Source organism: Macaca fascicularis, chromosome 9 (genome assembly GCF_037993035.2).
Source record: "Macaca fascicularis isolate 582-1 chromosome 9, T2T-MFA8v1.1".
Taxonomy (NCBI): domain Eukaryota; kingdom Metazoa; phylum Chordata; class Mammalia; order Primates; family Cercopithecidae; genus Macaca; species Macaca fascicularis.
In genome coordinates, this window is record NC_088383.1 from 127,004,925 (window position 1) to 127,266,889 (window position 261,965).

Consider the following 261,965-nt stretch of genomic DNA (forward strand, 5'->3'; position numbering starts at 1 on the left):
TCACTGCTGTGGTCTTTTTATGGCTTTTAACAAGGGGATGTGCTCTGGGAGCTTGAGGGACACCCACGAGTGGCATCGCTCTGCTATTGTGAGACTGTAACAAAAATTAAAAAAGTAGACTGCTTTTAATTCCAAGGGGATCTGGTTTGGGCATCAAAACAGCAGAGTTGAAAGCACTTAGGGAAGCCACTGCTAAAGAGTGAATACTAGGATTGGGAACTCTAATTGGCCAGACATCCCCCCTTGGTCTAGCAGGAAACACATTTTGTCCCATGTATACACCATCCTGGTCCATTCTCACAGGAGGCATCGTGACAGGCTACAGCTTATCAAGTGGTGTAACACTGGACAACAAGCCTGCCAGGGGTGAGTGAGGCTCCTTAGAATCAGTCAGGGCTGAGAGGTGGATGGGTTTAAGAATCCAGGTGTCTATATGCAGCTGACTAAGGAAACCTCAATTTTCGATCTTCCAGAAGGTCCCTTGCTTTGGGGGACCTGCACATGTTAACCTCCTCTTGACCCTCCACCAAGTCAGAGGAAAGAAATACGTAGCCTCAGCCTCCAATGGGATTACAGGACCTTTTAAGACCTTGAATTCTGTAGCCCAATCACTGCACAGAACTTAGTATTTCCAACACTACAAATGAAACCTGGTGCTCCCCTCAAATACTTGCCTCCAAGGATGACCCCAGGACACCCAAGTCATCCCCTAATCACAGCCTTCCTCTTTGGTTTGCTTCACAAAACAGAATGCTTGTTATGATTCCTATGTGACTGCTGCAGTTACTCTGCAATACCTTGTCCCATTTAATGAAGAGTTCTTAGAAGCACAATTCTAATTGGCATTAATTCCAATATTTTAATGTAAAATCTGCTCACTTAAAGTTAGGATGACACCTTAATGCCATCTCAATACAGCAACTTGCCCAGAATAAGAGAGCTTCATTTTTGGAATGACTTACTGCTAGATTTCAGACTACATTTTTAAAAATTAAAATACATGGATTGTCTTCATCGCAAACTCTTCCTGAATATTTCATGTGTTTTGTGCTTTATTTGCTGCGCATATCTTCACAGTGTGCGTATTATTCAAATATTCCTAACAGATGGTCTCAAGTGCTACATATTATATAGCATTAAATGAATAGCTTGGTAAACAAATGAGTCAAGGATTAAAATATTTTACAGCTTATAATTCATGAAAGATGTTCGACAACAGTACATTAATGAAAAAAATTCTTCAATGTAAACACAAAAACATTAAATGCAACTACTGGATCAGTCAACTGCTCATGACAAACGAACTATTTCTTTAAAAGAGGTATTTGTCCTGTATGGTCTCTTATAACCTGCATTAATCTGAGGTCGACAACTAGTTTCACAGTGAACCAGGCCTACTGTTTCCCTTCTCCATCCAACTCCCAGTTTTCTCTGCCATTTTCCCCCTTATTAATGCCTGCAAATCTAGGAAAGGAGATGAAACTCATTAATCAATTTGTTACTGTTTAGATTATCAGTAGCAAAATTTTGCTGAAAGAGGCTGAAACTACGGGTTCAAATTGAGGATTCCAAATTAGCTGTGGTTTTAATTATCTGTGCTCTCTAGTTTCTTAATACTAGGTTTGTACCATAGGCTAATCTAATGTTTGGCATTGAAGTTTTCATTGAGGCTTTGCATGATTAAAACAAGCAACAAACACAAAAGCAAATCAAACCCAACAACTTTTGCCTTGTTTAGATACCTTTGAACTCATTCAGTGTCAATGTTCCAGACATTAGTACACCAAGGAATAAAAACCAGTAAAATACTCTCCCTATTGGATGTTCTCTTTCACCCCACTCTTATTTTAAATTACGTTATTTAATTGAATGCATAATGATCTTTTTCTAATCATTTAGGGTTTCTAACATTTGATGCAAGACCTAACAAGACTTTCCAATTTCATTCTAGATCTCCCTAGAAACAAAATCTCAACCCAGTTTTGACTGTGAAAAGAACATAAGCTTTTTAGTAAACAAGTTATTTGATGGGAGGCTGAGGCAGGTGGATCACTTGAGTTCAAGACCAGCCTGGCCAACATGGTTAAACCCTGCCTCTACAAAAAATACAAAAATTAGCCAGGCACAATTTTTGGTGGCACAGGCCTGTAATCCCACCTATTTGGGAGGCTGAGGCAAGAGAATCGTTTGAACCCGGGAGGTAGAGGTTGCAGTAAGCTGAGATCGTGCCATCGCACTCCAGCCTGGGTGACAGAGTGAAACTCCATCTCAAAAAAAAAAAAAAAAAAAAGTATGCATTAAATAAAACCTCGCACCTAAAGTCACAAGTGGGCTTCATTTGTTATCTTAAGGCATATATTTCAGGCATATATTGAAAACTTTATTCTCTCACACTCCCTATGTGGCTGCATTCTGGATTTCCTTTTCTACACTAGTATCTTTTACCTCAGTTTTGGCCTCTGTGAGGTTGAGAAAGATGCCCTCCTTAACCAAACTTTGCACAGTCAAGTCAGACCAATTGGACGACTATTCTGGCACTTTTACATTAAGGCCCATTGTGTATTTATTTCTTCTCAATCACAGTACCAAATCTTATTGCACAAACAAAACATGTATCAATAATCAACAATAATTATCATGTATCTACTCTGCATAGTGCGTTGTACTTATCTTATGAACATTCTACCTATATGAAGTTTCATCATACAAGAGGTTTTCTTTAAAATATATTCATCGAAAAACTTTAAAAAAATCAGTTTATAAACAAATTGGCAAGGAAAGTTACATTAAGCCAAAAAACAAAAAACAAAAAACAAAAAAACCTAAACAGTATGCTCCAAACTACATTAAACTAAGGTGGAAAAGAGTGGACAGGGTCCCTATCTCAATGGTTCCCAAATCTGAATATGCATTTGATCCACCTGGAGAGGGCTTGTGAAAATGACTTTTTGGGTCCTACCCTCAGCGTTTCTGATTCAGTAGGTCTGGGTAGGGCCTGAGAATTTGTATTCTAACAAGTTTCCAGGTGATGTCAACATTGCTGCCCTGGGGATGACACTGTGAGCACCAGTGTCAGGGCTGGGATCAAAAAGCATGAGTGAATTTTAAATAGCCGATGTAAAGATTGAACTATGAAATCAATGGCCATTATATTTTAATTCAAATATGTGTTTTATGCCCAAAAAGTCACATGGAAATTTATTCACTTTCTATTACTGAAAATTGTCATACAATATATGTGATTTGACACAGCACAATACACGTGCTGTGATCTTTGGGACACCAGTAATTTTTATACAGTTTTTACCAAAAAGGCAAGATCATAAGATATGGAAAAGTCACAACTACCACTAAACAGTATATGACAGATCCCAGGATAACACAGAAAAACGCTTTAAACATTAGAGGCAGTGGCCCTCAGACTGGATCTCAGGTTACCTGCACTGTTCTCTGAAAAGTAACTGTAGTCAGGCTCAGAGACAGGTATACTGGAGAAAGTCTTTTTTAAATTACATTTTTAAAAATTGTGGTAATAACATTTAGCATGAGATCTACACTCTTGACAAATTTTTAAGTGTCTAATACAGTATTGTTAACTACAGGCATAATGCTGTTCCGCAGATCTCTAGAATTTACTCATGGTGCTAAGTGAAATTTTATAACCATTGAATAGTTACTCTCTATTTCCTCCCTCAACACCAACCCCCCTTCACCCCTGAGAAAGTCCTGGGCGGGTTGTTCTCAGTTTTACATATCACACACACCCCACATGCTCCTCAGCCAACCCAGTTTTTGATTAAACACAAAATCACTTGGGGAGGAAGTAAACAACAACCCTCCTCCAAACTTTTCTTACCATGATGACGATGATGATAACTGATGTTACATCAGAAATATTGACTCACTAAGAAGAGACTGCAGGCTGGGTGTGGTGGCTCACATAATCCCAGCACTTTGGGAGGCTGAGGCGGATGGATCACTTGAGTAAGCAGTTTGAGACCAGCCTGGCCAACATGGTGAACTCCTGTCTCTATTAAACATACAAAAATTAGCCAGGTGTGGTGGTGAGCACCTGTAATCCCAGCTACTCAGGAGGCTGAGGCAGAAGAATCGCTTGAACCTGGGAAGTGGAAGTTGCAGGGAGCCGAGATAGCCACTGCACTCCAGCCTGGGCGACAAGAGCAAAACTCCGTCTCAAAAAAAAAAAAGAAGAGATTGTAAACTGGTGGCCTTTAAATTTTTTTGGTTAAAAAGAAAACGAGTTAACTGCCAACATTTGGAAATCATATTTCACATAATCTGTATTATTTTCAGTTTCTCTAGAAAGATCAGGTTTAGGAATCTCGGACTTAAATTCATTTCCGAATGGCCACAATGAGCTGGAGCTGAACAGCTGTTGCTCCTTTTTAGTGGAAAAAAATGAGCTCTCCAGATTGCCACTGTCCTTGGTAATCCCTATTCTTTTACACTCCACCTGCCCTATCACCCACTGTACCTACCCACTGTACCTACCTGGCTCTGGAAATGTCTGAGTTTTTGCAATTCCTGCACTAAGGGTTGCAGCACAAATGAGAAAGTTTGCTGGGAACTGCACATAACCCCCAGTCTCACTCTCAACACACTTTTCCATCATTTGCCAGAGCATAAGAGAATGTAACACTATCATAGCAATAATCTTTACACTGTTCTAATTTATTTTAAAAAACCACACGCAAACTTTGGTACTAACGTTAATGACCAACCATACCATACCGTACGTCTGACCACAACACACCACAATTGAAATCCTCTCACAGAGAAATTTGATTTTGTGCTTCCTAGCATAAATTTGGCTTTTTAGTATGCCTCACAAATGATGAAACCACTGACCATTTAAGAATCAAATTTTAGGGTGCGAGGACTGTTTAAGATCAAAATTAAGCACTTTTAGTTCGTGTAATTATAGGTACATAAATACAAAATTAAATAATTCTTGTATTAACTGTATAATCATAAAAATATAAAAGTATGAAGTTGTGGTATGTAAAATTATTTGAGGAAAAGTGTCAAATGTTGGGCATTTAGGTCACAAGCCCTACATGAAAAATGGTCAACTTAACAGACTCATAATAGCCCTCTAATTCCAAATTACTCCAAATATTTTTGTCTCAGCAGAGTAAGGAAAAAGAAACGTGTATGCCGTGGGCAGGTGGAAAGAAGAATCTAAAGGAGATGTGCTGGGAGAAGTAGAGGGACAGGTTCAATGGGCCTCCAGAAGGGACTACAACTCCAGAACAGAAAGGTGTTCTGGCCTGCTGAGAAATCCCTTGTGCCAAATATGTATGACTTATGTCTAAGACTACATATGGTTCACATCCCGTAATCTAGAATACAATTGCCTAATACACTGCCATAAAAATGTACCCATACATCGGATGGAGAGGCATGCACTTAGACTGTTGTGCTGAGGGGACTGGAAGTGGTAACTGATTGATGACTTCTGGTAGGAGCTGGAGGATAAGAAGTGGTGAGAAACGCTACCGGGTTTACCAACCCTATTCTACTTTCTTCAGTACCACAAAGGGTTTTCTTACATTTCCTCTGAAAGCTTGTGTATTCCCTACCTTACAGGGTTGTTGTGAGAAACAAATAAAAGCATAAATAGGAAGTACTTGGCATAGACCTTAGCCTGTATAACAATACTCAAATATCATTTCTACTAAATCGTAAGCTCCATCCCTATGAGGGATGTCTTATATGTAGTGGGCATCCACACACTTGTTGAAGAATGTTCACTTGAACTTAAAAACTATCTTTTGAATGACTTTTCAGAACTATTTTCATAGTAAAATAAGTTTGTAGGTCTTACAGAATATGTGCTACAATACACCAAATAAGAGGCATCCTAGGTATTTATTAAAAGACAAGGAGGACTTATATATAAATCCATTATGGTAACACCATTGTATCTGCAATAAATGTTGACAACTGAATTAAGTTTAAACACTTTAATCAACTATTAGTCAATAATCATATATTATATAAAAATTCTGATTCATGCATCAGATTACATAAATTATACAATTGTCACATTATACAATGCTTACATACTTTTGAATTTGTACCTGCAAAAATGTATACAAGTTATGAGAGCATTTACTTAAGAAGATAAGTGTCATACTCTTCAGTTATAAATAATGCTTCTATCTTTCAAATACCTGCTAAATATATGCATTTCTAGATCTGCAGCATTTTTTTGTACCTCAAAACACAAACCATCTGGAAGCTTCGAAGATTAACAGGCCCACATGTATCATTTACCAGACTTCAACTCCACTGTGAGAGTGCATTTTTTGATGGATAAAATAAATGGAATAAAACATCAACTCTAGTTAATGCTTGAAGAGCTTCTACACCTTTTATTAAATATATGAGAAAATGCTTCATATGCAGATTAATTAGCTAAGGTGCTACCAATTGCATATTAAATACTTCCAATGATTGCATCTGGATTATTAAAGTTCTACATCTGTGCAAATGGGGGCTTTCCATGTGTGCTGACAGACCCTTCTACATACCATCACGGCCCAGCAGCACTGTGATCCTTTCCCTTACTTCAAAGAGACCAAGTGAATGAGCATGCATCATACTTCACTTACACATACACACAAGTGACACCTACCACCTATAAGACATATGAGTATATGAACATCAAAAAAGTTTCAGCTTGATTTACAAATCCAAGGTAGATTGCTTTTTCTGAAAAGCTACAGAGGAAAATAAAAGATCTAGTGTAACATTTACTGTAGATATATTAGACAACAGTTTTTATTTTTATTTATTTTTAGATTCTCTTTGTTAAAGAATAAGCACCCTTCCGGGGATGGTAGGCAGGGAGGCATGGTGGTGAGGGAGTTGCTGGAGGAGTAACATGAAGAAAGCAAGTCTGTCACTAATGAGCTTAGTTTTACTTAGGTTTCCATTCATGAAACCCTTTTAAATACAAGGCAACATTTTCACAGCTGGAAAATTACAACTAAATCTTGATTTACCGCCAAAAGCAATAGATGTAGTTATGTATAATCTATGGATAATACTACATTCAAGGGACAATGGCAAAACTAGGCTCAATGCAGAACATAGCAGCAAAAAGCAATACTTAGAAGTTTTTCATGAATGGGTTACATGTTGTTTTATATACAATTCTAAGATATGACCCTGCTATTCAATAAATGAAACTTGAAGCATAAGTGGTAGGAAGGTATGTTCAATATTTTTAAAGCTGAATTTTAGAACTGGTTATAAAATAATACTGCTTTAAAAATAATAGCAGAAATAGTTTAATTATGTAACAGAAGTACGTTAGCTTAAGATAGGCTTGAGATAAATATCAATTCTGTGATTTTAAAAAATCCTCTTGGTGGTAGAAGTATTTTGGGCATGCACTCTTTTAAGCATAAAAGCAAAAATAAACTCTATAATGTAGTGTACTGTGCATTATTTAATAAGCACATATATTTTATTTCCATTTCTAAGCAACTAACAAAATACATCATTAGAATACCTAAAGTTACGTTTTGGAAAAATAGACTAAGGTGACCTTTTTGGCCTCTTTTTCTACAATGCGACAAATTGAAACTACTTTGCACTTCTGCCCAAACATGGGAAATATTGATATATTTACTTGGGAACTCATTTTTACTTTTTGTTTTTAGTTTATTATTTTGACTGATTATGAAAATATGTAGTGAGTTTACTCTAGATAATGAGTGAAAATTCATAAACATTAGAACAGCAAAGTTTCAGGCAGTGATGAATGTTTTAACAGATCCAGTTTTAAATATAATACTTGTCTCAGATTTAAAGATAAAAATTTTGATTGAGTTATAACCAAATCACTCATGTATGAACAAAGCTAAGCCTCAATAGCTTTTATACAGGAAAAGAATCGCTCCTTAAAAATCTATTTCCCCATAAAAAGAAGAGCAGTACTTGAACCATACTTTTAAATGAGCTCTATTTATGTAAAACATATCCCCAATACAAAACTGACATCTTGGTTCCCTCTATAAACACCAAATTTGGCCAAAGCATATTATTATAGTATCTGCAGATACTGTCGTAATACTGAAAACATAAATTTTGGCATTTTAGGAAGTGTATGAAAAGACTCAATAATGCTACCAGAAAAAAACAAATGCTGAGAATTTTGTAACATTTAGTTAATTAAAAGTGGCACCATGTTAAAAACAAAAACAAAAAACTACCAAGACCTCAGATGGGAAAATACCATTCTATACCAGATTTTGAGGTTTATTACAGAATTCTAAGTGAAGAAAAAAACTGATAAAAGCTATTTTTCCTTCTCCATTTCTTAAAGCATTGAATTTTTATGAAAAAAATATTCATAATTTCAAAATGCATGTTCTTACATTAAAACTGAAATGCAGAAGATACAAATAATAAGTCTAGTTTACAAATACGAGCTTGGCCAAGTATTCTCTGATTCAAAACACTAAAATAAGCCAAAAAAAAACCCAAACCCCAAACTATTATATCAGCTTTTTATTTAACTTTCAATGGAGTCTTAACAGAGATGAGTATTAGAAAAAAATGCAATTCATGGAAAGATTGGGGAATATGTCAGTCTTCAAATGGAGATGAATTTTTCATTTTAAATTCAGAAAGACACAGATACTCTCAGTGTTTTATAGTATTTCAGACTTCTAAGGCTGAAAAATAAGCAGAAGATTAGCAATATTTTTATAACATTGCTTTTCAATTTAAATTTCAGAAAAAAATTGTACAAATCATATAAAAATAATCCATGGAAGAAATCAACATTTGGGGGGACTGGACTTTAAAACAGAACACAATTTAATAATAAATCAATTCTTAAAGGGTGGATGTGGGGTAATGCATAATGCCACGCTAGTAAAGGTCTATTCTAAAAACTCACTTCCTTTAGTAAGTCTTATTTTGGTTCAAGACCCAAAGGCAACCATCTATTCTATTATTTATGTAACCTGAAACCAAGCCTAATTCTTCATTCCTGGAATCTGCCCGCTTCTTTGGGTTATCAGACACACGAGGCAATCACATACTTCCCACAATTATTTTCAGATATAACTTTATAATATTTGCTTTGCTAGTGATTTAAAGGCATGCAGAATTTCAACAAAACAAGCTATATTAGCTTATCTTCTGCTTATACCTTAAACTCAAATGTTAAAGATAATTAATTCAAAGAAATTCATGCTGTTGTGAAGTTAATGAAGTCTCCTGAAATTTGTCATTCTTTAAAAAAAAGGACTTGAAATCATTACTTTTGGGAAAAGAGAAAAACTTTGATGCTAGAATAATACATAGCAGCTCACTTTGAAACCAAGGTCCATGTAGTCAAGAGTGATTTGAAGCAGCTTCTCTATAACAAACCATGACAGTAGGAACGATGACTTGTCTTGCATCAATAGAGCACACACATTTTCAAATCAAGAAATTGGTAGCCTAACTTTAGAGGCAATCAGTTGTTTCTAAATGTTCTAAAAACACATGTATATATGAGGTATGTGCCTATATTTTATATACAAGATACATGAATATATATTCATGTACATACGTGTACATAAAATATAAACTGTGTTTTTCAGCAGTGTTTATAATGAGCAGTATTCCTGAAGCTAAATATTTCTACAAACTGATTTCTGAGAAACCAGCCATAGTATCAATTCTGCTTTATGAAAAATCTATTCCTGAGGAATAACTCACGTACTTCTTAAGATATTTCTGGGCCTATGGCAGATCAGTGGGTCAGTACCAGCACCTGAGTGAATCCTAAGGAACCACTTATTCATTGAGAATCTGGCCCATTTTCAATTTAAACGTTTAAATTATTTAGCTTGCTTCAAGGGTCACTCTTGATAGTCCCTGCTAATATTTACAGGTAAAACTATTCTTCACAATAAAGGAGAATATGTAATGAAACCTGATAGTGTAGTCTCTTTCAGTAACAAGTTTTTCCTTCCTTCCTTCTTTCTTTCTCTCTCTTTGTCCAATTATCAACACAATACAATTGGCTTCATTAACTGTTAGAGAATTTGCCAGCTTTCCTGGATGGTTCATATGGCACTCTGAGAATACTGGGCGTTTCTTCCATTACCCTTACAAGGAGGTTGTCGATGTAGTCCTCGAGTTCCCGGATGTGGGTGTCCTTCCTCCTAAGGAGTTCTTTGTGTTTCACCAGCTCTTGTAGAACCTCTTCATAGGTCAGACTACGATACCCTGCAGTGGCATCAAAGGGGTTGCTGTCCTAGAACAAGATAAAGACCGTTACTTTCGTAGATATAACATCTGGGACAAACATTAAGAATTATCCAGAACTTCGACTTTTTGTTTTTCAAACCCTGATGAAGATTTTCGCTAGCCTTGCTTAGAGTGAATGTGACAGTCCACAAATTGGCTAGCCAGTCCTGAGGCAAGAACTAAGGCAGATGCACCAAAGTTTTGACTACAACTCTAAATTCTAAAACCCCTTCTAACATTGTGGGCAATTTCCTAATATCTGAGACTGGTTATATCATGTAAGATTAAGTTAAGAGATGAAATGTTTTATAATAAATACAACTAAAATAGATGAAAACTAAAGATTTCTGAAAGTCAACTCAGAGGAACTATAAGATGCAACTGAAAACTATACACTTGGACATGCGTCCTTATGAAACTGCTTCCACTGAACTGTGATTTAATGTTACATGTTTGGCTTCTTAGTGAAGATGGTTACAGCAAAAATATTTTCCAATTTGCTATGAAAATGGAAGCACTCGGAATTAAATCAAAGATTATCCTCATAGGAAGCCCCATGGGAGTAACTTCTGTTTTAATTTAGAAACAGGCAGAACTTTTCCTCCCCTGAGTAACTGGTCTATTTCTTTCTCCTAGTAATAATATCTAGTTTATCTTCTTTCCCTTTTTGACTCTGGTTATCAGGAAACTCAAGAGTTCAACCATATTAATACTATGGTTAGTATATTTGCATTCTCTCCCATTTCACCTATTTATTTAACTTTATTCTATTGACAAAAATTCCTTTTAGGCAAAGGCATAAATATAACCAAAAAATTTTTTTAAAGATACTTACTAATTCACTGCTATTACAAAGCATTCTAATATTAATGTTATATCAAAAGTGAAAGAAAAATATTTCTCAGGAATTTAATCAAGGCCCTGTAACATCACCTTTTATTAACAGTGTATAGCATTAAGAGTTTTCATTCTGTAAAACATAATGCCCAATTACAACTAAGCAATTTTTTATTCTTTTTAAATCATAGTTCTCTCACTAAGCCCAACAATTTAAAATGATTTTCATCACTATCTTTTAAAACATTTCCATTTGGCTTTAAGGAAACTTAACTAAAATATTGAGGAAATTGGTTTTCTTGCTCTTAAGGAATACTATCTATTCAGTGGAGGATGGGGAATGGGGACTGGTGAATGCAGAATGACCTTGCCCGTCATAAGAATTAAACTTGTCTTTCCCTGTTTTCAGGATCTACTTTAATAGTGCTATATGTTTGGGGGTGTTCACCAGTAAAGCCAAAGTTTAACTTTTCACTGGCCCTCCCTACTTCCCCAGCCTCTCAGCCCAAGGAACTAGGACTTTACCAGACCACAGAAAGAGAAGCTAGAGTACAGATACCAATTTGATGCTTGGGTCACTGAAGTACACCCCCTTCTCCAGGATAGGTGAATACATTCAGGACTGAAAAACTTTTCCAATTTCACAGAATCTCTCAGGCTTTGTGGAGAAGATACAGCTTGCACTAGGCCTTCAAGATTTTGCAGGCAGAAATGCCTAATGGAACATTTAAAGCAGTGAGCTCTGCTTGTTCAAAGAAGGAAACAAGGCTCAAGGCATAGTGGCCAGTAACAGGTAATCCAATAACAGGTACTCTGTAGAGCATGGCTGGAAAATACTGTACAGGACAGGGAGCAGAGAAGGGCTGAAATGGTAGGTTTGAAACAGACCACCAAGGATGCTGAACGGTAGTATAAAGAATTTTTAGACTTTTGCTATGGAAAATAGGAAGCCACTGAAGGTTTCTAAACAGAGAAAGGATATGATTAAAGCTATGTTCCAGGAAAAGTAAAATGGCAACAGTGGAATCATTTGGAGGGGCTAAGATTAGTTATAGGGCTACTGAAATATGAAAGACCAGAGTTAGTAACAATGAAAAGAGAGGATATTAAAGGGAAGTGAGCTTAAATTCTATAAAATATGTCTAAAACAACTTAGTTTATTTTAGCATTAGAAACTGGAAACAGATGTAAGTTTCAGTTATATTTCCTTCATCCCTAAAAACATTTCAAATATTGTTCTAAAACCATTAAAGGACAATTCTAGAGACAAGTGTTTTACTTCTCTCTCCTCTCTCAGATCAATTAATCTTTTATAAGTCTACACACACTCACACACACACACTCTCTCTCTCTCACGCATATAGTTACTAGTTTAATTGGTCATGAGATATAGTTTAGAGATACATAAATAGTAATTACATTCTTATGAAAGATTATGTTAAGCAGTTTTCTACAGTAAAGACAAGACATAGTATAGAGTTCAGTATACTTTCGAAATTTCTTAAAAATAAGTTAAAGTTTCTTACTTCAACCCAAGTAATTCTGCATAAATTTGAGAGAGCAACCTGGGTCTCATTTGCCTTATCTGATAGATGACATGTTCTCCACGGTCCCTCTCAAATCTAAAATTGTCTGGTATACCAAGTACTTTTTCTAAATCACACTTTAAAAACTAATAAAGTCTAATGTGATTTCACATTTCTAATAAAACATTTACTGAGAAATTCATGTTCTTGTGAGAATTGCAGGGATTAATGAAAGGAAGCTAAATGGGATTCATTACTGATTAGTTGACTGATTTATGCTTTTTCTTTATTTAACATAATGAAAGCATCTATTCAAGTCTCTCTAATCTTCATAAAATTATACATATATAAACTGATTTCTCCAAACTAATTAAGCAATGAAATAGTTAAAAAAAATAATGTGCACTGTAATATTTAACACTATTACCAGTTAATGTAGTTAAAAATTTTTTGTAACATTTCTCTAAAGACACTGAAGATGAAAGATGTGTCAAAAATTTGTTTTGACATAAATTAATGCCATGATATAAATTAATAGTTAAATCTTTCAAAATAATCAATTATTATTTCAGACTACTGGTCATACTTTATAGCCATACTCTAGAATATATAGATATCTTATTTGGATTATTTTTTTTTTTCCTTACAACAATCTAACATTAATGTGTAGACAGATTTCCTGGAAATACACTTCTGGCCTTTTCAATAAATTTTCCGTTTGTCCTTTTATGTGAAAACTTTACCCCAAATTTTAGCATCAAGTTTCTAGGCAGGAAAACATCTTAGAAACACATGTACTATGAACTATATTCTGGAAAAGAATATAAAATAATTAAAAACAGTTTCATGCTGAGTTCCATATTTTATCCTATATCTGAATGTAAACCTTCTAATTTTAGGCGTAAGATTCTTAAACTGACTGATATACTCCACACACACACACACACATATGTATATGTATTTGTTTGTCGATATAACTCCAAATAAAATGATTAATATAAACAATAGAAAATTAAAATATATGCTCTATAAAAAATTATTTTTTTAAAGAGGAAAACTCTCAGGTAAATATAAAAATTATTTTTTCAAAATATATGTTTTATTATTCTTGCAAAAACTTACAAAATTCAAAACTCTCTAAGCTGGCAAAGACCAAACGCAACTTAAAATGGTTACTCCAAAGTGCTCAATATTTTTTCTCACAGCACACTCTATACAGACAGCACTTATGTTTTTAAGATGTTTTCTTATTCTGAAATTTAATGTAAATTTTTCTTCTCTCTTCCCCTTTTACAACCAACCCTTTCTCATTTCCACCCTACCTCTATTAAAAATGTCTACATGCAGACATAAGAAGATGTGGACTGATAAGGGAATATTAGAATTACTACATGAAGTTTTCTAACCCAGAATTTTAAATAATACAGTTGTGCATAAGATTTTGAGAACTGCTAGTGATCTATTTTTTGCTTTACACAGTCTAGCCTTTTAAACTAGGAAATGTACATTTTTTTACAATATTTAAATTTAAACAAAAGCAAATTATCAGGACTCAAAATAAGTGAAGATTTAAAGAAAGGTTGTCCTGGTAACCAAATATTGGTGGGGTACTAACTGACATCCAAGGCAACTAGAGGAGAGGGAGAGAAAAAAGTGAAGGCTTGGCATTCTCTGATCATCTCATTATTGTTCTAATGAGGAACTTTGCTCTGGGAATATCATCTCAGCTACTTTCACATCTTTTGTCCTACTCCCTTCATCTCCCTTTCAGTTCTTAATTAGGCCTTAAAGAGCTCACACTGCCCTTTCAACTGGCTACTGCTCCTGTTTAAACACTGTGCTTTCACAGACAGGTGTTGGCACTAGCATATAAGACATACAAACTTAATTACAAAATACTACGTCCAGAGGGAGAAAAAATAACTTGGTGGACGGCTATTATTGGAGAACTTAATGTAAATTACTTCAAACATCTTATAATCTTCAACATAAAAATTGTTCGAATGCTTTTCTTCAACCATGATCAGTATGAAGATGCGCTTCCTCCTCTTAATTGTATCTTGCAGTAAATTAACAACACCTAGTAATCCTTTAACTGTCATTTAGAATAGTTAGTATTCCAGAGAAAAATAATCACACATCAAGGATTCTTTTATCACCTTTAAATCCTTTAACTAAAACAATTTTCACATTTTATTTCTTTAAAGAATTCTAAGGATGCTTTTACAGCAATAAATTACAAGATTTGGAAAAGTACATTTACAAGCAATCGAAATTGTAATTAAGGTTACTTAATAAACAATAGCTACACATTAAATCGATTTTTTTGATGTTGCATTTTGTTTGAGATTAAGTAACCGCCTGATAGAATTCATTTTACTATCTGATCAAAGGCTGACTTCATATTTTCTCACATTTCTCGCCAGACTGCCATATTATAAAGACTTGAGAATTTATAAAACATCAAAACTTATGAATCACTTAAATAAAACAGCAAAAATACAGTACAAAGTCCTGTGCTTCTATAACAGTTTCCACAATTTTAAAGATAAACACCTGCATTTAGAATGGTTTAGAAAATAAACCCTAAACCCACCTTAGCTTCTTCTAGCCATGTCACATCCTAAAAAATAGTAATAGGTGATATGGGATTGCCTAAAAAAATTCTTACTATACATCTGGATCACACATATCAAGGACAGATGGTTGAAACAGCAACCACCAGTCTCTTGGAATAAAGGCTCTATTTCTGTTACTCAGTGAGAATTTAGTTTTCTACCAAGAACATTTGACCATATTTTGGTAAAGTAATTTATTCTCTACGTTTAATATAGTTAGAATTGATTGCAGATGCAATGGAACTCTGAACAGAGATTAAATACTGGACTTCAAATACTACAATAAAGTTCAGATTATCTGAATAATCCTCGCAAAATACGTGAGTTGATTTAGGTGGTCGCTACCAATCCTGTTAACGTATTTGGTTTTGTTCTGATGAGAAAGATAAGTGTCCTAAAGTATTTGTTCTTTCAAATACTTTCCTGGTTATCTGGCTATCCTGCCAGGATGCTTTTCTATTGTTGAATGTTAACAAGCAGCTTTATTCTTTCTTCAATCCTTGTCCCAACAACAACAAAAAACAGTCTTTCTACACGCTCTTATTTCATAACCGCAAATTTGACCCTGACATACAGCTTGCATACTAATTTCAAAACAGTCTGTACACAAAATATGTATATTCTAAATTGGCTTCAATTATAACCAATTTTGCTTGAACTTTCATAGATCATACGAGTCACACCCTATTGTATATTAAAGGCAAAGATTATATTTTACTTTCTTTCTCCTAAAATTACTATGCTAAGCTACAATTCTTAAGGTAAGTGAGGCAGAAGGCAAGAAGACAAAGGCATTTTTAGAAATGTGTGCCAGATAAAAAGACCGGCTTGTTCTTTGACAACCTTCTCACCCCTTCAGCAACTTACCGGGATTTTCCTGAGGTCTTCATTGCTTGTTGGACTCATATGAAAACTAATAAAACACAAACAAATGTTAAAAGTGTCATAACTCACGTGAGAGGAAACACAAAAATAGAAAAATTTTAACCTAGACTGTAATACAAATTTCTAAAGCCCTACATTATTCAGATGAGTTAAATTTAATCCAAGAAGTAGAAAAAAATCCAGTATTTCCCCAACATTCTTAAAGCATCATTACAATTTTAAACTTTGAAGGAAAACTTTTTAGTTATCAGAACTGAAGAACGAAATATGAAGTTTTTAAACATCTTTAAACACAGCACTTTTATCCAGCAAGATATTTTGTAAAACTAATTTGTGTAACAGATTTCCATTATATTTACACACAGTCACTCACCTTAGGCCCTCTGATATAAAACTAGGGAGAATTAAGTAAATGTAGGTTGGAAAGATTATAGAATAAAAGAGTGAAAGCAATCTGTTTAAAAATGCCAAAAGTGTTAGAAAACTCAGCTTTCAAACATAACCCTATCAATAAGAAAAAATTCAGAATTGTGGGAAACATTTATCTCGTTAATGCAATTTCTAAGTAGCTAGTCTTGAAAATTTAAATACTGAAATGAATCAAAACAACACAGATTTCTTCCACACAAAGAAGAAAACATCACAGCTGAATGCTATAACTATTTTCTTCTTTGAAACATGTCCATTAGATGGGACTGCAACCAAAAAGACGCTAAACTTCAAAGCCATCTGATGAGTAAATATTTCATCGGTGCTATTCAAGTTTAATTTTTACCCAGCACTTAAAGGTATTAGCCTTTAAAACCTTCACAAAGCATTAGTGTCCTAGGAACCTTTTTATTCCACACACAAAACAACAACTGTAAAATATGTATGTTTTCATTATCTGTCCCTTGACAGTAAAATAACTGGGATCCTTTGAAGATTTAAGAAATTTACTTTTAAAACTTTTGATTGTGTGACAAAAAGTCTGGACACTGGATATAATGTTGGTAAAGTATCTGTAATTATGTGTACAAATCCTATGCTCTAAGATGCACAGGGCACACATGCATGTACAACCACCTCCAGAGAGTTTCCCATGTAACCAAGATTTCATTGGCTATGACTAAGATTTGAAGTACTAGCTTCCAGAAGCGATTGCTCGCCTTTTCTAACTAGAACTCCTGTGGATAAATTTAGTATTTCAGCAGAGCTGGGTTGCATGTAGAGAGAGTGAAACATGTTTCAAAAACCTACAATGCACCAGTTAAAGGCCTGTGTGGCTGGCACATTTTCTCAACATCTTTATGGTGTTCTGCATGGTCCTGGACTCAAGTCACTATACCAGCAAAGCATCAAGAGCCCACAAAGAAGTGGCTTAAAAGACAAAAACCAAATCCAAAAAAGCATTCTCATGTAGTCCACCTTAGCCTAGAGTGCCATGGTAGCAGCTGCTAACACATGTGGTTTCCATCTTCTCTGATTTTCAATCCAAGGTAGCCAACAGGGGGTCCAGTGGGATTAATCTCTCCTACCCCATTATCTCACAGCATGTTTTCTAATATGTCAAGAAACACATTCTGCTACATCTCCCATCTGACTGGGATATTCTAAAAAACAAAATGATTTACACTCAGGCCCGACAGCACACAAGGTGCTTGCAAGCAGAGAAGTGGCTGGAGCCAGGTGGTGGGAATTCAAATCCTGTTTCTGCCCTGTGACCTTGAGCAAGTTAGTTAACTTTGATTGTGTCTTGGTTCCCTCATCTGTAAAATGGAGATGGCAACAGTATCTACCACATAAGACTTCTGTGAAGATTCAATGAGTTAATCTTCATTGGAAAACACTTAGCACTGTGACTACCAGATAGAACATTATTTTATTTCATAAATAAAATAATGAAATAAAATAATTATTTCATAAACATTTACACAGCACTTAATGAGTGCCAGACACTGTTCTAAGCACTTTACCAAAATTAACTCATTTAATCTTTATGATCCTTACGGTAGTCTTATGGTCCAGTATCTACCACATCTTCATTTTAAAGGTAAGGAAACAAGTCACAGAGAGGTTAGGTAACTTGCGTGTGGTCATTCTATCAGCAGCTGGTGGAGCTGTCTGGGCTCTAGACTCCGTCCTCCCATGACACACAGCCCTAGCCCCATTCTCTGTATATAGATTTACTTAGTGAGCACTGGCTGCACTGCAGAAGCCCTGAACATATAGGCCACATAGATGAATCAGAGAACAACAATGTTGCATTTTGAGAAGGCACATGGTAGAGATGTACTTGTGGGAGGTGGGGGAGAGCACTCTGGATAATTAAATTTTTAGACCTCATAGAGAAATGAAATGTTCTATCACAGCAATTAGTCAAGGAATGCCTAATTCATGGAAAAAGCAGGATTTAAAATGACATGAAGGATATGTTTGGCAGGCTAGACAAGGAGGGCTCTGCAAACATATGGCGTGGCCTGGGGCTGCCAGACAGTAGCGTCGCTGCAGGACACGGAGTAGACTGGCAGCGAGGCAGCAGGGTCAGCAGGGGCCCATAAAGGTTCTGATGACGTGTTCCTCAGGCCCAATCTGTAGAGCAGGAGGTAATCTTTGGACAATGTTAATCTTTTCTTGTAAATATTTTAACATTTTATATTTGGTGGCATAATCCATCCCATTGCATCCTTGACATTGAACAGTATTATGACTATATAAATTTCACTATATGTCTCAGGAAGAAATCAGTGAACCAAGAAACAGAAATATCGGTATTATATTTATTGCAATAAGGGTTTTCAAGGAACAACATTTAGGACAAAGATTTTATGAAAACCACAAAACTAATGATATGTAGTAGCCAACCAGAGTTTATGAAACTAAAATGTAACTCAATGGCCGCTCAAAAATGCCTGAGAATTCCTAAGAATGCTGAAAAAGTCACAACTGTAAGGGGAAGGGTTTGCAGTGCAGCAAGCTCGGCTACTTCTCATTCTACCTGAGTGATCTGAGCCACTCTCTCCAGCTCCCTACAGTGCAGATCTGAGTGAGAGGCTCTTGTACCGGGTATTGTCTGAAGTCTAAAGGCAGAACCCCTCCCTTGTGGTCTGCTTTATATCACGCACTGACATGTCAAACACTTGACGAACACAGTCATTCATGGCTGCCTTTTTTGATCTGTCCTTAAGGGGGAAGAAAGAGTTAACTGAACTGGATTGAATTAGCTTGGTGAAAAATAAAATGTCTCTATTTATCGAAGTGTGGCACCAATTTGTGATATCTTTCTCTTTGGACTGCCGTCCTCATGTCAGACAAGATATCGAATAATTCAGTCTGACTGCTCAGCCGAGCTGCTGACAGGTTAAGGAAAATGGTGTTTTTAATCAGGTGCAAAATAAACCTAGACACATTCACATTTAAAAAGGAGTCTTTGTAAAATGAAACTACAGAATTTAAACATTTTAAATTAGTATTTTAAAAGTTATTTTAAATAAAATGATTTACCTTAACATTCTGAAGTTTTTACGCAAAAGCATCAATAGTTTTACTTTGTGATATTTCCAAATATTAAATAATTTTCCCTAGTAAACTCTAATTCTAAAATTTGAAATATTTTCAAATATTTCTAGGAATCACTAGTATCTCTTCTACAATATCACTTGTTAATTTACGTCAAAGTTAAAATAATTAAGTAAAGAGATAAGAAGTAAATCAGTGAGGACTTGAAACTGTCCTTTAATTTGTGCTATGAACTAATCTTCTATATATCAGCCAGAAAATAACCCAATCATTACAGCAAAAAACCTGATCACCGCAGTAATCACTATGGCATTTGGCAGTGATCAAAGTGGGTTTTTTTGGTTGGTTTGTTTCTCTTTCTTAAACATATATCTTCTTTTGAAGAATACCTAAGGAGGAGAAACTATTCAGAGTAAAAAGTGTACAGTGCTTGCAAAGATTTAAAAAAAAAAAAACCTACATAAGAACAAAGATCTATTAAAACTGGTTAACAGTGCTTTTACAAGACAATGCAAACTGTAAATTCCTCGTTCTAGGATTTTTAAATCTTTCAATGAGAAGTCACATAAAAACAAGCCTTTGATGGGCATTTAAAAGTAAGTATTTTTAGAGTATTTTAGAGTACTATTACACCTTCCACAATAGCTCTTTCCAAACCCCGTTACTGCTGGAATTATAAAGCAAAGTCCATTTTGGTCTACACATTGACTCATTTTGTATTTAAGAAGTGAATTCAAATTAAATGTGAAATCCAGGAGGTGTGCCACCTGGCTGGGAGGAGGGAAGAGGAGGAATAGGGAAGGGGCAGGACAGGAGTAACTTTCTCAAACGCCAGTCAACTCCTTATTGTGTATGGGAAATAAGTATAACTTCAAACTATCACAGAAGAAGTGACATTAATTATTTTTAAAGGAGTGTGTCCTACTATCTTGTTTAACTGAGTGGGCTCTAGAGACTTGGGGCTTCACTTTCATGACAAAGGTATATCCTGAGAACTGTGACATAATGTAACAAAAATCTTCAGTGAGTCTAAAAGGAGGAAAAGAGAAACACCCCATGTATTTCATCAATAACAAAGCATAGAATAACATCCTAAAAGCAACTGTATTTATTAGACTTTAACTATAGTACCTTTCTGGGCACTTTGCATGTTAACTCACTTAATCCTTGTAACAATCCTATGATGCGAGTGCTCTATTTATCTTCATTTACCGATGAGGAAATGGGCACAGAGATGGTAAGGCGCTTATCCAAGGTAACATAGTTAGTAAGTGGCCGAGTTAGGACACAAGAAAGGCAGCCCCACCCCACAGTCCAAGCTCTCTAGGCATAAGCTCTACTTCTTCCACAGAGCTGCTCTAAACTGTCAGTTCTACTGTGAGCTCACTGCTGGCTGGTTTTGAGGAGCCCAGTACAATTTCATGAGGCTTCTTCCAATCAGAAATAATGATTCAGAAAAGTCTTAGATTTAGTCTAAAAGAGACAGAATAATGGCTGAAATGCAACAGGTTTGGAAATAACTGTGCTCCTGATTTTTTGTTTGCCCCTCCTGCTCCACTCTGCCCCTCCCTGCATGCCAGGACACTGACCTCTGGAGAGTGTATCACCTGGGCTTGCCCACTGGCTTATTAGGTTCTGCCACTGGGAGGCACCTCCAAGAGGTTGGAGCACTGAAAGCATACGAGGCAGGGTATTTACTCCCCTTCCCCCAGCCCCATCCCACCACTGCCCCCCTCCCTCCCTGCTGGGCTGCAATAGCATCTCTACCTACAGCCACAGCTGCAGCTAAGCATGCAGTGCTGGTCCCTGGTGCTGTACCACTCCTTCTTGATGTCCTTAACCCTGCCGACACCTTCTCCACTAAACTTTCCTCAGATATTTGTTTTGAATGTGTCATTTGTTTCCTATTAGGATTCTTAACTGATACATGAATATAAAATAAATGCCATAAACCATTCACTTAATAATTTAAAATAATTAAGGACAAAGGTTTGTTCTACTTCGCTCTTAGAAAAGAAAGAACCAAAGAAAAATAATTACTCACATGAATTACCTATACTTCCCTGTTCCCTTCAATTTCTGACTTATGCTCCACAACTACTTATTTTAACATTTTTTTCTTTTCAAAATATGCATAGCCTCTTCTTACTTTGTAAATAATTCACTGCTACCCTCCCCTCCCCGCCCTCTCCAACACACACAAACTCCTAGCCTTCATTTGACAATATGCTTTTCATATTCACAGAGCTAGAGTACTTGTGTTCAAAATTATTTTCCATTTAGGATTGCATTTTTAAAGATTCATTGCTCCTGCAGTATGTAAAATGGTATAATTACTTCAAGTGACTTGGATTTGAATAATACCACCTCATATTTACATATTGTCTTACAATTTATAACACATTTTCACAAACTGAATTTCTCCAAACATTTCCAAAGGAACAGTAATCAATAAAATCTTATACCATAAAATCTCATACAATCAGAATCCCATCTGATCAATCTCACCTCTGACACCCCCTCTCTCCTAGAGACCTGCTGGTGTACTCCCACTATCATCCCAGTTGTCTCCTAATCCACCTGTATTTACTCACCTCTCTCACCAGGACTCGCTGACAGTCCATTATCTCTTGGACATTCTACCATTTTTATTTGCCAATCTCTAAACCCTACCAAGTAGCCCTTGCTGACTTTGTTACCTTGACTCATTCATATTCTTTAATCTGAAACAACTCACACCACCAATACTCACTGCTTCTTTGACGAAGGCCACCAACAAACCATTTTCACTAAAATCACCTCACTCTTTAACCTCTCAACTCCATGTGATACCAAATGGCTGCTCCTTCTTTTTGAGACTCACTCTTCTTGCTATCTGGTAGCCTAACTTTTCTTCTATATTTCCAATCACTCCTTTTCTTTGTTATCTTCCTCTTCACCTTTAGGTGGGGAAAACTGGATATTTCCTAAGGTTGTTTTCAGGCCTTTTCTACTCCACCTTGGTGATTTCATATTCTCTCACCACTAACTACCATCCCTATATGGATAGAGGACTAGTAAATTTTTTTACCCACCAATCTCTTTACCCTTTATAATATCATGTTTACAAATGTCTGATCAAAATCTTGGATTGAATATCCTACCTGTCCCTGGAAGGCCAATCACCATGTCTTTTAGAACAGTTCTGTCTGGTTCTCTTCCTTCTCATACCACCAATCTCCTGGGCACCCAAGGTGAAGCCTCAGAGACACCCTTCACTCCAGTCTTCGGCTTACATGCCTCACAAATAAACTGCCATGTTCTCACCATTCAGCCTCTGCCACAGAACTCTCATCGTTTACTCCCTGCTCATTTTTACTGCTACCTTTCTGACCATAAGACCAAATTGCCTCCTGTTGAGACTACTGCAACAGCCTCTTCAGTCTCTGCCCATCCCTCCTTGTCCAATCCAGCCTATTCATACTGACCATGGCGTTCTCAAGCTCAAGTCTAACGTCATTACTCATCTGTCACAAAACTTTTGACCTCCAACCTCTTCCTGAATGATGACAAAATTTCTCAGTCTGGCTTTCAAAGCCCATTGGATTTTATCCAATTTACCTTTCCAGACTTATTGCCCACCCCCTAATGCTGAGGAACAATCTACTTCACTGTGAAACAGAAATGCTACCATCTATTTCACAGAATTAAAAGAGGGTTAAAAGAAATGAGTATGAAAATGTTTTGTCTGACAAAGTGCTTTTCAAATACATGGTATAAAAGTTTGCTTCTGTGCATCTATCTTACCCCTGGATCCCCTCCCTTTCTACTGCAAGCCACTTAAAGGAAGGAACCGTATCTCATTCCTCTTTTCATTCCTAGCATCTGACACAGCGCCAGCATGAAAGATTCCTAACAAAAGTATGCTGAATACATTAATAACCAGTACTTAACAAAAATGTGTAAAAACTGGGGTGAGTTGACTGAGTAAATCAATGGTAGGGCAATATAAGTTCCACCAACAAGATCCCAAGTCCCCAAAGAGTGGAAGAAATAATGTTCCTGAATAAGAAAGATTATTTATATCTATACCTGATGATACATTAGTGGAGTGTTTTTCAGTTCTTTTTAAGATAGAAAAAATTATTCTCATATTTAAGTCAATAGGAATTAAAGCACATTTTCAAATTGGTGGACTACCAATAGAATCAATTCAATCAGCCAGTTTATCCAGTATGCCAACTAGGTCTACCAGGATAGGTATCTGACACAATACAGATTAATTAGAGATTTTTCTGGTAAATCCTGAAAACATTTATTCCACAGAGGTTACATGTTGAAGGGTTTTTTTTTTTTTTTTAATGTTCTTTAATAATCCTCTTTCCAAAGCTCTAAAAAAATGAAGTGCCCACAGAGATTCCACTAGAGAGATTTCACTGGAATCCTTAGCACATTCCAATTATGTTTATTATACATGCAAATAAGGCTTAAGAGGCAAGACAAAACTAAGTATTTTTTTCTTTCTTTTTAGAAAAAAGCAAAAAACTCAGTACCAAATCAAATTAATGATATTATAGATGAAAGGACTACATCCTGTCTCCTGGGACTGGGCATGTACACCAAAACCTGGATGACAAAACAGAACCTAATACATAAATGTCTATGGGGATTAACAGTAATTTACTTATTAATATTCTCATGGGGTATCTTTTATGAGCTCTCAGAGGCAAGACAGTTAAAAATTGTGGTCAGTGACACCAAAGATCATGGACAGCAAATTCAGACCTAGCTGCTTTTCCATAATGAATAATGATGAATATGTTGTTGGTGAAAGTCCTAGAACTTGAGGATTTAAAGACGTCTATGAAATTAAGGCTTGGTTTGTCAAGGATATAATAGTCAATCAAGTCTAACTTACACATTTCTCCTGGTAAAGAACAGAAATAGTGGTTTAGGCCTGCAATTTCAGCACTCTGGGAGGAGGCAGGTGGATCACTTGAGGTCAAGAGTTCGAGACCAGCCTGGCCAACATGGTGAAACCCCGTCTCTACTAAAAAATACAAAACTTAGCTGGATGTGGTGGCATGTGCCTATAATCCCAGCTACTCGGGAAGTTTAGGCAGGAGGACTGCCTGAACCTGGGAGACGGAGGCTGCAGTGAGCTGAGATCACGCCACTGCACTCCAGCCTAGGCAACAGAGTGAGACTCTGCCTCAAAAAAAAAAAAAAAAAAAGAATAGAACTAATTATTTCAAAGACAGTCAAACAACACACAAATTTCAACATAAGGCCTATGGATTCCAAAAGTTCTCCATTCCTTTAAAACTAAGCTTCTCACCTTTTTTTTTTTTTTTTTTTTTAGTATCCCTAATACATAATAAATCCAACAATACGCATAAAATTTGACATCTCAAGTTAAAAACTCAGATGAAGTTTTGCATTTTACTACCACAATCATGTGTCTCTTGATATAAAATGAATATTTTCTCCCTAGATCTTTAGGAAATGTATCACTTTCAGAAACTGTGTTGTGTTTGGCCTGTTACCCTGAGTAGACCCTTGCCCGCCACCTGCTACGTACCCATTAGTTATCATCGTGTGTGTGTGTGTGCGCGTGTGTAATCAAGTCCTGTTCATTTTAGCAGGCAAACAGGGGGCAGGAGTGATGAGAGCAAGGCACCCGCAAGCTAAACCCAGAACAGACTCTGCCAGTCTACGTTATCAAGACAGACCCGGTAGCCTTGATCAAGCTTTTCCTGCAAAGAGAGAGTATAAGGATAATCTGGAGAGATGTGACTCTTCCATGAGGGTGCAAGCAAGGCATCCCTGGGTCCCTGTGAACCAGGTGAAAAAAGCCAGAAGGCCCACAACACCCTGGCCAAAAGCACCCCAAGCTGGCTCTGTGTGGGCCTATGACAAAGCTATGTTCTGGAGAAGTCATGGTATCCTCTGGTTACCATGAAGGCCTCAGGTGTTTAAGAACAGCCTGCAACGAAGCCCCTGGCCAGCAAGCACCCACGTTCCTAGCCCCAGCCATCTCTGCAGAGCCTTCAAGGAGGGACATCAAGGCAGCCAGACTTCCAGGGGCCCCCCAGGTGGGTGACGCAAGCCACAGGCTCCTACACTTGCTTCTTAGAAGCAACTGCTGGTGTGACTGGGGGATTTCCACCACTCTGCAACCCAAGTTGAGAAGCCGTAAAACATTCTTGGCAGTCAAGAGTTTGTTTCAGTGGGGCTATTAAATTATAAAATTTTTGCCAGAAAAGAATATATTGTTTTGTGTAAAACACAATTTCCGGGCCATCCCCCAACAGCTGAATACAATGATCTTATTATAAATTGTACATTATACTATACAACTTTCAGTCAGCTTTTTAAAATGTTTCTGCATGAAGAAAAAAAGAAACTATTCAAAGAACAATTAAAACAGGTACCCACTGATTTAAAGAGTGTACCTCTAATACACATTAATATCTGCAAATTTCTTATGCCACAATAATTTCACTATTATCCCATTTCTGTAAGTTATATCATAAAAATGTTTCACTACAAAAACTTTTTGTTTGGAATCTAAAATCACACTTGGAAATGCAGTTTTTCTGAGTTCATGTGCACCTCTTTCGATTCTGGCATTATTACGTATGTAACAGCAATGGCACTGTTCTCTGAGTTTTCCTAAAATAGTATTTTCATCACATCAGTCATATATGGAAAACTCTTCATACATTCTATAGCATCAGGTGCAAATTCTTCATTCTGGTATGCTAAATTCATACGAATAAGGTCACATCTCCACTACCACTTCCAACCTTTAATTGTTTTAGGCAGGCTGGGTCCCTGAGAACCACTTCACACATTCATTTTTACCTCTCTACCTTTTCTCATTTATCTTTTCCCCTCTGTCTTCACAGATCCATCCTTCGAGACTCTTAGTTCTACCTTTTCTGTAATGCCTAGACTACCTAACCATACCCACCTAATCTATAATTTTTATCTCTATCAGCACTTACCAACTGTACCACCCAGGACAGTTATTTACAACTAGGACAATTAATTACACATTCTATATCTACCTGCTTATACTTTTAAAGACAGAGACTTTGCTTTGTGCATCCTTTGTATCAGAGTATCAACATAATCCTCACAGAGAAAGAACAGCAATAATACATATAATCAAGAAAGAGAAAAAATTTCCATCCCTTATATCAAATTCAAAAATAAACATCTAAATCTTAGAATGTCACCCTAATATATACTGTCTGGTAGTGTAAAGATGGGAGGCACAAAGAGTTGACATTATAGATCTTACCCATCTCTGTAAGTACAAGAGATATTATTCCATAAAATGATGTGATGACAGTCTAACAATATTTAACAGTCAAATTTTGGTTATGTATTTTTTTTTCTGTTAAGTGAAGAAGATGTATTTTTTAAAACCAGGATGACAAAACATTAAAAATACAACAAATATTATTTCTGACATATTAAAGAACCTTGAATTCAGAGGCTACTAGAGTAGAATCTTATACTCCTGATGAAAAACAGAAAAGAGGGCACCTGCACTGACATAGAAATAAAAGAGCCAACCTCCAAATCTTCGTTGGAAGAGAGACACTACTGCCTATGTGAATTTCCTAAGGCAATTGCCCTTTTCCCAAAGTGCACTGAAATTTCTGAGGAGTTTTCAATAAGCAGCCTTTATCTTTCCTACTATCACAGTCTGAACTGCCTTCTTTAACAATCTAATTTGAGCTCAGCCATCTGAGTTTAGGAAATTGTCACCATGCCTTAATGGAAAGCCACAGCTTAGGTATCTACCCTGCGATATCCTTATTAGTGCTATGAAAGAATTTCTGAACATAAGACTTTATTTATATCAATATTTACTATAATAGCTTTGCCTTATAAATTTTCTACTTAATACAGAGAAAACTTTTACTTAATTTCAATGTGGTTTTAGTTTTATCTCATCAAAGATTATTGCTGAACATATGTCTTGAAAGATACTTGAAAAACTATCAAGTTTATTGCTTCCTGCCAAATGTATGTCCTTTATCAGTTGGTGAAAACCAGAGGCTTCTAAATTCTACTTTTATTTAAGTTTTTTTTTTTTAAATGAGAAGATATTATTACTTGGAAAAAAATTCCACCTAATTTATTTAAAGCGATTGTTAAGTATTCTGTAGATGCTGTGTATATTAAGATCATAGCAAGGGCCATCGTTTCTGGATGCACCGTGTGTCAAACACTACCCACAGTACTTTTTGTACAAGACATTATTTAATCTGTCCTACACCAAGGTTATTATCTCCATTTTACAGCTGGAAAAATGAGGGTGTAGAAAGGTTAAGTAAGGCCACACGGCTAAGAGAGACTCAAACGCAGACCTGACACCTAAATCTGAACTCTTAATACTTATCCTATACTGCCTTCAGAATATCCTATTATTAGTATTTCAGTGTTTTCATGTTGTACTGTAAAGCCTTTCACTGAAAGAAGTGAATCAAATGTACTTTCTGAGTCAAAGATTAAATTATGTTCAGTATGATTTTCATTTTTAATTATTTGGAGCATTTAATTTCTTTGAAGATAAAAAGTCTCTACAAAACAAATGCATTGTAAACCTCTAGTAAATAAAATATGTGATTAACTGGAACACCCCCATTCCCATACCGGGCTCCGTAACAAAGAGTTCATTATCCTTAATGCAGAGCTGCTGCAGCACACTCACTAATTGGCTCCTTGGTAGCCTAAAGTAGCAAACATACTTCCTCAGGAACCTACCAGTCAGGGAATGACATAGAATATAGCTCCATGACTCCAACTAGAAAAGAAATGGTAAAATTACTAAGCTGTTAATAAACAGCTAACGATATAATAGTATTTAGTCACTTTTTATAAATTATCCCTTCAAAACTTATCTAATAATTTTCAAAAAGAGCTTTGCTGCCATTTACTAAAACAGAGTTGTCTATCTACTCATGCCCCAACTTACAAAATGATGTTCCATGGTCAAGATCAAGCCCAAAGTTCTCCCCTTTGAAGAAGCACTTCCCAATTTCCAGTAGACTGAACTGCTCTTTCGTCCACCTTTCCACAGTAAACTCCATGTACTTCTGTTTAACACAGTTTATTCGGCTTTGATTATAGGTTATTTCTTACACATCCCTCTCCATAACTGGTGTGGCTAGGACTGTCATCCCCCATACCTCCCCAACCCTAGCAGAGTTTTACACACAACATTTGTTAAACATTTTTTTCCTTAATAGCAATTTGAATTAAGGTATACTCTAAGAAGGCCAAGCTGATTCACCTAATTGCTTTTAAAGTGGTATCAGTACTTTTATACAAGATTTCTAAGCTTAAATATATAAAATACATAAAGACATTTTATTTGGTGTATAATATATTAAATATATAATAATAACATTTTAATATTATAAGTATTTATTACATAGCAATATATTTAATACATCATATCAAAGAGCAAGAATTAATCCTTAAAATATAAGTTCAAAGAGACAAATGTCAAATGTCTGGACCCTAATAGTCTTAGAAACCAGTTACATGCATGTAAGAAAAATCACTTCATAATTAATTTGTATCACCAGCAGCTATTTAAAACACCTCCGCTACAAGATAACAGTACCACCATAAATTAAATATACAGGAACGCTACCTGTATTTCAAAAGTTAAAGCATTATTGTCACGGGAAAAAAGTAATCACAGATGACATCATCATAGTGGCCCAACTGGAAATGTTCTAAGCATAGAAGCCTGGAAAAGTAGTGTCCACAGAAGCGAGGGCTAATTATGTAAGAAACGGGATTTATCCTCTTAGCGAGAAACTAACAAAAAGTGTCCAATGGAGACAACCCTTTGGTCAAGCCAAAACCACTGGAGAGAAATATATTTAGTAATTTCAGTGCTAAGGTGAAAGAAACACTTTAAATGCATACATTCACAAACAGTTACTGAAATTTCCACTCTTGTGTTCAAAGAAGCCAAAGTGTTTCAGTGTTGAAAAACAAACTTCCAAAAGCTGCTACTGTTTTCATGCTAACTTGCTAGTCTCAAACAATTCAAACACCTAATTCCTAGTCTCTAAAAAAAAAAAAAAAAAAAAAATCCAAAATAAACAATATAGCACCTCATTAAAAAAACAAAAGAAAAAATTCAAACCTTTCTATCAAGACTACAATCCCAAGTTTGATTCAAAGACTATAGACCTGACATTGTTGTACTAAATTAAATGGATTTTTAAATGCTGCATTTTATTAAACTTAAGACACCAGCTGAAGGCATATCATTGGAATAGTTTTTATTGTCTCTTCTCCCTTACCAGTTCACATATTGTCCCCTACCCAAAAGCAGAATGGGTAAGTCACATAATGGGTAAATATTTCTCAAAGATGTTCCCTTCTTTTCCCTCCTCACTGTCAAACTTCCTCCGTCAACTCTCACTAAAACAATTATAGTAACTTCCTAACTAGTTTCCCTGTCTCAAGTCCTTCTTCCCTTTCCCATCCTCTGTCCTCAACAGCTACTTCATGATAAAAGATAGTAATTCAATCATATTACAAATCAACATTTTCATGGTTCCCCAGTGTCTATACAATGTCCAACCCTTAATATGAAATTCAGCCCTAATATTTACACACTTTTTTCTACAAGCACACAGAGCAGGATTTATATCTCAACAATATGATTTCCTTATATATAGCAAATATGCCAAAAATAATAATGAAAATATCATTTGATTTGCAGAGCTGAAATTCAGGAAAAAATCATCCTGATGGGCTACAGTAGCACCACTGAGACAGCAGGTAACTGAATGAATCAGGGGCCTCGCAAGGGCCTTCTTTATATTCTTAACCTTTAGAGTATAACATGTTCTTAATAAATGTTTGCTGAATGTGGGAATTTTCTGAGCCAAAACTCAAGATTCGTACTTCAGCAATTTCAAATTTACACAGGAAATAACTGGACCAAATATTTGAAGCTGGAAATATAAAATCTCAGACTTGAAGGTAGCATAGGGGCATGACTGGAGGAACCTGGACATAACCTGTAAAAACCAAACTGGTGCCAGGGCCACATCTCCTCGCTGGCCTAGATCCTGACTGTTTTAAAGGAGACAAGGAAAGCAAGGTTAATTTGCAATAGGCAATTTTAACCAGCAGGCCACAGGTAAAAAATAAACTGTAAATAAATGTTTAAGACAATTTAGAATCATACAACTGATGTGTTTCCAATGCATTTTTCTCAAAATACACACGTTCATTAATGGCAATTAGCAAAGAGTATTAATCTACATGTAACAACAATTAAAAATAATTCTCTCAAATGCTACCTTAAAAGTTAAACCAAAAACCTTACATACTGATTTACACAAATCAGTGCACTGGGGTCACTGGAATACAATCTGAATACTTTCCTATCAGAAACCTCAAGAGGGCTTACATGCTGTATCTTATATCTGATCATATCATAACAACGTGTTCTCTTTAACTATTGGACTTGCTATGTGTTATCCTGTGTCCAGTGCCTAAGAGCTCGTTAATTACCTAAACTATATCTCCATAGGTCTTGTTAATTACCCGTCTCCTGTCTCAGAGGACCTTGTTAATAACTCGTACAGTCTCTCTAAAGAGGTCCTAACAACACATTAAAATTAAAGATGCTTTTCTTTTAGCACCTGTCAAGTGCTGTAAATTGAGAAATTTTCACATCAGTTTATTAGCCTACAGTAGTTTTTGTGAATTTTTTTTGGCCTGTTTTCTTTTCTCTCAGAATCTTGCTATATCTCAATCTCTCTCTTAAGGGAAAAACAAAAAAACTAAAAAAACCCAGCAAAGTTTGTCTTTTTTGTTACAGAGCTTTTTTTGTTTTCAATTTTGAAGACTATAAATATCAATTTGCATTAGTGAGTTAGCACAAGGATGGCATGGCTGGTATCTGCAAATTAACCCACTGGGAGATGCACCAATTAATGAGAGCTATTATAATGAGTATTAGGATGACAAAGGGTAAAAAAGTTTCAAGTAGTATCTGGGGAGTTAAACATAAAAGTTCTAGTTAGTGTTAAGGGAACTAATCACATTGCATACTTCGTGTTCATAGTCATTGTTTCATTGGACACATTCTGTAAATCTCTGGGCACTAATGGATTAATGGGTCTAAAAATCATCTCAAAAGTTTTTGTCTTCTGTCTCACAAATGAAGGCACAAATTTTCAGGTGTGTAAAAGATTTATAGCCTGCCATGAATAATAAGCAAATTATCTTTAATATTAGACAAATATGAGCAAAAAGCAAATACTGCTATTAAAACAAATCCTTTGCATATTAAGGTTTATGATGCCAACGACTGAACTTTAAACTCATTCAGGAAAAAAAAGGCTCTTTCTTTAGGATCATTTATTTACTATACTTTTAAAAAATCAAAATGTAAATTCTACAGTAAACAGTCTTTGACATGTTATACAATTTCATATAAATGGCCACATGCTTACAAGCTTACGGTGATTTGTGAAAATTAGAAACACATTTAAATACACATTCTAGGTAACCAATTTTTTGTACCTCCTAAGGAAGGTATGACACAAGCACAGACAGGAATTGACTCATTAAGGAAGGAAAGAAGGAAGAGGGGGGAGAATCAGGTAGACCTGACCTCAAAAGTGAAAGGCACACTGCCATGAAAAATCACTAAAACATTACAAGTCTGGATCTTAGATACTATTTCTGTACCATCCTAAAAAATAACTATTTGGCATGAGATCATCTGCTAAAAAGTAGGCAGGCTCTTCCACCAAACATTAAAAATGGAAATACATGCTTTTGTAAAATCAATTAATACTAGAAATAATATTATAGAACATACCATTTAGTTATCCCAGAGTAGCTAAGAATTTGCTACATGGCATTCACAACTATTATAGTAGAGCAGAAAATAATGGAGTGAAAGCATCTGTATGAGTCACAAATAGAAGGACAGTCCCCAAACAAAATTCTCTGGTAAAAATATCTCCCATTAAATTATTACTTTCAGAACAGCTGCCCCTCTAACATCAAACAGAAACTCATCACACAGAGTAGTAGGCTTACATTGTTTTTTAAAAAAATTTCAGAATAAGACATACATAAGCAATTTTCTCTCAAACAGAGAGGAAATCTTATTCTCTCAAGCAGAATTCCCTTCAGTAGATGGACTTCTGTGATCCTGAACTTTTTCAAGGAACTTACACCTTCTTCAAAGAATACACATCGTGAAATTTCTCCTCAATTTACCATGGGTAGCATACAAATAGAAGCATATTTTTAAGTGTCATTCATCACTATTGACTCTCAGGTTTTACCTCAATCCTGAGAAACAATTCATCCATAGATGCCATAAATATTTAATAGACTTTTCTGCCTGGTCGTCAATGTTCACTATAATTTAGGGTGTGTGTGTTTAACCTATTCAGCCATATCTTTTACTCCTTTCCACCACATCTCTGTTTTAGCCAAGCTAACTTCCTTACTGTACCCTCTACCTTAGGGACCTGCAAGCAAAGCTAATATGACTAAGTTGTCTAATTTATAAGTATGCATTTGCCAGCACAATTCCTGATCTCTATTCACAAAGAATACTTACTGAAAGCTTAGGAAATAAAGTAGTCCCACCCCCTTATCCGTGGTTTTGCTTTCCATGGTTTCAGTTACCCACCATGGTCCAAAAATATTAAATGGAAAATTCCAGAAATAATTCCTAATTTTAAATTGCATGTCCTTCTGAATAGCCTAATGAAGTGGTAGGCCATCCGATTCTGTCCTGCCTGGGATGTGAATCATCCCTTTGTTCAGTCCCTTTGTTTAGTGTATCCACACTGTCTACACTGCCTGCCCATTAGTTACTTAGTAGCCATCTCGTCTATCAGGTCGACTATTGCAGTATTACAGTGCTTGTGTTTGAGTAGCCCTTGTTTTACTTAATAATGGCCCCAATGTGCAAGAGGAGTGATGCTGGCATATTGTTGTAATTGTTCTATTTCATTACTATTGTTACTCTCTTACTGTGCCTAATTTATGAATTAAACTTTATCACAGGTATACATGTATAGAAAAGGAAACATAGGATATACAGGGTTCGGAACTGTGCCTGGTTTCAGGAATCCACTGGAGGTCTTGGAATGTATCCCCATAGATTAGGGGCACCACTGTAGGTGATATAATATAGATCAGCAATTTTTAAACCTGATAGTCAATGGGCAGTTATTAAAATGCTGATTTTCATTTCAGGGCCTACTCACTCAAGATTCTAATTCAGTCAGAGGGGAGGCCCAACAAATGGTAGCTTAAAAAAAAAATCTCCAGGAGCCCTTGATGATCAGCACTGAGGTCATGCACAAATCTAGGTGCTGTGGTTCACCCAAGAAAGAAGATTCTGCACAACTGTTAAGACGCTTACACAGCTTAATATAAGACCTAGGCACAATAAACATTGTATAGTAATTACTTTTTCTATATCAGCAGAAATCCAAAGGGAAACACGTTCAGTAACAAACAGTAACAAAGTTGTTACTCAAAAAAGAACACTCAGAGATAAGCTGAGAGTGCACCCCACAATTGAGCCCGGGAATGAAGACAGCATGGCTTACAAGGACCTCAGTGTAGAGACATGCAGTAAGGAAATTAACTTACCTAGAACAGGTTGGTAAGGAATACTAAAAGAAAACTTGAAAGGTTAAGAAAAGCCTAAAATACAGTAAGCCTTAGAAAGTTAGAAAGAGGAGTTTGGATTTGGTGTTGCAAACCAGTGGTTCTTAAACTTTTTTGACTAGGGTTTTCTTAAACACAACAAAAGGTACCATAGCTCATGTGCCCTCCTCAGTAGGATAAATAATGCTAAGTGCTGTAATAAATACATATATAAATCTCAGTAACTTATATCCTGTGAATTTATCATTTGGACAAGGGCCACTTGGCTATTCCTGGTCAGGTGGGCCTTCCACTTGCATGCAGAGACCCAGGTTGCTCCGACTTACAGCTCTCCCCATCTCAAAGATCCTCTCCATTCAGCTACTGCAGGGGTCAGCAAAGTATTTCTGCAAAGCCCAAACAATAAATATTTTTAGCTTTGTGGGCCATATGGTCTCTGTCATAACTATTCAATGCTACCGCTATACACAATAATGACCATAAAGTGGCTGTGCTCGAACAAAACTTTACAAAAACTGGTAGCAAGCCAGATTTGGCCTCCAAGCTTAGTTTGCCAATCCCTGGTCCAGGATATTGGAGGAAGAGGCAAAATGGAGGATAGTGTTAAGAGGACATTCCATGGGCCAGACCTGAAAGTGGTATACATCTCTTCCATGAACTCTTAAATAAGCCAGAATTTGCTATCTCTTGGCTAAAAAAAAAAAAAAAGAAAAGAAATGAACAAATTTGGTTGGTGAAGACACACACCCATCATTTCTACTTTTAAGTGAAAAAATAGCCTGGTGATAACATTATTTATCATTTATTATTTGTTATATTATTTATAATATATTAGAATATAATTTGTTGTGAACAAATTTAAAATAGTATAGCAAACATTCAGGCATATTTATTTTTGGCAAATGATATACTGCTGATAAAAAAAGGATTACTTCGCAAATTGTGGGATAAACCACATGATAAATTAGTTGACAATTTATTTGATAAATCATGAAAAAAATTAGTTGTTACTGATGATGCTAAACAACCTGTGACTTACAATTAAAAAGCAAGACTAGTAGCAATTTTAACATACAAACAACTTAGTACCAATAATAAACTGAGAAAACATTCTCCTGAAGATTACAAGAATTCCAACTCTACTTACTGTATATGTGTCGTAGGAGTTTTGCAGCATGCCAGTGTTGGACGGCATCCCGACTTCTTAGTAGCAAGCTGATTTGGCATCAATGGTACACACAATATTGTAAGCTCACTAAACCCAATTCAGCTTCCTTCTAGGTATACAGCTAAGTCACAGTTCATCACAGGTCGCAGTGAGGTTGGGGCATGGGTGAGCTCTGGCCAATGGGACGTATATGGAAGTAACGCATACTGCACTAGGCCTAGCACACAGAAATGACCCTCCTTTGATCCTCTCTCTCCTCCCCTGCTGCAAGGATCTTGGAGGCCATGTGTTAAATGGTGGCATCACAAGAAGAAAGAAGCCTGCTTCCTGAGAGATTGTGCAGAGCCAGATGAACGCACAGAGCAAAGCACTCACTTTTCCTATCACCATCCCAGTGAACTGCTTTGTGACAAGAGTGAGCAATAAACTTCTGCTGTGATAAGCCACTGATACCTGTGGTTATTACAGCTGACAACCTACCCTAATACACAGTTCTTAATAGACTCCGGACATGTGCTATCTAGATTGAATATTAAATTTCAGTAATCCTTTAAAACTTCAGATTTTTAACAATGTTTAGTTGTACATAAAAACGCATACATCTGGCTTTATGCATCTGTTTTCAGTCTATTAGAAAGATCTTCACAGCCCAGGCCAGCCGGGCTGAAAGCAGGAGGCTAACGGAATGAGAGTGGCATTTCAGGAAACTGTTCTGCTATACTGTGTGCATTAGGAAACTGGTATGCTATACTGTGTGCATTATATTCAAAATATCTAATACTACCTACCAAGCATCACACTGGAGACTAAGGGCAAAAAGAGGAATGAAATGCAGACCCTGCTCTCAACCTCTTCACGGTAGTGGGTAAGAAAAGTGAGACTAAGCTATTAGTGAACAATGCCATTCCCACAGAAGACAAGACTTACGTAAGAAAATGCTGCAGCAGAGGGAACAACTACTCCTCCCTACAAGAACAGGAAACGCTTCAAAGAAATAGGGCCATGTAAGAGACTGCAAATTAGTAACTTTGGGGAAAAGTGTTTCAAAGAGCCCTGCTCTTTGCTGAAGTAACCCAAGATAATGCCTAATTTCCTCTATCAGTTTTATGTAAAACTATGGGACCTATTCCAAGGACAGATTCAAATTGTGGTATTTTTTGTGGTTTCCAAAGTGCTTTCTTCAGGTGGATTTTACTTAACACTAAGGAATAAAAAGTCTAACTTCTAAAAAAAGTGTGCCTCAGTACATTTTAAAATTTGGGGCATAAAGAAAATTTTCCAGTTTTAATCATATACATTATTCAACCAGAGGGTAACAATATGGTTCCTAGGTACCTGCAATCACAAGTGAGCCAGTTCACTCACCGAGAAGAAAATGCAGTTCCACAGCTACGTATTTTACCCTTAACCTTGTTCAGCATTCTCACAAACACTGGCCACAAGAGTCCAGGAAACTGTAAATAAGTCTATTGAGCACTCCTGAAAAAAATTCACAGCACGTGTCTTACTGATGTGAGTCCCTAGCTCCAAAAGTGCATTTGGTTAGGATGTTAATGTGTGAAATTTAAAATGTCCCAGATAGCTGAGGGTTGATACTGGGAGGAAAAATAGAAATATACTGTTACATAAAGACAACGCTACCTGGGCCATATCCTCCCAAATTCCACTCAAGATAAAGCTGCTTGCCAAAAGTGTGAACTGCACACTCTTCTTGGGTCTATTTATATTCAATTCTTCTTTTTTATAAGATTAACCAGAACCACCCCTTTACTGCAAATGTTTTACATTTACCACACGGATGGTTTGTGATGCAAAAAGAATAACTTCCTAGGAATCTACAAATGTTCTGTCCTCATATCTGGTATCTCATAAATATGAAGAAGAGAAAGTCATAAAGTGAAAAACAACTATTTTTTTTACATATTTGCAATCATTTTATACATCATAAAACAGCTCTAATTTTGATAGAAACAGCCATAATAAAGTAACTGAAAACAAAGCCTAGATGTGTCAAAATGCCACACGCATTTTTCAAACCCGTAAGAGCCCACATAAACAGCTCAAATATAGGGCAATTAAAGATTTAAGAATACTCAATAAGCTTTTTTTTTTCATATGCGCCCATAATGTAAAAACATTATTTTCCTACCATTTCCCATTTTCTTGCTTTTCTTTGACTCTAAAATTAGCTAAATTATCCAATATCCAAGTTATCTCAGACAGTTGTTTCCAACAACCTTCTGTAAAAAAAGTTTAGTAAAGGGGGAAAGAAGCAAATATATTTCTATTTACCCATATAAGATTTAATGTAATATGTGAAGTACAGTATGTAAAATACCAAAATATTTTTGAATGGCATATCAAAACTATAAACTCAATAACATATTGATATCATATAATAAAAATGTTATTTTTCTGGAGTATGGTCTATAAACAGAACTGAATACTCTTTTAAACCACAGCAAATATCCATTTATAGGTAAAAGAAAACAAAAAAGTACACTTCACTTTGAAAACTTTAAATGCAAGTTGTTAAAATATCATGGAAGAGCTGGGCGCGGTGGCTCAAGCCTGTAATCCCAGCACTTTGGGAAGCCGAGACGGGCGGATCACAAGGTCAGGAGATCGAGACCATCCATCCTGGCTAACCCAGTGAAACCCCGTCTCTACTAAAAAATACAAAAAACTAGCCGGGCGAGGTGGCGGGCGCCTGTAGTCCCAGCTACTCTGGAGGCTGAGGCAGGAGAATGGCGTGAACCCGGGAGGCGGAGCTTGCAGTGAGCTGAGATCCGGCCACTGCACTCCAGCCTGGGCGACAGAGCGAGACTCCGTCTCAAAAAAAAAAAAAAAAAAAAAAAAAAAAAAAAATATCATGGAAGATACATAAGAAAGGTGAGAGGGCACAGCCTAACAGTGTGATTGATTGTTAATACTCTATATGCTGTTTCTAGTGGGACAAAACCAAGCACTGTTTTTTAGTAAAATATAACATGAGAACATATCAAACATAATTGTAGTCACCATTTATAGATTCCCTATTTGGGGCCTGGCTTTGTATTATGTACTTTACATACAATATCATTTATCCTCACTGAATCCTATCAAGTGGGATTATTTTCCTTGTTTCAAAGATGGAGACACTGAGTTTTATGGAGGTCATAGCACTTCTAAGCCAGTATTCCCATTCAGGTCTGTACACTCTCTATTATTGTCTTGAAGAAAATCTTCTATTACGTGGTAAACACTCTAGCATGCTCTTCCAAGATAATTACAGTCATCTCTCAGTATCTGAGAGAGATTGGTTCCAGCACTCCGAGGATACCAAAATCCAGGGATATTCAAGTCCCCTATACAAAATGGTACATACAGTATTTGCACATATACACCAACTCCCATATATTTTAAATTATCTCTAGATTACTTATAATACCTAATACAATGTAAATCTATGTAAATAGTTGTTACACTGTACTGTTTTTTAAATCTGCATTATTTTTTAATTACTATATTATTTTTTTTTAATATTTTCAATCCATTTGATAGAATCCAAAAATGCAGAACCTGCAAATATGCGGGGCCAACTACACTCAAGATGGGAATAAATTTACCTTTTCTTTGCTTGAGGTTTCCTTAATCAGCTATTTCATCATTTACTTCTGTAAAATCCATAACCATATTTAAATTTATTCCTTAGCATATCTACATTCATATCTATATATATAGATATAAATTTATATATAGATTTAAATTTAGATAGATAGATATAAATTTTGATATACTAAGGAATAAGAAAAGCACCATTATATATATAACTGAAAACTCAAAACTGGAAAATCCAATCTTTCTCATGAGTGATTATTTCTGACTACAAATCATCATATAGATCCCTTGGGTGTACCTACAAAACCCATGAGGGTCACTGAATTCCAATAACAAGCATTCTCAAATAAAAACCACTTCTAAATAGCCATTTAATAAAGATAATTAACATCTATTAGGAAAGCCATTAATACTGAAGCTGGTATTTCTTAAAGAATAGCACATGGGCTGCTGTTGGTCCTTTCCAGATAGCCCATGAACGAATCCCTAGAAACATATCACTGAAATTTCTGGCTTGAACTAACACCCACTGGCAATTCACTCTTGCCATGTCTCATCACAAGCCACGTTGTTTTCTCTCTAAGTTTTGGTGAGTTTCTGGCTCACATAAGTGGAAGCAGACCAGGATAGAGAATAAGAGTCTTTTCATCTTCTTCAGATAAAAAAGTTCGGTTCCAAAAATATATGCTACATTGCCTGGCTCTATAATTATAGAAATAAAAATGTTTTTCAAATAAAATAAAATGGCTTGAAAATATTCTAGTATTTAAAAGAAATACTTGATACTTTCAAGTACAAGATTTTCCCAAATAGTAGAACTTCCCCCATATTAAGCTTACCTTGAAGATGGCATTATATTTGAAGCCCTGAATTTTGCTGTAAATGGATTGGTTGACTCATAATCAAAATAGTCGTGGCGATTTTCACTAAATGCATTAGGTGATTTCAAGTCACAAGGGCTATCAGATCCCCCATTGTTAAGTTTATCAGATCTTCTGCTATCTTTTTTTCCAGTCACTCTTTCAAACAGGCTAACTTTCTCCCTTTTCTCTCTTTTATTTTCTTTTCTTATTTCAATTGGTTTTGAAAATAAATTCATGCTGCTGTCCCATGTTTCACTGCTTTCTTCAAATGGATTTTTCTTCCTTGGCAGTGTTGCAAATTTTTGGGGTAATGAAGCAGTCACATTTGTAAATGGGTCATTTTGTCTTCCGAAACACAATTCACCTTCATCCACAATGCTGTCAGGTTGGTTCATTTTAGAAGTATCAAAGCTTAATGTTCTTCTGTGTGGAGATTTGAGACTTCCTACAAACAATTTTGTAGTTAGTACATAATCAGGGACACATTACATCACACTATGTGACACATTCTGTGTGCATTCTGCTGCTTTTAGAATGAGAGCAATTAGCTACTTAAACGTATTAACCTTCAAAAAATCAAGGAAAACAATCTTAAAATGCTAAGGTGTAGCAGTCTGAAGCATCGAGGCTAATAACAATTAGCATATTGCTAGACCATTAGTAATGTATTCAGCTCACAATCATATAAACTATGATGTCAAAACTAGAGGTTCTGGTTGGCATGATAATGCTAAAAATTCTCAGACTTTTTCATTAGCATTAAATTTACTTTCTTACTTCTGAACATAAAAGTTTTCTTCTAGGGACTTTATGATGAAATGAACATTCATTTATGCTCAGGGTTTTGAGATGGTAGAAACAGCAGTAAAACAGGCAGCCAGGCCATAATAGGAAACTGGCACTCATTTTATTATCTAATAATATAAATATAAATGCAGACAAGCTCTGCCTTCAAGGAACTTACCAATTTGAGGAATAGTAGGTACTCAATATTTGATGAATGACAAAATTTGGAAAATACTACAAAGCAACTGTTATTATTTACTAAATTTAGGAATTAAACTTTAAAAACTAAAAGGGTAGTTCAGACCAATGAGGACACAAGAATGTGGCACTTACCACTTTCTGGAACTGTTCCAAAGGAATCTAACTGGTGTCCAAGAAGATGTGCTTGACCTACGGTGCCAGCCTTCAGTTTCTCAGAAGACATATGGGACCCAGATAAATCGGACATTGAATGTGCTGACGAGAGTCGCTGAGGACCCAAAAGAAAAGGCTTTTTTGGTTTGGATTTCATCTGTATTTCACCACTTGAAAATTCACTATTGGCATCAGGCATGTGAGTACTCGGAATGATTGCAGAAGACGTATCAGAAAATGTTCCATCATTTTTTCTACCCTTCATCTTATCTTTTAACTTTGCAAAAGGAGATCTGGTTTTGTCCTTCATTGATAAGTCAAACATACTTGCGGTCATATTGTTCCTCATAAACTGAATATTGACCTTTATCTCACCCCTGTTTTTGATTCGTTTTCCTTGTTTGGATTCTAATCTAAACCACCTTAAAGAGAAGAAAATAAAAATGGGCTGTAATACGTAATGAAGAGAGGATACTGAGTTCTGTTACATACAAATAGCCTTTTAGGTAAAGTAACTATACATCAAGGCAGCCTAAGCCCTGAACAAGAATCTGTCAGCCACAGTATTTCCGGCTTTACTCATTGTTTAGTTTAAAAAACTGATCATTGCCTCTGTGATGTAACATATACTGAAGAAATGAATAGGTCTTTAGCAAGTTTGAAAATGTTTTTAATCTTTTCTTTTCTGATTTGAAAATCACTCATCATCAAAAATTCTTATCAATGCTAAAAGTTTTCCATATGAGACTAAGTGTTGCTCATGGCCTAAGGACATTTTTTTAACATTAAAAGATACTGAGGCAGACTTTGAAAGAATTCACCAATACAAATTATTTTTGAGCATTATAAAATGAATACTGATGACATTTTAATACAATAATAAATACTTGGCCCTATCCCAAAATATTACTTATGTAAAAGTAGCAAAAGAATTTTGTTTACATTGGAGATCACTACATACAGCTTGCTAATCATTAAAACAGCATATAATGTCACTTAGATTGATATAAAATGGATCAAAGCCTATTCCTGAATAAAATATGCAAAACAAGTAAAATGCAAGAAGTGACAAAAAATAAATCTTGTGAAATTTTCAAAAGGAAAAAGAAACCTAAAATGCTTTCTTTTGAATCTATTTGCTTCATTTTACTATTGCTACTGTGACAATACCAAATAAAAATTATTTTGTAAATGAAGCCAAATCTTATATTTTAGTCACTTCAATGTATGGCACTATCTATATTTAAATGATGTATAAGAAGTAATATTTTGGTTTTATAGTATTTTTATCCATGAGAAATTCTCCAGTTGTCCACGTCACAAGTGGTCATTCTATGGGAAAACAGCCAAAAAAACTACAAAATCAAGCCTGAAAGAGTTCCTACAATGTTTTCATATAACTTAGCAATGAGGCATAATATCCATTCCTGTACACAGGTTATTATTTAAATATAGCTCTAATCGAGTGTAACAAATTTTCTTAGCTACAAAGGAACTCTGATCTAATTTTACATTAGTTCTTTCTCTCATTGTTACCAACTGGATATGCCAGGAGAAGATTACATTTACTGTATATCAAGTTGAAACACTGGTTCACAGGTCTTCCAGGAAGAACAGAGAACTGGCACATGATATAAATACCAGCTACATCTTAGCAAGTAACACCGAAGAAAAACATTTTCTTGATTAACTAAATTGGAGCAATTCAATCAATTCAGATATAGTTGCATCAACACTAGCCATTTCTTAGAATATCAATATTTTTCAATGGCATTAGCTTGAGACCTTAAACTGAGAAAATTCCTTAAGGCAAATGGTAAAATCTGAAGAAACAGGGGCTAGAAATAAGAAATGACAGCAATAAACTCTGTGAAATAGGCAACCTTAAATAACATACAACTGAGCACTCAAAAAGCCTGGAAATGAAGTAGATTATACACCCAGTTACCTCCAAGTTTTGGCAAACAGAGCCATTTTCAATAGGGAGAGAAACACATCTGATGAACAGTATCTCAGAAATACTCTGTAGTACCTCAGGTTTTATAGAATGTAGGTGAATATACTTTGCAAAAAAATGTACCAAAAATATGCAAACAAAAACAAGCATGTATGTAACAAAGCAAATATGAGTTAAAAAAAAATCATTACCCCCAAAATGGAAGGCGGTGAGGTAGTGGAAAATCATAGAATTTTAGAAATAAGACCAATAAATCATCTACTTTAACATCTTTATTTCATAGATGAGGAAATTGAGGCACAAGGAATGATATGTAACTTCCCAATGTCAGATTAAAGTCAGTAAGGAAAAAAATCTGAAGTTGATGAATAACATCTGCAGGAAAATAGAAGCTCTTTCTTATTTGATGAACCGCATACGTTAATAAGGTTAACCACATGGCTGGCACATACTGCAGGACACTGTATTTAATCAGGAGACATGAGAGCTGAAGAGAAAGACAATGCAAATTTTGTATTGCTAGAGTACAAGCTCCTGGAAGGCAGTCTGCCTTGCATTAAATGTTTATTCAATTTTTATTTCTAGAACTATACTCTTACAAGTAAGCTACAACTGTGTGTGTGTGTGTGTGTGTTTTATATTGTCTTGTTTTTTACTAGGGAACTGTAAAGACCTGTGTAAACCTGAATAAAGCAAATCAGTATTTGATTACAAAGTGTAAATACACTATAATGTCCATTCCCCACCCCCCGAAAAAAACTACAAAGAACTTTTACAAACATACTCATTGAAAATGTAGCAATGACAAATAACTTTAGTTGCTTTGTTTTGAAAATGATGTAATAGGGAAGTCTTAATGAGATCTTCACAAATCATTTCGGAGATAGCACTTGTTTTTCCAGTCTTCAGAAAGATAAAATGAAGACACAGCATTTGGAGCTTACTGGACTAGCTGACTTTTTTTCACCTCTGGAGTACTGGATTTAAACTGTACATGGCCTCTGTTCAATTTTTAGTGGGCACAGGTCCATGTTCAAAAACCAGCACACATGTGGGAACTATTCCCAAGCAATTGGTGCTGTGTGGTCAGAAATGGGACAAAATTGGCAGTAAAGGTGCCAGAGGCCAGGACACAGGTGCACCGCTGAGACACACACACATCCTAAAATCTGCATATGTTTGAGTCATAGCTAACTCTAGAGACTCTAGTTATTACTCTTCATGAGCATTAAAAAAAAAAAGTCAACATCACCTACTTCTTTTGTAAAAAATCAATGGATATTATGTAACAGCATCAATGATTTTAACATTCTATTACTAAACATTGTATTATTTCTTTAAATCTCATGCCAGAACCAACCCAGACATCCTCTAAAGGAGGAGATACAGAAGTTCTCTTCCCAGGCCCACTCAAAGGGTTCTGGCTCAGGCCTTTTTCCCCATTCCTTAAGAGAAGAGAGAAAAAAAAAATTTATTTTCCAGGTAAGAAAATAAGTAAAGTAATAATTTTAGTTGTCATACTTCTTTACCTATCATGACGCAACTGGAAGACAAACTGTAAACATACATCTTCAGTATCAAAATGTAAAAAGTGTCACATCCAGCAGTTTCATAGGACTTCTAAGTCAGTTGGTAGTCCTCATCACTGAAAACAGTTTTCTAAAAAGCACTTGGGAATATGCTGACAAGGTTTAGCAATGTGCAGAATATTAAATATCTTTCTTGCAATATACCAGTGGCTCAAGTCTGTCTCTTACTGGGCCACAGGTACAGCTGTGCTAGAAAAGGAAGTTATTAAATATATTAAAAAACTAGAAATATTACCAATAAAGATACCTCATCAAATACATGGTCCCCATTTATCCACAAATAAAATGTTAGGGGTTTAATAACATATGAAAATCACTTTGAATGCAAAAACATCACAAACCCTGTTGATAACATTTAAAAGCATTTTTCCCCTAAGTTCTAATCAATTTTATACAATAGCCAGTACGGAATTTCTGTAAGGAGAGACCACAATATAAGAGTATTGCTCACAGCAAATGTATTGTAACTGTGATGTTGCCCAGGACTAGGAGTAAAACAAGAAGAAACCGTAAAAGGTTATTTCATCCTCAGACTCCTTGGGTTCACATTTGGGCCTACTTTCACTAGGAAAATTTATGTTTCGGAGAAGGCCTGAAATACATGATCCATGAATATTAAAGTACCATAAATGAAGTGAGGAATTTGAAGGTGCAATATACTTAATAGTTTACATTCAAAACATGTTAAATATTTACTGTCACCCAAAATTGGCAATTTGAAACAGATTATTTGGTAATTATCCATTTTTCACTTTCAATTTGATAAAGAATCCCTCAGAGGAAACTGAATGCCACTCTTTAGGTATCAAATAATTTTATTATTCAAATCATTGATATATATTAAACTTTACACTTTAAAAAAAAAAACTTTTTCCCTCCTTCTAAAATATTTTCATCTCAATTAAATAGTACCATTTTTCCTCCTGCCTTCCTAGTATTTCTGATCTGTCTACACTTTTACTCTACATATATTAAATATTAGGTAAAGACCTGATTTGAAATGAAACAAACTCCAATCAAGAGAAGGCTGAGAGCAGAAATGTATAGAACAAGAGACAGTTTTTTAAAATGTAAAGAATTAACATAAACTTCAATAAAAATATCATTATAAAAAAGTTTTTTAAACAGTAAATAAATTCAGTTATTACTGAACGAAACACCCACACTATTTTGGAAATGGAAAGTACTCTTAGAAGTTCAACCAGTATTTTTCTCCCACTAATTTCATTAATATAATGTCCTTTTAAGTTGATGGAAGGGGTGAGTATACCCACCTCTAAAAGCATTTTTTTTTCAATTTAAGACACAATATCCTAGTGTTAATTTATATTATGATTTTTTAAATTAAAATATATCTAACTCAAGCTCAACAGTCATACTGAAAAGGCCACTGAAGATGTCATCAAATCATTTCATCACAAAAATTTATCATTCCCTCCAATTCTACAGCATTTAGTATGGTCTAAACACAATAGCTTTGGAAAACCAATTCTGAAGTAATACAATAACTCTGATGTAATTGCAAATTCAAAGGAAAATGTTAGTGCATTCGAAGTTGAGGATGTTTGTACACACTTTTAAAACTTTTTTTTTTTTTCTAACAGGTATAGACTCCCATCAAGGCGTACTGACCTCGAAAAATGAGCTAAAATGAAAGCTGTGTTTATAACGTTGAAATGAAATACTGAGTTCTAAATCTGGTAATTTATCTTTCGACAGCTACAAAGTGTGACACATCAACATTACATTGCCAGATTTAATTTCTGATCTTCCATTTCATTGATAATTGTAACGTTTAAAATCCATAACAATTTACATGAAGTTCTAGTTGGTCAACACTGTGATCCAGTCCTCTTATACTGAAACAATGTTAACTTACTTAAAATCCACCGCAAAATATTCAATTATTTGACAGATGTTTACCTCAAACAGAAAGAATAAGGGATCATTAATGATTCCATTTAAAAAATATTTCATCACGAGTGCTACTTTTACTTCAGATTCATGCAAATACGGTGCTTAAAACTGGATCATATTTCAATCCAAAAACCAACGCCCGAAGTATACGGATAATTTCCAAGAACAGAAAAACCATAAATAAGACATAAACTCCCCCAAATTCAAAATAAATTACATAACTTACTCTGTTTTCCTTCTTTGTTTGTCCTCAAAGATGTCATTGAGATTGATTGCCACCTGCCCTAAAAATTTATCCAGACCCACCAGGGACCTGTGCATAACTATAAGGAAAAGAATGTATTTCTCTGGATTTCCTTGCATTAGCAATCCAGGTAGCTCGAAAGAGGCCTCCTCCTTCCAAACTGGCTCAAGGGTTTTCTCAGCTACAGAGGTGGAGTACTTTTCCTTGCCCAGCTGAATTATAGTGTATGTGTCATTGGTGCCACTTTTGCCTTTTGGCTTCAGATCTTTGGCTTGGAGCACTGTGACCTGCACGTGGGTTGGAAACCACTTTTGGGCTTGCTCGGACAGCATCATCCTGTCCTGTTTCTCTGCATCCGAGTTCACAAGCACAGGCAGTGCCCCTCCCGGAGGGAGAGCCTAATTCCTTAATCACTGCATCCTAAGGGCACTTAACGGAGACAGGCAGGCTCAGGGCTCCCCGACTTCCCTATGGCTGATGTCAAAACGCTTCGCAGGGGCAGCCCAGGGGCACAGCCGCTCCGGGGGTCCCCTTTCTTCTGGAGAAACACACAGGCCCACCATCACCTGGCCGCGCCGTGCAGGCCTCTGCGCGGACCCCCGCTCCAGTCTCCACCTTCCCCAGGCCTGCGGGCACGTGAGGCCTGGCCACCGGGACCTGGGCGGAGGGCTGTGGGGGTGGAGGGAGCCCCCCTCCCCAATTCTGCACCCCTGGCCTCCCGCCTGCCTCCTTGCGGCCGCGCAGCCTCCGCTGCCTCCGCGCCTCCCGCCCGCCCGGCGTTCGTCCACGGGCCCGGCCCGGCTCCTCCTCCCGACCCCGGTTGTACGAACCGCCGGCGGCTAACGCGGCCTCGCTCCCTCTCGCAAACCTTTCCCTCCTCCTCCTCCCCCTCGCCTCAGCTCCTCCTCTCGGGCGGGGGCGGGTAGCCGGGGGTGGAGTGGAGGCGGGCGGGGGACGCGGCCGCCCCGGCGCCGACGGGACGCGGGGCGGGCCGCGGGCCGCAGGCTGCAGGGCGGCGGGCGCTGGGTTCGGCCTGGCTGGGCCGGCGGCTCCTAACCCCGGACGGGCGGCTGCGGCGGCACTTCCGGGTTGGCCTTCTCCATGTTGGTCTCGGGAACGTGAAGGGGCGGGGCCTCGAGGTCAGGGGTCAGCGCCTCCCTGGTTGCCGTGGCGACTGGAGGCACGCGACGCGGGCGCGATGGCGGGGACTCTAGGCCCGGGACTTGATGCTGCTTGGGCCTGGCCCAGTGGCGGGTCCTGGGGACGTGGCAGAGGCCGGCAGGTGAGCCCTGGGGAGGGCTGGGGACCGCTCATGAGAGGAGGTCATCAAAGATCCGGAGACGCCCCTAACTAGGGCGTCTTTGAGGGCAGGGAATCTGTTTTCGCTGTGTCCTGGATTCCCAGTGCCTGGCACGAGCAGGTCCATAAATGGTGTTGGAACGAATTAGGCCTCTTCACTGACCGAAAGCAAACTTTTCTCCAACCTCGTATCCGCCCTTCTCTTTTCGAAAAGCCCGTAAATTGACTGAAAATGATATCTCCCACCCAGACGAAGGGCGATAGGGAAGCAAATAGTTTCCAAAACTAACACGGAGTAGAGATGTAGGGAGGCACTGGGCTGGCATCAGAAGACCTGGTTCCGGCCGCGCCTCTGCCGCTATCAGTGTGTGTGACCTTGGCCGAGTCATTTCACCTCCCGGAGTCTCAGTGTTTTCACTAGTAAAAAAGCCAGTTCTACATCATGTCTAATACTCCATCACGACTCTATGGGCTTGACGTCAAAAGGACCCCCGTGGGGACTCACACTGTGGTAGACTGTGCAGATCGTGTGGAGACCACGCCCCAAACATGGGTTTCGAGTTTTAGGAGATAATACATGTGCCTTTCCTAGCACAATGCGGCGCATAAATCTCCTTTTGCCCCTCTATTTCTCAATGGGAAGAGACACTTAGGTACTAGCCCTATTGCCTTTAATTCTGTCGTGTCTTACCTTCCCAAGGAAATTCTAAGTTTTGGGACTGCCTTGTCTATCATGCAGTCCCTTCATAGTGGCTAGCATGCAGCAGACAATTTATTGAATTACTTAATGCCTTTTTTCCCTTTACAAGACTAATTTTGAGAGTGAAAAAATATGATACATGTAAATGCACGTTTTTTAACTTAAATGGCCATAAACATGTAAAGTATCGTGTTTATTATTTTCAAGCAAGGTTTAAAACTTCTCATTCAAGGCAGAATTTTTCATCCCTGGGAGACAGTGTATGAAAAGGCCATGTGTGGAAAACAGAACAAAATCATCATACTGCGAATATAGCATCTGGATCCCAGAGTGCACAGTTGTCAACTTTAAAGAAAAATATTCTTAGGGATTTTTAAGCAGTACATTGGAACAGTCAATGGTAGAATTTCACCAGGATCTCTAGGGAGAAATAATTTGACGCCTGAAACTTACAAAAACCAAATAAGCATCATGAAATCAAATTTAATTAAGTTTAGAGTTCTTATACATTTTTAAAAGTCTTCATGTCTCTATTAAAGGTTGTAATTAAATAAACAATAGAAAATGAATTATAATAGTGGATGTGTATTTCTGAGGAGCTTAAATTGTTTGGTAAGCTTTATTAATGATTATAAACTTGTTTACAAGTATCATTTCACTCATCTCTGAAATATAGCCATCTCTAGGGTAGAAGTTGGCAGCAGTAGTTCACAGCAACGCAATAACAATACTCCAGCACAATTCAGAGAATACTCTAAAGGCAAGAGCTGAACAATTGGAACTACTAACCTCTCTTTCTGTAGCACCTAAATTTCTTTTGAGTTTTCCCAACACCTGGCTAGAGCCAAAATTGTTTAGTTTTACTGGTGAAATCAGAAGTTATGACTTAATATTTTTTAAGCCAGAATAATAAAATAACATATTTTTGCCCCTGGGGAAAGCAAATAAACAAACCAAATAAGCTAAATAGAATCTGGGATTGCATTATAAAAAGGAAATGACTTCCTATAGAATGTTTTCCTTTTTTGATTATATTAAGAGAATAAAAACATGACAGTTGAGTCAAAGATATGGTTGGCTTATAGTGAAAAATAATGGCAATTACCTAAGATCTAGGATCAAAGTGCTTCTCCCAAAATGTTTATTGCTTTACAGTTTTAAAAATTTTTACTAATTCTAAGATATACATGGACAACAATTTAAAAAGGAAAGGATTGCATGTGTAAGGACAACATACCAGAATTGAAGACAGTCACTTTTTAAAAAATTGTCCTATGACTAATGATATATCCGGAAATGTTTGGTACAGTTCCAAAATCAGAGTCTTGGGAAAATAATGTATTTTAGAAGGAAAATGCTGAACATTCTAATTTTAAACTGTTACAGTGCCTACAGCAATGAGTAAGAATGCTTTGACCAGAAAGTTAAAATAGTCAATATTTATTCCCCAGGAGTAGAGGATTTCAGAGATGAAAATATTTACTACATGTTGCTCCTTTCAGTCCCATAAGAAGACTTATTCTAAACATTGGGGGAGATTTTCCCTTTGGACAAAGGCATGTCTAAAATCACGTCTTGCAAATCTGTTGCAGAACAATTATAATGCTCTCATGTTTAAATAGCCCACTGGGTCAAGCATGTTAATGCTCCCATATATATTATGTAATGGATATTAATTATTTTCCAGATGGAGATTCAGAAACATAAGGACAACAAGAAACTTTCCCAAGGTATCATTACAGTCCTCAGACTTCAGACACACACACACGCACACCCCTCAAATATATACACAACTGAAATGTATATAAAATTCATATACATGTACATATGACAAAGCCCCAGAGTTATATTGGAGGGAGATAGATAGATAGATAGATAGATAGATAGATAGATAGATAGAGATAGATCAATCTCCGCGTAACCGTTTGAAAAATGAAAGAGTATTTGGCAAATTGACTTGAAATTATTACGGCAATGAACTAGCATTTGGGGATTTTTGGTAATTTTTTTTTTTTCATTGCTGAACTGATCAGTTTCTCTTCTGGGACTGAGCAGTGTGTAGATGCAGTTTGTGATGCCCAAGAAGTAATGTGGTATGTATTGTAAAGAGCTCTAGTCTGAAGCCTGGGTCTTAATCCCAGGTCTGCCTATTACTAGATACATTTCTTTAGGGAAGTCATTTTTCTTCTTTGGGCCATCTTGTAAAATGAGACTTTTATAGCAGCCACTAAAGCATCCTCTAACATTTAAAGATTCTACATAGCATAGCCACAACGCAAAGAAGCAAATTGTATTATAATTATCTAACTGAATTTGGTCAATATACTAAAGCAGATTTCCTTTTTATGTAACATATTAATAAAGAATTATGTAATTCAGGAGAAAAAAATTATTTTTCAAGATGTCCTGAGAGCTCTGTCTCCCAAGTAGAGGTAGTTGATAATCACAGAAAGCAAGTAAATATAAGTTTTATTAATAGGTCCTGCATGAGGCAATTGACACCAACAGCTCAAGGTTTGGAAGAAATTGCATGTAGATGCGAGTGGTTTTGAGAAGCCTTGAACTTTTTAATTGTAGTAATAAACATAACTTCCATCTGATTATTTGGAGCTTTTTTGAACTGTGAAAACATGCTGAGATTGGTAAGAATTTATGGAGCAAAATACACATTTGCATATAAGAAGGTTTTGTGGGGGAACATCTTTCAATTTCCTTTTCATAGTATCATAGTATTCTGTTGTATAATTTTTATTTCTGCAACAAAATGCATATTAATGCATAGAACACAAATTGATTTACTTTAACTGGTGTATGGTATTGGGTGAGATGAAGAAGCCCCATTTGAACTTTTCTCCTTCCAAAGGACATTTATTTCCACTTTTTCAATTATCATAAACAATGCTGCATAAACATCTATATATGTCTCCTATGCACATATGCAGGGATTTTTTTTATTTTATTTTTTTACAGTTGACGATGAAATTATTGGGAGTTTGTGAATGACAGTATGGAACACCCGTGGGCCTGAGTATTAGACTTGAATTCTAATCCTGGTTCTACAAACTAAGGAGTTATAGAGCTGGCAAGCCATATTCTGTCTGTGCCTCAGAGACCCCTTCCAAATCCAGAATTCTCAAATTCCTTTTGTTATATTTACTGAGAAGCAGAGATTATTGCTATTGGAAGAAGATTTTGTGACTACTTTGGTATTTGTCTTCAAATTTCAGTTGTCTCATCATCATGAGTCTTTCTGAAATCTTCCAGAACGTTGCTGCTTCTATGGATTTAGGTGCAGGTTAATAAGGGCTAGAGAACTTTGATTATTCCTGAAAGCAATGATTAGCAGAGTTCCATAAACTTATCATCTTTGTACTTTGTAAACATCTGCTAATTTTTTTATGTTCATTTAAAATCCAAGACTGGCATTATTTTTTAAACAAAGAATGGGGGATTCAAATTATAATGTTTCTGGTACAGCCTGGAATCCATAAAATTTCTGGGATAATATTTCTGGAAATATGTTCATTTAGAGAGCATTAAACTGGTGGGTGGCTGACAAAAACATGTGGTGGTGGTGCTTTTTTCCCCCATGTGAGATCTAGCGTTCGCTGCCTTTCTACTTATTTGATCTATGTTAAACAAAGGAAAGGGCTTTTGTTGTGTTTTGTTTTATTTGTTATATTTTATGTGTTTGATATAAAGCCTGGGGGGGAAAAAATGACATTTTGAGGGATAGATCCAACTCTTCTTGTTCCAGGGCCAGATTTCAAACATTTCTCCTAAAGCAACTTTCAACTGACCTGAACAATATTTTAGTCCATCTGGATATCTGATCATAAAAGCACTTTGGGCTTAGAACTGTGTGCTTATCTTTTACACATTCTGGGTTAGGTCACCTTCAGAGCACCTATAGGTTGTAATATAGGGAAGAACTGTTGCCAGTATGTATTGTAATCATTTTCTGGTTATTGGAATGATCATGGATGATCTGCGTAGCCAAAACTGAGCATAAGATGTTGCTTAGCAATGTATACCTAAAGGAAATACTTCCTTTCAGGAATTATGTAGTATAGTGGACAGAAATCATCTGGCTTAATAAACTAATGTTGTATATGACCTTGAGCAACTTAAAGTCTTCTTTCAGAAAACAGTGAATTTTACATTTCTTCACTCTCCAAACTGGGATCTTGGGTTATCCAGAGTGGCTTCCCAATAGATTCAAATCAGTGAGAAACTGCATTTTACTGTGGTTTTATTTTTAATCAAGTTTATGCAAAATGAGAAGGTATATGGATTGTGCAATTTGTGCCTATAACTGTGTTCTTTTAACACCAGAAAATTAAGGAAGTTTTTCAAAGAACCCTATTCCAAGTATGAAGTGTGTGGCATGAATTTCTAAGGTAGGTTTTGCCCAGATCACCTTTATAATTTCGATGGTCTTTGTTTTCCTTTCTGTCTACACTTGGACATTGGGGAAAAAAATGGAGCAAGCTAGCTTTGTAAAAGTGAAGTCATCTGAATTAGGCACCTCAGGAATCAAGGGCTTGTAACGCTTTCTAAAACAAGATTTGCTGCAAAGTTCCTTGGGTAGAGACACTGAACACTATTGAGTATTCACCCTGTGATAGATTTTTGTCCCCTGGGCACTAATAACAATGTGACCTTGGGCAAATTATGTAAACCTTCCAAATTTAGGTTTCCTCATCTGCAAAGTGGGTTGTTGGGAAGATTAAATAGGGGAATCAGGTACGAGTGCAGAGAGGGCCTGACACATAGGAAGTGCTCAGAAGATGCTTGTTGCTATTGGCTTGATGATGTGTCCCTTCTTCTGCAAGTACTTTCCTCTATCTGAAGGCAAAGGCTACACAGCAACTGGTCTGGACTCTTCCTCACCAAATAATTAAGGATCCTGAGCTGTGGCAGGTGCCCCTCTAACCTAGCAAGTGAGAACCAGCAAATGGAGACCCTGAGTTATTTTTGTTTCAAGTCAAACTCAATGTTATTGGACACTCTTTCTAAACAAAAGTAACATAAAATAAGCCCTTAATAGTATTTCAAACCTTCTTTTAAAATTTAATAATGACTTTCTAGGTATCCTTTTAACAACTTTATAAAAATGAATCAGATCCTTGAGTTGAAGAAAAATAACTCCTTACATTATATACCTATAAGTAGCAAAATTAGAAATATATGTAGTAGATCATATACCAGGTAGTATTTTAATATTCTAGATTTTCACTTCAGAGGGAATTATGATAAATTTAAAAACAAAAGTATAACATCCTGTGAATCTTGTAACAAATATTCTGCTAACTAGTGTATCCATCCTCTGCTTCCCTTTCCTCTCCCTCTCCTCCTTTCCCCTCCCCTTTTTCCCCTTTCCCCTCCCCTTCCCTCCCTCCCTCCCTTCGTTGCAACAGAAATGTATTTCTCACAAGTCTGAAGATGGGAAGTCAAAGACCAAAGTACCAGCAGAATGGTTGTCTAGTGAGGGCCCACGTCCTCCTAGATGACAGTCTTTACACTGTGTCCTCAAGGGTAGAAGGAATGAGCCAGCTCTCTGGGGTCTCTTTTATAAGAGTGCTAATCCCAATCAAGGGGGCTCTGCCAGGGGCCCTGTCTCCCAATATCATCACCTTGATGCTAACCAATATTTTCTAACTTCCATTTGCTACTCTAATGTTAACTTTGTTATCTCAATTTTAATAATAATAATAGCTGACATTTGCTGATGACTTGCCTTAACTTACAGATGTTAATGCATTCATTAACATCTCAATCTCATTTAATTTGAAAGAGATAAAGCTACAGCCAATACACACATTACCACTTTTTTTCCTATCCTGTTACAAAGAATGTGAGGTTGTGGGAGAGCTCTCTTTAGGCATTGCTCACATCAGGACACTTGAAAAACAGATCCTTCATATCCTTTGGACAGCTCTTATACTTCAATTGGCTTTAAGCATTATCAGAGCATCCTTAACATGATGTCAGGTCCTAACACTGCTTCAGTGAAAGCACAGAGACAAGCAAAAGATAATTGATCTCTTTTGTGCCGCATGACATACTTGATGAGCAGCAGCATATACTGTGGTGTTTGGCATCCATAAACTGCAGAGAAATTGAAATGTATTAATAAACTTTATGCATGGACAAAGAGTGACCTAGGATATCACTGAACTCTTCTGCCTTCATAACCAAAGGTCAAAATCGTAATAGTCTGTTCCTTGTAGAAAAATGTTGAGTTTTCATTCAGTGAGATCAAGACTGACCCACTAACTCAACCTACAGTAGACACTTGCTGGAGAATAGAACACAATAATGCATGTAAAATCGTTTTATAAACTAAATAATTTTACAAATATGAAATTTTATTACGGTTTTAGTCTTGTATCTATTAAATGTATACCTATTAGCATGCACACTTTTTTCTTCTAGCATCAAAGGTTGCTTAAAATAACAGCGGAACATTTAAAAGCAAGAGAATTCCAATTTACTGTCATTCAAATTATGTTAAATCCAACTCAACTTTATAAGCGAAGGAACATGTGAAGGATAAATAAGAGTTTGATAGTTAAGAAGACAAATGTGTGCAGATAAATATATGTGATGGTCAAATTGATTATTACAGGACAATGTACTGTATTAATAAAACAGACTAAGTTTAAATGTATTGTGCAATGGCAAACCTAGTGCCTTCTTGGAAAAACATGCCTTAACAAGCTCATGTGGTTGTAAGATTGATAATATCTTGATAATAACTTAAGTTTTTCTTATTCCTAGTAATTGCTGGCCTCCTTATGACCTTCCTTCTAGTTTCAAGCAGTAGCTAGGAGAGCTAGACTAACTTTTAGCTCCAGAGAAGCGAGGCCAAGGCATACAACAGAGTCACTTCTCAGCTTTTCCATTTCAAAGTAGACAACAGGGGAAGATATAACAAAAGCCAAAATGTGTGCAGTAAAGAAAAAATTGGGGAAGAATGCAGTTAATGAAAGACACTCCACAAGGATTTCACTGGACAAAGTGAAGGATAGGGAGCTTGTAAAGAAGATCAAGATAGTTGGACAGGTGGAATGTCTCCAAGACCTTTCCACTCACTACCCCACTTGTTGAGCATGGGAGCTGGGCAAATTGATGATAGACCATCCAGATAAATTTTGGCATCTAAAAATAAATGTCACTTGCATCTTGTTTCTCAAGAGGGACCTTGAAAGTGAGCAAAGTCCTAGAGCTCCCTAATCCCATGCACCACATTGACTTGGAGCAGCAACAGTAGCAGTAGAATAGCAGAGCAGGGGGACTCAAGGCCAAGATGGTCTTGATACAGGCAACTCCCTGAGCCTCCTGCCATCACAGAGGTACCTGAGAACCTCCAAAAATTTCACTTCCCCCTGCAAGGTGAGAAAATAACTGAGAGACGGCTGATAGACTAGGATCCTTCAGGTCGGGATTGGGAAAATGCAGAGTACATGGATAAAGAACCAGGGACAGGCCATGATGGGACCTACACCTATTACTTCATATGACTTGCTAATAGGAGTCAATGCTGACAGCCATAGACCCTCCTGGGCTTCTCCCTGGGGCCTCAATTTCAGTCCAGCCTTCAGAACTTAGTTTTGGTCTCAGGGAGAAGGATAGGGAGATGGAAATTTTACCTGAGTTTAAAAACCTGAATTTATGTAGATATGACATTTTCTGGCTACATTTTGACAAGAGTAGAACTAGGGGAATCAAGATAGAGATTGTGTTGAGTAATAGGGAAATAGAGTTACAGTTCTTGCCTGTCATCTGAGTATATGGCCTGAAATACTGTACCTGCTACATACATTGTAAGCAAAGTGAGGTCATGGCCACAGCCGAAGAGTTTGAGGAGCCTTCTGTAATGTGATGAGATGGTCTTGGGTCCCCTATACTATTAGCTTGTGGTGGTACATTAGGACTAAATGTTCCAGATGCATTAACATAAACCTGAAGTGATGTCCTTAGTGAACCTGGTCTTAGAAATTAAGAGCATTTTGGTTGGGTGACCTACCAACAACATACAGGGAAAAGATGCAAGATCTTGGTTGATTCTCACTGCAGTAGAAACTGATATTGTGGTGTAGCAGCTTGTAAAATTAATGCAAATTTGAGATGAACTAATAAAAATATAGTTCATGAAGGTGCCCCAATACTTGCCCTACCTCTCCTCTCCTGTTACAGTAGATCACCCATCTGTGTTCCCATCTGAGGACTCAGGTATTGGACTTCATCTCTTCTTGTCTTCTCAAGGATTTTGCATCTGCCATTATCCTTTCTCCCTCCTGCATCCTCTCAGTTGTTTTCTTCTCTACTGTATCAATTTCATCAACCTACAAATATTATCTAGTATTTCTCATATTAAAAAAAGAAAAAAAAAACTTAACTTGCACATACACCCCTGCACCTTCTCCAGCTACCTTTCTGTTTCTTTTTAGAGCAAAACTTATTGAAAGACTTGTTCATATTTACTTTCTCTTTCTGCTCTTTTTCTCTCAAATATACATCAATCAGATTTTTGTCTTCACCCCTCTATGGCTACACATTGTCACAGTCCATATCTTATTTGGCCAGTTAGCAGCACCTCACATGATTTGTCACTTTTTTTTTTTTTTTATGGACTAGGTAAAATCAGTGTTTACATTTATAAAGCAGGACATCTTCAAGGTTTGGATTGATGGCCTGTTCTATTGTAATATTTGGTGTATTGTAGATCAGTGTCATTATGATACTTGGTGATAAGTAATAAAGACTTAACCCCAAAGCTGGCTTACTATGCTTATTTAATGTATTTTTAAAATTATATTTAAAATATATTTTCTATTCATTCAGTGCTTCCACTATAATATTTATTAGAAAACTTGAATGAGCTGCTTCTCCAAAAAGCATGATCGCTAAAGAGCACTTTTAATTTAATAACTTTAACAAGGGATTTGAAGCTGGGACTTCAGGCATAAATATTTGAGTCTTGGAACTTTTCTCTGGTTTTGTGATATATATAATAACCTATAATTTTATACACATAATGTGTAATATTAACATACATACTATATGTAATTTCTATGTTTAGTATTATAAACTTATTAGAAACAAATACATTATAGTATACATTGTATACTATTATAAATATAATTCAAATATATAACAATCACAAACAATATATACTAATTATGTTATAGGCATATATAGTTAATATGCTGCATTTTATACATATGTATATAATTTATACATATGTATATATTCTTTGGCTGCAGAAACCTGAGACTCATACCAGTTAATTTGTTTAGAATGGTTTTGTTATATTGATATATGTGGACCAAAATTGAGGTATGGAATTTCATGGATATTTAAGCCTAGGAGTCAGTCCTGGGCTAGGTGTCCTGGAGTTTAGCTGGAGTTTGAGGGGTCTTGGCAGCAGGAATTCACGACTTGTACAGGTAATCCACTCCTGACGTGCCTGGCTGCTTCTCCCTATGTCTCCATCTCCTCACTGTCACCTAGTACTCTGTATTTTGTCTCTCTCACCCAGTAGTAGTTACTGCCTACTCCTGTTCTGCTTCCTCCTCTTAATGCTCCCTCTTCTTGCCAGGATTTCTTGTGACACTGACTTACAGCTTTTAGCCTTAACTTCCATGATTGAAAGGAAGCATCAGCTTTTCTTGATGCAGGACATATCATAGCAGCTCTGGCTCCGTGACCGTATCTGTGGTTGGGTGAAGGGAGAGAGCTAGGGCTCTGAGGTCTGCATAGATTTCCCTTTACTTAGGGATGTGGGCGGGGCCAGTTCACATGGATGGAGCTGTCGTAGGCAGATGCGATGACTGGCATATAAAACATATTAAAACACAATCATTGAAAGCTGTTGGTGTGGTTCAAATTTCAGGGTCAAGCTTCACTTAAGAACAAAAATGCATTCTACTTCTCAGTTTAAATGAAATATAGTATTCAAAATCACTAAGTATAAGCTCTTATAACATAGATGTTGTATGATAGAAGCATATATCACTCCATTTTTTTCTATATTAACGTTTGTAGATTTTTTCTTTCAAATGTTGGACTAATAATGACTTTGCAAATTATAATTGCTAATATTCTCTAGAGTGGAAGGCTTTTCACATCACCTTCCAGTATTAATACCAATTTAAATTTTTTAAAAAACTGAGTTGCATTTGGAATTTCTGGATTTTTCTGTTTGTCATGCAAATATTCAGCTCTGTTCTTTTTATGATAATATGAAATAAAGTAGTTTCTCACAGTAACATTGTAAATCATTTGCTTTCTATTACATGCAGCTGGTTTTGTTACTATAATGATTTTCTATGAGTGCATATTGCAGAACACATAAGATGCAATGTGATATTCCTTTATTCAGAATTTGTATGCAATTATTGTTTGCCCAAAAATAATGAGAAAATTTGGAAATATAGTAATTTATTGTAATACATTTATTTTTAATATGTATCTACACCAAGGGAAAAAATCTAACTTAAAAAAAATGACATGCCATCTTTTTTTGTTATATAGACTAGAGTTTTCATCTCATGGAAAATTCAGAATCAAAATCAAAAACAGCTGAGGTAGTTACTTGGGTGCCTTCCTTCAGCTTATTCAAAAGAATATAGGATGAACGGTAAGAATTAAGTAAACCACAAATTATTTTGGAGTGTCTGGTTTGTATTATAAATAAATTTTTCACTGCTGGTTGTTTTTTCAAAAATATTGCCTGTATTTTTGATATTCATTCCTGTGATCTAATGTAAACTCTGTCCTACCAGTTTGGTGTATTGGTAGTTCATGATTAAATTTTTTTTATTACACTCATATGTTATAAATATTTCTCACTCTGCTCTTTTGAATCTCTCTAAATGGCAATAGTCTTTAAGACATGTCATGGAAAATGTTAAGAGAAATGTCCCACTTTTTTGTTGGCACATATTAATTTCACACCTTGAATGGAGCCTAGTTTCATCAATAATGAAGCATCTACTTTTCAGATGCTGAATTAAAAATTATTTCATTATTAAGAAGAAACAACAACAGCAACAACAAAAAGTAGAAGCAACAACAACAAAAACAGTCAAAATGAAGTGTCACTGTGGCATCAATGTTTTGTTCCTTGTTGGTCTTGACTAGAATTTTAAAAGACTTGTTAGTAAATATACATTTGTAGTTTAATGAAATCACAGTAGGTTAGATTTTGGTTTTAAAGTATAAATGTTTGTGAACCTTTTCTTATATACTTAAAAAAATACTCATATTTTCATTCCTAACTACAAAGGTACCATCACTAATACAGTGCATTGCATGTAATAGGGAAGAAAGAAAATTACTAGTTATTGCCTGTGTGCCACATATGTTAGTAGTGTGTTTAATTCTTACTGCAGTGTTCCGTTATTAATCTCATTTTCTCAGTAGTTCCTGTGGCTCCATAGAAAGGAGCACAGAGTTTGTAAGAGAGGGCAGAGTGGGGCAACATTGCACCAAGAAAAGGTTTTGGAGGCAAGAACTGATGGAGAGGGTGATCCCTTAGGAGCGAGACATCAGGTTGGGCATGGTGGCCCACATCTGTAATCCCAGCACTTTGGGAGGCTGAGGTGGGCGGATCACTTGAGGTCAGGAGTTTGAGATCAGCCTGGCCAACATGATGAAACCCCATCTCTTCTAAATATATATATATGTGTGTGTGTATATACATACATACATACATATATATACACACACACATACATATACACACACACACACACACACACACACACACACATATATATATATATATATATATATATATATATATATATATATATATATATATATATATATATATATATATGCTGGGCGTGGTAGTGGGTGCCTGTAATCCCAGCTACTTAGGAGGCTGAGGCAGAAGAATCGCTTAATCCCAGGAGGGGGAGGTTGCAGTTAGCCAAGATCATGCCACTGCACTTCAGCCTGGGAAACAGAGCAAGACTCCATCTCAAAAAAAAAAAAAAAAAGAGTGAGACATCAGTGATGGAGGGGCCAGCATGATGCTCACTATGACCAGCAAAAGCCAACCCACCATCTACACAGGGGCCACCATACTGGTGGAGATAAGAATATATGGAACCAGCTAAAGCAGCAAAATGAAAAAGCACCCCTCCACACTGCTGACAAATAAGTGACCAGTTACCCAAGAAGATCCTTTTTCCCTGGAAGTGTTGGGTCTTCGAAGGAAGCAGGGTCATCTCAAACCAAATATGCCCTCCACCTCCTATCTCACTCCCATTTAAAGAGAGGACCAAGCTACCTCCCCATTCCAAGTCCCTTGAGCCACACATGGACGGTGAGGTAAGGTTGGGCGAGTGCTTTCGAGAGGATATAAATTGAACTTTGTAAGCCTAAACAGATATGTATGTGTTTTAATTCCAGTGTGCTTAGAATATTATGAAACCTGTTGAAGGTATTGTTAAGGGATGTGTCTACCATAAACTCTCGTAAAGATAAAACAGGAAAATCTGTAGATCAAGCGAAGAGAAGTTTATTAGATCTGCGGAGTCTTAGTGGTACTTCAAAGTGGGGGAATCAGGAAAAGGTGCTGGGACCTCGGTTGGCTGTTTTAAGGTATTGCAAGGCAGGGGCGGGAGTAACGGGATGAACTTGCGCAGTGTGACATAATAGCTTTAATCAGTTTAAAGCAAGGCTAGGAGCTTGAAGTCAGTCCTTTGAGGAAGGTGCTAGTCTTAATCTGTGAACTGTTTAGTTGACAGCTTACCTTCGAGAACTGGTTTATAGTTCTCTCTTTCAGAACAGCCCTTTTCTGGATCAAGCAGCCATGTTATTTTGCTTGGTCTCAGTATTGTTGAACACAGGGAGAGAGAATTATTCCTGTTTTCAGTACTGTTTTAACGTAGGGACAAGAAATTTTAAGAGTTTTAGCTCTCAAATGAGAACAGCAGATTTGCCCAATTCAATGCTAAAAGTGGTGATTGGACAAAAATAAAGGTCTTTTACGTTTATACCCCCACTTCACTGAGACTTTGAGATAAATAAATTACATTATTACCTTTATTTGGAATTGGAAGCTCAAATAAGCTAAAAATTTGTCCAAGATCACAAAATGAATAATGGAGGAGTCAGAATTCAAACTCAGCTCTGTGTAAGGAAAATCTGGCAGAGATATTTGCTGCCCCACTGATTACCTGTGTTGGTACGATCTAACTTTAAAGTCTTCCCTTCTCATCTCCCCCCACGTCCACTACTCCCAGGAAAGCTTAACCTTTTTTCTTAATAGAGTTTTGATACAATTTATTTTTTCATTAAGGGCTTAAAACAAAAACATGCCCTTCACATGAAGCATGTTGGTACTTAATTACACACTCTCTTGCATAGTTCTTTGTCTCTTCTTTTCAAAAATATTGAGAAAAGCCGGAAGTGCTTCTTACACTTCTTTTGTATCTCCCAGCACTTAGAGATGCTAAGCACAGAGTAGAGGCCCAATACTCCATTTAATTGGACTGAATGTTTGCCAGCCCTCCAGTAACAATGTACAGAATTTTAGCTACTATTTAAGGCACAGTTGCTCTGCCAAATATTTGTTGTGAAAAATGAGCAAATATTTCCCAAAATGTTCAGGCAAGCATATTACTACTGCAAACACATTTTTCACTGCAAAGTGTTTCTCTTATTTTCATATTTATATGTATGTATGTGTGTGTGTGTATATATATATAGTGGTGTCTCAACTGCATCAGAAATAAAGATAAGACTATAGAAACAGAACAACTGGCATTTCAGTTCTATGTGTTAAAGATGGTTTTTTCAATCCCCTGACCTGTAAAAACAAAGACAGCAACTCAAGAAATAGTGGAGGTTGTCCTCATATATATTTTTATTTTTAAAAAAATCATCTCTTATATCACAGGGTATGGAATAGAAGTGGAGAAAGGTGAAGGGCATTTGTTTTCCCAAGAATGTTCTCTATAACCTTCCTGACTTCCACAGGCCACCTTCAGACTGCCATTCTCTTATTCTTTAGGGCCACCACAAAGGGTCATGTAACTTGATTTTTCAGTTGGATAAAACTGTTAGCAAATGGGGACCTTACACAATGTTAATTCCTGAGGGTCCCACATTCATCCACCATTTTGATGAAAATGATTCACTTTCAATAAGATTCTAAATTGTTTTAAGATTGCACAACTGAGCACAGGTGGCCAGTGGTCACTGGTGCTTTCAGTGGTTTAGATGATTCAGGAAACAGTGACAGACTCTACTGTCACCATTGGGGTGGTGATCATGATCTGTGTTTTCTTTGGGAAGGGAGAGAAGCAGGTAGAGGTAGCTTTAACCACTAGTAGCCGGTGTGTCGTTCCTGGTAAAAACATCGATACAAAAGGGGTATACACATTTCAGACTCGAAAAACCATCTGTTGTATGCTTCCAGTGAAGATCAACTAGCAGATTTGGAATGGAAAATGAGGCATTTACTTTAGGCACAAATGCCTTGATTTGAAATTGCCTAGATCATGTATGCTTGGTGTTTTTGTGGTTGTCACTGAAACGAAAGCAATTCTTCGAATTATTTAGCAAATAACTTTATCCATTTGACTAAGTTAATAGACTCATTGTCAAACATCCAGGAAATTCAGAAAATATTCAGCTTTGCATAAGGATAATTTTCAAACCTTTGAGCCTCCATGGGAATAGATTCTACCTGGTGAGTGAAGTGTGCACTTCACCCTCCTGCTGCTCAGATGGGACTCTTCACCCCTCCTACCCCTCCTTCCCACTACCTCTTAAGCCTTCTCTTTTCTTTAGTCTTTCTTTTCTCCACCCACCCTCTACTTCCTACACAAACTTATTTTGTTTTTCCTAGTTCAGAATGCTCTGAGTTGTGTAGACAAAACATTTTATTGTTTGATTAAAATAACTTCTTTTATTCAAGGTCACATTCAAGTTACTGCCTACAATGTTGTTATAGTTTTTCCTTACATATTTATACCACCTTTGGAGCTTCTATGTCTAAACTATATCCTTTAAGGAAATAAACTAAAATGAATTTCTCTGAGTGGGCTTTGAATGAGCAAGAACTTGTTATTGCAGAACCATCTAGGCCACTTGACTGTCACAACCTCCTCAGGTGGGATGGCTAAGAATGTTTAAATACAGAAGCTCTGCAGGGAAATTTCCTCTAACCATTTGACGCCTAAGAAAGAACGAACACCTAGTGTCTAAAGAATGTTACCTGTCCTTCAGCTCTTATCTCTGTTTGGTTTTCAGGGAGTTGGCTTCCAGCCTGATAACAGATCTCGCCCTTACCTCTTGACCTAGCCTTCTGGTACCAGGTCCCTGTTTTGTGCCTTCTCAGTGCCCACTTTCTTCTTTTGTCTTCTTGTTTTGACCTTGGTTCATTAACCTCATTAACTCAGGCTACACAAACCTCTAGCAGAGGCCAGCCACACCCCTCAGGCATGAGGCTGCCCCTCCTGGTCTGGCTGCTGGAGCCCTGCTAACTGGGAACAGACACTCTCCCTTGGTTCCATCTTCCTCAGTAAGCCAGAGTTGAGTTCAAGTAGGTTAAAGCATTACATTTGTAAATTTGTAAAGGATCAAGTTGTGAAAAGCAGGGCAGTCTTGTTCTTGGAGACTTTATTAGCCAGTAAATGCAATATGATACATTTATAGGAGTGAAGACCCAAGCTTTCTGAACTTCATTGAGCCAGAAAGATGTGTTTTATTTCATGGAGTTTATGGAATGACTACAGCATTAGGTAAGCTTTTACACAGCACCACATTGACTTGAGGTAATCATAAAATAAAAATGGGCAAGGAGACCCTTCAGGTCGAAGTATAATTTATATATACATTTACCCAATCCAACGCAATGACCCCATACCATCTGCTTTTAATTTTTGGTTTAATTTTTAAGCTCATTTGTTTGCTTTTTTGATGTAAAAGAAGTATGATTAACCCTTTTTTTTTTTTTAAAAAAAAAAGGTACTTGCTGCTTTCCATAAAACTTGTATTATAATAAAATGCACTGACTATGGTAATGCTCATATCAGCAAAAAGTGACACAAGATAGCATTAAAAAGTCCTTCACTGTGACAAAATAAATCAGAATTGTGTGGTAAACCCTTTACAGCTTGTTATCATTTTGCTAAGAAAATAGAGCTACTGGCAACTTTTATATGGGGAAGCTGAACATAGGCTAGAAAGGTTTTCCAGATGATGCTAAAATCCTCAGCTATATTGATGCAGGTCTTCTATTTCTTGTTATGTCATGAATTTTGGAAAACAAACCTTCTGAGAGGGAAAAGGTAAACATTTTAGGACTGGAATGAACTCATATAAACTATCAAGAACAGATAAGGCATATAAATAGCAGGGTTAGAGAATTGTTAGATTGATGATAGATAGATAGATAGATAGATAGATAGATAGATAGATAGATAGATAGATAGAGATAGAAGTTTCTTGTTAATTTTGAATCTTTTTTTACATTTATCATAAGCCAGAAAATTAGCTCAGTTAGTTAGTTGAAAGGAAGGGCACGAAGTAATTTAGGTGGTTGATTTTTAAAAAATATTTGTTAATATTTTTATTATTCAACTGCTTTTTCCATTTAGAATGGCAAAGACAAAGGTAATACTACTTCATTTATTTCTGCTCTCATTGTACATTTTCAGCACACATGAGCCAAACAAATCAAGTCACACACACACAGCATGAGTCTCTCTGACTCCCTCCTATGTCTTGCCAAAGAAATGATGGTCAAGAGTTGGATGTGCATTCAGTCTTTTCTATTGATTTCACGCATATGTATACATACCTGTACATATATTGTTTACATAACTAAGATCATAATTTATCTGTTATGCTTCAACCTGTTTTTCACTCAATATGCCATGAGCTCTTTTTAAACACGTCACCTTTTTTTTTTTTTTTTTACTGGCTATATAGAATTTCATAGCATGGTTATATCATATTTCAGTTTTCTATTATACTACATTTATTTTCAGCGTTTTGCTGTTATAAAAGTGCTACAATGAGTATTCTTGTATATTACTTTAAAAAAAGTGGCAGTGTTTCTCTGGGATAGCTTCCCAGAAATGGGACTGCTGAGTCAAATAGTCTTTTTAAAGTCTTATAGGTTTGACTAAATTGCCTTCCAAAAAGCTTATTTATCTTTTCATTAAACATATAGGCATACCTATTTTCTCACATCCTTGAAAGCTCCTGATATTATAAACATTTTTGTTCTATATTTCCAACTGTGTGAGTGGACATTTATATTTCATTATTGTTCTAATATTTATTTACTTAATTATATGGTCAATTTTGTGTTTCTTTATTTATTTAATAATTATGTTTTTTCCTGAATTGCCTATTCCATTTTTTTGTACATTTTTCTTTGGGGTTGTTTTTTCTTTATTGACTTGTTGATGCTTTTTATGTATTTTGAATATTAAGTCTCTGTTAAATATGTGTCAATATTTTCTTCCAGTCTGTTGCTTTCTTTTGAACTTTATTTCTGAATCCTGTTTTAGCATGTAACAATATTGCTAGCACTTAAAATTTCAAGAAAGCAGCTAACTAACTGTTCAGTTCACAAATTATTTAATTAGTTTTCATTTTACTTATTTATTCAGTTCCACATTAATTATTATTTAAATAATTTTTAAACATAAGCTTGAAATTTATTTTATTCTGAGTTGACAAAAAGTACCTTTTAATTTTTTTCTCTTTATTTTAAATGTGTCCTTCCCTTTAGAATGCTATTTCATATTATCACTTTCATCTCTTAAATTTTGTCTTCTTTTTTTTTTTTTTTTTAAGAGATAGGGTCTCACTCTGTCACCTGGGCTGGAGTGCAGTGGTGCCATCACAACTCACTTTAACTTTGAACTCCTGGGCTTAAGCAATCCTCCCACCTCAGCCTTCAGAGTAGCTAGGACTACAAACACACACCACCATGCTGGCTAATTTTTGTATTTTTAGTAGAGATGAGGTCTCACTCTGTTGCCCAGGCTGGTCTCAAACTCCTGGCCTCAAGTGATCCTCACACTTCAGCTTCCCAAAGTGCTCAAATTATAGGCATAAGCCACTGTGCTTGCCCAAAATTATGTCTAAGTTTTATCTTCATGTATTTAGAGGAAATTATATCTATTTTTGGCATGTGAAAAGGTACCCCAAATATGAAAAGTTTACTTTAGCGCCTGTGGCACGCAGACCCTAAAGTGACCCCCAATGAACTCTGCTTTTTGGTGTCCACTCCCTTGTATAACGCCCTCCCTTTGAGTGTGGGCAGGACCTATGACTTGTTTCTAACCATTAGGACACAGCAGTGGTGATGGGATATCACTCCCATGATTACATCACATTATATAAGGCTCCAACTCACTAGCTCTCACTCTCATGCTGCTCATGAAGAAATAAGCTGGCCTGTTATGAGCTGCCCATGGAGAAGTCCATGTGGTAGGGAACAGTGGGTGGCCTCTACAACCTGAGGGCCTCAGTCCTGCAACCACAAGGGGATGAATTTTGCCAACAATCTGAAGGAGCTTGGAAGCAGATTTTTCCTCAGTCGGATCTCCAGATAAGAATGCAGCTTAGCCAATACCTTGATTGTAGCTTTGTGAAACTCTTAACAAAGGATCCAGATAAGCTATGTACAGACCCCTGAACCACAGATGCTTTAAGGTAGTAACTGTGTGTTGTTTTAGCTGCTAAGTCTGCAGTAGTTTGTTACACAGCAATAGATACCTAATATAAAACCCACATTTGAAATAGACATCATTAGGAACAAAAATAGTGAGGACTAGAGATTGAATTATTAGTTCTTTGGCACTGTAAATAATCATGTTAGAAAAATGTGCTGTGGAGTAATACATATAATATTATATGATACAGAAAATGCTCTTGTTTTTCTAGCTCTTAAAATGTAGTTTCAATATTTTGCTGTTATATTATTAATGTAATAGAGCAAATCATTATAAACTGGGGAAAACTATTAGATCAAGCTTTAAAACTCCTGGAACTATATTGCATAAAACACCTAGCATAATTAATTATGAGTCTGGTTATTGGAATTTTACCTATGCAGACACTGAAACAAATACAGCGTCTACTCTAGAGCTTTCAAATGCACAGTTACTTATATGTTTCATAAATGAAGATCTAAGTGACTTTAAAAGTGAGAAAACAAAACCTTCTGTTCAGGAGGAATTTCTGAGTCTTCCATCACCATCCCTTCTCTGCCTTCCCCCTATTTGCAGTGGTCACTTCTGTGATTGTCTTTTATTTCACATTGTCCTTCTTTTTCTGTCTTCACTTTTTCCTTTTGCTCACCATTTTATGTAATCCATACATTGAGGTACTGCTTTTTTTTTTTTTTTAGGGTATTGACTAAGGATTCAACTTTAAAAAATGTAATATCAAATAATTATTTGGTCAGACTCAGTCGTTTTTCAGATTCAGCATGGTAAGAAGTTTGATTGCTAAACTGCTCAAAGATAAATGACTTTATTTCCTCGATAAATGACTTTATTTCCTCCATGCGCTGCAGACTCCTCTGAGACATGTATTCTGGTTCTTAGCTGTATCCCTTTACAGTTGATTGAGTATAATGTGTTTATTTCAAACTTAATAATCATTGCCTTTTCCCAGGCTTCATTCTTGTCAGTTTTGATATGAGGCTTCTTTTCTATAGAAAGGTCTAGCCAGTGACTTCTATGCCACTTGACATCTTGGTCCTCACCATTTCCAGCTTTGCCAATGTTTGCAGGTATCTGAATAAATTTCCAGCTCATTTTCCAAACTTCACACAGCACTTTTCACTTTCTACTTTGCTTCATATTTCTGCACCTGTCTTACCTTCTATTATTAGAAGGCAGAATCCCAAACTGCTGAGGACTGTGCTTTGCAAATAATAGGCCCTGGATAGATGACTAAGTGAAAGAAAAATTATTAGAATTTTTAAAGCACAGTTAATATGCTTTAATATGGATTTTGGATTTCAGAAATTGGTAGAATTATAAGAAAAAATGGGGAGGGGTCTTAGAATTTCCAGTTTTAAATTTTGCTAAGTAAATTTAGACAATCATTTACTATCATCATTATTTCATAAAATGCAGTGCAAAACAAAAATAGGGTTTATAAATGAAGTTCAACATGCACAAACAAAATTCAGAGGACATAATGTCAGGATAAAAGATTGAGCTTTTCTTAAAATTGATAGATCAACTTTAAAATGACTAGTATACTCTGTTGTCCTCTTTTCTCGTTTTGCAGCAGACAGCTGAAATCTTTGTGCTGCACTAGCAGAGTCTATGTGTTTTAAAAATCACTGAGCTAGTCTAACCTTTCACTCAATACAATTATCCTCTTTAAACCACCATGGGTAAGATCTGCTTGTTGTATATCCAACTGTTGGAAAGCTTCCTGTCTCTTGCATGTGACTAGTAGTGAGTGGGAGAGAACCAGTTGGACAGATTCATGTAGCCAGCATCACTATTTGATGCAGAGCTGTTCCATCACCACAGAGAAACTCGCTGAGGTACCTCTTTACATTGTACATTTTAAATCATTTATTTTATTTAAACAGACTTTCAGAAGGTGATGGATGGGATATTCTGAGAGTTGGAAGGCGGGCTTTGCACAGAGAGCCACTGCAACATTTGAAGATTCTGGTGATGATGCTGACTGCCTGGCCACCTAAGAGGAAGAAAGGTTTGCCAACCCTTCTCTCATGCTCACAGTCCATCTCCCATCACCTTTCCCCCTTTTAATGCCCTTTCCCTGCTTTTTTTATCCAATAAATCTTTACTGAGCACTATTATGTCTCTATAAACTTAGAAGCTAGGAATGAAAAGATGGAAAATGAAATCCCTGCCATCCATGATTTTCAATTGAGTTACAAGACAGAGACCTACACAATGAGCCACATGCAAGGAAAGGGATGTAGTGCCACAGAAGCATTGAGAAAGCAACTGATTCAGACAGGACAATTTTTACATGTGAAGTGACATCTGAGCTGTTCCTTGGAAGAAAAGGGAGAATCAGGAGAAAGGGCGTTTAAGCAGTGGAAACAAAGGCTATAAACACCGGGAGTGAGGAGCGTGCCCTGCAAGCATGGCAAGTGGTCTCCTGCATTAGAACAGAGGGTTACAGGAGGGAATGTGGCTGGAGAGATAGGTGGGGGCTGGATCACAAAGGGCAACAAACGCCTTGCCAAGGAGTTGGGGCTAAGCAGTTGGAGGCCATCAAAAGATTTTAAGTAGGGATGTGATATAATCACATTTTTTCCCCTAAAAATAAAGACAATAAAGACCATTCTGGAGTTAGTGTGGAGAATGGATTAGAAGGGTGAAAGACTGGAAACTGGAAGATCACTTTAGAGGCTGACTTTCACAATAGCCTCTTCCCTCTAGGAAATAAACTCATCTACCTCCTGGTGAGGTTCAAATTAGGAATAAACGGGTGAGTTCTTTTTTTTCTTATGAAAAACTAAAGATGAAAGTGGAGATGCCTCACTACAACTAGTGCTTTAATTGCAATTTCTTACGGAAAGGACAGTTCTAAAACCTGCAAGTAACTGAAATTTGATTTTTTTGTCAGATAACTTTTGCTGGGACCTCTTGTATTCAAGCATCTTCATGGGCACTTGGGAGAAAATACTCAAATGCCATGTGAGAATCTAATAAAATTATTCTTTTTTGCAGTAAAAATAGCACTTCTACTAAAGTGCTGAAAGAATGATTTTTTTTAAGCAGGAGGAAAAAATGGAGAAGGAATCCTTTAGTTTCAGCTGGAAAGCCTGACTGTTGTTGCTTTTCTACTACTCGATAGCATTGCGTTTCCTTGCATTTATTTGCATCTACCTCTCCAGCTGAGCCACAATAAAAAGCACCTACCTCAAATACCTAGCAATAATGGCTTAATTTGACAATTTGTATATGGTATTCTTTTATTACCCTTTAGGACCTTAATAATTAGTTTTTCTTTAGTGCAGTATTAAAGCATTAAAGGTCATAAATTCCACAGTCACCTGTATCCATTTATTGCTAATTTATTATAGAACATATCATAAACTTTCCTTGACATATAGGCCTCTTCATAACTATAAATCTTTTTTCAACTGTTTAGATAACTTATGCTTAAGTTCAAGAAGAGACCTTGAGGAGCAAATATTTAAAACATGTATTTATTACACATAATGGAGCAGGGTGGATAACCATGTGAAGTAATCATTTACATTTAGTATATTTATCACTTCAAACTCTTATAAAGATAAATTTGTTTTCAAGAGGGAAAAATGTTAAATGTCAAGTAGCTGTTTTCCTAAGTGCTTTAAAATGTCCAGCTGAATAAAGCCATCTTTCTAGTTAGGATAGAACACCAAAAAAGGTTTCTAATGAGATTAAATTTGTCACTAGTAACCTCAGTTAAGCTTAAAAACTTTGCAAACTTGATAGTTGTCTCTTCAGATGGCAAATGTATCATCTTAGTTGATAGAGGGTTGTTTCCTGTGTTTCAACTATGGAAATAACACGTTGTAAAAAAGTCACAGTTCCTGAATGCCTTTACCTTACTGCTTAAACTTCTGTATGGATGCATATTTGTGGCCCACATATATTCAAAAAGGGAGAGGAGAAAATCAACTTGCTGGAAAATCCATTTGTTGAATGAGTAATTTGCTGAAAATCACATTGCTTTCATTAATGTTGTCTAATATAATCAGTAACCATGATGCATGAGATAGTTGCAACACTCATAGGGACTTTTTTCTCAAAGCTTTCATTGAGCTTTAGTTTTCTGCAGGCCAGTGGTTAGCCAAGCTAGACTATCACAGGTTTTATCATACTCTGACTTTGGGAAATCAAAAACTTTAAAGTGAATATTTTCAACTACAAATGTAATTGTATTCAGTGTCTAATGATTTATAAACAATGGGATGGGTTTTTTTCCAACGTATTTTTAGTCCAGCCTTCTGCAGTTTTCTTAATTTACCAATTAATCAACCCAATTCAATATGAACATTTTTATGCACATTTTAAACATTTGAGAAGTGCCCAATGTCTCAAATAGTAAATGCACATGAACTTAACATTAAACTGAACTGACAAGTCCACTACAAATGACTAGAGTGAAAAGAATACAGCAAAACTAAAGTTAAACTAAAACCAACACTTTGATAAACTATTGAACAGTTCAGCCACACAATTTGCTGAAATCTTGCTTTCTAACAGGGGCTATGTCGTCTTGATAGCATGTTCTACATGCAGCAGTGAAGTGAAGATTCTGAGAAGGGATTACCATACCTACTGTAAATAGAACTTCAAATTTGAAATACATTAGCTATAAAGAATTATGCAAGAAAGAGTAAAATTGTTGCAAATCCCTGAGGAATGCAATAAGATGAATAAAGACACAAATGTAAAATAACTAGAAAGATACAGGAGCTACCATATTGTGAATTCAATTCTGGCCTCTAACTGATTAAAAACAGTAAGTTGAAATTGCTATGCCACTTGGGAAATTGGTGAAATAATCTTAAAAAATGCTAAAGACTCTGTTGAAATAGAAAATGGCATCAAAATCATTTTGAAAACTTGGTAGTGTATTAGTCTGCTTAGGATGCCAGAAGAGAATACTACAGACTGGGTGGCTCAAACAACAGTTTATTTTCTTATAGTTCCTGGAGGCTGGAAGTCCAAGTTCAAGGGGCCAGCAGGGTTGGTTCCTGGTGACGCCTCCCATGCAGCCCTGTGAATGGTCTGCTTTCTCTCTCTCCTTCCATGGTCTTTCCTCTCTGTGTGAGCATTTCTGATGTGTCTTCAGCATCTTATAAGGACACCAGTTCTAGTAAATTAGAGCCCCCCATTCTTTTGAGCTCATTTAACCTTAATTACCTTCTTAAAGGCCCTGTCTTCAAATACAGTCACCTTGGGGATTGGAGCTTCAACATACAAATTTGGAGGAGACACAGTTCAGTTCATAACAGTATGAACTACAAAACTACAAAATTCCTATGTAAGTTAAAAGTCATAAATCCTGCAGTTACCTGTGTCTATGTACTGATTTATTATGAATTGCTGAAAATTTTGGTTCCTTTCCTGAATATTAAATATTATTCATAAGACTGAATAGTTTTATGATCTCTAGCTTTTGATAAATTTAACTCTCCTGTTAAGCTATAAAAAACATCTCTGATAAATCACCATCCCTGTGATCAATGTACATAAAATTTATGCTAGGCAAAAATCATCAAATTTCAAGTAATTTTAGTAAATTTTATAAATTTGGCAAATTGGTGATTCAGAGACTTTTTATTATTTATAAATTATTCAGCCATAGAAAACGATGCTAGGAATAGTCATAGTCTCACCAATATCACAATTGGCAGTAGAATGGTCTTGTGTATGGTGATGACAAGCTAGAAGAGGTCTCCAGAATTCTTTGGATATCATTTTAAATATTCCTAAGGGCTGGATGGTCCTAAAACAATGAAAGAATGCAAGATTTCATCAGGTCAGATAGAAAATACATTTGCAAATATAAGGCCTTCATCAGAGCCAAAGGTCTTTAGAATTCGACACATCCTAACAGTCAAAGAAACGCAAAATTCAAGCAAGGGTTCAAACTGGAAAAGAGTTACAGGTCTCTGTGAGTAGACAAAGAACTAGGCAATGTGAACTCTGAGCCCAACTACTTTCACATTAAAAAACTTAATAGCCTTTTTGATATATAATTCTCTTACCATACAATTCATCCATTTGAAATATACAGTTTAGTGGTTGTTAGTATAGTCACAGATAGGTGCTACCATCACCACAGTCAATTTTAGAACATTTTCACCTCAAAAAGAAATCCTATACCCTATAGCTACCAGTCCCCTATCACTGCATCTTTTCCCCCAGCCCTAAGTCACCACTAATCTGCTTTCTGCCTCTATAAACTTTCCTGCTCCAAACCTTCAAATGAATGAAGTCATATAATATGTGATCTTTTGTAACTAACTTATTTCACTAAGTGTGTTTTCAAGGTTCATCTATGTTGTAGCACGTATCAGTACTTCCTTTTTTTTTTCTGGCTTCTTTTTAAGATTTATTTATCTTTGGTTTTCTGCAGTTTCAGTATGATATGCCTAGGTGTATTCTTTTTGGCATGTATTCTACCTGGTGTACTTGGAACTCCCTGGATCTGTAGTTTGGTGTCTGACATTAATTCAAGGAAATTCACAGTCATTATTGCCTCAAATATTTCTTCCATTCCTTCCTTTCTTCTCCTGATGCTATTCCCATCATGCATGTGTTACATTGATAGTTGTCCTACCATCCTTTGATATTCTATTCCATTTTTTCAGTCTTCTTTCCCTTTGCTCTTCAATTTTGAAAGTTTGTATTGACACATCCTCAAGCTCAGAGACTCTGCTTAGCCTTGTCTGGTCTACTAATGAGCCCATCAAAAGCATTCTTCACTTCTGTCACAGTGTTTTGCCCTCTGTCATTTCTTTTTTATTCTTTCCTAGAACTTCCATCTCTCTGATTACATTATCCACCTGCTCTTGCGTTTTGTCTACTTTTTCCATTAGAGCCTTTAGCATATTAATCATAATTGTCTTAAATTTCCAGGCTGATAATTCTGACATTCTTGCCATATTTGAATCTGGTTTTGGTGTTTGCTCTATCTCTTCAAACTATGTTTTGGGGTTTTTTTGGGGGTTTTTCTTTTTTTTTTTTTTTTTTTGCCTTTTAGTATGCCTTGCAATTTTTTGTTGAAAGCTAGAGATAATGTACTGGGTACAAGGAACTCCAGTAAATAAGCCTTTAGTAATGTGACGATACTGTGTGGAGGGGAGAGAAGGCATTCTATAGCACCATGTACCATGTATGATTCAGCCTTGGTCTTTTAGTGAGCCCAGGTCCCTGGGCTGTGAACTTCACAAATGCTTCCCAGTAACCCTGCCAAACTTCCCCAACCGTGGGTGCCAGAGGGGGCTGGAGTTGGGCATTTCTCTACACCCAGGTTGGTTAGGCTCTGGTAAAATAGTTTCTTTTCAGGGCAGGTCTTGTTAAGAAGAACAGAGTGCTCTGCATACTCCAAAATCATTCCTTTTCTCCTCCCCCTGCCAGAAGCATGAGGGGGGTTTTTCTCTGTCTCCACTTTTAGAACCTGGGAACCAGGTTCCAGTTAGAACCGGAAACCAGAAGTTTGTTCCTGAGGTTTTAGAGCCAAATCATATTCCATTGTATGCCACATTTTGTTTATCCATTTGCCTATTGACAAGCATTTGGGTTGTTTTCACCTTTTGAATATTCTGAATAATATTGTTATAAACATTCATGTATAAGTTTCTACATGAACATATGTTTTCATTTCTCTTGGGTATATACCTAGTAGTGGAATTGCTAGGTCATATGATGACTCTACATCTAATCATTTAAGGAATTACTGAACTAGTTTTCAAAGTGGCTGCACCATTTTACCTTCCTACCAGCAATGTTTGAGAGAGTTCTAATTTCTACATATCCTCATCAATACTTGTTGTTACCAAACTTTTTGATTCTTAATGTAATTTTTTAAAGTATTTTAATTGTGATAAACTACATGCCACATAAGTTTTACCACATTAACCATTTTTTTTTTTTTTTTTGAGATGGAGTCTCACTTTATCACCCAGGCTAGAGTGCAGTGGCACCATCTTGGTTCACTGCAACCTCCACTTCCTGGGCTCAAGTGCTTCTGCTGCTTCACCTGCCTGAGTAGCTGGGATTACAGGCGCACGCCACCACACCTGGCTAATTTTTGTATTTTTAGTAGAGACAGATTTCACCATGTTGGCCAGGCTGGTCTTGAACTCCTGACCTCAGGTGATCTGCCTGCCTCGGCCTCCCAAAGTGCTGGAATTACAGGCATGAGCCACTGTGCCCGGCCCATATTAACCATTTTTAAGTGTAATGTTCAGTAGTGTTAAGTACACTCACACTGTTGTACAACCATTCTCCAGAAATCTTCATCTTACAACTCTAAAACTCTGTACCCATTAAAAAAAAAAAACAAAAAAAAAAAACCTCCACATTCCCCTGCATCCCCAGCCCCTGGCAACCACCATTTTACTTTCTGTCTCTATGAATTTGACTACTCTAGGTACTTCACATTAGTGGAATCATGCAGCATTTGTCTTTTTGTGAATGACGTTTCACTTAGCATAATGTCTCAAAGTTCATCTATGTTGTAGTATGTATCAGAATTTCCTTCCTTTTTACGGCCATTGAGTGTATATCCTACATTTTGCTCATTGGTTCATCCACCACTGGACACATAAATTGCATCTACCTTTTGGCTATTGTGAACAATGTTGCTATAAATATAGCTGTACAAATGTCTCTTGGAGATTCGGCTTTCTTCTTCTTCTTTTTTTTTTTTTTCAAAGACAGGATCTCTCTCTGTTTCCCAGGCTGGAGTGCAGGGGTGCAATCCTAGCATGCTGCAGCGTCAAACTCTTGGGCTCAAGCAATCCTCCTCCCTCAGCCTCCTGAGTAGCTAGGACTTCAGGCATGTGACACCACACCCAGCTAATTCCATTCTTTTGGGTATATTCCCAGAAGTTGAATTGCTGGATCATATGGTAATTATATTTTCTGAGGGACTGCTATACTATTTTCCATAGCAGCTGCACTATTTTGCATTCCCACCAACAGTGCATAGGGTTCCAATTTCTCTACATTCTTGCCAACATTTTCTGTTTTTTTAATAGTAGCCCTTTTAATCGGTATGAAGTGATATCTCATGGTTTTGACTTGTGTTTCCCTAATGATTAGTGATGTTGAGTTCACCTTCATATTTTGAAGTGCATGACATTTCAACCATGAAACAAAGTTCAATGAAACTCATCAGGGTCTTTAACAAGTCTAGTCCCTATGTGGGCCAAAATCTCTATGCACATGTGACCTAAATTACATGGCATGGTAACAGATTTCCTTTAGTGGGTAAGAATATTTTAGCTCTGGGGAGATTTAGAATTAAGTATAAGAAGGATTGCAATAATTAAAATGGAAATAATAATAGTTGGGGGTTAAGAAGAAAGCTGTTCATGTTTCTTTTTTATTATTATTATACTTTAAGTTCTAGGGTACATGTGCACAACGTGCAGGTACGTTACATATGTATACTTGTGCCATGTTGGTGTGCTGCACCCATCAACTCATCAGCACCCATCAACTCGTCATTTACATCAGGTATAACTCCCAATGCCATCCCTCTCCCCTCCCCACTCCCCATAATAGGCCCTGGTGTGTGATGTTCCCCTTCCCGAGTCCAAGTGATCTCATTGTTCAATTCCCACCTGTGAGTGAGAACATGCAGTGTTTGGTTTTCTGTTCTTGCGATAGTTTGCTGAGAATGATGGTTTCCAGCTGCATCCATGTCCCTACAAAGGACACGAACTCATCCTTTTTTATGGCTGCATAGTATTCCATGGTGTATATGTGCCACATTTTCTTAATCCAGACTGTCACTGATGGACATTTGGGTTGATTCCAAGTCTTTGCTATTGTGAATAGTGCCACAATAAACATATGTGTACATGTGTCTTTATAGCAGCATGATTTATAATCCTTTGGGTGTATACCTAGTAATGGGATGGCTGAGTCATATGGTATTTCTAGTTCTAGATCCTTGAGGAATCACCATACTGTTTTCCACAATGGTTGAACCAGTTTGCAATCCCACCAACAGTGTAAAAGTGTTCCTATTTCTCCACATCCTCTCCAGCACTTGTTGTTTCCTGACTTTTTAGTGATTGCAATTCTAACTGGTGTGAGATGGTATCTCATTGTGGTTTTGATTTGCATTTCTCTGATGGCCAGTGATGACGAGCATTTTTTCATGTGCCTGTTCATATTTCTTATTTTATAAATTTGTCTTTTTGGAATGACAGTCTTACGACTTCAGGTGAAAATTTCTAATTGTGTGATTTTGACTTACGGTGACCAGTTTGTCCTGATTTGCTCAGAATTGTCTTCATTTTAAAATAGAAAGCTCTGTATACCAGGCATCTCCTCAGTTAGGGATGGTTTATCATTTTATTTAGACTTGAGATTTTAAATTGAAATTGTACTAAACTCATATACAATATTGGACCATTTAAGAGAACTTCAGTGTATTTAAGTTTAATGTACAAGATATAAAACAGCTTCTTAAGTATCTGCTGCAGTTTCTATAATATAGATAATTGAAGTACTTAAAAATATAGACTATATTAAATTTATAAGCAAAGTTTAAATATTTGAAAGTGTTTAATTAATGAGACCAAACATTATTAAAAGCCCACTTAAAAATAATTGTTAACATTTGCTATACTTATATACAGACTAAAGAGATTTGTGAGCTGAACTTAATGGCTATTCATCTGGAAGACAAAAATCCCATTTCATTCTGTGTTGCCACAACCCAAACTTAAGTTTAAGGTTTTCCTTAGTTAAATTAAACACCAATTGTTTAAACCAAAAACAAATTGAGAAACAGTCTTTACTAAGCTACTCTAAAGGACACCAAAAATTGGTATCAACTACAGCTCATGATATTCAAAAATACTTCCATTTATGGAGTTTCAAAAGGACTCAGATTATCCTGGTAACATGGGGTACATTAACAGTTATCCAGCAAATCAATAGAACACATTAATTATTGTAACCATACATATATTTGAAATGAAAACATCATTTTTGAGAGTGTGAAGATCAATTTAAACTGTGTTTTGTTGTTTTGAGGAGACAGCTCACCTTCATTGACTGACATTTTCAGCTAAAAAATGGTCTCAGTACTTTCCTTCTCTTGATGGAGCACTGCCTCCGTAATGTCACTAAAGATTAAACAGGATTAATGCCCATTCTAATAATTTGTAAATATCACTACATTTAAAGATTCTAAATTGCTTATACTTAAGCAGGCTTAAAAGGAATGACCTCTTAAGATTTGCAATGGCCTTTTTTTTTTTTTTTTTGCTTTATTTTTCTGACAAAAACTATTTTTGGAAATATAGTTTGTCGTGCAAACTTTACCAAAGTGGTAATTTCAATAGAAAGTCTAAGAAAACATGATGTCCAAAGAACGACCAAGCTATAGTCAACAATACTTATAGGCTCTCAGATTCATGCGTGTTCTTTGCAGGCTGCGAGAGGCCTGTTATCCCACTTGGGGAAAGCTAGACTTGAATACTGATTTGAAGTATCACAACCAGTGACAATTGCTTCCTAGCTACTCCACTTTGTTATATGCTTATCTCTGGAGTATGTTCCATCCCAAGCATGGCTCATGGCTTCTGGTCTATCCAGATCGAAAGCAAGAGAAAGGCAGCATGTGTCTTCCACTGTAATCTGTGACACCACAGCAGTTTCCCTGGTAGGGATGTACAGAGTAGCCCTGCAGAACTCACAGATTATAACAAACTGCTGCTCTGTTACCCCAGAGGAGACTAAGCGATGATCTGGAAGACAAAAATCCCATCTTATTTTGTTACCAAAACCCAATCTTAAGAATAAAATACTTCTGGGGAAAAACCATAACATTCCAAAAGACAGTTTATTTTAATAGAGATGCTATTACATTAAAGACAATTGCAGCCTTCTAATTCACTCTTAGTTTAAATTTATCATGGTTGAAGGAAAAAGCCTAGGTTAATCATATGAACACATTTTTATCAATATGAATCTGAAATGTTTTTGAAAAGCCTGTTATATAAATTATTAGAAAGGTTAGATTTTCCAAAAGGTTAATATTTATTTTTAGCAAGAATGATTTCTTAAATTATAGTTTTAAAATGTTAATAATTGCCAGTGATTTCAAATAGACTTCCTTTTTTCAAGGAGCTGAGATCTTTTGGTTCACTAGACCTCCTTGATCTTAGGCTGTATAAATTGTTTAGCTTTATTTGGTGCCATAGGGACTCCTTCAAACTTATCAGAAGCCTCAGTTTAATACAGAAAAAGAGAGGCTCAGACATGTCAGTATAATACTGTTAATGTTTTCCACATTTATGATTTCAGGGTCAAAGTCAAACCTCTTATTGTATTAATAATAGCAAAGCAAAAATAGGCTTTGTAGTTGTGAATTCATGGTTTTAAAGAATAATTTCCCTATGTTTTTATTAATTCAAGCCATCCATTGAACCACTCAAGGATTTCATTATATATTTGAATGATGTATCTCATATTGTACCTTTAACTTTGGAAGACTATGAGAATGGATATGCGTGTGATTCTTTACAGTCATCAACATAGGATATTTCCTTTGTTCAAAAGTTATGTTAATAACATTAAAAGTTATATTTAGTAAAATGAACTTTAGAGCTTAGTAGTAAAATAATTAAAAGCCAGTTTTCCTCTACTCATTATTTAAAAGAGCATGGTTTGCAAGATAGTTCACATGCTATGCATTATAAAGCATGGCCATATATTCTGGATTCTGTTACTATCTGATTTGTAGACCCAGCAATAATCAGAATTTTAATAAAAAAGTTACAAAGAAAATCCAGACAGCCTCCGCTTACCAAGCCCTTTCCTTTTGAGAGTGTATTGAATCCATGTTCCATTCAGCACTGATTAGTGGTAAAACTAAACCAAAGCTGTCGGCATATTGCAAAAGGCCTTTGCTTGACCAAAGCTTTTGTTTAAGACAAAGCTGCCATTGATGTCCACCCCAGGTGACAGGGGGTGAGAATGGAGTGACTTGGCAGCTTCTTTTTCTACCTGTGGGTCTTGCCCTTCTGTCTTTCCCACCTGACACCCTTCCCCACCTTAAACTTGATATTGGTGGATGGGAGCAGGAAGTCACAGTGCAGCTAAAATAAAGATGCTCGAAGCTCCCTCTTCTGTATGGCAGACCTGGATTGTGTGCCTCTCAGACGGGCAAGCTTGTCTTTCCTACCGCCCTAAGAAATATATCCTTACTTAGCCAAACCTATTTCCCCTTCCTGAGGGCCTATGCAGGCAAGCACAACACAGCAGTGTTCTATGTTAGACTTTGCACCAGGGTTCACTCAGGGCCTGCTGGTGGCTGTGAGAAGAACCTCTCAACTGGAATGGTTCATAAGTGAATGGTAAAGCCTAGGTTTCAATTACTTTGGAGAATGGAACATTTCTTAACTTTCTTTCGTCACGAACTTCATGGTATCATTTGTCATGCCGTTTTGCCAGCTATGTACTTTTGTACATAGTTTTGTTTGATTTGCAACTCACGAACATCAATCAAAGAAGCTGTTTCATTTTTAAGAAATAGCAAAGAATATCTTGCCTCCTTCTCTTGTTTCATAGGTGAGTTATATGGCATGTGGACGCTGAGAATTCAGACTCAATTCATGCTAACTCTTTCCTAAAATTAGGAGAACATTTCTGATTATAACTCATTCCCCTATTTACAAGGTCAGACATTTTGACTTGTAATGAACCAAAGAAATACCATGCTTCTGTGTTTGCAAAATTATGTTCTAGAGATATTGATTGGTATACTGTGGCCAAATAATTTTGAGAACAGTGGGTTAAAGAGAGCTAAAGATGTTTCTTTGCTGAGTCTTAGAGGCAGTATACCAAAGTGGTTAGGAGTGTGGACTCCGGAGAGTCCACTGTGATTTAACTTTTGACTCCACCACTGACTAAATGTGTGATCTTGGGCAAGTCACTTAATATCTCTGCACCTCAATTTCCTCATCTGCAAAATGGAGCCAGAAACAGGGCATATCTCTCAGGGTAGTTGTGAGAATTACTTGCATTGATATATATCTTATATATAAAGCCCTTAGAACAGAGCCTGACACAACAAGATAAGCACCATGTATGCCTTGTATTAGCTATTATTGCTATAATTATTAAGTTTCTAAAGGGGAGATAAAGCAGTCAGCCTTTCCCAATCTTACTTATTTGTCCATCCATCCATCCATCCATCCATCCATCCATCCATCCATCCCTCCATCCATCCATCCTCTTCTGCCCAATATAAACAGCCTGAAGTGAGAGAGAGAGAGAGAATTTGAGAAGTAACAAAAAATTACATCCTCGTTTGTATTATCTATTACTGCTGCCCGCTTTTATTGGGTATTTGCTTATTCACTTTTTCTTGTTTTAAAGAATGGATCAGAACACAATTTGAGGCCAACCCGTAGAAAGATTGAAATATTACATTATTTATCAATTAATTCCTGCAGGCTTCCCCAAAGTCCTCTCTCTCACTCGAGAATGGACATTTTGCAAACAGAAATCACAAATATACTAATTTCCTTTATTTATTAACCAAATTTTGTTTGAGCGTCTGCTGTGTGCCAGGGACTGTTCTGGGCACTGGGGACACAGCAATGAGTGAAATAGACAAACATCCCAGGTTTCATGGAGCTTAGATTCTGTCGATAACCAATAAGCAGCTCTAGAAACCAATAATGAAGCCACAATCAAGTCATCAAATCTGCTACATTTCTCAAGGCTTCTGAATACATAAAAAAAGAACAAATTGCAAAATCAGATTTCCTAAATGTTAGTGTATTTCAAATGATATTTTATAAATTAGTGCTTTAACACAAAGAGAATACAGAATATGTAATCTCTTTTAGAAATTATCTCAAAAGTAAAAAAGTTTGAGACCTCAGCTGGGCCATAAGGGGCTCTTGTAGGCCCCCCTGCAACACCCGTACCTACCTACCTTATCCCACCCCAAACTGATGCTGGATTTCAGTCTCGGTTAGAACTCAATGAACTAATCTGCCATTTTTCAGCTAAAATAATGAAGGTTTTTTCCCTCTCAGCTTTTGTTCAGGTTAAACTTCTTAGACATATAGTTTATTTTTTATCTGGACTAGTTTTTTGTTTTTTGTTTTTTTTTTTTTAGTTTAAGGAGCCTATAAAATAGCATATCAACATTAAAGCCTGACATCAAATTAGAAAAAGGCATACATGCCATTTTTAAAATTTTCAAAGAGATATGGAGCCATATATGTCTCTGTCTCAGACTAGAATCAAGCACTGAAATAAGACACATGCGATGACGACAGTTCAACTCACTAATGTTTTGTTCCTGACATGCAGTTTTGGTACATGATAACATTGAGTAGTTGTTTAATTTTTAATTACAAATATAAAAATGATACTTAACCAGGCTGGATGTTGGACTTTTAGATAATTTTAAGATAGGGAAATTGTGAATACACAACTATTTAGTGCGTTTGGTTAATAAACTCAGAAGTATATAATTGTTCTAATATTTTAACTTGTGTTTTCTTCTTCTTTTTTTTTTTTTTTTGACGGAGTCTCTCTCTTTTGCCCATGCTGGAGTGCAATCTCGGCTCACTGCAACCTCTGCCTCCTGGGTTCAAGCAATTCTCCTGCCTCAGCCTCTCGAGTAGCAGGGATTACAGACATGCACCACCACAACTGGCTAATTTTGTTTTTTCAGTAGAGACAGGGTTTCTCCATGTTGGTCAGCCTGGCCTTGAACTCCCAACCTCAGGTGATCCACCTGCCTTGACCTCTCAAAGTGCTGGGATTACAGGCGTGAGCCATGACGCCTGGCCTGACCCACTGCACCCAGCCGTGTTTGCTTCTTTAGTTACCTGATCGACACTAAGATAAAGCATTTTATATCTTTGGGAAATGCAGGATCTCAGAGTTATAAATTTTTAGATTTAGAACGGGGCTAGAAGACCCTCTCATTGGACCTACTCCTTTTACAAATGGGGAAACATAAGACCAGAGTGGGTGGGGTCAGTTGTCTTTTGATTGAATCACAATTTTTGTCATGAACAAAACATTTTATTTAGGTCTTATATAAAATAAGATCCTTGTATGCTACTAAAACCTTCTGTATTATGCATCATATCATCAAAGTGTCAGTGAACCTACCAAGCAGAAGTAATGTTAAGTTTAAAAGTATTAAGTACTTAAAAACAGTTTGCTTTTGACATATCTTTTGGGTCATTCATTTTAAAAATCAAAACAAAAAATTTCTGTTTTCTTCACTTAACCATTTCTAACTGAATTAAGAAAAAACACAGGAAATAAATGATACTCTTTTCTTTTTCTTTTTCTGCATTTGTACCTGGATTTCTAAATCCAGCCATCATTTTCTATGCTCAAATTAAATAAAATGGGAGGCTGGGCAGTTGCCCAGTGTATTAGACCATTCTTACAGTGCTATAAAGAAATACCTGAGGCTAGGCAATTTATAAAGAATAGAGGTTTAATTGACTTATAGTTCTGCAACCTGTACAAGCTTAGCGCCAGCATCAGCTTGACTTCCAGGGAGGCCTCAGGGAGCTTTAACTCATAGTGGAAGGCGAGGTGGGAACAAGCACAGGACATGGCAAAAGCAGAAGCAAGAGAGAGAGTTGAGGGGGAGGTACCATACATTTAAACAACTAGATCTCATGAGAACTTATTCACTATCATGAGGACACTACCAAGCCATGAGGGATCTGCCCACGTGACCTAAACACCTCCCGCCAGGCCCCACCTACACGGGGGATTACAGTTCAACATGAGATTTGATGGGGACATTCAAACTATATTTTTCTGTCCATAGCCCTGCTAATCTCATGTCATTCTCACATTGCAAAATACAATCATGGCTTCCCAACAGTCCCTCAAAGTCTTAACTCATTCTAGAATCAACTCAATCAAAAATCCCAAGTCCCCAGTCCAAAGTCTCATCTGGAAATGAGTTCCTTCCACATATGAGTCTGTAAAATCAAAACAAGTTATTTACTTCCGAGATACAATGGAGGCATAAGCATTAGGTAAACATTCTCATTCCAGAAAAGAGAAATCGGTCAAAAGAAAGGGGCTGCTGGCCCCATGCAATTTTGAAACCCAGCAGGGCAGTCATTAAATCTTAAAGCTCCAAAATAATCCCCTTTGACTTCATGTGCCACATCCAGGGCACACTGGTGCAAGAGGTAGGCTCCAAGGGCTTGGGCACCTCTATACCATGGTTTTGCAGAGTTTGGCCTCCAAAACAACTCTCATTGGTTGTTGAGTGCCTGCAGCTTTTCCAAGCACAGACTGCAAGCTGCTAGTAGATCTACCATTTTGGTATCTGGAGGATGGTGGTCTCCTTCCCACAGCTCAACTAGGCAGTGTCCCAGTGGGGACTCTGTGTGGAGCTTCTAGTCACACATTTCCCCTCTGCACTGCCCTAGTAGAGGTTCTCTATGAGGGCTCTAACCCTGCAACAAGCTTTTGCTTGGGTGCCCAGAGTTTTTCATACATCCTCTGAAATCTAGATGGAGGCTGCCAAGCCTCCTTCACTGTTGCATTCTGCATACCCACAGGCTTAACATCACACTGAAGCCACCAAAGCTTATGGCTTGCACCCTCTGAAACAGCAGCCTGATCTGTATCGGGGCCCTTTGAGCTGAGGATGTAACCAGAGTGGGCAGGATGTGGGGAGCATTGTCCCAAGGTTGTGCAGAGCAGTGTGAAGCTGGGGGGAGAGTGGGGGAGTTGGGTAGGGGTGCAGGTGTGAGGGGGGAGGGTGTCCCTGGGCCTGGACCGTGAAACTATTCAGTCTTCCTGGGTTTCTGGTCCTGTGATGGGAGGGGCTGCCTCCAAGATCTCTGAAATGCCTTTGAGGTCTTTTCCCCATTGTCTTAGCTATTAGCACATGGCTACTTTTTAATTGTGCAAATCTCTCTAAAAAGTGGTTGCTCCACAGTCTCCTTGAATCCATCTCCTAAAAAAGCTTTTTCTTTCTTTGCCACATGACCAGTGTGCAAATTTTCCCAACTTTTATGCTCTTATTCCTGTTTAAATATAAGTTCCAACCTTAAGTCATTTCTTTGCTCCCACATCTGAATGTATGCTGTTAGAAGTAGCCATGTCATATCTTGAATGCTTTGTTGCTTAGAAATGTCTTTGGCCAGATATCCTAAATCATCACTCTGAAGTTCAAACTTCCACAGATCCCAAAGGCATGAATAGAATGTAACCAAGTTCTTTTCTAAGACATAACACAGGTGACCTTTGCTCCAGTTCCCAATAAATTCCTCATTTTCATCTGAGACCTCATCAGCCTGGACTTCACTGTCCAAATCACCATCACCATTTTGGTTACAATCATTTAGCCAGTCTCTAAGAAATTCCAAACTTTATTTCATCTTTTTATCTTTTTCTGAGCCCTCCAAACTCCTCCAAACCTCTGCCTGTTACCCAGTTCCGAAGTCACATTCACACTTTCAGGTATCTTTATAGCAATGCCTCATTCCTTGGTGCCACCTTTCTGTATTAGACCATTCTTGCATTGCTATAAAGAAATACTTGAGACTGGATAATTTATAAAGAATAGAGGTATAATTGGCTCACAGTTCTGCAGGCTGTACAAGCATGGCACCGCATCCGCTCGGCTTCTGCAGAGGCCTCAGGGAACTTTTACTCATGGAAAAAGGCAAAGCAGGAGCAGGTATGTCACATGGCAAAAGCAGGAGTGAGAGGGAGAGAGTGAGAGAGAGAGAGAGAGAGAGTGTGTATGTGTGTGTGTGTGTGTGTTGGGAGTAGGGGAAGGAACCATACACTTAAACAAGCAGATCTTGTGAGCACTCTTTCACTGTCATGAGGACAGCACCAAGCCAGGAGAGATTCATCCCAATGACCCAAACACCTCCCACCAGGCCCACCTCCAACACTGGGGATTACAATTCAACATGAGATTTGGCAGGGACATATATTCAAATTAGATCACCCAATCATAAAATATAGTGTTAGAATTTCTTTCTTTTTTTTTTTTTTTTTTTTGTTAACAGGTGTATTTCCTATCATTGTGTAATAAAAACTGTGCCTCAATTCATTATTTCAATTACTATGTTAGAGTCTTTACTTTTAGAATATGATCTCATGCCTCCAATATTTTGATGACCTTATGTAATTAATATGCAGTTTCATGGAGGAATGTGAAGTTAGGTAGGACGTGGGGACATCGAGGTCCTTTTCTCACAGTGAAACCATGCTTTTGTAGAACTGACTGCTTACTCTCCCTGGGAGACATGAATGTGTTATCCCCGCTTTGTTGGAAAACAAATGTTATATATAGTCTCTGTGGAGTGTGTCAAGGTAAGGGGTTGAAGGAGAGGAAAACATGATGGTGAGAAGGGATGCTGGAATAATTTAAAGCATAAGGGAACAGAAAAAGAGAAGAGAGTCACCAAGGAAAGAAAGGAAGCATCAGCTGCATGTACTTCTGACAAGTGGGTTTGTGGCATGTCAGTGCCTGAGCCTCTCATCTTTCTTTGTAAAATCATTCAACTTTGGGATACTTCAAACCAATGTTTCCAAAAATGAGTGGCTTTTAGGTGGCAAATATTTTTCTAAACATAAATATGTCTCAGCCAGGAGCAGTGGCTCAAGCCTGTAATCCCAGCTACTCGGGAGGATGAGGCAGGAGAATCACTTGAACCAGGAGGTGGAGGTTGCAGTGAGCTGAGGTTGCACCACTGCACTCCAGCCTAGATGACAAAGCAAGACTTGTCTCAAAAAATAAAACATAATAAAACAGGCCAGGCATGGTGGCTCACACCTGTAATCCCAGCACTTTGGGAGGCCGAGGTGGGTGGATCACCTGAGGTCAAGAGTTCAAAACCAGCTTGGCCAACATGGTGAAAACCCTACTCTACTAAAAATACAAAAATAAGCTGAGTGTGGTAGCTCATGCATGTAATCCCAGCTACTTGTGAGGCTGAGGTGGGAGAATCGCTGGAACCTGGGAGGCAGAGGTTGCAGTGAGCTGAGATCACGCTATTGGGCTCCAGCCTGGGCAATGGAGCAAGACTCCATCTCAAAAATAAAATAAAAATAAAAAACAAACAAATAAATAAATCTGTATACACTTAATACATACTGTTTCAGAAAAATATATATTATATATAAATGTAATAATCATACATATAATATGCATACATTATATATTCACATTTCATAGTATATAATATATACATAATATATAAATGTATTTTTAAAATAAATATGTAAATATATATGTAACCAGCACATCTATATATGATAGTAAAAGAAACTTCCCCTTAACAAAATAAATAAATTATGAGTTTTTTAAGGTCAAGTTTGCTAACAAGGATTAACTAACTTATAGGTAGTGATGCTTGAATATGTCTAAAATCATGAAGATCATATGTGAATGACACACTTAGGAAATATATCTCTAAAAAGACCTTTTGTTTGTAGGTTTATCTTTCAGCTTTTTAAAGTTTACCGGTGTAAGGTAGTGATCCTGAAAAGGATGAGGATGAATTCTTGGCAGAACTGACTTTTTCAAAGTGCACGTGCTCCCTGCTTACCTCCCCACTGACACATTCTGACAGGTCTCTATATTCCCTTCCCTGCTCCCTCTGACTGTGCATAGTGTGGATGCAGAGGAAACGGCTGAGAACAACTAACTCCAGTAAGGCATTCCTGGTTCATTCAGGTCCAAAGAAGGGAGGGGGAAACAGCCACAACAAAGCAGCCCCCAATACACATGCATCACACACACACACAGAAACACACACACACGCTCACACTCACACAGTTTCTTTATCCACTATATTGCAGGCCATTCAATATAGCAGAAAAAAAATTCTTGAGACAAAACTGTCTACTTGGAGACATTTTTGTTCAGTTGATTAATTCTGTAATTTTACATTTTTTGAACACGGAAGCCAAGGATATGGTTCATAATATTTTCAGTCTAGAAACAGCTGAATGAAGTAACAATCTTTTAAGAAGGGTCCTCAGAGCGAAGCAGGTTCATTTTCTAGAAGAACAAAATCCTTCTGGGCATTTTTGTGTGTTCCGTTCAAGACTGAGAGTCCAAGAGGGACTTGACAGATGTGATTGTCATAGTGTACTGGGACCAAATTACTCTGGGTATCAAGAACTGAATGTTAAAATAAAATTGGAAAGTTATTTCTTTCCATGCTGTCCCCTTCTCTGAATTTCCAAAGCATTTGTTTTGTAAAATCCTAAGTGGAAACAGATTTTGGTGCCATAATTTCAAACAAACCATCTCTTTTTGAACTCTGCAGCCTGGAACACAATAGCATATCAAGTTCACAAAATTTCAGATAAACCACGTTCAAGCTATAAAAATGACCCCCCCCCAAAAAAAAGTCTTAATTTTTCCTACATCTCGTTTCTTTTTCTCACAGTACTTTAAGGAAGCTCAGCTTTGCTGTCTCTTTGGTAAGAGTTGCTGCTGTGGAGACACACACTGTTGCCCGATGGCTGAATCTATTCATAATTTAGTTTAAGTTATCTTTTCCTTTTTGTAGAGTCATTTTGACCACATTTGCCATTTTGTGAGGCACAAAGTAGGCATTAGTGAGTGACTGAACACTCAAAGAAATAAGCTTTTGGATTAAAATTGGGAGGCATTAACTATCATTCACATAAGAGCTGTCTTATCAACCTGTTTTTACAACTTGCTCTGAGATACAAAAAAAAAAGATAGAAAAGTATTATTGTTCTGAGTCCTGCATTTTCCCTAAACTAGTGTGCTTAAAGCAGTTAAATACTACCATATTGCTTTTTAAAGTCATTTAAAAATATTCTAAGTTCAATAATCCATTGAAAATTCAAATGTCATTATCATTATCTATTTATTTGGATACATATGGCTGTCTTTGTTTAATTAACTTGTTGAAAGTAGTACCAATAAATACTTTTAGTACCAATAAAAGTGTTAAAATAACCTGAATAAATGACCAGAATAAATAAAATGACTTGAAAGTAGCTCAGAATAATTGGAAATAGAAGCGAGAGAAGCCAGAATAATTCCTCTTCAATCAGGTACCCAAATGTTTTATTATTGTACAAATGACTTATACATATATTATAGTAGCCTAAACGTTTTTAAAAATATTGACATCCTTTAGGGCAAAAAGGTGTAAATCTCTAAGAGGTAGAGTAGAAAACATGATTTATTCTGTTTTCCTAGCATTGCTAGTTTCCAGGTGTTCACCTTTTGATCCAGCTACAGGCAATGATTTTCTGAAGTGGTTTCTGATGGTGTCTGACATCATTTATAGTACTCTTGAACAATCTTGTAATGTGCTAAACTACACCAAATTAAGTGAGTTAGTGGCCAAAAAAGAGTCCAATAGACCCATGGGTATCATGAGTGTTTTGCTACTTGCTGCCTCTTGTATTCACTGCTCAGAGGGAAGAAGTGAAGTTTTTTTGATCCTCTGATATCTCACAAGTGGTGGATTTGGTGGAGAGCTATAGAGAATCTGGGACAAGTAGGAATAGATTGAACAGTCTTAAGCATGTGGAAGTTTACAAGTTGCCAGACTGTGTCCTTTGTAATCATTCATTTATTTATTCATTCAGTCAGTCAATCACCAAATATCCATTGAAGTGCTGCTTTCTGTAACATATGGCAAAATATGTTGTGTGGGAAATAAAGATGAGAGAGATCATGATCTTGAGCTAAAAGAGTTTATAGTGAGAAAGAGAGATGGTATAGAGAAATGAGTTGACATGAAGGCACAATCATATGTCAACATATAAAGCAATAGCATGTATATGTTCAGAGGCGGGAGAGATTCCTTCCAGCTGGAGTGATCAAGAAAATACTCATTCATATGCCCATTGGTTTATCACATATACATAGTCAGGGACTATGATAAGCACTGAATACAGAACAGTGAAGGAGAGGGTAAGCAGACAGTTAAAATATATTCATCTGATCATTCAAACAATATATATTGAGGGTATATTGAAGGTCTACTGCACGACAAGCTTTGTTCCAGGCTCTGGGGTTTGTTTGATGAATAGGCAAAGCACTTTCTCTCACAGATCTTACATTCTAGTAGGGAAGATAATCAACAAGCAAGTAAATACATCATAATGCAATTTTAGAACATGAATGCTGCAAAGAAAATAAATTGGTTTAGCAGGGTAGATGATGAAAAGACATGGAAGTCTATTTTACATTGGATGGCTAGGGAAAGGCTCTGGAAGGGAAAGATCTAACTGGTGAGAGAAGTTGGCCAGAGAAGACCCGGATGCCATGGCAAGTGCCAGTGAGAGGGAGGAGCGTGGGGATGTTGAGGAACAGATAGGCAGCCCAAGAGGTGACCAAAAGGGAGGTAGTGGAGGGGAAGCTGGACAGTGGCTGGGGCCAGATCATTTGGGGCCCGTGAGTCCATAGTCCAAGAACTTGGGCAGCTACTGGAAGGTTTTAATCAGGAATGTGATGGGATCTGAGTTTAAGAGTTGGCTGGAATTGTTCAAGAATGGAAGAAGCAGGCCGGGCACAGTGGCTCAAGCCTGTAATCCCAGCACTTTGGGAGGCCGAGACGGGCGGATCACAAGGTCAGGAGATCGAGCCCATCCTGGCTAACACGGTGAAACCCTGTGTCTACTAAAAAAAATACAAAAAACTAGCTGGGCGTGGTGGCGGGCGCCTGTAGTCCCAGCTACTCGGGAGGCTGAGGCAGGAGAATGGTGTGAACCCGAGAGGCGGAGCTTGCAGTGAGTGGAGATCGCTCCACTGCACTCCAGCCTGGGCAACAGAGCGAGACTCCATCTCAAAAAAAAAAAAAAAAGAATGGAAGAAGCAGAGAAACTACTTAGCATGTTGAAGCAACAGTCTAGAAGAAAGATAAGGAGTAGCTTGGACTTGTGTAGTAATGGTGGATTGGATGAGGAGTAATCAGGCTTTGAGTAACTTTTTTAAATAGAGAGGATAAAGCTGATTCATGGGATGTGAAGTGGGAGAAAAAGAGAGGAACCAAGATAACTCCTATGGTTTTAGGCCTGAGGAACTGTGTGGATTTTTGCACACTTGACTGAAATGAGGAAGACCTGGAAGAAAATGGCTTGGGAGAGGAAATTAAAAACTCTGTTTGAGCATTATATTGGTTTCCTAGGGCTAATGTAACAAATTACTATGACCTTGGTAGATTAAAACAATAGAAATTTATTCTCTCACAGTTCTAGGAGCCAGAAGTCCAGGTGTCATCAGGGCCACACTCCCTCTGAAGGCTCTAGGGGAGAATCCGTCCTTGCCTCTTTCAGCTTCTAGTGGCTCCAGACATTCCTTAGTTTGTAGCTACACGGCTCTAATCTCTGCCTCCATCTTTACATGGCCTTCTCCTTTGTGTCTATGTCTTCTCTTCTGTCTCTTTTAAGGACATTTGTCATTAGATTTAGGGCCCACCTGGATAAACTAGGATGATTAATCTAGAGATCCCTAACTTAATTACACCTGCTGTGACATTTTTTCCAAGTAAGTTAATGGTCATATTAACTTTATGCATGGTGTTAGGGTTAGGACATGAACATATCATTTGGAGGCTACCAACTCAATCCACTACTGGCATAGCAAGTCCAAGAGGTCTTGTAAAAGACCAGGAGTCACCTATAAAGGAGGCAGGAGAAAATTAAGACAGCATTGTGGTCCTGGAAGCCACAGCATTTCAAGGCAGAATTTGTGACTGACAGTGTCAGATGTTGCTGAGAAGTCCAGGAACATGAGAATAGTAGACTCATCACGGGGTGTGATAATCTGGTGGCCTTGACATGTGTGGTGTCACTGGAATGGTGGGGCTGAAAGGCTTAGCAGCATGGATTACAGATAGAATATGCGGTAAAGTAGGAGAGAGTGCCAGAAAGGACCTCTCAATCAAGGAGTACAGCATGCTATGAGAGAAGATGGGCAGCCAAGATTTGGGTGGGGAGGGGGCAAAAAAGATTTCAGGAGAACTGACATCTGAATTGAGACCTGAAGGCTGAATCCCATTTAGCCAGCAGCCAGTCCAAGAAAAAAAAAAAATAGGAAGAGAGTTTTTTAGATATCTAGACTATAAGGAGCCACCAACAGGTTTTATGTAAGACAAAGATGTAAACAAATTTGCATTTCAGAAACATGACTCTGGTCGATGAGTAGTGAATGAATTAGTGACTAAAGGTAAGTAGCATGGGGTGTGTTGTTCCAATCCAAGCAATACCTGGTAGCAGCCTTTACTGAGAAAGAGGTGGTAAACAGGGGTGATATTAATAATATTAAGCAATCAGTGCTCTAGAGTCACTGGCCAATCAAAATGGATGCTGGCTCCAACAACTGTAAATGTACTGGCACAGGACCACAGAATATGATCTGCTTGTATACTTAGGAAGGACTGAATAGGTCTTAGAGCAATTGAGAGGTTATCATTGACAAGATTTGTTTATGGATAGCTTTATTACTTAGGAGCTCAGCAGGATAAGTAGGTCTGCCGAGAGGAGGTGGGCAAAGTTTCAAGTTCAGTTTGGGTCAAGCTGAATTCAAGGAGTGGTCCAGGCTAGGTATGGTGGCTCATGCCTGTAATCCTAGCACTTTGGGAGGCCAAAGCAGGCAGATCACTTGAGCCTAGTGTTAGCAACATGGCAAGATCCCGTCTTTACAAAACATTTAAAAATTAGCTGGGTGTAATGGCACATGATTGCAGTCCTAGTTACTTGGGAAGCTGAGGTGGGGGGTCACCAGAGCCTGGGAGGTCCAGGCTGCAGTGAGCCATGACTGCACCACTGCACTCCAGGAGCCTGGGCAACAGAGTGAGACCCTGTCTCAAAAGAGGGAGTGTTCCAGACCTGTAAGTGCAAATGTCTGCTAGGCTTTGGAGAGGGCTGGGCTGGCAGTATGGATTCAGGCATCATCAGCATGTGGACAGGTAATGAAAGCCTGGAGAGGGAACGAGTGCACCAGCGGAAAACCAGAGTCAGCAGTAAAGAAGGCCAGGGATAGAAACACCAGCCCTTGATGCATGAGCAGAGGATGAAGAGGCTTCAAAGAAGTGAGAAAAGGAGGGCAGAGAAGAAAGACAGAAGCCAGGAGAACTCAATGTCAAAGAAGCAAATGGACAAAGTGTACCAGGAAGAAGGAAATAGTCAGAGGAGTCTTGTGCCACAAAGAGTTCTAGAAAGAGACAGAAGGGAAGATTCTTTGGGCAGAGCAGCAACAATATCATTGATGAGTTTGGCAAGAGCAGTTTCAGTGTGACGGTGGAGGTAGACGACAGACAGCAAGGAGGTGACAGGGAGAGGTAAGAATATAGAAACAGTGAAGTTGGAAGCTCTTTCAAGGTAAGAAGGGGATGGGAAATAAAGTATTAGCTGGAAGGGAATGTGGAGCTGGGGAAGACCTGAGCATGTTGAAATGCTTCCTGTGCTCATGGATTCCACATCTTTTGTTCATAAATTGGGAAGGCAGTCTGTATCAGGTTCTCTGGTGGCTTCGGGATGGGAAAAACTCAACAGAGAAGGACGTATTGAATACCTAGGTGGAAAAGTGAATACTGAAGAGGCTGAAGATTCTGAGAAGCCGGGAGAGGGCAGGATAACCCTTAGACCCGTATGAAAAAAACTGCCTCCTCCCTTGAAACCAAAGGGAAAACAAAGGATGATTGCCAAGGTAGATTTGAAGGTTATGTGGCAGAAGTTGATGGGGTTACTATCTTGTGTTTTATATTTTCATAGCCATTTGGAGGAGGAGTGAGACTAGATGGATGAATCAGCTTTCAGCTCCCATCACTACAGAACTATTCTTGTCAAGGTCACCATGACCTCCAATGTTGCTGATGGTCCTCATCTTATTAGCAGCATTGGATGCAATTGATTGTTTCCTGTTCCTTAAAACACCACTTCTGTAGCTTTATCAGATATATTTCGTACATTACTTCAAATGATCTGGACCCCACTTCTTACTCCAGCCATTGCTCTGGGGAAACTGTTACATATAGGGTTCACCATGTCTTCCTTCTCTTGCTTCCTGTCCTGGGGTTTCCAGGCCACCCTCTTCCTTAGCTACTTAGTGTGGTGCAATGGGTCAATGAAAATGGGAGGTCATGAGAGGAAGGGGAGAGGACATGATGGCAGAGATGAATCTTCAACAGGGGAAGAATAACACAGACTTCCTCTCACCTAGGCTTATCTAGCTACTGCCATTTAAAGTTGATATTATTCATCTCTTTGCAATAGAATAGAAGCTACATGAGGGTAGGGATTTTTATGTCTTGTTCATCACCCACCATATAGAACTGTACCTTGCACATAGTGTACTTTCAATAAATATTTGTTGAATGAATAAATGATAGAATTAATCATGTGATTTGTTTATGCAGCCATGAATATCATCAAAAGGGCAATCTGGGTGGAAGAAACAGCTTAAGCAAAGAGTGGAAGACTTTTCAAGTTACATGTCAAGGGCAAGGATTAGTTGTCCCGTGTAGAATAATTTTCTTGCAAAACTATTTTTTATACAGAACTTTTGATATACTTCATTGTATAACAGTTCACTGTCTGTTTTCAAACAAAAGTGAGTAGAATAAAACGTGGAGAAATTATATCTGGCATATACCAAAACTGTTGTCCAACTACCAATAACAAAGATGGCAAGGCTTCTAAAACAACTCTTTCCACTTCCTGACTGAAAAGATAATGTAGGATGAATAAATCAGACAAAGTAGCCTACTACTTAGAGAAGTGTATCTTTTACCTGTACCACCCAGATTAACTAATATTTCCCTAAACAACCAAACTTTTCCTCTCTTCATATTGCCTGGGCTAACAATTTCTTAGGATACTAATTATTGGACTTTAACAAGGATAATATAAATTTTTTTAAGGCAGTTGTTTTTAAAATAAAAGAGAAAATCCAAGCTTCTCTAACTTCTAAGCTGTTTTCCAGAAGCCCCTAGTTGTATTTACTTTTGCTCAGGGACTACCTCCGCTTCAGTTTGGTTCAGAAGTGCAAAGTCAGCTTACGTGCCCCTCAGAGCTACGTTTATGTAAAAAATGGAACACGTTGCCTCCAGCTCCCTCATTGGACACGAGGAAGACTCTATGCACTCTAGGCTGGGTGGCGCCCCTTGAGTCTGAGAACTTACTGGTCATCTTGGAGGAGGATGTGACTGCCAACTTGCGTGGCAATGCCTCTGATAAGGCAGTGCTTCCAAACTGCCCTCTCTCTTCCCTCGTCCCTCCCCTACATGATGCTTCTCTATCTAACTCACTGGTAGATCAATTAATTCGTGAAAGTTCCTAGGGATATTGACTGTGCCTTTCAAGGAGGGAAGTACATATGGGTGTTGACGAGAGTTCATTAATCCTAGGGCTAATCTGGTACCTTCCAATGGACACATTGGAGTGGAAGCTCCCAAGGCCTTCCTTCAGCAACCTAGTTGAGTTAGAGGTTGTAGAAAAAAGAAAAGAACAAGGATGATGGATAAACTTTTAGTATTTCTGCAGTAGTAAGAAGCACGTTGCATCATTTTTAGGGCATTTAACAGAGATTATTATAGCAGTAGCATATCTGTGTCCACCACACAAGTTCTTATGTACATTTAGTTCAAAAGGAAAATTTATTGCACTTTAAAGTGCTTCTTGGCTGGCATGGTTCTCTTTACTTTCTCTAAGGCCCTAAAGAACACAGGGATCTTCTTTTTGCAGTAAGGAATTGAGTGTATGGATCACTCAGTTTGAATGCCAATCTGAGTGAGTCAAACATCCAGCATTTCTGTTCCCCTGACCCCATATCTGGAAAATTGCCTCCATTATTCATTTAGTTTCTTTCTGTAGCTAGAGCACTTCTGTATATTTTCACTTGGTTATATAAACGACTTTGGAAGTATACAAGTAATTTTTCAAGGCAAACCGTCCACTTTTGTTGCAAAGGACCTTCCGGGGAAAGCGCACAGCTCCCACTTCTTCCTGCCAGAGCTTTTTTAACAGGCAGCTCCAAGATCTTTATCATTTATGTCAACCTAATTTTGTTGATAACTTTGGTTGGACTGAGAGATGGATACCTCACTTTTTCTGCTGTTCCATTCCTATATCCTACAAACTGAAGGCTTCTCTGAAACAATAAGATCTGCAGAGTGTTTTGTTTATAATTCAAATGGACAAGTTGAAAATGTCACTGGTTACTGGGCTACTTAGTGTTAGTTTTGTTAGGCATGGAGAAAAGGCTTTTATATGGAACTTTTGTATAGAAAGAAATGAGAATGTCTTAGTTTTATACACACACACACACACACACACACACACACACACACACAGAAACACTCGTGCTCATTTTAAAGTACTAATGCCAGAAGTGATTTAGGGGTTCCTTAGTACAATCTATTAATTTTGCAGAGGGGAAACTGAATCCAACAGAACTTAATTAGTTGCCCAATACTATAGAACTAATTGGTCATAAAGTCAGAATTAGGACCTAGACCTCCTGAAAGGTTTTTTTTCCTTGCTATATAGTCTCAAATCTATGAACAGTGGAAATAGAAATCATGACCTCAGATGACATGAGGTTTACTAATTCATTGATTAGCCTTCTTATGAATTTATTGGATCAATAAAGACACAGATATTCATTCCAATAATTGTTCCTCTCTGTCCGTCTCTGGTTTTGGATGTATCTAAGTAAATGTCCTCTGCATCAATCAGATTGTGGCTCTCATTGTTTCTTGGGTAATAGTGATACCAATATGCCTTGTTTACCATGTAATATATAGATATCTGGAAAGACTTTTCTTATGGATTTTTTGGTAAGAAAACAATAAGGACTTTTTTATACAGTAACAGTTAACCTGGCTCTGTTTTCAAACAAAATGACATACTAGTATCATTTCCACTTAACTATATCATCCAAGTATTCAATTTTCTTTGCAGAATAGAGCATATTTACATCCATTTTGATCATATAAACAAACACATCAGTAATTCTGAATGTAACCATGCTCAGATTTCCTCAGTCAGAGATAGAGAGCTGATAAGTGTTTAATGGCTGGAGAATAATAGGGGAAGGAAAGGGGGGGAGACCATCCTCAAAACTCGGATATAAACCAGAGGGAGAGAGAACAGGTGCCAAAAATCTAAAGGAGAGTGCCTGGGTGCACAGAAACTATCATCCTTGTGCAAGTATCAGGTTGGATTTGTTTATCAAAAGTAGAAGAGAAGGGCCATTCTAATTCAGGGAATATCCTACTCTTCAGAAGCTTCACCTCACATCATAGAATACATGAGGATTATGAATTTAAAGATCATGGTAGCTCTTCTCTGATGGTGTTAATTTTGTTCATACTAGGCCATCTTTGTGACTGCTGGGAACTTTCCAGAAAATGTAGTATTTAGGAATTTCGGTAGGTCTTATCTGTATTCTCATGAAAGAGCAGATTATGGTTATTTCTTTAAGCGTGTATGTTATATCCTTTTAAAAATAAACTGGGGGATTTCCTGTTATGCAAAACATATATATTAAAAAAGGAGGGAAAGTCATGTCTCCAGTTAATATGTTTTTCCACTCATACTTCTTGTAATTTTTTCCTAGTCATTTATTCCTTTATTTATATGTGGATTAATTCCAAACAAACTGCCTACCATAAAACTATGCCCTTCTTTAGAAACAAGTCTATAGTATATGAAAAACAAAACATATAATCAAAAACATAATAAAATATCATAAAGGAAAAAGACTGATATGGAATAAAATTTTGGAACTAGATTTGGAGATAGTTATATCAAAAAATCTAAAACATATTTCACCACGACTCCTTTTCTAACTTTGTAAATGAAGAGGTGTAGTCCACATATCATTAATTTTTCTGAAAGACATTTCTTATTCTAATGTTTTTATGTACCTTTTTGCTTTTCCCCCACAAGTGAAAGATGTTGATTTGTTCATAGTGTGGGGCCCAGAAATCTGCATTTTTAAACAAGTGCCCTGGACATTCCTAAAACTTGCTAAAGTTTGAGAGACACTATCCAAGGGAAATTTCTCCCTAGCTCTTTTTCTCAGAAGAAAAGTAAAACAAAAGTAAAAATCAGCTGTACCACTAAGTTTCAAATGATCTTCTCCTAAAAAGAAGAAAAGGCCTATATTCAGGCACAAGAAAAGTATATTCTCTTTTATCCATGAAGAAAACTACTAGTGGTTGAAAATCAACACTTCAGACCTTTTGTCTACATAAAGCCAGCTGCCCCTTTGTTTTACTGATGTCTTCAATGATTTCACTGATGTTTTTCTGAATTAGCTAAGTAGACACAGATCCAGTCCTTTATGAATATGGTTTGGAGACTCTCTACTGAATCAGCACTCTTAGCTTCACTGACATAGTCTCTTGGTAGACTGGAAGGTGTATCTTATCTGGAAAGACAGCTCTTCTACAACCTCAAAAAGCATTATTTATCTGAACACCAAATTCTGACTTCCTTGCCATTTTAGGGAGTCACTTTAAAACATTTTCAATATTTGCTATTTTGTAGCAACAAATCCTTCAGAAGGAGGTCAAGTGATGGCCTTTATCTGTTCCCAGTGTCTTACCCTTAGGTCCGCAGGGCACCCCCTGGACAGCAGCATCAGGAACCAGGTATAAAGCACAAGCACTGCTGGTTCGCATGGTACAGGAATCACTTCCAGACTGGGCCTTCCCATGGGCTTCCCTGAGCTTCCTGGACTCAAATCATAGTCCTTCTTTTTCTCTTTTTCCCTTTGGACTTGATAACTGCAGTCCCATTCATTTAATCTCCAACTTAGAAATCCAGAGAATGTGAGCCCTAGGATTTACTCTCAGACACCCTTGTCTATAACTTTGGCCACTTAGGTTGCTGCAGCCCGTCCCCAGAGAGGCAGTTAGAATGGAACAGTGACTCAAACAACACCAACAATAACAACAGCAGCAGCAGAAGCAGAGGCAACAAAAGTAGAACTAAGAATAATTTATAGCATGCTTACTATGTGCCAGGCACTAAGTGCTTACCCATATTAACTCAATTAATTCTTATAACAACCAGATGAGGTAGATTTTCTTATTATCCCCATTTTACAAGTGAGGCACAAGCAGGTTAAGAAACCTGCCCAAGGTTAAACAGTGAGAAATGAAGCAAAGATTTGAACCCTAGGAGTATTGCTTGCGGGTCCATGCTGTTACTCATTTCTTTATGCTGCCATAATCTAATATAAATTTGAATAACAATAAATGCACCTTATATTTGTATAGCTATACACATTAATTGACATGATCTTCATAAGAACTATGAAATGGCTGTGATTATCCCGATTTTTAAAATGATACTATACAGGTATAAAATGCTGTATTTACAAACCTTTGGTGAACAACCCTATAAATATTTAATTACTTATATTGATGTTCTTCCTACATCTGAGAAAAATGTTATTTCCATTCCTGAGATGTTAGTAGAGGTAAAGATTTTTCAATTTGTCTCCTTGATTTTGTTGGATTATAGCATTAAAGTTATTTTTACAAAGCCATCTATGGTAACCCAGTAGAAAGGGTAAGTCTGTTGGCTTAGGAAAACTGAATGGCATTCAGTTTCTTCAAAGAAATTTGGGACAGATGTGGGTTTTTTTTTCTTCTTCAACAAATCCAGAAGACGAAAAATGTATTTTATTTCTTGTGAAATGCATTTTTCTGTTCATCTCAGTATGTGGGACTGTTGAAGTTTATAAGTTTGGCAGGGTTCTAACGTGGCCATCCTGTTCTCCTTTAGAAACTTATTAAATGTATTTTTTTTTTATGAAAACAGAACATAGTGGAAAACTTTTTTCATCTTTTGACATTTACTTGTTGGTTAGTGTTTTATACCAATAAGATCTCAAACCAGTATGACAAAACATCCACAACTCATTTCCAAAGGCATCGCGAATGATGGTGCCAGGCCCTTCTGTACAATGTTTTATTATTTATTTATTTATTTATTTACTTTATTATACTTTAAGTTTTGGCATACATGTGCAGAACATGCAGGTTTGTTACATAGGTATACATGTGCCATGCTGGTTTGCTGCACCCATCAACCTATCATCTACATTAGGTTTTTCTCCTAATGCTATCCCTCCCCTACTCCCCACCCGCCGACAAACCCCAGTGTGTGATGTTCCCCTCCCTGTGTCCATGTGTTCTCATTGTTCAACTCCCATCTGAGAATCATTAATAATTTTTGAGCTGTTAACTAATTCTTTTCAGGTCAATGTTGGTTTATCGGAAGGGAAAATTTTTCTCAAGGTTTCTTATACAACAATACTACTAAATCGCAATGTGGATACTCCACAGGATTTTTAAAAAGTTTTAGTGTGGTCTTGCTTAGAGGCAGGTGGGCAGACAGAATGGCATTTTCCATTTCTTTCTGGATTTAGGATCCTAAGAGATTTTTCCAAGTCATTTTCTGGAACTCACGAAGCTCCCTTGGCCTGCTGGCTCCACCGTCAATGAAACCATCGACTCTTCCCTAGTGTTCCAATCTCCTTTGATTTTTTGGGCCTATTTAAGCTCTCATTTTCATATCCCAGCTTTGCCTGCTACACTCAATATTTTAAAGAGCTTCAGAGTTGACCATAACTGTGTCCTGGTGCATGGAGAAGTTATTGCATTCTCTCCAAATTGTTATCCTGGATGATTAGATTTAACAACCTCTACGAGGATTTGTGGAGGTTTTAGTTTGATTTCCCTGTGATCATTGATGGTATTTTTATTTTCATTTGCTAAGAAGCTTTCTGCAGTAGAGGGAATAGCTAATCATGTCATTCCTATCTTTGGCTCATCTTAACTTCCTTCTTGTTAAACATCTACCTTTAAATATTATGATCTAAGGATCATAATTATTCCTATACAATGTGTTAACCAAATCACAGCACAAGTGATAGATGTGATTTAATAGGTAGTGGATGTCGTCACATGAAATTCAGTGTTAGATATAACCATACCTAACACTGTCTTGTTGCTGTCTTGTAGTTCACCTATTAAACCTGCTAGGCTGATAGGGCACAATCTTAGGGGAAGCATGGAAAGAGAAGAGAAATAATTCTCCGTAGACATGCATGAACATTCATAGGATGGGGGCGGGGGGGAAGGAGTTCTATAAGCACTTTTCTATATTCCCTAAACTGTAATAGGCTGCATTTTTTGTGCCCCTTTATTTTCTGTTGGGTGGGTGCAGGAAAAAATAACTATTCTACAGATAGCTCACAAAAGAGTGGCCAAGAACTATGGTTACATAGCCTGCTTTTACACAATTTTTTCCAGAACCCATAACTTGAATGAAAAGCCCCCCTTTTTTTTTCTTTGCTCCACTTGTGATGAGAATAGTTTGTTTGACTCATACCAAACCAAATCAAGCATTTCTGTGGGCACAAAGAGGAATGTGGAGCAAAGAAAGATTTTCTTCCTAAAAAAGAATGTGTGCATGGAAAACAAAATTGCTTCAGATTTCACAACATCCTTACCATTAAACACTGAAGGCGGTTTCGGGTCAGTCCAATTTCCTTTGCTGATATTTGACTTTAAAAATCACATATTCAACTTTTAAAAATGGATTTGTGTGAAATGATATATAAAAAAAAATCATGGTATATAAGTCATGATGAGTTTCAGCTTATGTTTAACCTCTGCCTCTTCATCTTTAAGAGATGCAAATTGCCTCCAGGCAATAGTGGAAATGTCTTGTATATCTTGTCCTACTTCCTCCAAATCAGTCCCTAAAGACGTTTACATTAGGAACTCAGAGTGATGCTGAAATAAATGAGTTTCTTCAAAAGGCTGACTGCCCCCTATCTAGGAAATTAAAAATCATTGGAGAGATTTAAAAAAAAAAAAAAAGAGCAATAACAGATAAGTACATAGTTCTTGCTTTCTCAGCCAGCCCTATTAGTACTTTTTAGAATCTCAAATGACTGATCCTGTTAACTATGTGGCTAATTTTAAGACAGAGAGTAAAACTTTTTCTAAATGACTCAAGTATCATACTCTCTCAGTTGTTCCAAGATCTCAGATTTGTGACTGTACTTATTCAAAGAATGTCATGCATTTGCTTTTCTCTTCAAGAATGTAACATTACAAATGTCTTTTAAATACGATTTGATGTGAAGCTACAATAATTCTTTGCATGCATTTGAGAACTACAGATTCTGGCAGTTGACTCAGAAGAGCTTCTCTGTTTCCTTAACCTTGAAACAAGGAAAACAATCTCGCTTACCTTCTCCCAAGGCTGCTGTGAACAGTAAAATTGTGAAAAATCAGATAACTGAGGTACAGAGTGAGTTCTGGATGGTTCACCAGGGCCCATGTCCATGCTGAACCTGGCAACAACCCCTGGGAAGTGAGAACAACAGGTATCACCATGATTATTACAATTTTATAGATAAAGAAAGCAACACATCATGGAGAAATGACTTGTCTAACATCACTGGGCAGAGTTAGTACCTGAAAGAACCAAGATGCCAGTGCAATGCTTTTGATTCTAACCTCCATGCTCTTTTAATAAGGTTCCGTGAGATTCCTTTATAAACTGTAAAGTGTCCTATAAATAAGAGGTATTACATGGTCAGACCCCTTTGACCTTACTCCTATCTGAGACCAAACTAGGAAAAGTCAGATAAATATTGGAATGTTTCCGTTCCTAACCCCTCACTGGATTTTTCATAGGACAGTTCAGAGAGAACCAATAAGAAATGACAGTGAAATGAGAGATTTCCCTTTTCCTGTTTCCTTCACCTCCCAAATAAACTACTTGCATTGGAGTCCTTGTTTCAAAGTCAGTGTCTATAGGAAGCTGAACAAGATGCAACTTGCTGAGAGAATCGTGGTCATCTTGGAGAATAGCAACATCCTGTAGGGGCAGGACCAGGGACCAAGGGAACTAAAGAAAGGACCAGGAAGATAAAAAGTGTTCAGACCCACCAAGTCTGACCATAGCCAAGAAATTCATTGCAAGTTGTAGGTCAGAGCTGCTGACTGACAGTGGATTGGGCCCAGAAGACATTGAAGACAGAGGGAGTTGAAGATCCATTGTCCAGTGAAAAGGCAGGAGCCACAGGCCAGGCAAGATACACGAGGATGAGAGGTTCAGAACCTACAAGCAAATGCCACTGGCCCCTGGGGCTAAGGCCAGGAATATTGAGGTGGGAGAAATTCACTGCTTATTAGAGCCAAACATGATCTTGGTCACGATTTAATCCATCCTGTCCTGCAGATGAGGAACCAAGGTTAGGAGGGCAGATGCCCTACCAGAGGCCAATCGTACAACCACTTAGTTAAAGAACCAGGACTAGAATCTACCACTGGTACTTATCCACCACTCCATGCTATATTGAAAATGATCAAATCAGAATTTTGATCCTCAGACTTAACACCTACTTGGAAAAAAGTACCTAGTCCTCTAAAAATGGAAAAATTCAAATTAAGTCTTAATTTCCTCCTGCATTTGACATCCACATAGAAGGACAGCCTACATTGTCTTAAGCCTACCTGTTTCAGAGAGTGTGTATAATAACTCTCCATCACCTAGTGGGAATGCCGCTGTGAGTTTTAATTACTATTCATTAAGGGCACAAATGTGGTCTGTTAAATAAAATGCTCTAAGTGAATTTCATGATAATTTTACCAGATTATAAAGAACTTTCAAACACTCAAGAGCCCAACTATTTTGGTCAGTACTAATGCTGTATTGTTATTATTTGTATTAAATATAACAGGCAACATTATATTATTATGATAATACTGAATGCTGTATTATACATCTGGCTTATCTTTAAATTCAAGTCAAAAAATATTACTGTTGAAGAAAATAAAGCATCTTCCTGATAATATCTACAGCTTGTTTCAAAGATGAAGGTTACAAAGAATTGCCTTCTTGGAGAACTCGAAGGTAAAGATGTAGTAGTCTCATCAGTTTTGTCTCCTTCTTGTAAACAGCTATAAATGTTTAGGGAAACATTTTACCTCTGAGGCAGTTTACTCTGATAAGCTCAGAATCCCCCTCCTAAACTCTTAAAGTATCTTACTAAGGCTAGCTCTGGAGAAACAAGGATGGTCTTAGTAGAGCTAGTTTAGAATGAACAGCTGTGGCTGAATATGTACACTGTATACACACACACAGCCTGATAGAATTATTTGGAGTATTTAACATACTCTTTCATAATATACTTTGTATCTTTAATATCTGTATATTATGTTTTAAATAACAGTGTGTTTCTCTGTCTAGCTGAATACCTAGACATAAATAAATAGGCTAAGCGACCCAAAACTAGATCCCTGGAAACAGAAGACTGATTAATTTCAAAACATTAAGTGTTGAAGATGGAAGGGACTTGTGAAGATCATTTAGTTCAACTCTTTATAACTAAGGAGACTCAGAGCAGAAGGAAAGGACTTGCAAAGGCCACCCAGTTCTTCACTGGGAAGCCAAGTCTCCTGAGTCTTAGTCCAGGTCACTTTCCCCAAGACCTGAAGTATGGCTCACTTGTCCTCAGGAACAACTGTGGGTTACTGGCTCCTTCATGGCCATAGCACCTCTCCTAGACTAAACACATCAAAATGTCACTTACATCAAAATCCTCTTGTCTTTTGAAAAGAGGTACAAGTTCCTCCATCCTTGTTGATACTACTCTGTGGAGATATTCAGGATCAAAATCAAACTTTGCCACATGGAAAGCTGAAACATTTGTAAAATTGTAGTAATGAAATGCAAGTGAAAGCATTTTGCAGATAGTCCTTTATGCTTGTCAAGAGTTCCATTGAGTAGGATCTGAATGCTGTCACATCTTTTCAACCAATGGAGAGATAGTCTTATTCCATGCCAGAAAGCCCTTTCATCTCATTCTCAAAGGGTTTTCTAAGTGCAGGACAGGCAGATCAAACAGCACTGTGGCCTGTTGGGGTTGTTCTATAAAATAAAGTAGTAAACATCGTTCTTTCTTCACAAGGAGTGTCCTACAGTCAGGGCAACCTTCAACACATGGAGGAGGTAGCCCTCTGAACAGCACAAATTCAGAACTCTGGGAAGACCCCATTCTATCTCTCTATATCCACAAACCTCTTGGCTGCCATTGAAGAGGCCACCATTTATATTTCATTTGTCCTAGTTTTATATCCCTATTAATGCACAAATATCTTTGGTAAGAATGACCCAAGATACTAACATTTTCTCCCTTAAACTAAATACAGCTTTGGAGCATGAGTTTTGATGGGAAAGGAAAAAGAAAGCAAACACAGTAGGACTCTGAGTTGGTACTAGCAAATAAGGAGAAGGGAATGTCACTCAGGGAGGGGAAATGGTCAGGGAGAGGCAGCGCTGGGGTGAACTCATGAAAGCTGTACTTTTGGTGATTTTATAGCATGTCAGGAGCATGTTCTAAGTGTTCTCCAAGCTTAATTAATGTAATCCTCCATCTTATGAAGTAGATGCTATTATAATTATCCCTATTAGAAATTAGGACATAAAGGTAGAGATATTAAGTAACCTGCCCAAGTTTACATTGCTGATAAATAGCAGATTTCAAATATATGCCTTCTGGCTCCAAATTCTGAGTCCTGAAGCACCGTGGTGACCATTCATTTGCATTACAATTTTGTCCTTGTAATGGCCTGACTGATTTATCATGTTTTTCTAACTACTGAAACGGCTCTAATAAGACTCTCCCCTGCCCCCTAGCTGTCTGATAAAATGAGTTTGCATTTAAAGCCCGAAAGCTGCTTGGTCTTGACCACCCTTCCAGTACACTGTTTGCCCTGGGGTGCTCCTTTGGGACCCTTCCTAAGAGAAGCTCTGAGGTTTTGGTAGTCCCTTGGCAAATGGACTTCTCAACAAAGAGCCTAGGAGGTGTAAGACAGGCACGGTGTTGGGTAGAAATGGAGGGCTACCTATTTATAATAGATGCTGGGAAAGGCTGGGGCATCTCTGCTATATGTACTCATTCTGAGAATCATAACACATTTCTTCTCTCTGTGGATGAAAAAGCGCCACCCTGGTAGTGAAGGAATGAGGTACTGGCCTTTAGGTTACAAAGCACATTAATAATCCAGACTCCAGAATGGGCAGTGCCACTGCTCCGGCATCCTACTCCTCAGACAAATATAAGACTGGGATTTCTGGGCCATCCAAGGTAACACTTTTCACAAATATCAAACGTAAATAATTGAAGAGGCAGTGTTTAAAAATGGAAAATGCAAAATCCCAGGTGAATTTGCTGCTTTTCTCTCTTTCTTTGTGCCTGTGCCTCTCCTGAATCTCCATGGGCACTTGGCAAGCAGCGTGAGTCATTCTGACACCTCATATACATCCTTCTAGACATTTGTGGTTTTTGTCACTGTTTTGAAGATGATTAAATAATAGAATCATGAGTTTCAAAAGTCTTTCTTAAACTGCCTACTTTAATGAAAGGATGAAAACCAAAATCTCCATGGATTTAGGAAGAAAAGTCATCACTCTATTTTGTACAGAATTTCTTATACCCCTGTTGAGCCCCCACAAAAGTAGAGAAAAATGTAGCACAATATATGAGATAATTGTCACACGAATAATTTATTTTGATAGTGGTGTCATTCATTAAACTTCCTGAATACAGCCCCACACACAAAACTCTTCTCACATTTATGTGTCATATATAGAATTGAGAAATCTTTCAATTTCGCTGATAACCTCAAGTTGGAAATTAGTGATAACCTTCCTTAGCCCCAGTCATAGCTGAGACATACAGTTGGTTAATCAAATTAGGAAGGTGAGCCCTGCCTTCACGTTTGCCAGTTCATTAAGTTAGATCTGCCTGGTAACCATGATAGCCAGGCTGTGTCATGATTACCTGATGTACCACTGAAACCCAACACATTATACATGTGTCTATACAACGAATTGGTTATTCAGTGTTTAAAATTAAATTCTGAAGAGGTATAAATTACGCCATACCCGCTAAAATACCTGTGAAACAAAGGCTCTTCTGCATTAAATATGCCCAAGAAAATCATATTTCATCAATGCAAATGGGGCAGAAAAATGCATCATTTTTTAGTGAGGCCAAACCACTGTGTCAGATGAAATTTACCAAAATGAACAGATTAGTTTTTGGTCATCTTACAGCCAATGGGACTGAGAAACAGGATCCACGCAATACCTTAAATCCTGAAATGATAGGAGAAATATGGTTGCATCATGAAATTTATCAGACACATCCCTTTGCCAGGTAAATAAAGAACAGAAAAAGGACAGCAACAGTCAACATCATGGGAAGAGAGGGAAGACAAGATGGCAGGGATTTTTTTTTTTCTTCCAAACTCCACAATGTCAAGGGAAAACAAACTGTGGACTGTCAAAGCAAATTCTGACAATGTGGAGTGCTGTCCCTGGCAGAGGCAGCAGCTCCATAGCTCTGTTTGTTTGGGCCCAGCCGTGGCTTTTATTAGACCTTTGAAGAGCACCCTAACGGTGGGTCATGGGGCGGTCACTACTCATCTCTGCTGTTGTTCCACGTGGCCTCTGCCGGACGCTATGGGAAGAAGGGAATGGTTTCTTTAAGGAATTGGGCTATTTATAAAATAAATATAAAATCTAATATCCATTATGCACAAATGATGGTGTCAGACAGCTCCGGCAGCTGTATATTTGCTGGACATCAGCCTTCTGTGAGTATAAATTGCCCCGTACTGAGGAGAAATACAATACAGTTCACCAGAGACTTGGCTGCAAGGTGTAGCCGCTTGTCTGTGGGCAAGTAATGACTTGCGTTTTCAGCTGCTTCTTGGTAAGAGCCTTAGTAATTGGAATCAGTTATTCAAAACATCGCTAAATGTGATTTAAATGGCAAGGATTTAATAACAGAGAAAGAAGCCATTAAAGGGGTTCAAGCAGGGGAGAAGGGAATTCCGTTTTTTAGAGCAGAGGGAGAAAAATAAAGCAATTACTTGATGTAAAGGCCAGAAACAGGACTCCTGCTGTCAGGGAGAAATCAAATCTGTCAGCAATTAGTGGGATCTTAGGAGGTAAAGAACTCTCCAGCGTTGAGCAGTGAATAAGGGGTTAGCAATTATATGAACTGATAAAAGTGTTCTGGTTTCCAAACAGCAGGTTAACAAGCCTTACTTTTTTCATAACTTGATGCAGATGTGATGGTCACACTTGAGGATATTTTTCAGTGGTTCGCCAGGAAAGTTCCTTAATAAGTACTTTGGACAGCCTCTTTCCATCTCAAACTGTGTTCATGCTACCTAGCGCGAAAGGATGTGTGGGAGAGCATTTTGATAACAAGGCTCTTCTTTAATTAAAAAATGGAATAATACATTCTCTGAACATGCAATTTAAAAAAATCAAACGAGAAATTCACGTCTCTATGTCCATTCTTCCCATGGGATTGGCAGTTCCTGGTATTTTTGGCGTGTCACCTGATATAAAAGAGGCAAATTTTTTATCAAATAAATACGTTAACTTTATTATGACATGCTTCTTGTTATTGTGCAGTCTTAGGGGAAAAAAAAAACCTGTGACATATATTTATATACATATGTGGCCTACAGATAACTCCTATAGGGGGTCTTTAACAATTATTTGGTATTGATGGATATGGGATGTGAAACTCAGTCGGATATGTGAAGTTATATCAGAAGGAAAAAATCAATAGTTCCGTCACAAAAACAGTTGCAGGCTTTCAATTCAAGGAGCTACTCTCTCTGCTGAGAGAACACTAAGATGTCAATAAAAGCTGAGTATTTGAAATAAGGTCATTTAAAAAGACTCCCCTAGAATCAATCCTCTTTGACTTGCTGTGAGTGACCTGTTTATGATTTCGTTGGTGCATATTCTGTTTTAAAGACAGAGGCAATTCTACCTGAGCAACAATACTGCAAAGAAATTGATCATTCAGCATATGCTGCTGCTTTGTCAGTTAGCAGGAGACAATTGGGAATTTTTTTCTTCCTTTTTTTCCATTAAGAAATTCAGTCAATATATTGGAGCATTGAGGACTACCTGCTTTCACTTTAAGCACTTGTATAAGCTAATTGTTTAAAAATATTAAAATTTCCTATCAGTGTATCTCAGGTGATTTTCCACTTTGAACAAAACTCCTCTGACCAGAGAAGTCTTACTCCTCCTACCCAGGGGATCTGCTGTGGGTCGGCAGGGCTCCCATTGCTGAAACAACTAAACGCCCTTAAAGGCCAACGATCATGAAACATCTGTGAACCCCAAAGTGATTCGGAAATGTAGGATCATCAGATTGTGGTTCTAAGGGTGGCTTTTAACCCAGTTCTAAAGTCAACATAAGTTCCATTGCTTTTCTCTTTTGCAACATAACTTTGTTTTACATTATTATTACATAGTATATATATATTTACATTAAAATGTTATTGCTCAGTTTTCTTAAATGTTATATTCATTGTATGAAAATTTACAAACAGCATCTAGCAGATCTTGTTAGCTAGGGATGAGCCAAAGACATGGTATGAAATTATTAGGTTGGTGCAAAAGTAATGGCAAAAACCGTAATTACTTTTTTACCAACCTAATAGAAGCGAAGGAACATCAGCATGAGCAGCTACAGTTCTGTTCAGAGAAAGAAAGATGTGCTCTTTTGTTACTGTTGCCAAATACCCCAAATGCACACATCAGGTAGACTTGCAAAGATCCTATACCCTAAAATGAGATTCATTAAAACTACTTCCTGAGCACTAATATGTGCAAGAGACTGTGCTGAGTGCTGTGTATCCATTCGTGTTATGTTTCAATTACTAAGAAGCTACACAGATTTTTTTTAATACTGACTTGGTTTTTAATTAATATGTATATGTGTGTATAAGTGTGTACAGATTTTGAGGACTGCAGTTTCTGGACTTACGTAGTTAATTCCTGATTTTCTTACCATCTCCCATTGTCCAACTACAAAAGTCACTTATCTCAAAAAGACAATGAAAGCAACTGAGTTAAGGAAGTGATAAAGATGAAAAATGCCGGATCAAAGCATCTAATATAGGGAGATGTTCCAGCAGAAGAGTTTGCTATTTCTGTAGAAGTGTATGGCTGTGGTTTTTCTAGGAAATAATTGTCCTAAAATTCTTACCCGCCAACCAAATTTTCACTTTTGGGCCAGGTTGATGGGATGCTGATCTCTGGTCTCATCACAATGAGGACAGACTCACGTTAAAGTGGGTTTTAATAATGAACTGATGGATTTTCACATGATCTCAGCCCAGCTCTGCTGATGGCAGGCTGTGCTTCCTTTAACAAAAAGGTCTTCAGTTTCCTCATCTGGATGTAGTAATAATAATTTTTGGAATGTCCTTGGAGTTGTCTACATTCCCTGGAAATTATAAAGGATAATACCACCCTGCTAAAGAAAAAAAAAAAAAGGAGAAAATAACCTCTTAAAGGTAGGGAATATAAATATGATGTTCTTTTCTGGATGTAGAATTATCAAGTAATTCCTCATAGGCTTTATTTATCTAGTTTCACATTCAAAATAGGTACAAAGTGACCAGAGCAAAGACACATGTGGTGCATCTCTGTAGGATATAGATGGGAGCAAAACATATTTTTAAAAAGTGCTTCCTGTAACATCACTGGGAAATTTTGAGGTCTTTGAGTCTGTGAGGGATGTAGTATTGTTCAGGGGATCATAAAAAAACTCAAGTGAATATTCTGCATGATTCATCAAGTCAAGTTCAGAATTGTTGCAATCATGTCTGTTCCAACAGAGTCATGAAAGAATCTTCACTAGCCAGACATAAATATATGGCAGAAAAGGTTCAGGATCCAACTCCCATTCTTTGAAAGCTGCTTAGGAACAGAGCAGTTGCTTAAATTGCTTCACCGAGTCCTGGCCAAAGGATGCAGCTTCCAGAGGGTGTGAGCAGACAGGCCTCTGCCAAAGAGTGGTCCTCACATGGTCCTCAAAGACACACTGCAGCTGAAGGCCCTCGGGTAGGATGGAGACCAGTTGGTGCCCTGCCTTTATGATTATTCAATTTGGCTGCCCTGAAACTGAGGACAGCCTCAATGGAGAGACTGTGTGAAGGTGTCCTTCTTCACTTTCACTGAACCAGGCAGCCTTTGCGGAGCAGTCCTGTTTTCAGGAATCAGCTGTCAGTGTCAGGCAAGAGTGGAGACCGTTGCCAAATTAGAAATCTGAAGTGTCCCTGCTAGGAGGCTGCATATGCATTTTGACGTGTTTGGCTGGCAATTCTTAAAAAAAGGAAATCGTAGCAGTTTGCTGGCATGACAGCCTTACTCGGCAGCACCGGGGAAGACTTGGTAAACTGTTATTGTTTGGAGGTTTGGAGTAGAGAACCTTCTGGGCTTTGGTGTAAAATGACTAAGTCACTTCCTCCAGGTTTGTGGAGGAGGGGTCATCTTGCCTTTTACACTCGCTTTATATCCTGTGTTGGGCACCATAGCCATTAGGACATTCCTTCTATTACATGATATGATTGAACTCTGTCTTTTAATTTTGTGATTTTGATCTCCTTGAATTACTGATTAATCAGCCTTCCAAACAGGCGCTCACCCACTTGACTGGGGGCAAATCGTAAAGAATGCTGGCGCTGCCAGTCTGCATGTGGCCACCCCTGCTCCTCTGGTTGGGACTACTGGCCAGGATTGCAAAGTGGAACAAACCTGGGCCACTTCTTTGCCAAATGAATTGTTTTGTAACTTCTCAGTAACCATACTGTATAGAGGACTTGGCTTCCTTGATGCAATCTCAACCTTCATTGGTGTGGGTGGACTGACAACCTAGTCCGGTATGTGCATTGAGGTTGCTGCATTTTCTGTGCAGGGTGTTCATCTTTGTAATGTCAAACTCTCAACGACAACCCAAAGATGAATATTCAAAAACCATCTACAGGCCGGGTGCAGTGACTGACGCCTGTAATGCCAACACTTTGGGAGTCCGAGACAGGTGGATCACGAGGTCAGGAGATCAAGACCATCCTGGCTAACATGGTGAAACCCTGTCTCTACTAAAAATACAAAAAATTATCCGGGCATGGTGACAGGTGCCTGTAGTCCCAGCTACTCGGGAGACTGAGGCAGGAGAATGGCATGAACCTGGTAGGCAGAACTTGCAGTGAGCCAAGATCGCGCCACTGCACTCCAGCCTGGGCTACAGAGCGAGACTCTGTCTCAAACAAACAAACAAAAAACATCTACATCGGCCGGGCATGGTGGCTTATGCCTGTAATCCCAGCACTTTGGGAACCTGAGGTGGGTGAATCACCTGAGGTCAGGAGTTCGAGACAAGCCTGACCAACATGGTGAAACACCATCTCTACTAAAAATACAAAAATTAGCTGGGTGTGGTGGTGGGCACCTGTAATCTCAGCTACTCTGGAGGCTGAGGCAGGAGAATCGCTTGAACCAAGGAGGTGGAGGTTGCAGTGAGCCAAGATCGCACCATTGCACTCCAGCCTGGGCGACAGAGACTCCATCTCAAAAAAAAAAACTGCATCATGAACTTTCCCCTGCTTTAAGAAAAACAGAATATCTTTAGCATAAGCATTTTTAATAGTATTTTTAACTGATTCTATTTTTAAAATATTTCCATGGAACAAATCTTAACTACAGTATTGAATGGTCATGTGCAATTTTGCTTATTTTCACCTAAAACAAATGTTGATATGTATATGTGAGAATGGCAAAATCTGTGAGATTAAACCAATAATTAAATGTCATTAGTTTCAGCTATTCTTTTAACATGGAATCCAGATTTTTAGTAGCTTGTTTTCTTTCATTTAGGTTGAATTCTTATTAGTGTGGTACCTATTTTGTGTTTTTAATAGTCATATGTTCATGTCCAGCCTAGTGATTCCCCCAGTATCCACAGAAATGACCCAAAAACAAATCATAGGAAGTACTTTTTGTTCTTAATTCAATGGTGGAAACTCTGAAAAGTAAACGAGAAAACTTCTATGCAAAACATTATTCATTTTATATGGTCACAAAACCTTGTTGACACAATATCACATAGCAGTGAAGTAACTTAGTACTAAAAACTATAGAGGCTAATGTGCTCACTGTCTCTAACTAATTTTATACTCCAGGAAGAGATAAAATATTTTAAAAATGAGTTGTCAGAGTTTCATACATTATGTTATTATTTTGAACCATCATTGTGGTTTTCTTCTAGAATAAATCTATTCTGTAATTCCATATAATTCTCGTATCCAAAGTGTATTACCATTTCATCCCTCTCCACTTCTTCTTTCTCCTGCTGATGGAATCCGGCATCACACAGAACTGAGTAGGTGAAATGCATATTGCTCAGAATAATCTTCAGGTCAAAGGAGCCCACAAAACACAACCCAACAAAGCAAAACGCACATGATGGAAGTTGGGTGTGGCTTGTTAACCATATCCCTTAAAAAAGGGTTTAGAAACAGATCAGTTTTTATTAGAAGAAGTAAACATGGAAATGCTTCTACCCATTATTAACTAGTTTCTGGAACGTTTCTTTTTACTAAGCAAGTTTTTTAAAGGGTATTTTCAAAAACAGGAAAATGCAAATTAGAGGCATTGGTCATTACACAGAAAATAAAAGAACTGTCAATGAAAAATGGAACGGGATGTCAACAGCACTGTGGACTAGAAATAGATGGAGTCTCACTATAATGTCAACTGTAAAATTAGGTCATGGGTTCCTGTCATTATTGAAACTCTTTAGAAGGAGAAAGTTCTAAACTACCTTACATGAGAACAAAGACAATTCTGCCTTGTGTGAGTTTCATTCTTTGGATATTGACAGTGCAAAGAACCACGGTAACTGTAAGTTGGTGGATGTGTGAAGCACAAAATCTGGGTGGTAGCAGGTGGTGACTGTATTCTTGATGTGGTATTCTGTCCTCTCATATGGGTAGAAAGTTTCAAATATAGTTATACTTTTGCTACCTTATGGTGATGTGATATCTTCCATTATGAAAATTCATCATTGACCTAAAAGTAATCCAAAATTATCTTGATATTTTAATCTTTGCCCCATTTTTAATAAGGAGTCTTTGCTGGCCTATCTTTCTTCTTGCCTTATCTCAAATACTTTTACTCCTGAGTATATATTTGTGAAGTAACTCAATGGAATTAGGATTTGGTCTGTGGCCAAGAAATGGAGCAAGATTAGTTTTTCCTTTTTACAGTTCAACCTACTATTCCTATTATCTTTTCCTTATTAGCATTGTGTAGCAACCAGTTGGCCTACTGACACCATAACTATATTTAGAGACTGTCAGAGTCATTTAGAGACTTTGTGTTCCATGTTAAATTTGCTATGACATATTGATAAGTAAAATGGTCCAGCATGGGTTCTGCTACTACCCTATTCACACAGAGCACTTAATTCTCTACACTATAGTTTTCCTGTTGCAGAATGGGGATAATAGTACCTGTAAGACCTACTTGTAAAGTGTGTCATGATGAACAATAATTGAGATGATAGGCATTATTATCATAAATAAATTATTAGATGGTATTTTTCATATAGCTAAGAATTGAGTCAACAAAGTGACAACTCTATGTCCAATAAGATGAATTTCACTTAATAAAACCCTGTAATATGCTCTTCTCATTATGCAATATTAATGTGAAAGATCTAGTGTTCTTACATCCTGAGAGCTCCCCCAAAGGGACATAGACTTATTCAATTGCCATCCATCCCTAATTTTTTTTCAACATCTAGTTCTATCAAAAATTTGAAGTTGTCACACACAAAGTGCTTTGGGGATCTGTTGCCCTGCACACTTGGCCCATCTCCATCCATGAACGCCATTCTGAAGTGGTGGTCTTTGTGCCGTTCTCATTGTTATTCCCGGGTGCCATAGTCACTTGAATACTTGAGCAGGGGAAGCAGCGGTCTCCGGCGTCAAGTCAGTTTCAGCTCTTGAGATCTGAAAGGCAGCCACTTGGAGTTCATTACACATTTCTACTCAACACTCCTGCCTTAACATTGTATCACACAAGAATTCTAAATTCATTTTGGCTGCGTTACAAGGCCGCCTGTTTTCTGCCTGGATGCCCAGGTCTTCTTTCTTTCCATTGTCTCTGGTTGGTGTCCAGGAATAAAGGATACTTAACATTTAAAAAGGCAGAATTGTTTGCAATGAAAATACTTCCCGCTAACTGGCACTCTCTGAGAACTTTAAAGATCCAAATGAGGACAGTCACTTCCTTTGGAAGCATATTTATTTTCATGCATCTTTCCTGGAAAAAAAGTTATTTTTTTGCGTGTTTTGCTCTTTATAGTTTATGTTTGCAATCCATGAGAATTCTAAGAGAGAATTTCCTAATGCAAAATGCCTTTTACTGAATGGGAATTTGAATGCTGATATACCTGGTGGACCCTCTTTTATGTATGAAAACAGAAATCACTTTCTCCAGCTCCTCGTGACCTATTAAGTCTCCCCACTGGAACGTGAGTTAAACTATGCTAAAATATGAATGCTTTCAAAATATATCTTGACACTTTTTGTTGATAAAGGGCATCACCCAGGAATTAATTCACTGTCATAGCAGTGAGTGTCATAACAGTGTTGTAAGGTTTAATAAACCTTGGATCCCTCCACTTTTCTGCTTTAGCGTGGCATATCTAGAGTGTTCTTTGCAGCAGTGCGCTACTTAGAGACATTTGTCTGTCAGCCTCCCAAAAAGAAAAGCCATTTAACTGCTTTTTTAAGAGACTGAGCAGCAGTGATCGGTATTTGGGAGGCAGGAGGGAACCAGGCCTGCATTACTGAGAGTGCATGTGTGTGCACGCACACGTGTGTCTGTGTGTCTGTGTGTGTGCGCGTGAGTGTGCACGTTGTTTTCCACCAAGAGAAACTAATCTCTTGGCTTAGATCCACCTTGGTATTAGCCTCAGCGCTTTCTCTCCCTCCTTTACTCTAAATCATTATTAAGTTTATTACTTCTTTTTTCTTTTGCTGGGGAAGATTAATGGCTTTCCCTGGGCAGAGGGACCTCTGCCGAGCGCAGTGGCTCTATAAATAGCACCTGCTGCTAATTCTCCAGTGCCCGGTATCTCCCCCAACACATCTTGGTCTTTAAACAATTTGTTCAGAAGAAGAAAGCTATGGGTCACTGTGCACTTTGGTGTTACTCAAAATGTGTTTTATGGATAGTGAGTTTTTCTCCAGGAAGTTTGGGCTGGCGGGGCCTTTAGAGAAACTGGCTGTCCCAGTACCTCCCCGAGGAGGCATGCCTCACTAACCAGGCTTGTAAGGATATCAGAGAACCTGCTGGACCTGTGGGGGTGGTGCCATGTGAATAGCTTTTGCCATTAACTTCCCCCCTCCTCCTTTTCTAATTTCTTCTCTCTCAGTATATTTCAGGCTCAGCTGAGCTCTGTGTTCCAATAGCCTGGGGGAGATGAGACTTCATAGAGTTATAAAACACAAAAAGGGAAAATGCTGGGAAAGTTTCAATGCTAAGGTTCAGTGACTTGTGGTTCCAGAAAATGGAATGCTTCTGGACAACACAGATGGCAGGAAGGACCAGTGATCAGCATTTTTAAACCATCTTCATCTTTAGGGGGTGATAATAGGAATAAGAGAGCACAACCTCATATGGCTCATAGCAAGTGTTCAACACATCTTTGCTGAATGAATGAAAGAAGTAATGAAAGGGATGATATTTCTCGTTATTAGAAACATGCTCATCTGATATGCTGAAGTCAATGCAGTTGCAAGCAAAGTTGTATAACTTAATGAGGCCATGCAGCTTGTCAAGGTAAAGGAAAAGGGGAACTAGGCTCTTACATGTAACCTTGAGAGAAATGAATTCTTTTTTCATTTGGATGTTTAATGAGAACAATGAAAGATCCAAGGATGTTTCTCAGACCTTGAACTTGGTAGACTGGGAAGTCTTAACTTTTTTTATGCCAACTTACTACATGGATTCAACTTGGAAGTTCCCATTCTCTTTGGAAAGGACTCCCATCACCACTCCAACTAACCTCCAGGTCAAGGATTGTATTTACCCTTGTGTGTGTAATACTTTCTCAGTCTGCTTATTTCATACAATTACACAACAGTGGACACTGTGTAGTAATTACATAGTAATTACATAAATAACAGCATCTTACAGCTGAGAGCAACCTCAGAACTGATCTAGAATAATCATTGCCTTTTTCAGATGAAGAAACTGAGGCCTGGAGAGATCAAACTCCTTGCCCGAGGTCACTCACCTCATCAGCAGCAGAGTTGAACTAGCACTCAGCCTTCCTGCCGGTCTGTGTCATATCCTTCCCACTATAATATGTTGTCCTTAAAACTCAAATCAATGTCATTCTTGATTTCCAACATGGCAATGTGAATTCCTTAAATCAGTATTTGATAATTTTTTTTAAAAAAGATCTCTCAATGTGCTTCATTATAGACATTCAGGTAAGATGCAGAGCTGCTTTGTTGAAGTGAGGTGGCAGAGGTGAGGATAGGAGACCTGGCATTCCGCCTATTGGCATCCATTTCATCTTCTGCCCCTATCCTGGGCAGTGCTGAGGCCAATCCAAGGAACCTAGGAGATCAGGAAATTCGTTTTAATATTGCTATTTTTGTTCAAGGAAAACCACTTTGTATCTGTCAACATAAAGTTTCCAATCAAATGTGTTTAGAGGGTTTGGCGTCCTCCACCTCTAAAATTACAAGTCAGGGACCCACAGAACAGTATTATGATCCGATAGCACTAAGCATGGCACATTTTGGCTGTTTAATAAGTTTTGTTGTATAAATAAATTAATTAACGGTAGTAATGCAATTCCTAAAAACATTCAACTTCTCATTGTCAACCTCTCTCTCCCTGGTCTGTGTTACTAAAATATGTCAGATATACCATTACTAACACATTTTCCTCTTTGTAATTGCCTCCATTCTTAACTGCTTCTCCTTGGGAACTGTGAGTTTCTCAAGAGCAGGACTCTGAACTCACAGTACCTGGGCCACATCAGACACACAGTAAGCTTTAGTAAATGTTGCTTGTTAAATGAAGAATGATTGAAAGCACCTCAAACGTTTAGTGCTAACGCAGGGTTCTCAACCTCGGCAATATTGACATAAAGAGGGAGACAATTCTTCATCGTGGGGGCTGTCCTGTGCATAGTATAATGTGTAGCATCTTCCCTGGCCTCTACCCACTAGATGCCAGCAGGAACCCCTCGAGCATGACAACCAAAATTGTCTCCAGATATTACCAAATGTCCCCTGGTGGATAAAATTGCCCCTGGTTGAAAACCACAGTGCTAAGGGAAGTCTTGTTTTCTTTCTTCTGAGTTTTTGAGTGCAAAACAACAATTGCCTACTTTTAATAAGTAAAAATTAGGCAATTGTATTGTTTGAATCTAGGAATTTAGTAAATACTGTCAGCCATTAATTCATCTCACCCTGTGTATGTTTTACTTTGAGGGAATTTTAGTGGAGAACACAGTGTTTGCTAGTTTGAGAACATCATGTTCATTGAATCAAGGAACATAATGCTATGATTCTGTTGAGCCAGTGGCCTGGGGTTAGCCAAGTACCATAGTTCTAGGATACAGAACAAACATGGCAGCTTCATATATTCTGTCGTTATGAAGAAGTTGGGTTGACATATCAGCTGTTTTTTCCATGTTCTCCCCTTTTAGATGGTTTCTTGGAATGCTCTTATGACTTTAGACAGATGCCCAACCAAATTCTCGTGACTCCAAGGCTATGAGATTTAATGACTCCTGTTTACCTTATCTTAGATATCACTTGATACCTTTTTTTTGTGATGACAACTTTTGTTTGAGAGGAAAAATGTCATCGAGTATTTGTCCTTACTAATGGAAGTGGGCCTCTCTATTTTAAATGTAATTAAGAGTTTTTTAAAAAAATCTAAGAAAAATTTTCCTCATCTTCCTCCCAGAAACAAGTAAGCAAAATGCAGAAATACAAAGCACAGTTTGCTAGAACAGGCATCATAACTTCTCATCCTTCTCATCCTCAACCTTAAATCATCCTCAACTTCCTATTGATGATTTCCCAACATCTAGGTCTTAGCAATTTTTAGCCTGGATGTTCCCAAGTACTACAAGCTTCTAAGAGCATTCTTTTTATTAATATCCAAATAAATGGCTCAATACTTTCCCATCCTACAGGCTCTTGGAAGTCAAGCATTCCTGTCCCAAAGTTTCCAGGGGTTCATTCATTCATGCATTCATTCATTCAATGAACATTTCTGAGCACCTTATAGAACCACAATGCAGTAGGTTTTCCCTCCAGATTCCTGCTCCCATTGAACTCCCATCTTGCTTCTTCTGGTTGCCGTCTTCTTTCTACCTACCTAACCTCAAGTTTGGTCCCTGTCTCTTCTTTATTCTCTGAAGCACCACAAATTCAAGGGTTATGCATGAAATAGATGTTTATAGAGGTTGAAAATATTAGAGGGGATTGCAACCCTGTGCACAAGAAACAGCTCAAAATTAAACCGCAGTCATCATTGTTTCTTAAAAGCCCCTTTGCCATCCTGTTCCTCGGAATGTCTCCCTGGTCATCTCCCTTCTTGGGGTCTGCTTGGAAGGTCACCACATTGCCTGGGTGTTCCCTCTCCTGTCTTCCCAGATAAGAGAAATCACCTCTCCAGAGCTTCTTTGCTTTCCAGCTTCTGAGAAGCATCTTCATGCTGCATTGTTTAAGCTTTATTATGTAATGTAATATGGGCCTTTTGTATCAACTGTCTCCTTGTAAACTTTTAACCACCAAAGAATGCCCAGAAAAGTGTTTTCCTATGCAAAAGATCCCATACCTTTAGCAAGGCAAAACATTAATGGAAGTTTTATAATTTTCTTGTCCCTCTCATTTGCTCTGGTTTGTGTTCTTAGGCAATTTTTGACCAGTCACCAACCTCCACAGATAGACGGAAGGTAGTCTGCAATGTATTCCTCTCGTATTCAGAGCAAAGGCCCTGGGGTAACTTTTTGAACTTTCCCATTACATTATTACTCTAGCACACTCATTTCTCCCTTTATCTCTGCCCCCAAATACAAATAAGCTACTAATTCTTATTCTTATTATTATTATTATTATTTTTTTTTTTTTGAGACGGAGTCTCGCTCTGTCGCCCAGGCTGGAGTGCAGTGGCCGGATCTCAGCTCACTGCAAGCTCCGCCTCCCGGGTTTTTACGCCATTCTCCTGCCTCAGCCTCCCGAGTAGCTGGGACTACAGGCGCCCGCCACCTCGCCCGGCTAGTTTTTTGTGTTTTTAGTAGAGACGGGGTTTCACCATGTTAGCCAGGATGGTCTCGATCTCCTGACCTTGTGATCCGCTCGTCTCGGCCTCCCAAAGTGCTGGGATTACAGGCTTGAGCCACCGTGCCCGGCCTAATTCTTATTATTAAATAGGTACCAGTTATGGAAAGAAAATGGATAGAGCAGTTCCTCAAGTTAACTGGGTTTTTCCTTTTGAGTAACCTTAATATAAGTATTTGTGCAAATGGTAGTTAAAATGAATTGGTCAAAATGAAATTTGTTGATTTATTCATTCTATTTCTGTCCAAGGACCATGGGCAAGGAAGGATTAACTCACACTTGGGGATGTAGTTATATCAGAAAAAAAAAAATAGCTAAAGCTATTGCATTGAACATTGAGGCTGTCCTCCACAAAATCCAAACTATGAAAAGACAAAAAAGAAAAACAAAAAAAAATATGTTTTCTTCTAAGGTAATTCTGAACTCTTTGCCAGGGTTTACAGTAAACAACAACGTAGACTGACTTCTTTTTGAGTGTAAAATGAAGGATGTCGGAGGAGAGCTCTATCAGGATATTTTCGACCTAACATTTGGATGAGTTTGGTTTCTCGTGCAAAGAGCTAATAGGAAACTCCACTGTGTTATGTGCAAAGGTGAGCATGTGAGTCTCTTTTTCTTTCTGGATATGTACTTCTTTGTGTGTAGGAAATAAATACAGAAATGAAACAAATAAACACTGAAACAGATCCTTGTAACTGTCAACAATGTGCACTAACACAAATAAAATAGAAACATAAAATAAACCTCAGCACAAATAATAAAGATAGATGCTTTTCTTTATTTGGATGCAAATATTGGTGCAATGCTTCCTTTAATGAAGTAACTTTGCTACAAATTCTTATTTTTATAAATTGGCAACATTCATTGAGCACTTACTCTGTACCAGATACTCAGTAAGCCGAATCCTCAGCACGACTTTAATCTTCCCAGCAATCCTATGGAGCAATCATTTTTATCTCCATTTACTGATGAGGAGAATGAGACCCAGGAAGAAGTAACTTTTCTTTAGTCTTACCAGGGAGCAACAGACAAGACTCAAACCCAACTATGCCTGACTTCAAAGCCGTGCTCTTTGCTGTTTCAGATTGCCTCCCTTGAAATGAATTCAATTATTTATTTCCAATTTTGTGCTGTTTTGATTTTCTTGCCTTGTTTTGAAAACGATGCTGTATTTGTTTTTCACTATGTTAAGTTATGTGATAGTCTTTAACCTGAGATTCTCATCTGATCCTGCAGCATTTTTTATTAAATATATAGTGATCTTGCCCTCGTTCTGTGGCAGGCAAAAGCAGGAACAATGACTTCCACAAAAGTCATGTGCTTGACAATTTTGTTAGTTATTCTGTCCTTAAATGGAACATCTAGGCACACTTACAATTCTCGCTTATTTGGTTGAATAGCTCTCTGCCCTCAATATAACTTTAAAATTGGCACTTGTAAGTCCCAGAGTATAATTCTTTGCACATGCTAAGCATTCAAGTTTTGTTGAAGTTTTGTTGAAATAAGCATCTTACATTTTTTTTGAAGAACAAATATGGCCCAAGAGTCCTTAAGACCTAGGAAGTTTTAAAATAATATCAGTTCTAAAAATAGCCAGCCAAATTTTTATGATTTGGTAATAACAAAATAGTCTGTTAAGATGAGTTTCCAAATATTTTGCCAAATCTAGCTTTAGGTTTCTTGTTTTCTCCAGATAAGCACACGCAACTTATTTACAAAGGACTTACTTTCCCCCTTCCGTGTACTAACATAGGGATGATGATGCCATTGCTGGTCAAAGGCCTCCTACATGCCAGTCATCGTTCTTGGTGCTTTATGCATTTTTTTATATTTGAGTCTTGGAGAAATGCACTGTGATGAATATTTTCCATTTGCAGAAGGTGTTCATCACTTTACTGGAGATCCACCACTGGAGTGGAGGAACCATCATTCAAGCCTATGGTGGTTTATTTCTAGAGCCCTCCATGCCCTGTTCTATGAAAACAATAAACTCTGCTTCTCTGGACACATTTATGCTGTGGAATTGTTCACATAACTCTTAAGTATGACAGAGTGGGATATCTGACCATTTTTCTTTTATTTGTCACCAGTGATGAAGGGTGATAACCAGTGAAATAGCTTCAGGCTTGTTCTGTTTCCAGTGGCTTTGCTCTCATAAGGTCACACTGTCACCCACGCAAACACGGTGCAAGGATTAATTTTTCTGAACTACATGCACATATATATACCATTGCTTCTGGGATTGTTGCATGATATGACCCTCAAGTTCCCTGGACTGGATGCCTAGAGTTCTCTCTCTGGTTCCAGCTGTACTATTGTATAACCTTTGGCAAGTCCTTTAACCTTCCTGGGCTCAGGCTTCTTCACCTGTTTTCTCAGTGGTTCATCAGCACTAACATACAGTGGCCTTTGCAATAATATTAACATCTTCCAAAATTGTTAATGGGTAAAATTGTTAAAGGGTAAAATAAGTGTTACCTGATGTAGTGGGCTGAATGGTGCCCCGCCCCCCGCCCAAGAAAAGATACGTCCGTATCCTAAACCCTTGAACCTATGAATGTTACCTTACATGGCAGAAGCGTGAGTATTACTATGTATGGCAAAAAAAAACCCAAAAATGTAATTAAGTTAAAGATCTTGAGAGACAGAATGTATCCTGAATTATCTGCGTAGACCCTCAATGCAATCAAATGTATCCTCATAGGAGGGAGGCAGAGGGAGTTTTGAGATGGAGGGAGGAGGAGGTGATGCAACCATGGAGACAGAGATTGGAGTGATGCGGCTACAAGCCAAGGAATGCCTGGAACCAGAAGTCAGAAGAAGCACAGAACAGGTTTTGCCCTAGAGCCTTCAGAGGGAACATGGCCCAACCAACATCTGGATTTCAGACTTTAAGCTGCCAGAACTGTAAGAGAATACATTTCTGTTGTTTTAAGCCACCTAGTTTGTGATAAGTTGTTACAGCAACAACAGGAAACTAATACACCTGGTTAAGTCAAAAATGCTTCTTCTGCTGGAATTTCCTGTAATACTTGTAGGAAAACATTTGTAAAGGAACATACTGACTTGACTTAGAGGTTTGACTATTAATTAAACATATTCAATGTCCATTGTAATGTAGCTCTTAGAGACTGTGACCTGAAACATATTTAAACTCTTTTCTTAGAAGAGAGCTGGGGCTCTTACCTGGGTTCTGTATGCTGAGACCAGGCTTAGGTGTGTGGGGGAGAAATCAGTCCTTGACTGAAAAGTACAGAGCAAAGAGGAGTGAAACAGTGTCCCTGGCACCCACCTGCAGGAAAAAGAAAAAGGACTGCCCTTATTGTCAAATCCAAATTGGTAATAAAAACTGATTATGAAGTGAAAGTTTTACAAGTGAGGCAACCAGTGGGGAGAGTCAGGCTCAGGCTCCGGAAGATCAAAAAAGGTTTCTGCAGCATTGGCTCATGATCACAAGTGATAAGGGCTTCAATGTAAAAGTGGAGGCTGCTCATGGCTGAGAAGGGTGCTGGCTTCTATAAAAGAGATCTTGAAAGTCTTATCATCCAACCCCTTAGCTGTTACTTGAATTTCTTCATATCACAGCTGTGTGGGAATCACTCAGTCTCTAAATTAACATCACTCATTCCTTCGTTCATTCACTCATACAGTCAGTATGAGTGCCTTCTATATGCCAGGGCACAACGTGGATACAAATAGGCATTCACAGTCTTTTAACTTTTTTTTAAATTTTTATCTATTTAATGGGTACAAGTGTAGATATCTTCCATGCTTATATTGCATAGTGGTGAAGTCTAGGTGTTTAGTGCACCTGTCACCTGAATAGTGAACACTGTACCTGATACGGTTTGGATTTGTGTCCCTGCCCAAATCTCATGTTGAACTGGAGGAAGGGCCTGGTGGGAGGTGAGTAGATCATGGGGCAGATTTCCCCCTTGTTGTTCTTGTGACAATGAGTGAGTTCTCGTGAGATCTGGTGGTTTAAAAGTGCCTGGCACTTTCCCTTTTGCTCTCTCTCTACTGCTGTCATCTGAAGAAGGTGCTTGCTTCCTCTTCCCCTGATTGTAAGTTTCCTGAGACCTCCCAGTCATGCTTCCTAGTAAGCCTGTAGAACTGTGAGTCAATTAAACCTCTTTTCTTCATAAATTACCCAGTCTCAGGTAGTTATTTATAGCAGTGTGACTAATACTGTATACCCAATAGGTAATTTTTCCACCCCTCAGCTGCTCTCCCATCCTCCCGTCTTTTGTAGTTTCCAACGTGTATTACTCCACTCTGTATGTCTGTGTATACCCATTCTTTAGCTCCCACTTCTTGTGAGAATATGCAGTACTTGATTTTCTGTTTTGAGTTGTTTCACTTAGGATAAGGGCCTCCAGTTCCATCCATGTCACTACAAAAGACGTGATTTCAATCTGTTTTATGGCTACAAAGTATATATATATATGCCACATTTTCTTCATTCAGTCCTCCACTCATGGGCACTTAGGTTGAATCCGTGTTCCTATTGTGAATAGTGCTGTGATAAACATACAAATGCAGATAACTTTTTGATATAGTGTTTTCTTTCCCTTTGGGTATGTATCAGTAATGAGATTGCTGGATCAAAGAGTAGTTCTATTTTTTTTGTTTTTTGTGGATTCTCCACATTGTTTTCCATAGAGGTTGAACTCATATACATTCCCACTAATAGTGTACAAGCATTCTCTTCCCCACATCCTTGCCAACTCTGTTGTTTTTTGACTTTTTAATAATAGCCATTCTGACTGGTGCAAGATGGTATCTTACTGTTGCTTTAATTTGTATTCTGTGATAATTAGTGCTGTTGAGCATTTTTTCCATATGTTTTTTGGCCAATGTATATCTTCTCTCTGCTTATGTCCTTTGCCAAGTTTGTATTGGGGTTGTTTGGTTTTCTTTCCTTGTTGAGTTGTTCGAGTTTCTTGTAGTTTCTGAATATTAGCCCTTTGTCAGATGTGTAGTTTGCAAATATTTTTTCCCATCCTTAGGTTGTCTGTTCACCCTGTTGATTCTTTTGCTGTGCAAAAGCTTTTTGGTTTAAGTCCCAATTTGTCTATTTTTGTTGTTGTGTTTGCTTTTGAGAACTTGGTCATAAATTCTTTGCCTAGGCCAATGTCCAGAACAAGTTTTCCTTGGTTTTCTTCTAGGATTTTTATAGTTTCAGGTCTTACCTTTAGGTCTTTAATCCACTTCGAGTCAATTTTTGTAGATGGTGACAAGTATGGGTCCAGTTTCATCCTTCTGCATATGGCTATCCAATTGTCCCAGCACCATGTATTGCATAGGATGTCCTTTCCCCAGTATACATTTTTGTTGATTTTGTCTAAGATCAGTTGGCTGCAGATATTTGGCTTTATTTCTGGGTTCTCTCATCTGTTCCACTGATCTATGTATTTTTATATCAGTACTGTGCTGTTTGGGTTACTATGGCCTTGTAGTATAATTTGAAGTCAGGTAATGTGATGCCTCCAGCTTTGCTCTTTTTGCTTAGGATTGTTTTAGCTATTTGGGCCTTTTTTGTTTGTTTGTTTCATATGAATTTTAGAATAGTTTTTTCTAATTCTGTGAAAAATGACATTGGTAATTTGATAGGAATTGTGTTGAATCTGTAAATTATTTGGGCAGCATGGTCATTTGAATTGTATTGATTTTTCCAGTTCTTGGCACAGGATATTATTCCATTTGTTTGTGTCATCTATCATTTCTCATCAGTGTTTTGTAGTTCTCCTTATAGAGATCTTTCACCTCCTTGGTTAAATATATTTTTTGGTAGCTAATGTAATTGGGATTGCCTTCTCAATTTGGTCCTCTGCTAGATTGTTATTGGGGTATAGAAATGCTACTTATTTCTATATGTAAATTTCCAAAACCTTACCATATTCAGTCTTTTGTAATAAGATATAGTAAGAGGAAGTGAGCATGATGGTGGAGGAATAAACAATGTGCAGGGGCAAGGAGGATGGAATGTTGAACTCTGCCTGGCGGACTCTGGGCTGGCATCTTAGGAGGTGATATTTGAGCTTAGTCCTTAGGAGTGAACAGCGGTTGCCCCTGAGGCAGCTCATTTCCTTTTTGAAAAGTCCTTCCTTACATTGAATAAAAATGTGTGCTTCATTAATTTTTACTTAAACTCTGAATGGTCATTATAACCCAAACCAATGACTCTTGAGGACTTTGATCTCAATGAGTGGAAAGACACCAGGAATGTATAAAGCTTGCTTTCAGTAAGTCTCTGCCTTATGGAGGGTCCTTTGAAAGGAATGTACAGAATAGTCTCATTTCCTGGATAATAAATTCCTAAATACGAATTTTTAGGGATCACCAGAGGAAACTATTAGCTAGTTAATATTTCAGCAAGCATGAATTCCTAGGTAAATGGCCCATCTTCCTGCTCCAGGCTTCTGGATAGCCCTCTCCTGCATGCAGGAGGAAGATGGGGAGATACACAAGCAATGAGATGATGTGCAAAGTGTGAAGAGCCAGTTCCTTGATCTAGAAATCTAGGAGATATCAGGGACCCCTCTCCTGCATAATCTGTCACCACTTCCTGTTAACTCTAACCTTGCCTGGGCTCCAGCCACTTTTTCTGTCCCCTATGCCCCCAATGTCTCTTCCATGAATGATTGCAACAGCCTCCTGCCTGCTCTCCATTGTTTCCATTCATTCACATCTTTCTCTAGCCATTCTTCTTTCAAATAGTCAGGGATGCTAAAAAATGCAAATTTGATCATGTCACCCCAGCCAGAAGCCCTTCAATGCCTTCCCATGACCTGAAAATCAAGCCCAACACATTTTATATGGTTTATAAGCCCTGTAGATGCTGGCCTCACCAACCTCTTCAAACACTTTCAAACCACTTACACCTTTGCTCTCTCATACCTACTGCCCCCACCATTAGACTTTTCTTAGTCCTTTGAACACAGTGGGGCTCTACCTCATGCTTGGGCCTTTGTACAGACTTTTCTCCTTGCCTGAAATACACAAAACCTCCCTTCCCCTTCCTCCATCTGCCACTTCTTCTGCCTCCAAACATTCAAACAGCTTCCTCTCACATTCACCATGCTTTCTCTCTCACACACACACAGGCAGGCACACTCTCACACACACACACACACACACACACAAACACACACACCCCTCCTTAGCTTACTCAAGTCTCAATTTTCCTCCATGGTTTGATTTAAATGGCACTTCCATCAGGAAGCCAGTTCCTTCCTAACTTCCTTGGTCCCCCTCCCATTGTAAGCTACCCCAGTGCCCCTGCACTTCTGCTTCCAAACAATCATCACTCTAGATTGTAATTCTTTGGTTAATGCTTGTATCCCCAGCTAAACCAAAGAACTCAACATGAGCAAGCACTGGGTCTCACTTGCTTAATTTTGTGTCTAAACTGACACATGGTAAGCCCTCAGTAAATATTTATTGAGTGAAATAATAAGTGACCCAAATTATTGACACAAACTTGTAAACTGGGAAAAAACAACTATTTGGGTAAACTCAGAGGGTGATTAGATTTTTCCATGAGAGAAACTGAAAGGCAGGAGAGTTTCCCCCTTTTTCAAGAAATTGAATCTAGGAGAAGAAACAGACTGTTAGAAGCCAGAGATGGAGCCTGTTCAAGGCACTGCAGTGCAATGCTTTGGAAACTGGGAAGGGACACCCCACCCAAAGGAGCTGTTGTTATTATTTACCAAGAGCAGATTTTTTTGATCTGCTCCCTTTGTATGGGGGCAAAGAGTGATCTATAGAGAGGACAACTGAATGACAAAGCCAGGGCTTGAAAGGTGGCCTTTTGTCCAAACTCAGCTCCAGCATCTTTGAAGACTCCTTGTTCTCTAATCCCTAGACCTGGCTTTCAGAGCCATCCAGAATCCATTCTTATCTGACTTTTCCTTCCCTCTGTATTGCTCTTCATCAAATATCCTTCACTTTGCTGAGTCAGCAAATCAACAGATGGAAATACACCAGACACCTTCTTGTATAAGACTCTATATTAACAGCTTTAGGAAATTCACTCAGCCAGTGAGACCCCCAGCCCTGAAATCTGATGGCTTGGATTCGGCTTCCTGCTTTGTGTTTTTGTAGATATGTGATCAGAGCAGGTTACTGAACCTCTTAGAGCTTATTTGGTATATGTTTCCTCATAGAGTTGTTGTGAAGACCAGATGAGATAATATAAATATTATCTCATATATTTGATATGAAATATCAAATTGGCTGGCTCCACAGGTCATAGTAAGAGCTTGGTAATTGTTAGCGTTGTCGTCGTCATCATCACCATCGTTCTGCACAATTCCTCCCTTCAGCTGGAGATTCAAGTCATAGGCACATAGAAAACAGCTAACAGCACAAGAGAGTATGTGCTCTCCAAATGGCACACTATTTTTTCTCTCCGCTTTCTCACTTCCCTCTCCTCCCATTCTTTCCTTCTCTCTCCTTTCAAAGCCAAGAAACACAGCCTGATCAATTTGTTTCTTTTCCACAAAGCTCTCTCAACCTTTACATTGATAGCAGTCTCGCACTCTCTCCTCTGAATTCATGGTCTGAGTCATCCATTTAATTTTTAATCATACGTTACCTTTTATATCTCCTTCAGATCTTGTTTTTCCCAAATATGAGCTTATTGAGGACATGGAAGGGTCTTGGTTTTGTTTGTATCCTCCACTAATCAGAAGCAAACATTTCTGGAGCACCTGTGTGAGAGATGATAATGTGTGTTGTGGGCACACCAAGTGCCAGGGCAGAGCTTAACTGGATAGATATTCAGTATTTGGCAATAGATTGGTCTAATATTGTTTTATAAGAGGGTAAAAAGCTCACACCCGCTTTTGCAAGGAATTAAATTATTTAAGCACCAAGACTATGTAGCTTAAAGTAAGTAGTCAATTAGGTTACTTAAATTAATTTTTGGCAGCAGCTAATTGGAGCCTGGAGTCTTTTGTCTTTAAATAGCTAATCCAACACAACAAAATAAAATGATTAAGTATTTCTTAAACAATATTATTCTAAGACTTAAAATATAGGATTTAATTAAATTTGAGTTGTTAATCTTTTTATAGAAATTAATTTCAAGTAGTTCATTTTAAAAAAAGGGGGGGCCATGCATTCCTTAGGATTCTGACTGTGAACATTCCTCACTTAGGCCACCAATTCCTATAATATCTGGGGGCCAGAATAGGGGATGTCCTGGATACTTCCAAATGGCAAGATTTGGAATTCAGTCTTCTAACTTAGCCATGGTTTCATATTCCAGGTATGTCAACTTTTCAAACATAAATAAAACCCAGCCTCTTTCCCAGGGTCACTGAGTGGATCTAAAATTTGTAAATGATCGATGCTTTAAAGGAAAAATGTTGATCCCATCATTTATTTCTAAGATAAGATGAAATTCATAATTCTGAATTGTACATAAGCATAAAGGCCAAATATAACCAAGCACATAAAAACCACAGGTTTGCCCACTCACCTCCACACCTCCGCTCACAAACACACATGCATGTGCCCACACGGAGTTCCCTCTAAAGTCTCCCTTCACCTTCCAAGATGAGTCAATCTCTGTATTGGAAAGACCTCAGGCTTTGGAGTCAGATGGAGCTGGAATTGAAGACTTTTCTGTAATTAACCATTTGTGGTGAAATTACTTACTGCCCCTAAATAAACCTGGGTTTCCTCAGCTGTAAAAAGGATGTAACAATACTTGTCTCATAGGCATATTTGAGGATCAAATGTGGTAATAAAATTAAAATGCTAATATAGTATCTGATATAAGTACTCAATAAATGTCACTTTTTTCCCAGATCCTCCTAGACAGAATGAACCTCTCCTTCCAGTACGATCCCACTGCTCTTAGGATAAATTAAAATTCTTAAATTCTCTGATAGAGTTTAACATGTGGTATTTTAATTTTTTAATGCATTTATCTTTTTCCTCAGCTAAGTTTTGGACTTTACCTTATTATTCCCAATGTTTAGCACAATGCCTGTCCCCCAGTTGAATGAATGGGCGGAAGACAAGATGAATGGGCAAAACTTCTCTTAGAGCAAGCAGATTCAAATCACATAATCTTTTCTTTTTTTTCACTTTTATTTGGAAGTAGGAATGTCTGAAAGATGGCGAGTAAATAGAAATTGAAATGAAGAAAATGTGTAGAAAAACTCATCAATAGAATAATGAGCTATGCTAGAATATTCATATTGTAGTTTAAGTTTGTAGCAAACATGTCAGCTAATAGAAAACATAAAGGGAAGCAACAGTAGGGGAACTTGCATTCATTCTGATAGAGACACGTGCAATCAAAATGCTTCAAGCTTCAAGGAACTTATGCTAGGCATAAAGTGAGGGACTAGAAAAAAGCAAGCTGCAAGTCACAGCTTTCCTCTCAGAGGTGCTGCAGGCCAGAGGAAATCTTGGCAGATTGCCCTAATTTGTAGGAGGCAGAGCAGAATGTGAAGGTGGATGGGGAACAGCGAGAGATTCTGCAACCTATAGTACTGTTTAGAGCCTAGAACATTCAGAGGTTTAATGAAAGTAAAGCTCTTTAAAGATCATGGAGAATCCTTACTGGTCTGGATGAATTACTTAATTTCAAAGATAAAGAAAGGGGAACTTCTCCACAGGTTGGGAGTGGCACAGGGAAATCCAACCAGTCTCAGACTTGGCCACAGCAGCATTCACTGCCAGAGGAAGATGGAACAGTGTTCAGCATGATCCAAGAGCAAGAAAGACCCATGAATACTACACCCATCGAAACTGTCTGGAAACAGGCAGATATTGGAACCCCAGAGCCCCTCTTAAAAAAAATAGTCGATGGGCCGGGCGCGGTGGCTCACGCCTATAATCCCAGCACTTTGGGAGGCCGAGGCGGGCAGATCACGAGGTTACGAGAGTGAGACCATTCTGGTTAACATAGAGAAACCCCGTTTCTACTAAAAATACAAAAAATTAGCCGGTCGTGGTGGCGATGACCTGTAGTCCCAGCTACTCGGGGAGGCTGAGGCAGGAGAATGGCGTGAACCCAGGAGGCGGAGCTTGCAGTGAGCCGAGATCAAGCCACTGCACTCCAGCCTGGGCGACAGAGCAACTCCATCTCAAAAAAAAAAAAGTACTCATGATGAAATCTAGCCCACCAAGATGACTCAAAATAAAGATTTCAAGCACAGAGAATTGGTGGTAAAAGGATGGGCCAAGCCCTTTTAGAAACAGAAGTAAAACGAAACGCCACGGTACAGATGACCTCTTATGCAGATGTCCCTAAGGTATCTACGAAACCTTCCTGAAAAACCAAAAGCGAAACCAGAAGAATCCTCCCCAAACAAACAAACTGAGAACCTTGAAGATGTTCTACAGCTAAGAAGGGAACTTATAAATCACTTAAATAAGGAAGTATTGGTATGAATTAACTGCATTAAAAGTAAATAACTTTGTGAATATAATTACAAATAAATGCAAATGTGAGAACTTGTGAAAAGAAATATATATACTGTAAACAATGATTGGAGCAGAAAAACGTTAATTATATGCTGCTTTCCTAATTCTGCATAAAGATGGAAAATGAGGACACCCATAGATAGTGTTTAATTATTAAAATCCAGAAACAGGAGGTCAGTCAAGTTTTTTTTTTTTATTTTAAAACAACTGCTAATACTGTTTAAAATAAGCTGTATATATGCATTCCAAATTATTCGGGAAAAAAAAAAAAGAAAGAAATCATGGTTCATACAGACAAAGACAACACAAATGAAACTTCCCTGGGTTTTGTAGTCATCCCTCTCTGCTGGGGCCATTTCCGTCCCTCAGTCTACCTTGCTATGAGACCCAAGTCCACCTCCTTCCTGCATGTCCACATCTGGCCCTCAGGAACACACTGCCCATGTCTGTTCACTGCCCAATTCTGGAGGTTTAGGATGTCCCCCTGATGGTACTGACCACAGGCTGTCCCTGCAGGTAAGGGCACCCTCAGCCACAGGCTCTTGACTTAGTGTTTCCTGGGCAGGAAGCACACAGGGGTCCCAGTCAACCCCTCTGAGTGATGGAGCAGCACTTCCCTGTGGGGTGAGGGCGAACTTCACCCCCACCAACTCTCTCCAAAGAAGTCCTGATCTCTGACTCGTCAGCTGGAGGACTTCTTAGCCCTTTTCTAAATAAGAACGGTCCTTAAGTGTGGTCCTCAGACCAGCATCAGCATCACCTGGGGACTTGTTAAAATGGCAGTTTCTCAGGCCTCCCTGCAGATCTACTGAATCAAAAACTCTGGGGGTGGTCCCCCAATCTGTGTTGTAAGAAGCCCTCCAGGGCATTCTGATGCATGTGGAAGTTTGAGAACCACCATTCCATCACAAGCGTGGAAGTGGGAGAGAGGCACGTGTGGGAATTTTGTATCCATTGTTCCTCACCTCTTTGCAAGTCCCATGCAGGAGGCTGAGCAACTTAATTTAGAATGTATGGATGCCAAAGCTCCAAAGTACCTAGAAGAGTCATGTAAAATAAAATTCAGTACAGACAAAGCATTAAATAGGAGGATACTTTTTTTGACAAAAGATATATAACACAAAGTTTGTTAAATATATAACACAAAGTTGTTAAATATGGAACATAAATATATTAGTAGAGAAAATGTTTTACATATTTTTCTCAGTACTTTCTATAAATAGATAATAATTTAGGGATCCGAACAATGTAATTATATGATTGACTTAATAGCTATATGTAGAACTGTAACCTAAAAGAATGCCTTTTTGTGTGTGTGTACACCCATAAAACATTGACAGATACTGACTCTGTATTAGTCCCAAATGAAAACATCAATACATTTCTAAAAGTAGAAGTAGTATAGGCTACCTCCTCTGGCTACAATGCGATTAAATGAAAATGTTAATAGCAAATGCTTCAATCAAAATTCTTATAAACTCTTGAAATTAAAAGTACTATACTGATAAATTATGAGGTGTAAAGAAAATCAAAACCTTAATTTCAGCACTATATTAAAAAATGATCAAGTATAATTTATTCCAGGAATATATAATAGGTTTAATACTGAGAAATACATGACTATAATAGAGTGCATCAATTGATCAAAGGATTAACATCATGTGGCCATCTCAACAGATACACAAAAAAAATTTGGCAAAAATCAGTAGTTATACTTAATAACTCTTCCGAAACACTAGCCATCATCATATTAATGGTGCTATAGTAGAGGCATTTTCATTAAAATAGGGGAGAAAACAAAGATAGTCACTGGATGTTTTAGTTAGTGCAATAAAACAAAATTTAAAAAATGAGTTCATTAGAAACAATTTTCGTCATTTATAAATGACACATTTATAAATTCTAAAATAATGGTCTGAAAAATCTATTACAATTAAGTTCAATAAGAGACCTGATTGTAAAACAAATATAAATATAGCTTTGCTTTATTTAGCAATATTTATTATGAAAAGATAATACCGAGGCGGGTGGATCACGAGGTCAGGAGATCGAGACTATCCTGGCTAACATGGTGAAACCCCGTCTCTACTAAAAATACAAAAAAAAACTAGCCGGGCGTGGTGGCGGGCACCTGTAGTCCCAGCTACTTGGGAGGCTGAGGCGGGAGAATGGCGTGAACCAGGGAGGCGGAGCTTGCAGTGAGCCAAGATCACGCCACTGCACTCCAGCCTGGGAGACACAGCGAGACTCCATCTCAAAAAAAAAAAAAAAAGAAAGAAAGAAAAGAAAAGATAATAAAAGAAGCTCATAATATATATATATATATATACAGACACACAAATATTTACTTGTGCAGAATCTATTAGATGCAAAACCACCAAACTTGAAGGGAGGCCTACAGCAGACCTCAATAGATGGAGAGCAATGCCTTGTTCCTGGGTTGGATGGTGCAAGATTGTACAGATAAGGACACTTCTCAAGTTAATCAATAAATAAAATGCAATTCCAATTAAATCCCAACAGCATTTGGGGTGGGAGGACTTAACAAATTGATTTAAAATTCATTAGAAGAATAAATGTGTAAGAATAAACAAAAACAACTGATAGAAGAGGAAGTTGACCTCCCGGCTATTAAAATACACTGTGAAGCTACAACAATTAGGAACGTGGTACCAAAATAGGCAAGAGATAAATAAAATAGAATAGCTAACTCAGAAAGAGATTGTATATGGAACAGAGTATATGTGAAAAGTTAGCACTATTTTAAAAATTGGTATGAATGGTGCTGAATGAACTGGTAACTATTGTTTGAAAAAATAAACTTAGATTCCTACCTTATGACATGTATCAAACTAAATTCTATCCATATTAAAGATTCTATCCAATAATATCAATATACTGCTTACCATGTTTCGGATACTTAAATGTTAAAGTCATAAAAACATGAGATGAGAATTTAGATGACTATTTAGAAGATCTTGTGAAAACAATTAAAAGTTTGATAGGTGTGATTACATAAAAATTGTAAGTTTCTAAAAGTCAATAAATAACCTAAATAAAAGTAAGAGCACGGGAGGCTGAGGCAGGAGAATGGCGTAAACTAGGGAGGCGGAGCTTGCAGTGAGCTGAGATCCGGTCACTGCACTCCAGCCCGGGCGACAGAGTGAGACTCCGTCCCAAAAAAAAAAAAAAAAAAAAGAAAAACAGTAAGAGCAAAAATAAACTGAAAAGATACTTTCAATCTGCATGATGGTCAAAGGGTTACCGAATCTAAAATAGAAAGAAATATTTACAATCGAGTTAAAAAAAAAAAAAACCTGAAACAACTCCAATAAAAGAGAGACCAAGGATATTAACAAAAAATTCCATTGGAAAAAGTAGAAATGGTTGATAGCATATTTTAAAACTTTTCAGTTTCCTAATAAGCAAAGAAGTACAATCAAAACAACATTCTATTTTGCTTATTTTAATTGTAAAATAAAAATAGAAATGTAAAAAGCATAATGTGAAAATTCTCTATGTATCTACCACACAGAAATAACATTTTGTCATTTTTACTCTCTGTGTGTGTGTGTGTGTGTGTGTGTGTGTGTGTGTGTGTGAAAAAGAACATTACAAATGAAACCAAAAGTCTTTCAGGTCTATCATCTTTGTCCCTTGCTCCTGAGACACAGTCATTAAAAAGAACTTGGTGCAAATACTTTGAGTCTGTGTTTTAATACTGTTACCATACAGCTGCTATATATAAAAAATGATACATAGTATATCAGCTTGATGTTTTCTAAACTTCATAAATAAGTGCTATTATACTATATCTGACATTGTATGATCTTGCCTTTTTTTACTTATTATTTTGTTTTTGAGATAAATTCATAATGGAGCATGTGTTAGTCCATTTTCACATTGCTGATAAAGACATACCCAAGACTGGGCAATTTACGAAAGAAAGAGATTTATTGGACTCACAGTTCCACATGGCTGGGGAGGTCTCACAATCATAGTGGAAGGTGAAAGGCACATCTCACATAGCAGCAGACAAAAGAAGAGAGCTTGTGTAGGGAAACTCCCCTTTTTAAAATTATCGGATCTCGTGAGACTCATTCACTATCATGAGAATAGAACAGGAAAGACCTGCCCCCATAATTCAATCACCTCCCACTGGGTTCCTCCCAGGACACCTGGGAATTGTGGGAATTTTAATTCAAGATGAGATTTGGGTGGGGACACAGCTAAAACCATATCAGAGCATCTAGATACATTTTGTTTATTTTAGTTCTGATTTTATTTCAATGTATGAATATATCACAATTTGTTTATTAATTACTTGTGAATATTTAGTCATTTCTAAGCTTTTACTGATAAACATACTGCAATGAACATTCTTTGTATGCATATACAAGAGTGTCTCTAGAAATTGGGTTGCTAGGTCTTAGGGGATGGATGTCTTGAGTTTTACCTGATACTAACAAACTGCTCTCTAAAGTGATTTTTTAAATTTACGTCAGCAGTATTTCTCAAAATCCTCACCAGTGCTTAGATTTGTCAAACTTTGACATTTTTGCCAATCTGAAATGGTATCTAATTATTATTTTAATTTGCATTTCTGTAATTACTAGTGAGTTAATGGAAAATTTTAAGTGTTTCTTGGCCATTTAAATTTCATCTTTCATGAACTGCCTGTTCGTATTAAGTCATTTTTTCTATTGGAGGGTTTTTTTTCTTGTTGATTAATAGGTTATTCTGAACACTAAGGATTTTCTTGTCATATGTATAGAAAAGACCTCTCAGTCAAAAGCTGGCCTTCTAAATTTGTTTATGATGTCTTTAATCTTGTAGATGTTTTATTTTTTGATTTGGCCAAATTTATTATCCTATTCTTAATATATTGTGCTTTTTGTACTCTTCATTAAGAAATGCTTTCCTACTCTAAAGACATTTGACTATATTTTATATTTGTGGTTTGTATAATTTTGTAATTTTGTGTTCATTCTTTATCTGGAATTTAGTTTTTGTGTATGGCGTGAGGTAAAGATAATTTTTAACAACACAGTATACATATGTAACAAACCTGCACGTTATGCACATGTACCCTAGAACTCAAAGTATAATACAAAAAAAAAAAAAAAACACAGACATGCAGCTATCCCTAACATTATTAACTGTAGAGTCCATTATTTTCCTGCTGTTTGCAATGTCACATCAATCACATTCCAACTTGTCATTTATGCTCTGCTCTGTTTCGTGCTTTCCAATCTATCAATCTGTTTACAAGTCCCCTACCACCTCCAAGCTGTTTTACTTGCTATAACTTACAGTAGACTTAATATTCAGTATAACAAATCTTTTCTTCTTGTTATTCCCACTCTCCCTCCCTCTTACACTTCTAGGAGTTTCTTCATTATTCTTGGATTTTTACTTTTTGAATGAACTTGGAGTGATTGCCCTAGTGGGCAATTGGAATTTTGATGAATTCCAATTCCCATTGGAATTTTGATGAAGATTGCCTTAAATTTATTATTTCATTTTGGGAAATTGCTATCTTTATAATATTGAGTCTATGAATCTATTAAGATGGATTTCACTTGATCACAGCTTTTCTATGTTCTTCAATGGTGCCTCCCCTTTTGTCTGTAACCTTATTATACATCTTTGTTTCATTTATTCCCAGGTTTCATATCGATTTTACTGTCATTGTAAATGCCATGATTTTGTTCTTTTTCATATTCCAGTTGGTTAGTTGTTATATATTGAAAAGTGACATTTTTGTATATTAATCTTGTAGTCAACAACCCCACTAAGCTCTCCTATTTCTTTTAATCATTTGTCTATAGAGTACCTTGGATTTTGCTTGTAAGTATGATGTTATGTTCAAATACTTTGCATTCTTAAAGAAAATTACTTATTTTATCTATTTCTTTCTAATTTGATGGCATACAATTTATGTAGTATCTTCATATAATTTTAGGTATCTCCACCTGTAGGTGCATACTCTTTTTGATTCTTAATATTATTTGTGCTTTCTTTTCACATTGAACAATCTTTGTACATATTTGCCTATTTTATTAATATTTATTAAAGCTGCTAATGTTTTTTGTTGACAATCTTGATTCTTTTTCCTTGTTGTTCTATTTCATTAATTCTACTTTTACTTTTGTTTTGGCTTTTTAAATGACATAGCTTCTGCTTTTCCCCATCCTTTCTTATTTTTCAATAAATATGCTTAAGACTACACATTTCACCTTAAGCATTTCTTTAAGCTGTATCCCACCTGTTTTTATATGGAGAATTTTGCTGTTATTTATATGTGAATATTTCATAATTTCCATTATGACTTTTTTGTATAATATATGGATGACTTATGATTGACCTTTTATTCATTTCCAATGTTTGAAACTATCTTTTTATACTGGATTTATGACTCAATTGCTTTATAATCAGATAACTGGTTTTTATACTATCAATTTTCCAGATATGAGTTTTGGTATAGCTGTGGCTAATATAGTATTTATCCTGTAAATTGAATGTGTTTATTTTTGAAATTTCCATTTTGGTTATTTTCATTTTTATTTGTTTATTTTTTTTTATTTTTTTCTTTTTCAGACAGAGTCTCACTCTTTCACTCAGGCTGGAGTGCAGAGGTATGATTTTGGCTCACTGCAACCTCTGTCTCCTGTTTTTAAGCAACTATCTGCCTCAGTCTCCCAAGTAGCTGGGATTACAGGCACCCGTGACCACTCCTGGCTAATTTTTTGTATTTTTAGTAGAGACAGGGTTTCACTATCTTGGCCAGGCCGGTCTTGAACTCCTGACCTCAGCCTCCCAAAGTGCTGGGATTACAGGCGTGAGTCACTGCGCCGGGCCCGTTTTTGGTTATTTTCAAACCAGCCTTCTCTCTGTCTCTCTGTCTCTGACTCTCTCTCTCTCTCTCTCTCTGTCTCTCTCAGAGTCTGTCTCTCTCTCTCTCTCTGTCTCGCTCTCTCTCTCAATAGTGCTCTGCTTGTATCTTATGGCTTCTTTGACTTCCTTAACTCCTTGGATATTCTCAAGATTATTTCAAATTATTCTCTTATATCCAGCATTTGGAGTGCATAATTCCCATGGTTATGTGGTCTCATCTTCCTCCATGGTGGTTTATTTCCCCATGTGGTTTTTAATTTTCTGTTGTGAACTCATCTTTAGTAGTGTTTTTTGTTTGTTTGTTTGTTTGTTTGTTTTTGAGATGGAGTCTCACTCTGTCACCCAGGCTGGAGTGCAGTGGCACGATCTTGGCTTACTGCAACCTCCGCCTCAGCCTCCTAAGTAGCTGGGATTACGGGTACCCACCACCATGCCCAGCTAATTTTTGTATTTTTGTAGGGATGGGGTTTCACCATGTTAGCAAGGCTGGTCTCGAACTCCTGACCTCAGGTGATCCACCCACCTCGGCCTTCCAAAGTGCTGGGATTACAGGCGTGAGCCACTGCACCTGGCCAGTAGTGGTTGTTTTCCTGGAAGTCTCATTACTGTTTTGTAAAAGCATCCTTACACAGTGGTTTAGCTTTTATTTCTGTAGGTACCCATAGACTTTGTTGCTGTAGAATCACTTTTTAAATTAATTTTTCAGTTTTGAATTATTGTACCAAATGAGTATATGGAGTCTGACACCACATTGGTATGTGGTATAGTCCTGTTCTAGTTCCTGGAGATGACACTTTTTCCCACTTACGGTCCCACATAGTTGACAAGGAATTGGCTACTCTTTCTCCTGGCTTTATGCACACAGAATCATTCAATATCTGTGTGTGGTGGGGAACTATACCCTCCCCTCGCTTTCTGGTGGGGACCCTGAAGCCCCTCCCCACCCAGGCCCATCTCCCATTCCCATGAGCTCCCCTGCTTCTGCTTTCACTCAGTGCTGCTATTTGGAGAAGTTGGCTTCTAGGTACTTTCCTTGACTCATTTCTGGCTCGGTTATGCATTTATTAGTTTTATGATGATATAGTTTACGTGCTTTTAAACAATGAACTTGGAGGGGCTGAGGTTTTCTCTGTCAGCTGAGATATCTTGAAACTATTATTCTGTTATTAAATTGGTATAGATTAAACAAAGAAGATAATGCTAGTTGTTGCTAATTGTTTAGGGATATGAATATTCACATACACCATTTGGTAGGAATATAGATTGCAGTAGAATTAAATAGTTTATATCAAAAGTCTTAGAAACGTGCATATCCCTAGAATAGACAATCCTATCCTGGTAATCTGTCCTTAATTATTTAAGCAAATAATATTTAATATCTAAGAAATAATTATTTAATTAAATAAATTATCTATTTAAATAATTAAGAATGTGGACAAAGACATAGCTATCATCATTGCAATATTATCGGAAGGTAGTAAATTGCACTAAAGGGAAATATTTTTAATGAGCCTTGTATAAGGTTTTGGACAACTAAATATTTAGGATACATTGTTTTCTCAATCAAAACATACTTTTGTGTCTCCTGGTTGTTAAAATCCTCTTTTGGCACAATTTTTAATATACTGATTTGCCTATTACTGCAAGGAAAGCCTTGGTAGTTCCATATTACAGGTTTCAGGCCCTATCAGTGTATAACTACCAAGAAGTTAAAAACATTTATAATAAAATATATATAGTATAGAGTGAGCATATGTCAAGTATTTATTCAAATCATTAATGAGGGAACCAGTAGAATGACAAATCAGGTTCTAAGAGGATATGAAATGCTGGCCTAAGAGTGCCAAATCAGATGTAAAATTGTTTAATGTCCCACAGGTCGATGTAATCATTACCTTTAGGTTTCTATTTTCTACTGGACAGAAATCTTCTGTATCTGTACCATAAGAAATTCATTTGCAACTTATAAAAGTCTATAAATTAACATAAGCTTACTGATTCTGAGTCCTAGTCAATAGTAATAGTAAGGCAAACAAAGTTACATTTCCTTAGAGAGTCAGATATTGTTACACAGCGCTCCAATAGTACATTAAAAAGGCATGCAGTAATTTTTGAAGCTTATTTCCAAGATTTAGAAGCTTTTCCTTAGTAGCCTCAGTTATTCCAATTATTAAAGTTGATGATGGTTAAACTTTCTGGTTCCTGGTTCCTGAAGTACGAAAGCTGGGGGTCTTCTATGATCTCTCCTTCTCTAGCATCTAATGGGTCTCTAAGTTATCCATCCATCTTCTTCAAGGTTCTGAAACAGCTATTCCTTTTCTCCCATGTTCTCTACTGCTGTCTTAGTTCAGGCCATTTTTAAAGTTTTACTTGGACCACTGCAATGTCCTCTTAACTGGTCTCCAGTGTATTCTTCCTCTAACGCATTTCTCCTACTGTTGGCCAGAGCTATTGTCCTTAAGTGCAGATCTGATCATGTAATTTTTATGCTTAAAAACCTTCAATGCCCATCCTCTGCCATCATCTTAAAAAACCTTCAAACCTCCTAATATGCTATTTCTGTCTCTTCAGAGTCTGACTCAAAGTTTCTTTCCAATTTTATCTTTCACTACAACCTTCCTAAACCTACCTCCACAAGCCAACCACACAGCCTTCTTGCCATTCCCTGTACCTGCTGTAAATGTTCTTGTCTCTCTCAGCTTAGTTCTTTCTTCTCATTATGCAGTTTTTCATTTTGGAGTGCACATCTCCTACCAGTCACCCTTCAAACCCTGGCCTAGATGACGTCCCCATCCTTCGCTCCTCCTTCCATACTTAGAATACATGTTTTCTTGAACTGCAATCCCATTTTTCTTTGTCACCCATCAAGGCACTTACTATATATTGCCTTTATCAGATGAATTAGTTACATCTCTGTCTCCCTTAGTAAATCATAAGCTCCTCGATGATTTAACTGTGTCTTATTTATAATCCGCCGTGTTACCTAGAATAGCACTTTGTACCCCGTGGAGGCTTGTGCATGTTGCTTAAATGTTATTGCCCTCAATAGAAGGGCTTGAACCTGGAAAGGTAGAGCAATTGCCCAAAGAGCCACAGAGGAAGGAAAGGTAACTTTGTGAACTGGTCTTGTTTTTTCCTTCTGTTGTCAAGGACGAGAACAATTTTACGAACACGAGGAATGACCTCTTTTGAGAACTTAACCCTGCAGCTTGGGGAATAATGTGGTGTGATAGGACAGAGTTGTCAATTTGTATTTTTAAAAAAATGATTTATATATTCAATGTATTGAGACTTTTAAAATTTCTCAAAGGATGGTCAAACAAAAATGATGCTGAGTAAAAAAATAAAGAATCTAAATATTGTACAGAAGGTATTTAAACTAGTCAAATGAAAAACAGATGTCTTAAATTAAAACACATAAATTATTTGAGCTTAAAAATTTCATATATCTTTGTGAAGAAAATCTACCATTCAGGACCTAATAAGAGATTTTGAAAGTTTACATATTTGTATGTTTACTTAGTGACATTCAATCAAATGTCTCTTTAAAGAGTTGTTTAAAATTATAGACAACAATGATTATGTTCTTACTGCATTATCTCCATTTCAAACTTTTTCTTAATACTTGTTTAACTTTGGGAGATTTAGAAAACATAGTATAGTACATGGAAGAAGAAAATGACAATTATCTGTATTTTCAGTACCTAGAATTATTAATATCTATTGGAATATCTGCTCCTCACTTGTCAAGAAAAAATACTACTTTTTGTAAAGGATATTCATGTTTATTATAAAGAACTCCACATCATTTAGAAAAGGACAAGGATGAAACAAAAAATATTTTTCTCTCAAAATATCATTTATATCACAAATTTACAGGTTGTCCTTAGAAAGTACCACATGACTTTTCTGGGAGTTAAGTTTCATGTAAGTTTTCATGCTGCTCAATAGAGTGTTAGTATTACTTTTCTTGGAAATGCCAATTTCTGTTGTAAACTTTACAGTTAATATGAAGTAGACTTTCAAAACTTTGACACGTTCACTTTGAAGGAATGAAGTCTTTTTTCATGGGTGGAAAACCAATAAACAAATTCTTGATGAGTGGAAAATGAATAAACAAATTTTGTGATGTGAATTGAGAAAGGTCACCAATCTATCAGAAATCCTAGAGAATATTGAAACTTTACCGATTTTTTTTGCTGCTCCTAAACATTTTTTCTAAGAGCATGAATGTATATGAAGCATTTGCAGCAATCTGAGTGGGCCCTTTCTTTCCCTGGGGTCTACTGCCCCTCCTGGAATGGCCCAGCCAATGGGTCTTTCTCAGTAAGATAACCCTTCTCACACACTTCTCTTCTTCCGGATAGAAAGATTCCTAAGAAGGTATCTGAAGACTTTCTACTCTCGGACCAAAATCTTGGGTAACCAAGGCATGTTCTCTTAAGTGTCATCTAAGAAAAGAAAAGAAAACACAACAATGGTGTGAAAACGTTCCCACTTCCTCTTCCATGTGTGGTGAAGTGAATGAGATCAACTCTTTCTGGCATCCCAAGCTCTGACTCTGGGCCCTACACTTTGGTTGCGTGGGACTTTTGTCTTTATTAACAATGTACTTTATACTCCGACACAAAATGTTTTCACCTCCAAACACACATCCGGCTTGATGAAGGAGGGTTAAGGGGGACTATTTGGAGGGAAAATGCTTCAGAGCTGGGCATTGTGACTCACGAGGGCCTGTAATCCTAGCACTTTTGGAGTCTAAGGCGGATAGATCACTCAAGTCAGGAGTTCAAGACCAGCCTAGTCAACATGGTGAAACCCTGTCTCTACTAAAAATACAAAAATTAGCTGGGCATGGTGGTGCACATCTGTAATCCCAGCTACTCAGGGGGCTGAGGCAGGAAAATCTCTTGAACCCAGGAGGCAGAGGTTGCAGTGAGCTGAGATTGTGCCACTGTATGCCAGCCTGGGTGACGGAGTGAGACCCTGTTTAAAAAGAAAAGAAAAGAAAAGAAAGAAGGAAGGAAGGAAGGGAAAAGAAAAGGAATCAGGCTGAAATTATGCATGGAGCATATAAGTATCTGTCTGGGTGGAACTAGGAGCGGGGTTCCATTTGATGACATAATCCCTACATGGCATGAGAGATAAATGTCACACAAATTCATAGTGAACATAGAAAATCAAACTTCTGTACAAGAAATACCAGGGGAACATTAATTTTTTTTCTGCCTTAAAAAAACTCCTTGTATGGTGCAGAATAACTCTCATCTTTACAGTTCTCAAAACTAGTAGATCTTCTGGACTCATCATGCTTCCTAGCCAGGAATCCTGGTAAGGCCACTGGTGTAAACCAAACGAGAAGTAACAGTCTTCAGATTTTCTAATACCCCACACATTTGTGAGGAGCTGACATTATTGCCTCCACCGAATAGATGGAGGTCAGTGGCTTGTCCCAGTCACACGGCTAGGAAGGGGCAGGAGTAATATTTTACCCCTTTCTCCTCTTGGCATTCTTCCTCTGACACCATCAGGCCTGGCCAATTTCAAGAATACATTATTATTCATGTGACAGAAAGAGACATGGCATTATAAGGTGACATTATAAGAATCAATTTCATGAGAAACCCATCTGAAGAAACTTTTGGAAGAGTGAATTTTATCAACATTATTGTGGGATTCCAGTTTTAACAACTTAGTGATCTGAGGCAATGTGGAAGTCTCTGTCTGTTACAATCCCCTTGAAATTCAGGGCAATATGCAAACAAATTAAAACAACCGAACAAACTGAAAAATGTATAGCTGAGCTTGAAAGAAAGAAAGGAAAATCTTCGCATGCCAGAAATTGATAGCAAACTCGCAAAGCAAGTGCAGAAGTTTGCCAGCTGTGGAGAGGCTGCTTTAGGGTCATGGACCCAGACAGAGGCCCTAACAGCTGGGGCCTTGGGTTTTAAGGCCTGAGCAGGGTCAGGAGCTAGAAATTAAGACTTTTGGAAGGAATTTTAGAAGGGAAAGATCTTGTTCTTAGAAGAAAAGAAACAAGGACATGTCTTTTTATCTGGGGCACTGGATGGGGGTTGGAGGGAGTCCCTCATGAGAAGTCAAAATGAAGTCACATGTGGATTTATATGGCCCTCATGGTGTATAGTTTTTACACTAGAAAACAAATATAAAAACGGGTCCCCAAACTGTGAAGCCCAGTGAATGCGAAATCAAGGTATCTCCGTAGCAGTATTTTCGAAACCTAAAGCACATGGGAAAAAGTCAGTCTTGTTGCTAAACATTTTTCTTCTTTAATATGGCATTAAGACTGGTGACTGCTGCAAAAATTGTGTTAAATAAATGATTTCCTTGGAACTTCCATCTCAAATCAAGTCACTGACCATTCTGGTGGATGTCTTTCCCGCTACTGAAAGTGTTGCAGAGTGATTAAAGAAACCTTATTAAATGCACGAAAATCTTTTATTAATATAATTTTTAAAAATTAATTGAGGAAAACAGAAAAAGTTATTGTGTAAGAATTCTGTAGACTTGAGTGTTGACTTACTTTGCAGAACCAATAGCACATAAGGACGTATTTTTTTTCTTTAACCCCTTTTGTAATTACTTTAGAGCAGTTTTCGTTTGATTTGGGTAGCTTTTTAATTGTCATTGTTCTCACACAAAACTTTCAATATTGATTGATGAGAGATTTGTCAGCCTTGAGTTTCCAAGTGCTTAAAAATAGTTCAGTGATCTTGCAAATACACACGAGCGCACCTCTTTTCTCCTTGTTGGGGAGAAGCTTGAAGTCAGAAGAGCGGCTTGTTTACTTTCACCGTAGGCCCCCCCCCCCCCACTTGCAATCCCACTGAACCTGCCATGACCTCCTTTGACCAAGCCTCTTCATCCAAAAGGCAGCCAGAGAGCATCTTGTGGCCAGATGTGCGCCCCCACAGCCAACGTTCCTGAGCTCAAATGCATAAATCCCCTGCTACTGCGCTGACTGCTTCTTCACTGTTAACAAATGCCTCTTTGGACGGCTGCACCCTGACCCAATTCCAAGGCAGGGAGGTGATTGGCCATTTTCTGAAATGACACAAGATCGATGAGGTGTCATCATCCCCAAACCCAAGAAGATGACAGTTAGGCCTCATGCCCAAATCCTCCTTCTCCTTTCTTAGCAAGCACCAAGCTGATGAAGTTATCCTATATCACCACTGGGTCCAAGAAGTTTCTGGATCTCTGCAATACAAGATGAATTTCCATATTCCATCCACATAGGCCAAAACACCATTGTGGATGTCCAGTTCCCTTATTGTTTGTCCAGGATCTAAATGTTTCTGTCTGGCTTCTCTTACCTATTGATGCATTAAAAAATACTTAGTGGTGAAAAATATTGAATATAGTGCATTAGCTTCAGGGAAGCCAGCATTAGCCATTAATATTTCAGATTCATCTTTGCTAGAGAAAAACCATTTATATTCTTCAGTGCATATTTTCTCCATCTTCATTCTTTTCCTTTTACTTCTGGAGCCGTAAATGACTTGATGACTCTGATGTAGCACTTTACCAAGGATTTCCATTTGATTCTCTCATTTAATCCTCTCTACAACCCTGTGAGATAGGTTTTACTGGTATATTTTACAGATGAGATTTTCCACTGCCAAATCTTGCAAAATTTCTGCTACATCATTACCAAGATTTTGGAGGGTACGTGGTTCAGTTCTTTTCTTGCTTTGATGAGTGAACTGAGCCGCTAGACTTCCTGACACCTGGCTGCCAACAGACAATGGTAGAACCAGGAGCCACAAGGTCCAGTTTGCACTTAGTCCACACCTCCTTCTACTCCCCTCTGCTCCTCTCCACTGCCCTCTCTTCCACTTTCCACTCCACTGTTCCATGTGCCTCTACAGCATGCATGGTTGCTTGTGTCTCCATGGGTCTTAGAGAAAGCTGCTACACTAAGCCCCATATCCCAGGTACCCAAAACTCTTGACACTGCCTCATCAAATGAACACCCCAACCCCACTGCCATCTCTCACATACTCTGAAGTTATTGGCTTCTCTATTCCTGAGTCCCAGATGCTTTCACAGGATAAATTTACAAGTTCAGAGCAAGGAATTCTTGCATGTAATGGATGCAGACCCTGGTCAATGGATAAACAAGATACTATTCAGGACAATAAATTTACTTTTTAAAATTTTACTTTTTCTCATGAGCTATGATCTCTACTTGCGTCCTATACAGTTCTGGAAAACTGGAAGCAGAACTGCAAACCAGTTATTATCTCTGAAGTAATATTTGCCAATAGTTCACTCCTCAGGTCACGTTGGCAACAGAAAGACCCCTAAGAGTCATGATGTGGGAAGATCCCTGTTTCCATTCCTAAGCATCATTTGTGGGATACCTGGTGTCCAACACGGTTCAAGGACAGTGGTAGCCCCTTTGATTTCCATAGTTCTTTACAATGTATAAAATCCTTGTAGGTCGTTTTCTTACAATCCTCATTTATAAACATAAAACTAAATCTCAGAAACTTAAGGAACTTGCCCAAAATAAAACAGCAAGTGGCAGAGCGTGCACAATCTCCCAGTTTCCACTGCTGTGTATGACACAAACTATTATTCATGAGCCGCAAACAAGAGTGCCACAAAGACAAACCCCACACATCATCAGGAGAAATCGCACAGACCTTGATGAAGATCACAGGTGGTTTACTGATCACATAGGTTCTGTAAGGGGCATTGATGGCTATCTGAAGAAGTTATTATACACAGTCTTTTTAGGAAACTTAAATTTTGTCAAAGAGGATTCTTGCTTTAAGCTACTCAGGGTCTTAGCCTTGAATGACTCCAAGAAGCACCATCCAACTGATATTTTTTGGGCAAATGAGAGTTTGTCAATAATATAATGTGAGCCAAAAGTTCACTGTGATTTTTCACTCAAATGAATAGAATCATAGAGATTTACAACTGAAAATAAACCTCTCTTAGTCTTCTGTGATGCTGGAGCTGGAACTGGCTTTAAAGGTCACCAACTCCTCCACTCCTATTTGCCCACCAGTATCTCTAGCTAGTGGTTTTTCACTCCTTTCTGGAACAGAGCCTGTGAGGGAGAAGCTCACCTTCTCATAAAGCAGCTTGTTGAATTCCGGCCGACGTTTATGTTATTAGAAACTCTTTACACCAGCAGAATAGTTCCACTTCTACCTGTCAGCCTTTGTTTTTAGCCAGATAAGAAAACAAGGGTCAGACAGGTGAAGTGTCCCACTCTTGCCTGGTCACAGGGCTGATGGATCCGACAACAGTGTCCCCCAAGGGTCTTACTCCAGCACCCCAGAGAAGAGCAAGGGTTCAGATACTGCCACTTGCTACCACCTGCCTTGTTCTCCTCTCTATCTGGGTTGGATGTAGGCAGACCACATGGGTGGTGCCTGGGTATTCCAGAGTGACCACTGTTGTGAACCACACTTTCCGAGCATTTATTTCACTTTAAGGCAATTACTTGTTTATTTGTCTCTGAGTTCCTCAAGGACAGGGACCATGTCTGGCGGGCTTAGCAGTGTATCTCCAGGGCCTGGCACAGTCCCTGGCATGTGAAGACTTTTATTCTGAATAAATAAAAAATAAACTACAACTCCCGTCACCCTTGGGACCTTCATCTCATAACTCCACACCATGGAATTTCCCATGCATGCTCATGCAAACCTGCCCCAAAGTGATTGGCTTCTAGTTTTAGAAATCACAGGTTTCTGTGACCAATTTGGCCAGCCAAGCACAAGAGGCAAAGGAGCAATATCCATGCTTGAACTTTCCTCTTCGTGTTTCGAGGAGATCATTGTCAATTTTTTTAACTTGCAAAAGTCAAGAGGGGAATATTAAATGCAAATGGACTTTGGCAAGTTGAGTGATTGTCAGGCAGCTACGAGAACAAACTTCTGTGTCCACTCTGGAGGGGAAAAGAAGGCAAGGTTTCAGCTTTAAGCAGGAGATTTATTTTTTTAGATCAGGTGTTTTTTGAAGTTTGCAGATGGCAATTTCATTTGCATTTAATGTCCTTCAGATTATTTCCTTTCTGTTGTGCTAAACACCTCTCTCGGTTGGGTCTAATTTGATGAGGTCATGCTGTGACCCTTGACCCTTTGGATCTTAAATGAAACCATCTGACCAGAAAGGAGAGAGAGAGTTCTTAGTCTTGTTCACAGACATTTGATATTTGCAGATGTGCAGCCAACTTTGCTAACTACCCACTTGCCAGTTTAGCTCTTGATTAGAAGTAGAACCAGCAAATTCCCTGAGAGTCAAACATTTGAAGAATAAATGGGTCCAATTAATCCTTTGTCACATTCTTGTCAAAATAAAAGGACCATGCCAAAGGAAGAAAAACAACCACTGTACCTACAGAGGGTAATTTGGGATATTAGCAAACAATTAATCTTGGAGAACACCTAAACATTGCAGTGTACAAAATGTTTCTAAGTGCTCTGCCAGCAAATTGAGATTTACTATGGAAAATAGACAAAGACATTCTCCTGTTACAGAAAAAGCTGTCTACCCATTAGGTCCTCGCTGTTACACACTGGGGGAAAGGAATCCATTCTAACTAATTAAAACTCAAAACAAAAATTGGGAAAACAGGTGCCTAAGTAGAAGGTGAGATTTTCCCAGGAGAATAACATTTTTATGCTTGGTTAGGCATTTGAATTATAGTCTTGTGAACAGTTTTGCAAGAATGTTCACTTTTTTTCCCTAGAATTTTACCAAGCATCTTTCTAGATGTACAGAACTCGACCTTGTTCTAACTTTGCTTATACATTACATAATATAACCTGTAAAGTGTCATTCTGGGAAAAGATATTAGTACCCCAAATTTGCTACTCAGAGAGAAAAATATCTGTTTCTGTCGTGCTGATACCCTACTCTCTTGGCTCACTAACCTTACTTGACGGGCTATGTAACTTCTGAGTTTGTGGCCCCTGATGAGGTAGAATAAATGTAACTTCAGAGTCTGATGGGCTGCTTTACATCTAGGCTCTGTCCTGCATTATGTGTTGTGTTAGACAATATTCATTTCACCTTTTCTAATTCTAAATTACTACACATTAAATGAATAAAGATAAAGAAAAGTGTGAAGCAGAAAGAAAGGAATCACTCAGTTTAATAACTATAATATGTAAGTATATTATCATTCAATTTTCCCTGATTTTTAAAATATGATTGAGGTAACACTGCATTTATAATTTTGTACTTTGCTTTCCACTTAATGTCATTATATCAGCATTTTCCAGGCCTTCATAAACATCATATTTAACAGTTGTATTAATATAATTGTACATTGTGAGTAATATATTTAACCTTAGTCTGATATTGGCCATTTACATGGTTTCTTTTTTTGCTATTATAAATAACACTGTGATGAACATCTTTTTGCATCAGTCTTTATTTACATTTTGGATGATTTCCTTAAAATAGATTTTAATATGTTCAAATAGTGTGCCAAACGGTATGAACATGAATTTCAAGCTCATAAATCACCTTGCCAAATTGCTGTCCAGAGAGGTTGTACAAGATTACATTCTTACCATCACTTCACTCCAACCACACAAGCTGGAGTAATCTTATTCAAAAATGATAAGAAAAAAATAGGTGCATGAAAAGTATTATCTCATTGGTAATTTATATACATCTCATTGATTATTAGTAGGTTTAATTACATGTTCATTAACTACTTTTATGTCTTCTATTATGCATTTTCATTGAAAAGTTAATTTTTCTTAGACTCATTTTCCTCATCTATAAAACGAGAATAATAATACTGTACCTGCCTAGCCTACTACTGTACCTTTTGTAGTTTTAGGAATTAACTGAGATTGCTCATGTAAAGTTCTGTACACATTAAGAGGCATTTAATAAGTGTTACTGCTCTTCATTTCTTTGAGATTAAACATAAGGACAATCTGTACTTTTTTTTGCTTTTTCTCTAGTTGATAAAACATTGTTGGGTTGGATACCCTTGGAAAATTTCTGATCATGACAGACATTCATTGGCTGTCATTATCTGTTAGGCACTATGCATCATCTCATTTTTTATATTCACAGTAAGTATGAGATGGGCATTCTTGTTCTCAGTCCTCATGTGAAGAGAAGGAGGGGTAGCGAGGCTTAGCCACCTGCTTGGAGCAGAAAAGCCAAGACTCAAGGCTGGGCCACCTCAGTGTGGAGCCTACCCTCCCAACCACTAGGTCGCTGTCCAGTGATGAGCCCTGCTTGGTGCTCAGGATCAGGAGTGGGGCTGCCCAGATTCCCATTTGCTCAGCTTTAATGCTATGATCTGATGTAGATCACACCCCAGTTCGGGGCCACAATGTCCTCCTTGGTAAAAGGAAAGGATTTGGTAGATGATTCTCAGTTCCCATCCACAAATGCATGGATAACTTTAGACAGGTGTGTGTGCACATTCATACACATAGAGACTCACACACCAATAGACACACTGAGAAGTCAATCATGCACACTCTCTACATTTTTCAATAGCTATATCTATATATCTATATCTACTCTACTATTACAGTTAGATAGATACACAAGTTGAGTGTCCCTTATCCAAAATATTCGGGACTTGATGTATTTCAGATTTTGGATTGTTTTAGATTTGGGAATATTTGCATTACACTTAGCAGCTGAGCATCCCTAATCTGAAATCCAAAAATGCTCTGGTGAGCATTTCCTTTGAGCATTATGTTGGTGCTCAAAAGGTTTTGAGTTAGGAGCATTTCAAATTTTGAATTTTCAGAATAGGGATACTGTGTGTGTGGGTGTGGGTGTGGGTAGGTGTACACATAGTATAACACAACACTAGGAGGTAGCTTGTATTTTCCCCATTTCCCAGAAGAGGAAGCTGAGAGACAGAGATGCTGGTGTTAGCTATTAAGTGCATGCTCACAACCACTCTCCTCTGCCATCTTTCATGGATAGAAATGTTGCACTAAACAAGATCAAATGAATTAAAAATAATTACCGAAGCTTGAGAGCATACATTTTTTCCCTCATACTAATGATATTGTGGAAGTTGCCAGTACCAAAATGAAGTCACTTATGTCAAAACCCTAACAAAATGGAGTTAAGTGAGCATGAAAGAAGGATCCTGCCCAGCGAGGGGCTCTGCTTGATGCTTAGAGCCCGAAGTGGGGCTGCCTAGATTCCCATCTGCTCTCCTTTAACATTGATGTGGCTCATACCCCAATTCATAACCCCAGTTCACACACCTCACACGCATGCCTGAGACTTTCCTTATCACAACAAATCCCTGCACATTCCACAAACCCCACATGTCCTGCATGCCCTATATGTACCATGTGACATAACTGACCACCATAAATTCCTCAAGATTATAGCATTCCAGATAAGCTGCCCTACTATCTACCAATGAGCTAATACCAACTCCAGCAATGAGCTTCTGTGACCAATAAACTTTGCTTCAAAGCAGCTTATGTGGATTTCTTCTCTTTGCCTTTAGAAGTTTCCTCTTTCTCCAACCTCTCCATATATGCCAACGATCCACCATAACATACATGTCTCAAAATTGCAAAATTACTATTCCTTGCATATTCCCAAATATACTTTTTTTGAGAGCCTCCCTCTCTGTCACTATTTTAGTTTGACAACATTAACAGAAACCTAATTTAAAAAAAGGATAAAGTCAGCAACACTTGTACCACCCTCTGTGATATGGCGTAAAATGTTTCCTTTCAATCTCCATCCATATGAAATTGTGATTTTAATACATGTAATCAAGAATGAATTTTGCTTTATTTAATTTAGTTTTGCTTTGTTTAATATTATTTCTATGTGGCTACATAGTCATTATAATCATATTTTTAATAGACTAACATTTTATCAAGTGACTAGTCCATAACTTACTTATCCCTTACTATTGTACATTTGCATTATTTCCAGTTTTCTTCACAATCTCAACCAACACTGCAATAAACACGTTTATTAGGATTATTTTTAAAATTAATTTATACTAAAATAATTACCTTGAAGACTTCTGCAGTTGATTATTTTTAGTTTCAAAAGTTCATTTTATAGTTTATTGTGCTTTCTTGGTAATTTAATTATGGCCAATGATTGCATTGGAAGATGACAGGGAAACAAAATGATGAATATGCATAGAATTTGGCACCTAAAATTTGTGAAAATAACACAAACATATTATAGGAAAAAGATTTGATAATAGTTAATTTTCTTTCTTTCTTCCTTTCTTTCTCTCTCTCTCTCTTTCTTTCTTTTTCTTTTTGGCAGAATTTTGCTCTTTTTGCCCAGGCTTTAGTGTAGTGGCACAACCTTGGCTCACTGCAGCCTCTGCCTCCCAGATTCAAGTGATTCTCCTGTCTCAGCCTCCCGAGTAGCTGGAATTACAAGTACGCACCACCACACCCAGCTAATTTTGTATTTTTAGTAGAGACGGGGTTTCGCCATGTTGTCCAGGCTGGTCTTGAACTCCTGACCTCAAATGATCTGCTCGCCTCTGCCTCCCAAAGTGCTGGGATTACAGGCATGAGCCACCATGCCCAGTGGATAGTAGTTAATTTTCAAAGAAGGATCTCCTAAAATCAATGTTTTAAAAAGGAAGCTCTGCAAAGGCCAGTTTATTTTGTGATAATAATTCCTTTCTGACCTTGTAAGCTAAGGGTTCAATGCCATTCTAGGTTGTGTGGATAGACCCAGTATTGCAGGACAACAGATCTAGGTGTTTCCCTAGAAATTTAAGGAACAGTGAATGCAATGGAGAAAAACATTTATACTTAACCTATGGAAGAAAATACCTGGAAGGGTGACATTATCCTAACTATCTCAGTTTGCCCAGGACTGAGGGGTTTTCTAGGACATGGGATCTTGAGTGCTAAAGTCAAGAAGATCCTGAGCAAGCCAGATGAGTTAGACACCTCAGCAGGGATTTGGCATTTTCTGTAAGACTTCCAAGGACAGAAACTACACCAGGAGTGTACACATTACATAGAGGCAGGTTTTCAAATTTAGCATCAAGTGGCACTTTGCAATTACAATGGGATAGGTGGCTTTGACAGTCTCTGAATATATTTTTTAAAAGTCGGGGCAACCACTTGTTGGATATGCTAAAGAAGCAAAGGCTCTCAAATTTTGTTGCATATTAGAATCCCCTGGGAAGCATTTGAAACTCCCCTTGCTTTCATCTTGGACCACAGTGCAATAAAAATGGAAATAAATACCAAGAGTATCAAAACCACACAAATACATGGAAACTAAACAACCTGCTCCTGAATGACTTTCAGGTAAACAATGAAATTAAGACAGATATCAAAAAATATTTTAAACAAGTGAAAATAGAGACACAACATACCAAAATCTCTGGGATGCAGCAGAAACAGTGTTAACAGTTTATAGTGCTAAATGCTTACATAAAGAAGATAGAACAATCTCAAATTAGCCACCTAATTTCACACCTAAAGGAGCTATTAAAACAAGAACAAATTACTCCCAAAGCTAGCCAAAGAAAAGAAATAACTAAAATCAGAGAAGAACTAAGTGAAAATGAGTCTCAAGACAATCACACAAAAGTTGAACAAAATGAAAATTTGCTTTTTTGAAAGAAAAAACAAAATTGAGAGACTACTAGCTACATTAACAAAGAAAAAAGGAAGAGATCCAAATAATCACAGTCAGAAATGACACAGGTGATATTACAACCAGTCCCACAGGAATATAAAACACCCTCAGACACTACTACCAGCGTCTCTATGCAAACAAACTAGAAAATCTAGAGGAACTGGATAAATCCCTGGAAATACACAATCTCCCAAGATTGGGCTAGGAAGAAATGTAAAACCTGAACAGGCCAATAACGAGTAATGAAATTGAGTCAGTATTTTTTTTAAAAACCTACCAACCAAAAAAAAAAAAAAAAAAAAAAAAAAAAGCCTTTAATCGGATGGATTTATGGCCAAATTCTACCAGACATGCAAAGAAGAGCTGGTACTAGTGCTATTGAAATTATTTCAAAAAATTGAGGAGAAAGGCATTCCTTCCTACAATATTCTACAAAACCAGTATCACCCTGATACCAAAATCTGGCAAAGACACAACAAAAAAAGGAAACTACAGGCCAGTATCACTGATGAACATAGCTGCAAAAGTTCACAACAAAATGCTAGCAAACTGAATCCAGCAGCACATCAAAAAGTTAATCCACCATGATAAAGTGAGCTTTATTCCTGGAATGCAAACATGGCTCCCCATATGCAAATTAATAAATGTGCTTTACCACATAAACAGAATTAAAAACAAAAATCTTGTGATCATGTCAATAGAAGCAGAAAAAGCATTTGATAAAATCCAATGTTTCTTAATGATAAAAAAGAACTCAGCAAACTAGGCATCAAAGAAACATACCTCAAAATTGTAAGAGCCATTTATGATAAACCCACAGCCAAAATCATACTGAATAGGCAAAAGCTGGAAGCATTCCCCTCTAAAAGCTGGAATAAGACAAGATGTCCACTCTCATCATTCCTATTCAACATAGTACTAGAAGTCCTAGTCAGAAAAATCAGGGAAGAGAAAGAAATAAAAGGCATCCAAATAGGAAATGGGAAAGTCAGATTATTTCTCTTCACTGACGATATGATCCTATACCTAGAAAACCCAAAAGATTTTCTCAGAAGACTCCTCGACCTGATAAATGACTTCAACAAAGTCTTAGGATATACGATGAATGTATAAAAGTCAGTAGGATTTCTATACACCAATAGCATTCAAGCTGAGAACCAAATCAAGAACTCAATCCCATTAACAATAGCCACACAAAAAAAGTACCTAGAAATACATCTAATCAAGGACGTTAAACATGACTATGGGGAGAACTATAAGAGACTATTGAAAGAAATCATAGACAACACAAATGAAAAAGCATTCCCTGCTCTAGGGTTGGGAGAATAAATATTATTAAAATGTTCATACTGCCCAAAGCAATCTACAGATTCAATGTTTTTCCTGTCAAATTACCAATGCCATTTTTCAGAGAATTAGAAAAAAAATTATTCTAAAATTCATATGGAACCAAAAAAGAGCCTGAAGAGATGAAGGCAATTCTAAGCAAAAAGAACAAAGCTGGAGGCATCACATTGCCTGACTTCAAATTATGCCACAAGGCTACAGTAACCAAAACAGCATGGTACTGATACAAAAATAGACATATAGACCAATGGAACAAAGTAGAGAACCCATAAATAAAGCCGCACACCTACAACCAACTTATCTTTGACAAAGTTAGCAAAAATAAACAACGGGGAAAGGATAATACCCTTTTTAATAAATGGTGCTGAGAAAACTGGCTAACCATATGAAGAAGAATGAAACTGGACCCTTACCTCTCACCATATACAAGAATTAACTCAAGATGGGTTAAAGACTTAAATGTAAGACCTCAAGTCATAATAATCCTAGAAGTAAACCTATGAAATACTCATCTAGACATTGGCCTGGGCAAAGAATTTATGATAACCCCAAAAGCAAATGCAACAAAATAAAAAATAGACAAATGGGACTTACTTAAAATAAAGAGCTTCTGCACAGCAAATGAAATAATCAATGTAGTGAACCAACAACCTACAGAATAGGAGAAAATATTTGCAACTATGCATCTGACAAAGGTGTAATATCCAGACTCTATAAGGATCTTAAATCCACAAGAAAAAAAAACTCATTAAAAGTAGGCAAATGACATGAATAGCTACTTCTCAAAAGAAGACATATGAGCAGGCAACACATATATGAAGAAATGCTTAAAACACTAATCATCAGATAAATGAAAACCAAAACCACAATAAGATACCATCTCACACCAGCAAGAATAGCTATTACTAAAAAGTCAGAAAATAACAGATGTTGGTGAGGTTGTGGAGAAAAGGGAATGATTATACACTGTTGGTGGGAATGCAAATTAGCTCAGCCCCTGTGAAAAGCAGTTTGGAGATTTCACAAAGAACTAAGAATTACCATTTGATTCAGCAATCCCATTACTGGGTATATACCCAAAGGAAAATAAATTGTTCTAAAAAGACCTGCACTCATATGTTTATTGAAGCACCATTCACAATAGCAAAGGCATGGAATCAGCCCAGAGGCCCATCAGTGGTGGTAAAGAAAATGTACTGTATCTACAGCATGGAATACTATGCAACCATAAAAAAGAATGAAAGTATGTTCTTTGCAGTAACATGCAGGCAGCCAGAGCCCATTATCCTAAGCAAATTAACTCAGAAACAGAAAACCAAATACTTAATATTTTCATTGATAAATGGGAGCTAAGCATTGGGTATACACATGGTCACACAGATGGGAACAAGAGCAACTGGAGACTCCAAAAGGAGAGAGGGTGGAAAGAGGGCAGGGGTTGAAAAACTACCTATTGGGTACTGGGTTTGCTACTTGGGCAACAGGATCATTAGGAGCCCAAACCTTGGCATCACACAATATACCCATGTAATAAATCTGCACATGTACCCCTGAATCTGAAATAATAAATAAAACAATAAATAAATAAATAAATAAATAAAACTCCCCTTGCTCAGGGTGCATCCTATAGTGATTAACCCATAATCACTGAAGGTGGGCTTATAACAATAGTTTCTGAAAGCTTCTCTGGTGATTCAAATGTATGATTAAGGCTGAGAAGCAGCGCTGTAGATGAATGCTGCTTTAGCTCTCATGTACGTATGAATTACCTAGGGACCTGACTGAATGCCGATTATCAGTCAGTAGGTCTAAGGTGTGGCCTAAGATTCTACTTTTCAAAAACACTCTTAAACAGAGACAATGATGCTTGTTCCTTGACTGGCTTGAAGAGTGACGGAGTGCATAGGAGAAACTCAGGCATCATAAGGTGGGGGAGATATATAGGAGGGGAGGGACATTGAAGTTGATAAGCATTAGGGACCTTCCCAACTCTAAAAATCCTCCGATTTTTAAAACCACGATAAGTATTCTTCAAAGACATTTTGAAATGTAGCTTTTTCTTTGAAGATGAAAAATAACATCTAAAACCCTCTTCCAGATCATCTCACTTGTATCACAGTATGTATGCTATGTTTTGGATCACTTCCTAAGAACTGTTACATGAACAAATTTAATAATTCAAAACCTAATCTCTTTAGGTCATATAAATAATCCTGCCTTCATAGGTTTTTTTCTGATGACTTATACATAGCACAAAACTCTCCTTTCCACTTTGTACCCAGGACTTTTTGGTTGGCGGGACACAGATACTGGCCCTTCAAGGCAGAATTCAGGCGATGGGTGAGTCCCTGTGACAGGTAAGTGACCTTGGAATCTTTCCACACTTGAGAGGTCTGCCTCAAGCAAGAGGAAGACCCAGGTTTCCTGGTTGTAGTCCTCTTTTCTTGAGCACTGGATTCCATTAAGGAGGAACAAACAGATAGGATGGGATTTTCCAATAGGTACCATCCAGCAAAGGGAAGCTTCTTTCTGGGGAATCTCAAGCTCACTCTAGAGCCTCAAAGGCAGCATGGCAAGCTACAAGAATGGATGGGAGGGACCTCTCTGGAAGAGAGAATTTGAGGATCCTCTGCTCTGAAGCAGGGTGGGGAGAGTGCTTCACCCACTGGCCCTTCTAGTTTGTGTTTCAAATCTGCCCAGGTTGTTTCTTTGCTAGCATTCAGCCAGGAGCCCCAGGGACACTCACTTTCTAAGGACCTTCAGTAGCCAACATCTCAGTGATGCCATAAGACAAATCACACTCCTTCCTCTGTCAATAGACACGCCACTCTGTTCCTCTGGCCTCACTGAGAGTGGAGAGTTGAATCCCAACGTCAAATCCCCAAGTACTGAAATCAGAGACAGAGAACAATACAGTAAAATCTTTCTAAGGCTGGAGTAAATTTAACTTAGAAATCTTGTCTGTCTAGCTGTTAGAAATTTTGGACAGAAAGAGAAAACATATTGTGTGTTGAGCTCCAGCTCGTTGCCAAACACTTACTCAAACCATCTCATTTAATCTGTCCAGCAATATTCAGAAGTAAGAATCACACCTAATCTATCCACAAAGAAGGCAAGGTTCAGAGAGGTTGACCAGTTATCCAATATACACAGCTAACAGTGGAAGTCGAATCCAAACTTTTGTTTTAAGCTGTTTTTCTTCTATTGACTCCACATTTTTATGCTTTGATAAATATGTGTGTATACTGACATTTTTATCTCTCTAAAAATGTAAATAAAGAAAGGAACATGCTGCTGTGTTCCACAGAAACACCCTACAGTGAGATTTTGCTGTATTTTCAAAGTATTCATAGCAAGCCTGTATTCCTTTAAGCATGTATCAAACATAAATGGATGCTGTCTATATTAGGGGCCCTTGTTTCCTCTGAGAAAATGGTGTGAACAATGGATTCTCTCCACAGAGAAATGCATGTATACACATACGCACAAACATTTGTGTAGGGTTCCTTGTGTAGGGTTCACAGGTACTCTGAAGCCGGTGCTTTAAAAGTTTAACAGACTAGTGTTGTTCCCACTGCCCAACGCCCCTTCTTTGTAACTTGCCTAGAGCCCAGCTTTCAAGGACGCAAACTTTTGTGCATCAGTGGAATATTTATTAACCCTGTGTCTTTGAGAATACAGCAGTGAAGGGACAGGGTTGTTGCCCTCAGAGAGCTTACAGGCTAATGAGTGCATAGGTAGGTAAGCAGATATTACAAAGCATCAGGATAGTGAGGGAATGAATGGTGGCTAACAGCGACGGATTGTTGAAGAACAAAGTCAGCCCTGCAGAGAACCCCAGATTTAATGAAATGGTGAGTGCAGTGAACATTTATCATTATTTTTATCTACACAGCATTTGAGCCTCTTCCTCTCCCTGAAAAATAGCATCGCTTTAAGCAGGCATGCCCCGAATGACACACAGCCTTCTTCCTTTTATAGAGGCCAAAAATGCTAGAGACTGGTTTGCCTGCTTCCCTTGCACTTAGGGCACAACATTTGGCTTAATCTCCACCAACAGGACTAGAGGGAGCCCTCAGTCTCCAATCAAACGCTGGTAGCGGGCCTGGTGTGGTGGCTCACACCTGTAATCCCTGTAGTTTGGGAGCCCAAGGTGGGAGAATTCCTTGAGCCCAGGAGCTCAAGACCATCCTGGGACACATAGCGAGAACTCATCTCTACAAATAATAATAATAACAATAATAAATAGCCCAGCATGGTGGCATGCACCTATGGTCCCAGCTACTCAGGAAGCTGAAGCAGGAGGATGGCTTGAGCCTGGGTGGTCGAGGCTGTGGTCAGCTATGATCGTGCCACGCTGCACTCTAGCCTGGGCTACAGAGCAAGACCCCATCTCAAAACAAACAAACAAAAGCTGGTGCGGCAAAGAAGCAGGTTCTACCCAGGGGCTAGAATTTGGAAACAGCAACAACAGCTGCATCTAACCTCTAGAGGTGGTCGTGGCAGCAGTTCTGGGGGTGGCATCTAACATCTAGTACTGGCAGTGGAGGCAATGTGGTGCAAATTATAGCATCTGTGCCTTGTGACAGCCACATCAGTGTCTACCAAACAAGTTCTGTAGCATCATCTGTTGCTTGTTGTTGGCTGCCTGACCTTCAGCCACATTTTCTGGGTCTCCCAGAGATACTATGATTTGCCCAATACTCTTTGCAAGGTAATCATTAAATTATCTAGTGCCAGTTTCTGTGCCTTCCACCTGAGGGTCAGAAAGATGCCATGCTTGTCTGTGGCCAGCACGGGCAGAGAAGTGATGGTGATGTGTGCATCTGAACTCCTATGGGGTCACCCAGTTCTTCTGTAGAAATGATGATGTTCTTGTAGCTGATACTCAAATGTACCAACAGGAAGAGACCCAGAGTTTACTGAGTATGAGGCTGGTTCTTTCTTTGTTTTTTGTTTTGTTTTTTAACAAAGTGATTTTGTTCAGCACTCACTTTCCTGAACAGTTTTTATATTTGTATATTATCTGATTGTGATCTTTCCACTCTCATTTTAAACTTGGCTAGAGAGCTCAGTTGACATGCATTTAGTGAGTGCTTAATACAATCTTTGTAACTGGTGAAGTGGGAATGCAAGGCAGTATAAGATCTATACTGCTCCGAGGGCTCTTAAGGTTTGGTTGAGAAGATTAGACATGTACACATGTCAAGATAAAAATGCAGCTCCCCAAATACCTGTTCTGTGAGCAACATGACAAAAACAACTATTAAATAATTGTATTATATAACCAGAGGGATGGAATTTGTAGGTTCTAGACACTCTAAAATATTCTCATTTTATAGTCTCACCCAAGACTTAACAGCTAACCTTAAAATGAATATGTTTTGACAGTTTGCTTTGACAGTTAAACTATGCCTTGGTCAACCCATTATCTTTAAAAAATAAACAGTCCATGGTAAGATTTTTGCACACCTTTTACCCATAGTTGCAGCTCAATAAAATGCTCAATGCAGATAGGCAGAGGCGGTAAGGCAGACAGGCCAGAGTGAGAATGATTCGGGTTTTTATTTTGATGTAAAGTGCCTCAGAGGTCCTGTTTTAGTACAACTCTTAGTAGAGTTATTATCTGGCCAGACAGCCTAGTTCCCTCGAAGTCTTATCTTCGCTGGTTCCCAGGAAAACTTAAGAACAGGAAGAGGATGAGAATCACAGACTAAATTAGAGGCGCATTCATTGAGCTCTTAAAGAGAAGCTGCTGTAAGTTTGTCCCTGGATGGTGCCATTAACACCCCCTACCTTTTTTTGTTGTTGTTCTTAGAACCAAATTTAAAATAAAAGTTTACAAAAAACACTAGTGGAAATAGATTATATGAGTCTTGCATTTAGAGGTGCCATCTGTTCAATTTTGCACCCTCGCAGTCAGAGTGTTAATATCTCCTGTGCAGAGATACCATGTGTCAGCATTTTCCGCTGTGTGGAGTTACCAAACAGTTCACTTTTTCATCCTTTGGCCTAAGTCAGCTAAAATTATCTGAGCGCAGATGTCTTGAGCTTTGTGTGCCTTTTCTATCACCTTCTTGTTTGAGAAAATTTCCTTTCAAAACTTTATTAGGAGAAGGGACAGAATTTGGAACTAACTGTGCTTATGGCGGCCCAAGGCATTTGGGGGAAAGGGGGAGAACTCAGAGGAGTAGACGCCCCTGGAGAATGGCTAGTATCTATCTTTCTGATTAACTTCTGCAAGACTTAAATGAGTTTTAAAGGCCCTCATAAAAGAACAAGGGAGAGTCATCAGGGAAAGGAAGAATACAATATTTCTGTTTCAACTGCCAGTGATCTTTATAAACCCTAATTAAGCCCTGATGGGGTATAAAATATCCGAACTTTTATAAATGACTCTGTCAACTAGACAATATGCAATGCTTAAATTCCCACAAGATTCACGTTCATTTTCAATTGCATTTTGGTGAAGGGAAGAATATAAATACTTAGTTTGAATAGTATTTCACTGAAAGGAGAAATTAACCTATGACTTATTTCCGCACCAAACCAAATGGTTTCTTGGAGTTTGGCTTTTCCTCTTAGATTTGCAAAGACAAATCACACAGTATTACTGTGGATGTCATCGCTGTTGTTACTATTTTAAAACCAGCTGCTCTTTCTTCTGCGTTTTCCCACCATCAAGTACGTACATAGGCTTTAAAATGAGTAAAATTATTTTTTCCCTTGGCAAAGGCACTCATTGTTTAGAAGCTTTTGATATAGGCTTTTACAAATACCATTGATTGGGGATTTCAAAATAATAACACTCTGCCCATTTCCAAGTGTGAAAAGAAAAAATATGAAGCAACATAATATACAGTAAAAAACAAGAAATACGTAGGCACCTGATTGTACAGAATGCAAAGACAAGATGACACAAACACTGGTCGGAGGGAGGTTTATTTATTGACATTAAATGGATAAAATCAAAATGATTTTTAATGTGATCTTCTGGCCGAGCAAGGTGGCTCATGCCTGTAATCCTAGCACTTTGCAAGGCCGAGGCGAATGGATCATCTGAGGTCAGGAGTTCAAAACCAGCCTGGCCAACATGATGAAACCCCGTCTCTACTAAAAATGCAAAAATTAGCCAGGCGTGGTGGTGCATGCCTGTAATCCCAGCTACTCAGGAGGCTGAGGCAGGAGAATCTCTTGAACCCGGGGAATAGAGGTTGCAGTGAGTGGAGATCGTACCACTATACTCCAGCCCAGGCGAAAGAGTAAGACTTCATCTCAGAAAGTAAAAATAAAATAATAAAATAATAATGTCTTTTTAAAATATGGCATGGGGCTACTCTGGGGATCTCCACCTCCTGTCAGATCAGCCATGGCATTTGATTCTCATAGGAGCTGGAACCCTATTGTGAAATGCGCATCCGAAGGATCTAGGTTGTGCGCTCCTTACAAGAAGAATCTAATGCCTGATCTGAGGTGGAACGGTTTCATCCTGAAACTTCTCCATGCTCTGCCTATAGAGTAGCCATTTTTTATTCCTTTACTTTCTTAATAAACTTAATTTCACGAAAAAAAAAAAAAGAAAGAAAAAAAAAGCATGATACTTGAGGATATGGAACAACACTCTTGTCTTTGAATGTGATCGCGGAAAAGTTATGGAGCCAACATTCCTGAACCTCTTTCCCAGACAAGAGGAAATCTGTGCTGTGAAAGGAAACCAGATCCTGGAGGGGCGAGTGACTCAGTCCACAGGGGCTGTGCTGACAGTAGCTGTGCTTACGTTGCAGCCAAGGAAAGCTGCAGAGGGAACAGGGACAGATGGAACCCATGTGCTATGCTCCATGGGCCTTGTCCACTGGCCTGAAGCTCCCCACTCCTCCCTAGGAGGGAATAAATAACATGTCCAGATTGTGCATAGAACTGCTTTTTGATGAAACATATTACCCTATTAAGTGCTATTTGAGAAAGATGTGTACTATACACCCTGTTTAAGATTGAATACTGGCAAGTTTGCCCCTCCTGAAGAACTGATAAATTACTTTTTACCAGACACTGAGAGGTATGTGTCTTTCCACATTTTCCTTTTCACCTTGGCCGACAGGAAGCTCAGAACTAGATTTAGCATGCAACTAAAATACGTATCTCTTTACTGGGGTGTGGTGGCTCATGCCTGTAATCCCAGCACTTTGGGAGGCCAAAGCAGGTGGATCATTTGAGGTCAGGAGTTCAAGACCAGCCTGTTCAATATGGTGAAACCCCATCTCTACTAAAAATACAAAAAATTAGCTGAGCGGTAGTGGCACATGCCTGTAATGCCAGCTATTCAGGAGGCTGAGGCAGAAGAATCACTTGAGCCTGGAAGGCAGAGGCTGCAGTGAGCCAAGATCGTGCCACTACACTGCAGTCTGGGCAACAGAGTGAGACCCTGTCTCAAAAAATAATAATTAATAAACAAATAAATAAAATATGTATCTCATTACTGTCTCTGGGATAATTATTTCATCTTTTATATACTTTGTGATCTTTCTCAGCTTTATTTTAGCTGTCTTGTTGATAGATTGTTGTAACTCAAAAACACTGAGATAAAGAAGTATCATGGACACACTCCTCCTAGTAATATTACTTGTTTCTAGGAGGCTCCATTCTTTCACTGGCCTGAAGCTCCCCATTCCTCGCCAGGAATGGGGAGGTTTCTCAAGCTCGGAGAGCTGAGGACACTTTGTGAAGATATTTTACCTCCCTTGGTTTTGCATCCATCCTGGCTCATGGATTACCCTGTTGATCGCAACTTGGGACCTGGCTTCACACAGGTGTTTTTCTTAGAGCTGCTATCATCACCTCCATGTATACTCATTGGCATGACTGCCATGTTAGGCCCCTCCTCTGTGTTCAGCCCTGTGTTGAATTACTTGTAACCATTGTGTCCCCACAATCCTGAGAAGTGGGTAATCTAATTGTCTTCATTTTACACCTGAGGAGGCAGGTACCAACAGTGAAGTAACTTATCCAAAGTCACGCATTGAGTAAGTAACAGAACTGGGTTTTGAACTCAGACCCAAGTCCAAATCCTGTGCTTCCAACCACTATTCTGTACCGATTGTCTTGCCTGCTCGCTGCTAGGCATATTTCTCAAAGTGGGTGACACTTACTATGATTTTTTTTAGCACTCAATGCTGGTCTCTTCTAAATTGGGTTAACCTGGGACAATCCCCAAAAGACTGAGGAACTCGATTGTTCTAGGAAACATACACTTGGCTGCTTGCAGGTGTATTTCACAAAATACAAATTCAATAAATGTTAGCTATTACTATCAAGATGATTATCTATATTAGCATTATTGGTCACTTATGAGTTTGGTTAGCTTGAGATAGTCTTCGAGAAGCCAGTTGTCTCTGGTTTATTGTTCTAAAAAGCATCCATTTTCTGGAGCAACCTGGCTGAAATCTCTGCCTAAGCATATCCATGACACTTCTTTATCTCAGTGTTTTTGAGTTACAGCAATCTGTAAACAAGACAGCTAAAATAAGGTTGAACAAGATCAGAAATGTAGAAGATGAAATAATTATACTAGAGATAGTAATGAAATACATATATTAGTTGAATGCTAAATCTAGTTCTGAGCTTCCTGATAGCCAAGGTAAGAAGGAAAATTTAGCAAGACACGTATCTCTCATTGTCTGGTAAAAAAAACTTGCTGGTACTCAGTCTTTTTTTTTTTTTTTATACTTTAAGTTCTAGGGTACATGTGCATAACGTGCAGGTTTGTTACATATGTATATATGTGCCATGTTGGTGTGCTGCACCCATCAACTCGTCAGCACCCATCAACTCGTCATTTACATCAGGTATAACCCCCAATGCAATCCCTCCCCCACCCCATGATAGGCCCCGGTGTGTGATGTTCCCCTTCCCGAGTCCAAGTGATCTCATTGTTCAGTTCCCACCTATGAGTGAGAACATGCGGTGTTTGGTTTTCTGTTCTTGCGATAGTTTGCTGAGAATGATGGTTTCCAGCTGCATCCATGTCCCTACAAAGGACACAAACTCATCCTTTTTTATGGCTGCATAGTATTCCATGGTGTATATGTGCCACATTTTCTTAATCCAGACTGTCACTGAGGGACATTTGGGTTGATTCCAAGTCTTTGCTAATGTGAATAGTGCCGCAATAAACATACGTGTGCATGTGTCTTTATAGCAGCATGATTTATAATCCTTTGGGTATATACCCAGTAATGGGATGGTGGTACTCAGTCTTAAACAGAGTGTATAGTACACATCTGCATCAAATAACACTTAATAGGGTAATGAGTTTCATCAAAAAGCAGTTCTATGCACAACCCAGACATATTATTTATAGTAACGCTTCTAATTTCAATCATTTAAAATGTAGACAAGTTGTTGATTGGGAGGACTGTTTAGCAAAAGCACATCTACATTATAGCCCAGGGCTCTGACTTGCCATCAAGATAGAGAAGGGGTCCCAACCCCTTAGCCTCAGACCCATACTAGTTCTTGGCCTTTAAGAACCAGGCCACACAGCAAGAGGTGAGCAGCAGGTCAGGGAGCATTACTACCTGAGCTCCGCCTCCCGTCACATCAGCCACGGCATTCCATTCCCATAGGAGCTGGAACCCTATTGTGAAATGCATATCTGAGGGATCTAGGTTGTGGTTGTATGCTCCTTACAAGAATCTAATGCCTGGTCTGAGGTGCAACAGTTTCATCCCCAAACCATCCCCCACCCCACTCCTGTCCGTGGAAAAACTGTCTTCCACAAAACTGGTCCCTGGTGCCAAAAATGTTGGGAACCACTGGAATCAAGCATAAAGGACATAGAGGAATATCCCTTAACAGTTCCATAAACATGTTATCCCAGTCCTGCATTTGATGGGCAACGCAGAGCAGTGCGTTCAAAACGGAGCTGGAGCTGTTAGTGGAGAGTTGATTGAAAAGAGCACTATGCTGATTGAAAAGAGCACTATGTCTTATGGTTGCCAATTTGGGGTTAGATAGCAAGACTGATTTTTGTTACATTTATTAAGAATAACATGCATTTTTATCCCAGCAGAGGACCACGTTAATTATACAGTTAACCCTCCATATCTGTGGGTTCCGTGTCAGTGGATTCAACCAACCACAGATTAAAAATATTTTTTAAAAAAGATGGTGTCATGTACAGACTTTTTTCTTTCATGATTCTCTAAACAACACAGTATAAAACTATTTACATGGCATTGATGCTGTATTAGGTATTATAAGTTATCTAGAGATGATTTAAAGTATATAGGAGCATACTTTAAGTATACTTAACCTATGTGCATAGGTGATATGCAAACACTACACCATTTCACATCAGGAACTTGGGCACATGTGGATTTTGGTATCTGCAGGGGAGTCCTGGAACCAATTCCACATAGACACTGAGGGATGACTATTGGTAATGAATACCTGTGGGGGAAAGACACAGTAAGAAACTATCTCAGTATCTCATGGGGCTAGCAACACATTATCATAAATTAAACTAAACCTATTACAATAACTCCTGGCATTGATGGACATCATTTCAATGTGAAAAATACAGGTGACCCTTGAAAACATGGCTTTGAACTGGGCGGGTCCACTTCCAGGTCAAAAAAATTGGTGGGTCCAGTTTTTTCAGTGAATACAGTCAGATCTCCGTCTCAGGGGCTCTGCATCTGCAATCAGAATATATTGCCTTCAACTTTTAAAATGTGAATATAGGAAATGTGATTATAGGATCAGGGATCCTTCTGAATCCCAGTTGGGCCACCAGCCATTTATGTCCTTTTAAATATCCCTGCTTCCTGGTGTTAGGGGAACCAACCACAAAGAGGGCAGGAGAGAACGGGCGAAGTGGCAGCAATTATGTGAACTAAAATTAAACACTAACTTTCCTTTGGTCTCGTAGTCAGCAATAATTCACTTAGCAGAATTAGTCCTTTCTTTTTTAGAGCAATGCCCCGACTCATGGATGTTTCTGTGAGACAGATTTCATGGTCTGCGTCAGAAATCTCTCTAAATCCTTGTAAGTTGTGTTTTGTTCTGTTCGATGCATTTTTGAATGCTCATGGGGCTTATCCATAAAACTCCCTCAGATGGCTGAGTTTTCTTTTTTCCAACCCCCAAGTTTGGAGAACGCAGATCTCTTTATATACTGGGTGAAATCCAAACTTTGGATCCAGAGCATAGAGCTCAGACTAACATCAGCTATCTCAGCGGGGGCGCACCATGGCCCCGGCTCATCTTCTTCCTGTTGGGTTTTATAATCACTCCATGACACTCTTCATGTCCTGCCTGACTTAAATCTTTACCACTTTGGCCCTTTGCAGGAACCGGGCCCTGCTCCCATGAATGGTCCTCTTTCTTGGCTGTCTGAGCTCAGCTGAGGAAATTCTCTCTCCTCTGAAGTCATTCAGGACCAGCCCAGTTTTTCCTCCTGCCCTGACTTTCTGTCGCTGCCTTTTACCCCCTTGCTAGAGGGAAGGATTTCTACTGCTCGTCTCTGCTACTTGGTTCTCCTGGCCCATCTTTCCAAACACCTGCAGAAACTCTACCTGTCCTTGGCTAGACTCACATGTCCCTTGCCAGAGCTGGTGAAGACAGAGACTTCTGAACAGTGATGCTCTGGACCAGTTCACCCCTTCAGCAAGACAATGCCTCCCGTGCTTTAGAATTCTCCGTGCTGCCACCTGAACACCCGCTGTCCTCATGCCACTTGTGTTTCATGTCTTATATGAAACTCCTAAAAGAAATCACAAGCCAGGCAACCAGCCAGCTCAAAATTAATTTAAAATCTTCTTTTCCCTCACACCATACACAAAAATAAACTCCAAATGGGTGAGAAATTTAAATGTAAAACATAAAACCATACATGTAGTGGAATAAAACACAGGTGAATTTCATTATATAAGTTGGATATGGGGAGAAGTTTTTCAACTATGACTCAAAATCCAGATGTAATAAAGAAAACATTGAATTTTTAAAAAATTGTCAAAAAAGAGTATAAGTAAAAACACAATTGTTAAACTGGAATAAAAGAGTTGCAACATATATCACAGAGAAAGAGTTAATATCCCTTATATTTTTTTAAAAACTCAAAAACTATAAGAGAAAAAAAAAAACCTGACAGGAAAATGGGCAAAAGAGATAGAGAATTCACACACACAAAATATAAGTGCATATACATATACACGATGTATATAAGTATATATACAAATGACCCTTATATATTAAAAGATATTTAATTTCACTTACTATAAGAAAATGTCAGTTAATTGCACAGAGATACAATTTCTTATGAATCTGATAGGCAAAATGTTAAAACATTTGACAACATACTCTTACGAAGCTTTGAGGAAACTGACACTCTTATACATTACTAGTCGTCAATGTCTAACTACATATGCATTTACCTACTGGCCCAGAAATCCAACTTGTAGGAATTTACTCTGAAGATATACTTCTAGGAATATAAAAAATTATGCAGAAAATTATTCCAAGTTGTGATTTATAATAGCAAATTATAGGAAATAGTCTTATTGCCAAAGCATAGGGGAATGGTTCAATAAACAATGATATAGCCACCCAGGGCAGCAGTATGCAGATGTTAAAAAAATTAAAGAAGAAGGAAGGTTTCTACCAACTGATAGATAATTTCAGGATATATTTTTAAGTTTAAAAAACAGCAAGATAAAATATATATATATATAGTGATATATATATAGTGATATATATAGATATAGAGAGAGAGATATATAGTGCTATTTATGTGTAAGACAGAAAGAGAAATAAGATCTTTTTCCCCAAAAGAAATGCAGGAAGCATGAGCAAGAAGTAAATCCAATTGGCTAATTACAAGAGGTGGGTGGAAACATAATGGAAGGGAAAGAGAGGAAGTAAGATTTCTATCAGTACATAGTTTTGACTTTTAAATCATGTTTATGTTTTTCAAACTTAAAATTAAATCAGAAAGGATGGGGAGGACTCTAAATGTTAATACAATTGGAAACAAATTCATTTGTGTATGAAATTGTTAACATAACCACACAGAAGGAAAATAAAAGGAATGAATCTAGGTAAGCTTTGAGCATATTCCTCTGACTGTCTGCCCTTAATGGGATATAGGCTAAGGACATAAAAGAATTGCAAGGAATTCTACTTGACTCAATAGGCTTGCTGTTTGAAAGGAGTATTAATATTATTCTAAAATATTGTATTGTAGGACTGAGAATGTAAGTAAATAATCCGATGTGTTTGGGGACCAAGGTCCTCACTGTGGATAAAAAGAGAAAACAAAGGTAGAATGGAGAGAAATAATCGTATGATTTTGAATTAGACTTGGATGTATCGGAGTGTGTGTGTGTGTGTGTGTGTGTGTGTGTGTGTGTGTATGTATATCCTGTTCACACACTCCTGAATGACACGTCAGGGCAGAGAGGCAGTGTTAGGCTTAGCCAGCCTTCTAAGGAATGGGATCCAATCCAGGTATTGAAGAAAACAGGAGGAGAGGCTGGGGGCGGTGGCTTACACCTGTAATCCCAGCACTTTGGGAGAAGAGGCAGGTGGATCACGAGATCAAGAGATTGAGACCATCCTGGCCAACATGATGAAACCCCATCTCTACTAAAAATTGACCGTGCATGGTGGCACGTGCCTGTAGTCCCAGTTACTCAGGAGACAGGCAGGAAAATTGCTTGAACCCCGGAGGCGGAGTTTGCAGTCAGGTGAGATAGTGGCACTGCACTCCAGCCTGGTGACATAGTGAGACTCTATCTCAAAAAATAAAGAAAAAGAAAGAAAATAGGATGAGAGAGCAGGTTGTGCCCTCTTCTGAGTAAAGGGCAGGTTGCAATTTGTGAAATTTAAGCATGGTGAGACATCAAGTTACAAGAAATGCGACCCTATTTTCAGCACATTGTGGAAAGTAGCTTGGCCAAGTGGAAAGAACATAGGCTCTAGAGATCTGTAAAATAAGTTCAAATTCCAGCATGCCTTATTCCTACTTTCTGACTCTGGGTAACTGAAATTCAGAGCTTCAGTTCCCTTGTTTGTATGGAAAAATATTGCCAACCTTGCAGGATGTTGCTGGGAGGACTATATGAGGGATGTCAATAAACTGCAGGGCATAGTGCAAGGGCCTGGAAAATGGAAATTAGCATGACTGTTAGTATTCATAAATCACAGTCATGCAAGCCCATTGCTGGAGGAAAATACTGGTACATGAATTTTCTGGAAAATCTATACCAAAAGTTCTGAAACTGTTTCTGTCCGTTGAGTCAGCCATTCCACTTCTCAGCATTTATCTGGAGGAAACAGAAATATACACAGGGAGTTATAGATAGCAATATTCATTTCAACATAATATGCTAAAGGTTGGCAACAATTTAACAATTAAAAATTTTAGACTGGGCACCATGGTTCACACTTGTAATCCCAGCACTTTGGGAAGCCAAGGCGGGCGGATCACGAGGTCAGAGATCTAGACCATCTTGGCCAACATGGTGAAACTCCGTTCTCTACTAAAATACCTGGTGGTGCATGCCTGTAATCCCAGCTACTTGGGAGGCTGAGGCAGGGGAATCGCTTAAACCTGGGAGGCGGAGGTTGCAGTGAGCCGAGATCACGCCACTGCACTCCAGCCTGGCGACAGAACAAGACTCAGTAAAAAAAAAAATAAAAAAAAATTATACCTAGACAATGAAATCTAGGCGAATATATAAAGGAGATACAAAAACTAAGTTGTATAATAGTAATTTTAAATTTTATTTCAGCTGGGGAGTCTAAGAATTCTTATATGAAATCCAAATGTACACAGATTCATAGGTGGTTGAGAGAGAGAGACTTGTAAATATATACGTATAGCTAATTGAGGAATTCTCTAAATTGGAATCACGCAGACACACTGCAGGTACTATCGTATCACTCTGTTATTCCTTCTACATTATTAATTGGCATTCTTTGGTAAAGAAAATCTTTCCCTTCCCCCTCTCCTTCTAGCGCCCCAAGGTTTTTGGTTTTCATTTTGTTCTGAGCATCACTATAGACTCATGGATTCTTTGTGCTGTGGTTCGTAACTGTCATTATTCTTTCTGCTGCTCCATTTGTCCCAAATTTGGCAGCAGAAACTTTTTTAGCTGGCTCCTGTATTTTTTTTTTTTACATGTTCCCATTATTTTTTGAGCACTTTTAGGTTCATCCTGTTCCTTTTCCACCCCAATACATTTCTCTAAAGAATCCTGGTTTCCATCAGTGGAGATCTTGCTACTTAGGGACTTGGTACTTAGAGACCAAGACCTGGGTGCTAGGAGGGCTTATTGCTCCTGGAGTGTCACTGTGTCTAGATTCTTTCAGTAGAGAGATATTCAGATATGTTATCTGACTTCTCATTTAAAAATGAGAATTTTTTACTTTTGCATTAGGATAAAAAAATTAAAAAATGTAAAGATCTATAGCTTTACCCTTTTTTATTCCTTGGAATAAGGAATGGAAAGGTGAATTGAAAAATAGAGACCAGATTGATTTATGTAAGGGCATAGCTTCTCTGTGGAACATGGGAGTAGGGCATGTGAGAGAAGCAAGCTGGAGTTTCAGGGAGTCCAAAGAGATATTAGGGGAGCAGCTACAAAGGTAAGTGGGGCTACTTTCAGCAGGGAGATGCCTACAATGGGTTTTTAAAGTTTTGCTTTAAAACTGTAATTTAAAATTATAATTTCCTCCCTTCTTCAAGAGACTTCAGTGAAGATATTAGTTTTCTAGACCTTTAGAGTTAGATTTGTGTTTCTCTTAATGGTGACACCAAGCAGAAATGGTTCTAAAGGCAAGAGCAAGAAGATTCACAATTATTTACATTATAAGTACTAAGAGAACATTTCATATAAGGAGCTACATGTCATCAATTCCTATTTTCAGAACTACGGAATGAAAAATAAATACTCTCTGGAGTTGGAAATAGTTTTGAAGTCCATTCCACCACCTCTGGAATCTTGGTCAAGGTACTTAACTTTTCTGAATCTCATTCTGCCTGGAAAAACTGTAGAAGACTGGAAATGGGCAGAGTTTATTTGTGTCCTTTCAATGGAATACTGAGCATTATTTAAACCCGTGTCTGAACTCTGGATGATTTTCCTTCTAGGGGACATTTGGCAATTTCTGTAGACATTTTTGGTTGTCACATTTTGGATTTCTCCTAGAATCCGTGGATAGAAGGTGGGGATGGTGAGAAGCACCTTATAATACACAGGACCGCCTTCCACTGCCAAAAAAAATATTATCTTGACTAAAATGAGATTGAGAAACCTGGTCTGAACAATTCCTCTAGCGAGGTTATCTGATTCTTTAGGGTTCTATACCTTTTGTGATGTTTGAGCTATTTTACAGCTCTGTAAATTGCAGGAAACTAATAATGATGCCAATGATTCTTGTCCATACAGATACAAATGATCTTTACCCTGGTAGAAGTGCAATTGGTTATTACCATGTGGATATTGACCAGTTTTATGTCCATTAGCAAATGTATTTCAGCATTCTTGATTGTTTTTTATGTACCTGTTCAAAGGACTGTTCCTCTATCTGTTACATCTGACTCGTTCTCTCATTAACTAATGAGTTAAATAAAACCTTTAACAAGTGTATATTTGCACAAGTGCCATGATTTTATTCACTTAAAAATTATGCTTTCATATCAGCACAATAAAACAATAGCCTCTGAAGATTACAATTGTATTAAACAGGACCAGCTGTGGAATAGCACTATCCCTGCATTTAGTTGTGCTCAGATAAAGTCACTTCCTTCACCTTCCTTTACTTTCCTAAGTTATCTCAGGAAATCTGTGAAATGGGCTGATTGTTTTTGATACCCCAAGCCTCTCCTTTCTTGATATTTTACCCCATTCTCTACAAATTTTCTCCTTCTCCTCCTAAAGGCTCTTAGAAGTGCCAGATCTTTGCCATCTCCTCCAGTAGAAAACTTTTCTCAGAAAGAGATCTAATAATGTTTACAGCTTAGAGTAACTTCGATTCAATATGTCACCTCTTCCAGGGACCCTCAGTAAAAGAAGTATGCTATTAACACACATTTGTTTTGGAGAAATGTCCTGCCCTATCTTTGAGCTAACATAGGGTCTTAGTTTTCTTTGGTAACTGTAAGGATCAGCAGGGGATGACAAGTAATGTATCTGAATACAAAGGATGCATGAAACCTAAATTAAAAGGGTTTAGCAGAGCAAAGTATGCACATTATATTTTTAAAGATCACATGCAATGACAGGGTAGTTAAAGATGAATGGGATGGGAAGAGATTTAGCTTTTAGGAATTCTGCGGCCTTTTGAAAACATTTGAAAATGTAATCGTTTCTAAAGGATTTCTTAATCATTCCTGTCCTGTCCACCATGAAAAAAAATGTGATGTTTGCATTTTTCTGGATTTCTGAATCTCTGCCATTTGGCCTTATTTAGCAAACTCTCTCCTGAGATGTAATACAATGTGAATAAAACACAGCCCGATCCATAGCAAATACAAATCGTATTCATTTATCCTTTGGAGTACAAACTTCAACCGTAACTAAATACAATATGCTGGCTCTTTTTGTGCTTTTTATGAACTTTTGAAGCAGGTTTGTGATGAATAGATTTTATAGGATTATACAGTTATAGTTTGCTTTTAAATATTTCAGAAAGAAATCATAAACATGACCTCATATGTTAATAAATCAATTATGGAATGCTGTCTTATACATATGTTCAAAATATGACCCTGTCCAAAACTCCTTGAACGGGTACTAAGAAATAACTTTAAACTCTTATTTAGGAGGCTCTGGATTTCAAAATACTGTGTGTGGAATTCTGCTGTTCCATCTAAAGAAAATAAAACAGTTTCTTTAACCTCAGTTTATATTGTTTCCAATATAGTAAATATTAAAGCCATGTTGAGGGTGTGACATTTGCTCTTCATGAGGCCTCTTCTCTCCTTACTTTCTCATTCCAAGTTGAAGCTAAGAATATAAGGGCAAGAGAGACAAGAAACCTGCCAAGTAGATTGAACCTCAGATGCAGGCCTCTGGGGAGTCGCTGTTCTCAGTTCTGTGCTATTTTTCTTTTCATTTACATTACTCTTGGATGCAAAAGATCAGAAACCATGGTCAGAAGTTCAGTGATTGTGATTTACTAAATGATCAGGATAGATTTTTAGAAGTCTATTTTCTGCCTTCAAAACAGTTGAACTTTTAGAACTCTGATTTATCCATTTCTTAATGTGATGGTCAAAATGGCTCCAGACTTCTCCATATGTAGAAAACAAAGATTATTTTATTATCTGGAAATGTATTTTTAAATATCTTTTTGCTTTATTTATTCGGGGTTTTTAAAGAAATATATTTTAAGAATAAGTAAATTAATGTTTACTCACTATTGGTGCATGGGCCTCATCATTCAATACTTAATAGCATAACCAACCGAGATAATGGCGTAGCAAACTCATCTCTGAAGGTGGAAATGTTACCACTTTCAACTGAGGCCAGAAAACATTACCTACTGCTAAATGATCCTTTTGAATCCTTGTTATGAGCGTGAATCCATGTTAGCAAGTATCAATAAAAAGACTAAAAATCCAAGATGTGGTAATAACTTTCAGTTTAAAATCCTTGTTTAGAATTTTATAATTTTAAGACTGAAGTTGGGATTTAGTACGTAAAATTCAGAGCACTGAATGCTTAAGCCAGAGGCTTCAAATGTGTCTGCTCCCAGAGTCAGCCAGGTGAAATGACTGAAATGACTACAGCAGACCTTGTAGCCAAAATATTTTAAACAGTAGAAAGCAGGTGGATGGCAAATGGGAGAATGTACCCCTTCCCGGGGCACCTAAGACATACAGGTGTCATTTTGCTTTCAAATGCTACCTTGACAGATGAATAAAATATGTCTGTTGCCAAACGGAGACCATCATCTTGCAGTTTGCTCCCACTGTTCTGAGCTATTCAAGAGAACTGCTAAACAGCCTAGAGAGTTGGAGAGCACCCAGCCTCCTTCAGCCACCTTTGCAGTGTTTTGTTGCTTGTTTTTGTTGGTTCTCCATTTGCTTTTGCATTAAGAGAGTTGGAATTCTCCCTACACTGAACTGAATCTTTTACTTCGACGTCAGTTAGCTTCTTCTTGTTTATTCACCGTAATCAAAGAAAATTGAACTCCTAGCTCATCAGAATTAGCAGAACCTGAAAAGTTCATCCATTCAACTCTAACTATTGCATGAATTTCTTCTTCATTGTTCCCAGCAAGTGCTCTTTCTTGGATAAACTCCTTAGCATATTTTTAGAACACTCTCTGTATTTTTTATCAGATTATACATTAGCCTTCTCCTCTTCAGGACAAAGCATCAAGATCTTTTGCTTTTACCTCATAAGACCCTTTTTCTATCTCTTGGTTCAGCTTTTTGAGAATGAGCATCCCAGACATTGCTTCTCATTTGCTCCTTTGAATTTAGATGAGTCAGTGTTGTCGGAACAAGATGAGCATGGAACCCAACTTTCTAAGGAACGTCCTCATATATTTTTTCTCATTCTCATTTCTTTTTGAGTCAATCATTTTGCAACTTTATCACAATCTCAGTCTAGAATACTATTTCTAGTGTAGTCCATAAAATTTAGGTGACCCTTATGAAGAAAACTATCAACAATTTTCGAGGAGGTATGTCAATAGTTATGAATATTTTATCAGAATGAGGAGATTGAATGTCATGGAAGATGTGAATTCTTTCCAAATTAAATTTAGCTTGAATACAATGCTAAAAATCTTTAAAAAAATATCATAAAGTTTATGGTATGATACAAGTGAATAGTAAACAATAATGTAAGAAAACATTTATGAAGAAGAACTAACCCCAATGGTGTGCTGGTAAACTGACTTGTAAGAAAAACACAAACAAAAAACAACAAAAAGCCCCAATATGCAGTGTTTACCAATTTGTGTGGTGTAAATACTCCCAGCATGGATCAATTTCAAGCTACCAATGAGACATTACTGAACACAGAGTTGAGAAGAGACAGAATTAGCTTTTATGGACCAGTAAAAGCCAACTCTACTATATCCCACCTGAAGCACATAAAAACAATACTGTAAAACTATAACAATTCACAACACAAATTAACAAACACAAATTAACCAAAAAAACCATAATAATTAGTACTTATATTAGAAAAAAGAAAGGTCTTAAATCAATGGCTTCACATTCCACCCAAGAAACTAGAAAAGAAAGAGCAAATGAAACCCATAATAATGAGAATAAAGGAAATGAGGAAGCTCAGAGCAGAAATGAATAAAAACAGAAAAAATATTGAGACAATTAATAAAACAAATATTTGTCACTTGAGAGGATCAGTAAGACTGAAAAATCTCTAGCCAGACTGATCCACATAAAAGAGAGAAACCAGAAACTACCAATGTCAGGAATGAGAGAGGTGACATCACTACAGAATCTACAGATAGCAAAAGGATAGTAAGGTAATAATATGAAGAATTTTTTGCCAATAAATGTCACAGCTTAAATGAAGTGAATACATTCCTTGAAGAATATTAACTATCAAAGTTCACTTAAGAAGAATTAAATAATCTGTTTATCCCTATACTTACTAAAGTAATTGAATTTTTAGCTAAAAACCTTCCCTCAAGGAAAACTTCAGGCTTGATTGGCTTCAACAGTGAATTCTGTATTGAATAATAAATAATACCAATGCTATAAAAATTCTTCAAGAATATTATAAAAGATATAATGCTTCCCAACTCTGAGACCAGCATTACTCTCATACCAACCCAAACAAAGACACTATAAGAAAGGAACACTACAGACCAATCTCTTTCATAAACTTAAATGCAAAAATTCTAAACAAAATTTTAGTAAATTGAATCCAACAATGTATTAATATATCACATCATGATCACCATGTGAGACTGGTTTGACACTGGAAATCAATCACTATAATTCACCATATGATAAATTTGAAAAGAAAACCATCTGATTATTTTAATACATGCAGTAAAAGCTTTGACTAAATCCAGCATTTATTCCTCATCAGGAAGTCTCAGCTCATCAGATGGATATATAGTAGATATATATCTACAGGGATTTATTTCAAGGAATTGGCTTGTGTGATTGTGGGGGCTGGCAAGTTTGAGTAGGGCAGGCCAGCAGACTGGAAACTCTTAAGCAGAAGCTGAATTTCTTCTTTGTTCAGGAAACTTCAGTTTTTCTCTTTAAGACCTTTCAACTTGGATTGCATTAGTCTCACTCATATTATCAAAGACAATCTCCTTTACTTAAAGTCAACTACTTGCAGATGTTAACTACATCTATAAAATACCTCCACAGCAATACCTATATTAGTCTTTGATTGAATAACTGGATACCATAGCCCAACCAAGTTGACACATAAAACCAGCCATCACACCCTATGATTAGGAATAAGACAAAGATGTCTTATTCCTCATCACTTTGTCTCTCATCACTTTTAATCAACATTTTACTGGAGCTTCTAGACAATGAAATCAGACAAGAAAAAGAAATAAAAGGTATCCAGATTGTAAAGAAAGGAATAAAATGCTCTTTATTCACAGACATCACTATCGTCTGTGTAGAAAATCCAGTGGAATGTTGTAAAAAGCTACTAAACTAGTAAGTAATTTTAGTAAATTCCTTGGGACATAAGATCAACATAGAGAAATTAATAGTATTTCTATAATTACTTGAAGCATTATATAATTCAAATAATAGCAATTATAATTAAACAACTTGACACAAATAACTGGAAATTAAAATAATATTTATAATAGCATCAATATTATGAAATACGTAAGAATAAACCTGACAGAAGATGTGAAAGACCTGACATTGAAAATTACAAAATATTGCTGAGAGAAATTATGGAAGACCTACATAAATGGAAAGATACAGAGTGCTGTGGATTGAAGCACTCAACAATTTTAAGAATTCAATTCTCTGCAAGTTAATCTATAGATTTAATGTAATTCCAATTTAAATCCCAGTAATCTCTTGGGGGTAGAAATTGACAGTCTTATTGCAAAATTTATATGGAAATATGAAGAACCTAGAATAGCTAAAACAGCTTGGAAAAAAAATATTTTACGACTTACTATAGCTACAGCGATTAAGAGAATGTGTATTGGCATAAAGATAGATCAATGGAACAGAATAGAGTCCAGAAACGAACTCACACATATGTGAAGAACTGAGTGTTCATAAAGGTGCAAAGGCAATTTAGTGGAAAGAATCTATTTCACGAAAAGTGGTGGGACAGTTGGATATACATAGGCAAAGAAATGAACTTCGATGCATACCTTGTACCATCTAAAAAATTAACTCAAAATGGATTATTGGTGCAAATTTAAAATCTGAACTATAAAACTCCTTAAAAATGGAAAACCCTTGTGGCTTTGGGTTAGGCAGAGTTCTCAGATATTCATCAAAACATGATCCATAGAAAAACAAATGAATAAATTGGACTTCATCAAAATTAAAAACTCTTGCTGTTAGAAAAACACTATTAAGAGAGTAAAAACACAAACCATGGACTCAGAGAATATCTTTGCAAAATACATGTCTGATAAAGGGCATGTTCAAAACTGTATAATAAGAAAATAAACAACCCAATTGAAAAGGGCAAAAAAATGTGGACAGACTTTTTACAAAAGAAGATACATATACCCAAGTAAACACATAAAAAGATGTTCAACATTATGTTATGTACTGTTGGTGGGAATGTAAACTAGTTTAGTCACTGTGGAAAGCAGTTTGGAGACTGCTCAAAGAACTTAAAACAGAACTACGATTCAACCCAGCAATCCCATTACTGGACATATAGCTAAAAGAAAACAAGTCATTCTCCCAAAAAGACACATGCACTCACACGTTCACTGCAGCACTAGCCACAATAGCAAAGACCTGGAATGAACTTAGGTGCCCATTAGTGGTGGATTGGCTAAAGAAAATGTGGTACATATATACCATGGAATACTAGACAGCCATAAAAAGAATGAAATAATATCCCTTGCAGCAATACGGATGCAGCTGGAGGCCATTATCCTAAGCAAATTAATGCAGGAATGGAAAACCAAATGCTGCATGTTCTCACTTATAAGTGGGAACTAAACACTGGGCACTTGTGGACATAAAAATGGCAAAAATAGAAATGGAGGACTACTTAAGGGGAGAGGGATGGATAGAGGAAAGGGCTGAAAAACTATTTGGTACTATGATCAGTACCTGGATGATGGCATCATTTGTACCCCAGACCTCAGCATCATGCAATATATCCAGGTAACAAACCTGCAAATATCTAAAATGAAAGTTGAAAGAAAAAAGATGTTTGGTGTTGATAGTCATTAGTGAGATACAAATTAAAATCACAGTGAGATGCCACTGTACACCTGTTAGAATGGCTAAAGACTGATTGTACACTGCTGGTGGGAATGTAAAATGGTACTATCAATGTGGAAAACAGTTTGCAAGTTTCTGAAAACATTAAACGTTTACCATACGATTTAGCCATTCCTATTTACGTAAGAGAAATGAAAGCATATATCCCTAGAAAGGTGTATACATAAATGTTTATAGAAGCTTTATTTGTAATAACTGGAAAGAACCCAAGTGTGTCTATCAACATGTCAGTGGGTAAACAAACTGGTATATTCATATAAAGGAATACTACTCAGCAATGAAAAGGAGTGAACTAGTGATAAACTCAATGACATGGATAAATCTCAAAATATTAATGCTGACTGAAAGAACCAGACAAATAAAGAAGACACACTGTGTTTTTTCAGTCAGTTGGAGGTACTATAACAGAATTTCATGGATTGGGTGGCTTAAACAATAGAAATTTATTTCTCACAGTTCTGGAGGCTGGAAAGCCCAAGATCAACATGCCTGAAGACTCTGCTTGGTGAGGACCTGCTTCCTGATTCATAGCCAGCCATATTCTAGCTGTGTCCCCACATGGCTAAAAGAGGGTGAGAGAGCTCTCTTGGATACCTTTTATAGGAGTAAAAATCCCATTCATTCACGAGTACTCCACCCTCATGATTTTTTTAATTATTATACTTTAATTTCTGGGGTACATGTGCACAATGTGCAGGTTTGTCACATAGGCATACATGTGCCATGTTGGTTTGCTGCACCCATCAACTTGTCATTTACATCAGGTATTTCTCCTAATGCTCTCCCTCCTCCAGGCCCCCACTCCCTAACAGGCCCCAGTGTGTGATGTTCCCTGCCCTGTGTCCAAGTGTTCTCATTGTTCAATTCCCACCTATGAGTGAGAACATGCGACCACTCTCATGGTTAGTCACCTTCCAAAAGCCCCACGTCCTAATAGCATCGTATTAAGATCTCAACAAATGAATCTGGAAGGAACACAAACATTAACTCTCTGCATTGCACTGTATGATTTAATTTATATAAAATTCTAGAAAATGCAACTGAGCTGTTAGAGGATCAAAGGTCTGAAGAAACTTTTATAGGTCTGTCTTTATCTTAATTGTGGTGATCATTTCACAGGTGTACATATACATGTCAAACTATCCCACTGTACACTTTAAATATGTGTGGTGTGTTATATGCCAATTATGTCTCAATAAAGCTGATTTTAAATGTCACTTAAAAAGGGATTTAGGGAAGTTCTTCAAATCTTTGGAATGTACTATTACATCCCAGTGTAATGTATGTACCAAGATATGTGACAATATGTGCCTCTGTAATCTATGTGCCTCATTTCAAGCCACAGAACTGTTTCATTTAGGAGACTTGGTGACATCACTTATACCATCAACCTAATCCCTAGCCCTGATTGCTGTCATTAACATCACTGTCATTACTACAGTGTGTACGTACATCATGCCTCCACCTTCTTCTCTCTCAGAAAGAATCCTTGGTTGTCCCTACTTGTCTGAACCACAAGTTGAAAAGTCTAGGATGACTGAATCTGGCCACTGGAGTCTAGGTCAATATGCCACTTGCTAGTATCAAGGGAGGCTGGGAAAATGAGTGTCTGGCCTTTTCCCTTCTGATATAGGAGTCAGACTGTCTTGCGCCGACACTCATATGTTGTTATCTGTACCATATGCTGTATTTATGCCCTATAGATGAATGTCTTTCCTACCCTATGGATAGCAGAAAATATGTCTTAATCATAGTGCAACCTCCACTCTGCCAGGAATCAACTAGGTACTCAGTCACTCTTTGTGATATGGAATGGAATGGAATGGAATGGAGATAACTATGTCTCCCATATCACTCCTTTTAGAAGTGCTGAGGGCCTTCTAAATCTTTTCAGGCTGGAAAACCTGGCTACTTTCTGAATCCAAGTACGAGCTGGGTAAAAATAAAGCCGTATTTATATGGGCTAGAATATAAAAGGAGATTGAAGAATATTCAAAACCTTCCTGCTTACAAACTTATCAAGTTTGCAAAGTTGTCAGAGCATAAGAAACTCAACATACAATGCTTCTAGCTCTTCTTGGACAGATAGGCTGAGATGATAAGCTGAATTCCTCAGGACCAAGTACATATGGAAAACAGGGATTGTGGAGACAGCCAGACCATGTATCAAATGCTACTCTGCCCTTATTGCCTACATGACCTTGAGCCTGCCCTCACCCTCTGCTCATGTGCTGCCAGCATCTTGGTACCTGGCTCAGTATGAAGCATGTGGCCTGGGCCTAACCTCTCACCACATCACATTCCCCTGAACATGTGTAATAAAACCACTGACTCCGTGATTGGCATTTGGCCACTGACAACCTCCCCAGGTTCACTCTCTGTGTGTGCCCCTACCCCAATCACCTGTGTGACCCAATAAGAGAAATGCCTGAACACTCATACCTCTGTGTACCTGCGGATTTCAAATAGCACAGCCTCTAGACAGTGCTGAGGAAACTCCACCCTAGTGACACCTCAAATCGCCCATGTGGCTTTGCTCTTGCTTCACTCCATACTGAACCTGACCCTTTCTCCTTGGGGAATCCTTTTGCTGTAAACTGTATAACACATTTACTTCGTATTCATCAGTGCCCATGTGTCATTCATCCTGATACATAAATAAGTGGGTGGTGGGATGTTTTATATCCTCAAATTCTAGCACAGAGGTTGGCTCAAGACTGGTCTCAAATGATGGATAGATGGTTGGATGGATGAATGGATGGATGAATGGATGGATGGATGGATGGATAGATAGATGGATGGATGGATGGGTGGGTGGGTGGATGGATGGGTGGGTGGGTGGATGGATGGATGGATGGATGGATGGATGGATGGATGGATGGATGAATTGATTCAATGAATATGATTCTTCATCCTGATTAGTACCTTCACATTTGGAAAATGTCACTCATCATCACAGAAAAATGACAGGCCAGGCCTGAGCACTTCAAATGAGACATCTGCCGAGATAGAGACATGACATGTTAAAGCATCTCCTTTCAGGAGCTAACCATGCTTTAAGATTCCAATTCAAATCTACTCTTTTCCTTTTCCTAAGTCATGACGAGAATGTTAATTCCCCCCAATTTAGTTCTAACTCCTTCTAGTGAGAAGAGAATGTGATGCTAAACTAAAGAGTTCAACCCCTTAGCTGAGAATAATCCTTACAAAATGTATTTTTATCTTATTACTTGTTGACCAAAACCACAGCCTTTTATATATGATCTGAAAGAGCCCATAAAAAAGGCTGTGTCTAAAAACCACTATTTGCTTTTGGCTGCACACAGCAAAATTTGATTTGCGATGATAGGAATGTCAGTCTGACAATGTAACTGCAATTTCTCTAACTATTTACCTTTAAATCTCAGTATTACACTTGCTACCAATGATATATGAAAGTAAAATATTTGCACAGTTATGTGATTCAGTCAAGAGTAGATACAGTACTGCACCTGAGGGAGAAGAAGGTGCTTGGGCTGACCTTACCAGGACCGACATTTTTGTAGTAAAGAAGCAAACTTCAGTATTGTTCGGTGGATGTGCCCTGGGTTTGGTCACTGCCCCACTGATAGCTATTGACAAACGCTGCTGAGATATGATATAATCAAAATCTCTGCTTCTGTGTGTTAGGGGATGGGAGGTGTGCAAGTTTCATGTTGTTATAGATGCCAACTTAAGCAAGTCATTTTCCTAAATCCTTAGAATTCTTAGGTTCTTTTTTATAAATCCCAAATCTGCTTTCCTTTGCAAACATGGCTGATGTCCCTTGGAGAACTCCAACCTTCCTCTCCTTGCCTCACTCCATAGGGTGAGCGCACGGGGGTTGCAACAAGGCATGCGAAACACCATGTGTGTCTAAGAAAGACCCTACCTCTCAGATTGTGATCATTTAAAACAGCTTGTTAAAAAAAAAAAAAAAAAAAAAAAACTTTAATTTACCCCTAAGTAAAGCTCATTTTGTTGCTAATTTAATTTTAGTGAAAGGCCTTATGTAGAACGCACCCCAGGAATTTCTGTATGATCTATTTATCCAACCCAGGAGGATTATCTGACTCTTACAAGCTAATCCTCTTGAAAAGTGTGTCTCAGTGCCATGAGGAAGCATGTGATATTCTTTACGAGTGTTTGAGTTGGATCTGGAATAAATGAGTTAGGCTGCACTCTCAGCCACCTATGTCTCTCTCATTGGAGACACGTGAGCTGTTCCAGGGAGGTCTGTAGTAACTGAGATTTCTTTTTATTGTCAGAAAATCAAACAATAAATTTAATGTGATTGATGACCAAGGTGGCACATAGAAATTGTTTGCACCAAATTCAATCAATAAATATTTATGGAGTTGCTACCATGTATCAGGCACTGCTGTAGATTCTGAGGTGAGGATACTGAGGTAAGATGCTGAGGTTGAGCCCAGCTCAGATGCTGAGATTGTCCTCAGGAGCTCATATGCAAAACGTGTGGGGAAGACAGATATGGGGCAATTGAACAAAGCAACATGTAATAGAATCAGGTAGTGATTAATGCTGTGAAGAAACATCAAGCAGTGTAGAGGAATGGAGAGTTTAGAAGGAGGTTGATATTTTAAGCTTCATGACCAAGGATGAGCTCTCTGGGGAAGTGACATTTAACCAAAGACTAGAATGAAGTGACAGAAAGTCATGCAATAGGAGGAGAGCTTTCCAGGCAAGTGCAAAGGCCCTGGAGCAGCAACAACCAGGAGGCCAGCATGGCAGGGAGGGAGTGGTGGGAAAGAAGCCTGGAGAGGTAGCCTGGGACCAGCTCACACAAGGCTTCTTCAGTGCTGGTAAGAACTTAAGGTTTGATACCAACTGAAGGGCCAGTGAATGGCTTAGGATAGGGAAAAATTGGCTCCAGTTTATATTTTAGGCGGTGCTTTCTTCTTCAGTCTTGTCATCTTTCTTCCATTCTGATTCATATGATTGTTCCGTGAGTCAGTTGAACTCTCACTGCTTCCATGTCTTTGCAAGCTTCAGTCAATGGTTATTCATGTACCTGGGTTATAAGACAAAAGCAAACAAATTCTATTCTCTTCAAACTCATTGAAACCCTGGTACCTAAGACACAGTCTGCTCAATCCTCAGGTACATTTGGAGGTTTGGTTGTTTTATTTTTTTTCCTTCTTTTTCTTTTCTGGTTCTTCAGAAACAATCTCTTTGGGGGAATAATTTTTTGAAGAGAGGTGCCTAGAAAAAAATTTATTGTTAAATACATCTTATTTGAACCATGACATGGGCAAGCCTCTTTTTAAAATATATTTTACGTTTTAATTAATATGCTTTATTTTTAGAGAAGTTTTAGGCTTCCAGCAAAATTGAGCAGATGGTACAGAAAGGGCCCTTATACTCTCTGCCTCCACACATATCTCCCCAACTGTTGCTATCTCACACCACACAGGTACCCTCTGTTACAAGTGACCAACCTACATTGATATCATTATCACCCAAAGTCCATAGTTTACGTTAGGGTGCACTCTTAGTATTACACATTCTATAGGTTTTGACCAATTGTAAAAAAATGTGTACCCACCATTATGGTATCGTACAGAATGGTGTCACTGCCCTAAAAATTGTCTGTGCTCTGCCTATTCATTTCTGTCTTTCCCCAACCTCTGGCAAGCACTGATCTTCTTGTTGTTTCCATAGTGTTGCCTTTTCCAGGATGTCATATAGTTGTAATCATACAGTATGTGCCTTTTGGGTGGGCTAATTTCACTAGTAAATGCATTTACATTTCCTCCCTGTCTCTTCATGGCTTGATAGCTCATTTCTTTTTAGTGCTGAATAATATTCCATGGTCTGAACATACCACCATTTATTTATCCATCCAACTACTGAAGGACATGTGGTTGCTTCCAAGTTTTGGCAGTTATGACAAAGCCACTATAAACATTCATATGCAGGTTTCTGTATGGACGTAAGTTTTCATTTGAGTAAATACCAAGGAGCATGCTAGATGGATCACATAGTAAGGGTATGTTTAGTTTTGTAAGAAATTGCCAAACTGCATAAGTGGCTGTCCATTTTGCATTCCCAACAGCAATGAATGAGCATTCCTGTTGCTCCATATCCTCACCAGCATTTGGTGTTGTCACTGTTTGGGACTTTGTTCAAAGGCATGTAGTTTAATTTGCAACAATGAAATACCTCATTGTTATTTTAATTTGCAACTTCCTAATGACATATAATGTTGGACTCCTTTTAATATGCTTACTCACCATTTTCATATCTTCTTTGGTCAGCAAGCCTCTTTTTAGACAAGGTATATATGGTTTGGCTGTGTCCCCACCCAAATTTCATCTTGAATAGTAGCTCCCATAATTCCCACACGTTGTGGGAGGGACCCAGTGGGAGACAATTGAATCATGGGGGTGGTTTCCCCCATACTGTTCTCATGGTAGTGAATAAGTCTCCCCAGATCTGATGGTTTTATAAGGGGTTTCCCATTTCACTTGATTCTCATTCTCTCTTGCCTGCCACCATGTAAGATATGCCTTTTGCCTTCTGCCATGATTGGGAGGCCTCCCCAACCACTTGGGACTGTGAGTCCATTAAACCTCTTTTTCTTTAAAAATTACCCAGTCTCAGGGATGTCTTTATCAGCAGCATGAAAATGAACTAATACAGTATACATTCCTGAAATTGTGGCTAAAATCAATTTTTGTAATTTGCATTTCCTTTTCATGGTGTCTTGTACTACATATTAAGATGATAGCTCCACTTTGATTGCTCACCAACTGGCAATAATGTCAAAACTTTCCATAATCAAAATCATAAGTGGGGCAAAGTGTGTGATAAAGACATATTATGGTAAACAGTGCTTCATCAAATATATGTATTTGCTCATGAGAATAGTTACTCATTTATTTAACAAACATGAGTGGTTTCTGTGTGCAATATGCAGTTAGGCATCTTTATGTATATTTTTATATGCTCACAATAACCCTTCAAGTTATGTTTTATTATCTCCACTGTACAAATGAGAAAATATCAGATATTATGCACATTTTTCCACTGCAAGCCACAAAAAAAATGTTAATTAAACTGTGCTTAATAAAATGAGGATATGTTGACTCATGAAACTTTAGAATCAAGAACTAGAAGGCCAGGCATGGTGGCTCACATCTGTAATCCCAGCACTTTGGGAGTCCAAGGTGGGTGGATTACCTGAGGTAAGGAGTTCGAGACCAGTTTGGCCAACATGGCAAAACCTCATCTCTACTAAAAATACAAAAATTAGCCGGGTATGGTGGTGTGTGACTGTAATCTCAGCTACTTTGGAGTCTGAGGCAGGAGAATCACTTGAACCCAGGAGAAAGAGGTTGCCGTGAGCCGACATCGTGCCACTGCACTCCAGCCTGGGTGACAGAGTGAGACTCTGTCTCAAAAAAAAAAAAAAAAAAGAACTAGATAGATTAAGTCAGATAGAGCTTGATCTAGGACCTGAATGATATAGCAATAATCCAGTTAGTTTCTCTTAATTTCTCAGACCTACTTCTCAGTGCTGGTTCCATTCTCAGTTTCTACTGATGCCAAGATCGTTGCAGCAGCTCAGCTTTTCTATACACTCAAGTTATTGTCTTCTATAGGAAAGAATAGAGGCCCCTTTCCCATTGCTCAAGCTAAAGACTTAGGATAAAACCTGACTAGGCAAGTTAGCTTGGCTTAAGTCATTGTTTTATCTGGGTGTCTATTGTCCCTGCTGGAGGCTGCAAGGCAGGTTTGATCTCTGTCTTCATGAAAAAGAAGTCCAGGGAGCAAAGACAGGCATTAACGCATAATCATGCAGATACAATTACTTACTTCCTATTGTTATAAATAGTACAATGCAAAGAGAGAGAATGTTCTAGGCATGGATTGGCAAATTATGGTTCCTGGTCTCAATCTGGCCCACTGCTTGCTTTTGTGAATAAAGTTTTATTGGAACACAGTCATGCTTATTCATGTACATATTGTCTATGCCTGCTTTCCACTACAATTGCAGAGTTGAGTAGTTGCTGCAGAGACCGTATGGCCAGCAAAGCCAAAAATATTTTTTCTCTGACCCTTTATAGAAAAAGTTTACTGCCCCTCCTCTGGGTACCTCTAACAGAAGGAATTTAATCTCAGTGTTCAGGGTGGTATTTCTGAGGAACCAGCATTTAAGGTAAGATCAGTGATTGAAAACAGGGTATCCAGGAAAGTTTGTGGAGGGGTGGAGGTTTGAGGCAAAGTAGGGGGATATATATAGTCCCAGGTAGAAAGGACAGCCTAAATGTAGGTCCTGAATTGGCAGGGTCTTGGCACATTGAGGAACACAGCGAAAGTTTGCATGGCTAAGGCATAGGTAGAGTGAATGCATGGTATGTGATACAGAGTGAGAGAGGGGCCAGAAGATGCTGGGCCTCGGGGGCCATGCTAAAGTATCACAGAGGAATCCACTGATGGGTGAAAAGCAGGGGTAAGACACAGTAAGACTGGTGTATCGGAAGTATAGCCTAGGCTGCTGTATGTAGAATGGATGGGAAAGGAAAAGGAAGAAGAGAAAAAAATGAGGACAGCAACTGGGATGCCATGGCCGTAGTCTAGGGTAGATGATGGTGCTTCGACTATGAATGGGAGTGAGAAGGGAGATATGGGTGAAAGATACAGTTAGATTGGGGGTTTTGTTAGGTGAATGCTGAGAATCACATGCTGGCAATAGGATGAAGTCAGGCCATTTACTGAGCTGAAGACACTGGAAGAAGAGCAGATTCAAGTGATGATGTGAAGACTTGAGGAAAGATGATCGGGAGGGGCCCTACTGGTCCTGAAGTGCCATCACCACAATTCAAGTTTCTAATTGGGTTGGTCAATGGGAGGCACTCTCAGTAAAGATCAGTTTAGTACCACAAACAGGCAATATCATCGTGAAGACAATGTCTTATTGAGGCTTTTGTGAAGACTCTGGGATAGTCTCTCCCAAAATGGTCTAGGACATGAAATACAGTTCATCTAAATTTCTCTACACTGTGTCAATGCTCTTCAATATGTCATGGGAAGTTGGGCAAAACTGTACAATGCATTTATTTTCTACCATACCCAAGATGTTCTTGTAGCAGTACACACATGAATGAGTAATGCCAACACCAAGCTAAAATGTCCTTGAAAGGAAATGAAGTTTGGAATTTTTTTAAGGCCAATTGCCCACTAAAATAGTTTCTGACACATAAGAGAATTTTTAGGTTTCCTTCCAAATTCAATGTTCTGTGACATGAAAGGCACTAGATGAGCTGAGACAAATCCAAGTGATGTGTTCAAAAGTCATGGTAATGTCCTGCCTGTCCCCAGATCACTCAGCGTTCCACTTCACTTTAACAAAGATCGATTCCAAAGTCAACTAATTTCATGAGCTAGTATAAATAAAATTATTAATAACTTCACAGTCTTCAAATCAAATAACATGATTCAATTCATGGAGACACAGCATACTTTGAATTTTCCATGTCTCCTCTAATTTTCCTGTAAGAATGTAAAGAGTCTGAAAGAAAATATGCCTTTTCAGTTGCTCAATTTGCCTGAAACATGTCTTCTCAATCTGTAACAGGAAAGGCTTTGTTCTCTCTTTCTCCCCCATATTCTCTATGGATGCCATTTTCTTTCAGCAGCTCCACCAAGCCCCAGAGCACTGAACACCAGAACCTCAGCAGCCTGGTGCTGTTCACCCCTGTTCTCGGCGTCACAGAGACACACGCAGGGGAAGCTGTGAGACGCTGAGCCTTCACCTGCGTGGGAAGTGAACTGGAAGACCACTGCCAATGGGCACAGATTATAAGAAGTCATGTACCCAGCTCTATTTACATTTCAGGGTGCAATTGAGCCTGTAACATTTCTGTGCCATCAGTTTATTGTTACCCCCTAAAATCATCACTTTTTAAGCTGTTTACCAGATCAAAGCTGGTCAGTATAATACTACTGGATAGAGTTATCTGAAACTTGTAAACAAGGAATACCTCCGTTTCTTCAAAATAAAGGAAAGAAGAAGAGATAATCACACATGCACAGAGCTAGCCAAGGAGGCAGAGAGAACATAATGCGCCCCAGCCACCCCAGCTGTTAATAATGCAATGTGCATCCACCAAGGCTTTGTTGAGAACCTACCATTTGTAAGACACTGTGAAGGGCCCTTCAGGACCCACAAATGAATGAAGACCTCATCCAGAACGCACACGCGGTACTGTCTGATACACAGTGCCAGAGAAGGATAAAGGGCTGTGGGAGAGAAGAAGTAAGAAGGATCATTCCTTTTGGCCTGGGATAGGAGGGCAAAGATGCTGGAAGACTTCGTGGAGGAAGCAGTATTTGTACAAGATCATCTTGAGAGTTGGGTAAGATTTGGCAATAGGAACAAGAAGGGCAAAGGTATGAAGAACACTCTGATAGTTAACAAGGACCATAGCCAATTCTGGGTAGCTTCAGCACTGAGAAATTTATTGAAAGAATTTTGAAATGTCCCATCCATAGGAAGGAACTAAGGCAGCGTGGAGGCTGGAGGGCAGGCTCTGCTCCAGTTGTGGGGTCAGACACAGGCAGCCATGGCCAGGATGCAATTCTAGTTGGATCCAGCTGTTTTTCCCTCTGCTCAAGGTTCAAATTCCCAGGAGTGAAGCTTCGAGGGAGCTGGTGGCCTCGTGACTCAGAAAGGGTGGAGCTCCCAGTGACAGCCTCAGCCAGCTGTCCAATAGGGGAGAGGAAAAGGAAACCACATGCTCTTAGAAAGGGGCAAAGCATGTTGGGCACGTCTTGGCTGGAAAAGGGTCTGACGCTTTATTCATCAGAAATTGGGGACGTCCCTTTTTTCTTTCTTTTGCAGCTGAAGGGCATGAGTCAAGCTTTATTCTCATATGATCTGGGTACTCTGAAGACACAGGATTGCAAAGGCTCTAGGGTGGGAGGGAGCAGCGTGTGGCATTTCCCAGGAAGAGAAAGAGGAGCTGGGGAGGCTGGAGTGCAGGAGGCGAGAGGTGAGAAGCTGTGGGCAGGCTCAGGCCGAGCTGTCTCAGTCAGGGTGAGAGAAACAGGACCATTAGGATGGTATAGAGCAAGCAATCGTAGGAGCGGGAGAAATAGACTCAAGACGCAGTTTCTTCTTCAGCTGAGCCTGAAGTTGTAGGGCAGGTGATCAGGACCTTGAAGTAGGGGAGAGCCCAAGAGGGATGAGCTAGAACCTGCCTCTGTCTCTCACTGAAACCTGCACTGACCTTTCCCCTCTCCCAATTAGAAATGGCCTCTGCCAGTTGACTGTCTTACCTAAGATATGCATTAATGTTTGCCATAGGAACGGTGCCTCCCTACATGCAGCCCTTTTGCAGTCCACAACCTGCACAACCATGCATAGTGACACTAACACACACACACACGCACACACACATGCACGCATGCACACATATTCTGTGTCTGAGAGTAATTATTGGACCACTTTAAAAAGCTGCACTGCTTTCTCAGCATAACAGATATTGTGCTAAGTGTTCCGGACTTAGCATGAATTTCTCAAGGCAATAGTTTCCTGGACATCCATCTCTAAGCATGACATGAAGGACCCTAAGCAGTGGCCCTTACACTCCTTCCATGGTTCCAAAATTCTTCCCCACTCTAATCTACCTCAGGGCCTAAAAGGCCAACTTTGCTTCCCATTTTAGCTCAAAGCACTCAGAGCCCCGTTAAATACCAAAGTGTCCGTAGAGAAGGTGTCTGTTATTTACAAGCTACTGTACTTCAACTTCAGCCCCTAAAAGGGCCCTGAGAGATTAGTACCCAGGATATATAAGTTTTGATGGGAGAGGGGAAGGAGAGAGAGAAGTGTCTGATGTTCCTTGCATACTACAAGCAGCTCAGGTACAGGATGTTTGTCAGATGGAGGTAGAGAGATGCTGAAGGCAAATGTCCCACTTGACCCATTTTGCCATCAGTGGGTCCTGGCCAGAATGTACCCTTTAGATGGATTTGTCACTGCAGAGATTCTGACACTCCCGGCTGGAATGGAAATTTATCGAGGATAGAAAAATAGCATCCAAAGAATGTGTCAATGACAAAAGCAAGTCTGTTCACAACAAAAAAGAGGTGCCCCTGGTTGCAGTGTGAAGGACAGATGGGGTAAGTGGAAAAGGTCTAGTGGGGAGACTGCAAACCAGACTCGGAGAAACACATAAGATCGTTATGGTGGAGAGAGGAACATCGAGAAAGCATTGAGCCTCTTCAGGGGAGGCAGCGTGGTCAACAACATGCACAGAGCCTGTGGTCTTGCACACAATCGACTGTTCCACTGGCTGAAAATGGACCCTTCGGATGGATTTGTCATTCCTGGCTAGAATGGAAAACCCCCATGCCTGAAGGATCTGCCCTGGGCAAGAGAAGTGGCCACAGAGGCCCTTTAGTGTCTCCCCGGCTGTGTCTCTTTCTCTGATGTGCTTCCTCCCATCTCCAGGACCTCTCGAAGGCCGTCCCATTTAGAGTCCCTGGCACCCATGCCTGTGGAACCAAGGACATTGGCACTGGGTGTCTTTCAACTTTATTCTTTGCTTTTCTTGGCAAAGCTCCTTCAACAGCCTTAGACAAAAAACAGTCAGGATGAAAGCATCTCCGAAGAACTTACACAATAATCCTGTCACTTGCGGACTTAGAAAAAGGATCAGCTTTTCCTGAGAAAGTGACAAGCCACAGTGTGACCCACTGGCTGTTATCAAACCCTTCCCTGGAGCCTGGGGGCCTCCAGCTCAAGCCAGGTCCCTTGAAAACCAACCCTCAAAGCCCTTGTCTAGAAGAAGCAGCTGCGGCTGCCTTGGGCATGACAATTTCTCATTTATTATGTGCTTTTCAGAAGACATTGCCAACCAGCACCCAGTAATGGATCCTACTTGTGAGTCAATGAACACAATTTCAATCCATTTCTGCAGATGAAAATGTTAATAACTTTGCACTTTCTCCATACATGGAAACACGTATATACACACACTCACCTCCCTCAAACCTAGTGCACATTAGATAATGAAAACAAACAGAAAATTCCTAGCAGTATATTCTTGATACATTCTACATCTTCACAGAAACTGTCATTGCAAGTCAGTACTTGCCTACATACATCTAATAATTTTCTTTTTGAATTGCACAAGGAACCATCAGCAAATGATCACTTTTTGCTTACAGAAAAGTCAAAATAGATTCTCTTTTCTTAGGCTTAAATTGAAAGCATAATATTAATTCAGGCTAAAGGCAGCTAGCACATTTTTCCTGATGACTGTGTGACGTAGTCAGCTTCCTCTGGAGTCATCAACATTCACAAGTCACGATGGAAAAGAGGCAGGAGTAGAAGTGGGGAAGGTGTGTTCTGAAGTCAAGGTGTTTGCTGGAGCAATATAACCTTCCATGAAAGTAGAGTTTGTGACCCATTCAGCTAATATAAAAGCCCCAGTCTTTGGGACCAAGTAAACTTGGTTATAAACACGTTATAAGTTCCTGGCATCTAGAGTGAATCCCCCCGACACACACATTTCACTGTCACTTTGCCTTTTTGTCTCTCTAACCTGTTCCCTCACACTGCTGTCTCTTTCTACAGGAAAGCACCTCCACACTCTTGCTTATCTCTGAGCTGATGGTGGATGCATTACCTGGACTCTAAGAAATGCTACACTTTATTTTTGTCTGATCTTTAAAATATTTTTCCTCCCAACTTATTTGTCCTTTTGGCTTCTAGGTGGACATGCCCAGCAGGCTGCATTTACCCTGCTGATCTGTGGGCTATTTTCACCCTTCTCGGTGAGTGCTTTTTTTCTACTCTGATGCCAGTCTCATCCCCTGAGGATGGCCCATGGAAAATCACCCCTTCTCAGAAACCTGCTTTTCACATGAGCTGTCTAGTGGGAATCTTGAACTGGGAGCTTCGTAGGTTCTCCAGTTGCCCCTACTCCCATCTTGAAGGCCCTGCCCAGGGCAGATGTTCTGGAAATATGTGATGCAGGAATGTATAAATCCGGTTCAGTTCTCTCATTGGGAAGATGAAGAAACTTAGATTTTAAAAAATAATAACTTGTCACACAGAGAGTGGGTGACAAAGATGAGAAATGACAAAAAATGGGAAAAGGGAAACAGATCAATATCGATTCTTTCCAGTATCAATTTGTGAGTAGAAACAGCCTATATTGAACAGTCTCCAAATAACTAGGAAGAAAAATATAATTAAAATTTTTATTCTCAGATTGTAAAATCTGTGAAGAACTGATCACACTTTCTGCTTCTTTTTAAAAAAGATTTTTTTGCCTCTTAATACAAAAGTCCAATAGCCACATAAAAATTGGAAATATGTGAGTAACATAAAGAAGGAAAACGAATTCGGCTGTACGTTTAGAATCCCAAGGAAAACTGTCGTCAACATCTTGACGCATCCAAATGTAATCTTTATTTAGTGTTTTTTCTTGTAAAAACACTTTTTAACAAAACAGTTGTAATCATACTGTGATTTGGTGTACTTTTTGTTTTTTCTTTTTAATATTACAATATTTTCCCCTAGTTCTCCAAGTTATTAAAAAATCTTTATAAATAGAATTCATATGGTTGTATAATTTTTCAGGAAATTGATATAACAATAACATAAAGACCCCTTATGGTTCAATTTTACATTGTTTCCAAGGCTACCTTATTATAAGTATTGTTGCTATGAATATCTTTGTGGGAAAGGGGATGGATTTCCATTTTTGGAACTTTTTTCCTTAGGATGGATTCCCAGTCGTAGAATTACTGAATCAATATCAGGTCCATTTTCAAGGCTCAGGTTATTTGTTATTTGAAATCCACATTGCCAAATTGTTGTCCAAAATAATAACATAAATTTATATGCTCACTAGCAATATGTGAGAGACTATTTTATCATACCTTAATGAACATTGTTTTTATCATTTAAAAATATTTCCAGCCATGAGCCTGTAGTCCCGGCTACTCAGGAGACTGAAGCGGGAGAATGGCTTGAGGCCAGGAGGTCAAGACTATGGTGTGCTATGATACCACCGGTGAATAGCTACTGCACCAGCAGGTTGTCCACCCTGGGCAACACAGTGAGACCCTGTCTCTAAAAAAAAAAAAACATTTAATATTTCCTAATTTGTAAGGTAAAACTTGATACATTTGAGTTGCTTTAATTTCTATTTTCTCAGTTCTCCATGAGGTTGAACATTTTCTCATTTAAAGTACTGGTCATATTTTTATTCTTTTTCTTTTTATTTTTTTTTGGGGGGGTGGAGTCTCACTTTGTCGCCCAGGCTGGAGTGCAGTGGCGCAATCTCAGTTCACTGCAACCTCCACCTCCTGGGTTCAAGCGATTCTCTTGCCTCGACTGACCGAGTATCTGGGATTACAGGTGCGGGTGCCACCACGCCTGGCTAATCTTTGTATTTTCAGTAGAGACAGGGTTTCACCATGTTGGCCAGGCTGGCCTCGAACTCTTGACCTCAAGTGATCCACCCGTCTTGGCCTCTCAAAGTGCTGGAATTACATGCATGAGCCACCTCTCACCCAGTCTATATTTTTATTATTTTTAAAATCTGTGTGTAACTTTGCCTGTTTATCTGTTAGAATATTAGTGTTTTGTGTCAATTTATATTAACTTTTTATCTATTATAGATACAATTTTTATATCTGTTGCAAATATACTTTTCCAGTTTTTGTTTGACTTTTTGAAAGCTAAATGAAAATACAATAAATTGTACACAAAGTGCAAAATTAGACAAAGTTGAACCTACACCATCAACACAATCAAGACAATGAACTTATTTATCACCTCCAAAAGTTTTCTTTGACTTGTTCATTCCCCATCCCCAGATGACCACTGATCTGCTTTCTGACACTAAGTTTTTCTAGAATTTATGTTAGTGAAATCATATAATATGTACTCTCATTTTGTTGATACTCTTTCACCTAGCATTATTAATTTTGGCTTCAATCACGTTGTTGTGTCTAACAATAGTTCATTCTCTTTTTCATTGCTGAGTAGTATTCCATTGTATGGTGTTGCCTATTTATTTATTCATTCCCCTGTTAATGGACATTTTGTTTCCAGATCTTTGCTATTGCAAATGAATATGCTATGAGCATATTGTATAAGTCACCTACAAGTCTTCCTGTGGACCTGTGCTTTTGTCACTCTTGGAAAAATAATACCTAGTAGTGGAATGGCTGGATCATATAGTAAGTGGATATTTAATGTTTTCAGAAACTAGCAAACTGTTTTCCACATCAGTTATACCATTGTATGAGAGTTCTAATTTCTTCACCTCCTCACTAACATTGCGCATAGTCAGTCTTTTAATTAATTTAATCGATTTGTAGTGGTGTATCATCACAGCTTTAATTTGCATTTTTCTGTTGTGGAATGCTGTCAGCCTTTTTCCATGTGCTTATTCCTCACTGTATTTCTTCTTTAATGAAGTGTCCTTCAAATCTTTTGCCCATTTTTTTGTTTTTTTGATTATTGAGTTTTGAAGGTTATTTATATATTCTGTACACAAGTACTTTATTAGATATATAACTTGCAAATGTTTTCTTCCCATCCGTGGCTTCTTTCTTCCATTTTCTTGGTAGTGTCTTTTGAACAGCAGAAGTTTTAAGTTTTAAATTTTGATGAAGTCCAGTTTATCAATTGGCTCCTTTCTGAATTAAGCTTGGCATTGTATCTAAGTATTTTTTGCTTAACCCAAGGTTACAAAGTTTTCTCCTATATTATTTTCTCAAAGTTTTACCTATCTTGGCAAATACATATCCAATTGCTCTGACCCATTTAAAAAAGAAATTATCTTTTTGTCACAGTATTACCTTTGCACTTTTGTTGAAAATTAGTAGTCTGGATATGTGAAGGTCTAGCTCTGTACTCTATCCTATTCTATTTGTCTCTTTTTCAATCTTTATGTCAATACCACCGTGTCTTGACTACTGTAATTTTGTATGTCCTAAGTCAGGCAGTGTTAGTACTCAAAAGTTGTTTTTCTTTTTCATAGCTCTTTTGGCTATTCCAGATCCTTCATGTTTTTATATGAACTTTTAGAATAAGTTGGTCAATTTCTACAAAATCATCTGCTGGAATTTTGGTTAGGATTGCACTGAATTTGTAGATGAACTAAGGAAACAACTGAAAATATAATTTCACTTATTGATTAATGAGCACATGATATCCATTTATTTAAGTCTCTTTTAATATCTTTCAGCCATAGTTTTCAGTATGCAGGTCTTTAACATCTGCATTAGTCAGGCTTCTCTTTAGGGACAGATCTTTAGCCAGATCTCTAAGTATTTCATGTTATATAATGCTATTATAAATGGTATTGTTTTTATAATTTTAATTGCTAGGGTATATATATGTATATGTATTTATATTAATATATACATTTATATTTATATTAATATATAAATTTACATTATATATATTAAATTTATATATTAAATATATACTAAATTTATATTATATATTAAATTTGTGTTATATATAAATATATATTAAATTTATATATTAAATATATATTAAATATATATTATATGTTATATTTATGTTACATTACTTAATATTAATATATAATATATTTTTATATTTTTATATTATATATTTTTACATATTTATATAGATATGTAAATATATTTTTATATATTTATATAAATATGTAAAATATATATAAATATATATTTAAAATTGATTTTTTGCATATTGAACTTGCATCCTGCAAGCTTACTAAACTCATTTATTAGTAGTAGTAATGTTTAGGTAGATTTCATCAGATTTTCTGCACAGATCATTATGTCTTCTGCAAATAAAGACAGCTTTACTTCTTTTCAATCTGGATGACTTTTTTATCACATATTGACTTACTACACTTGTTAGAAATTCCAATAAATGTAGAATAGAAGCAGGGAGAGTACACATTCCTGTCTCATTCCTGTTCTTGGAGGGAAAACATTTGGTCTTTCACCACTAAATATAATGTTAGCTGCAGGTTTTCAGCAAATGCTTTTGAACAGCGTGAGGAAGTTCCCTTTTATTCCTAGTTTACGGAGAATTTAATGCTTATGGAGAAGCAAACAGAAATGCTGTAGAATTTTGTCAAATGCTTATTCTGCATGTGTTGTGATCATCAAATGATTTTTCTTTTGTGTTTATTCATGTGGTGAATTATGATTGCTTTTTTAATGTTACATTAAAAACCTTACATAATAGACATGATATATTACCCCTTTCAATATATTATTGGATTCAATTTGCTGAAATTTGTTTAAAAGTTTACATCCATGTTAACAACAATATTAGTTTGTAGTTCTCTTTTCTCATAATGTCTTTGGTTTAGCTATCAGGGTAAGGCTGGCCTCATAGAATGAGTTAGGAAGCATTCCCTTGTTTCCTATCTTCTGGAAGACTTGGTTTAGCATTGTTATTGTTAATTTCTTTAATGTAGAATTCTCCAGTGAAGCCACCTGGGCCTGGAGTTTTCTTTGTGGGAAGATTTTTACCTACAAATTCATTTTAGACATAGGGATATTCGGTTTATCTATTTTTTCTTGAGTGGGTTTTGATACTTTGTATCTTTCAAGGAATTTGTTTCTTTTGTCTAAGCTGTTGAATTTATTGACATAAAATTGTTCATAAAATCTTATTATTATTCTTTTAATGTCTGTAGATTCAGTAGTGATGTCACTTAACTCTCTCATTTCTAACATTGGTAATTTGTGTTTTCTACTTTTTTCTTGATCAGCATGGCTAGAGATTTTTCAGTCTTATTGACCCTTTCAAAGAACTAATTTTTTGGTTCATTAATTTTCTCTACTGTTTTTCTAGTTTTTATTCTATTAGTTTCTGCTCCAATCTTTATGATTTCTTTCTTCTTCTTACTGTGTGTTTTATTTGCTTTTTTTTTTTTTTTTTTTTTTTGCTAGTTTTCCAAGGTGAAAAACTAGGTCATTAATTTGAAATGCTTCTTCTTTTCTCACATATGCATTTAATGATGACTGTATCTCTAAGTACTATTTCACAGCATCTCACAAAGTTTGATATGTTGTATTTAGATTTTCATTCAGTTGAAACTATTTTCTAATTTCCCTTTTTGATTTCATTTTGACCAGTGGGTTTATTTAGAAGTATGTTATTTCTAAATATTTGGTGATTTGCCAAATATTTTCTGTCATTGTTTTCTAATTTAATTTCATTTTGGTCAAATAAAATGAAATTATTTGACATAAATTCGACATATACTTTGTGTCGACTTCAATTCTTTTGGATTTTTTGAGCACTTTTTATGGCTCAAAATATAGTCCTTGGTAAATGTAATTTATGTCCTTAAAAAATAATGTGTATTATGCTGTTGTTAGGTGGAGTGTTCCATAAATGCCAATCAGATCAAGTTGGTTGATAATATTTAGATATTCTATATTATATTCTTTTTGATTGTCTGTCTACTTCTTTGACCAATTAGTAACAGAGGTGTATTCAAATCTGTGGCTATCCTTTTGGATTTTTTAATTTATCTTTTCAGTTCCATCAGTTTTGCTCATATAATTTGAAGCTCTGTTATTGAGTACATAAATATTTAGAGTCATTATGTCCCTTAATGAACTAGCCCTTTTAAAATCATAAAATGGTCTTCATTATTTCTGGTAATATTCTTTGATCTGAAATCTACCTTGTCTAATATTAATATAGCCACTTTAACTTTCTTTTGTTTAGTGTGGCATAGTATATATTGTCCATCCTTTTACTTTTAACCTTTTTGTGTCTTTATGTATAAAGTGTGCTTCTTATAGGTAGTATATCCCATCTTATCATTTCTGCTTTCAGTTAAGGCGTTTCCATCACTTACATTTAATGTGCTTATTGATACAGTTAGGTTTAAATCTGTCATCTCGCTATTTATTTTCTATTTATCCCTTCAGTTATTTGCTCCCTTTTCCTCTCTTTTTTTCTGTCTTCTCTTGGATTAATTGAATATTTTTGTTACTCAATTTTTATTTCCTTTGTTGGTTTCCTAGCCATAACTCTTTGTTGTCATCTTTATGATTGGGTTTATACTATACATATTTAATTTATTTAGGGTTTACAGTATACATATTTAATTTATTACACTATTCCTTCAAGTGATATTATATGACTTCACATATGTTATAAGATTTTTTTAATTGGATGCTTCCATTTCTCCCTTCTTAAGCCTTGGCTATTGCTACAAATTTTACTTTCACAGATGTTACAAATCCATACTACATTGTAACTATTTTTGTTTAAATAGTCAATGGTAGTTTTAAAATACTTTAAAACCAGAAAAAAAAATTTAACTATGTAGATACCATATCCTCTTCTTTTCATTCCTTGATGAAAATCTGTATTTTCTGAAAACTCCGAAGAAGCCTTTATTTTGCCTTTGTTTGTGAAGATATTTTTATGGTACAGAACTCTGGGTTCATAGATTTGTTTTTCAGCTCTATAAACATGTTGCTCTGACAAGAAATCTGTTAGAATCCATATGTTTATTCCTCTGTATGTAGCATAATTTTATTTTTCCTCTGACTACTTTTGAGACTTTTTTACTTTTTAGAAAAGTTTTTAAAACAATTTTACCTTTGAGCAATGTGATTATGATGTGTCTGGGTGTGGTTTTCTTCATGATTCATGTGCTTGTGCTTTGTCTAGCTTTTTGGCTCTCTGGATTGACAGTTTCCATAAAAACTTTTCAGACATTATTTCTTCAAATATCTTTTTCTGTTCCCCATCCCTCCTGCTCTTTGAAAATTCCAGTTCTAGTTATATTAAGCCTTGAAAGTCCCACGCTCACTAATGCTATTTTCATTAAAAAAAAAAAAAAAAAAAATTCCTTCTGTGCTTCATCTTGAAAGTTTCTATGGGTATATCTTCAAGTTTACTGATCTTTCTTTCTGCAAGTTCTAATCTTCTGTTAATCCCATACAATGTATTTGCCATCTCATACATTGTAGATTTTCTTTTTAGGACCTCAATTTGAGTATTTTAAAAATATCTTCCATGTGTGTTTCTGCCTAATTCTTTAAACATATGGAATACATACAATAATTGGATATTCTTGTCTGCTACTTGTAACATCTGTCAGTCCAGGTTGCTTTTGATTGATTTTTGTCATTGCGGGTCATATTTTCCCATTTTTCTACCTGCCTAGTTATTTCTACTTGAATGTCAGGCAGTATAAGTTTCCTTATTGGGTGCTTGATATTTTTGTATTCCTGTAAATATTTTTGAGCTGTTTTGTGACATAGTTATTTGAAAACAGTTTGGACTGTTGGGTCTTATTTTTAAGATTTGCTATGTGGTAGCAGGGCTGTAATCAGCCTAAAGACATTAATTTCCCACCACTATCAATGCACTATGAACTAATGCCCTATGAACCAGGAAGTTGTCCAGTCTGGCTGGTGGGAACACACCACTTTCCAGATCCTGTGGTATGCTGGATGCTGTTGCCTCTCATCCTTTCAGTTGTTTTTTTTTTTTTTTTTTTTTTTCACATATTTTCATGTTTCAAAGTGTTCCCTTCTCTCCTGAGCTGCCCATTAAGATCCTGTCACCTGGGACAGGTGCCTCCATGTGTCAGGTGATTTGCAGAGCATGGATAAATGACTTTCGCTCTCTGCCCTCCCTCCAAGACTCCCTTAAGCTCACTAACTATGCCTCATCCTTTAGGACTCTGCTTAAGTGCCAGCTCTTCAGGAAGCATCTTCCCTGACCCTTAGATTGGATGGGGACTCCCCTGCTAAGTATTCTCACCGCTTTCTGTACCTACTTACATTTTTATTCCTTTCACTCTATTGTAATTACTTATGCTTTAAAATAAACATCCTCCATTCAATCATGAGCTTCAGAAGGACAGGGACTCCTCTCTCCTGTTCTTTGCTTTATCCTCTTGGTAGTGACAGGCCCATAGCGAGTACTTAGTAAATATTTGTTGAATAAGTGAATAAACAAATAAATAAACCAACGAATCAATGAGCATACTTTTCTTATAAGATGATAAACTGGGACCTTCTGGATGAATTGATTGATCAGGTGGCTCTTTCTTGATGACCTCTCATCATAGGAATTTAAAAATGCAAAAGCACTATCAACTTAAGTCGAGAGGAAGTTGTGATTCCTCTTCTGCGGAGAGAAGAGGGCAGTTTACTCGCTCTGAGTGATTTCCTCACACCACCACCCACAGGGAATAACAGTTGTTTCTCCAGAGGGGAAAGAACATAATGTCCAAACAAGTCAGATCTGGAAGGAAGCTTTAGAAATCAGTGATTTCTTTCTTCTACAAAGATGGAACAAGGAGGAGACCTGCTGAGGTAATAGGGCTGTTTGTTGGCAGAACCTGGACTGGAAACTTAATCTCCTGATTATTCCATGGTCTTTCCACTCCCTAAGTTCCATATAGCCCCACACTAATTTGAAATATAGCCTGGGGAAGTGGAGCCCCATAGATAATTTCTTGCTATAATAATGTCACTGATTTGTTGGACTTGCTTTTCTGCAAAAGAGAAATGCAATAGCAAGCCATGTCTTCCATACAGAAGAGCATTTTCTAATAAATCCATGCAACCAGAACTCTGAAAACAATCGCTTCTAGAGCTTTTGGGTAAGGTCAAGTGTGGAACTCTGAAATATCCCAAATGTTATGTGTTGTTAATTCTAATGGTCACGAACAAGTATGCATATAAGTATCTGTATATCTGTATATAAGTATACATGTAAGTACATATAAGTATGAACAAATGTACATATAAGTATCTGCAGGTACAAGCTGAAGTCAACCTATTTTAAAAATAGCAGTGAGCTTTATTTTATATATATATAAATGTATCCTGAATGCATTTCAATTGCATGCGTAAATCACCACCTGTATCTGCAGAGAAAGTGTTTTAACCAAGCATGCTGCCCCCAACCAACATCATTTCCAGCTTTGAACTTATCCTGGGACTGTTTTTGCTAGCCAACTACTCTGCAGCTTAAGTGCTATATACCTAAGTAACTATTCCTTTTTAATGCAAAGTCCTGGAACTTAAGCTGATTACAAGATAGTGACTCACCTTTTGTCTTTTCTGTGCCTCCACCCCACCTAGATCTTTCTGCTCCTGCAATTTTTAGTGAGTGGGTTACCTAGAACACCAGTCCAATAAAGTTTGGACTAGAATACCAGACAAGAAAAGGATGAGCTCATTTCCCCTCTATGCTGTCAGTCTTTGAACACAGTGAGACCTATTGTGAGTCTTTCAGCTGGGGAGGGTCATGAGGTGCCTCCCACACACTGGCTGTGAACTTGTTCCCAACAAATGAGTCTGTGGGTTGGGAATGTCATCTATCTGAGCAGATATCTGCCCATATACTATCTCATTACCAGTAAAACTCTGAGCCTAAAGGTGACACATGGCCAAGAGCTGCTCTGCTGTTAACCATGCACAATCAATGGTAGCAAAGGTTGAAGTGAGCATAATCTGCAACTTTTCCGTGGAAGTCTTAAACTTTCTCATGGTGGTTCTGCCCATTGTCAGACAATTATATTAGAGAAAGGTTTTCGTTTTCACAGCATGTTCAGATTTTGGAGGGAAATGCAAAGAGCAGTGAAGGAGGAAAGGCAAACCCTTCCTCCCAGGCTTCAACAGAGTCAACCCAGGAATCAGTGAGATGACAGATGTTGGAGACAGATGCCTGAATATCCACGCAATAGTCAGGCTTAATGAACTAACACAGGAAGAGCAATTAGAGAATTCATTAATTATACTCTAAGTTCACTTTCATTGTTAATTCTAATCCTTTATTTGGGCTAATGACTTCAGCTTTTCTTATAATAATTTGTGCCTATCAGTGAATGATAACATCTTCAAATTTCCATAATGGTGTAAAATTCAAACTATATGTAGCTCTAGTTCTAAATTGGACCTAAAGTAGCTTCTAAGGGTACATAAGACACTTCAAGATAACATAAATGAAGAGAAAAACAAAAGTAAGAACATAACATGGAGTAAAGAATAAGGCCAATATAAAAATACAAACTACAAAGACTTATACACTTGCTTCAGGTTCTATTTTATAAGCAGGAATAGCTCAGATAGCTCAGCCAATATGTTCACCCATTAACAATGCACAGGCGTTTGTTTAGTCCTACAATTAAACATGCACCACAGTAGATCCACTCTAACTCAATAGTTTGCTAATTGTTTGTCTTTGTTATTCTTGTATAACATGCTGTCCTGTATTCTTTAATCATCTATTATAAAACAACAACAACAACAAAAACCAGAAATTCCTTCAGTGAATAAAACATAATGAAAAATGCATTTTTATTCCCTTTATGTACTCTGGCTAGCTTCTAAGAAAGGGTAGTCACATTTTGCACCGCTCAACTCTAAGTCTTGCCCCTGAACCAATAAATATGCACTCATTTGCATACTCTCTTTCCATCCTTCTTGAGCAAGCCACACTGACACAGGAGCCTCCTTGCTAGGCACGGAAACTGTTTCAAGATGTTTCAAGCCAAGAAAGGGCCACCTGCATGCATTATGGTTAAGACTTTAAGTTACCTTACCACTCAAGTCTTCCTGAAAAAAGTTCAAAAGGTGTTCATCTGAATCATTCATGCTTTTGTTATCCGTGACCTAAAGCAATATGGTAGCTTTTTTGTGTGGGGGCTGATGGCAGGGCAGAGGTTGAACTTTTATTTTAAAAACACTTGTATGCTCCAATATTTCAGTAATACATGGATCTTTATTATATTCTAAAGTTGTACTTGATATAACATATGACCTAAGTTCTAACATGAAGTATTATAAAAATGATACAATTTATTTTAAAAATCTACCCTTTTGATCCAAAAGAAACGCATATATGAAAATATAGTTTCACATAAATGTAAGATTTTTATGTTGTGCATTTTTGTTTGATTACATAAAGTAAGAAAAGATACAGCTTAATTTACTTCTAAGCTGATATAAAATACCTAACTAAACTAGAAAACAATTATAGTAGCATAATTTTATTTGCATTTGTGAGTATTATTTTTGTGATTTCAGAGCCTGAAAAATGCATGACACAGGAGAAGATGCACCCTCATCTGTTCAGTGAGAGATGTGCAAATCAACATCAACACAGAACTGCTGAAGAAAAAAAAAATGTGTGTGTATGTATATATGTGTGTGTGTGTACATATATATATATATTTATATATATAGTATGGGCTATTTCACCTTTGCAAGCTGGGAGCCATTAAGTAGTGGCTCCCACCACTCCCCAACCCCCTTCAGTAAAACACATCCTGAACATTGGGCCCATGTTTTCAAGAAGAATGTGCCCCACTGCCCCTTGGAAACTCCATTTCATTTACTTGGTTCAGTTAGTTAATGACGGTCCATTTTGACTCAAACATCCAGTTCCCTTTCATCAATCATGTCTTTCTGGACTGTCAGTTTTAGGGCAAGGATTACAAAGCCGTTCCATGCAGATATCCACAGAGAAAGACCCAGACCCACATCCTCATTTAGGATTGCTTAGGGACTCATTTCTTGCGCTTCCTTCCAAATGAAAAGAATGAACTACGTGAAAGGGGAAAACCCCGCTAGAAAATGAATGTTGGTGACTCAAGTATTAATCTAGAAAGTCTTATTATTTGGTGCTGGAAAAGGGCATTGTAATAAGATGGTTCTTTATACCATGCAAACCAGGGAATACAAAACACTGTCAACATGAAAATAAGATTTAATTTGGAATCACAACACATAGGGTTTTTTCCACCTTAAATTCTTTTTATTCAATCATATTTGTTATAAATATTCAATAGAAACGCAGTTTTTCAAGACTGAAATGGTCTTTAATGAAGCAAGCCATGTGTGGCTTTTCAGGCGAGCATTTTCATGCTTGGTTAACTGCAAGGATGTTCATGTTCCTTTCCCAAAAAATATTATTTGTGATTCTGCTTAGGTCTCTGGAAAGCAACTTATTCACTGGAGATATGAGGAGTCATCCACACATCACAATTCTATAGACATCAAATACATGAAGCATTTCCGATCTGCTTTAAGACTGGGCAGACTTTCCATCTGAACACAGCCAACCATCCATGTGTCATTACAATGAATTCAGCACTTGCCTGGAAGCTGGAAGGGTCAAATTCAACTTCAGCTCTGCCACTTGCTGCTTAACTTGCTGTTTAACCTTGGGCAAGCTGCCATCCCACATGAGGCCGAAGGTGTTGGTTTTTAAAATACAGAAGTTGGATTCCATGAAGGATTATCGATATACTGCTGGTGGGTCAAATTCCATCTGCTACTTGCTTTTGTAAATAAAGTTTTATTGAAACACAAACATACCCATTAATTTACTCTTGTCTATGACTACAAGGGCAAAGTTGAATCGTTGTTACAGAGACCATCAGGCTCACAAAGCCTAGATTATTCACTCTCTATCTGCCCATTTACAGAGTAAGTTTGCCAGCCCTGGACTGGATGATTTTTTGAGTTCCTTCTAATTCTAGAATTCTTTATATATTTTATGAAACCCCTAATGTTTATATATTAATTATTTCAATACCCGTGTCTTTACTGAGTTCCTCCTATGAAGCATACATCAAGATATATGTGTGATACATTAACTAAACTTTGTAACAGTATCTTAAATAGGATTTCAATGACTAACAGCTCTTGGAAATATCCAAGGTAACATTTTGGGGCAAATGTCTTATGATTTGATTATCATTGGTAAATAGAGCATATCTTTTTTCCTACTAACAATGTTTAAGAAGTTAAAAAAAAAAAAAAAACAAGAAAACCCCGTATGGCACTAGAGACTTACTGCATTAAGACATCATCTTAACAGATTGTTTAGTTTTGGTAATATAATTTGACATCTAAACATAAGCTGAGAGGGATCTCCCTCAAAACCTTTGATAATATGATTCATTGTCAAATGTTTGTTTTGCCTATCTGGCACTCATTAATTAATTCTTTTTAATATAGCTTGGATTTACTGATTTTGAAAAAGAGAATTATTCTTATTGATGTTGCTAAAATATCCAGGTGGCTTGAATTTCACCAACTAGATAGTTTAATCTAGCACATTTGTGTAGCCCTAATCAAATCTTTACTAACAGATGTGAGAAGCCCAGTACTGGAGCTAATGTTTGTGTCTCAATGATAATTAAATTAGCTTAATAAGGAAAATAAATGAACAATAATCACCAAAATTATTCTCTAAACCTGTGTTATAGTCTTAAACACATTTTTCCCCTATGGAGGCTTTTGGTAATAAAACACAAATTGAGGGATTTTACTTAAAAGAAATTTTTTTCCAAGAACTGGTCATGTACTAAATTGCTTATAATCAAATAATCAAGTAGCATTTCTTTTATCATAAGAGCAAAACCTATAATTAAGCCAAAATTCAAATTTGTTTTCAAAGGTTGAATAATCTTTTGTTTTGGCCGATAGTATGTGGATTTTTTCTTTTAAGGATTATCTCTTCGTAGTATTTTCTAATGGATAGGAAATGCCTTTCTCTGGTTGAATGATTATTTCCACATAGAATTAGTTCCTGCTTACGACAGTGCTCCACTAATGTAATGGCTCAGTGAATTGGCTTTATAATTCATTAATCATAGTTCACATTGAGCTTCTGGCTCCGGATGACAGTGCCCACCACAGGCCAAATAACTTCTCATTTAAAGGCAATTTGTACGAATAGGGAAGGTGAGAATTCCCACAATCCCTGAGGGATTGAAGAGTTGTTCAAAAGCCAAGATAAGGCATTTTATGGAAGGCAGGTTGGTGGAAGAAAGGTGGCCATCGGAGGATGAGGCAGATGGCTTTCGAGGGAGGCCCTGGTGCTGCCGCCATGGGGAAGCCCCTGTTGCAGCTGCTGATCAGAGCACATTGGACGGTGTTTCCGTGTGAACGTGAAGACAATGCTGCCTCTGTTCCTGTGACGCTGCGCTCTGACCTTGCTGGAGGCGAAGTGGTGTCAGCTGTGCTTACAGGACAGTCAGTGGTGGTGGAAAAGAGGCCCATGTGACCTGTGGAGGACTGGGCCCCTCTCACTCAACCCGAGTGCCTGCAGGTGTGGCAACCTTTATTTGTGTATTCTACTGTATTTATTTATTTGCCTGGCTAATTAGCTCTGTGCCACATTCCTAAGCTAGATGTGTCCCTTTGTGAAAGAAAGAGGGAGAGAGAAAGAAAAGGGGGGGCGCGTAGGAGAAAGAGAGGAAAGCAAGCAAGAAGAAAGAGAGAAAGAGAAAGGAAGAGAAAAGAAAGAGAGAGAGAGGGAAGGGAGGGAGTGAGGGAGGAAGGAAGGGAGGGAGGGAGGAAGCAAGGGGAAAGAAAGAGAAGGAAAGAAGGAGCCTTCTAATTTTATTTTATTTCTCCAATAAATGTTCCTATATTAAGACCTTAGACAAAGATTAGAAATATGATTTGACAGAAAGTGTATGGATGTGTTGTTCTATTGCATTGTAGTAAAGTATCCACGGCAATATACAAATAATATAGCTCCTACCCCTAGTCTCTGTTCTTATTTTCATGTGTTGTCTTAACTTTTTAAATTTCAAGATAGTATTGCACTTATTTATTCTTCCATGAGGAGGCCTAGGATTTAGCTTGATTAGAAAAGCTGTGAAAAATGAATGTGCTAATTACTTTAAATCAAATTGAAAATAAATTTTATCCTGTTTCATGCAAAACAGTGTATTTGACTGTTTGTTCATTCAACTAATAAAATCAATTACATCTATAAGTGGTTAGGCACTTAATAAGCCAGCCCCTGTCCTAATGCTTTCTTCATCTCATGTAATTCACATCATGAAGCCATGGGAAGATCTCAAGTGACCCGTTAGCCGGAAGAGGAAATCAAGCCTGCTATCAAGACTGATGCTGGGAGAATTTCTCCAGGGCACTTAGGTGAGGGTCTATGGTTAACTTTCCATGACTATGGACCCCAAATGCACAAAGCACAAGGACTCAGGCAAGTTTGCAATTTTAGCATGAAACACACTTTTGGGGCATGATCACGTGACTCATATTGAGTCACTAGAAGTTGTGTTACCGTGTCTGGTATGCAAATTTAAACATGAGTGAGTATTCCTTCAACCCGAGCAATTTATATAACTTATTAATTTAAAACATTTGAACTATTTGTGTGGGAACAAGAGCTTCTGGCTTACAGAATTCCCAATGTATAGGGCAGAGCAATGCATTTAGAAGATGGCGTGAGGTATCAAAAGTATTGCAAACCAAATCAGTGGGACAATTGGGAAAAACTGAATAAGGTCTGTAGATTAGGTAATAGTGCTATATTGATTCTAAGTTCCTGATTTTGATTTTTGTACTGCAGCTATGAAAGACAATGTCCTTATATGGGGGAACTACAACATTAAAATGTTTAGGGGTAAAAGGATAAAATGCCTACAATTTATTCTCAGATGGTTCAAGAAAAAAAACAAATGTACCTATTGATCTGTTAGTCTTTTGAGAGAGGGAGAGTATGCTAAAGCTACTGTGGTAAAATATGGACATTTTGGAAATTTGGATGAAGGGTATATGGAAGTGCTTTGTCTTATTTTTGTAGCTTTTTCATATGCGTGAAATTATTTCAAAATTAAAATGTAATGATAAAAAAAGAAACTTTAAAATAAGCAAGGCTCTAGGCTGGCCTTCTGATTTTGGAAGGCATAGTGCCAGAGGTATCAGTAAAATGCCAGGGTGTTTTGAGACTGCCATGGCAGAGAATGTTTCCTCAACATGTTTGGAGTTTGGTTTCGGGAGGCCAACATGATCATTGAATCTTGATGGCTAAAATATTGTTCATTTGCCAGCAATTTATTTGACTGGCTACTGGAAAATGTTTCACTAAACAAGGAAAATCAACAACAACAAAAAAAGGCACACTACCTTTGCATTAAATACTCCAAGTGTAATAATATGTGACAACATGTATATTGTTTTCCATATAGACAAGCGTTTTTGTATGCTGAATTTTCAGTTATCAATTCCAAATATTAAAATATTCCTATGCGTGGTGGCTCATGCCTGTAATCCCAGCACTTTGGGAAGCCAAGGTGGGCAGATCGCCTGAGGTCAGGAGTTCAAGACAAGCTTGCCCAATATGGCAAAACCCCGTATCTACTAAAAATACAAAAAAACTAGCCGGGCATGGTGGCGGGCGCCTGTAATCCCAGCTACTCAGGAGGCTGAGGCAGGAAAATCGTTCGAAACTGGGAGGCGGAGGTTGCAGTGAGCTGAGATCGTACCACCGCACTCCAGCCTGGGCGACAAGAGTGAAACTCCATCTCAAAAAGAAAAAAATGCGTATTCCTATAAATGTAGATGGTTCACAAACACCCTGGATAAGATTAAGAAGCACCTTCGTGAAAGTATATTTTGTACTCAAGGGGACATAACAGAAAAAGGGAAAGTAACTTCAGAACTAAATTAAGAATATAGAAGAACCATAAAATGTAAGAACAAATAAGAATATGAGACTGGAAGAAGGTAATGTATTTCAATTCTTAATGTATTGAGTGCTTAATGCCTTTTAAGGTTGCCCTCTGTGTTTGACACAGGATTTTCACTAGCACCAGTAAATTAAAAAAATAAATAAATAAACAGAGGATTTAAATGTCAAATGTTTCTCCCGACTTTGCTTGGACATTAAGTACTTCACATTTAGGAAATAGGAGAGGCCCTGGACTTAGTCTGTGGACCCAAAGCCAGTTCTATTTCCAGATCTGCAACAAATGGGGAGTCACCAAATGGCTGCCCTTATCCAGTTATGTTTCCCTATCTATAAAACGAGGAGGTTAGTGTACATTTATGATAACTTATGGCTATCACACTCTGACCAAAAACACTATATGAGCTTCCCTTGTTAGACAGAGGACATAAATTCCAAGGGGGAACATTCAGATTATTCTGGAAATGCAATTTAATGCAATTTTATTGCATGTAATATTGCTTGAAAACACTGAGCCTACAGGCTAGAACTCAGTTTTGGATTATGTAGACAGTGTTGTTTTCATGAGATTTTTTTTAATAAGAGAAGTTGCCATGCAAGCAAATCATATGCATACTTTTCTTTTTAGGTTGAGTGTTTAACTGAAAGGTAACCCATTTATCTACATTTTAAAATAATTTTTTTTGTACTAGAGACATCCTTAGGGAGTTTGGTGGTTCCATCTCTTTTCCCTTCCTCCCAAGAAGAATTTATATCTGGATAAGTCAACCAAATGTCAATCGTTTGCATGCTACTTTCAATATTTTTCCACCTGTACTATTATTTATTTAACTTTTTTTTTTCACACGGACTCATTTTTTTAAACCTTAAGTGCCTACCCCAACCTCATGTGTACCAGTGGTATATGCATTTCCCCCTTCGGGAAAATATGCCATAAGGGTTAACAGTGATAATGAAATATTTCTAATTTGCCAAATGCTTCCACATATATTAGTTTATCTAATCCTTACAACCTCCAATTTTACAGATGAGAAAATGGAGACTGAAGGAGATTAAATGATTTGTTCTAATTACACAGCTAATTAGTGATTAACTAGAATTCACATTCAAATCTTCTAACTCCACATCCTATGATCTCCTTGCAACATCAACAACACTGTGGATTGTAAGGTTCATGTTTCTTTTCCCTTCTGGAAAGTGTTTTCCATTTTGACAGTGTTCCCTATCCCTAGTTTTGGGGAAATGGGAAATGTGTGGATTTCAAATAAAATATCCAGGGTTATATACTATATGTTTATCATATATTATTCTATAACAATACTGTATACTCTATGATACGTAGTATGTATTATATAATATGTATTATTTGACTTAAAGACAGAAAGTTCTGATATCTTGGTTTGATTTTTGCTACCCAAACACTCACAGGCAGAAGAGTTGTTCTTTAGCTGTTATAAATTGAGCTTATTTCCTTGTGAATTCAAGCAAACATGAAATCCTCCGCTTTTAGTGAAAGAAATCAGATAAGTTGCTGATTGGAATGAGCTACTCCGGTTTTCATTTATTTATCTTTAGTGTTCATTGTCTCGGTTGGTGAGTGCATCTTGGTTGAAAGGAGTTAAAAATACAGTCAAAGAGATTTTCTTTCCTCCTTTCTTCCTGTGGATCATGACCTTTGCTTTTTTCAACTTCCTCAATTTAGATTCAGTAAATTGTCATAGAGTGCCACAACACCTGCTTCGGTACTTGAGAAATTGACTTTTCCTGCAAATTACCCTGACCAGTGACCTTGTCTTGGCTACCAAAGACTTTGGAGAAGGAGGGAGGCTGTATGTGTGGCCGTGCCCCAGCCCATGATTGGTATTTAGCTCTTTGAAGTTCAGTTATCTATTTAATGTACAGGCATTCTGAAACAAATGCCACATTATAATCATCAACCGGAAAACTCAACTATCGCCTCTTACAGAAATAACATTTGATCTTACGAGGGATGGGCTGTGGTATAATTTAAGAGCTTCCGATGATAATTTTCTTAAAGAAGGGGACATTTGGTAGATATGTCTTTTTGCTGTGAGGAGCTATCTCGGTTAGGTGTCAGTGTAATTATGCGAGAGTGATAGGACAGAGGATAGAGATGGTGAGCAGTCAGCGTTTGGTGTTTGGTGTCTTTCAAAGGTGTTTCTTTTGCAGGAAAATTTAAGATCCGTGCCTCCTGCCACACAAGCATTGGAAGAGATCAAAGGCCACCCCTGGAAGCTCAAGAGGTAAAATTATATTTTTATCCTCTAGCTTTGATTTTTGGCAGCTTACCGCATTTTTAAAAAAATTAATTGCTCTGTCCAGCCAGCAGGTGTTAGCCCTCAAGTGTGGGCCCAAGGGCCGGCTGCTGGGCAGGCAACTTAAAGGCCGCATAACTCACCACAACCTTGAGCTCCTTCAGATTGGTCCAGCAGAAAGTTCTAAAAGTACTTCAAGGCCAGATGACATGGGAACCTGTGTCCCTGTCAAATATCAAAGAAAAACAGTGAGACTGTAAAAATGTAAACTTATAAAGCGTGCACTTAATTTTGACAAGCTTTTAGTATCAAGTTGCAGATTTTAGGCAATAAGGCAGCTTAGGTTAAAATGGGCCATAGGAAGCAGAACCTGAAAGCTCATTTAGAATTATATGGGGAGACCCTGACTCATTTTTTTCCACATCTGTTCAGTTTGATTTAGACAAGACGAAAAGTTTGATGTGCAACTTAAGGAGTCAAATCTCCTTTTTTACCTGTGATTCTCAAAACCCCCAAGATTTTTCTTGCTTTTCATGAAATCGCATGAAGGTTAACTTTCATTTTGTAATTGATTAGAACACTGTTAAAATAGTGTTTCAAAATTGTCATGCTGTAAATGAAAACACAAGGGTTGGTTTTTTGGTTTTTTTGGGGTTTTTTTGGGGTTTTTTTTTTTTTTTCCTCTTTAAACATCTGAAAGAGCAGGGCTTAATAAAATACTTGACCTCATACTGAGTCGGCTTAGAATGTCTCTAGAAAGCCTTGTTTCATCAGGGCCATCTGCGTCCTGTACATGGATGTGGAGTTATGAAAGCTACGGCACAGAGAACGTCCAACAGTCATTGTCATGATGAAGAGACTGGCATTGAAGGATCTTGTACAGCTTTAGTGTGTCTCTGGGTGTATAGATGTCATGTGGATGTGTCAGCTTGTTAGGTTACAATAAAGTACTAATAAGGTTGCAATAGTTGGTATGTCAGGCAGTTACTTTTAATTTATCTCACCAATGATTGCGCTCTCATTACAGTCCATCAGGGAAGGGCCAGGAGAGTCCATGGGGACCTGGGCAAATATCAAAACCTAGGTTTTCTACTAAGTAAATACCTCCAATTCACATCTCACTGGTTCTGGGGAAGCAGAGCGACCACTCTGTGGAAAACAGGAAACTGAGAAAGTGATCATTGGTCATCAAAGCCACCTGCTTGCTTGGTGGCCCCTCAAGTTGTCTTTTGCTTAGAAGTTCTGAGAGTTGATGAAAGTGATCATTGGAAGTGCCCAGTCCAGCTCAGGCCAGTCTGTATTGCTGCCAAATAAACTATTTTTAAAGTTCTTTGGGCTTTGAAAAATATTCTGACTGGTAGCTGGACGTGGTGGCTCATACCTGCAATCCCAGCACTTTGGGAGGCCAAGGCAGGCAGATCACCTGAGGCCAGGAGTTTGAGATCAGCCTGGCTTACACAGTGAAACCCCATCTCTACTAAAAATACAAAACTTAGCCAGGTGTGGTGGTACACACCTGTAATCCCAGCTACTTGGGAGGCTGAGGCAGGAGAATCCCTTGAACCCAGGAGGCAGAGGTTGCAGTGAGCCGAGATCACGCCACTGCACTCCAGCCTGGGTGACAGAGCGAAATTCCATCTCAAAAAAAAAAAAAGAAAAAAGAAAAAGAGAAACATTTGACTGGAGGGTTAGCTGTATTTCTTACTTTCTCTTTCTTCCCACTCCACCACTCCAAAAAACATTGGCTCAGTGACCAGGCCGCTGATAGCACAATGTGCTTTCTCACATGGAGAGGAGGCGAAGCTTCAGCATGTGAATTGTATTCTTCACAACATATGGTGGAGAAAACAGACAGTGGGAAGGGGAGTGATTTGTGACTGTTCATCCCAAAGCGCATTCTATTGTGTTGCCAAAAATGATAGACTTAAATAAATTGCTCTTTTTGGAATTTATACTCATGCCTTATTCTCATTTTTTTTTAAATGAAGAAGAAAATCCTCATGTCCATGTAGAAATTCCCATTTATTTATGTGGTTCCCTGGCCTGCCCCCTCCTCCCCCTGACTTCCTTACCCCAGCAGAGCCGAAGGCATTTTGAATATGGAAACTGCATGTCCCCTTGCAGTCAAGATGAACAAGAAAAGGAGATGAGGTAAAAGGGGAGAGAAAGCAATTAGTGTGGAATCCTAAACTCCAGGTTCTTCTCAGAAATTTTTATGGCTTTTCCCAGGCAGCCGAGGAGAGGCTCGATTTACTTAGAGGAACTATTAAGCCTGGTGCAAATTAATTTTTGTTGCTCTACATCTTGTTTTTCAATTTTGTCAATTGCAGTGCCTGTCGTGAAAAAATTAGTACCTTAAAACTGTCTAAACATAAATCTCATCTTCAATTTGTTAGCATTCAGCTGTGGTAAGAATAATTAGATGAAGTGTTTTTTAAGTATTATTTACAAATATGCTTTCAAAAGAATGATTGAAACAGGCATTTTCTTTAATGGGTTCAAAGACAGACAAATGAAATTAATCAGAAGAGTCTTGCCGTTCTTAATTTTATGGTTTGTGGCTGGGGGAGAGCAGCTTGCCACATCTCTGATACAGAGCAGTACTATGTGAGCGCGTCGTAGTGCCCTGCAGAGAAGGAAGAAGCGAAATAGGTCAGGATAAGATTTAGAATGCCTGTGGATCCCAGAGACAGGATGGAAATGATCCAGGGGTCACAGTGGACCAGACACAGAGTCACATATATAACCCTGGGTATAGATAAAGAAGTGAGGGGGTGGAGAGACACGCAGTACAAGATTGTAAAACTCCAAGTTTGGAATAAAACATCTGAGTTAAGTGTAAAACCCTAACAGTGGGCAGTTCTGTTTCTACCAATGAGAAGTGATGTGAGATACATCAAAGCAGAGCCACAAAATTTACAGCAGGTTGAAAACCATCAGACAGGAAGAGGAACAGCAGTGGAGCAGTGCAGAGATGCAGGGCATAGGCTAGTTTAGGCTTCTCTAGAGACCAAGGAATGTCCCTCTTCCTGGGAGAGCCATTGCCAATGCAGATGTCAGAACTTGGGCAGAGGACACGATCGTTTGTGCCAATTGGGTTAGCCTCTTCGCCCTGATGTCCACAGGTGGGCTTTGCCCATCTTTCCAATTAGTCCCACGCACTTCCTCTCTTGTTTTCTATGCTCCAGCCAAACTAGACTGGTCGCTGTTCCCCCAAAACCAGACTGGACGGAAAAAGCATCTTCCCACCCATCTCCAAGTGTACAAATTGTTCTAAAGGCCACTCCTCACACGAAGCCTTTTCTAAACTCCCTAGCCAGACTTTATCACTCCTTTGAAATTCCCTCCCACACCATAACTTTGAAACTTCCTTTACTTTTTGCCTTCTAGACCTCGTATACCCAACATTTCCATGGCAAGAACTGACTTGTGACAAGTGCTTTGCATGCATTATTTAATTTTATTCCCCCAGCCATTATTCCCATCTTACAGATGAAGAAATTAAGGCACGGGGAAGTTAAGTAATTCTCTCCAAATAACACTAGTGAAATCAGCCAGGATTCAAACCATAAGCAAGTCAGCAAATGCCCGAGCTCTTCATCATAGCAACTTGACTATGTAAGAAATTGCCATGGCAAATTTGCAGCCTACCTTCTAACCATGTGTGGAATACCCTATGGCAGGCACCTTGAGTATCCACCTTATCCTTTGTCATAGTCCATTCAGCATGCTACAATAACTACCTTAAGACTGGGTAATTCATGAACAATAGAAATGTATTGCTCACAGTTCTTGAGTCTGGAAAGTCCCAAATCAACGCTCTAGCAGATTCAGTGTCTGGTGAGAGACCGTCCCTCATAGACAGTGTCTTCTGTGTGTCCTCGAGTGACGGAAGGGACAAGGTTCTCTGGAGCTTCTTTTACAGGAACATTAGTCCCATTCACAGGGTACAGTCCTTAGGACCTTATTACCTCCAAAAGCCCCACCTTTTAATACCATCACCTTGGTGATTAGGTTTCAACATATAAATTTGAGGAAGACACATTTAGACCATAGCACCTTTGGTTTTATTTTTTTAATTTATTTTTATTTTTATTTGTTTATTAGTTTATTTATATATTTAGACAGGGTCACACCCTGTCACTCAGGCTGGAGTGCAGTGGTGTGGTCTCAGCTCACTGCAACTTCTGCCTCCCAGGTTCAAGCAATTCTCCTGCCTCAGTCTCCCAAATAGCTGGGACTACAGGCACCCACCACCATGCCCGGCTAATTTTTGTATTTTTAGTAGACACGGGGTTTCACCATGTTGGCCAGGCTGCTCTCAAACTCTTGACTTCCAGTGATCTGCCTGCCTCAGCCTCCCAAAGTGCTGGGATTAAAGGCGTGAGTCACTGTGCCCGGCCGCACCCTTGGTTTTATTTGGCAAGCTCTTTTCCTTTTCCTGTTCCTGATGTTCTTGTTTACTGTAATGAACTGAATAGCATCCCCCTCATAATGTGTGTCTGCATGGAACATCAGAATGTGATGGGAATGGGTCTTTGAAGATGGAATTAGATACCATGAGGTCATACAAGTTGGGGTGGGCCCTAAATCCAATGACTGGAGTCTTTATAAGAAGAGGAGAGGCCACGCAGAGAGACACAGGGAGAAGGCCATGTGACAACGGAGGCAGAGATTGGAAAGGGGCAGCCACATGCCTAGGGATGCCAAGGATCGCCAGGAACCCTAAAAAGCTAGGAAGGGGCAAGCAAGGATTCTTCCCTAGAGCCTTCAGAGGGAGCTTGGCTGTGCTGATGTCTTGGTCTCTAACTTTCACCTCCAAAACTAGAAGACAATAAATTTCCATTGTTTTACGCCACCCAGCTTGTGGTATTTTGTTACGGCAGCCTTAGGAAAGGTATACACTTGCTTTTTAACTTTGTGATCCCATTGAATCATTGCTAGTTGCCTTAATCTTCTTTTTCGAAGAAATAGGACAAACATTTATTGAAATAAAATTAAATTTCTACAAAAGCATCACAAGAAAATGGCTAGAGAGATTTTTCACTTAATTTAGATTTCATTTCTCACCTAATTTAGATTTTTCACTTAATTTTGACTTGAACTATGGAGCATGTGACTTATGTGAGACTCACTGTAGTGAAGCCTGGGATGGGACTTGACCAGTGTCTTTACTCTTCAGGGTAACCCAAACTGGGTGCCACGAGAGGCCAGTGTGACTGCCAGTGGGGAGTGGTGTGGCCTGCATTTCAAGAACAAACAGACAGTGGTTTCAAAAACCTTGAACCCAAAAGTTATAGGTGTAAAGTACCCCAGATTCATGCTGCTTTGTAATCAGCTGCGTCTCACCAGGGCAACTCTACCTGGTGCTCATGGGCCTGCATCAGCCTGGGTTAGCATTTCACCCATATTTGACTCTCTGCCTAGGATGGTAAGAGCTTTGTGCTTGTCTCCTCCTCTTTCCGCTGTTTTTAGGCCACTGGAACCTTCTCACTTGCCTCTTCAGCACTTAGCATGATTCTTCCCACACAGTAGCCTCTCAGAAAACTTTGTTAAAATCAGATTTCCAGGAGGAAGGAAAAAGGTATTCCTCTTCTGTCCTGAAAAATATGTAATGCATTTGAGATGGAAGATTTTTAGAATAAACGTGCATCCTAGGGAACATCAAAAGGGAAGCTGTGGGCCGTGTCCAGCACAGTCCTGCCTGGCCACTCATCAGACAGGTGACAGGCCCTGAAACCCCTCTGGTTTTCAACATCCTCTCCTAGAAAGTGAAAGGTTTGTAAAATGTAGTCTCAAAGGGTATTCCTAGTTCTGAATGCTGAGACAAAACTAACCAACCTCTTTCTAATAGAATCTTATGTAAACTTTTCAGTTGGATGTGGGGTGTTTTTGTTTTGTTTTGTTTTTACAATTTGAATTATTTAACTTTTCCCCTCAAGCATAGGCAGCTGATGCCCCAAAGGATTTGAATCATGTTTACACAAACATGAAGCAAATTTTTATAATTTTGGGTAAATGTAGCATTTCTAAATTGGGAAATATTTTCCTTTTGGTGAGTAAAAAGATTTTTATTCTCAGTCCTGCGTCATAAATTAGATGATGGAGTATAATCCAGTACAGAGGTTCAGAAGATGCTCAGAGGACATTGAATAATAGCTTTTCAACTACATTAGGGAAATCCCCAGGGTTGAGAAACCTTGAACTTGGCTGAGTTTGGATTTTGGACATTTATTTGACCATATTTATTGTAAACAAATCAAGATAATGCAAATGAATTATTCCCTTGTGAAGTTTTGTTGTTTAAACAAAAAGGAAATATTTCTTTCTAAATAAATGATCTGTCACCACTTTGTACAAGTCTCTTCTTTTCAACCCATCCTATACTCCATTGCAGGATTCATCTTTCTAAGGTGCTTACTTCTGTGAGTTGCTCCTTCCCTTCACTGACCATTAGGAGCTCTCCTTCCTTGCCAACTAAAGTCCCTGTCTCACCTGTCATTTCTCTTGGGCCCCCTTTTTCACCATGTCCTTCTAAAACCCTCTTATTAATAGTGATCCTAGAGGCATTTCCATTGATTGTCTCTCAAAATAAAGTGGAGATCCACCTGCTTTTCCTCCTTTCTCCTCCTTGGCTAAAATCTCTTTCCCCTTCTACATCTCTGGCCTACTTCATAGGGCCAACTGAGTCCAAAAATAACTGAAGCAGTAGCGTGTCTTTACCACCCAGTTAGTACCTCCTCATCTTCTCATCTCCAGGTCTGGCCTCCTCAACTGAATTGGAAGCTTCTTGAAGGCAAAGACTGAATCTTCTTGACCCCAGCAGTTGCCTTAGTCAGAGGTGATGGGGCAACAGATAATTCCTGAGAATGAACAAGAAAGCCAGACCTGGACTTAGGTGGGGAAATGGTTTCTCCATGCCGTAATGTCTTGGATCTATTGGGCTTTTCCCCATACCATTTCCCCAACTAGGCCAAGGTCTGGCTTTCCTATTCATTCTCAGGAATTACCTGTTGCCCATCACCTCTGTATAAGGCAACTTCTGGGGTCAAGAAGACTCATCCTCTGCCTTCAAGAAGCTTCCAATCCAGTTGAGGAGGCCAGACCTAGTGATGAGAAGATGAGGAGGTGCTAAGTGGGTGGCAAAGACATGTTACTGCTTCAGTTATTTTGGGAGTAATTACTGAGCACCTCAATTAACTCAGGATCATACTCTGCCGGGCTTCAACTCCTTACTCTCAAACATTTCCTTTCTTACCATGATTTTATAAAAGATATCTCCTATTTTAATGTATTATTTGCCTCACTCTCCTGTTTAGTAGATTCTGTATTTGAATCTCTTAAATCTGCACAACCTAACTAAACTGCCACATCTCCAAGAGAAAGCCCTATGACTAGTTAGTTCCTCTATGCTCTCTGCCACTTGTGGAACTATTCAGGCAGATGGTTGAGATTCAGGCCCAAGGAATTTTTCCATCATGTGAGACTTTTTTGTGCCCGAGAAAAATTCAGCTACAAAGTACTTTGTCTGTAATTCAGGGTCAGAAGAGGTATCATCTCATTTCATCATGACATGTTCCTCAAAATGATTCCTATGTTTCAGCATGCTACACATGTGAAGGCAGGTAGGGAAACACTGCAGGGTTTGGCCTCCATTGCACAGAAGGAATCTGAAATTCAAAGAAGATGCTATTTCTCCAGCTTGAGTCCAGATGAGGATTCAGAATATAACTCAAGACTTTCAAAAGATGATTCATGGGTTGGAGGAATTACAATGTGGTATTTTTGAAGTGGGTAGAGAAGCAGTAAATTCCCATCATCTCATTGATTCCAAACTAGTATTCTCATGGTTAGAACCTGGAAACATGATAGCAGGTAAATTATTCTCTTTTTAGATGATAGAGAAGAAAGCCTTCTGAAAATATTAGTTTTCAATATTTTCAATAAAAGACAATTATTTATTTCACAGTAGGAAAACAAATATAGCAATTGCTCAGTATAAATTTTTAGTAGAGCCTATGTTATACTCTGATTTTTACAGTACCATTTCCCTTTCTGTAAAACTGGAATAAGGTTATTTGCCTTACCTCCTTTACAAGTAGGATCAAATAGGATAACAGATGAGGAATTACTTAAGAAAGTATAAAGAACTCTAAATATAAGGGAGCATTTTTTTTATTTAGTAAGGTTTTTAAACAGTCTTAATGATTGAAGAGCTCTTTAAAAGAATTTGCTGAGTGTTTATCTCCATCCCTCACATCTAATTTTGTTTTATTTTGGCTGTGTTTGTTTTCCTTCTGTGCAACCTGCATCTTTGAAATTATTATTGAAAGCAAAATATTTATTCTCTTTAAATATAAAGATAAGTGAGAACTTCAGCTTCTAGAAAGATGAAGCAGATGTACTTTTCCCTATTTTTTTCTTCTAAATACAACTAAAAATCCTGAGCGTTATATACAAAACAAATATCAGAAGGCTCTGAAAGGTGGATGAGGAGAGAGGAAGATGGGCCAGGAGCCAGGAGACCTGAAGAACAACACAATGATAAGCTATATGGATTTTCTTTTTGACTCATGTATCCCAGACTGAGTGCTGGAAAAGCCAGCAACCTAGAAATGCAAATGGGTACAGACAAAAAAAGTCTTAGCAAAAACCTGCTCTCTCTAGCAAATGGACAAGGTAAGGGGTGGCCTACCAAGGAAGAACACTTTTGGTGAACAATCACTCTGCTACAGTATCACGGAAAACATGGAAGTCCAGGTTTACCACTTGGCCTTTGCTGTCATGGATGGGGGTGGGGCCCATTCCCACCAGGCTGTAAGGAAACACCCCAAATCCACCCCCATCCCCAATGGAGTGGTGTTAGAGATGTCTATGTAGCTGGGACTTTCATCTCTGCCAGGTGATAAGGAGCTCCCCCACCCCCAACCCCACCATGTCCATGTGAAATCAGTGAAGGCCATATGGGAAGCCTGAGCTTTAGCCCTCACTTAAGAGTAATAAAATGCCCCTATTCCCTGACTCCATTGGAGTGTTATCAGAGGGGACCTGAAGAACCAGGAATTGGAGCGCACCCCTCCCTGGGGTGTCAATAATGGCCTAACGAGGAACGACAACTCTCACACACACTAGCAATAACAAGGAACCCCCTCCCCTCCAAGTTGGGTATCAACAGAGGCCAAGAGGGAACTGGATTTCCACCCCTACCTGGCCAATAGGAGGTGATGCCATCTCTTCAAAATCAGAATGATCTCAAACTGAATGAAAAAAGTCAATTAAATGCCTACACTGAGGTGACAAAGATATTCAAATTATCTGACTAAGATTTTAAAGCAGCCATGATGAGAAGGTTTTGCTGAGCAATTATGAGCAACATGAAATGAATAAAAGAATACAGTCTCAGCCAAGCAATACAAAAGAAATATAAAGAAAAACCAGATGAGAATTTCATAACTAAAAATATAATAACAAATGTAAAACTCTATAGATAAGCACAAAAGCAAAATGAAGGGAAGAGAGGAAAGAATCAATAGATTTGAAGATAGAACAATAGGATTACCTGATCTGAACAAAGGAGAAAAATTAGACAGAAAATAAATGAGCATAGCTTCAGAGTCCTGTGGAACATTTATAAAAGATCTAATATTTGTGCCATTGGAATTCCAGAAAGACAGGAAAAAGAGAGTAAAGTTAAAAAAAAAAAAAAACCTGAAAGAGTGACTGACTGAAAACATCCCAAATTTGGCTAAACACATAAATTTTATGATCAAGAAACAGAGTGAACTCAAAACAGAAAAGGCCCAAAGAAATCTGCATCAAAACACATCATAGTCACATTTCTTAAAACTAATGACAGATTTTAAAATCCTGAAAGCAATGAGAGAGAAACAACACCTTACCTATAGGAGGAAAACAATGCTAGTGGCAATGAAATTTTTACCACAGACCATGGAGACCTAGAAGGAAGTGGCATAACCTTGTTCAACTGCTGAAAGAAAATAACTGTCAACACAGAATCCTATATGCAGAAAAAATACTCTTCAGGAGTGAAGGGAAAATCAAAACATTTTCAGATGGAGAAAAACTAAGAGAATTTGTTGCCAGCAGACCTACCCTAAAAGAATAGCTAACAGAAGTTTTCTAAACAGAAAGAAAATGATAAAGAAGGACTCTTAGACTATCAGCAAGAAGGAAAGATTATGAAATCAAAAATATGGGAGACTTTATTTCTCTTTTTAAGTCTTTTAAGTTATGTTTGATGATTGGAGCAAAAATTGTAATACTGTCTAGTGTGGTCCCAAAGATACTAAAGAAAATATTTAATTTTATTATATGGGGAAGGATAAATGGACATAAGGGGAAACAATGTTTCTACACGTCACTTAAACTGTAAAAAGATCACATGGGTAGACTGATAATTTATATGTATATAATATAATATCTGGAGCAACCACTTAAGCAGCCATAAAAAGAGCTATATTAAAAACACTCAGATAAATCAAAATGGAATTCCAAAAACTGTTCAAGTGAACCACAGGAAGTCAGGAAACAGAAAACAAAAAAGAAAAACAGTGGGAGAATCAGAAATAAAATAAAATAAAATGGCAAATGTAATACCTAATAAGCCAATAATAATTTTGAATGTAAATGGTGTACATACACCAATTAAAAGACCTAGACATTGGCAAAGTAGATTAAAAAATATCACCCAAGTGTATTTCGTCCATAAGAAATTTACTTCAAATATAACAAAGTAGGTAAGTTGAAAGTAAAAGGATGGAAAAGGATATCTTATGCAAATATTAAACAAAGAAAATCAGAGTGAAGAAAATTACCAGTGACAGAGAGGGACATTGTATAACAATGAAAAAGTCAATCTACTAAAAAGACATAGTAATCCTAAATGTGTATGCAGCGAACAACAGAGCTGCAATATGTAAAGTAAAAGCTTATAGAACTGAAAGGAGAACTAGGCAAATCCGTAATTGTCGTTGGACATTAACACGTCTCTCAATAATTTATAAAACAACTAGGCAGAAAATTAGCAAGGATATAGAAGAATTCAACAACACCATCATCTGTCAGGATCTAACAAATATTTAGAGAACATTTCACCAAACATTAACAGAATTCCCATTCTTTTCAAGTGCCCATGGAACATATGCCAAAATAGACTACATTCTGGGCCATAAAACAAACAAATTTAAAAGGTTGAAATCAAACAGAGGGTGTTCTCTGACCTGTAGAGATCAATAACAGAGAAATGAAAAGAAAAATGTCTAAATACATGGAAACAAAATACACATTTCCAAATCACCCATGGGTCAAAACAGTTATCTTATGGGAAGTCAACAAATACATAGGACTAAATAACAGAAAAATACAGTGTATCAAAATTTGTGGGACCAGATAAAGTAGAACTGAGAGGGAAATTTCTAGTACTAAATGCCTACTTTAGAAGAGTCTCAAATCACGCTTTGGGAGGCTGAGGCTAGTGGATCACCTGAGGTCAGGAGTTCGAGACCAGCTCTGACCAATATGGTGAAACACAATCTCTATTAAAAATACAAAAATTAGCTGGGCATGGTGGCGTGAGACTGTAGTTCCAGTTACTTGGGAGGCTGAGACAGGAGAATTGCTTGAACCCGGGAGGCACAGGTTGCAGTGAGCCAAGATAATACCAACCACTGCACTCCATCCTGGGTGACAGAGTGAGACTCTATCTCAAAAAAAAAAAAAAAAAGAAGAGTCTCAAATCAATAATCTAAGCTTCCATCTCAAGGACCTAGAAGAAGAGCAAAATAAACCCAAAGCAAGCAAGACAAGAATAGAAATCAATGAAATTGAAAACAGAAAAACAATAGAGAAAAATCAATGAGACAAGGAGCTGACTCTCTAAGAGATAAATAAAACTGACAAACTTATAGCAAGGTTGACAGCAAAGAGAAAGAGAAGACACAAATTACCAATATCAGGAATAAAACATGGAATATAGCTCTATAGATCCTGAAAACATCTAAAGGGAAATAAGGGAATACAGCAACAACATTGCATACATAAATGTCACAATTCAGATGAAACAGACCAATTACTTGAAAAAACAAGCATACAACAACTCACCCAATATGAAATAGATAATTTAAATAGCTCTGTAACTATTAAGGAAATTGAACTCATAATTTTAAAATTCTCAAAAGAGAAGTCTCCAACCCAGATGGTTTCACTGGAAAATTCTGCCAAATGTTTTAAGTATTAACATCCATTCTACACAATATCTTTTAAATAATAGAAAAGAATGAAATGCTTCCCAATTTATTTTACAAAGGTAATATTAATCTTATAGCAAAACCAAAGACAGTACAATAAAATGAAAACTATAGACTAATATTCTTCACAAGATACAAAAATCCTTAATAAAATATTTACAAATAGAATTCAGCAACATGTAAAAAGAATTATACACCATGATCAAATGGAAATAATTTCAAGGACACAAGGCAGGTTCACTATTTGAATGTCAATCAATGTAATTTATTATGACAGAAAAATCACTTAATCATATTAGTTGATGCAGAAAAAGCATTTCACAAAATTCAACACCCATTAATAATAGAAATAAAACTCTCAAAAAAATAGAAATCAAGGAGACATCTTCAACTTCATAAAGAGCATCAGTAAAAAAACTTACAGTTGTTATATTTAATGGTGAAAGACTGAATGCAAGTCAAGGATGTCCACTTTCACTGCTCTTATTCAACATAGTGTTGGAATTGCTAGCCAGTGGAATAAGGCAAGAAAAGAAAAACAAAAGGCAAACAAATTGGGAAAAATAAAACGGTCCCTATTTGCAGGTGACATATTGTCTACATAGAAAATTTCAAGGAATCTACAAAAAAACTCCTAGAACTAATAAAGGAGTTCAGCAAGTTTACAGGATACCAAATAAATATGGAAAAATCCATTATAGTTTTATATATCAGCAATGAACAATAGCAAAATTAAAAATACAATGCCATTTACTTCTATTTCAAAAAATAAAATACTTCATTGTTAATCAAAATGAAACATGTACAGGACTTGTATACTGAAAGTTACACAAGGCTGATGAAAAAAATCAAAGGTCTAAATAAATGGTATAACATATTCCATGCATGGACTGAAATATTCACCATAACAAAAATGCCAATTCTACCCAAACTGATATACAGGTTTATCATAATTCATATTAAAATCTCAGCAGGACTTTTAAAGATGTAGAAAAGATTATCCTAAAGTCTATATGGAAAGGCATAGGGACTACAATAGCCAACAAATTTGAAAGAGAAAAAATAATCTGGAAGAATCAACGTACTAGATATCAAGATTGTTTATCTAGCTACCATAATCAAGACTGTCATATATGCAGAGGGATAGATGTTCAATGGAACAGTATGGAGAACCAAGAAATAGGCCCACACAAATATATTCAACTGATTTTCGACAAAGGTGAAAAAGCCAATTCAATGGATGAAAGAGAGTCTTTTCAACGAAGGGTACTGCAGCAGCTGGATAACCATAGGGGGAAAGTAATCTTGAGCTAACCTTCACACCTTATCCAAAAGTTAACTCAAAATGGGTCACTAACTTAAGTATAAAAGATAAAACCAGGCCAGACATGGTGGCTCATGCCTATAATCTTGACACTTTGGGAGGCCAAGGTGGGAGAATTGCTTGAGATTAGCCTGGACAACATAGGGAGACACCACCTTTACCCCCAAAAAAATCTAGAAAAAAATTAACTGTATGTGGTGCTGCACACCTATGGTCCCAGCTACTCAGGAGGCTGAGGTGGGAGAATTGCTTGAGCCCAGGAGGTTGAGGTTGCAGGGGGCTGTGATCATGCCACTGCACTCCAGCCTAGGCAACAAAGCAAGACCCTGTCTCAAAAATTAAAAACTTAAAACTAAAAATCAAAATGTATTTTGAGGGGTTTTTTCTTATGGAAAAAATTGAGAAAATCTTCAGAATTTAGAGTAGGTAAAGTTATTAGACTTGTCACCAAAATCACATTCCACAAAAGAAAAATTGGATAAATTATACTTCATTGAATTAAAAACTTTTGCTCTGCAAAAGATCATGTTCAAAGAATAAAAGACAAGCTACAGAGTGGGAGAAAATATTTGCAAACCACATATCTAACAAAGGACTAATACCTAGAATATATAAAGTACTCTTAAAACTCAAGAGTGGGAAAGCTAGCAATGAAAACAGAAAATGGGCAAAAGCCATGAATAGACTTCACTGATGAGCATATACAGATAGAAAATGCTAAAATTAAAATATAACAACACCAAACGCTGGAGATTATGTGAAGAAATTGGGTCACTCATACGTTGCTGATGGGAATGCTAAATGGTACAACAATTCAACCATTGTGAAAAACCATTTGGCAGTTTCTTAAAAAAAAGGAAACACACACTACCATCTTCAGCAATTACACTCCTGAGAATTTACAACAGAGAAATGAAAACTTAGATTCACACTAAAACCTGTCAGTAAATGTTTATAGCAGTTTTATTTGTAATAGCCAAAAACTGAAAACAACCCAGATATTCTTCAAAGGTAAACTGTGGTTCATCCATTTCATGGACTGTTACTCAGCAATAAAAAGTAACGAACTCATAAAACACAACAATCCAGATGAATTGCCAGAGAATTGTGTTTAGTGAAAAAATCCAGTCCCAAAAGATTACATACTCTATGATTTCCCTCGGGTAACACTCTTGATGACAAAATTATAAAAATAGAGACCAGTTGAGTAGTTCCCAAGGGTTAAGGAGGGGTGGAATGGGAGGGAGATGGGTGTGGCTATAGAAGGGCAACGTGAGGTACCCGTGCAGTGATAAAAATGTCCTGTATCTTGACTTTATCAATGTCAATATCCTGTTTGTGAAACGGTACTATAGTTTTGCAAACTGTTCTCATTGGGGGGAACTGGGTGAAGGGTACAAGATATCTATATGACTTTTTACAATTTCATTTGAATCTAGAATTATCTCAAAATTAAAAGTTTAATTTTTAAAAATACAGGAAAGGGCTGATAAAGCTATAAGACAGAAGAATGATATTTGAGTAATAACCCAATTAAAACCCAACAACTTTAAAAAATGAAAGGAAGTATCAGAGAAGAAATCATGAAAACAGAGGAGATCGAAATGCTAATAATAATATTCCATTTCAGACGTTCTTTGAGTGTCCACGACTTGCTGGGAGTCATTATATGTTAGCTATTAGGACTCATTAATCACAAAATATTGCTACCCATTCTGTTCTTTTTACTTTACCCTCCATCTCAGTGGCCTGCTGTGATTGCTATAAACACTTCTGAGTTATTAAATCTACAGATGTTATTGTAAGAACATGAAGACTTGTACAATACAAAGATCAATTAAATTTATAGACAGTATTTACCCTAAGTAGAAATAAAATCTGAGGAAAAACATACTTCAAAGTTGCTGGGCGTGGTGGCTCATGCCTGTAATCCCAGTACTTTGGAAGGCCAAGGCAGGCAGATCACAAGGTCAGGAGATTGAGACCATCCTGGCTAACAGGGTGAAACCCCGTCTCTACTAAAAGTACAAAAAAAAAAAAAATTAGCCTGGCATGGTGGCACGTTTCTGTAGTCCCAGCTACTTGGGAGACTGAGGCAGGAGAATCACTTGAACCCAGGAGGCAGAGGTTGCAGTGAGCCAAGATCGCGCCACTGCACTCCAGCCTGGGCGACAGAGCAAGACTTAGTCTAAATAAATAAATAAATACTTCAAAGCATTGAAAGATAATAATTCTGATGTAGCTGATTATGATACATTGAAGTGAAGCTTTTATCGCCCTCCTCACCTCCAGAAGTAGAGTTGTTGTTCCCCTCTCTTAAATCCAGATGGCCTCTATGACTGCTTCAACCAACAAAGGGATGTCATGCCATCATTTATCTGCATTGGCCTTCCTTCCAACTGATGAAATTCTGGGAGCTGTCTAATGAACTAAAGCTGCATTTGCCTGAAGAAGACAACAAAGTTACAACCTGGTTGGAAAATAATTATGTGTGTGGTAGGATAAGAAGTGACTTTCCCAATGGTGTTACTGTCCCATCACCTGTATTGTTTCTGCCAGATCTGTGGCTTGTATACAAGAACATAGGGAATGGATTTCCACATGCGTGGATACATACATACAAAACAACATAGAAGCATAGAACAAAAAATGGGAAAATGTAATAGGGAAGTTTCATGTCAGTGTATATCGAATCACAGAAGAATTTCAAAAAGAGCAGTGCTACATAGAAAATGAATGGGAACATATTTTCTGAGGATCCATGCCCTAAAGAGGAAAAAGCAGCTATTCATCAAGATATAAGCCTTCAAAATATTGTCAATGATTATGAACATCAGCCAGCTTTTATGGACTGCCTCTGAAATTAATTGCCCATAACCTATCCTTGTAATGTACTTTTGCATATGTCAAATTTTCTTTTCAGTTTTTTGGGGAAAGGGGTGGTGTTATTTTCTTGTTCCCCCCACCCACTATTTTAAATTGTTGGCATTATTTTTTATAACCCACTATGCTATGTATTTCATCCTGGCATTATTTCCAATACTAGAGGTTTAAAATGTATAACGACTTTTAGAGTTCTACTTTGCTTTATGCAATTTTTGCAAATTTGACTCCATGAAAGTGCATCATCATGATATTGACTTTGTGTATAAACATTATGTATGTGTGCAAAAATATTGAAACTCTTCCAGATGAAGAGTTGACTTTTTTGTACATCTGCATTTGTGAAAGATGAAATTTCTCTATGTCTCAGCTCTTTAGACGACTGCATATGAGGTAGTGATTCCTCGTGGTTTTTGATCTTGTCAAAAGACTTAGCTTGTTTGTCAAGGTATTTCAGATGACTGCAGTTACAAAGCTGGGTGTAATTGGGTTTTTACATTTTCCTTTTGACCTATTCCTTTACGAATATGGTTCATCTGCTCGCAACTATTACATCCATGTGACTATCTTTAGTACTCGAGTATTTATGCTTGCAAAAATATATGTTATTATTGCCTATTTTACTTTTTAAGTGGTGTATAAAGTGTTGTCATGTTTTACATTTTTCTCAAATAAATCCCTTTTTAAAAATGTAAATAAATGTATTTTAAAGAAATTTTTCTGAATTATATTTCTGGAATTTTGATCTTTCAGGATTCTAATATTTGGGATTATGGAGTTTGGAGTGATATTTTCCAGGATTATGACCCAAACTTGGTGTAAAGGGATTGAGAAAGTAACGTCCCGAGAGCAGCGGTCCCCAGTTCAAACTCATTAATTTACTCATTCAACAAATGCTCACCTATCTTAAGAAAGAGACAGGCCCTGAGAGTTGAAGCGGACAGCAAGTCAGGTACATGCCCTGATTGCTTGGAACATACAACTTGTGGGGAGACCAACATCAACCCATCAACCCCAGGCGTAAATGTAAAATCCTACCTGTGGGAAGTGTCTCTGACCAGAGATAGCCTGTGCCACACAAGCCACAGTATCTGAGGCAGCCAGAGAGGCAGAAGCACTGAAGACTTACCTCAAAATAACCATTGCATGTGGCTCATTGGGTGCATGAGCAGACTGCTGGGACCAGAAACTGATCGCAGTAGACCGAGGACTACGTGGAAAGGGGAAAAATGGAGACAATAAGTTGAGACATCTCTTTTTTTTTTCTTTTTTTGAGATGGAGTTTTTTCTTCTTGTTGCCCAGGCTGGAGTGCAGTGGCGCGATCTCAGCTCACTGTAACCTCTGCCTCCTGGGTTCAAGCAATTATCCTGCCTCGGCCTCCTGAGTTGCTGGGATTACAGGTATCTGCCACCATGCCCAGCTAATGTTTTGTATTTTTAATAGAGGTGGGGTTTCATTATGTTGGCCAGGCTGGTCTCGAACTCCTGACCTCAGATGATCCACCCGCCTCAGCCTCCCAAGGCTCATCTCTTAAAGAGGTTTGGTAGTTGAGAGAGAGGGGATGGTAGCTGGTGGCGGGGTGGGAATTCAGGAAGGATTATTTTTATTCTGTGAGATTTGCATGTATTTAAAACCCAATAGACAGGATCCATTTGATAAAATGTTGAATATATGAGAGGAAATGGATATCAGTCAATAGTGTACATTTGCTCAGAGGACAGGAGGAAGATAGAATGAAAAGCACAGGGGTAGGACAGTGTTTTCAACAGGAGGAGAGATGGCTTGAATTATTATAAAACAGAAAAGGAGGTGAAAGGAGAGAATGGATGTGGGTACATTTATATGTGTGGATTGTGAGAAATGGGTAATTCTCAGCTGAAGGTATCTACTTTTTCTGTGAAGTAAGAAGTAGCATGGAGAGGGTTCAGGGGTATTTGCAGTGGGAGATTTGCAATCTTACCTGAGTGACAGAAGCCACTCCAGCTGTTTAAACAGAGATAATTTAATATAAAGAATTGTTCATAAGACCAAAGCTTATTAACTAGATAACTGAGAGATACAAAAAGATCATTCTAAGGCATCAGACAACCATGAACTATTCCTTTGAAGAGATAGACCACAATTTATCCAACGATTATTTAATGGTGAACATTTTGGTGATTTCTGATTTCTTGCTGTAATACATGAGGCTTCTGTACACATCTTTGTGTATACTAGCTCTTCTGTACTCACAATATTTCCCTAGAAAAAAAAATGACTCAGAATTGTTGGGTCAACAGGCATAACTTAAAAAAAAGTATGATGGTCTCTGGAGTAGGAAAATGACTGCAAGAAGCACAACTGAATTCATATCTGGTTGACTGGTGGATGGGGTCACTGGGAGCGCTAAGCAGGAGGAAATTTTGCTCTTGATCCTTGGTAGGGGAGGACAATGGGCAGGGATTCATCTGTCCCAAGATTTAGCACCTTGGCTAAGTCCCATAACTGGTGTCTGAGTCTCACAGACGGGTGCTGAGGGTCAGGGGTCTTCCCCATATGTATTAGGCTGTTTTCACACTTCTGATAAAGACATACCCAAGACTGGGTAAATGACAAAGAAACAGAAGTTTAACGGACTTATAGTTCCTCATGGCTGGGGAGGCCTCACAATCATGGCAGAAGGCAAGGAGGAACAAGTCACATCTTACATGGATGGCAGCAGACAAAAAGAGAGCTTCTGCAGGGAAACTCCCATTTTTAAAACCATCAGATCTCGTGAGACTCATTTACTATCAGAACAGTGCAGGAAAGACTTGCCCCCCTAATTCAATCACCTCCCACCAGATTCTCCCACGACAGGTGGGAGTTGTGGGAGTTACAATTCAAGATGAGATTTGAGTGAAGACACAGTCAAACCATATCACCATGTGTCAGCAGGACTTGAACCCATGTTGTCAGCATTTGGAGGAGCCCGAGAATCACAGCTCTGCTTCAGCCTCTGAGATGGCCCCTTTGGAACCATCTAGAATAAGTGCTCTAGCCTGGAAATCCATGTTGTCACTATGAGTCCTGGCAGTGGAGAACAGTGATGAATTTCCCCTTCAGAGTGACCCCTGGGGAGGGGAGCCAGAGTGGACTGCCTGTGTCTGTGTGTGGGAGCTCGTTCAAGAACCCTCTGAGGTCCCCCAGATGGAGCTGTACACTGAGGGACCCCAGGTATTATGTAGGTGGGGCAGGAGCAAGGGCATGTGTGGTTTATTCATTAGCGTCGGGCCATTTACTCCCTCAAGCTGGTAAAGCCTGAGAAAATTAAGGCTCATGTTTTTATTTTTTTTTAATTACTATTACAAAGTATTTATTGCCTAAGGACGTAAAACAATGAAACTGTTTTTCTAAAATCCCTTTCTAAATGACCTTCCTGAGACCAGAAGATGAAGGGAGAAGTAGGAATGGAAAATGGGTTGGGAGTCTTTTCTGACTATTTTTTGAGGACAGGATATCCGCATGCCAAGCCCGTGGGTGAGAAAACAGGCGAAATGCAGAGTAATTTCACATCCATGTGACTGAAAACACGATGGAGGTAGGCTCTGCTCTACGATCCTTGGGGGGTGGGAGAACTCCAGCCACCAGCTTTAGAGGCGAATAGATGGAAATTTCTAGCAATAGAAAACACGGAGGGTATTTGCTACTTCCATTTCTCCCGGGAGAAATTCTGCAGAATTCTTCAGCAGACCTTAGGACCTTTCCTGAGCCTGCGCAATGCAATTGGGAATTAAATTTGGCCAGAAAGGACTGAGGCCTCAGAGTCCTCAGCAAGTGCTTAGCGGGTTACTGTGCGGACTCCCCATTGGAGTTGTTGCTGAACGGAATGACTTGAAAATGATCCAGTCAATGACAAAGCACTGTTGGCAACAGAGCCTTTGCAAGTCAGTGGAAAACGGACTCTTCATCCTCTGAGACAAACCTTGGCCACCTGGGTCAATAATTATGGAGTTTTCTGGGCTGGAAGGAACTTCGCCTGGGTCATTTAGTTCATTCCCAGGCATTGTGGTGGGATAGAGTTCATTACTCTAACAACCTGTAATAAAGAGGTCCCTCCTCCCACTCAAAATAGCTCCAGGGATGGAAATTCCACTTTCTTTGGGAGTTCGTTCCCTTATTTTGCTAGTTCTTTTTTTCTGCACAATCCCTGATTTTCGTTGTTGTTGGTTTTTGTTTTGTTTTGTTTTAACTTCTTCAAGCTCTGAGCCCGTGTTTTCCCTCCTGGAACTTAAGCCATTGAAAGCGACTCCTTCGATAACATCTTCTCACCTATTGTGAAACTGCTAGGGGGGCCCTGTCTGTCTTCCCTTGTCTTCCTGAGACAGAACATGGTTCAGGCTCTTAACTGTTCAGTCTTCCAAATCCTGAGTGGCTTGCTTTTGTTTGTTTGAAGTTTTCAACATCCTTTAGCCAAACTCTCTAAAATCACTGGATCTCACAAAAAAAATAAATAAACTCACAAAAGCATCTGCTGAGTGTGACGTGGATGCCCCAAGTTCTTCACCTTCTGGCTCGCAGGGAGTTTTAATGGTGGTCCTTAAAGGATGCATGCAGGAAAGGATTTCAGATGGAATTACCATGAAACAATTTCTCTGTATGGATATTCAAGGGATGATCAGGGTGAGTTTGCTATTCAGTGCTGATTAAAACACAAAAGTGGAAGACAATCCCAAGTATACCCACCTCACCTCGTAAATAAAACCCAAATGCAAGGCTGTTAATTTCCTCCTGGAATCTCAGTCTCTCTCTCTCTCTCTCTCTCTCTCTGTTCTCCAGGATTTTCCTCAGCTCTCCTTGGCGCCCCACCCACCCACACATCCACAGCTGCCCTTGGGTAAATCCCATGATTCCTTTGAAGTTCAGCTGTTTCCATCCAGGCAGCTGGACACAAAGCTGAGTGAGGCGCCCCTCAGCCTCCTCCTGGCTAGTCAGGGCCCTGAGCTGCACTCTGGGGGCCTCAGAGCTAATCTGAGGCTTGTTTCCTCTTCCCAAGCATGAGTTCCCAAGGTAGGATGCGTGACTTGGTCTTGTCTCTGCTTTCCCTTCCAGGCACCCAGTCCCGAAGAAGTGCAGGGCCCCCAGTGGGGTAAATGGTCCTAGTGGTAATAAAGGTCAGGGCCCACTCAACATCTCCCCCTCCTCTGGGCAGGCCCTGCCGACAGCACCCTGGTCCACTCGGATCTCTGTCTCCTCTATGTCTTTGTTTCTCAGCAGGAGGTCTGTGGGCCCCCAGCATGGGGATCGCCTGGGAAACTTGGTAAAAATGCAAATTCCGGCTAGGCGCGGTGGCTCACGCCTGTAATCCCAGCACTTTGGGAGGCCAAGGCAGGTGGACCACAAGGTCAGGAGATCAAGACCATCCTGGCTAATATGGTGAAATTCCATCTCTACTAAAAATACAAAAAAAAAATTAGCCTGGCGTAGTGGCGGGCGCCTGTAGTCCCAGCTACTCAAGAGGCTGAGGCAAGAGAATGGTGTGAACCCGGGAGGTGGAGCTTGCAGTGAGTCAAGATCGCGCCACTGCACTCCAGCCTGGTGGAGTGACAGACCAAGACTCCATCTCGAAAAAATAAGAAAGCAAATTCCCTGGCCTACTCCAGACACATCAAAGCGACATCTCTGGGGATGGGGCTCAGATGTCTGCATCTTTATCCACCTCCCTCAGGTGCTCCTTGGGCCAGGGAAGGTGGAGAAACACTGCTGGCAACTGAGAGTGTGGCAGGCAGATGTCCTGGGCAGAGGCTCTGTGCTGCTCATCCTCATACCGTGTGCCACGCTGCATCTCCTCCCCTCATCCTCAAAGACAGCTTCTCAAGGGTAAGGGGTAGTCCATCTACACTCCAAATCCCCCATCATCTGACTTGGCAAACCTTTACATGCCCAACATAGCATGCCAGGTGTAGCACTGCCTGCAAACCCAGCATCCCTGTGTTTTCCACAAGAACATGGAATAGGTGCTCAGTGGACTAGTGTGGATTAATCGCTCCTTAGCACCTAGAAGGCCACAGAGCTTCCTCTTTTCCTTTTCAAGGGACTCTTCTCGTGCAAGTGCTGTACACAGAATGCTGCCATGACTGTCCTTCCTGGAGCTCTTAGTACGCGCCAACTGCTGCTCCAACCAGAGCTTGGGGTGAACATGATGCTTACTTCACAGGATGATGGAGAGGTCTAAATGGCATAATGTGAGTGACTTGCTCACATTAGCTTCTACCACCATGATGATGAAGACCGCGATGATGATGGCAACTACTCAATTAGTTTTTAGAGGACATGAATTTGAGGTCTTCATGGAGTTATGCCTGACTGCAGCAGAACCAGAAACTCAAATCAGGAGAGTTTTGGCTCCTTCCAATCCAGTTGCAGAGCCACAGGCATCCCTTTGTTCCTGTAGGACCCTGGACAGACCAGGAAAGTGTATGGGTTACATGGGTACAGAGAGTGGCTGACATGTGCCTTTGGCTCCTCCCCATCTCCAACTCTCCCCACCCCAGCCCCCACATTGGTCAGTTCTGTCTTATCTCCTCATGAAGCCCTGATCAGCTTTGCTTTTGGTTGGCTGCTAAGTAATTTCCTATCCCTTCCAGCCTCTGAGCCCCCAGCTTCCACTCTGGCCAGTAGATGACAAAGAAAGGTTTCAGATGATAACCTCCCCAAGCATGTTCTTTTCTCGTAGAGCGATGAGAATACCTTCAAATCGAGTGCATCCCTAAAGGTGGAATTTCAGTAGATGCTACTTATACTCTTTTATATGCAAGTGTTAAATGTATACATCTATGACCCATTTTCTTTCCAAAGACTGAAAGAGGCTTACACTAGGACATATTCAACGAACCTGAAGGATTAAAGAGAAAAGCTTAAGATCATATTGTGATCAGGTGGGGAAGGTGGGAGGGGGCAACAATATTCCCTAATCAGCCAGTGTGATTGGTGCAGCTAAGAATTCCATTGAACCCCAACCTGCCTGGTAAATGGGGCAAATCATCTGGGAAGGAGACCCATCCTTCAATTCCTGAACACGTAGCCATTGCTACCTGGAAAAGATGGCTCCAAGAGTTTTAATTAGGCATGAGGTAGAGCGAGATCAATAGCTTGTACCTTCTCTTGGAGGATGATGCTGGGGAAACAAGGCTCTGCAATAACTGGTCAGTTTCCAGAGAAGTGCTCAGTGCCATGAGGACGGATGTGGAAGCGCTGATGTGGTATAGTTCAGTGGACACACGGAGCAGCTTAGATGAATAGGGAGAGGGGTCTTACCTGAAAGAGGAAGAGGGCAGACAATTCCTTCATGGGGAGAATGTGTGTGTGTGTGTGTGTGTGTGTGTGTGTGAGAGAGAGAGTGTCTGTGTGTTGTGTGTGTGTGTGCGTGTGTGTCTGTGTGTGTTGTGTATGTGTGTGTCTGTGTGTATGTGTCTTGTGTATGTGTGTGTCTCTGTGTGTATGTGTGTTGTGCGTGTGTGTCTGTGTGTTGTGTGCATGTCTGTTGTGTGTGTATGTGTGTGTGTCTGTGTGTGTGTGTCTTGTGTATGTGTGTGTCTCTGTGTGTATGTGTGTTGTGTGTGTGTCTGTGTGTGTGTTGTGTGTGTCTGTGTATTTGTGTGTGTGCGCGCACACACCGACTCATGTCCAGACTCTTGTCCAGGGTATTCTTTCTGCTATTAAAGCAAGAAACGATTTCCATTCTAAAGGTGACCCTCGTCCTCACTTGGAGCCTGGCCCTGGCCCTGGGTGCAAGCCACAGTCGCCAGAGCGGTGCTGTCCTCTCCCTTGCAGACATCTAAGACAAAGAAGACACACAGCTGAGGAAGGCGAGATGCCTTTTAAAAATTAGACAACATCTTTGAGGGTTTATTTCCTTTATCTCTAGACCTACATCCATTAACCTACACTCAGAGACAATCGCTGCCACTGTTCAGGAAGCCAGCTCAAATGGGTCGAAACTGCCATTGTATATCCCGGAACGACAGACACATGACAGAGATTTTTTTTAATGCCAGTTTCCAGGGAACCAGCTTCTGCTGAATGCAGCCTGATAGAAATTCAAGATAAAACTCTCACGGATTCTGCCCATCCATAAAGTGCCACTTAACAGACAATTTGCACCGTCTGTGAACCGCTCCCATCCGCTAAGCTTCTTTTTTAGCTGTTGTAAACTCTATCTCATCAAACTCTTATCTTTTACCTATACAGAGCCGTACTTTAAATGATAAATTTCAGGGAAAACGGAGGAGGGACGGCGTTTCAGGAATAACTGGGACCGGGGAGATGAGTGTCTTAGGAAGATGAAGATCTGAGTCCTGAACCGTGACTCATGGGAGCCTGGCTGATCTTCGCTCTCACAGGACTTCTCGCTGCTATGACACATTTGCACGGTGACTCCTGGTTCTTTTCCAGGCATCAACGTGAATGTCCATTTTCTTTTGGAATGGCTGTCTCTTGAAACTGTTACAATACACATGGGTTTTCTTTTCTGGCTTTTCTTGTAAGTTGCTGCCTATAAGAAAGGGGGAGAAGAGAGAGAGAATGAGAGAGAGAAAGATTGTCTTCCAAAGGTTGTTTTCTTACCCTCTGTTGCTTAAACAATCATTTTCTGTGTTATTGAGGAAAACCCAAAGCTGTCAGCTTCCCTGGACTTCAGGTCTCCAGCAAACTCACCTCCTCCCTCCCTTGGTTTCACCCCCATCTGCTTATAATTTAATGTTCTGTATGTTTTAATCATTTCATTAGGCATGTCCTTATTTTGAAATGCAACTAATTCTTCAGCTCAAACAAACAGCCAGTAATTCTAAAAATGAAACCATTCTTTTCTTTCGGTTAGACATTGGCTTAGAAGAAATATCACACCTATTTTGAGATGGGCGAAAGAACTCAAATGCCACTAGTTTTTTTTAAACCACTGGCTTTTAAAAGTGGAAATGATCTTAGAGATTGCTTCATTTTCTCCACAGATATGGAACTAACTTTTGGGAATGTTTTCTCGTGTCTTTTTGAACAGTTTGTGATAAAGTCATTCTTATTAAGGTTTCTCTTAATACGGATTTGTAAAAATTATGTCATAAAATACTTCATTTCTGTACTCGGTGACAATGGACACGAAAGAGAAAGTGACTCCACTATAGGACTTGTATGCTTATTAATTTATTTTCTTTACAGGAATTTACATTTATTAAGGCAAGGAGAATCATATTTTTCTATAAGGGGAAAGATAGTTTGCAAGGTGTTTCATGTGATTTTCCCCCTGACACTCAGATTTATTCTATATCAAGAAATGAAGCTTCTGGGCCAGGCGTGGTGGCTCACGCCTGTAATCCCAGCACTTTGGGAGGCCTAGGCAGGCGAATCACCTGAGGTCGGGAGTTCGAGACCAACCTGACCAACATGGAGAAACCCCATCTCTATTAAAAATACAAAATTAGCCAGGCATGGTGGTGCACACCTGTAATCACAGCTACTCAGGAGGCTGAGGCAGGAGATCTACTGAACCTGTGAGGCGGAGGTTGTGGTGAGCTGAGATCACGCCATTGCACTCCAGCCTGGGCAAAAAGAGCAAAACTCCATCTCAAAAGAAAAAAAAAGCTTCTGAAATTGCAGGAGCGTACAACTGCCCCCTTTATTTACGGGGTATACATTCTTCCAAGACCCCCAGTGGATGCCTGAAACTGCAATAGTACCAAACCCTACGTATACTGTGCATGAATTTCTTTTTTTCCTTACCATTCTTGGGTAGGCTGGTCCAAGGGCAGTGGTGTTTACAACTAATTGATCACAATCCGTGGGTAGAAGATTCATTCTTACTGTAGATCTTAGCAATGTCAGCATATAATTTTTTTCTTTCCTTATTAAGTTGATAACTTTCACCTTATCACTTCAAGGAAGCATTTTATGGCTTCTTTTTCGGCATATGCAAATTGCCAGCATCATTACTCTCATGTTTTGAGGCCATTATATAAGAGAATAAGGGTTACTTGAACACAAAGCACTGGGAAACGGTGACAGTCGATGTGATAACTGAGACGGCCAGCGTGTGACTGACGGGAAGGTTCCTTAGACAGTGTGGATATGCTGGACAAAGAGAAGATTCCCCTCCCAGGTGGGACAGAGCAAGAGGGTGATTTCAGCACGCAACTGAGAATGACACGCAATTTACAACTTATGAATTGCTTATTTCTGAAATTTTCCCTTTAATTTTTGGGGGCCACAACTGACCACAGGTAAGTGAAACCACAGAAAAGAAAACCTCAGAGAAGGAGGAGCTAATGTATTTAGTTTTAACATTATATCAATGACCCAACTGGGCAACATGAAAAGTCTTTATTTTCTGATACTTGCATTACTTTCTGGTAATAAAATGTCCTTTCAGTATTTTAGAAGAATGAGTCACATTTCGCACATAGTACTAGACACTTAATAGATGTTTGTTGAAACATTCGTAGATAAGTGGGTAGATACACGCTGACATTTAACGATGTGCCTTATAATTCAGCTTTAAGTGCCAACGTTTATTAACGGTGATGCATAAATACAATAGCACAGATTCTGATATAGCCCCCTCACTGAAAATTTCCCCCTACTTCCAAAACGTAAACCGGGACCATTTAAGTTTCCGTATAAGGATTGAACTGGTAACAACGTAATAGTGAAGTTGTCTTGGACCAATTGTTGGAGGACGCCTTTGGTACCTTTATGGAGAACGGGAAGCCTTTGCGTGTGGCTGACACAAATGGTTGTCACACGCCATCTAGTGGCCATCTGTGAAACTGTGCCTATGCCGTGGGAAAGGCTTTTGGAACGAGCTTGATTGCTCCGAATTTCAGTGCCTATCGGACAGCCAGGGAACATTTGTCCATTTTTAAGGCATTAAACTGAGAAGAACCACTGAGGAAAGCATGCCACGGTCTTTCCCAAAATCCTTGTGTCTTAAGGAACAACCAAGAAGTTAACTAGGGGGAAAAGATTTCTTTTGGGATTCAGGTAAGCAAAACCAAGACGCCGTCGGAGACACCCTTGCCTGCAACAGTTGTGGTACAAAGCAAGGTAAGTAGCGTGATAATCACTGCTTTTTGTCCCACAGAAGCCATCGCTGTGTGCAGAAATCCATGACCTGCCCATGACTTCTACAACCCGGAGGACTTGCCTGACATTACTGAAATGCACAGGGGACAGATTCTGTGACAGGTGCCGCATTTTATCCAGCTCACTCGTGCTAGTTCCTAAGACATCTTAATTCTTACACGTACGCATAATCGTGATATTTTGCCATGAATTACAATATGTTCCACAATTATCGACTATTTTAATTTTTAGCTTTCTAGCCTGGGACTACTATAATAAAAAGATTTAATAAATCCAAAAGTAGTAGTGGAAAAAATAAATGTCTCCAGGTTTATTCCTGTAAAGTTAATTAGTTAATACAGAGTGAGGACTCTCAGAGTTTGGGGTTTTTTGTTTGTTTGTTTTTTGTTTTGTTTTGTTTTGCGTTAAGTATCAGCATTAAGTATCTTCAAGACAATTCAAAATAAGATGAATCAGATGATAAGTCATTTACTTGTAAATTTCACAAAAATAATTAAATACACAGTGTCGGACTACAGCGGAACAGTGGGAAGAACATTCAGTATTTGAGAGTAAACAACCCAAATTAAGATAAGTTGTTTAGGAATCTCACAGACAGGAACATTTTTCTCTCTGGTTTTCCATGGTAGCATGTTTACAGTACTTGAAAAATGTTGCTTTCAAGTCATGTTAACTGCTTCTTAAGACCATCAAATAAGAAATGATATAGCTTATTAGTTCCAAAATAGAAAATCCCATAACATCATTTCCTCTTCATGTTAAGGTTAATTTCCATTATAAATATACCCTTTCAGTATAAAATGCTCAACCTCAAAACATACCAGCTTTTGCCTTTTGAACTATAATCCTGATCCATAAATGGTGATAGAGCTTCAGCTACATCTCAAACATTTATGTTCCACTCTCTTTATCAAAGAGTGATTTATTTTAAGAGAAACATTTATCAATTTAAGGTGTCTGAAATGTTCATTTTTTTAAAAAAGGCTATAAACAAGTAGCAAGAAGAATATGGTTTTCTATGGGTTACGTTACATATCAAAAAATCCTAAAATATTTCATCACTTTGATGCACTATTCTCAATTTTTAAAAACTCATGGTCTGAAAGTAAGACAGATATTTTAATGATAATATGTAAAAATAAACCAGATGTACGGTCTTGGGTCTCTGTCGTTGCCTATATATTTAGATGTCTACCAAAAAAATCCAGATTTTCTGCTTTTCTTAATCTCAAATGTTCAAAATGACTACATTTTCTAGAATATTTACCTATTGGCTGATTGTTATTGTTGAAAAGGAAATCAGACTAATTTTGGCAATACTGTGCCTTACTACAAATCCTGTTTGTACTATGAGAGTGGAGAAAAATAAAATTTGCAGAATTCCAGTCTCTAGCCATTGGCATTTTCCTGGCTTTCTTGTTTTCTATGTATTGAGTACCCTGTGCATATGGGAAGCTCAGCTGAGGACTAACGCAAACATTTTACCCACAAGCCAACATGTCGCCACTAAAAATATACCTAAAAATAAACATAAATAAGATGTAAAAGTGCTCTGTCCTCAACAAAGCAGAAGGGTGAGATAAAGCCGTCTGTAGTTGCCGTGACATTCTGACCAGTCCAGTAGAAATCGCATGATTCTTTAGAATATCTAACTCTCTATCTAACTCTTTCCTCTATCTACTTTGTAGCGATATTGCTGGGATAGCCTGAGACAATTTCAGAGAGGTTTGGGGCTCAGGAAGACGTAAATGCAATGCATTGTTTTGCACGATCTGGCTGGAAGGGTGTAGTGCGAAGTAAAATTAAGACCTCCTCCTTTATTGTGAGGCACAGTTGGGCTGTTTGATCTCTAAGTCCTCGGGTAATTGGAGTCTGCACAGCCTGTGGATTTGGGTCCTGAGCAGCTCACCCTCATGCCCAAAGCCCACCGCTGACCTGCCTGGGGCACCATTTATCCCCACCCAACCCCCACCAAACACACACACACCAGATTCAGCTTGTATTCAAGGTTCTGCCTTGAACACAGGCATTGTTTCCAAGCTGAGAAAACGATGATGTGGAAATTCTAATGGAAGGAAGACATACTGTTTGTTATCAGGTACACAAAAGTAAACAGAAATGATCCTGGGGTCTAAGCAGCCCCCTGCATTTGGGAGATTCCCTCATCACATTCCACAACCCTCCTTTCAATAACGGTGGTTTTCTGATCCAACTTCACTATCACAGGCTTATTTTTTCACACTGAATTTCCATGCAATCCACCTGTCCACCTTAGATCACTGTGCGCTCGTCCTCCTCTGGGCCTGTGAGGTACCAATGGTTACTTTACACTCCATTCATTCAACAAATATTTACTGGACACCTACCGTGCGCCAAGCACTCAGCTAGCTGGGAGCCCTGTGGTGAATAGTAGTGACATGCTTCTCAACAAGGATGGCGATAAACTGACCCAGCTTGCCCAGAACGGAAGAGATTTTCAAGACATGGTGCTTTCGGCTTTTAAAGTAGTATAGTCCCGGACAAACGGGGGCAAGTTGGTCACCCTATAATGATTCTAGCACATACTGTCTTCCATGGCTTCTCGTCATCTTAGAAAGAAGTTTGTGCCCCTGTTCACAAAGCAGAGTCCTTCACACGTGTTTTCAGATCTACTATCTAGAAGCTCTGCATGTTTGAGCTAGGCAGAGCTATCGCGGTTAGCCCAGCCACGTGCTTCCTTGCCTTAATCACCATGGGGTAGACCCACGTTTGAGGAGCCTGAAGTTTATACAATCCAAGGGGTGGCGGGGGGCAATGCTCTCTTTAAGAAAAAGAAGACAAAATTATCAATACGGAATACAGAGCCTTGAGGGAGGGAACTTGCAAGACAGGACCCTGAAGCTTAAGCTTCCTTAGCTTCTCCGACAATCCTCCTTTGTTTAAAATAATAATAATGAGCAGTTAACATTAACTCGTTTAATCCTCACAGGTGGGGTCATTATTTCCATTTTACAGATGAGAAACTTGAGGTCCCAGGAGTTTGGGTAACTTGTCTTTGGTCATCCACCAAAGTTGGATTTTTTTTTCCTTTTTTTTTTTTTTTTTTTTTTTTTTTTTGAGATAGAGTCTCGCTCTCTCACCCAGGCTGAAATGCAGTGGCGCGATCTCGTCTCACTGCAAGCTCTGCCTCCAGGGTTGATGCCATTCTCCTGCCTCAGCCTCCCAAGTAGCTGGGACTACAGGTGCCCACCATCACACCTGGCTAATTGTTTTGTATTTTTAGTAGAGATGGGGTTTCACCGTGTTAGCCAGGATGGTCTTGATCTCCTGACTTCGTGATCTGCCCGTCTCAGCCTCCCAAAGTGCTGGGATTACAGGCGTGAGCCACCACGCCCAGCCTGGAAATGTTGACTGGACAGGGGAAGTAAAGATTCAGCCTGCTGGAGGAAGCAAAACTTGCAAAACACAATCTCCTGCTAGGAATTCAACTAACTCTGTTGGTTTAAAACTCAAATCCTTCAGGAACCAGCCAGTCAAAGTGTGTGGGCCCTGAGAGCTTTTGGGTGGAAGGAAGCTTAGAAGAAGCCTGTGTGTGTGTGTCTCTCAGCAAATGAATGTACCCTGTCCACGTCACGCATTTCTCTAGAGAATGATGGGAGTTGTCATCTGTACTTCCGTGTGCATAATGGTTGTACCTGGGTCTCTCCCTGTCCCTGCTCCAGGAAGGCGCTGGATCCTCCCAAGTCCATGGGTGAGCCTGTGAGAGATCGTCTTCTGGCCTTGTTGTTTTTTTTTTTTGTTTTTTTTTTTTAGCACAACCCATTTTCTACTTCTTCACTTCCCTTCTTGGTGCTCAGCCTGTTCCAGCCGCACTGTCAACATGCCTTGGTCCATAGCTCTGGAAGGCACCCACCAAGCAGGGGCAGTGAACAGAAGATGAGGAGGGTACACTTTGACACCTGGGCTGGAAACCCGGCTCCGTGACCTAGGACCACTTAACTTCTGTGCCTCGGTTTCCCCATTCTGTCGACTGGGGATGATGAGAGTATATGTCTCACTGGGTTGTAGTGAGGAATGAATGAGGAAGTACAAATGCTGTGCCTAAAGCAGGGCGTGGTGCACAGTAGTATGATAAGTGTCATTATTATCATCATCCAATTATGATTTCTGGCAAGTGGGCACTTCCGTTCAGAAATATCAGTGAGGAGACAGGACCGTACAAGAATACAGGCTGAGTGTTTGAATGGCCATTTCCATTGAGAATCAACGGTGACTTATTTTGCAAGTCCCCATCCCCTCAATTGTCTCCCATTGAAGTGGGCTCATGGTTTAGTCCGTCTGTCCATGGGCCCCATGCTTTCCCTAGAAATGACGCATGAAATAGCACCTCTTAGGCTCACATCAATTACTAATTAAAATGGCGTTACCCCTTAATAGGTTGCAAAGCAGGACTCTCATTTCCCCACTGTGCATTTCCGAAGGCCGGACCCGGGCATCGACCCACCTGAGGTGACTGAGGCTCTCGGGAGAGGGAAACTGGGCGTAGGACAATAAGTTAGGCAACTTCAGAATCTGCACATTGTTCTTGACAAATAACAATATAATAAAGCCAGAAACGTGCTTGCACCCATCAGTCACAGGTGCTGATAATAGTTCACCTAATTACTTCATTATTTTTTGCCACTCCACAGAGCAGTTTGTATTTACAATCCTGTATATGGTTCTATTACTACCACTTATTGTGACGATTCCAGCAATTCCGAGGAGTCTCGGAGGGCCTAGACAAGTAGAATCTTGTTTTTCTTGATTTCCCCTGGGGGGTGGGAGGTGGGAGGAGGTGGAGAGAGGAGGGGTTCAGAGGAAAAGCATCCAGACAGCATCAACCCACAATTGCTCATCTCGGATGAGTGATAAATGATGGGTGATTTTTGAAACGCTAGAATTTTCAAACAAAACAAACATATCCTATCCTATTAGTTACCAGGCAAGCCTATAACACAGTAAGAAAGGGAGAAAGACAGGGTTGGGCTGCCCTGGGCCAGCACCCATGCTGGAGAAGTGACCAGGACCCTGGCTTGGCATCATTACGTTGGAAGCTGAGCTGGAAACCATCCCTAGGGACTTGTCCTAATGAACACGGGCCACAAATTAACAAAGTTGGGTGGGAAAAACATTGTGAATTTTAGTCACTTGAGCATCGGTAAATCTGCTAGAAGTCAGGGCTGATTGCTTTTAGCTTGTTAAGATGTTGATTGTTTATAAATTACGTTTTCCCTTGAAAAAGCAGGCACCTCTCAGCGGCTCCTTGCCACCGGTCCCTTGCTGGGTGCTTCCCACCAGGGACAAAGGCTGCCTGCTGTTCGCTGATCTAATTGGTGCAGCTCTAGACTCTGCAGCCCCCTTGCTGCACTCTGCCCCTTCTCTCCCTTCTACATTTTGAAATCTTTCTTAAATCCAGTGCTCCTACCAGCGGTGGTGTCAGACAGGTACTGGACTGTGCACACCCTGTGTTTTCTCATGATTTGCAGCTACCTGGAGGAGTGAAAACTGAGTGCAAAATTGCCTTGTGAGGGCTGCTTTCCAGTTTAAATCACTTCCCAGTTTAAATTCATTCATTCATTCAATTCATTCGTTCATTCATTCATTCATTCGACTTGTAACTTGAATGAATGAATGAATGAATGCACCAGCACCGATCTGGTTGTCCATGCCAGGCAGCTGCTGGAGCTGCAGAGACAGATTACAGAGAGTCAGGGGCTCACAAGCGCAGGCTTGGTTTGCAGGCACATCACTCCAATCTCTGCCTTCATCATCACATGGTGCTATGGGCTGAACTGTGTCCCAGTCCCCAATTCATATGCTGAAGTCCTAAACCCTAATACCTGAGAATGTGACTGCATTTGGAGATAGGGCCTTTAAAGAGGTAACTAATTTATAATGGGGTTGTTAGGGTGAACTCTAATCCAATATGATTGGTGTCCTTGTAGGAAGAGATTAGGACACAAACAACAGACAGCAGGTGACCACAGGAGGACACAGTGAGAAGCTGGCCATCTGCAAGCCAAGGAGAGAGGCCTCGGGAGAAACCGAACCTGCCAGCACCTTGATCTTAGACTTCTAGCCCTCAGAACGATGAGGAAATAAATCTCTGTTGTTCACGCCACCAGTCTGCCGTGTTTTGTTATGGCCACTCTAGCAAACTAATACACATGGCACTGTCCCCGTGTGTCTGTGTATCTCTTCTAATAAGTCCCACCTTTGGCCAGGTGTGGTGGCTCACGCCTGTAATCCCAACACTTTGGGAGGCTGAGAAGGGCAGATCTCCTGAGATCAAGAGTTTGAGACCAGCCTGGCCAACATGGTGAAACCCCATCTCTACTAAAAATACAAAAATTAGCCAGGCATGGTGGCAGGTGCCTGTAATCCCAGCTACTTGGGAGGCTGAGGCAGGAGAATTGCTTGAACCTGGGAGGCAGAGATTGCAGTGAGCTGAGATCATGCTATTGTGCTCAGCCTGGGCAACAAAGCAAGATTCCATCTCAAAAAAAGAAAGAAAGAAAGAAAAAGACCCACCCTACTCCGGTGTGACTTCATCTTAACCAATTGTCTCTGCAATGACCCTATTTCCAAATAAGATCACATTCTGAGATTCTGGGAAAGATTCTGGGAAATTTGAGGGAGGAAACTCTCCAACCCAGTGAAGTTTTCTAAAAGAGCCTCCCTTAATCCATTTTTCGCATTGACTTTTTTTTATGGGTCTCAATTTTCTTCCCCATCCTTATTCCCCTGGAGAGAGGTCAAGGGCCTGTGTACACTATGATAGTTGCTTTGCAGAGGGCACATGGTTGGTAGGCACTGCTTGTGTCTCAGTGCAGGCTGGGAGCACCAGTCAAAGAAGCAAGGAGCTCTAGGTGCTCCACAATGACCCATGCCTTACACACCAGCTTGGGAGGGCCCCATGCAGCTTTCTCCAGGTCTGTCTACCAGCAAGCCGAGGGGGCAGCTGCAGGACCTTGTGATGTTTGCTGTCTCCACTTATTATCCATCACTGATTTAAATTTGTCCTGAGCTGTTTTCCAGGAAATGAAGTGAGAGATTGCACAACTCCTTTGATCCCTCCCCATCTTCTCAAGGATGGCAGAGAAATGTCCCTGGTTCTTATTTATTGGGGAGAACAACAGCTTGGTGGTCCTCGATCTTGGCAACATGTTGGGATCACCCTGAGGGATCTTGACTGAATTGGTCCAGATGCACCCTGGGCATTGGGATATTTAAAAGGTCCCAACTTAATTCTAACGTGCAGTTGTGATTGCGAAGCAGCTGCTGAAGGTGTCTTCAGTGCTGAGTTGTCAATTACTAAATGGAATCGTGATAAATTTTGTTCATGCACACCAACTACCTCAAGAAAGAGACAAGGAAATTGGTGCCCAGGACACCCAAGATCACCCAAGGTCACCAAGCACAGAACCCTAGGCTGGCGCTTCCACTGGCTACAGGCTTCTCCCAAAGTTTTCATTTCCTTTGTGCAAATTAAAGCATTTCATGGTGTTGGTCCATCCCGCTGATCTGCCTTTTCATGATGTCTGCAGGCTTTTATTGAGCTAGTATTTCCTGACCCAGGTAACTATTTCATCTACACTTGAAAATGTGCTGCAACCTTCTTCTCATTCTGATGTCTAATCTAACTGGCCTCACATGAAGAAAAATTCTGTCCCACAACCACACAAACCAAGCCCCAGCCAGCCTTCAGCCTGTGCCATCTCTCATCACCGGGAGGTCCAGGAGAGAACACGCACAAGTTCTCAGCAAGTTCTCCTACTCCACAGGCCTGACCGTGAAAAGCCTACAACCTCCCCAGGACCTCCAGGGGCAATCTGTTCACAAGTTAAGGACTCTACTTGCTAACATTGACAGCCATAAGCTGTCTCATTTGCCCACCCGCCTTTCCATTTGTCTACTTTACCTTTGCAGACTGAATAGTTCGGTTTGCAATCATAAAGATTACAACCTATTGCTTTATGTCCTTTATGATGGTTTCATCTTGGAAAGTGAGGAAACGGGAAGAATAATTAAATGGCTTGATGTTCAATTCACTGAAGATGAGAGAGTTAAGGGCCAGTGTTTTTTGTTTGTTTTGTTTTTTTAATTTAGAAATGAAAGACGCCTTTGTGTCCCTTCAAAATATCAGTTCAAGAAATGTCTTTATACTAAGACAATTCCACAAACTGTATTTTTTCTTATATCTATTATGGCTTCTTTATTTTGGGGGCCTTTGAGACTGTCCTCTTGTTGTTGTTGTTGTTGCTTTTAAATCAGATTCTCTCTCCTTTCTCTTCACCCCCGACTCTGCTCAACCCTCTCTCTCCCCTCTGTCCAGGAAGCACATGTATTCCTTGAAGGATAATGACTCTTAAAAGTTATGCTTTCCTATGAGTGAATTTCATGCAATTTATTACCATGTCTTTAAGGGTGATTTTAAAAAGCTATGCTTTTGCCTTAGCTTTAGTGGCCAAAGGAGTTTCATGGAGATCTTTGGTTGCAAATCACTCACGTAACATAATAAAAGCACCATCTAAGTGTTTACCCGCTGGGGGTGCAAGAGTCCTCTGCTTTTGAAGGCCTGGGGCACCCAGGGTGCTGGGACCTGCCTGTTGGGATAGGAGGAGTTAATTAAATTACTTTATATTTAGTGTTAATTTGGTCCTAGACTTGTCAGGTAACAGACAACAAGCCTGGACTTGACTGGGAGCAGCAGCTTGGGCATGAGCAGCTTCTCCTGAGTATTTCTATTGTCAGATTAATGGAGTTGACATCTTGGTTGCAATTAGTTACAAATGTGGTTTCAATATTATTTCAACAGGCGTCAATTTGGGGGCTGTGGTCAGAATCACATGACCTGTTAAATGAAGGTGATACCGCTCAGTTCAGGTCAGCCACTCAGGTGCTGATGTGCCCGTGTCTTGTCAAGCTTTAGGAAGGGAAGAGAGGTTTGGGGATGTTTCTAAAGAACCATCACTTGCAAGAGAATTCAAGACTTAACTGTGTTAAGATGCCAATTTGGCGTGTACTTTCACTGGGTCCAGCTTGGTGTAGAAAGAATTTTGTTGATATAAGAGTATTGGGAAATTCTTCCTGTATTGGTAGTGACCACTTTTGATTATGGATTAAAATTTGCAACACTAATGCAAATCTGAATTTTTCAGAAAGTAGGTTGTGAGAAGTCCTAAACAGTGTGAAATTATATTTCCCAGAAATATTATAGCCGCAATCCATACAGACGTTTAGGACCGTAATTCCCCAGGTAAGGAAAGTGTTCAGATGGCCCAGGAGCGACGACTGCACAGACTTGGACTCAGTATTATTTCCCACCTTCACCCCCAAGCCCTTTCACATCATTACTCAGATGAGAAAGACATTCAAGGCTTTTCCCCCCTTGTTTTAGAGAGCTCAACAGAAGGCACAATCTAATGAAAGTACCTTATCAAGCCACTTCCTTGTGGACCTAGTACTCTGTCTACACTCTTTTGCCCACTAAAAGAGATCTTTAGTGGATCCTTAGCGGTTGCCAAGCCGCAGCCACTCCAGAGGATCACCCAGCACTGGAAGTATGTCTGCCATGTACAGACACCACTGAACCAAACAATACAACCTCCCGATCAGTGAGAAAAGGAACAGGTAGCCCTCCGCTCTTTGGAAATTCAATGTGCACTTATTATGCTTGGTATGGTTTCCACATGTTAATTGTCCAACTAGTAAGTGCCTGAACAAAAATCCTTTTTCCTCCTGATCATCCCAAACTGGTGCCAGTTCTCTGAATATGTACAAACAAAAGCATGTTGCCTATTACTTGATAAGACTAGGACAGAATTAACATAAAATACAATGAGGTTAACTCTTCCTTTATCACAGGTCAAGCAAATCTATGATGCCAATGGTTGAATACCTTAGTAGAGAAAAATCTTGAATAATCGACCACAGGTTCAGGAGACAACTGGTTGTTTGAGAGCCCATGAGTCACATAAGCAACCTCAGAGCCAAAGTGTATTCTCTGTGTGGCCTCAGAGCCAAAGTCTCCAGAACATGCAGCCAGACTGCTGGCAGAGAAGATGTGGAGCTGGCATTCTGGCCTAGGCCTGAGCAAGGTATTGGAAGCCCCAGGTCCCTGACCATGGCCCGCACAGAGCCACACTCCAGCCCTGAGTCTCAGCAGGCAGCCAGGGGAGGCCATGGTGAGTAAATTACTGCCCGGCCCCCACTCCCCACGGATGTGTCAGCCATCAAATCCACCAACAAGCCAACAATTATGGTCGAACACCTGGCTTCGCTGTAACGTTACATACCTGCCACAGGCACTTTGGACACATAAAATCACATGTTGGGTGGAGGATGGAAAACCAGCTGATGTATCTATTCATCATAGCAAGATAGGGCGGAGTCAGGACACGGTCCCTGACATTTGGAAGAGCTAAACTCAGGCCTAGGTTTTCAGAAACAAAATGCCATTAAACACAAAAGACTGAAGGGTGATGGGGCCCCATTAGGAAAGAATTCACAAAGCTTCATTTCTGATAATTACTTGGAGACTGAAATATAATGATCCCATTTATTCCATCAGCAAGAGTTGTCATGGTCTTGCTACAAGAAGAATGAGCCTCCGCCCTTTGGAAATTCAATGTGAACTTACCATTTTCACATTCTGTTTGGTATAGTTTCCACATGTTAATTGTCCAATAAGTAACTTCCTGAGCAAAGATTCTTTCCCTCTCAAGCACTGAAGCTGGTGTCAGGTCTCTGAATATGTGCAAATCAAACAAGACAAATGCTTGTTGTCTATTACCTGATAAGCCTCGGATAAAATTAACATAAAAAATAATGAGGCTGTTCTACTCTTCCTATCTCATAGATCAAATAACTCTATGATGGAAATAGGATCACCACAGTGTGCACTGGAAGAGAAAAATCTTGAAGTAATAATGTATGTCTTCCTACATGATATCAATGGCTAATACCTTTGGAATTAACATCATCTCCTATGTAAGATGCATATTATTTATATATAATTAACACATTTATATTATAAACATGATATCCATGTATATGCTGCCTACAGAGATACTGAAATATTAATATTGTATTCTTAAATATTCTGAAGTCAGATCTTTATAACTAAATTTTTCTGGCTTTTTATTATTTATAAAATTTATTGTTTGGATAAGATATTAAATCCTTTTAATAGTCCATTGTACATCGTTGACTCCCTAGCCCATTTCGAATTAATAAGAAAACAAATGAGTGACTGGGTGAGTGAATGAATGAACCATAGGTGCTTCCCACTGTTTGTTTCTCTCCTTAGAGTGGCAAGTCACCATCTTGAGGACCCTTTTATCGCTGAGCCCACACCCCACGCAGGCCTCCTTCCACCTCCGCTTTCTAAGTGGATCTGTAGACATTTTCCAAGAGCAGAATATGGCTTAAAGAAAGCACTATTTGAAAAGTATTTAATGATATTCCCTGAAGTTACTTGGCCAAATACGACTGAATCTTTATAACACAGAGAGAAAACAAAATTATTTACTCATTCAGTATTTATTAGTTTGGAAACGGGGACACAGAACCCAGCACACAAAGAGCTGCTGTTTGCTTTACTCCGGTACCTGCCTCGTGTGCCTTCAGAAGACTTGAGGAAGAGACCTACAGTTCCCGAGCTAATGTTGACTCTTTGTAGCACAATTCTTTACATTTTAAGGAGCAATTAATTCTGATAATTGATGTTAGTACAACATGGACCTTACAAGATTTATGAAAGAGTTTTCTGCCTCAAGACAGGCGTCTCTGAAAGTAACCTCGCCCATTGCTGCCATGCCCTGGGGAATTCGAGGACTGAAGGAGACCAGAAGGCAGGTGAAGACAGGGACAGCACATGCTAGCCCACGGCCACCTGGGTCTTGTGCATCATCCAGAGCTGGAAGTGCAGATGCTAGGCAGGCTGGAGATGGAGTTTCAGGTACCGGGCTGAGAATAAGACCCTGGAGCCTGAAAGGGGGCTTCCGGCTGAGAGAGTCTACGATCATGTGGTTCTGTGGCTGCCCATGCCAAGGGGATGTCCACATTTGCCAAATACTGACCCCACTGGCCATCACTGCACTGCTCGTTGGGATTTTCAGTGCTTTAGGATTTACCTTCCAAAAGGCAAAGACCCCTAATACAGGTAAGCTTTGAGCTGTTACGCTTTGTTTATGAAGTAAGACCTCAGTCCTAGTTAATTGGACATGACTGAGAATTAAGAATGGCACACTGGGAAAGGGAGGCAGGCAATGAAAGGAAAACTGATAGGGAAGGACAAGGGGCCTAGAATGGATTGAGCACCTACTATGTATTAGGCATCATGATAGTCCCTTTATATATTTGTTGTTTCTAAGTCCCCATCAAAACATTGAAAGATGGATGTAATTATCCCCATCTATAGATGAAGCAACTGAGGCTAAAGAGGTTGAGTATCTTGTTGTTGGTCACATCTCTAGGAAGTGGCAGTGCTGGCATTTCTGCACAGCATGGCCTGGCTCCATGTGCACTCCTACCATGGTGCCACGAGGGCACTCCAAAGACAGACGCACCTCAGGTTTCTGCCTGTGGTCTAGGCTGTCGCTTGGGGGAGCCAGGACTGGGGTTGTGGGGACTGTTGACTGGCTTCAAGGGAGTGTCCAGAGAGGGACTGAGTATTTCATTTCCTCCCTGAAGTCCCAATTCACCACTCCAAAGCAACCCCATGTAGGTTCAACATCAGGAAAAATGGTGTAAGTTTGCCAAGCAAGCACAACCTCCAAGCTCTAAACACGCCTTCTAACTAGATTGCTAACTCTCAGCCCTTCCTCCATGGAAAACTTGAAGCCTCCTCCAATTTACAAAGTTTTATGTTAATGTCTCTCAGACCAAATGCTCCCTGAGTGTAGGGTTTGTGTCTGCTCAACTTGGGGCTGCATCTGGTTGACTACACATGGTTTGTGACCTATAGTAACTTCTCAATAAATATCAGTGAAATGAATGAATGAAGACAAATCTGTGCCTTCTTTAGTTTCCAACAGAAAAAGCCTGAATTATTACTCGGGGGGCTTCTGGGGTCCTCCACCCAAGACCTCCTTTCTCCAAAGAGAGAAATGTCCTTTCATCTCTCGATAGCTTCTAGGACATCTGTACGTGCCTGAGCCAAGCAAGGCTTCTGACATTCTCGGGACACCAGCGAACTGCCATCGCATGCCAAGTTTAATGCTCCCCCAGCAAAGAGAGAAAGAGAGAGAGAGAAGTATAGGCCCAAAGAGACATAATGGCAAATGCATTTGTAAACAAACTGAATTGGTATATTCTTGAAGCGTGGTGAGAGAATGTCTTTCATTTTCAAGAAAGGTCTGGGTAAAAGAACTCAGAGGATCCCCAAAGGCCTGAGACTGAAGGGGGGCTGTCCATAATTTATCGCTTATCTGACTAAGAGCTGTCTTGGACAGATTGAAGTCATTAGTCGGGCAGGCTTAGGCGGGAGGAACCTCTAAGGTGCCTGGCACAGCACGCCCGGAAGGAGCAAGCACCAGCACGGTCAGATCCTAAATCTCTGAAATAAAATTACCAGGGCAGAAAAATTCAGCACATCCAGTGCCGTCCTTCCCTCCCACCTCCTTGGAGCAACATGTGCCCTTTTTTAAAAATGGCACTGATAAAAATCACATCCATTTACTGCAATGTCTTTTCCATAGTCGCACAAGAAAGGCCTTTATCATCCCCTGAATTAGATCTGTGATTTTTTTGAATGACGTGTATAATAATTAGACTGTAAAGATGTGCAGTTAATCCATTTAAAGGTGTAAAGAAGTCCATTTAATGAACATTATAGTCACATTAGACTTGGAAACATCCAACTCTTTTGTTGAATAAAAAGAAGTTCAATGAGATTAACTTCTCTTAGTTGGTTTTAAAGAATAATCAAACATGTCTTCTTCTGATAGTGTACTGCGCCTTCTCGCATGGATTCTGCATACCAATGTCTTCCAGCCCAGAAGGGTAAGAATCAGGCCGCTGGACCTTACATTGCAGTTAAATAATTACAAATTAAAGAGGATCACTCCTACTTTCTATGCTCACTATGAAGTGATAAGAGGCTGAACTCCTTGAACTTGTAATTATATAACAGAAATGTTAATCTTCTGGTTGGGTATTCTCTCCTGCTGCATTCAATGTATTCTTACAATGATCAAGTTTACTGCTCGACACATAGATATCCCTACTGGGATTCCTATTACTTGATCCTATCAGATTTTGACCACAGATGGGGTAATGGAGTCTGTTTTGAAATCTTGCGCTCTTTCGTGTCTCCATGTGAGGCTTCCCGTGAAGGTGGCTGAACTAGAACAAGTGCCCAGTATAGATGGTATCTGCTCTGACGTAGAATGGGTTAGAATCCAGATGTCCTGGCTCGCTCCTGGTGCTACTTAAAACAACCAGAGTTTAAGGCAGAATCGGACAAATTGGGAATAATCCCACATGACTTAAAACAACCAGAGTTTAAGGCAGACAGGGACACATTTGGAGTAATCCCACATATGAAGGAGAAGAAAATGCTAAATACAAGTTGCTAGACCTGCTGTACCCTGCCACTGAGAACTCCCATTGTGTGCATGGAGTTTCCCCAAGTCAGCCCCGAGAGACAGGAATGGCCAGATTCAATCCATTAGTCTCCATCTTCTCCCTCAGATCTCTGACTTTACTACCCTCATTTTAGCTGAGGAACATATATTTTCATTTTCCTTATGCATTTACTCCCTCTCCTTTCTATAGTTACAAATTTAAGACCAAGCAAGCAAAAAACTTACGGGTATAGATTTCCTTTTCCAAAACTAAGCACGGGAAAGAAAGCTTCCACAGTAAGGAAGGGCGAACCTAGGAAGAGCTGGTGTAAATGTGGAATTAGGGTGTTAGCCTGGGAAGAGAGTGTCAGCTCTGCATCCTGTCTCTTAGCTTTGTGCCTAATGCCTCCTGCTAACTGGTGACAGTGATGGATGACGATAGAGATTGTCTAAGCCAAACTGCTAACCAGCACTGTGTTAGATCTTTTTGTAGTTTAGGAAACAAAGCTGATAAGATCAACAGGCAACATAATCCTGGCTAATGTAGTGTGATCTGTCTTGTGTAGCATAATTCGGCATTAAGCAGACATCAAACCTTAAACCAGCCATGATATTTGTAGGAGCAGAAAGGAAAACTTACTTCAGCTAAAAAGAAGTTTGATTTTTAAAATAATAATAATGTGATGTGCCTTCCAGAGGGAGGAGGCTGGCCATGGCAGTGTCTAATCCTGGTCAATTTAGCCTAGAGACCCATTTCATGTTTTCACTTCTGTTTTGCTCTGGCTCATTAAAATCCTCGGAGATGAATGTCCAAGAAGGATGAAACTGGGAGAACTTGTTCCAGAATTTCACAATTAGATCACTGCCTTTTGAAACTCCTGAACGTGAGCCCTCAAAAAAGGACCAAGGGGACTAATGCCTTGGGCCTTCAAATGCCCTCAGAAAGGAGGTAGAGGAACATTGTGTTTTGTTATTTGTGGTTATCACTTTTCTTTTTCCTGAGGTTATTTTCATTATGTGTTTATAGCACACAGACCTTTACTAGGTAAGACCAGTAAGCAATGTGTCCCTTATGCAAGTGAGCTAAAAGGGCAAAAGCGGGGGAAACCTTCCCTGGGATTCTGGAACCAATGTCTGAGTGCAAAAGACAACATGTTCTTTCTGATATCTGTCTGGGTTTCTTTGTGTAGAAACTGATTTAGAGGTCAGGCTGGTTCTGGGATATTCATCCTGGGTAAAGTTTGCTAATATCACCAAGTTTAAAGCTATTCGGTAACTGCTTTCAATCAACTTGAAATTTAAAATGACAGGTCAGTAAGGAATATCTATAAGATCCTTTTAAAAATGCATAGACAGTAGAATCTATTCATATGCAGAAAATGTGTCCAATGGTTTTATCTCAGACAGCCACTAAGCAACAAGTCTTTTTCCCCTGTCACTGAAAGGATCATTTAAATATGAATACATTTTTGGGTTACATTATTAAATTTTGTTCAGATTGCACAAATAATTACAATACTTGGTTCAGATTGGAAACTGCTCTAGATGTTCCTCTATGGGATAAAAAAAACTTATGAAAATTAAATAAATGCAGAGGAAAGTAAAAATAGTTTGTCAATATGCTGTCCCTAACTTGCCCAGAGATAATTATCATTGCCTATAAATACATGTTTGAGGTTTGCTTGAATACGTTTTTGTAAAAAAGAGAAAAGTTATTATCTTGAAAGGAACTAAGTAGCGCCTAGAAATCACTATCATGGTCTGGAGTGAACTAATCACTTTATCCTCATCCCTGAACACATTTATCCACCTCCTAATTCTTCACCTAATTAGAGGGAAATGCAGAGCTGTCCTGGTCAGGGAGGTAGGGATTAAGGTTAAGAAAACACTTGTATTTGGAACCCCCCACCTCCCCTGGTCAGTGTGAAAGATTCTCAAAGAATCTCCCAGCCTAGCTAATCCATGACCCTCAGCGGGGAGGAAGTGTTAACAATTTAGTTTAAAACTCACACTCTCAGACAAATGCATCAAAAACGGCTTTTCTCCTTTGATTTGTAGGTATTAGTTGTTTTTCCAGGCCCCATTAAGGACTCTTCATCCTGTACTGCAAGGGGCATTAAGCCCTAGCAAGTTAAAGTTGTTCCCAGCTCTGTGTTATTCAAAGGCAATTTACACTAATTATTCGAGTCCACAGCGTTACCCATATTAGCGGAATGAACCATCTCAGCAGGTAAAACTACTTTTGAAATGTTAATTTATTACTAAGGTATAAAAATGTCCTTAAATTAAAATACAGTTTAAAAATTAACAGAAATCTTGAAGGATGGGACTGAGACATTCTGTACTCCTTTTTATTTGTACCAGTGCTTTCATAATTACAGTCAAATAGCCAGGTATTCTCCATTCTCTGACACTGTGGTTAATAAAAAGATCTTGCCTAGTTTGGTGCATTTTTCTGTCCAGCTTGCCAATGGAACGTCCAGCTGCATTCAGAAGCTGTGTGGTTTTATGCCCCTCAAAATCTGCTCATAGCTGCTGGTTGCAGTTTCTCAGTCACTGACATTTTCAAAAGCCTCTTTATGTACTGTTGCTTGTTCCAGAATAGGCTCTCTGGTCTAGAAGAAGCAAGGTAGCATCAACAATTTCCCCAGCAGCATTTGTGAGTCCATCCAGCAACATGTTCATCTTGGGGGCTCTTGGGGAACCCATGGCACACAAAGTTTTATTATGAAGTCAGAGGCTGTGTCCTGTCTTCTAGGCTCAGCCTCTGTCCCGTTTTCAAGAAAGTGGGTGGAGGAAGGGTGAGGGAAGGAGGTAACAAGTTAGACTGCTATATTGGGAGAGACCCTACTGCTCAGAAAAGAGTCACCAGCCAGGCGCTGGCCATTACAGGAAGTGCCAACAGCGACCCCTCCTGGTGACCCAAACAAGTCTCAGGGTGCAAACCCTGCAGCTAGTCATCAATGAAGGCTAGGTTTGTTAACTTCATTCTTTCATTCATTCTACAGACATTTATACACAAATGTATAAGAGTAAGTTTTATCCTTCAGCTGCTCAAAAGATAAAAGGGTGACAAACTTGTAAAGCAATAACAGAGTTATGAGGAGAGGGTAATAGGGCTGACAGAGAGAGAGAGAGAGATCCATGGTGTCCAGCAAGTACAGGAAACTGCTTACAAAAGTAAATAAATGTTTACTAAGCAGAGGGAAAGAGAATCCAAAGTTGAAAACGGCAGGGGCAAAGGCCCCAGGGCACACAACAGCAGAGCACATTCAGAGAGCTGGGGGCTGTTTGGAATATCCAGACTGTCCAGGAATACAGGAAAATGAGTGGGAAGGAGCTGGAGCAGCTCTGGGAGGGTGGGCAAGGGCTCAGCTGTCCTAGAAAACACTGTGCATCTTCCCATAGACTAGAGGTTGTCAAACTTTTGTGATCATGTATCCCCATCCCTAAATGATTTGATCATCCCTGGTATATGAATAGTCATGATTAAATTGTATACATGTATTGATTTCAAGCTATATATATTAAGTACTAGTCATGCTTCTTTTAATTTCTTACCTTTTCTTACCGTTTTGACCAAAATATATTCAGAAATGTTCCGGTATCTTCTTCTCATCCCAGTGGATTGCTGACAGTGCAAATACCCCAAAGTTGATGGGGCCATGGAAGCCCAAGTTCTGCCCCAGAGATTCTTCCTGTCCATCTCAGTAAGGCATCTACCCGTGTTTGCACTCACGCATGCAAGCAAAAGCTTGACCACGTTCCAAGAGTTCAGACCTAATTAGGTCAGAAACAAGTGAAGTGCAATTTCAGCAAAAGCCAGAGCAGTCCCAACCAGTGGGTCAGCAGACGTGCCCTCCACAGCCTCTGCCCACAAGGGAAACTGGTCCTGCATCTTCTAACATCTTCTCCCTCCTCTCTTGAAGTGAATGCATTCATGACCCAAGCGTCAACACCCCTGAGAGGACATACAATAGCTTCTAGAGCCTGGAACACAGCCATAAATAAAATGTCAACACCCATAGGTCACATTAATACAGTATATAGGTCAATTAATATAAAATGAAAAGAAGAATAAGAACATACAGGTCACAATAGAGCAAGAAGCTAATTTGTACTTGCCAATTGTCTACTAAATGCAGTTTTCCATAGTTCTTTATGAATTTTCCCAACATACACACACACACCCCCTTAACTTTACTACCCAAGGTATACTAACAATTCTAGAGTGATCAGGAACCCATATTAGATGCCCACAAGATACAGGATAGATCCACTCCTGCTAGAAGCCATGAATTATAGTGACACTTCTCTTTGCAAACTTTGCCCTAGGGCTAGAATCTAGACTTAGGTCATTGGCAACAGTGCATTCTTTGAGATTTTATTTTATTTTATTTTATTTTTATTTATTTATTTATTTATTTATTTATTTATTTTTTGAGACGGAGTCTTGCTCTGTAGCCCGGGCTGGAGTGCAGTGGCCGGATCTCAGCTCACTGCAAGCTCCGCCTCCCGGGTTCACGCCATTCTCCTGCCTCAGCCTCCCGAGTAGCTGGGACTACAGGCGCCCGCCACCTCGCCCGGCTAGTTTTTTATATTTTTAGTAGAGACGGGGTTTCACGGTGTTAGCCAGGATGGTCTCGATCTCCTGACCTCGTGATCCGCCCGTCTCGGCCTCCCAAAGTGCTGGGATTACAGGCTTGAGCCACCGCGCCCGGCCTCTTTGAGATTTTAGAAATGACTAAGAGAGTCAGGTTGCCTCACACTGCCACAGCCCACCCACCCATTCATCCATCTGCCCATCTATCCACTCATCCATCCATCCAACAAATAGTTATTGTTATTGAATAAATACCTCCTGTGTGTCAGGCTTCATACACAGTATTTATAGTCACAACTGGATGGGACACATTTTCATTTGGTATTAAAATGTTACTTGCATGACAGTAGCAGGAGATGGAATCTAAAGTGATTGCACAAATTAAGTGTACTTCAGACAGAAACCTAATCTTTGATCAGTGCTCTTTTTACAGCAGGTGTTCAAATGTCTTTTTGAATCAAATTGTCATATTATGTTCATTTCTACTTGGATAAAATGGTAAAAATCTTACTTATTTGGAAATGATCCTAACCCAGATACGATTTGAGCTAGCTCCCTCTTTTTTTAAAGGAGTGCTTTTTATTTCATAGATCATGTAAATGAATCATGTATAAATGAGGAGATGTTGAAAATACTCAGAGAACAAATTGCTTCCAATAGTTTCATAAAATACCTTTGCCTACAAATAATGGATATGAAATCACAAACCAATTGATTTAATCATGTATCCTAAAGACCTTTAGAGTCACAGCCCAGCTTTAATTACAGAACATCCATGGAAGTAAGAATAGTACACTCCCATAAAAAATTTCTATGGTTCAAAGTATTCGCTAGTTAATCTGGCTGCCCCTTCACCACTACCACCATTTAGTTTGAATTAATGAGGATAGATTCACTAATGAAAGCCAAGAATTTTCTTCATTCTGATGAGACAATACAGTCATGGGGAGAAGCTCTATAAAATAATTTCCATGGCATATGCTGAGAAGTTGGAAGTGCTAAAAGTGGTGGTGCCTGGCTCAAGGCTTGTGATCAGAAGGGGGTGAAATTAAGTTAGAACTGAGAAATGTTTACTTTAAAAAGCACAAAGAAGCAGCCCTCTTTTTTCATATTGAAAGAAGTATTGAAAAATGTACCATGAAATTAAAGCCCTGAAAATCTCTAAGGAATCTGTCATTATCTTTGAACCAATGCAAAAGTAAAAACTTTGCATATGCAGGAACCAAAACACATGTACACAAAATATAATGTTTGGTGATAAATATTGTATAGATAGTATGCATCTCGTATGTGCAATGCGTATGTGTACACCTTTAAAATGGTGGCTTTAACTGGTAACCACATAGATTTCCTAAGAAACTGTATAAAATCGGTTTACTTGCTGGTGTAAATGTCTTGAAACTCCACTCAGAGAGAGAAGCAGCACAGTCTCGAGCACTAGTCAAAAGAGCACTAGTCTCGGAGTCCAGAGGCCCAGACCCAGAGCCGGCTCCACCACTAACCACCTAGGCAAATGCAGGCAATTTGTTTAACCCAGTCAGGCTTCAGTGAGGAAAATAAAGGTTCAATTGGCTTGACTCTCAAGGGTTGTGACAGCTCTGAAATTGTCAAACTCTGTGTAGGAAGCATTTGATGTAGCCATCAGGGGAAAGCTGTGTGTGAAAGCAAGTGTTTCCAAAAATAGACATATAAAGGACTGTTTTAAAAATTTGAAGAGAAGAGTGGAAAACATAGTTTTCTTTAAAGCATGCACAGCCGCATGCATGCATGTATGCGCGCGCGCGCACACACACACACTG

At 38.5% G+C, this 261,965-nt stretch overlaps 2 protein-coding genes and 2 long non-coding RNA genes across 7 annotated transcripts; 3 read left to right on the forward strand and 1 right to left on the reverse strand.

Moving 5' to 3' along the window:
- Window positions 1–5,972: 5,972 nt before the first annotated feature.
- RAB11FIP2 (RAB11 family interacting protein 2) lies at window positions 5,973–47,920 on the reverse strand. 4 transcript variants are annotated; one of them, XM_005566551.5, is made up of 7 exons: window positions 46,791–47,920; window positions 41,081–41,523; window positions 39,938–40,406; window positions 34,657–34,716; window positions 28,409–28,448; window positions 16,130–16,175; window positions 10,204–10,288 (listed from the first exon to the last, which is right to left on the reverse strand). In XM_005566551.5, exons 1-5 carry the CDS (start codon window positions 47,141–47,143, stop codon window positions 28,412–28,414), a joined length of 1,362 nt encoding a protein of 453 aa, XP_005566608.2. In that variant the 5' UTR covers window positions 47,144–47,920; the 3' UTR covers window positions 10,204–10,288; window positions 16,130–16,175; window positions 28,409–28,411. The 4 variants fall into 4 exon arrangements, with proteins under 4 accessions (XP_005566606.2, XP_005566607.2, XP_005566610.2 ...); XM_005566549.4 differs by lacking the exon at window positions 28,409–28,448 and having other exon boundaries at window positions 5,973–10,288; XM_005566553.5 differs by lacking the exon at window positions 34,657–34,716 and having other exon boundaries at window positions 10,012–10,288.
- Window positions 47,921–47,980: 60 nt separating this feature from the next.
- LOC107130900 (protein CASC2-like) lies at window positions 47,981–208,907 on the forward strand. The gene is given in 6 exon segments (XM_065521463.2): window positions 47,981–48,090; window positions 158,434–158,508; window positions 194,374–194,435; window positions 205,707–205,807; window positions 206,611–206,713; window positions 206,716–208,907. Coding segments are annotated over 6 exon segments (513 nt in total). The 5' UTR covers window positions 47,981–48,034; the 3' UTR covers window positions 206,832–208,907.
- On the forward strand, window positions 121,267–122,841 carry LOC141407744 (uncharacterized). The gene is made up of 2 exons (XR_012418220.1): window positions 121,267–121,425; window positions 122,710–122,841. It is a non-coding gene; the product is annotated as an uncharacterized lncRNA (long non-coding RNA).
- Window positions 208,908–240,695: 31,788 nt separating the features above from the next.
- LOC102126219 (uncharacterized) lies at window positions 240,696–247,125 on the forward strand. Its single transcript, XR_280898.4, has 3 exons — window positions 240,696–240,870; window positions 240,971–241,074; window positions 246,939–247,125. It is a non-coding gene; the product is annotated as an uncharacterized lncRNA (long non-coding RNA).
- Window positions 247,126–261,965: the final 14,840 nt, after the last annotated feature.

What these genes read in the sequence shown, in the direction of transcription:
- RAB11FIP2 (XM_005566549.4), bottom strand. Translation starts at nt 47,143, where the DNA reads ATGATGCTGTCCGAGCAAGCCCAAAAGTGGTTTCCAACCCACGTGCAG. An exon ending in TCTTTGAGATGGGGAGAGCT is followed by an intron (nt 16,176 to 34,656) that starts GTAAGTCGGAGC and finishes GTGTTTTATTAG; the next exon opens with TTTTCATATGAGTCCAACAA. An exon ending in AAGACCTCAGGAAAATCCCG is followed by an intron (nt 10,289 to 16,129) that starts GTAAGTTGCTGA and finishes ATCTTGTTCTAG; the next exon opens with GACAGCAACCCCTTTGATGC.